General features: G+C 40.2%; 7 protein-coding genes, 1 long non-coding RNA gene and 1 other non-coding gene across 15 annotated transcripts; 4 read left to right on the forward strand and 5 right to left on the reverse strand.

Annotated features, from left to right (window-relative positions):
* The first annotated feature begins 3,011 nt into the window (after positions 1-3,011).
* On the forward strand, positions 3,012-6,721 carry LOC127535027 (uncharacterized). Its single transcript, XR_007943663.1, has 3 exons — positions 3,012-3,060; positions 4,445-4,504; positions 6,606-6,721. It is a non-coding gene; the product is annotated as an uncharacterized LOC127535027 (long non-coding RNA).
* A 6,075-nt stretch (positions 6,722-12,796) lies between these two features.
* carmil2 (capping protein regulator and myosin 1 linker 2) lies at positions 12,797-79,473 on the forward strand. The gene is made up of 33 exons (XM_051952162.1): positions 12,797-12,826; positions 13,089-13,177; positions 13,537-13,631; positions 14,067-14,153; positions 14,855-14,964; positions 15,981-16,058; positions 17,309-17,385; positions 19,265-19,369; positions 20,740-20,809; positions 20,914-20,995; positions 21,321-21,417; positions 22,124-22,178; positions 22,321-22,493; positions 23,564-23,632; positions 24,528-24,621; positions 24,805-24,894; positions 25,444-25,572; positions 26,003-26,119; positions 27,978-28,153; positions 30,056-30,143; positions 31,730-31,819; positions 31,934-32,000; positions 36,410-36,966; positions 48,977-49,080; positions 57,826-58,705; positions 66,548-66,652; positions 67,484-67,520; positions 68,538-68,606; positions 69,032-69,297; positions 70,500-70,635; positions 73,768-73,857; positions 74,299-74,409; positions 74,518-79,473. The coding sequence occupies exons 1-33, from the start codon at positions 12,797-12,799 to the stop codon at positions 75,114-75,116; spliced, it is 5,022 nt and encodes a 1,673-aa protein (XP_051808122.1). The 3' UTR covers positions 75,117-79,473.
* A 10,986-nt stretch (positions 79,474-90,459) lies between these two features.
* ric8a (RIC8 guanine nucleotide exchange factor A) lies at positions 90,460-115,008 on the reverse strand. Of its 2 annotated transcripts, XM_022198620.2 has the most exons (15): positions 114,752-115,008; positions 105,044-105,091; positions 104,698-104,715; positions 101,707-101,920; positions 101,026-101,180; positions 100,801-100,881; positions 99,532-99,631; positions 98,397-98,584; positions 98,145-98,239; positions 97,897-98,047; positions 95,336-95,431; positions 95,088-95,232; positions 94,488-94,632; positions 92,695-92,814; positions 90,460-92,360 (listed from the first exon to the last, which is right to left on the reverse strand). In XM_022198620.2, exons 1-15 carry the CDS (start codon positions 114,872-114,874, stop codon positions 92,216-92,218), a joined length of 1,824 nt encoding a protein of 607 aa, XP_022054312.2. In that variant the 5' UTR covers positions 114,875-115,008; the 3' UTR covers positions 90,460-92,215. The 2 variants fall into 2 exon arrangements, with proteins under 2 accessions (XP_022054312.2, XP_022054313.2); XM_022198621.2 differs by lacking the exon at positions 104,698-104,715.
* An 822-nt stretch (positions 115,009-115,830) lies between these two features.
* On the forward strand, positions 115,831-149,795 carry ppp6r3 (protein phosphatase 6, regulatory subunit 3). Of its 6 annotated transcripts, none has more exons than XM_022198615.2 (26): positions 115,831-116,044; positions 121,398-121,525; positions 121,694-121,927; positions 122,770-122,956; positions 123,129-123,266; positions 123,717-123,782; positions 125,021-125,133; positions 125,609-125,722; positions 126,875-127,001; positions 127,203-127,355; positions 127,913-128,062; positions 130,679-130,743; positions 130,837-130,952; positions 131,610-131,695; positions 131,888-131,974; positions 132,611-132,708; positions 135,936-135,990; positions 136,518-136,648; positions 138,298-138,413; positions 138,755-138,968; positions 139,095-139,192; positions 141,854-142,049; positions 143,311-143,328; positions 145,174-145,281; positions 148,141-148,215; positions 148,778-149,795. In XM_022198615.2, the coding sequence occupies exons 3-26, from the start codon at positions 121,701-121,703 to the stop codon at positions 148,827-148,829; spliced, it is 2,790 nt and encodes a 929-aa protein (XP_022054307.2). In that variant the 5' UTR covers positions 115,831-116,044; positions 121,398-121,525; positions 121,694-121,700; the 3' UTR covers positions 148,830-149,795. The 6 variants fall into 6 exon arrangements, with proteins under 6 accessions (XP_022054307.2, XP_022054308.2, XP_022054310.2 ...); XM_022198616.2 differs by having other exon boundaries at positions 148,144-148,215; XM_022198618.2 differs by having other exon boundaries at positions 132,662-132,708.
* Positions 149,796-157,164: 7,369 nt separating this feature from the next.
* Positions 157,165-161,382, forward strand: tmem170a (transmembrane protein 170A). Its single transcript, XM_022198614.2, is given in 4 exon segments — positions 157,165-157,495; positions 158,829-158,975; positions 158,978-158,998; positions 159,326-161,382. Coding segments are annotated over 4 exon segments (414 nt in total). The 5' UTR covers positions 157,165-157,380; the 3' UTR covers positions 159,457-161,382.
* Positions 161,383-179,097: 17,715 nt separating this feature from the next.
* Positions 179,098-179,179, reverse strand: trnas-uga (transfer RNA serine (anticodon UGA)). The gene has a single exon. It is a non-coding gene; the product is annotated as a tRNA-Ser (tRNA).
* A 2,824-nt stretch (positions 179,180-182,003) lies between these two features.
* On the reverse strand, positions 182,004-192,396 carry LOC110954203 (high choriolytic enzyme 1-like). The gene is made up of 8 exons (XM_022198599.2): positions 192,258-192,396; positions 190,965-191,010; positions 188,898-189,050; positions 188,019-188,136; positions 187,183-187,361; positions 186,599-186,680; positions 182,644-182,773; positions 182,004-182,124 (listed from the first exon to the last, which is right to left on the reverse strand). Exons 1-7 carry the CDS (start codon positions 192,330-192,332, stop codon positions 182,647-182,649), a joined length of 780 nt encoding a protein of 259 aa, XP_022054291.1. The 5' UTR covers positions 192,333-192,396; the 3' UTR covers positions 182,004-182,124; positions 182,644-182,646.
* A 12,975-nt stretch (positions 192,397-205,371) lies between these two features.
* Positions 205,372-215,515, reverse strand: gtse1 (G-2 and S-phase expressed 1). Its single transcript, XM_022198613.2, has 12 exons — positions 215,438-215,515; positions 215,146-215,187; positions 214,994-215,051; positions 212,618-213,284; positions 211,668-211,829; positions 210,364-210,502; positions 209,134-209,508; positions 208,724-208,778; positions 208,267-208,491; positions 207,895-208,140; positions 207,070-207,186; positions 205,372-205,723 (listed from the first exon to the last, which is right to left on the reverse strand). Exons 1-10 carry the CDS (start codon positions 215,457-215,459, stop codon positions 208,050-208,052), a joined length of 1,836 nt encoding a protein of 611 aa, XP_022054305.2. The 5' UTR covers positions 215,460-215,515; the 3' UTR covers positions 205,372-205,723; positions 207,070-207,186; positions 207,895-208,049.
* Positions 215,516-219,518: 4,003 nt separating this feature from the next.
* LOC110954211 (plasma membrane calcium-transporting ATPase 1-like) lies at positions 219,519-253,325 on the reverse strand. Its single transcript, XM_051951713.1, has 21 exons — positions 253,042-253,325; positions 251,095-251,386; positions 245,633-245,830; positions 241,566-241,823; positions 240,648-240,773; positions 239,777-239,953; positions 237,450-237,476; positions 234,846-234,992; positions 233,141-233,355; positions 232,660-232,902; positions 230,000-230,241; positions 229,684-229,921; positions 229,136-229,315; positions 227,848-227,935; positions 227,437-227,543; positions 227,111-227,302; positions 225,812-226,025; positions 224,655-224,866; positions 224,456-224,563; positions 221,506-221,694; positions 219,519-220,467 (listed from the first exon to the last, which is right to left on the reverse strand). Exons 2-21 carry the CDS (start codon positions 251,288-251,290, stop codon positions 220,084-220,086), a joined length of 3,741 nt encoding a protein of 1,246 aa, XP_051807673.1. The 5' UTR covers positions 251,291-251,386; positions 253,042-253,325; the 3' UTR covers positions 219,519-220,083.
* Between the last annotated feature and the right edge of the window lie 1,490 nt (positions 253,326-254,815).

Here is a 254,815-nt window from a genome sequence, read left to right on the forward strand (position 1 = left end):
CTATATTGGCACGGTGTTGCTGTAGACAACTGGAATGAATTGAATGGAATTGGACCATTTAATTAAGCAGCATATCATGGATGTGCAGCTGTTTAAAATGAGAAGTTCACAAACTCTATGCTCCACACAAATGTGCTTTGTCTCCTTAGTCTCTTCTGATTGAGGCAGTGAAGAGTAGAGGAGAGCTTCAGCCCTAATAAGCATTTACAGAATAAAATGGCTACATGTGACACAGTCCATTCTTATAGAACCATCGCATTAATTGCATGTATCAAACTGCTTGACAATGCTGCCAAATACACATGGGCAACTCACAGAAACATGCCATGTCAATGTCTTGCAAAATTTGATGTACAGACCCTTTAAAAAAAAAAATTACAATATTGAGGGAGCTGGACACATCCCCCTCACTAAGGGAAGCAGACATGCACATTGTACAGACTGATACAAGTTTATTTATTTTGTTTTGTGTTGGGAGGGAAATCTGTTCACCTCTCTCTCTCTCTTTGGATTATTATGCGTTTTCTTTCCTTTGTATCAGACTGTTAATTGCATTCATGTTTTTTTAGTATAAAGGATATTAAATATTGTATTTTTTAATAAAAGTGTGGGCCGGTCACTGGTGTGGGAGATTATAAGAGCCAGGTGGGCAATCAGTGGAGGGTGTGAGGAGGAGGGGGTCAGGTTGAAGCTCTGCGCTGCTGCATGCCATCATCCACTGCACCTGGATGACTCCTATGTCTAACTGGTGAGCTGTATCTTGCACATGGAAACTAAGTTAAAACTGGAGCTCTGGAACAAAACTCCTGTTTGGCAGTTTGTTTTTTTACTGTGTCATCATGTTTTGCCCTTTAATGCTGTTGGGTTCATCCAAATTGTAGATGTTTAACACCTCCAAAACCCTACAATTCCATTCAAAAAGTTTAACTTTCATACATTATAGATTCAGGGCCCACAATTTAAATGATTTCAAGTATTTATTTTTACATAATTTGGGCTTCTAGCTCATAAAACCCATGAAAACAGGAATTCAAAAAATTAGAATACTGTAAAGAAATCACCATCTGCTTCTCAGTTTTACAGAAAGAAGAAAGAAATTAGGATCACATCAATCAAAATATGGTACTTTGAAAGTGATATGTTAATCTTCAATACTTGGTTGGGAATCCCTTTGCCTTAATCACTGCCTCAATGCGCCGTAGCATTGCCTGGGAGTTCTGAAAGCCCAGATTTCCTTGATGCTTGCTGTCAGCTCTCCTTTGTTTTTGGGTCTGGTGCCCCTCATTTCCCTCTTGATAAAACCTCAGATTCTCAGTGGGATTTAGGTCTGGCGAGTTGGCTGGCCAGTCAAACGCTGTGATGGGCATCACACCAGGTTTTGGTGCTTCTGGCAGTATGGGCAGTGGCCAGATCCTGATGGAAGATTAAATCTACATCTCCACATAGATCCTCAGCAAAAGGAATCATGAAGTCCTCAAAAACATTCTGGTAGACTGTTGCAGTGACCTTGGATTTAAGAAAGCAGAGTTTACCAACACCTGCACCAGACGTTGCACCCCAAATCATGACTGACTGGATATTTCACATTTGACTTCAAGCAGCTTGGGTTCTGTTCCCCACCCATCTTCCTTCAATCCCTTGGAACTTGATTCCCAAATGAAAGGCACACTTTATTTCCATTGGAAAAGAGAGCCTTGGACCACCGGCCAACAGTCCAGTCCTCCTTCTTGGCCCAGGCTCAGATGTGGCTTGACCCGAGGAACCCAACAGTTGTAGCCCATCTCCCAGATGGGTCTGACAGTGGTTGTTTTTGAAGCTGACTCCTGCCTCACTCCACTTTTTCTGGATCTCTGCCAAATTCTTGGATCTTCTGTTTGATAATCCACTGAAGCCCACAGTCATCTCTTTTGCTGGTGCATCTTCTCCTGCCACATTTTGCCTTTCCATTGATATGTCTGGACACAGCACTCTGAGCAGCCAGCCTCCTTAGCTATGAACTTGTGGCTTACCCTTCCTGTAGAAAGTATCAATGTCTTCTGGCCAATTGTCAAGTCTGCAGTCTTCCTCATATTGAACCAAACAGACAATTGAACCAAACTGAAGCAATTTAATGACACCTGAGGAAACCTGTGCAGGTGCTCTGAGTTTAGGAGATGATTGGTGTGTTACTCAGTTTAAAACATTCATACCTTGCAAAATTTGGGCTGATTTCTTCAGTATTCTAATTTTTTTGAAATCCTGTTTTCATGGGCTTTATGAGCAAGAAGCCCAAATTATGTAAAAATAAACAAATACTTGACATTGTTTGAATTGTGGGCCCTGAATCTATAAAAGTTCAAATTTTTGAATGGAATTACAGAAATAAACTTTTCCATCGTATTCCATTTTTTTTTGGAAAGGGTCTGTATATGGAAAATTCCAGTTGGTCATTACAATTAGTCTTGGTGCAGGATCAAGCTACAACTGAGATCCTGCCATTTGCAAAGCTGGTCTTTCACCCTAAATCCAAATGCTAGCGTTCCCGTTTTGATTTAAGACAGAATGATTAAAATGCTAGTCACACATCGATGTATCATCTTCCACCAATGTCCCAGTGTTTCTACCAGGCAGGTTTCTAGGGTACCTCATTTGACCATACTCCAACAAACCTAAACCTTAATCCTTGTTAAGGTGGTACACAATCACACTTGAATCCCACTAACCAAACTGTGAAGATTCTGAAATGACTGTAGTATGAAAAACAGTGATTGTTTGTGTCTGTAAAACAGATCAGATCTCAGAGCTGCTCAAACCACACAGAGTTTGTCTGGTGACACCGGTTATTCTGAACCAATCCAGTCAACCATGTGGAAGATCAGCAAACAGGTTTGTGGTGAGTAGACCTTCCCCTTGGTGTAATAAAGATTGTGCTTACTTTGTGCAGTCGAACAACAACCATGCTGTTCCTGTGGGGGTGGCTATGGCTCTGCCAGTTTCATGCCTTGCATCTCTTATGTCTGTCTGTCTTAGGTGCTGAGCCTATGGAGAGGTTACCTGGTTCTAAACAAGCAACCTGTCAGGGTAACTCACCACTAAAATGTTAAAAATTGTATTTTAAACCAAACCACCTTAACATCCATCAGCATGCTGTATATGTTTGAAATATATACACCACCATTCAAAAGTTTGGGGTCACTTAGAAATATCCTAATTTTTAAAAGAATTCCCCCCCCCCCAGTGACAATAACATTAAGTTAATCAGAAATCCAGTCTAGATATAATTATTCTAGCTGGAAATGGCTGATTTTTAATGGAATATCTACACACAGGTAGAGAAAAATATACAGCAACCATCACTCTGTTAAGATTGTGGGAGTGGAGAACCCAAGCACAGGCAAAAGGCGGTAATGGAAAAAGGGATTTATTTAACGAGAACTCCAAAAACACAACTACAGCAACTAGAACTGGGGGAGCAGGGCAAAAACCAAATTAACTAATGCTGTGGCACTACATGGCTCCATACAACAAAGCAGAGGGGAAGTACTCACACTACAGAGGAACTCAAAGGAGGGAGCAAAAAAAAAAACAAACTGAAGTAATCCAAGCGACCGGGTCCAAAAGGGAGGTGTAATCCGCAAAGGTCCAGAAACAAAAGTAGTCCATAGATGGAGAACAGAGGCTGTGGCAACATGGTGAAGGCAAACAATGCTCCAACAAAGACTGAGGGAAGCAGAGGGTTTATATTGCTAAGGGAACAGGTGAGAGAATTTGACTAATTACTGCAGCTGGTGCCAATTGAGGGCAATCAGCAGGCAGAGCTAGAGGGCGAGTGACCGGGAGAGAGAGACAAGAGGGGAGGCTGGCAGACAGAGGGAGACAGAGACACACAAACCAAAACACACACAAAGGACAATAATGGGGAAGAGAAGGAAAAGGGGAGACAAAGGGCAGGAGCAGGAGCATAACCAAAACACACTCCTGTGTTCTAATGCTACATTGTGTTAGCTAACGGTGTTGAAAGACTAATTGATGATTGGAAAACCCTTGTGTAATTATGTTAGCACATGAAAGTGTGAGTTTCCATGTGAAACATGAAATTGTCTGGGTGACCCCAAACTTTTGAACGGTAGTTTAGGTTTCGTTTTACTTTTTTGGGCTGATTAACTGCCCAGTTTTCCAGACTGAGGGGGATACTGTTTCTGGAAAGAGATGCTGTTGAATGTGAAAATGAATTTTTCAGTGCTAAGGAGTACAGGCGAAACTCCATTCACCTTTGTTGTATTTAGGTGAGACTGAAATTTCAGAGATAGAATTCCCAAAACTTGGACAAATGAAGTAAAAGTGCTGGGACAGAAATGCCATGATTACAAAACCACATATTACTGTGAGCCTAAGAGGAACTGGGAACTTGGGATTTGTGTATATGCATGACTACTCAGATACAAATGTGTTTCCATGCGTACAGGTGGAGACCACATTCAGCTACCTAGAGATTTGCTCCATCAATATTCACAGTCTCATGCAGGTATGCCATTATTTTTACTCTGTCATGTTCCATAATGCTTTTATACTCATCAAACATATTTTCTGAATCATATGTATTTTGCATATCATGATAATACAAAGCAAAACATATAGAATAATCTGTAATATGTAACACTCGATTACAAAAATGAAAAAAAAAGTTCGTTGAACCTCCATAACTGACTAAGCAGGTATGAAAAGTTGTACAAAAACAAAAAACTGTGCTCTAAGTTGTTAACCCTGGCCCTGTTATAGACTAGTGATCTGTCCAGGGTGTCCCCTGTCTCTACCCTAGGTCAGCTAGGGTAGAAAAAATCTACTTGGATTAACAACATGCATCCATTATCTATACACGTAGATATTTTTTTTAAATGTTCTTAAAATCGACAGTTAACTGTTACCTCAGTCATTGTACTTAATGAATTTATAAAGTATACTTGTTGAAAGAGATTCCTGAAAGTAGATCCTTAAGCAGTTACTATAAATAAATACTGTATGTACTTACACTTCAACTTTTTGCAGAGTCCAGCTTGAGAAGTTGGCTGAGAACACAAATAGAATATTGTAGATTCTGAATCAATGGCATGATAAGTTATAACAGTAGCAATTTAAGGCTTTTGTGTTCAACAGTTTCTGATATGGTGTTGCTTAAACAGAATCAAATGTCAATGTACAATTTTTCCATTTCTAAAAAGTATTTGATATACACTGATGAGGCAAAACATTATGACCACTGAAAGGTGAAGTGAATTACACTGATTATCTCTTCATCATGGCACTTGTTAGTGGGTTGGATATGTTAGGCAGCAAGTGAACATTTTGTCCTTGATACTGCTGTGTTGGAAGCAGGAAAAATGGACAAGCGTAAGGATTTGAGCAAGTTTGACAATGGGCATATTGTGATGTCTAGAGTCTGGGTCAGACCATGTCCAAAACTGCAGCTTTTGTTGGGTGTTCCTGGTCTGCAGTAGTCAGTATCTATCAAAAGTGGTCCAAGGAAGGAACAGTGGTGAACCAGCGACAGGGTCATGGGGGGCCAAGACTCACTGATGCATGTGGGGCGTGAACGCTGGCCTGTGTGGTCCGATGCAACAGACGAGCTAGTGTTGGTCAAATTGCTGAAGAAGTTACTGCTGATTCTGATAGAAAGGTGTCGGAATACACAATGCATCACAGTTTGTTGTGTATGGAAATGCATAGCTGCAGATCAGTCAGGGTGACCATGCTGGGTACGCCGGACAAGTGTGCAGTGCTTACCTGGGGAACACATATTACCAGGATGCACTATGGGAAGAAGGCAAGCCAGTGGAGGCAGTGTGATGCTTTGGGCAATGTTCTGCAGGGAAACCCTGAGTCCTGCCATCCATGTGGATGTTACTTTCACATGTCCCACTTACTAAAGCATTGTTGCAGACCATGTACACCCTTTCATGGACGCGGTATTCTTCGATGGCTGTAGCCTCTTTCAGCAGGACAATGCACCATGCCAAAAAGCAAAAATAGTCCAGATGTGGTTTGAGGAGCACAGCAATAAGTTTGAAGTGTTGACTTGCTCTCCAAATTCTTCAGATCTGAATCCAATTAAGCATCTGTGAAATGTGCTGGACAAACAAGTCAGTCAGTCCACCTTACAAATTCCAGGACTTAAAGGATCTGCTGCTACATGTCAGTGCCAGATATCACAGCTCGCCTTCAGAGGTGTAGTGGAGTTCATGCCTCAATGGGTCACGGTTGTTTTGGCAGCAAAAGGGGGACTAACACAATATTAGGCAGGTCGTCATCAAGTTATGCCTGATCAGTGCATCAAGCTACAATTTCACAAATGTATTTATTAATATGTATATTTCAAGTTGTAATAGTTCAAGCAAACCAGAGGGGGTTTAGCAGAAAGCCCCAGATGATTTGTGATGGAATGACTGTAAAGAACTTCGAGCTGTTTTAAACAGTGTAAAAAGCTATTTTAAGACAACAGTGTCAGGATACACAGTAAAAAATTAACGTGAGATAAACTATTTCAAGTTCTGTTATACTGAAGCTAAAGCAGGCTATGGTTCATATGGCCGTGCAAGGAGTCATACGTGCATGATTTGCATTTGTTGCAGATTGTGTTGGAGACAGACAGGCAGACCCTGTCTTTCAGTGTCTTACATGCTGATGATCTTGAGGCCATGATTCGTCACATGACTGCCTCACTGAAGAGGATCTTCCCCGATTCATCTCCAAGGTGGGTCTCACTCCAGAACCTGCTACGTGTCTGAATGTACACTGATCAGATAAGCTACCGACTCATATTCGTCAAGCAAATTCAAATTTTTTTACACATGATTTTCATGTTGTATACATGCAGAAAAATATGTCATTGACTATCAGGTTAAAATAACTTTGCACTCGGTATACAGATGGGCAGCAAATAAAAGCAAACCCAGACATTAACAAGGTGTTGCTCTACTGTGAGACTCCAGAAAAGCTTCAGGGCTTCTTATCTAGTCCTTTCCAGACACAGGACGTGTAACGCTGATGCTACATCAGTCTCTTGAAGTAACATTATTGTGTCATTCAGACATGGACCACTTTCATGCTAACATTCTTCATAGCTTCATTCATACATACCTGTGACTGCAGTCTTGTCTGCCTCTCCCAAAAATTGAGTTCCTATTCAACTAAACATGCATTCTCAGTTTCATAAAACCAGCCAAGTAGTTTTGGTACCTCGACCTAATTAAACAGAACTAGGACTACCACAGAGAATACATCGTCCCAACAATTCAGAAGAGAGGTGGGAGTATGATGATATAGAACTACAGGCGCAAATGTTGTTTAGAACACCAGGACTGCCCATGATTTACTAAAATACCGACTGACAAGATGACTCCCGGTCAAAGATTAAAAAATAAATAAATTTTTTTAAGGAGATAGGTAGAGCAACACAACCCGTCCAGCAAGGAGCAGTTCTGAAGAATGACGGAACATCAAGTATTGAAAACATTTGAACCTCTGTTAGCCTGCAGTTTTACATGCAATAAGTCGAAACTGTTAGTTTTTCATGAGCAAAACCCTGCTGTTTAACTTACCAGTAATGCAATGACTGAAAGGTCGTACAGCACTGAATCATTTTGAAGTGATTTTGCACAGGGTTGTATTCACTTCTGTCTTCTGTCTTCAATCTTCAGAAAGCTGTTAAAGACAATTCCCCTTGATCTCCAGGAGAGACTCCTCACACTGACTGATGGGATAGAACAGCAGCTGGAGTGTCAGCCTGCCTGTTGCGGTATGTAGAGTAGAATAATACTTTAGTGATTCTTTAGAGGAAACTACTTCTAACAGCAGCATGTTAACACACAGACAACCCACAAACCCAGCAGAAATAGCAGCACTAATAGTCATCAGTATGACCATATACACACGTGGACAAAATTGTTGGTACCCCTCAGTTAAAGAAGGAAAAACCCACAATTCTCACTGAAATCACTTGAAACTCACAAAAGTAACAATAAATAAAAATTTATTGAAAATTAAATAATCAAAAACAGCCATTACTTTTGAATTGTTGATTAACATAATTATTTAAAAAAACAAACTAATGAAACAGGCCTGGACAAAAATGATGGTACCTCTATAAAAGATTGAAAACTATTTGACCAGAGTGACATGATTAACTCAGGTGTGTCATTTAATTGACATCACAGGTGTTTCCAAACTCATAATCAGTCAGTCTGCCTATTTAAAGGGAGACAAGTAGTCACCCTGCTGTTTGGTGAAAAGGTGTGTACCACACTGAACATGGACAACAGAAAGCGAAGGAGAGAATTGTCCCAGGACATCCGAAAAAAAATTATAGACAAACATCTTAAAGGTAAAGGCTATAAGACCATCTCTAAACAGCTTGAAGTTCCTGTGACAACAGTGGCTCATATTATTCAGAAGTTCAAGACCCACGGGACAGTAGCCAACCTCCCTGGACGTGGCCGCAAGAGGAAAATTGATGACAAATTGAAGAGACGGATCGTTGGAATTGTATCCAAAGAGCCCAGAGCAACCTCCAAAGAAATTAAAGGTGAACTCCAAGGCCAAGGTACATTAGTGTCAGATCGCACCATTCGTCGTTGTTTGAGCCAAAGTGGACTTCATGGGAGACGACCAAGGAGGACACCACTGCTGAAAAAAACTCATAAAAAAGTGAGACTGGAATTTGCAAAAATGCATGTTGACAAGCCACAAAGCTTCTGGGAGAATGTCCTTTGGACAGATGAGACCAAACTGGAGCTTTTTGGTAAGGCACATCAACTCTATGTTCATAGACTGAAAAACCAAGCATACGAAGAAAAGAACACTGTCCCTACGGTGAAACATGGAGGAGGCTCAGTAATGTTTTGGGGCTGCTTTGCTGCATCTGGCACAGGGTGTCTTGAAAGTGTGCAAGGTACGATGAAATCTGAAGACTATCAAGGCATTCTGGAGAGAAATGTGCTGCCTCGTGTCAGAAAGCTTGGTCTCAGTCGCAGGTCATGGGTCTTCCAACAGGACAACGATCCAAAACACACAGCCAAAAACACCCAAGAATGGCTGAGAGAAAAGCGTTGGACTATTCTAAAGTGGCCTTCTATGAGCCCAGATCTGAATCCCATTGAACATATGTGGAAGGAGCTGAAACATGCCATTTGGAGAAGACACCCATCAAACCTGAGACAACTGGAGCTGTTTGCTCATGAGGAGTGGGCCAAAATACCTGTTGACAGCTGCAGAACGCTCATTGACAAATACAGAAATCGTTTAATTGCAGTGATTGCCTCAAAAGGTTGTGCAACAAAATATTAAGTTATGGGTACCATCATTTTTGTCCAGCCCTATTTCATTAGTTTGTTTTTTTAAATAATTATGTTAATCAACAATTCAAAAGTGATGGCTGATTTTGATTATTTAATTTTCAATAAATTTTTATTTATTGTTACTTTTGTGAGTTTCAAGTGATTTCAGTGAGAATTGTGGGTTTTTCCTTCTTTAACTGAGGGGTACCAACAATTTTGTCCACGTGTGTACACAGTATATAAGTTAGAAAAATTATGAAACTTAAAAACATGCCCAGAATATAACTCATAAGTAAAGATATTAATGTTAATTACTGTAAATTGAAAAGCTTGATTGCAGCTGGTAGGAAGGATTTCCTGCTGCACTCAGACCTGCACTGAGAGGGGGTGAGTCTGTGGCTGAAGGTTTTCTGCTGAAACACCTCCAGACTGTGTAGCGGGTGAGAAGCATTGGTCATAATAGAGTGCAGCTTTCCTGAGCGTCCTCACCTCAGCCACCTGTTGGACTGATTCTAGCTCAACACCATTTGTGGAGCTCGTCTTCTTGATCAGCTTATTCAGCCAGTTTCTGTCCCTGGAGCGAGCCCCCTCCCCCCCAACAAACAACCCCAAAGCCCCAAAGAATAAAGCAGTGGGCACCACAGTCTGGTAAAATGTACATAGAAGAGGCCTGCACAGGAAGTAAAGTCTGCTTCGGCCCTTCTTGTACACTGCCTCCATGTGTCTGGAACAGTCCAGTTTGTCGTCCAGCTGCACTCCCACATACCTATAGCTGGAGACAGCCTCCACCTCCATGCCAAGAATGGCGACCGGTTCCGGTGTGGACTCGGTCACCATTTCCTGGATTTTTAGAAGTGTTCAGTCGAAGACGGTGGAGGTTGCATCCCTGATCATGTCCCTATACTCCTCCTCACATCCTCCTCTGATACAGCCCACAACTGCGGAGTTACTTTCATTTTACAGTATTAGATATGCAAAATGCTGATTGGGCAAATTTTCAGTGACCATGTTAACAAGTAAGGAACCATTTATGAAGATGTCACACTGAAGTTGAAGATTATTGGCAGCTTTTTTTGGTCTGATGAGCATCACCTGTTAACACCTTGTGCTGTAAAAATTACTCCGTGCATCTAGCTGAAGAATTGTTTTGTTCTTTATTTGTAAGCATCAGATAACCTAGCCTGCATGATGTCAGTATGTTTGCATCTCATTAACATGCAGTTAGATAAAGCTAATTTGAATGTTGTTCCCCAGGAGGATTCTCTGATACCTATGCTGCTTTGTGTGATTTCAATGAGATGCCATTTAGAGAGGAGATTCAGTGGGTAAGTTTCTGCGATAAGGCAAGATAAAACAAATGAGATATGCCACATATAAATGCACTGCTGCATTGAATTATTACATGGCTAACTATATTTACAGGATGTTGACCACATATACTACATCCACAACTGGAAACAATTCAATCTGCAGGACTTTAGTCACTTAGACAGCTGGTGAGAAAAGACAGAGTAACGTTTCATCCAGTCCTACCTTGCCTGTGTTACATACACCTCTTTTCTCTCCTCTCAGGGACTTGGCATTGGCTGTAGCGGCTTTGTCTTTCAACCAGTGGTTTACAAAGATCTGCTGCAAAGAACTTAAACTGGTAAACTGGTACTCTTATTTGATTTACTGTTTTGAATGTGTTCTAGTGTTGAAAATTAGTAAAGAGTTCAGATGTTTAAATTCAGGCTTTTCAGAGATGGAAGTCATACAAGAAATGGAAGAAAGGTAGCCTAGCCACGCTAGACAACCCACGGCAACGAATTTAATTCTCTGCCAGGGTGGGTCTAGTTACCCTCCATAAGGCTCGAGGCTGGATTCTCCTAAAACTGGCCGGACGAATCACCATGAAGTGTAGAGTCAGAAGGCGGGCGTAACGAAGTGACGACAGAGGCGCGACGATTCTGACAGAAACAACCGGCGCACAAAGAACAGTTATCTGTCAACTCGGCTTTGGCCACAGCCCTTAAAGATTTGAAGCTAAAATTCAACTTGAAAGATAAACAAAGGACGGCACTGAAGTGTTTCATTGAGAAGAAGGACGTATTTGGACTTATGCCGACGGGATATGGCAAATCCTTAATATACCAGTTGGCTCCACTGGTTGGGAAGCTAATGGGACTTAGCCACAATCCGCCGGCGCTCTAGGAACTACGTCAGCCTATTCGTTGCACTGATTTGTTGTATACCTACCCAATTGCTGCAGAGTGATTTGAAAGACAACCTTTTAGCCCGCCTCCCTCCCTGTCGAGCGGCCCTAGACCCTTGTGCCTTCAGAACATGGGTCTAGCGCGGCTAGGCTAGAAGAAAGGACCACTATCAGCACAACTTACAGAACATTCTTTAGAGCGATACGCTGCCAGTACTGCTTCAGCTCAGCCGATGATGTAGGTGTTTTGGTAGGGTAGTTATGAATCTACAGCACTATCACTCTTGACACTGTTTAATACCATACTGTCGCAACATGAAATCAAAAATTCTCAGTGAGTACAGAAGGGCTGGAGTATTTGCATGCACAAAATTGTTCTTCATGAACTCTACAGGGAGAACAACAGAGTGTTTGGGAATAGTGTTCTTTATATCCTTTCTGAAAGCAGAATAGGTTGTGGCAAATACACACCGATCAGGCATAACATTATGACCACCTGTCTAATATTGTCTTGGTCTGCTTTATACTCCTCTGTCCCAGTGGGGCATCGATGCAGGACCTCTGAGGATGTCCTGTTCAATAAGATTTGGATCTGGGAGTGTAGAACCTGAGTGAACACCTTAGCTCTGTCATGTTCCTTGGGTCACTACTGAGCAGTTTGTACAGTGTGTCGGGGTGCATTGTCCTGCTAAGGCCGGAAACTGGTATCATGGACTGCGGTTACCATGCAGGGTTGGGGGTTGCTTGACCTGCAATGTTTAGGTGGGTGGTACAAGTCCACTCGAGGTTTCCCAGCAGAACATTGCATTATAGCAAGATGGTCAGTGTTATTCACTTCACCTGTCAGTGATCAGAATGTTGTGGCTGATCGGTGTCGAGTTTTTTGCTGACTCAAACCAATTAGCAGGAAAGATTCTCTGCTAAAACACTTTAATTCTGACCCATCCAGGTCGTCACAATAGACAATACAGGTGATATGTTAAGATGAGTGCTGGGCAACGCTTCAAATTTTTAGTTTTGATTAATTGCATTGTTATGTGGGAAATTAAATAATGAATTTAAAAGCAATGTATTCTGCAGTTATATTTTAAAAATACTGCTATATGAACAAAAATGCAATCACATTTGTTTTGTTGTTTACAAAGCTAAGGAACTAGATTTAGTGCTTCTTGTATAATAATACCATAACCCGTTTCCCTTATTTAAATGCATTTGTGTTTTATTTTGTGTGCTTTAAGAGCCAAATAAACACCCGAGTCAAATTCTTTGTAAGTGTTCACATGCTTTACCAATAATGCTGATTCTGAAACAGGCAGAGACCATTGTATCGACCTGTACTTGAAAATGTTTAAACTTTTTGTCTCAAAATGGAGCACAGTCAGTCTATTTGTAGGATTGCTTCCAACACATTATGACACCAGGAACCTGCCAACACCTCTTTCAGTTCCATAGAGAACATATTCTGCATCTTTATGAGATGTATCACCACATTTCTCAAAGCTCAGCAGTCTCTACAGAATGTGTGGAACTATAAAAAAGAAACACCAGACTACACATTTCTTTTGTCTGTGTTTGTGTACCTTCAGTCAGTGGATGTCCAGCAGCAGCTGACTTTCCTGCTGTCCAGATCTCCCAGTCTAGAGGAGCTCTCACTGGAGGCCAGTGGACTGAAACTGTGAGTTTGTGTCTGAACATGTATGGACATACAGAACATGGCAGCAAGAAAACATACACTCACCACAACAAACGCTTAACACTCAACTTTATTAAGGTTGTTGCTTCGGGACCCATGGTTTCAGCATACGTTCCTTAATTCTGATTTTAAATGACTTAACTTTTTAAGAATTGTATTCTACTGATGGTGCACAGTTTCATTATCAGTAATTTTGTTAAGATTACAACCTGGAATATTAATATTTCCCAGTTGCCTGTGGAGTAAACCCAGTAAAATCAAGAAAATGTTAAATTTTAAAGTGAAATTAATGCTACACAGTATTTACTGAGATTGAGAAATAACTTTTTATTCTGTTACAGGGACTTTGCAGTCAAAATGGCAGCTGCTCTTCGAGAGCACACCTCATCTACCCTGCAATCCATCAACCTCTCAGGCAATCCAATTGAAGACAAAGGTGCCCTTTTTCAGCCTCACATCTGAGTGATATACTTTCACAATATATGCATGCTTTGTTGGCTTATGCTATGCATTTTCCAATACCCAGCTTTAAGACGGTAGATCTTATGTGCCATAATCTTGACCCTTACATGTGTGACATAGATTTACTGGGTAGTAAAAGGCATGAGTACATAAACTGTTCTATCAGTCAGTGAGAAAGTGAATCTCTCTGTAGTGAATCCTCTGTCTCTATTCAGTGATTAATCCCAGGCATATACCATTCCTGGTGCTTGAATTGTGATACAATAAGAAATGGTGATTTTATTCAAATCAGCTATTGGTATTTGAGATTTTCGCATGTGGATCAGTGCTCCCTCTGGTTTTCTGACAGATTGTGTGTGTGTCTGTGTGTGTGTGTGTGTGTGTCTCATCTTGTGTATTTTATTCCTAGGTGTGATAGCTCTCAGTCAGGAGCTGAAGAATCTGGATAAAGGACTCAAACAACTTTCTCTGTCTCGGGTATCGATGACTGCTAAAGGTATATAGATACGCACATTCTAAATCTTCCAGTACTCTCACTGCTTTTGATTGTAATCTTATAAAACAGGAGGATGTCCAAGATGAAGCTGGAGGAGGAGGATACACCAATCAGCCACACAATTAAAACCACATGCTAAATGCTGTAAATTCCCTTTGTGCTGACAGAGTTCAGATCCGTCAGGCCATGGACACAGGACCTCTGGAGATGTCCAGTGGTGTCTGACATGAGGATGTTCCCAGTGGTTTCTTAAATTAATGTGGATTGCCAGATGAGATGTCTGAAGTCAAGTCGATGCTTTAGGGTGTCTGTTGTGTTCCTTGAGCAGTTTTTGCTGTCTGGCAGGATGTACACTGTCATGCAGGGGGAGGTCGCTGAAGCTGCTGTTGCCATCAGGGATGTACTTTGTCTGAAATACTGATCAAATACACTTTACTGTCAGTGACTTTAATGTTGTGGCTGACTGGTATATACCCACACCATACACCTCCATTAACTATTAACTCCTTTTCCTCACATGTCTCAGTTGTGCAACCCTCTGTTCTGCTGCTTCTGCCAGAGATCAAATGAATAAAGAATGTGATCTTTAGCCTGCAATCATCAATTTCAAAGTTTATCAGTTATTTCACAAATTTGACTTTCCGTTTAGTTATTCTCCTCCAACAACTTCTTCATTTGTGAATGGTCTGATTTGTTACCAGGTCTTGGCCATCTGAGTCAGGTGTTGTCTTCTAGCCAGCTGTTGGTAGCATCTCTAACCCACCTTGACCTGTCTGGTAACCCTGGCAGCCTGGTGACTGAAGAGGCCATGGTAAGCTCTGTTCAGTGTTTATCTTTCACGTCAGTTGATGTGGATTGAGGACAAATGATTTTACATTCAAAGAATGCTCATACAGTCATTACATGATACACATCCAGAAATAGAACAGAGAGGCTAGTGAGAAACCCCAGTGGGCCACCAGTGGCTTAATGCGGTCATAGGCCGGCTAACAATGCTGGGCACCAGCAGAAAAAAGAAGCCTTTATTGTCACAAATACATTTTTACAGTAATGTGAAATGTTGTTTTTGCATATCCCAATTGGGGTCAGAGTGCAGGGTCAGCCATGGTACAGCACCCCTGGAGCAGGAAGGGTTAGGGACCTTTTTCAAGGGCCCGACAGCGGTCACATCGGGGTTTCTGATCAGTAGTCCAGAAACTTAACCGTCGTACCCAGAAGCAACATTCTTGGAATAAAAAAAAAAAAAAGAGTACTGGAAAGACAAAAATGAAGGGAAAGTAGGGGTGCTCAAAAAGTTTAATTAGAACCACCAATTAACCTTAGCATGTTTTTAGACTGTGGGAGGAAGCCGGAGAACCCACACAGGGAGAAGATGCAAACTCCACACAGAAAGACCTCAGGCCCAGATATACGGCCCATCTAGCTGTAAGGCTATAGTGCTAACCAGTGTTTCATATGCAATAAAAACAATTTAAGCACATTGTCTAAACGTTTGCTCAAGGCTATTTTTTAATTGCGAAGTTATTTCATGTGATTGTATAAAATACTTAAAAGTATCTCAATAAAATCTAATCAGTAAAACCATGATTATGTTGCTGAAAATTATTTCTTGAAAAGAGTTAGAGTAAGGGTGGAGTCCTATCAGTTATAGGGTTTTATTGCTTAGGTTTGTGTGGATGTAAGTAACTGCTCAATAATTTCTGTACTTTTCCAAAAGATATCACTATATACAGCTGTTTGTTTTATTTATTATTGGCAACACTGCATGTAGCAAATGATGTCTAAACATCTTAAATGTATACTATACAGTATGTGTTTGTCTTTCAGTTTCTCTTCAAGTTCTTGTCCAGTACAAACTCTCTTTCCCATTTGGACCTCAGTGATACCAACTGTCCGCTGGACACGGTCAGTAAGAGACGATTCTTAAATGTACACTTCTGTCCTCTTGTTTATTTCGTCTAAAGAAATATTCAGACGTTTTGAAAAATCAACTCACTGTCAGAGAAGAGGGTCACTCAAGGACGACAGTTATCTCAGTCCTAGCCTACTATTCAACAGGAAACTGCTAAAAAAAATAAAAAATAAAAAACTAAGACATGAGACCAAGACAAATTTATTTGGTTCAGATGATGTCTAACATGTTCAGTATGAACCTACCAGAACTAGCAGAGTGAATGTTTAGTCCTGAAGTGGGTGTGTTGATACTGGATTGCTGGAGTGGATAAAGTGTTTCAACTGTGTCAATTTGTAGAATGCCTGTAGATGTGGATATGTCAAAATACTGGCTGGCATGATAACTCCCAGTCTCTGAATCTGAACTGTTTGTCGTTTTATGTAACAGCAAATATTCTGCTGTTCACCTTAGAAATGGTGCAGTTCCTGGAAGGTGACACACGTCGGACTATTTGACAGTGGTTTACTCCCTTCTGTTGTATACTGTATATTTTCTTTTTCAATATTTAGATTGTATCTCTAAGTTTTATACCAATTACAGGACCTTGAAAGAGTGTGGTGTTGTATTTTTTTGTCACTACCTCTCCAAGTTAGTAGTGAGTGGTCCTGTGTGCACCTGCCTGGACTTTGCATCTGATACCCCCAAAGTTCAGTCCTCTTATCAAAATAAAAGCCACAGTTATCAAAATAAAAGCAGAACCATGTTTAGTTCCTTAATAAAATGATTTTAAGAATGTCACACAGTGTTTAAACTTTTGTAACAGTAAAATGTCATTTTTAACTGTCTTTGAAAACCTCATAATTTCATGACTTGTATGTTTTGTTTGTGCTTTGTTGTATTTATTATCATTGTTGTTGTTATGATGATGATCCCTAATCAGTGTATGGTGCTGAGTATGCGGATTTTTATACCCAGGGTATAAACTCCATGGTGAAAGTAATGCTTTATAATGTAAAGCCTTAGTAAAACAAAACAACAACAAAAAAGTAATCATTACATGTTGAGAAAATGGCAGACTTTCTTAAACATGTTGTAAAATACCTAATAATTTCTTATCTTAAAAATCCAGACAGATGCATGCTGGTGAAACATGATGAAAATATTAAAAGGGTAGAAAACCCGCTGAGACTCTTGTTACTTGTGTGTTGAACTTCTCGGCTTGTAATGTGTAACGCTCCCTTATTCTGACTTTGTCTTGCAGTTATTTGTGTCCCTGTCTGCTGGATGTTGTTACAAACTGATGCACCTGAACTTGGCCAGGAATCCTTTCAGCCACAGGTCAGCTCCACTGTTCCACTCCTGTAAAATCTTTTGCTTTGTAGTTATTTTGAGATGTAAGATCTGCAGACTTGGCATCCTTTCCTCAGTACTGACAGACTCCTTACTTCTACACATATATATATTTGGATATCTGTAAAGGAGAATAGTTTTTGCGAAGCCAGACCTCAACAAAAGCATAGATCATGTATCAGACAATGCTTTTGTAGAGTATGTATGTTAGTAGAAACGCTTCAAAACATGGCCTCAATTCCTTTTTTTGTCCTTATGTGAGTTCTTTAGTGTAATTGATTTAATTTACTTGTGCATACACAGCGGCAAACAATTAAAAATCATTCTGCTTATTCATTTAGCCAACAACATCCATCAGGAACTTGTTCATTTCTCTCAAAAATACATTGTCATTTGAAGGACACTTTATTTACTAATTTGTAATTGGTTAAGCTTTTAAATTTGTACACCATTAACTCAACCCCAGTCAGACGTGAGCAGCATCATCATTACAACACTTCTGCATGTGCAAATCTGTGCAGAACGGATGTTTAGAAATGTGGAAGTGACTAAAGCAGACCTGAAATGCAGTGAGCTAAAAATAGGTAGGAAGTAGATGCCAAACATGATACATTTCTGTTTGAGTGCTGCACTGGTTCACTGAATCCTCCTCTGTCACCACCACAGGAGCTCAGGGAACAGAAACACTCCAATGGCTTCATGTTATGAGGTTCTAAGGGTGTGAATGGTTAAATCTGTGGTTGGAACATTAACATTACTTTTAACATGAAATAATTAAGAAAGGTTAATGGCATTTCTGATGCAGCCAAATGAATGTGCCTTATTAATTAACACATTAATCCAGTGAGCGTACCCTCCCTGTCTCAGGTGGCATGCAGTTAAAATATGAGCCATCAGAGGTCAGTCTAAGCCTACACAACAGCCACATGAGGCAACACTATAGGCTACAAGATATCAACCCAGAATCTGTCATAGTCTCATCAGAACAATATGGTCTCACTGAATTGTTAAGCTGACCGTTAACAATAATCACAACAATATATAAAGAACAGAAACAAAGAAAATGTGAACATTATTATATGCAGACAGTATTACCAGGCGTTAACCTCTTGGCCTTGTTATGTTGTTTGGTCTGGATTTTGAGGTGTCTTGCTCTCGGCTGATAATGCATCATAGCTGCAGCATGTTTCGTTTAATTCAAAAGGAGGACCCAAATGTAGATGCATGGCAAACATGTAGATGGAACAAACAGTTAACAACTTTGATAATTATTATATGCTGTAACAACGGCTTTGAGGGCAAGAAGCAAAAAGCGGCTGGAGAGCCAAGACTTAACCTGGGCAACGTCAACAGCTGAAGAAGACAAATCTAGCTAAACAGAATCCAAAAATCATAAAGATATGGAGAGCTGAATGGATGTAGGAAACCCAGGTAACCAGCAGGTAAACAGGAAGTCAGCAGGACGCACTAGCAACCAACGGAGACAAGACTCTATACACATTTAGAAGCTTATTGAGTGATGACACGTGGGTGAATTAATCAAGATTGAATTATTTAAGACTATCAAGACAACACAAAGGTAGATCCATTTGATAACATACCATTCATTATGTGAATTCACTGCCCACGTGCACACTGTAGCAGCAGAGACCACATTACATCAACAAGAACAGATGCTCCCAGAATCTGTGATCTGACACCTTTGTCCCAGTAAGAAATGGTAATGAGCCTGTATGCACAAAGCCAGCTCAGAGACCCCCCGGGATAAATGATGATAATTATAAACATCATTGGTTTCTGTGATCCACAAATTCTAGGATGGGACTGTAATGTCAATAATGATAAAACATACTGTGTTTGTGTGTAGAAAGGTGAGGGAGGTGACCCGGAGCATTCAAGAGTTCTTCAGTCAGAGCTGTGAGCTGAAGTATGTGGGCCTGTCTGCTACCAAGCTACCTCCACAAGCTCTCAGGTATGTTATCTCAGTAGAAACAAAATACTGTCATACAACAGTTTACATATTACATGTGTCACATTTCAGCATTCAATCGAAATTCAAACTTGACCACGGGAATTGTAGCTTTACAAACTGCTCTTAATTTAAAGTGATTTACAAGCTAAAAAAAACTGAATGGATCTTGAGTTGAAGGGCTGCACAGTGGATGGCGGTTAGCATTTTCACCTTGCAGCTAGAAGATCTCTGGTTCATGTCCCCGCCTTCCCAGGATCTTTCTGCATAGAGTTTGCATGTTCTCCCTGTGCAGCGTGGCTTTTCACTGGGTACTCCAGCTTCCTCCCACAGTCCAAAGCATGCTGAGGTTAACTGGTCATTTTAATTGTCCGTAGGTATGAATGTGATCGTTTGTCTCTCTGTGATGGACTGGTGACCTGTCCCCTCAGTCAGCTGGGATTGACTCCAGCCCAAACATAAAAATTAGTAACCAAATCGGAAAAATCTTATAATTTTTATTTTTGGGTGGCTGTTTTATAATGTTGCTTATCTTTGCTTGAATTCATCAGAAGCTCTTTGTCTGTGTGGGTAGAGATACTATGTCTACAGTGGATTGGAGCCATGGCACATTTTACTATGCTTGTGTGACTTGCCCTAATGGCCACTAATTCGAACATAACCTCTAAAACATATTAATGCATCCCTGGAAATAACTTTGCCCAATATATACATTTTGCTTTGTTATTTACTTTTCAGGTTTGCTAACTTGCTAAAATTGGTCAGTTGTGCTTTAATGACAGAAATCTAAGGCTATGTTTGAATGGTTATTTCTCAGGTACTATTCAAAGTACCTGTCATTTTTCATCATATCATTAATGCAGAATTTACAGTATTTGACAAGTAGATCAAAGAGTCTCTGATTATGGGTGGGTTGCAATTTTGGGGGAATAAAGGTTGAACCCGATTTCTACTCTAACATTCCAGTTACCACTGTAGTCATGCACTTGTTGAGAATTGTTAACAGGATTTGTCTTACAGGTGGTTTGGAAAAAGTTACAACTTGCTTTTGTACTACATTGCCAAGTTTTGGAAGCAGAAAATCTAAAGTTATATGAATTATAGTGATTGCAATAAATGTGATATTCATATGGTTGAACTGTAACTATCTGACATAATATACTTGCTTTTATCCAACTGGTGATTTTATGATGATTCTATGTATTTCTTGCATTCAGACTAGTATTGTCTTTTCACATTTGCACCACATTTTGGAAATATTTCTATAAAATGTGATCACCTGAAAATCTGTGATTCATGAGTCTGGCATTGAGGTAAACAGTAACATGTCAGCTTTATTACAAAATGTATCGTATGTTTTGTTTTACGACTAGGTTATTACTACAGGGTTTGGCGACCAACACTCGTCTCTTCGGGCTGGAGTTAGACCTCAGCAGCTGTGAGGTACATTACACGCTCATAGACACTCGCGGTTATAGCTTTTATTTGTGCTTATAGGTTGCCAGAGTTGCAGTAAATTAATTTCACTCTGGTATGTCTGTGTGTAGCTACATTCAGCAGGAGCGCAGGTGATACAGGAGCACATCTCTGAAGCTACAGCTATCAGAAGACTGGACATCTCTGACAACAGTATGCAAAATCACTTTCACACATGCAACATTTCATCATAGCACACAGACAGCAAACCTCTGATTTCAACATTCATCTTAGTACTGTTAAACCGTATATAGTGTATACAGTATATATACCATCCTGGTGCCACAGAACCTCTGGGGATGTCCTGTGGCACCAGGATGGTGGCAGTGAATTCTGTGGGTCCTGTGGATCGCAGGGTGGGACCTCGATAGAAATATAGAAAAACTGTTTGCTATGCAGCTGCCAGCAACCCTAAAATGTTTACATCGTCATTTTCATCATCTGTGCTGCTCCCACTCTCCTGCTTTTCAACCACTAGGTTTTGAGAATGACATGGTGACACTGATTCTGTCTGTTGGTCGATGCCAGTCTCTTCGACACCTTGCACTGGGGAGAAACTTTGCCATGAAGTCCAGGTCTGGTAAACCTACAGTTATCCTTTTGCTCCGTTATCACGTTTCGTCCTGAAATCAACTCATTACATTGATGTATGTCCGCAAACCTTTGCATGCAAAGAGAACCTTTACATGGAGAGAACTCAAGCCTGTAGCTGTAATTTGAAGTTGGAAACCTCAAAATTCACTAAAACAGAGTCTTTTAAGCCTCACGCAGTCAAAGATCTAGTTCACACGGTTTGGTATCTGTCATGCAGATCGAACACTACATCCAGATGCACTGAACAGAAATGTCAACACAACATGCAAATGGTCTTCATCTCAGACTTTAAAAAATATAAAAATCTCATTGCTATTGCTACGGAGTTAAATTTAGTGCACAAAAAGTTTTCAAGCTGTTTAACTGGTAACGAAATCTCTGCTAATGAATTAATCCACACCCTGGTTAGGTGTGGCTTTAAAAGACAACGATCAGAAAGTGTGACCAGTACACAGGTACTTGTGTGTCTAATGACTATAAAAGTCTAAAAATGCCTTAAAATTTAACTTTATTCAAATAGCATGATGCCACAGATGACAAGGTAACTTACACTGGCCCTTTGAGGTCATGCTCCTACTTTTCAAATCCTCTTAGTCCCAACTTAATTTTGTATTAAATGTTGCTGATGTCTTTGTCTTTCTTTTTTTCCTGTGTTATTCCATGCTATGTACTCTCTCTGTCTACCAGAGCTCTCACTGATGTTCTTCAGCGTATAGCGCAGCTCATTCAGGATGAAGAGTGTGTAAGTCACACTTTTGTTTTCTTTGCAGTCACATCTATTGAAATTTCCATATATGTAGGCAGACAGACTTACTTTGTAACATTTCCAGAAGATAATTTTATAGCAAATCTTTGACAGAAGCAAAATGCGTGATTGTCTGCAGCCCTTGCAGTCTCTATCGGTGTGTGACTCCAAGCTGAAGACAGGGATGCACATTCTTCTGAGCGCTCTGGGTGGCCATGCTACTCTGGCTGAACTGGACATCAGTGGAAACAACATTGGAGACAATGGAGCAAAAATGCTGGCCAAAGCCCTGTTGAGTAACACCAGACTGAGGTACACACACACACACACATACACCTTGTCATCCCAGCCAATCCCACTATACAACAAGAAATCAACATCTAACTTGAGTCAACCCCAGAAAATCTGTCTGAAACTTGGGTGTCGTGATCGATGACCAGCTAACCTTCAAGGCTCATGTGGCCTATGTCATGCAGATTTGCACTGTACAACATCAGGAACATCAGACCCTTCTAGCACAGCTCCTGGTCTAGGCTCTCGTAGAATCATGCATCCACTACTGCAACTCCTTCCTGGCAGGCCACTTTACTGGCTTCCAATAGCTCCCTGCATAAAATTCAAAACTGACACCTGCATTCAAATAAGCTCCCTCCTACCTGAACTCTCTCATTCAGGTCTACACTCCCTCTCGCTCACTGTGCTCGGCCAATAAAAGGTTTCTGATCCAACCACAACAACTGGGAAGGTCGATAGTTAGACTCTTCTGCTCTGTGGTTCCCCAGAGGTGGAAGGAGTTACTGTTCGATCTGCAGAGTCCGTCTCAGTCCTTAAGAAAAGACTAAAAACCCGGCTCTTCACTGAACACCTTTGCACATGACAGACAGTAACAATACTATTCTGTGTGCACTGCCTGCAGACACCATGCTCCTATTATCACACTTGAACTTGTTTTATTGAACTTATCAAGGTTGTTGTCTCCTGAGTGGATCCTTGCTTGTGTTGTATCTGCTCTCAGATGTATGTTGCTTTGGATAAAAGTGTTTGCTAAATGAAACTGTAGAATTCTTTAGATCTGGACTTGGCTCCTTAGACTTCCCCAGTTCAGTGTTTGTTTTTTTTTGGCAAATGGATCCTATTAAAATTGATTCAGAGGAGTCAGTACCTGTGGTTAATTGTAATCATTCATGCTAAGTTAAGAGGTCATGGCACTAAGATTTTTGGTTATGGTGACCAGCGGGGTTCATCTTCAGGTGGTTCATTAATCCGGGCTGAGCTGATTGACTCTCATATTATGTTGGAAGGCTTAAGGTTATTAAAAGGTCTTGACCACTATTCAGAAGTTTACAATACTTCCCTGAACTGACCTTTCTTTCTCTTTCAAGGACCTTAACGTGGGACAGAAACAATGTGTCTGCTAAAGGTTTCCAGGATGTGGCAGATGCTTTAGAGAGGTCATACATGCACACACACACACACACGCATACGCACACTAAAAGTCACACAGAAGTAACAGTTCATTAATTTAAAAATTCAAAATTCCAGTATCAGTTGTAGACTAACATTGGTCAGGTGTGTGTCTAGATGATGCTTGTTGGCTGCAATGATCAATTCACACTTTATAAAATCACCTAGTATGAGGTAACAAGTTCAGTTTGATTACTAATCAAGGCCTGCTGTGCGAGTTACATCTGGATAATTTAGAGACCACTAAATTCTGGAATCTGTGAATTACAAACTCCTGATGTCCTAATGATCGATCTGTTCTATGATCCAAGTTATTTATCCTGAATGTAACATGAACGTGCACATCAACCTCAGTGTCCTGTTGTTTCCCAATGTCTTGCTCGTGAGCATTTAATGGATTTTTACAGCCGTTTCTGTAATGATAACTTGAACTTAAATCACTTCTAAGCTTTCTGCATTGAAGATTTCTATTAGATTAGTTTCAACTTTATTGTGGTTGCACAGAGTACAGCGAAATGCAACCTTTGTATATCCCAGCTGGTCAGGAAGCAGAGGTCAGCCACACCACGGCTGAAACAGATAGGGCCAACAGTGGTAGATTAGAGATGCTAGGCTTGAGCTACAAACCTTCCAACTAGTATTCAAATTGATTCTGGGAAAATAATTCCGACACAATCACGACGACACTTGAGGGAAAGTCAGACAACCACCAAATTTAAGAATTCAAGGATGAATGTTTAGGCCCAAAGTGATGGACAGAATGACTGATGGACGACATTGACATGATTACTACTTTAAAGTTAGGTGTACTTTTTTTGTACAATTGCCCTCTATAAAGTTGTATGGATATATATTTGGATAACAGAGGTCTTTGTTGTGCAGAAACTTCACTCTGCAGCAGGTGTTTATGCCCCTGGCTGATCTCACACAGAGTTACCGCAGCAACCCTGATAAAACAAAAGAAGCTGTGAACAAGGCAAGTGTGAATGTCTGTGTTCAACTATTTAAATGGGATTTTTCTTTTAAAACAACACCCAATCTCAAATGTATATGAAAAGGTGAATGATTTACTGTATAAAGAAGATATTAGTCATTGTTATAATTGCTATAGTTCTGTTATGATTGTTCTAATTATTAATGTAATTAATTTTGCATTCAGATTCAGCAGTGTTTAGTCAGAAATAACCAGATGCAGTCTGATGGCATGGATCTTCAACCTCAGGTGTCTAAGACTCAACAGTCTGAAAAGGTATCAGAATTATTATACTACTGATCACCATAATGCTGATAAACTCTAATGTTCATAATAGAATAAAGAATGAAAGAGCAGAAATACCAGCGTTTCTATGACTACAAGTGGAAGATATTTTGTTCAAATACTGAATACTTTTACAATCAGATTTGAATCAAAATTAGAGTTTGATCAAATTTACATATAAAAACATTTTTCAGTTTGGCAGTATAAATCTACTCTCAATCATATTTTCTTGCTGTTAGAATACTGTACTCCTAACAGTGTGGAGTGCAGTCGGAAATTATACATAACATTCAAGAACCTAGCAAACAAGCAGAGCAAAGCAGATAGAATGATGTGGGGGAAACTTCTGCCCTTCAGAAACATTAAGAAGTGTGAAGAACAGAAAAAAGTCCAAACTTAAACTTAGACGTGATGTGTTATAGATTCATCTTACAAACTGAATCTTATCCTAGCAAAGGCGGAGCTCTACTGGCTCCATGTGCCAATTTCTGTCTTGATCTGTATTCAGCTCTGTCTGTGTCTATTGTTTTCCCCCTCTAGCTGATCCAGGGTATGTGTCGGCAATTGGAAGACAGCCTTCAGCGTTTAAGCCAATGTAACATTCAGGAAGTCCAGGCTGACGTCCTGACTGCACATGAGGCGCTTCAAAATGCCAGGAATTCTTTCAAGGTAGTGGCTGCGTGTTCTGAAAACCTTTTAAATCATTCAGTTGTTTTGCCTAGAAGGATGATAAGCAATTTATGTACATGTATGTAAACTTAGTGGACATTTTCTTATTATACACTCAATCTATTGCTACGTAATAAACAAGTCAGGTATAAACTCTCGGTACAAAGATGTTGCATAGCTTTGATTGACACTGTCAGACAAGCATCATTTCAGTCACGTTTATTGTTGAGCTAGTAGATTTGACACGGAAAGCAGTAAAATAAGAAATATTTGTAATTTGTTGTCCAGCATATTTGCAAATATGAGGAGGGACGATATACAGATGCAGACCTTCTTTAATTTAGGTCATATGAGTGCACCCAGGAAAGTAGCCAGGGATCATAAGTGATGCTTTGTGCCATTAATGTGTTTGTTGGTTTTACTTGTACAGCTTCTTCCCTCACTACATGAGGCAGACCGGAATTGTGCCTCTGATGCAAACTTGGTGAACAGCATCCTCACCGACGCTGCTACTGCCCTGACCAATGAGTTCACTAGAAGCTTACAGGTACATATTAGCATACACTGGCCAAACCTCCAAGCAGCTGAAAACAAGATTTCAGGCATGCATGGGCTTCTTGATCCAATTTAGAAACAAGAGTTCCCACTTCACAGGACAGGGATCAGACTATGTCTATAGTTGTCACTGCTGTGAGTGTGTTAGATGGTTAGTTTATTTATTGCAGCCATTCTCAGACCCATTACACAGTCCTGTAATCATTTCCCTCAAAGACGGCACAAGCTAACATGACACGAACACTTTTACATCTGCCATGTTTTTTGTCAAGCCATTCAATGTGAGAAGTGTGAGCAGATGTGGACAAATTCAATATGAGAAAAATAACTACTTTGCTGGGTTTCTTAAAGGATTGCATAGCCCAGACTGCTCCCTGTTTCAATGCAGTAAGAATAAACTCAACTGATAGACACCCATAATACACAGTGGCAAGGACATTTCTCCTCTCATTCCTTCAGCAGCTACACGTTTCACACTGTGACAAATGTGCAGCATTACTATTACCATTCTGCTATGGGGCCTATTTGCTTTTTTGTTTTTTGTTTTTAATCAATCACAGTAGCCCTAATCCCAGTCTAGAGTGAGGGTGCTCCTGCAGATTAGTGTTGAAGTGAATTGTTCTGGTGAAGCGTTTGCATGTGGACAGCTGATCAGTCATTAGAATGGTTTATTCACTGAGAGAAAAAAAGCAGCTAATTGAGCATCTAAATCAGGAGTGTCAAACTCATTTAGTTCAGGGGCTACATTCAGCCCCATTTGATCTCAAGTGGACCACACCAGTAAAATCAGAGAGTAATAACCTATGAATAATGACAACTCCAATGTTTTTCCCCATTGTTTTAGTGCAAAAAATATTTTTGTCAGACAAAAAAAAAAAAAAACACGACAAAATTTTACATAAACAGGACACAAAATAACAAAAGAATGATTCATGATCAAAATGACAAAAAATAGTCAAAAATAAGACAAAATATCTCAAAACGAGAGACAACAAAAGCGAGAAACAAAGCAACAAAAAGCAGAACGATGCAAGCAAGACAAAAAAACGCAAAACAACAAAAATGAGAACAAAAACAACAAAAGCATGACAAGCAACAAAAGTCAGACAAAAAAGAATAATCATCAAAAGCAAGACAAAATATTCCAAATATGAGACACAAAATGACAAAATAATCATTTATGATCAAAATTACAAAAAAACAACGAAAACTAGACAAAACATTACAAAAATGGGACACAAAACGACAAAAATTATTTTAAATTTATAGTTTTACCAAATTGCAATTTACTGTCATTGTCTTCTCTGTAATTTTTACTCTTTATAAAGCTGTCCCGCGGGTCGGATTGGACCCTCTGGTGGACCGCTTTTGGCCCACGGGCCGCATGTTTGACACCCTTGGTCTGTATCTTCATCAAAACTTGCCTTTTCCTGCTTATAGGTTCCTGCTCCAAGGTCGTTGGTGCTGCTTTATGCAAAAAACAAACGCATTTTTTTCAGTGATTTAGCCATTTTAGTCCTGCATACCAGTGTTACACCAAAATGATTCTACTGTCACTATTTTTGCAGCAATGCTGTTGGACATACAAACACTCCAGAGTGTTTTTCCACGTATGGCTGAATGATAATGAGGTACAGCCAGACTATTCACCAGAGCAGATACAGAGAGGTCTGGTTATGAGAAACTAGCCCTGAATGTGTCTAAAATAACAGAATGAAACACATTTTAATAGGTGGTGGAGAGATGCAAGTTTAAGTTTGGTTTTGAGGGAAGACTCTTTCTTGACAGCTTCAGTCTTGACTCAGATTCTCTGTCTTGGTCATACTTAGGATATGGTCTGTGTGTTACAGGAATTGGCTCAAGACCTGATGAGACATGCAGAGGTAGTGTGCCCACAGGTGGTCCAGCGTTCCAGTGTGTGCGAGTGTCTGCTAGAATGTGTGTCAAAAAGAAGCAGACAGGCGCACATCTTCATGAAAAGCACTCTGGTGGAAGACGCGGGCCATATCATCAGCAGCAGACTGCGGTAATGACATGTGTATAAGACTAAAACATTTCAGTCTTTAAGAAACCTCATTTTCTCCTGACATGATAGTGTGGCTGATTGTATGAACTGACTATGAAATAAGAACCATATCAATGGATTTATTTAATCATTATACTGCATATTTATGAATGGAAGTGTTATGTGAGGATCTTAATTACTTGACAACTAAATGAACATAATACACTGGAAAAAATGCCCCTCTCTAAACAAAGAAACTTATTTCAAGGAACCTTTGCCTTGAAAAAAATCTGCCAAAGAACAAGTGAAAAATGGCTTGGTAAGATTTCTTGAAATAAGATATGTTATTTACAATATTGAGATCTTAAAATTAGCTGGAAAAACTTATTTGAAGCTACATTTTATCCGGATTGTCAAGCTTAGGTGTCTTAACTCTCCTGTTGTCCTCATTTACGGCACCAAAAAATACTGTTCTGGGAAAAAAAATCAAAAAATTCTGCAAAAAAATTCCCCAATTTTTAAACATTTGCAAAATCTTCAGGAAGAAAATCCCGTAAAAATTTCCCTTAAAAGTTTTATTCTTTAAAAAAAAATCCCAAATTTGGCAGGAAATAAAAATTAAAAAATAAAAAACATCTAAAAATTGTAAATATTTTTCAAAAAAGAAAAAAAATCATCCAAAAATTCTAAAAAATTATCTAAAATGATTCCATATATATATATCAGTAAAAGTTCTAATATTTTCTTTAAGAACATTCAGGAAAAATCCAGCCAATGTCACCGGATTTTTTCTCGAATGTTCTTAAAGAAACCTTTTTTGAACATTTTTTTTCCCACCAAAAAATGTTCAAAAATTTCCCCCCCAAAAATTGAAAATGTAGAAGTTTTCACTGTGAAATATTTTTTTTCCCCACATTTTTAAACTTTAGACCGTGTCAGTTTGACCTGCAGGACAACACGAGAGTTAAACTTGTTTTGAGATTTCTTGTAAAATTCAACTCAAAACAAGACAATTTCAAGATTGTTTGATTTAAGATATTTAAGATGTATTGTCTTAAAACAAGTCCCTCCATCTTGCTGAAATGTCACTAGCTAAGTGAATTTATCTTAAATCAAGTGGAATGAGACATTTTGACTAAAAATAAGCCAGATAGACTTGGAAAGATTTTGAGTTTTTACAGTGTATGTACTTTGATGGCAGTACCTTGCTCACTGTAAACATAAGACACTTAAACTGAAAGCTATGTATGAAATTGATTTAGCTTTCCCCGTTGATATTTAAAGACATTTGAGGCTCGAAATGTATTGTTTGCTGCATTTCGTTTACGTAGCAGAGCAAGAAGTATCTTAACTGAGCAGTATAATTCCCTTCATTACTACAAATGGTGGTCTGTCAAGAATTATAAATAGCCTTTTACAAAGGCAGTGTAACTAAATGACAACACAGTTTACAAGGAGTCTAATTTTCTTTGTCAAATAACCGATAAAGATAAACTAAAACTGAAAAAGTGAGATTTTGGTTTGGCAGACTTTCCCCTGAGGAGGATTATTTTTGATCAACAATCTCTGACAGTCTCTGCCACGCTAAAGGCATGTCTTTATATGTTAAACTGATTTGTATATGCATTACTGACTGAACTTTTTTATCCAACAAGACACAAGTTAGTCAAACAAGGCTAAGACAACTGGGATAGCACAGACAGATACATGTCTGATACACTGGAACACTCAATTAAATTTGTACACTGGTATATCCAAGTCCAGACAGAAATACATGTTGTACTAAAACACAATCACGTAGTTATTAATTATCCAATCGAAGCATTTATTACTGGAAATGCTCAGCCATTGTAGCTTTTGTTTCCTCTTCAAACTGCTGCAGGGAAACTTGATTTTCTCTGTTGCTTTGTTTCATCCATACAGTGAAGTGAGACAAACACTGAGTGTCACTCTGGCTGAAAGCATTGCAAAACAGATGGTCCAGGACCTGACAGTGGCACAGGACAAAATGGTAAATACGTATGAATTGTTTCATTTATGTGTGTGCTGAACTGTGAGGATGATTGCTGCACTCCATGTCTTTTAAATGCATTAAATATTATATGATCAAAATATATATTTTTGCTGTCTTGTGTACAATCAAGAGATTTCTGAAGCAATCAAAAATGAAACCATGCAGCCTCCAGTTCATCCAGTATTTTCTCTCATTGTCACATAAAATGGCAAATATCTCCTAAAGTATTCTGTTCAAGTTCTCTTGAAATTACCAATAGCTATTACTGTTTAATGATTACAATTACACAACATTAGGATTGATATTTTCTTCTATAGTATGCAAAAACACACATCACACATTTTGTTCATGCGCTGTATGTAAATGTATCTGATAAGGATGATATAGAAATCATGATACCTTTTTTGTTTAGCAGAGTTCATACAGCATATGCAACTCAAAGTGCTTTAAACCAAAAAAAAGTAAATTGAAACATACACATAAATAATAAAATACAATAGTTCATAATTACAGTCAGTAGTAGATACCAGTAAATTACATGAAATTATGTAAAAAAAATGACACAAATAGAAGCCTGTAAAGTAAATTAGAACTGATTTAGGTGCTCTGGCCTCCTCTGGAAGACAGTTCCTGAGGTGAGGGCTAGATGACACAGAATGCAGCATCTCCATACGTCTTAAAGGCATTATGGAGGATGGTTTTTTTTTTGTTAAATTTGCCTGATTCACATAAAATGAATATACTGACCTTTAGTGGACTTGTATGTATGGTTTCTAAAAAAATTAAAAATTAAAAAACATAACTGTGGACATGGCAGGACCTGAAAAACATCAGCTAATCAATGCGCTCGGACCGAGGCGTTTGCTTTGCTCCCTTTCCTGTCAATCAAAAATCTTCCGGCTCAGGCCGAGTTACGTAGATTACGTATGCCTTGGACTTACGTGTTTTCTGTATGTGTTGCTTTGGTATAGCTTCGTAGTTAGCTGGCGACTTGTTTTGCTCATCTTTTTTTACATAATGGCAGATAAAGATCCAGGGGGACCCAGCCGTAAAAGACAACTTCACGAGTGCTACGCAAGTTTCTGGACGGGGGCGTTTCTTCGTAAATGTTAAGAGGGGGGAGGTTAGAGGGGGGTGAGGGAGAGGTTGTATGTGCGCATGCGCATGCTACGTTCAAAGTCGTAGGAAATTAAATCTCCTCTAATGCCTTTAATTCTGCTCTAAGGCACCAGAGTTAGACAGTCTTAATATTTTGGAGAGTCGCAAGTCTTCGAGCTAGTAAACTAGGAGACTTTAAAATAAAAATATCCTTAAATTAATTCAAAAATCAACAGGAAGCCAGTGAAGAGACTTTAAAATGGGAATAATGTGGTGTCTGTAGCTCATTTTGGTGATGAGATGTACTGCAGAAAGCTTTGTCACATCCACATACGTGTGTCAATGAGACAACAAGGCAGTTTGTCAGTTGGGTGCGTGTCATCAGGTGAGAAAGAAAGGTTAAACTGTATCATCAGCATAGGGAAGAAAATCAAAGTTTTCATCCAGCTAATTATTATTTTTCTGTTTCTTTATTTACTGTCTAGGATTGCCTGATGAAAGAGCATTTATGCAATACTCAGACAATCGCCATCCCAGAGCTGCGACTGGTCGACAGTGAATTCCCAACTGATGATGTAAGGGACACACCCGTCTATCTCAATTTGTTTTAATAATCACACACGGTCTGTGTAAAATTTTCCATTTTTGTTTTTCTTTATGCTAATGACTATGTATTCCTTTGTCACCAGTATAGCCCAGCATTTTGGAGGAATGGTTTGCACTCCACAAGCCTGAGGCCCGCCCCTTCAATTAAGAGTAAGACAAAGGCACCATTAGCATATCCATTAGCGTCTCTTCCTTTCTCTGAATCTGAGTTCACTTGAGTTTAGTTACATTTATTTGCATTTGCAGGTGATTGTGTTTCTTACAAAAGCCATTAAACACAATACATTTTCTGCTGTAATAATAATTGCATTATGCTAAAGACACAATAAAAGTAGAACATGATTAAACAAGACAGACAATTCTATGATTCATAAATGCATTGTTCATTACTGTATTCGTCATGTTTGCAAATAGTTATCTATTTGTAAATCCAAAACACATGAAGTGACATTAACAGTAATTTGGAGCAGTGCTTGTTTCAACCGGATGACTCTAACAACATTTCCACTCTGTTTGGCCTTAGTTTAGAACCAGTGTGAGCTCTTGCGAAATGTTTGTCACTGAAATGTCAGACATCTAAAGTATAGTTGTACCGGGCTTTGCAAAAGTTCTGTTACACGGTTTCATGATCTTTAGAGACGTTTACATGTCGGAGTGAAAAATTCCATTAAATAAACTGAAAGTTCTACCTTATAGGCAGGTGTCCTTAATACAATTGTTTTCTCCGGTGAAGTTGTATCAAGATGGAAGTCAAAAGAGTTGAGATATCTGCTCTCCTTCATGCTGGCCACAACAAGTCTGACATAGCCAAGCAGCTGAACATCAGCCGGATGACCGTCCACAGAGTCGCGGAGAGGCTCAAGAATGGTGAAGATCTTTCAGTGATCTTTCAAGAATGGTGAAGACCTGAAAGATCTTCACCATTCTTTAGCCTCTCCGCGACTCTGTGGACGGTCATCCGGCTGATGTTCAGCACAAAGGAGAGAAGATATATCAACTCTTTTGACTTCCATCTTGATACAACTTCACCAGAGAACAAAATTTGTATTAAGGACACCTGCCTATAAAGTAGAACTTTCAGTTTATTTAATGGAATTTTTCACTCCGACATGTAAACGTCTCTAAAGATCATGAAACCGTGTAGCAGAACTTTTGCAAAGCCCGGTACATACAGCCAGGTCCATAAATATTTGGATACTAACACAGTTTTCAGCATTTTAGCTCTGTTCACCATCACAGTGGATTTGAAATGAAACAATCAAGATGTGCTCTAAGTGCAGACTTTAATTTGAGGGACATCTGTGTTATCGATTTAGACATTCTGTCTTTGACTTTGTGAGAAACATAACCTTAATTACATTCAGTCCAATTCAGTTTTACTTGTATAGTGGCGATGTAAGTCTTCTCAGGGTCCTTTACATTGTAAAATAATGATTTTTTACAGAGGGAAACCCAACAATTCCAATGATTTCATTGAAGCAAACTCTTTGACAACAGTGGGAGGGAAAAAGCTCTTAACAGGAAGAAACTTCTACCAGAGCAGGCTCAGAGAGGGTAGTCATCTGCTCTGACTGGTTGGAAAATAGACAAACACATAAAAGGACAATAATCATTGGGGACGTCGGTGAGGCAGGTAACTGCAGATCAGAAATATGTACGTCCAGAGCCAGAGACTTCTGCAGAGAGGACAAACACAAACTATGGGAGAGAGAAGACACAAGGTTACTGACCTGCAATGCTGGTAAAGTTATGACAAGTGAAAAAGACATGCTCAGTTGGACAAGAGAAGTCCCCCAGCGGTCCAGGCCTATAGCAGCAGCATAACTAAAGGATGCTTCAGGATCACCGAGCAGCTCTAACTGTAAGCCTTATCATAAAGAACAGCTTTAAGTTGAGCCTTTAAAGCAGAGAGAGTCTGCCTCCTGAACCCAAACAGGAAGCTGATTCCTTAGGAGGAGGATGCTGAGAAAGAAAGACTTTTTTAAAAAAAAAAGCAAAGTAGATGATAGGATGTTCACCCCGGATACATATCCATGTGTTATGCTTTGTTTCATCTTTTTTTACTATTTGGTGGGTTTAGGAAGCTCAGCTACTTTCTGTTTAGGAAAATGTGAGGCCCTTTTCCAAGATGTTGCAGCTGAGACAGAAGTATGATAAATGGCCAAGATATGTTGATTAGAAATCTATTTACAATACAAATAAATGTAACCTGGAAGGAAATATGTTTTCCCTCACAACGTAGCTGAGAATTGGGCTGAGTTGTATAGGAGTATCATTTTTGAGAGAGAGAGCTTATAGCTTATAGCGACGATCGCTTCGCTCACTTTTCTTTCACTGGTGATTCCTGTGGGACCACTAGAACATTCTTTGACAACTAGATGCTGTATGAAAATGAGATTAGCATATCTTATTTGGATGATGGAGCCCAGAACGATACACCAATTGATCCTGAGTACAGGCAAACAGTTTCTTGCTACTACATGGTAAACAAGACTGAGACTCTTGCATTCAGCTATAAACCAAGAACATGATGCTCATCACCAAAACCATGTTCGTTTCCGCATTTCTTACTTTTGTTTGTGGTGTTGCAGGTCTTGATTGCTTTCTTTGTGTGATCTGGTACTTAAATCTTTGCTTATCATGAATCTTCTTGGGAACAGCATCACTATCACTTCCAGAGAAGATGCTTCGTATTAGCTCTTTTTACACCCTTTTTTAAAAATCTTTTGGAAACAGTAAATAGTTTTTCTTTGCTTTCTTTTCCACTGACATTTCCATTCGAAATTTTCCTTTTCCCAGCAGCTGGCTTCATGGTTTTCTGTAAAACATGAACAACCTTAATTTAATAACCGCTCAAGTCAATGTACCAGAAATCACTGTGTTGCATAGAAACACTGGAATTGATTTAGTAATATTCATTGTGTTTTTATGTCAAATAAATGAAATAATAATAATTAAAATTAGAAATTCAGTGTAGTTGTATTGGAATCAAAATTGGTAATGCTCAGTTATTTGACGTGCCATGTGGAAATACCTGTCTTAACTTTAATGGCTATTGTTTTTGATATATATATATATACAGATATACATTTGAAGTCATTTAACAGCAAGAATTACAAACCAAAAATGAGCAGTTAAACAATTTGACATTATTTCCTGAGTACTTTCACCTTGCAATAAGAAGATGCCCAGTTCTGTGTGGAGTTTGCATGTTCTTCCTGTGCATGTGTGGGTTTTCTCTGGGTACTCTGGCCTTCCACAGCCCAAAAACATGCTGAGATTAACTGATAATTCTAAATTGTCCATAGGTATGAATGTGAGTGTGACTGTCTGTCTGTATGTGTGCCTTCGAACTAAGTAAGCTGGGATAGACTCCAGCCCCCCAATGACCTCATTAGGGCTGTGTAAGCGATGTATAGATAATGGATGGATGATTTCCTGAGTATAGTTCTTTTCTGTTGGAGCTGCTTTTTTTTTTTTTTTTGCGTGATGTGCAATTACTTATTACAATATACCAATGCTGCTGATATTTTTTTACCAAATGGAGAGGCTAAAAAGGTCAAGTTGTCCAAATGGGTGATAAAAGAAATCATAAGTTCAAGATGATTTCTACAACACAGGAGCAAAAGACTGACAAAAATGCAAAACTGCAAAATTTCCCCTTTGTCCATTATCATCTTTTTTTTTTTTTTTTGACAACCGAACACATCTAAGTGATAAAATAACGATGTGTACTGTTGGTTTTATGAAACGCTGTGTAAGTGGAATAGCATTACAACAACATATTTAAAGCTGTAACACCAGCATATTACAGCAATCCAGTAGGACATCTGAGCTCACGTATAAATTTTATCCTCCATCATGACATCTCGTCCCATTCTGTTCTTCATGTGTGTTGCGCCATGCTGAACCTCTCCGTGGCAGACAGACAGCGCCGTTTGGCTAATTGGAGCATAGCCTGTTTACTTTCACACCAGTGACTTCCACAATGGGAGAGAGGAGATGGGGAGAAGATGGAGGAAGGGATGATGAGTGAAGAGAACGAAACATCGGCTCACAGGAAGACAGGAAGATAGCTTTGAAGGAATTAATGACACCAGATGATAAATAAAAACAATAAGTTGTTCATCATGATTTTTTTCTGTATAACTGTGTTTGAAAGATGTGGGTCACAAAAAGAATTAGGTCAATATTTTATGAACCATTCGTACATCTACATTTGAGAGTTCACCAGTTTGCATTTCAAAGGCCCTTGAAATATGCAGACCAACAGGGGACCTTCAAACTGAAAGATTAATGGGATTTCATGCTCTTGTCTTGTGTCAGTGACTGTGTTAGGTCTATGTGGCAGACTGTGCTGTACAGTAGAGCTGCAGCATCCTCTGCTTCTTGTCTGTTTTCTCTCTGCCTGTCCTAGATTTACATGCATGCAGTGCATTCCATCAGAAAGCATGCTTAGTGCATGGGCTGGATCCCCAGTCTGTCCCCTGATTCCTCCCTCCACTTTCATTATCTCTCTCTGTGCCTCTCCTCTCATGAGTCCTCTTCTCCATTCTCAGGTCTCCTGGATGCAGACTGGGAGCAGCAGACCAGGGACATGGAGGCAGAGAGAGGTGGGGGAGGATTCGCTGGCGAGGAGGACGGAGGAGGAGGAGGAAGGTGTGGCCTTCCTTGGTTGCTGCCAGCAACCCCACTGTCACTCACAACCCCAGACCCCTCCCCCTCCACTTCCCCGTCCCCCTCCCCTTCCCCGTCCCCCTCCCCCTTAGGACAGAGGGGGAGGAGGCGGAGGGAGCGGGAGGTGGCGGCGGTGGATGCTGCAGAAGCAATATCAGGAGCGAGAGGAGCATCATTCATTCCTCCTCCCAGCCTCCCCCTCCTCTACTCCGTCCCCGCTCGCGCTCCAAACGAGGGGGCAGCCGGCCGCGGAGGCTTACACCGACGAGAGACTCCCTTCCCCGGCTGCGGCCTCAGCCCAGGCCACCTCCCCGGCTCTGGATCTTCCGTTTCTCCCATGGAGCCTCTACCCACCCAGGGACAGACTCTAAGGCACTACACTGCCTCCCGACCACGGCCACGACGCACACACACACAGCCTCCCTCATCCAGGCCTCAGGTAGGAACAAACACATGCACACACACACCGAGGACTACACACACGTATTTTGAGTAAGCATGCAGAAACACTATAGACATAAATAATAATGCAGAACCTACACATTTGCATTAATACACACACAGTGCATGCAGGTGCAACATCTGCTTCATAAAGACATAAATGGTGAGTAAAATACAGCCACAGTAGAAGGTAGAAAGCAGGATGCAGGAACGTAAAGACAAGAAACAGGATGAAATGAGATGTGGATGAAGGATAAATGTACTGGGAAGCTAACAAGACTGCAGAAGGATCTTTCAAAAAACATATCTCCCTCTCTCTCTCTCTCTCTCATATATATATATATATATATATATATATATATATGTGTGTGTGTGTGTGTGTGTGTGTGTGTGTGTGTGTTCTCATCCTCTCTCCCTCATATATATATATATATATATATATATATGTGTGTGTGTGTGTGTGTGTGTGTGTGTGTGTTCTCATCCTCTCTCTCCCTCATATATATATATATATATATATATATATATATATATATATATATATGTGTGTGTGTGTGTGTGTTCTCATCCTCTCTCTCCCTCTCTCTCTTTCTTTCCGTTGCTCCCTTGCCCGTCATTTCTATGTTGCTGTAGTAATAATGGTTGCCATATTTATCTTTGCATTCTCTTGCTCCATGTAGTGATGCTGAGTGTGTGTGTGTGTGTGTGTGCGTACGTTTTGGGAGTGGTGTTCCCTGGGTTGTTCCCAATGCTTACTTCTCTCTCTCTCTCTCTCTCTCCCTCTTGGGAATGCTTTCGCTGACTCAATTATTCATGTGTTCAAATTAATGGTGGTGTCTTTCTCTGTTCTGCCACTGTGTAAATGAAAGAGAGGATTTCTTTTCATCCGCTGTGACCTTGTGTGTGTAAACTGAGTGTCATGTGTGATTTGTTTGTGTCTTCAGGATACACATTTGCTGTTTTGTGCTGTGCAAGGTTGCATTGTTTTTCACAAACCCAACCAGCGCGTCAGTTTGACTTTGATAAGATGCGATCCAACAGTCGATGGTGTACAGTCTGGTTCTGATCCATCACCTCTGTCAGTTAGTGATGAGTAAGTGTGGGTCCTCAGTGGTTATATTTCATTGCAGTTTTTTGTGTTTCCGTTGGCTCAATTCTCTGAGTGCAAAATTCATGAAGACGATATGCAAAATGCCTGACAGCATTTTTTACTCGTACCTTACGGAAAGCGTATTTAAATTTACTATGTTAAAGTACAAGCTGCACCATAAAAGCGAAATGCAATAACTGACATTCAAATCTTTTATTTTTTCAAGACCTAATGTGCCTATTTATATTTTTGATGACAAACTCAATCCTCTTCTGCACAGAGGATACCACTGTTGCACAAATTCGTGGCCAGTCAGGTGACATACCTGGCCAAGACATAGCTTTCACTTTTTTTCTTCTTCAGAAACTCCTGTGATTTTTAGCAGTGTGCTCTGGATCATTATCATGCTGTAGTATTCCTGTTCTGCCAAGTTTCTGGAGTTTCAAACATGCATGCCAGCAAGGAAGGATTTTTTTTTTTGGATGCTGTCCATAGATGTCATTGGCATTATGAACTATTCTTTACACTGTCTGAGCTGCCACAGAAACTTGGATCCATTAATAACCCTCGTACCAAGCCTGAAGCAAATGCCTGTCTGGTTTTCTGAGGTAGATTGTGCAGTAGTGCATTGTCCTAGGTGTCATTTTTGTAGGACAGCCACTGAGTGTGACTAGTGATACTAAGGCTCGTTCGTTTTCTCTTGATTACTGCGTCAGTTGTGTTTTCATTGTTTTGTCGGTCCCCAAGCTTACTGTATTGTTTTTCAGTTGAGCAATTTCTGGTGTTCTTGGATTATTTTTTTTTTTTACCAGTATTCAAAGAAATGAGTCAAAATGGAATTCACAGGTGTACTCAGTTCAGTATCAGTGATGGCAGGTGGGCCATTTGATCTCAAATCATCACATTTTTACAACGGTTTCTGTTTGACCAGCTCTGATTTACCTGAAATGTCTATAGCATAAGATATGGATATTTATTAAGACACCGTGAAGATTTAGAGAGATTACACTGAAGTTTTAGAGGACAGTAAGGCCCTTGACATTACCTGTCTACAATATAATGGAACTCCGACAGAGTGAAAGTGCTACAGTACTAATATGTATGTTACCTGCATGCCTATTAGCCACAGCATTACAACCACCTGCCTAATATTTTGTAGGTCCCCCGCACCCCCCTTTTCCTTTTTTTGTAAAAGTAGCTCTGAATTGTCACAGCATGACCACAGGCCCTGTGGGTGTCATGTGGTGTCAGGGACAGTGGCAGCAGCTGATTCTTTGGGTCTTTAGTAGTTTGGCTCAAGAGGGGTGGCTTTGTGTTTTGGGCGTGTTCTGAACTGCCAGCTTAGTGTGATGGGAATATGATGACGTATGCTGTTCAGTTTTGGAAAATGGTGTGAGTACGCTATTCATTGGGCCATACAATTTCCAGCACCTGCTGACTATCCCCTACACCCTCTACATTGATCTCAATCCAAAGAATAACCAAAGTTTGGTTAAAAATAAATAAACTAGTTTGTCGTCATCTGGAATGATGCTAACTTCCACTGTGGATGAGTGGCATCAGAAAATGGTTTGGTTCCTTCACCATGCTCTCGATTCTTGAATCACATTGAGGAATTTCTATTAACCTTTAGTTGGTGTGTTAATGAAACACTTACATGGTTAATGAGGTGTATATACAGTCATGAAAAAAAATTACTGGACTACCCTTGTTTTCTTCAATTACAATTCAGAAGTTGTCAGCTCTCACATAATGCCTGAAACCACAGAATTATGTGAAGCCACAAAGGCAGAGATCGTGGCACTGATGAAAATTGGCGTGAGTGAGAGAAAGGGCAGCAAAAAAAAGCTGAAGATCTCCAAGACAGCCATTCATTATACCAAGAAAAAACAAGCCGAACATGGTTCTACCAAATTGCTCGCTGGTTGCGGCAGGAAGCGTCTTTCTACCCATGAGATGACCGTGCTCTCATCCGTTCCTGCGTCAGGAATCGTCATCAGACCTCCAGGGACCTAAAATATGAATGGGCAATGTGGAGAAATGGGACTTGTTCAGCAAGGACAGTTGGAAACTGACTTCTTGAAGCTGGCATGAAGTCATACAGGGCACAGAAGAAGCCCTTCATCGACGAAGGGCAGAGGAAAGACTGGTTACTCTTTGCGGGGGGTCACAAGGATTGGACCGTTGATGACTGGGCTAAGGTTCTCTTCAGTGATGAATCCAGTTTTCAGTTGATGCCCACTAAAACCAACTTGCTGGTTAGGAGGAAGCCTGGAGAAGCCTACAAACCAGACTGTCTTGCTCCTACAGTAAAACGTGGGGGTGGATCAGTGATGATCTGGGGTTGTTTCAGTATGGGTGGAACAGGGCAAATGAACCAGGTCATGTACAGGGCTACTCTTGAAAACAGTCTTCTATCAGCTGGAAAACTCTGTCCTGCCTCCAGTGACTGGATTTTCCAACAAGACAATGCCCCTTGTCACACGGCAGGGTCAGTTAAAGCCTGGATGGAGAACCAAAACATTCTAACCATGCTTTGGCCTGCTCAACCACCACATTTAAATCCAGTTGAAAACCTGTGGAAAATCATCAAACGCAAAATAGAGAACCACAAGCTCAAAAACAAAGCAAATTTGTTTGAATTTGTGCAACATGATTGGGCTGTTGTAACAGCAGAACAGTGTCAGAAGCTGGTGGAGAGCATGTCAAGACGCATGGCTGCAGTCATCAGGAACGTTGGAAAACATGGAATGTCTAAAAGCACTGTTTTTGGCAGTACAATGCCACAACTATTGATGTAAGAACTTAAGTGATTTTGGTTATTATCCAGAAAACTATGGAAAATGACTAGATATCTGGTCTTAAATTAAACTCTTATGAGCTATTGTTGTTGTTATCGATATTTTTGTCCAAACAAATGTACCTTTACTTGTACCAAGCATTAAAATTAACAAGAAATTGAAGAAAACAAGGATGGTTTAATGATATTGTCCATGGCTGTATATATTTACAAGCACTTTCAGGACAGCAGATAACATTTGTAGATCACTAATAATATTTTTGTGTGTTAACAATTTTCAGGGTTTTTAACAAACTGTCCTGTAAGTGTGTAATTAATGTACATGGTATATATTCATTGATGGCAAACCTACCAACAGAAATTATGTCAAATAACCTAAATAAAATGATTAACTTATTGTTCATTATTTACAAAAATAATAATAAACGCCCTAAATTTTTGTAACCTCTGAGTTTAAAGTGCATAGTATTTATACTATATTTAAGTTTATAAATAGCTATACATCAGTTTCAAATAAATAGCACTAGACAATGCAAAAACAATTTTAATGCTGAAAGGGTTTTTCTAACAAAGGTTTGATATCATAAATTGTGGATTTTTAACTTGCAGTCTTGAGTTCTAAGGAAGTTTGAATTTATTAAGTTATATCTTTTACAATATGTTTTTAGCTTTACATTTCAAAAGATAATGTTTTTTATTATTTATAGGTCTCAAGTATAATTTCTGCTTGCCTTACTTGCACAGTAAATGCATCTAATTGTCCTTGCACTGTCTTACTGTGTTATATGACATTGTATGATCTGAGAACCATGTTACACTACCTTGTAAATGGTTTCAAAACACACCTAATTACAAAATAGTGCCAAATTGTTTTCTGCATGGACAAAGTCTATGATCAACCAAACACAAAACGAAGTTCTGAATGCTGCTTGTGAGGACATGACAGCAGCAAGTAGAGAATGGTTTCTCCATTCAGAGTGATTCTTCCTCCAGTGCAATAGAAAGGTAGCCTAGCCACGCTAGACCCATGTTTCTGAAGGCACAAGGGTCTAGGCACGCTCGACAGGGAGGGAGGCGGGCTAAAAGGTTGTCTATCAAATCGCTCTGCAGCAATTGGGTAGGTATACAACCAATCAGCGCAACGAATAGGCTCCTAGAGCGCCGGAAATCAGAGGATGCGGTAGTTCGGTGAAGCCTTATTTATACAGTCAATGGGTGAAGCTCAAGTATATTACAGACATGTTAACAGAAAGATTATTCAGAGTCGGTGCTAATGGAGCTCAACGACTGTTGTCGTTTTTGTTGTCGACCCTGGCAGAGCATTAAATTCGTTGCCGTGTGTTGTCTAGCGCGGCTAGGCTAGTTGTTTCCGGTTGTTTCTGTCAGAATCGTCGCGCCTCTGTCGTCACTTAGTTACGCCCGCCTTCTGACTCTACACTTCATGGTGATTGGTCCGGCCAGTTTTAGGAGCATCCAGCCTCGAGCCTTATGGAGGGTAACTAGACCCACCCTGGCAGAGAATTAAATTTGTTGCCGTGGGTTGTCTAGCGCGACTAGGCTAATAGAAAGGAGAACTTTAAACGTGAGGTTAATGAGAATCTGTAGCACAACAGACAGAAGTAATGGACTGTCAAGTGATTCCCAGCAGTGCAATTTTATGTTGATACTTTGAAGTCAATAAGGTAAAAAAGTAAGGAAAATGCAGATTTAAATCCCTTTGTTTTAAGCCTGTTATGTTTTTTTTATTCTATAGAATAGGTTGTAGATGGTGGTTTAATTCTTTATGAAGTTCAGTTAAATCTTTGGGCATCTCAGCGAACAGTCTTGCTTTTTTTTTTTTTTTTTTTTTGCTTTATGCCAGAGCAGAAACTTGTGTGCTACTAAAAGCAACCCTTTTGCAATGGCTTTCTGTAGCATTGTGCTCAAATGCTTCAACATAAAACATTTATGGTGCTACAAATAAGACTAACCCACAGTGACAGTTTCAAAATCTTTAGAAATAATAGTGATGTCAGATTTGTGTACAAGTAAGATTTAAGTAAATAAATCAAAAACACCCAGTGTTGACAACATTTCTGCTTACAGTTTACATCCCAATTAGCCATGACCAGAACAGAGGTCAGTCCTGCACAAAATGGAGGTCTTCAGCTAGTCTCTAAATTATGAAATTTTCTACTGATGTTCAGTTAATGTTCTACTACTTCTCCTGTTTATACAAACTGTATAAATGCATGGACTGTCCATTAACACTGCAATGAACCGAAGGTCAATCGTGGATGTTTTCCTGCATCAGGAACACCTGCATAGATTCTAGTGTTCTGTCACCTTAAAAAAACAGGATTTGTTTTCCAATTCCAACTACAAGTGCACTCGAAGAGCGCAGAAATCTGCCAAGGACAATGCCCTATTTCAAAATGGCTAGACAAGGTAGTATCTTGCAAATTCATGAGAAAACTTAAGAAATGTGCTGTATATAAATGAAGCAAAAGGGCAAGATTTTTGAGGAAAATCCCTGAAAAATTCTGCCAGGTGATTCACAAAAGTGGGAAATTTAGAGATGGCATCTAGAAGGCTGGTGTGGTTCAATCAGCAAAGGATATTGTTGCCATCAAATGCACATCATCAGATGCATATTATATCAATATTCCTGCAGCTAGATCTCCATCATTTAAAGGAAGTTGATCGGAACTAAGGTTTATAAATCAGAGCTATACATGACAAGTTATGTATCATTAATATTTGTTGTTATAAACAGAAAAAAAACTGTGAAAACCTTTTGACGCTGATGGACGAAGATTGCAAGTGATAGACAGCCCAGGTTATTACTTATCCAGTACGCTCCAGTAATGTGATAACATTACAGTAAAATCTGATATTTTGGCTGCATTTTAAGTTGAGATTCAAACTTGGCAATGACAGAAATAGACATTGGCTTAATATTTTCAACTGTTGCGATAGTAATTGAAGCCAGATGGGACACACCAACAAACAGGAAAGAGCTGCTTATCTGTAAGAACACTACGATCCACAGAGCAGGAAAAGGACAAAGTTAGGAAGATGGAAGTACAGCAGTGTAAAAAGTTCTGAAGAAAAAGAAACTACTCTTGGATTTAAAGAATAAACACAAGACATGTCATCTCTTGGAAACCAGTGCAGCAAGTGACAGAAAAATCCTTTGGCTTGTATAGAACATCCCAAAACAACGATCAGAGACATCAGCGCCACTCCAGAGAGCACATGCGTAAAAGTGTCACAGTCCACAGTTTGTAGGATGCAGGCCTTTTGTCAGCAGCAAAGGCTGGAATTGAATTTTCTCCCCAAAAATAAACAACAATTCTGAGACAAGAGTTTGAAGCAAAGCTTTGCTAGTTGTGCTGGTGGTCAACATGCAGCCTGACATACTGTCTGCTCCACATGACTGACTGTTCACACCACATGTTCCTCTTCTATGACCTTGGTAGCAAATCAGGCCTCCATCTCCAGCAGTCGCTCCTTCTGTTCTACCCTGGAAGTAACTCCCTCTCTGGTTCATTTCCCTATCAAACAGACATAAGTAGATTTCCCTTCCAGTTGGGATCCTCCACTGTGTGAAGCAGATACCTGCAGATACCTCAGGATTGTGCTGTCAAATGCTCTGTCACTTGTAGTACATGGGATACAGTCCATTAGCAGAAGTCCAACTGGCTATGCTTTCATTAGCACTCGTAGGTCCTCGATCTGGGCGAAGGACTTGTTGTGGGTTTTAAGAAATGCTTTTCTAACTGTATTGTAAGCACTGAGACTTTTTCTTGATTTGAACTACCAAAGGTGGCCTCTTAATTCCATTTAATTGCATTTCATTTATTGACCTCTTGGTTTTAGTACCGTAGTTCCTTTCTAACAGATTTTTGTGATTTTTTATTTTTTTTTAATCATCCATGATTATAAAGTTGGAGAGAGTTATCATCATGTTTGGTGATTTTAATATCCACCATGATGTCTCCTGCACCTTAACTGCTGAATTTATTAACCTCATTGACTCTTTGTGTCTGCTCCCACACATATTAAGGGAGATACTTTAGACCTTGTTTTTACGCTTGGGTTAATTATTGACTCTGATTCTTCTGAGGACCTCCATGTTACCGACCACATGTGTTTTGTTTAATCTAATTGTAGGAGCAATGTTTTTAATTTTATTCTTGTTTTTGGAATTGCCCACCCAAGACCTCGGGGGGCTGTATTTCTTTTACCTGAGGCTGACAGCCCGGGTTCAAGTTAGGATATTTAGTTGATTGTATGATTTGGTTCAGGTGTTTTGGATAGAAATGGGCAGAGGCAGACAGTTTTCGACTGTGCTTGGCTTTCTTTGCATTTTATTTTTTTGTTTATGACCAAGTTTGTTACAGGTTTTGACTCTTATGAAGAATCCGTTGGTGTATTTTGAGTTGAGTGCACGCCAAAGGTCTCGCATAGCCACCACCAACAACCAGCAGTGCTAAGTACAGGACATAGCCACTACCCTGACTTTTAATTTAGAATCACAGTCCTGCAGAAGAATAAGTTCTTCATACATTCTAAACCACTTCTCAGCTGGAAAGTTTTTAGAAGTTTTGTTCCACTGGCTAATATCTAAACTGCCATTTGTCTTAAAAATTCTTTAAAAAGTAGCTTCCAATGAGGTCATGGAGGTCTTAAAGGAACGGAACATTTCAGATAAATTTCAGCCTGGATTTTTGGTGTTTTCAACACACTTTATGAGGGCACTGTAACTATGGCTGATATTATATTTATCTGATCTGTTTATTGTTTGTATGAGCATCCACAGCAGAATTATATGAGCGCTCAGGATGGTGTGTAGAGAGAGAGAGAGGCTGGCATGAAGCACATAGAGACAGGTGGCTGTAAGGGAGGTGGCAAAGAATGAAAGAGAGGCTCACTATCTTCATCGGGTGAAAAAGAAAAATTGAAAGAGCTAAAAAATGGAGACAAATAATGAATTTGAAAACAAAAACTTCTCATTCTGAGCTTTCATATATCATTTCAAGCATTAAATTTGGCACCTGATTACCATTTAATTTAGAGCTTGAATTAAATGGCTGGCACCATAACCCCTACAATACAGGAGCACCCCTTGACATTGTACAGTTACCATAGTCCCCCATGTTCTTGTCTGTGGTGTGGTTAGCAGACAGGCAGTGTTTCCCTGTATCTGCCATTCTATAAAGGTTGACACACAGCATCATTCGATAATACAGCACACTCACTGTTTTCAGAAATTGACATTATAAGCTAAGCTACTGTTTCAACAGAACTGGTAACTGTACATAAATTCAGTCCATAAATCAGTTGTTTTGTTTTGCTTCCAACAACTGTTAACATTCTTGAAACATTCCAAAGATATGAGAACAGGCTAAGCGGCTAAATCCTTTTTCAAAGAAAAAATGTTTTCTGGCGGCAGAGGATATCAACAGGAGTTACATGATGTGACTCTACAAAATACACATTAAGTAATATTTGTCCAAACGTGATTGAAAATAGTCTTTTTTAAAGTTACTTTTTTGGCCTTGTTAGCTTTAATTATATAGAGTAGAGGAAAGAGAGGCAGGAAACATGGAGATAAGAGTGGAAGAAGGACATGCAGCAAATAGCCATGGGTCTGACTATTGATGGGTCACCTGCAATCAGTTGAGCTAGAGGGGTGAATTAAAACAGTCTTTTTCATGGAAAAACATGTTCATATTTGTAGCAGTTGCTTTGAGCAGATAAACAAGCTTGTGCTGCTAGTGACATTTTTATTTTGCATCATTTCTTGATTCTCTATTAATCATTTTGTTGATAAAAGTCAGCAAATACTAAATATAGGTAAAAATTACTAGGTATTAAAAAGATAATCAACAAAGATAATTGACAGGTAAAAAAAATCCTTTCCAACATTTGAGCATATTGTACTCGAATAACGGTCTGGGAAAAACTTCTGCACCTGCTCCTGGCTCGCTTCAGGCTTTAGAAAATCCTGCCTGTGATTGTAGACATTTCACAGGTCATTTTACCCAGGGCAGAAGAGACTTTAAATAGCAACAAAGTCTGTGGTATGAGGAGGATGCACTAATGGTTTAGACAGACTTCATCTTGGGAGAGCTGGATTCAACTCCTGGATTAAGCCCCAAATTAATTTTGACTTTTAGACTGACTTTGCAAATGCTGTGTGTTTGAAGTGCATGGCAGTCTGGTAAGAGGAGCTCAAATCAGATAATAACAAGATGACATGGTCATCAATATCCCCCGCCACATGTGATGTCTATGAGTCTACATGCAAAATAGTGATCAAGGGCCATAACTCTGTTAAATATTATCGCACAGGTCTCATTTTCGAACTTGATCAAGGTCTCCATGGTGTGAAGCTACACACTAAATTGTTAGCTGTAAAATTAAACGTTCACTCACATAGTAAGACCCCCCTGTCCTGAAAACCTCGTGCCGCCCCTGCAGTAGTTTACAGCTTGTCAGCTGCAGTCGCGTTCTGTCGCTAATTACGGGCTAACCGTGAATGCTAGCTCAAACGTAACCGGATGGTGAGTGGCAGGATGAGTCACGGAAGAGGTCGGTATGTTTAATGTTGCTGTAGAGTGAAAAATGACCGAGAAACGGCAGTTTTAAAATCGCTGTGTGTGAAGCAGCACAAGGCCTAAATTTGCATTGAGCCTTATGGAGGGGCGATTCAGGTTCCCACGTCAATTAAGGGCTGGCGTGTGACGTAACAATGTACCAGGTGAACAATGTCGGACTCATATGAATGTAGAGTCTTTACTCTAGTCTGTGAAAGGATTGTCCTTGTAGTATGTACCGTTTGGCCAGGATGGCGATTTAAGTAAAAAAAAAAAACGGACAGATTTTGTCCTTCTCCACACTCTAGCACCAGAGGAGCACATGCTCTAACATTGGATTTTTTGCTCAACCTAGGGGTTTATGGAGGCTCCTGTATGGAAAACCATAAATTCCACCGTCACAATATGTACATGCCTGAAAAGAAGAGAGTTGGGGCTTTTTTTTAAGACTAAAATGAAGTCTGTAGGTGAAAGTATGGCGAAGCAGTAGCGTTTGGAAAACAGTGCATGACATGGTCATCAACATCCCCCGCCACATGTGATGTCTATGAGTCTATATCCAAAATAGTGATAAAGGGCCATAACTCCGTTAAATATTATCGCACAGGTCTCATTTTCGAACTTGATCAAAGTGTCCATGGTGAAAAGCTAGACACTAAATTTCGTAATCCTAGCTGTAATAGTTTCCGAGAAAAGCTGTCGCTTTTTTCATCTCGGACGGAAGCACGGACAGACGGAGGCCAAACCTATATCCCCTTTTCCACTTCGTGGAGGTGGGGGATAATAATAATAGTAGCTTTATTTATGGAACACACTTAGGATTTATTTGACCATTTATTTCAGAATGGCATGCATCTATGTTTGGTGGTGACTCTGCGCAAGGTATGCTCTGGAACAATCTGAACAATCATGGCATAGACAGTCCTGAGATCACAAACACAGAAACAAGGCTGTCATTATATAAAATCCAGTTTACATAGTTTTAAGGTACAATTATGAATCCTCTGTGTTCTGCAGCAATGCCTTCTCTCAGCAATAGAGTGTGTGCAGAACCGCCTCTCACTGGATGTTTTTTTTCTTCTGCTTTACAAACCAAATGTAGAAGCTCGTGTGTTAGGAAGCCATTACACATAACCAGCTCACACAGACATCCCCTAAGTGGAATGCAGCTTATTAGTACAAATGCTTTATGCATGGCAATGCTATCACACAGATTGTTTGGTATTATAATGTTATATCTTTATTCATGTTTCTTTGTCTTTTCTGTGCAAATTACTAGGGCTACACCGCATATCCAAATATTCAGTCATTGTGGTGGCATCCGAATACTAATGTTGAGATTTGAATACTCAGAATTACACAGACCAAATTTATATTGCTCCTAAAATGTCAAGTTTGAGTGGAAAAACTCCTCTTTTCTTTGGTTTTAACACTCACATTTTAGTTTCTCTGTCAAATGTTCAAACAAATACAGACATACTGGATTTTTGTGAGGTCTTGTAAACGGAGTGCTATATTATGTCTGTTCTTGCAGGAGCCAGTGTCAAAGGTAGAGAATGAGGCTAGCGAGGTGATGGGCAGAGTGGATGAAGGAGTAGAGGAGTTCTTCACCAAGAAAATCATCGCTGACTATGCACTGTAAGTTGAACTAGCACACCTACACACGCACACAAACATCTGTCTCTTTATCAAATATTGATTTTAACATTTTAAAATCCGGAAAATGTGCATGTAAATGAACTTTTGTTTCAATAAAGCAATAAAATAAAGTGGATTTTTTTTTTAGTGGCTGATGGGTTGTACTGTTAGTGAAATTCTGATTTAACTTGTTCTTTTTTCTTTCAAACTATTTTTTTCTGTGCATGATTTCAGTACACAGAAAGAGTGAACTACTCACTGTAGACCGCCGAATGAATGCCACTGTATTTATGAGTGTTTTACAGGTAGTGTTTATTCATAAATGTGGTTACAGAAATACATTGTCTTAATGAAATTTGTTCCGTTTGATGATTTGATTTGTGTTTTATCATGAAAGAGTCACTTTCACTTATGTGTCATTGTTTGTTTTACTTATTGCCTTGTATGTTTTCTGCCATTGTGATTAACTTTCTGCACTGATTTGATTCATGTCTCATTAGCCTTGTCTCCTTTGTGTATTTAGTCCATTTGTTATTTCATCCCTGTGTTGTCTCCATGTGTTACATTATTCCTTGTATGTTTGACTTTACTTCCTGGACTCATCCTTGTTTTTTTTATTAGACAGCATTTTAGTTTGGATTTTACCTTGTTGGACTTTGCCTGTTCACTGCTGAGGATTTTACTAGGCAGCAAATCTGACCTAGCCAAGACAGTGTCTTTGTGTTAGCTCTGTTGATGACACCGAAAATCCCAATTAGAGACAACAGGTTTAAACCAGAGACAATGGTAACATGACTATAGCTATTAACTCTCCTTGTTAATCCAGGCTTCCTTCACCAGGCTGTTTGCACACTTGCATGAAAGAGCGACGTTAAATGCATCATGTGACTTTTGTACTCCACAGAATGGGCCAGTTGGATGCCACCTATTCAGCGAAGAGATCAGGTTGTTATAATGGAGAGCAATAAAAAAGAGAGTGTAAATGCTGTCCCCAAAAGTGACGTAAGAGAGGAATTCTGTTAGAAAAATGTCAGTCATATACAAAAAATATTGTTCTTTTACTACTCAGTCCACTCTACTTATTTTTAAAGTGACAGCTGTACATTAGAACTCCTATTGAAATACCTACTGACTAATCCATTTTCTAATCTGTGTTCTCATAGCTGCAGTGTAAAATGGACTTCACAACAAATCAGGATCAAGAACAAAACTGATTTGTGCTCAGACTGAGGCCCAGAGCAGAATGTGAGAGTGAAAGAGCTCCATTATCAAGAAATATGACAGCTGACTGCTGAGCATACCTGTAATGAGCCAGGAAGGGAACAGGCTTGTATTGGGCTGGGAAAATAATACATTTTGTGCTGTGGAGCAATGTAGCTATTATACATTTTATTGTGAGATAAATGAGACCAGATCTTTTTCACTGCATTTCCTGAACATGATTGTTGAAACTGTGTATACTGCAGGTACATTGAGAGCCACATTTAAAAAAAAAGAAAAAAAAAAGAAAAAGAAAGATGAGACAGATTCCTTGTATGTGCAAACATACTAATACAACCGATAATGATTGTGAAGGTATTAATATTCATACCATCATCTATGTCCTCTGACCCTTTACATTAATTTCCTACAACACAGCGAAGCATCTAACCTAAAAATCACTTAACAAACCAACAAATATCTGTCTTTTGTGAATCAGATCTGTATTAAATGACGAGTGTCTCAAAAATTTTCCACACTACCTCCACAACAAACCTTACAACTAATTATCTGTTTGTTAGTATGCCAAAATCTTCTTGTCCAAAGACTCCTTGCTCCTATAAACTGTTATAAACCACCAATCCTGGTCTGTCAGACAGTCAGAAGAGCTTTGACAACATTTTTACTAGTCTGTAAATGGAGTCTGTGTATACTATGGGGATCAAAGCCAGTGTGACATGTTGATTGGAAGGCAAATCAGTCGGTTTTCCTCTGGGAACAGACCAACTTTGATTTGATCTCTAGTATGCTGCATCTTTTTATAGTTACATCAATTACATATAATATCACTAGAAAATGTTAACATCTCTAACATACACAGACGGGCACAGACAGTTTGGATCCCTGATTATGAAAAAGTTTCATATTTTTCAGAAAGTTAGTTTTTGGTTCATTTGTGAGACACTTTTCTCAGCCAGTATCTCAGCTCAACCAGGCAGACTTTCATATCATTGGGTATGCATTGTAACTGGTGAGTGCACATTAGCTGCTAATTTTTAAAAGTTTTTCTTTTCCTTCATTCTCAGGAAAGAAACGTCAAACCTCTTGTTATAACTGCTGATACATACCTCTATTTTACTTACTACTTATATCGTTTCAGCCTTGTAGCTGGAAGTGACTGCGTTGTGAATGTTTCTGTAGTGCCTAACAGACCCTATGTCTCTTCACTGTCACATCACATAATACACATTCCCTGTCTGAATTCTGTTCTCAGCCTTCCACAGTGTGCCGTTTTAGTAAATCAAACCTGAAATGATGAAGATGCTTGTATTCTATGACCAGATATTAAGACTGACTTTCATTGCCGCAGCTGGTTTCTGTTTTGGAGTGTTCCGTTGCCTTCATCACTGTAGCTGATGTATCCATCCACTGGATTTAATTTTCAGTCGATCTCCAGCTACTCATGCTAACACAGTTTGTTACATTCCCTGGTTAAAACGGCAAAGGTCACTGGCAGCTTGCTGTATCAGCTGTCGCTAATTAACGTCATTTTGTGCATAACTTGATGGCAAACCGCAATAAGTCTAGGTTGTTGTCAGGTATCTGCAGCCACCATCGGCATTCAGCTGAACTTTGTTTTAAAGGAAGCATCTGTAACACCAATATTTGTTCTTTATTTTCAACAACTTCAACAGAGTGACATCTCTCAAGTAAATTGTCATCCAAGTAACAGAAAACACACGAAGAGAGTTACCTTTAAAGCACGTGAATTTTAAAGAATATTTGGAATAAGCAACCAACAAACCAAATAAATGAATGAGTAAATAAACGAATGATTGGACTTGGCATTGGCAGATACCCAATATTAGAGAAGAACTTGCACCAATCCAAAAAAAACAAGAGTGGGCGCCCCCTGGTGGTTCAACTGGTTGAGCGGGCGGCCCGGGGGCTGTATTCCCCGATGAAGTGGCACCAACCCATGGCCGTTTGCTGCAGGTCCTTCCCCCACACTTCTCCCTACTTTCCTGTCTTCCTCTAGCCTAGACAACCCACGGCAACGAATTTAATTCTCTGCCAGGGTGGGTCTAGTTACCCTCCATAAGGCTCGAGGCTGGATTCTCCTAAAACTGGCCGGACCAATCACCATGAAGTGTAGAGTCAGAAGGCGGGCGTAACTAAGTGACGACAGAGGCGTGACGATTCTGACAGAAACAAACGGCGCACAATAAACAGTTATCTTTCAACTCGGCTTTGGCCACAGCCCTTAAAGATTTGAAGCTAAAATTCAACTTGAAAGATAAACAAAGGACGGCACTTAAGTGTTTCATTGAGAAGAAAGACGTATTTGGACTTATGCCGACGGGATATGGCAAATCCTTAATATACCAGTTGGCTCCGCGGCTCCGCTGGTTGGGAAGCTAATGGGACTTAGCCACAATCCGCCGGTGCTCTCGGAACTACGTCAGCCTATTCATTGCGTTGATTGGTTGTATACCTACCCAATTGCTGCAGAGGGATTTGATAGACAACCTTTTAGCCCGCCTCCCTCCCTGTAGAGCTTCCCAAGACCCTTGTGCCGTCAGAAACATGGGTGTAGCATGGCTAGGCTAGTCTTCCTCTCTACTATCCTAAAAAAAATAGAAAAGATTAAAACTGTGAGATGTTGTTTGGAAACTTCTTAAACACACAAAACGGCTTGTAAGTATACATTTGAATTTAGATTTTTTTTGGTCACACATGCTGTTGCCAAAGCACTCAATGAACTTCAATGCTCAAGTTCACATGGAGTTTATCACATGCCAATTACAGTAACATTTACTGTAATTACTATTACTATTTCTGTGCACTCCAAGGTTTATAACTGTTAGCGTCTGCGTTTCTCAAAGCCTTGTGAAACAGTACATTTCTGACGGAAATTATTTGCTTTTGTGACACATTTGTAGCCTAGCCGTGCTAGACAACCCACGGCAACGAATTTAATTCTCTGCCAGGGTGGGTCTAGTTACCCTCCATAAGGCTCGAGGTTGGATGCTCCTAAAACTGGCCGGACGAATCACCATGAAGTGTAGAGTCAGAAGGCGGGCGTAACTAAGTGACGACAGAGGCGCGACGATTCTGACAGAAACAACCAGAAACAACTAGCCTAGCCGCGCTAGACAACCCACGGCAACGAATTTAATTCTCTGCCAGGGTCGACAACAGTCGCTGAGCTCCATTAGCACCGACTCTGAATAATCTTTCTGTTAACATGTCTGTAATATACTTGAGCTTCACCCATTGACTGTATAAATAAGGCTTCACCGAACTACCGCATCCTCTGATTTCCGGCGCTCTAGGAGCCTATTCGTTGCGCTGATTGGTTGTATACCTACCCAATTGCTGGAGAGTGATTTGATAGACAACCTTTTAGCCCACCTCCCTCCCTGTCGAGCGTGCCTAGACCCTTGCGTCTTCAGAACATGGGTCTAGCGCGGCTAGGCTAACACATTTGGGCTCGCTTTTTGAAACTGTGCTTACATTTAAAGGTGATCTACTCAAACAAAAACAATGTTTTGTTAGTCACTTTTATAATTGAAATAAAAAAGAGCAAAACAGTTACACAGGCATAATAAATACACACCTACATTTATCACACTTCCAGATCCGTTAAATCAGAATTGGGGGTTCCAGAATAGATGTCAATGATTAGAACCTCTTTAGGATTTGGTGTTCTCTTCACTGCGGAAGTGCGAGGTGTCGTCATGCTAGGATCTAAAAAGCTCTCTAAGCCCTCTGAAAAAACATTTGTTGATGTCCCTTAATTTAGCAAGGTATTACAAAAGTAGATTCAATTTTTTTTAAATGAATCATTCCACTGTGAGAAAAAAAATCATCTATAAGTGATGTACTTTGCAAAACAGTTTTCTTAATTTCACTACCATCCGCTCCTACTGAATTTCTGACTATTAGCAGCTGATTATGCATCTTCTCCAGTCTTGCAGGAAAAACACATTATTTTACTATGTGTGTAATATTTATGAAAACATGCATGAATTAATGCAGCAAAATTACAATTTCATTCATAAGAATGAGGTGTTTTAAAGTAGTAAGCACACTTATCATGCATTTCTCCATATTATCTTGCTTTATATGATGGAAGAAGTGCTTTATATTTGAAGGATCTTACTTAGACGTGGTATATCAGAGCAGGTATGTTGCCTCAAATGCCAGATTTGACCTTGTTAATTAATAGTTGTCACATTGAGGTAAAGTTCTTTGTCATCTTTGATGACTTGCCAATTTATCCAAATGCCAGTCATGCATTGCTTTACTTTTATTTTGTGTAAAGTCCAGTTTAATTTTCTATTCAGCTTTATTTGCTGACTCTATCTTTATGGTTTCTTGTGCTGCTCATGTAAGATTAATCACAGGTCCCACAAAACCCAGGCATTCCCAATCCCACTGCAGTCCCCAAGTGTTGATTTAAAATGACAGCAAATTTGTCCAGGACTTGCTGCCTCAGCAAATTCTGAATTCCAAAATCTATTCAGAGGATTGCAGCTCAACTCTTAACTCTAACTCTGAATCTTGCATCTACAGCCAGACAGAAGCTGCACAATTGTACCTTGCATGGGAGGCGCTCCATTAAAAAAAATCATGGTTGTCCAATAGGAACATTAGCATATAATAATAATAAGAATCTTTATTTATATAGCACTTTTCATACAGGAGTTGTACCACAAAGTGCTTTACAAACAGACAAATGATTAAAATAGATGAAAGAAATTGTGACCCAAATCCACCCCACTCAGCCCCGAACCCACCCACCCGGCAATCCATACACTGTAATGTTAAAAGCAACATAAATAAAAGACAATAATAAATCAGGGACATTGTTATACCCAGTACGTACTGAGGAAACACCATCTTAAAGGTTTAAAATAGGTAAACACTGGAGGTTAGTTTAAAGTGTAAAATAAATAAATAAAAATAAATGAGTAAAATAAAATATATCCATAAGTAGATCAGTAAAATAAATAGATAAATAAGTAAATAAATTCAATTAAATATATCATGTCATAAAATAAAATAAACTAGAATAGAATAAAAGATAGATAAAATAAAACAATAATAAAATAATAATAATAATAATAATAGTGATAATTATAAATTGGGAGTTGTGAAAAGAATAAAAACACTAAACGGTAATTCAAATAAAAGCCAGACTAAAAAGGTAGGTTTTAAGTTTGTTTTTAAAAACATTAACATTAGGTGTAGCCCTCAGGTCTTCAGGAAGGCTGTTCCATAAGCGGGGGCCGTAGTAATAAAAAGATGCCCCACCATAAGTTTTTGTGTTGACCTTGGGAACTGTCGACAGAGAACTTCTTGAAGACCTGAGGGTTCTAATTGGTTCATACGGTAAAAGCAAATCTGATAAATACGATGGACTAAGACCATTAAGAGCTTTAAAAACCAATAAAAGAATCTTAAAATCTATCCTAAAAGAAACGGGTAACCAATGCAGAGACCGTAAAATCGGTGTAATATGGGCTCTCTTTCTGGTCCCCGTTAGCATCCGTGTTCTGTAGGAGCTGAAGATGGGAGATTTTCTTTTGCGGGAGACCAGAAAGAAGAGCATTACAGTAATCTATTCTACAGGTGATAAACGGGTTCAATAACAGTAGTTTAACAGTAAACATACAGGCGAAGATCAGGCTTTTTGTTATAATGTTCCCCAGACAGGATAGACTTGGGTTATTCTTTCTCAGAGCATCAGTGGCTTTCTACTCTTCCACCTCTGATTGCTTGAAACTTTTATCATAAATTATGGACATGAACATGGTATACGTGAAAAGATTTCCACGCATTTTTTTTTTTCATTTTCTGTTGGCCCACTATGAGCACATTTTTTCACACATTGAAATATCAAGAACCATTATAAATACTAGTCTGACATTTTCACTGTTATTTCTCATCATTCCAATTATGTGACTAAGCTACCTAGCAAATCGTAAGAAGCTTCCAACAGAGCCAGCAAAGCAACACGAGCATTGCGAAACAACAACTCTGAGCGGGTTGTTGGGGCTCATAACCACAGATCAGAAAAATGCAGCTGTAGAGCCAGAGGTACCAACAGAGAAGTACTGGGAGAGAGGGACACAGAGCACAAACTACCAGAGAAAGAAGACACAAAGTTAATGACATGCAGTGGTGGCACATAAATGCATGTACAATGAAAGAGAGGAGAGTAGTGGAAAGGTGCTTACTGCATAATGGGAAGTCCCCCCAACAGTCTAGACCTATAGCAGCATAACTAGTGGATGGTTCAAAGTCACACAAAAAGGCCTGAGTTTGAAGAAAAAAGGAGATCTTTAAGGATAATCTTAGAGTAGTGGAGAGGGTATCTGCCTTCCAAATCCAAACTGGGAGCTGATTCCACAACAGAGGAGTTGATAATTGAAGGCTAATCATCTTCGTACAGTTGAGTATATTACCTGTATCTAAATGCACTGTTTTTAAAGAGGATCACATCTTTGCTTTTCTAAATATGTAAAAAAAAAGCAACAATTCCATTAGCATGTTACTTTTTTTTTTTTTTTTACATGACAACGTGACTTTACTTTCTATTCTCAAAAAAATGCTCCCTCAGCACACAGCATCAGCTTTGACATCTTCCAACAAACACCCTTCATCAGGTACCCACAGAACAAAAAACACACACATAATCCAAGTATGTTTTACCATTGCTGCTATATTTCCCATAACTGCGACTGCTAAGCTAAGAACTGTGAATGTACAAAACAGAATCCAGACATGGTAATGCACACCCCTCCTTCCCCTTTGGTTCTCTAGCTTTAGAACAAACACACTTCCTCACTGCGGCATACAGAGGTCACATCTCTCAAGATGGACAATGTAGTTTGCCCTGGAAGGGTTCCTAACCTAGTTAATATAAAGGAATGCAGTATATTAAAACAACTTCAGCTTAAAGCTTTAATGAAAGCTGTGACAAGGATGTTAGACTGTATGTACCATATATGAATTATTCAAATACAGAGGAATTATTACTTGAAGACCTGAATGAGATTTGGATTAAGAAGTGCATTTATGCACATTTGTGACTTGTAGTGGAAGGACAGATAAGATTCATTTAACCAAGGAGTTGGGTCAACAGTCAAACAAATTTCATAGAAGTCCTAACAGTTTGCAAGGTACTTGTCGTTGCTCAAGCAGTTACAGTGATGACAAATAACAGGTTAAGAAGTAACCAAGGAAACTGACAATGGTAATCAAGACTAAATTGCATGGTAATTTGGTCTATAAACATATATTTGAAAAGCTCTGGACCACGATCAACCAAAGGTCGAGAAGATTGTCTAACCAGCATCACCATGCCAGGCTTTGCAAAAACTAGTACCCACTGAGAGATGTTTTCACTCTGTCTGCTGTTTGCATGAAGATTCTTGTGTACCTGGACTGAGCATGCGTCTTGGGTTCTGTACCAGTAGTTGTAGTATTGAGTGTTTCTTTTTGTCTGTTGCTCTTTCTGCTGTCTCCCTGCTGCAGAAAAGGCCGGTGGGAGGAGTCACACCCTGCCCAAGCCACTCCCTCAGCATCAAGCTCCACCCCTTCAGCCTCTACCCCCTTTTCCTCCTCGTCTGACATTATCACCTCCTCTACCACTACCACTGTCACCTGTCCCTCTATTGCATCTACTGACACATCCTTTGCATCCAATGATGTTCCACCCCTCTTGACATCTTCCCTTCCCCCTACCTCCTCTTCTGTCACCACCACTACCACCACATTTCCCACCAAAAATATCAAGAAAAAGTTTGGTGACTTCTTCGCCTTCAAGAGGGCTCGACCTGGCCGTGCCACCAAGGCAGGCGGGGGAGAGGGAGGAGGAGGAGAGGGAGTGAAGGTCAAAAGGACCTCCATTGCAGACCTCATTCGACCCCTCCGTGAGGCCAAAGAAAGGGAGAGAGAGAGGGAGAGGGACAAGGAGAAAGAGAAGGAGAGAGGGGGAAGGTCAGTGGAGGATGCTAACATTTCTAATGATGCCACCACCACAGAAGGAACCATTGCCACCAGCGACCATCTTGCGGGCAATGTGAGGGAAAAGATGCCATCTGCCAAGACATTAACCACGTTGACACCGCCCAGTGAAAATGCTCAGCCTCATCCCTCCATCACCACCAGCCCTGACCTCACCACTGCTATGCTCTCCAGCCTGGATGAAGACCTAGTTCCTGTCTTACCAGGTCGCACCCCTCGTCCTGAGATCAGTTCCCCTCTAAGTGACCAGAAGATGCAGTTAGGAGGAACTCCATATGGAGAAAGGAGACTGAAGGTGACCAAGAGGTCACTGAGAGAGGGGAAGAGCCAGAGTCTCATCCTGCTGACGGGATTAGAGCCTGAAGACAAGGATAGCACACCTAGTAAGGTCAGTCTAACAATACACTTAACACGCAAGACTTACATCCTCCAATACTTGATAGGATGACCTTTACCGGCAATGAAACACCAACAAATAAACAGCTAGCACTGTAAATGACATTTTTCAATGCTGCTGAGCCTTTATTTCTATTGTCTGTTTTCCTCCATTACCATTCTAAGTATATTTTAACATATTCAAGTAAGACTCCTCCATGTTCTCAGAATTGCTCCTTTTTGATTTTGTTGTGAATGCAGACAAAACACTTAGTTCAAGTATACATTTGCACTGTACAGATAACCAGTAGAACACAGTTCTGTCAGAATTACACTCTGCTGCTTCACTTTTAACACAAACAGTTTTGTCACAGACTACTATTACTGCTTTCTGCATTAATATGCCATCTGTAACATTTAAAACTTATTGCGCATAACTATACATTTAATATTTAATGTAAACAAATCTACATGATTTGTTGCTACAGTAGCTGTACACCTATGATCAGAGCCAGTCCCGCAACAAAATTCAGCGGAAAAAGCCAATTCCACCTGACCTGTGGGCAATGTAAACCATTTGCGATCTGTCACACAGTCTAGCATGACACCCCAGGGCTCTAACTACAATCCTTTCTCTATTGAACTGTTTGCTTCATCTGTCAGTCTATGTTTGAGTGAATAGAAATACTATTGCTTATTTTATCAATTGCTTCACGATCATTCAAACTGACTCGACTTACTTAAAAAAATAAAATAAAAAAATTAAAATGGAAATTACAATTTATACTGTGGTTTGGCTGAATACTTGAGATATGTTTGAAGCACAATTTGTCTATTTGCCTGTCTGTTGATCTGTCTGTCAGCAGGATCACACAACAAACCATCTGGCAGACTTTCATGAAACTTTGTATAAAGGTAGAGCAAAGGCAAATGGTAGCCTGTTAAGTCTGGGGATTAAGATTACCTTCTTCAGAAATTGTGCAAAAGGGCATTGGCCTTTGTGGGGAACTGTGGTCTGCAAATACAGTTTAAGTTTTTTCCTGAGAGATTTGCATGCACATCTCAATTGGGGGCAGCATAGCTCAGTGGAAAGAGTGGCCGTCTCGCAACCGGAGGGTTGCAGTTCAATCCCAGCCCGTTGTGCTCATGTTGAGGTGTCCCTGAGCAAGATACCTAACCAAGATGGCTCCAGGGGTGGTGTACCATGGCTGACCCTGCGCTCTGACCCCCCCAGATGGGGGATATGCGAAAATCAGAATTTCCCTCGTGGGATTAATAAAGGATATGAAATAAAAAAATGTCCTGTTTATCAATATTTTCCTTTCCATATTTGATCAATAGCCAGTGTCAATCCATACCTTGTAGAAAATCTTGCAGTACTCCAGAATTTTAAGTAAACCTTGTCTGAGGGACAAAATGAGGAATGTCGTGTTATGATTGCAGGATACAACAGAAGCAACAACCTTGCACCATATCACTTTAGTATCAAATGATTCGAAACTGTATGGTAATTACATTATTACTAAGACAAAAAGTAGGGTATAAAAACTCTGTGTAGTGATAGTATAGTAAAAATAGTGGCCCAACAGTAAGAACACATTGTAACAAAAGTCAGTACGCCTTTCATTATCGAGACTGAGGTGTTTTCTATTTTCAGTATTTCAGACGTGCGTCTTTATTTTTAATGACAACCTCATTCCTCCCCTGCATGGAGCATACCATTGTCTTCAAGACAGTGAAACATTGTCAGCTGCTCTTTGCTATAAGGGTTGTTGCTCTACCTTTCTCTTTGAAATACTCCAAATGTGTTTTATTGGCATGATGTTAGGCAACATGCTCAGCCAGGTCCAAGTTGTTACTTTTTTCTCTCCTGTTGAAACGTGGATTTTTGGCAGGATGGTTTGGATTGGAACCATGCTAGACTATTTCTGTTCTGTCAAGCTTCCTACAGGGTGGGTGCTTTCTTGTCAGTCAGAATTTTGGTATATCCATGGGCATTCATGATGCCATTTATGACTGTGTCATCTCTGCAACCCTCTCGTTGTGGTAGTTCTAGCCAGGTTCACACCAGACATGCCTGACCCCATCGGAGCCAAATAAGTCATCATGGCCTCTTGTAACCAAAAAATGTGGTACCAACATTCATCGGACTTTATTTAATGTTCTTTTACAAAATTTAATCTTTTGTTTTGTGCCAAAGAGCAGGGAAAGCTTTCATTCTTGGGCTCTGCTAAAAAGTGCAGCTTTTATTTTCAGCACGCATATATGAATATATGTTCACATGCAAACTGGGGACCTTTTTCAAGCTGCAGTTTGTAAATGTTGCCGTTTATCAAACATAATACATTTTTGTAATCTACCCTCACTTTGGTCAGGAATAAAGTCACAGAACAGCCAGTGGCTTTAAACAAGCAATATAAAGACAGAACATAGAAGCACTGCCTAGCTTGACTAGCAAGACAGACTAAATAAAAATGCACTCCAGCTAACATATCACCTCATTACTTAATCTGCGGACATCTAACGCAACACAAATTTACCTAATTACCGTTCCTGTAGGTCACATTCAGTAATTTTGTTGTTGGTTCTTTGTTTTTTGCTGTGAACAGATGGATTGTTCTGCTTCATCCTCCAATTAGTCAGAAACACTGACACCTTGTTTGATGTTAGAGGGAGACAGGGCCCTTGTGTAATTTAGGGGCAATCTCACAACTTGCGGAGTGTTTGTGTAGTTCAGTTCAGTTTCATTTGTATAGTGGCAATTTACAACATATGTCATCTAATAGCTCTTCACATATTAAGGGGAAGATCTTACAAATTATAAACAGAGAAACCCAACAAATCCAAAGGTTACTTCAAATCCCCTTTGTGCAAGCACTTGGCAACAGTTGGAAGGAGCAAAAAATCTCCGCTTTATCAGAAAGGACGACAAAACCCCAGAATCTGGCCTGTCTTCCACCTCTGCTTAGTGGCAACCTTTCCTCTCCTTCCCCCTCCTTTCTTTTTTGCCTTCATGTGACAGTGAATGAGATGTGTGTGTTGGAATGTGTGCAGGTGCAGCTCACTGGATAATCACCTAATCAAGCACACCTGTGTCAGGGAGTGGCTCACCTGCAAACTATGGCTGTGTCCGAAATCGCATACTAACGTACTACTCATACTAAGTGTGACGTCAAAATAAGTATGTAGTGCGTTCACATTAGATAGTATGAAAAGACTGAGTACGCGAGAAATACCCGGATGTATACTATATCCGGAAAATTTTTAAGTATGCGCGGTGACCACACTAGTCATACTCAACTGCCCCATAATGCTTTGCGAGCTATCCACCGAAATGGAAGCCTCCGCGGGATCTGTGGCCGGACCGGGGCGATTTTTATTTTATTTTATATGTTAAGTAGTCATCCTAATCACCCCACAGATTTGAGAAATAGGCGTTTTCTGACCAACGTTTTAAATTTGTCAGACGCCTCACAACGTGCTACTGAATGCTAGCAGCTAGTTGCAGCAGCTCGCTTTGCATACAGAACAAGTAGCAGCTACCTCCAGTAGCCTGCAGCTACAATTGAAACGATTCGCATAATCTGGCTAATAACTGCATGAGGAGTGCCGGCTTGAAATTGCCACATTAATTATGCGACTGTTTGTTAGCGTAAAATCGACCTGAAGCCGGCATTCAGCCGAGATATTTGATAGCCATACTTCCGGTTTTTGTCGTCGGAGGTATGAAATGCATTATGGGAAATGTAGTAGTATACTACAGTGTGAACGGTCGGCATTCTAATCATACTTATAGTACATAGTATACAGTATATACTCATTGAGAATGTAGTATGTAGTACGTTAGTATGTAGTACGTTAGTATGTAGTACGTTAGTATGTAGTACGTTAGTATGCGATTTCGGACACAGCCTATCACTTCTGATCATAAAAGCTGAGCTCAGACCACAACTTGACGCCGGACCATTGAACAACTCCATTCCACATCGCTCCCTGCCTGCACCACCAGCCTCCTGCTGAAGCCTCGGATCCTTCCTTTCCTGTCCAGACTTGGTACACCTTTACCTCCACAAATTTCCACACCTGGCTCCCATACTTGTTGGAGCAACCATTCCTGCCATGCCACACACCTCCTCTGTTACTAATTCCTCAAGCACCCTCCCAGTCAAGCTGTAGCTAAATTTAAGTTTACTTCTCGGGCTTGTAGTAATTCTGATTGTGTATATAGTGCTTTTTTCTTATTAACCACGCCTGACGTACACGTCAGCGGGTTTACTGCATTCGCTTCGGTATCTGGCTGGGTGGCTGGGTAAGTATGTATGTATGTATTTGGGTGTGTGTGTATGTCCGGTCAGATATCTCTGCAAGTGCTAAAGTCAGGATGATCAAACTTGGCCCTGACGATCGGTCTAAGGTCCCCTGCTCACTTGTGGAGTTAGAGGTCAGCAGATCAAGTAGGAAGGGATATATGTAGAATGATCAAAATTGAAAGATACATGTGTGACGGTAGGGGCTGCACAGTGGCAGCCAGTAGATGGCGTGGTTCTGCCATCTACTGAGGGCTTGTCTAGTTAATATTAATATCCGTGTGCTAGTTTCCACGTTCACCAGAGTAGAGTTGCGCCGTGTCAGTGCTCTGTATTGTGTTTGTGGGCACAATCAGCTATAGCTGCAAGTATTCTGTTACCGCACCATTTGTGCGTTTCTTGATGAAACTGATTTAATGAGCTATTCGCGATTTCACTGTACCGGCCGTGTATACTTAGACTTCCTAAGACTTCCATCCTAGTCTTTCCTAGCTTGGTATTACCCAGTCTTTATTTATTTGGATGGGACAGTGTGTATTAATGAACATACAATCTCATAATAGTTTACACAAGGTTGCAGTAAATATGCCGGATTTAGCACAAGGCTAGTCCTGGTCAGCTCTGTGCTTGTATATTATTGCTCTTGTAAAATTCAGTCTGTATTGTTGTCTATAATCTCACAAACCTCGTCTCTTGTCCTGCTTCAGCAGCTTGGCTGTTTCCTGCTGCGCGTAATTCCACTTTCTCTCTCTAGTTGTCTCCTTGGGGAGATCTTCTGCATCGTGTGCCCTAGTGATGTCAGTTCCTCTTCCCTTTCCCTACATTGTGTCTTTGTGTATTTATATTGACGTTGTAAATAAATTGATTATAGTTTGAATCTGCTGTGTCTTCACTGTCTGCATTTGAGTCTTTGACTTCCCATGACAGTATGGTCTCGCCAAAACATGATCTCAGAAGACAGTGAAGCCAGCACTGATTTAGCATTCCTTGTTGCTTCTATCCAGCATGCAACTGTTAGTCAGTGAGCTTTGCTAGGTCAGCAAATACTCTGCAGCCTTGTAGTAAATAATCACTCAATGCTAAATCAGGTCACTCAGTTGACAAATATGGTGTCAAGTTTAACCTCGCCAATCACTCAGCATACTTCTTGCCCTCTCAGAGCTTCTGCTCAGCCTGTTCCACTCTCTAGTCAGCCAGCTTTCAGTTCCAGCCCTGTTTCTGCCCCAATGCTTCAAGAACTGTTTGTTCCTGTAGCAAGTGTTATGCCGAGGACCTAGGCTCTTGTTAGGCCTTTTTGACCCAAGTGTTCTTAGTTTTTGATAGGCAGGAGTCTATGGAGTGTGTTACTCCTCCAATTGAGCCCGTATAGCCTATTGAATTAGTTTATTGAAAGGCTTAGCAAGAGAGTGGGGAACTGCAGTGTGGGAGTCAGTCTGAGGTGTGCAATTCCATTGCGGTCTTCACAGATGAGATGAAAAAGGTGTTCGACCATGCTGTCTGAGGAAAGATGCCAGAAATGACTCAGCACTCATCAATGCTCAACCATCCATTCCAGAACCAGAACCCATGCAACTCAGACAAGCCCAGCTGAACCCTCAAGAGAAATACCACCACAGTGCTACTAACGCCTGCCACTACTGTGGAGATCTGGGTCTCTTCGTCACCACCTAACCAACTCAACGAGCAAAAGGACTGGCTCACCTTTAACTAGGGGGATTATGGTGAGCCAAATCTCCATGACTTTTCCTCAACATTTACAACTTCCTGCCTCCCTCTGTTGGAAGATCCAGTCTGTACCTGTGACCGCCCTGATTGGCTCCAGAGCTGAGGAGAACTTCATGGACAGCAGCCTAACTAAGCAGATACAAATCCCTACCAAACCCCTGTCGTCCGATCTGGCGGCCCGTGCCCAAAATGGTCTACATCTGGCCTAAGTGACCAGTAAAATCGTCCCTGTTTCCGTAGTCCTGGCTGTTAACCACCATGAGACCATCACTTTCTATCTCACTGATCACTCAAATTTTATGTTGGTTTTTGGATACTCCTGGCTCAATTGCACAACCCTCCACATCGACTGGTCCCAGGAAGAAGTAGTGCCATGAAGTGCTAGATGTCATGGTCACTGGGTCTGGTCAGCCCTGGTCCCATCAGCTCCTTCAATCCCCATTCCAACTCCCAGCACGATGCGCTTCAAGCTGTACCATGTGCATACACCCTACATTCCATGTGTCCTGTGGACGTGTGTTGCCGCTCTATGCTGTGTGTGTTTGCGTGCACAATCGGTTGTAGCTGCGACTATTCAGTTTCTGTGTCGTGTGTGCATTTCTTTGACTCCTGATCCATCCTATCTTTTCTTAGCTTGGTGTTACCAAATTCTGTTTAGCTCCGTGCCTGTTTATTATTGATCTTTTACAATTAAGTTTGTATTTTTGTCCGTAGTCTCGCAAACGTAATCTATTGCCCTGTCTCAGTTTCGTAGTTATTTCTTGCCCCCTGTCATTCCCCCTCTTTTCGCTAGTTTTCCCCCTTAGGATAAGTCCTGCCTTTTAGATGCCCTGTGACATCAGTTTCCCTTCCCATTTCCTATGCCGTGTGCCTTTGTGTATTTATATTGACACTGAAAATAAATTCATTTTTGTTTGAATCTGCTGGTTTGCTGTCTTCATGGTCATTTCCCTGAATGTCTGCGAGGGTCAAAGTGGCATGAATTTTTTTTTATCTCACCAAGTCCAAATGGGCCATCTGTGAATACAACACAGGATTTGTGTTTGATGATGACTCTGTTGTACATTCTTGTCAGTAGTGAGCACACAGAACATATAGATCAAACCAACTGCACATTTAGGCAGTGGAGTCCTCCAAGCAGGCTCCTGTGGAGGAGAAAAGGCCTTAATTATACAGTTGTGCAGAGACACACAGGAATAGCTGCAGACAGGCACAGACACAGAGGATTAGTAGTTGTACTTTTCTAGTTCATGCCAGTTTACTAGGAGGACTCCATTCCATATTTGCCAGAGTATAATCAAGGCTTAAGACCACCAAGCTCTGTCTGTATTAGATCAACACAGGGTGTCTTTGAGTTCTCTAACTTCCTCCCATGCATGGTTGATTAATTGGTGATTCTAAATTGACTGTAGGTGTGAGCATAAACATGCAGTTGTTTGTCTCTCTGTAGTTGCCTTGCAGTGAACTGACAATCTGTTTGTAGTTTGATTCTTTCTTCTGGTTTAACTTTGTCTATACACAAATGAACAGGCACTGCTTCATATGTTTCTTAAAACTTGGATGTCTTCATGACTGTGAGACAACAGCCTTTACAAAGTGTTGTGTTTCTATTGTAATACCTGTTGATGACTTCTCCTATCTTGCCCCTGAATAATATTTTCCATATGATAATAAAAACATACTAAAACTAATAACAAAAAACTATACTATTCTAAATTTAAACAAAGTAAATTTAAACAAAACAGAATAAAAACAAATGAAAATACAACTCTCCGCTGAACATTCACATTTACTGTTCTCAATGTCTATGTACTGTCTTCCAGAAACATGCATCTGAGAGCACATCTAGTTTTGAACAGAGGCTTCAGGTGATGCTGCACAGAATGGGCGTGGCCAAAACTTCACCTGCCGAAACCAAGATGTGCCAGGTACAGTTGGTGTGGGTTAATGTGTGTTTGTATCTGTCAGCAATTGGTCGTGATTTAGATGTTTTTGACAACGCTATTTGGGGGACATACCTTCAAGAATAGTTTTTCTTTATTGCAACTTTTCAAATTACTTTTGTTTAAAATTCCTATCAGTAATTTAGCTATCCATCAGTTCAATAGTGGGGAACAGACTAACATCACTTAAAAGAAGGTAGAAACATAAGCGCACAGACGGTCCTACAAGTTGAAATAAGCAGGTTAAACAAATTAAATGTGTACTTACGGTAAATGTGTATCGTAAATATATACTCAGACTTTTGCTGTGTAATAAGCAATTATTGGAGATATTTGAGGTGTACTCATGTTCAGTTTTACCACCAAATAAAGTGGTTCAGATAATCTCAGTAAGCTGCTTATTTCCTACCTGTCTGATCAGCTGTCACAGGCGATGCAAGTAGCTTGGAGAACAGACTGCTAGGAGGAACAGATGATGAATGTAAAAGCCAAATTGTATAAAAAACAGAACTAGTCCTTTTATCTATTCTTTGTATTATGGTCAGTGTCTTTGTCTTGTCTTGTTAAGCTCAGTGTACACAGTGATAATGCAGATGAATGTGGTCATGGTAATCCAGCGATATAATATGGTAGTTTCACCTGAGTTTACATATTTGTGACACCTTTGGAAAGAGATAACTTCAGTCAATGTGATATGGAACATTAATCACAGCAACAGAAGTCTTCTGCTTGTGAATACTTTGCCAGGTAGGAAGCAGCTTTTCGTGTTTTTGGTCAAATGTTGTAGTTTAATATTGGCTAATGTCTACATTGTAGAATAAAGACGAAGAGCTGAGGAAGGCCAACTCTGAAGGTAAGAATTTTTGTGTTCAAGACTTCTATGGTTGCCACATGAATACTTTTTAGGCCTGCACAATGATGTGAGTATGTCACTGGTGTGGGCCGATAAAGGCTTTAAAATGAAATTTCAACATCAGCCCACAATGAACATTGACTGCCAGGTAACACCTGTCAGGCTAAATATAAGTTACAGAGAATTTGAAAAGTTTGAAAATATTACATAAAAGGAGGCGTTTAACACATCGTTTGACTCTTCTGCACAAAATTAAACACTCGTGACCAGCTGCTTCAGTTAACGGGCTGTTGAAATGGAGAAAAATGAGGAATATAAAAATGTATGATGGTAAAAAGCTGCTAGTGCAAATGATACAAAGCGGGAATGCTGGTAGAAAACTGTTAAATGTGCCTATTATATTTATTTTACCGATCAGTGCAGCTGATTATATCTAACAGCTGCATAATAAAGCTATTAAACTTTAAATTTCATATAGTTAAACATGATATTGTATTGAAGTTTACTGTTCTTTGAGCTGTGAGGAAAAATTAAACTGGCCAAATAATTAGTGATTTCACATGTACTAAGTGTTGCCTAAATTCATTTCTTTAGCATTTATCCAAGATTTAGGATTAAAATTAACCCTGTATAGAGTAAACTTTCTCTGATCATGTCCTAATCGTTGATGACGACACTTTGAGCTTCTTCTGCATGTTTTGTATCGTATCTTTCTAGGTTTCTTGCTTAACGGGACCTTTCCACAGTTATCGATCCTACTTTTTCAAACGTTCCTGAAACTGTGATGCTAATGGATGAAATTAGGTTAATTTTGTCTTTTCATCTGTCTTTCCAGTCTTGTTTGATTCTTACCTGAGTCATTGTCACCAGTTTTTGTTTGACGGCCTAACATGTAAAGTTATGTGACTGACTAGACTGGCATGAGCTCCAGTGTTCACGTCTTATTCATTCCATGCTCGGAGCTTGCATTAAAGTTGCCCAGCTGTTGTTCTACTGTATTCTGTCTCTGTCACTCAGGAGCTATTCTGGACAAACCTGAACCACCTGCCACATACATGAAGCCCAGAACCATGTCCACTTCATCAGGTATCAACATTATTTTCCGCCATTTCTACACATGAAAAGGAATAATATGACCATGTGCAAAGCCGGAGCAGCAATGAGTCGATCATAGCAGCAGGTATGGTGTGCTTATCCACTGCCTGATATACTGGAACTTGGGCTATAAAACTGCATTGTTCTTCAAAAACTAGAACGCACACAAACCAAGGGACTGTAGATGGAAGTTAGCTTAAAGCTAACTCTGGTGCAGTTCATCAAATGGCAACATTTATGTGCCATTTATTGTGACAACATGACACAGTAGGGTCTCTACTACAATGCCATGCTTTCTCTGTTTAGCTTACATCTGTCTGCCAACTTCTGTTAAACCTGGAGTCACTGGTTAATCTAACCGCAGCATTCAGCATGTCTACTAGTGATTAACTGTCACTGTCACCCTCTGTTTCCAGCTGACCCCCGGCATCCTATGACAGCACTGGACCCCATTCGACCAGAGCCTCTCCTTTTAACAAAGCCCGCCATCCCTGAGCGCCCTATGGTCCCCCTGCCATCATCAAAGCCTGCCATCGCAGCCAAACCTCACCTCCCCACACCAGCTGTTCCTGTAGAAGGAGGTGCTCGTCCTTCTTCTGCTCCTCCTACCAGCAGCTCAACAGAGCAAGCCCTGCTCAGAGCACACACTCACGATGGTCGGCCATCGGAGACTACAGCACAGGTGATGCAGCATTCAGTCCAAAAAGTTCTTCATTGTTGCTACGAAGATAATGCAAAAGTAAGACTATACACCCAGTGGCAAAGCTGTGCTCTCAGTCCTTGTTTAATATTAACCACAAACATTTGTTTTAAAAGGATGCCAACGGTTAGAAGAAAGTTTCAAATTTCCAAACATGTGAGAAGAACTCAAGTGTACTTTCAGACACAAAAAAGCAGTACAGGCAAGAAATGGACACTCTGTGATATTATCACAACATAAGAATATTACAGTACAGCAAAATGCAATTCAGCACTGAAATAAAGCACATAATGCAAAGGAGTGTATATTGACAGTATAAGGTCAGAATAAGAAAGAAAGAAAGAAAGAAAAATGTGCTTTTAGGTTTAAAGTAATGATGAAACATGGCAGTGTGATGCTGTTTGTTTTTCTTAGCTTGGGCTCGGATAAATAATGGTTAATAATAATTAACATATTATATTAATATATTCATGGGCATACTAAAAACACAATCAAGGTTAGTATGAGTTGTATCTATGTGGGCTAAATTCATATCTCAGCATCTGCTGCTTCACATGTAGGTTGAGTGCTGACATTTTCTTATGTTTTTCTTTTTTATTACATTGTTCGCAACTATTGACTACACAGACAGACATTTTTAGCTGTTCTTTTCTCATCTTTTGTGTGTGTTACTTCAAAGGTGATGCTTAAAGCTGGAAAATGCACCATTAAAATACTCAGCTGCAGTACAGTTATCTGCATCTCATTGGTGCACAGAGTAGAACACTCTGTTCCACCCCACTTTGACAGTTTTTTTTTTTGATTAACAGTTAGCTTAATGATTAAAGTCTAAATTTTTATTTGTAATATTTTTTGAAGGAGCTGCAGACAGATTTAGAACCAGTTTCACTTTGCTCTAAAGTTTTATCACAAAATCTTTAAGTCTAATCACTTACAGTCAGTCTTCAGTTTCCTAGACACGCCTTGGTGCAGATATTTTGTACAGCACATTTATATCAATGACCAAAGATTACATAATAAAATCACACTCAAACCCATTACCCATTACATAGTGTAGGTGCATATTGCCTGGCTGGGATAGAAACCACATAAAATCTTGTTTCCTTCTTCAGTGCACATTACAGACTTACATTCTTTTCTGAGAGACTCTTACTGTAATTGTAATTTATGATCTGCATTTCTAGAATGGAAGTCTGGAGGGTCCTCGGGGTGCAGCTCCCACCATATCCCCCAGGAAAGAGCTTCTTCCTTCAGCCCCATCTCAATGGAGGGGTCCAAGTGCACAGGCCCGAGCCGAGAAAGCACAATCAGTGACTGATGGTATGTCTGACTGGTCTTATCACAAGTATCTCATCCAAATTTCAATGGGTCTGATACAAGACTAGGAGATTTCTTGAGAAACCAGGTGTTGACCAGTCAGTGTGTTACATGGTAGATATGTGAGAGACAATGTCCACCTGTCAGCTAAGAGATGGCTGTTGACTCATGGTAGTCTGTGCCCTCCCCATGCCCAATGCATTCAACACTGCTGAGTCTTCATCTAATGGCTGTATCATGCCTTGTTTGCACAGACTTGCCGACATGCACACGGACAGCTGCAGACACCGTGGATGTGTGGTTGTTACTGTCCTACTTTTCTAGTTTACAGGTATCTACTTTGGGGACTATTGTATACATGCACAGTAGAGAAGCATTTTCATATTCCCCACATGCACACTACCGCTGAGCAGAGGCACAGCTGCCCTTGTAGTCACCATATAGATTGTCTGCAAGAACACAGATTTTGGCCTGTATAGTGGTCTGTATGGAATTGCACTGATGACAAAAGTGGTAGCAGAGCCCCATGGCTGCATAATATGAATATGTCATCTGCACAAGACATCAACAATTAGCTGCATAGTGACAACGTTAAATGGGCAGTAGTGCAGACGGTTTTCTGTAGCGTGCATGCATGGAATATAAAAATGTCAGCACACATGTGCAGTAGGGCAGCATATATACTGCTTTCTAAGCTAGAAAGCAGCATAATAACAGCTGCTACACATCTGTGGTGTCTGCAACTGTCAATCAAGAGCACAACCCAGGCCTGTCATGACAGTCAGATGTGAGTCATGTAGGGGCAGCATGTGAGTCTTCAGGGTCACAGGAATCAAGGTTTGAAATGCAGTGAAATGACTGAAACCACAAGAATAAACACAGTGTAAGAATGGGTAGATTTCTATTTTAGTTATTAGGGTTGCATTGAGTTTAGTTTGGTTACATTTACATTAACACTTAACGTACAGTACCAGTCAAAAGTTTGGACACATCTCATTCAATGTTTTTTTTATTCATTTTAATTATTTTCTACATTGTAAATTAATGCTGACTACATAAAAGCTATGCAAGAACACATGAAATTATGCTGTAAACAAAAAAAATGTTAAAGAACCAGAGTGTTTTGCACTTTCGATTCTTTAGAGTTGTTCTCTTTTGCTTTACAGCTTTACACTCTTGGCATTCTCTGTCAGCTTCATGAGGTAGTCACCTGAAATGGTTTTGAATTAACAGGTGTGCCTTGTGAAGAGTCTATATGTGGAATTTCTTGCCTTCTTAATGTGTTGAAAACATCAGTTGTGTTACGCAGAGGTAGGGTTAGTACCAGAGGATAGGCCTATTTGACTGCTGTTGTAGTCCATAGTAGGGCAAGAATCACTCAAGTCAGTAAGAAGAAACGACGGTCCATCATTACTTTTAGACATGAAGGTTAGTCCATTTGGAAAAAAATCAAGAACTTTGAATGTATCCTCAAGTGCAGTCGCAAAAATCAAATCAATCGCTACAACTAAACTGGTTCACATGAGGACCGCCTCAGGAAAGGAAGACCAAGAGTCACCTCTGCTGCTAAGGATAAGTTCATGTGAGTCACCAGCCTTACAAACCACAAGTTAGCAGCACCTCAGATTAGAGTCCAGATAAATTCTTCATAGAGTTCAAGTAGCAGACACATCTCTACATCAACTGTTCATGGGAGACCATGTGAATCAGGTCTTTATGGTTGAATTGCTGCAAAGAAACCACTACTGAGGATGAACAATAAGACGAGGAGAATTGTTTGGGCCAAGAAACACAAGAAATGGACATTAGACCATTGGAAATCTGTGCTTTCCTTGTGACATTGTTGGGGATTTATTCAAAATTGAAGGCACACTAAACCAGCATGGCTACCACAGCATGCCATCCCACCTGGTTTAGTTGGACCATCGTTTAATTTTCAACAGGACAATGACCCCAAACACACCTCCGGGTTGTGTAACGGCTATTTGACCAAGAAGGAGAGTGATGGAGTGCTGCGTCAGATGACCTGGTCTCCACAGTCACCTGACCTAAACCCAATCCAGATGGTTTGGCATGAGATGGACCGCAGAGTGAAGGCAAAAGGGCCAACAAATGCTCAGATTCTCTCATTAAATGTATTCTGATCTAACACATTTTGTTTACAACATAATTCCACGTGTTCTTTCATAGTTTTGATGTCTTAAGTATTAATATAAAGTGTACAAAATTAAAATGAATAAAAACCATGGAATGAGAAGGTGTGTCCAAACTTTTGACTGGTATTACATGACAATAGCTGCGTTTCCATTACCCTTAAATATGCGCAAAATGTAAATAGCACAATAAAAAACTGGTCATGGAAACACCTGAATTTCGAAAAAGGACTAAAATATCACTAAAAAGCTTTTACGCTCTCATGAGGTGGTTTTTCAGACGTTTCGATATTGAAAAATATCGCAAAAGCGCAATGGAAACACTTTTTCCGCAATTATACGTCACCGGACGTGACGTACCTGGTCACATGACCAGTTCTCTCGGAGTAAACATGGCGCGACAGAAGAGGAGACCGAGACTTTTCTTGCCATTATTCTTGAGAAAAACATCACTGCCATACTAGACAGCAAACAGCAGAGGAATGCAGAGTGTTAGAAGGAGATAGAAGCGGAAATGAGGGTTTTGGTTTTGATTTTGGGCGTCCATCTTCCTGCAGTGAAATCTCGCGGGATGATATTTTACGACAGTTACGATGCTTCTGCCCAGAACAACCTTCAATGGAAACACGTCCAAAGTACAAATATACTTTGTCGAAATTTTAGAAATATCGCTTTTATTTTGTGAAAACTGTAATGGAAACCCAGCTAATAATTGTATATGTTATATGATCTGAAAATATATATTATTCACCTTTTTAGTATTTCCTCCATGTTTGTCTGTGTCTCTTGTTTACTTGTTTTTGCAGATTGATCTATTGACAACGACAAAGATTTATATTGCACCTTTTGTATTTAAATGTAAAATTCCTGTTGGTAAGGTTTAAATGTAATATTCACCATCTTTGCTGAAGATCTAAAAAACAGATTTATAGCTCTGTGTGTGTGTGTATGTGTGTGTGTGTGTGTATTTGAATACTTTCAGAAAGTCTACCGAAGCCACGCCAGCACATTAAGTCCATTCCACAACGCAGAGCTGTGTCTGTCCACGAGGATGCTCTGTCCATCACACAAGGTGAGGCATGAAAGCATGAAAAATAAGTGCTGTAAAGAGTGAAAGCAACAGCTGCTGCATGAGAAGTCATAAATATAAAAATTGTGTAAGAATTATGACTTTTAATTAAATGAGTCTTTGAAAGGAAAACACTCACATGTATTAAACTGTATATTTAACATGGCTAGTAATTCTCAGATAGAAAAAATAAATCAGTACTTTCTTTCCCAACCAGTAAAAATTGTGAAAGATTAAATTTGTTTGCAGCATCTCAACAGAACTTGTTGCTCTTAGATTATCAGCTAGTAGAGGTTCAGCATCATATTAAAGTTAAGACATGTTTATTAATCTGATTTTGCTGATTATTGTACCTTTAGATAGTGTCTGTTTTTCACACATGGTGATAGTTGGAGATTACCTCCTTGCTAAGACTCAAGCCCCTCTGCATTCTAACTTTGTCAGAGCTGAAGGCGGTGTTACAGAGGTCACCCATCCGTTTCCGGGGCAACAAATGGGACCTGCCCTCCTGCACTGAAGATCCATCCAGTGGTGAGGAAGCACAAAGTACACACAGTGAGAGACGTCTTTATTACCAATAACTTAGTTTTTTCTTGTTTTCTGATTCTTTGTTTTTCTTACTTTCCAGTTATTTATGTGTCTGTCTGCCCTTCATCCACACAGCCAGTGACAAAAGGAAACAGACGGATGATGATGAAAAGAAGCACACTGTCCAGAAGGAGGAGCTCGAGGCAGAGAGAGGAAGAACCTGCTGTGGAGGTACATCTGAAACCAAGCACCATCTTCCAGGAAAAGAAGAAGGTCCAGCCTCAGGTTGTCCCTCCTCTACAGCTCAAGCTCAACAAGAAGGTCAGCAAGAAGCAGCAGCACTGCAACCTTGCAGTCACGCAGCAGCGTTTGATAAAGCTCTGTGTGACCGTGAGAGTCCTCCAGCACGAACCCATACCCTGGAAAAGTCCCCTACCACCCCCACATCCCAGAAAAAGAGCCCAAGCATAGTCACAGCATTGCCCCAAGCTCTAGAAAAATGCCCGATCTCCCCACGCCCCCCAAAAAAGTCCCCCAGCACAATCCCAGTTGCGCCTGCATCCTCAGATATCTCCCAAGTGAGTCCTCTGTCCCACCAGAGGAGCTCCGGCACACTGCAACCTAGTATGGATATGAGAACCAGCACACAGGAGAGAGGAGAAGCCGTCGCTAAAGATTACACGATGAGGAAAGAGCCACCAGACCAAAGAACTGAGCCCCCGCCGTCTGAATAACACACAGAGACCAACTTACCGAGGGAGAAAAAGCGCACCTGGCAGAGACAGGAGGGGAGGATCTGTGACACACCGCTGGACTGGGATGGTCTGAGGTCAAAGAGTAGCGTGAATGTTCTGCTTTCATGTGGATGACTGCTCTCATGTCAGGGTGTTCTCTTTGTCTGAGAACTAAATACACAGCACACATAATTGGTATGTTTTTTTATTGTCTGTTAGCTTGTGTACAGTTTTAAGTAATACATTTTTTTTATTATTATTTCTGAGTTGATAAGGAGGGACCATTCTGATTTAGAGTGTGTGAGGCTTGCAATATTTGTATGAATTTGACAGCTTTTTTGTGCTTATTTTCCCTAAAAAGCAAATAACCCTAACTGTCAAAAAATGGCCATTAACTTCATCCTGTCATTTTGCTAGGGACTCACTATTTTTCCCCTTACTGTGTGTTTGCGTTGAGCAGTATGCAACTATGTCACCTCCAAAAATCCTTCTGCATTCAATCGGAACACATATTTAAGACTACTTGTTAGTACGAGCTTGTAATGGGACACAGCGAACATGAGTTTAAACATGGAGTATGTGCGTCTAATTCAATGCCTTTTTTTTCAAATTCTGTGCATATCCCCTAATGCTGTCTATTTTGTGTGTGTACGGGAAAACATTTTGGTGTTAAGGAAGCAAACAAAGCGGCTTGACTTGATCCACATAACACTATTGCAGCATATCTTGAGCATGCACATTTCAGGGGGACTGTGGTGTGGTGCGCTCCTCTGTCTTCTTTTGCACTGTGCCACCTGAATATGAAGTAAATTCCAAATGAAGACAACAGAATCAGTAGCTGCAGTGAATTAGCGCTGTGGCTGCAGAGTGTTTGAAACGAGCCAGTGAAGAAACAGAGCTCAGTTAAGGTGGCGCAGTGCGAAAGAAGTGGAAGGAACCAGCCACGACATGGTCAAAGACTGCAACAATACGCCATTCTACACATTTTCCTTCATGTCTGCCAAAGAAACCACATGACTCAGTCCTATCCCTCTATTCTGTTAAAGCTGGTTTTCCCAGTTTCAGTTTATCTAAAAACAGTTACTCAGAATATTATTGGACGTCAATTCATTAGGCAAAAGAAAAGATTTACGTTACTTCTGCAAATTATCAAATTCTGACATAATTTGCATTAATACCAATAAAATGTCTCTAATGGAAAGAGTAGGAGCAGAGGGATAGTAAATCTGGTACGTTTGCTATGAAAGTTTTCTCACTAGCTAAATATTAGCAATGTTTCTCCCTAATCAGAGACTCCGCCTTCAGCGAGTAAACTGACATGAGCATCAGCTGGGTGGTTTTGAAAACGTTTTTCCATGACAGGATGACTTATGAACAGCACAATGACAAGTGTACTTTAACAACACACGTCAAGCACACATTTTTATCACCTACTCAAACATGTCCTTTTGATTTGAAATGGGATTTCAAGACCTGTGATTGAGTTTAAGGCTAGAATTTCTATTACATCAGAGTTTGTATCTTTTCATCTTGCATTCTTGATTTTTTCCCCCCCCTTTCTGGAAGATCACAATGTTGACGGAGAAAGCCTCCTTAAATACCTTCAAGTCAGTCACACTCATCTGTTTTGGAACATGTTGAGCAATTAATTATTTTGCAACATACAAATAAGTAAGTACACCTCAGTGAATAACCTCTAAATGTTGAATGATTTAAAATTGTATCACCTTACAGCATTGCATTTGTTCAAAAGGAAGAGGGAGGGTTATTTTTAATTATATCAAATATACCCTCAGTAGAAACTCCATAGATTTCAGCACAGTACACATGTGATTACTGAGATTCATTTTAAAAATTTTCTTTAGTGCTTTGTATGAATAAGGGCTGCACAGTGGATTGGTGGTGAGCACTTTCGCCTTGCAGCTAGGAGATCCCCGGTTTGCATCCCAGCCCTCCTGGGATCTTTCTGCATGGAGTTTGCATGTTCTCCCTGTGCATGTGTGGGTTTTCTCTGGGTTCTCCGGCTTCCTCCCACAGTCCAAAAACATGCTGAGGTTAATTGGTGATTCTAAATTGTCCATAGCTGTGAATGTGAGTGTGATTGTGTGTCTCTATATGTAGCGCTGTGACAGACTGGTGACGTGGCCATGGTGTCCCCTGCCTTCACCCAAAGTCAGCTCAGTCAGATTCCAACCCCACTGCGACCCTAATGAGGATTAAGCAGTGACTAGATAATGGATGGATAAATGGACTTTGTGTGAACACCTTTATTTTTTATAACATAACAGATACAACATAATAGACTCAATTCCGTCTCAGTTTGGAGGATTTAAGAAATCTCTGGAGAGATGGTCAAATTTTGTTTTTTTCATTGGTTTTCTTGCAACTGGTTGTGTGTCACTACCTTTTTCTTTAAAACACCACAGAGGGGTTTTATTGGACTCAAGTCAGGCAACAAACTTGGCCAGATAATAGTTGTCACTTTTTTCTTCTGTTGAAACTCTCGTGTGATATTGGCAGAATCCTTAAAAATACAATAAATGAAACAAATATTCCTCCTTTGCCAAGATTCTGGAGACTTAAGGTCATCTTGTCAGCCAGTATTTATGGTCTATCCACAGGCTTTCATGGTTCATCTGTAACTGTGAAGCTCTCCATTTCTTTTGCCCTCATGTACCCTCTTATAATCACACTCCCACCTCCGTGCTTCACTGTCAGGACAGTGCATTCACTGTCATAGTACTGGCCAGAGTGACACAAGGCATGCTGGACCCCATTGTAGCAGAACAAGTTCATCTTGATCTGACCAAACATATTTCTTTCAATATACACCAAATTTCCTTCCACATTCTTTAACAAAGTCTAATCTTTCAATTTTTTTGCTAAAGAGCAGACCAGGTGTTTGAGAACATGCAATGTTCTTTACACTGTCTAGGCTGTCAAAGAAACTGATTGCCATTGATAACCACCGAGTCTATAGCACTTGTCTATTTGGTTTTCATAGCTTGGTTGTGCAAATGGTAACCACTGTGGCTTTGATAAGGGTTGCTATGACTCATTATACACCTGATTACTACTACAACTGTGTTTTGACTGATTTTTAGTTGGTTACCAATCTTCTTGGTTTCTTTTCCATCATTGTGAAGTCTTAGATTTTTCAGTTCTTCCACAAATTGGAGATGTATACATGACATGATGCACTCACAGTCCACGGTTAAGAAAGTTCTGGTGTTCACAGGGGGTTTTATAATCATGTTCATGCACCAATGCTAATTGGAAATCACAGGTGTGCTAAATTTATTTCAGTGATCACAGGTTTTCTAACTTGTGTGTCAGAAATCACAGGTGGATTCCCTTTCGTTTTCCTTTCAGTATAGTCTTTTATATGGGGAAATACTCTACTTGTCAACTCTGAAATCTTGAAATGGCTGAGAGGTTACACAATCTGAAGGATTTGATATCTAAGTGACTCAATTTTGTTGAATAATGCAACTACTTACTAATACAAATGAATTCCAGCAGTTTAACAAATGTCTAGTAATTAATTTTCCTTATTTCTTTTCAGTAAATGTCAGTGTAATTTATAAATATCAGGAAAAGAAAGACGGTGCTCATTGAAATAATATTATTTTTAATTACTTCAGCAGCGTATGGGAATTGCTCATCAGGTCAATAAATCCACTTGTCAGTTTATTATTTTTACATATAAAAAATTGAGCACAATTCCCTTGCTTTATATTCTTACTACAGAGAAGTAGAACAACATCTTGGAAACAATCAATTATATTTCCAGAAATTTCTAAAAATGTTACAATGAAGATGCATTTCTTGTTCAATGTTCATAGAGTCCTATCATACCATCTATATGGGAAGGTTTTCAGTTTATGGATATCTTTTTACCTTGTTGGCACATTGCAGAATCTTCAGCCTGATACGTGCTCTTCATGTTTTTGCATATTTCTGTGGGACTATGTGACAGTGAAATCAATTCAGGACAGTCGTTCCATTAGACAACTATGTATGTAATTATATCATAGAAGGACCTTATCAGATAGTGTGCGAGATGAACAGAAGAACTTGAATATCCAGTCTATCAAATTCTCAGGTTGGTTGCAGAGAATGGTGTGTATTTTTGCAAGAGCAGGCCTTAGTTCATCTCTCTGGGTGGTCGGTGGTCTGGGCCTATGTCTTTTCCTGGAGGCGAGTTTATTTTCTACTGTCATGTTTATCTTTGCCTTGCACGCACAGAATATGTACAAAACTACATAAAGCATACAAAAACAAAATGATGAATAGAGTGTAAATCCAAACCTATACTTGTTAATAACTATTAAAAGTTAATTGAGTTGTGTCATAATTTTGCGTTCTCTTTGTTATTTCAGAGCAGTAAGCAAAAGTTTTGGTTTCCTTACAACAACTGACTTTTCGTTTCTGCACAATAATTATACTTATCACTCAGTTAATTTCTTTGTATCCATTTTTTTCCTCTTTTTTTAGCAGTTTTTAGATCCGTCTCATAATCTAATTGAATTCCATATGAAGGCGCAGTTGTCTAGCCTAGCCGCGCTAGACAACCCACGGCAACGAATTTAATTCTCTGCCAGGGTGGGTCTAGTTACCCTCCATAAGGCTCGAGGCTGGATTCTCCTAAAATCACCATGAAGTGTAGAGTCAGAAGGCGGGCGTAACTAAGTGACGACAGAGGCGCGACGATTCTGACAGAAACAACCGGCGCACAATAAACAGTTATCTTTCGACTCGGCTTTGGCCACAGCCCTTAAAGATTTGAAGCTAAAATTCAACTTGAAAGATAAACAAAGGACGGCACTGAAGTGTTTCATTGAGAAGAAAGACGTATTTGGACTTATGCCGACGGGATATGGCAAATCCTTAACATAGCAGTTGGCTCCGCTGGTTGGGAAGCTAATGGGACTTAGCCACAATCCGCCGGCGCTCTCGGAACTCCGTCAGCCTATTCGTTGCACTGATTGGTTGTATACCTACCCAATTGCTGCAGAGGGATTTGAAAGACAACCTTTTAGCCCGCCTCCCTCCCTGTCGAGTGGCCCTAGACCAGGGGTCGGCAACCCGCGGCTCCGGAGCCGCATGCGGCTCTTTCAGCCCTCTGTCGTGGCTCCCTGTAACTTTGGAAAGTACATTATTCTGCCTTTCAGGTGCGTTTCAATGCATTTTAATATAGAGAATTTTATTGTGAAATTACCGCTCTTACTTTGACGTGTCACTCCACCGGATGTGCTGTGCCTGTGCATGAGAGCGCAAAGAGAACACGGAGCTTCTGATTCCCACACGTTTCATGCCTTTTTTAAAATTTTACTCCTGGAGAAGCAACGCCTGTAGTTTCACATCGTTTTGTACTCAAGAATGGCAAACCTGTATATTAAAGCTCCACTCCAAGAAAGACACGTCTTTGAGTCAAAAGTACTCATGATAGGGTAATACACTTTTTTTTTTTTTTTTTTTTTTTCCAGTTTGCGTTTTTAGTATTAGACCTCTAGAAAACTCGCCCCCGTAAACAGTTTCATTCTTCCTGCTGGTGTTTGATGTCCAGTACACAGACTGTACATATGAAGACATGTCCTGTGGTCCATGTTTTTTTTTTGTCCTGTGGTCCATGTTTTTTTTTTTTTTTTTTTTTTTTTTTATTCTTTTCTCCGTTTATTTGTAATCATTTACAAACATTAAGGCATAACATTACATTCATAACCAATCAAAATATGCTACTTTGAGTAGAAGCCAACATCAATCAATGATACAATGAAAAAAAAAAAAAAAAAAAAAAATTTCTTAAGGGTCAGTTTAGAGGTCAGTTAAATTGTAATGCTCTATTTGATTTAATAGCTCTATTGCAGTTTTCAATTTCATGTATTTCAAGGATTTATAATATTCTTTAAACTCATTTATAAAACATTTAAATACGGGAGGGGATTTGAAATATTTAGACTTATGTATATGATGTTTTGCCAATATGAGGATTACATTTATCAACAAGTTATCTAATTTACTTTCCAGAATCATTCCATATAAAATATCAGCCTGAGAGGATAGTTTAACAGTTACCTTCTTATTCTCCAACCATTCTTGGATCTGAGACCAAAAAACCTTAACCAAGACACACTCATAAAAAATGTGACTTGTAGTTTCCATTTCTGTTTTACAAAAGACACATTCATTACTATCAAATTGAAATCTAAGTCTTAAAAATTCACTTGATGGATATATGTTATTGATCAGTTTAAAATGAATTTCTTTAGATTTTGGTAACAAGGGGTATTTTAAATAATCTGTTCTTAATTTCTTGACTTTAATCAATTCAAATTCTCTAAAATCTTGGATTCTACAATATTGTTTGGGATATAAATCATTAGTAAGTATTTTTCTAATAAAACTATTGTTACAATTTCTATCCAAAAAGTTTATCTCTTCTATAAAAAAATTAGGCAATCTAGGTACTGAATTGGAATGAATAACTACTTCTTTGGCTTGTGATAGGAATGGTTTAGGAATAGCATTTACAAGATTGAAAAATTGTTTTGGATGACAGCAAAAGTTCCATTTCACCCCAAAGTCATTGTATGAGAGAATATTTCCATTTGAGTCCAGCAAGTCCATAATACACCAAATATTTCTGTCCATCCACTCTTTGTAAAATAGAGATTTGTTCCTTCGAAGAATGTATCTGTTGTTCCAAAGCGGTGTAGTATGGGGGGTAAAGTTATGTTTGTATAACATCTTCCAGTATAGGAGAACCTGCTGATGAAATCTTGACAACTTGATGTTTAGTTTTTTAACATCATAATCGCATTTTAACAAAAACTGTAACCCTCCACAATAAGCAAAAATATTATTTGGAAATGTATTCCAAAAAACATCTGGATTCTTTAAAAAGGACTTCAACCAGTTATTTTTAATTGTACCATTCATACACTCATAATCAATAGCTTTTAGGCCACCATGTTCATATTCCTGGAGCAGAACAGCTTTTTTCAAGTAATGGGTTTTGTTGTTCCAAATAAAGTTGAAATTTAGTTGATTTACAGCTTTAATAAAAGATGGTTCTAATGCTAGTGAGTATGTGGGGTGCAGAATTCTAGACATTCCATCAACCTTTGAGAGCAAAATACGTCCAAAAATGGTAAGATCTCTTTGCATCCAAAGGTTATAAATACTTTTACATTTGTTCAATTTATTCTCCAAATTTTCTAAATGTCTTTCTTTTGAATCTTTAGTTATATGTATGCCTAAATATTCGACATGTCGTTTTATATTGAAATTATGTATGGAGGTATCGGGAATACTTTTCACTGGTAAAAGTTCACACTTATCTAAATTAAGAAATAAACCTGAAGCTTTGGAAAATTGCTCCACTGCATTTAAAGCTGTGAGAATTTGACTATGGTCTTTAAGAAAAAGAGTTGTATCGTCAGCATACTGACTAATAAGCAGTTCTCGATCAAAAACTTTGATCCCTTTCAGAGTTTGTATATTTTTTAGGTGAATAGCTAGCATTTCTGCAGCTAAAATGAATAACCCAGGACTACAAGGACAGCCCTGAATTATACCCTTATTTAAGTTAAAACGATTTGTAGTACCAAGGGTCAATGCCACTGAACTATTCCTTTCTTTGTAAAATATTTGCATTGTTTTAATAAACTTTATTCCATAACCAAAAAGCTTTAAAGATTGTGTTAAGGAGGGATGCTCTAAATTATCGAATGCTTTTTTAAAGTCCAAAAAAAACATTAAACTATTGTCTGTAATTAACTCATCATAGTCTAGTAGATCAAGTACTAGGCGAATATTATCATGTATAGAACGGTTTTTCATAAAACCTGTTTGAGTTGTGTCAATAATCTCAGGAAGAGTACGCTTTAATCTTGCTGCATATATATGAGATAAAATTTTATAGTCATTATTTAGGAGTGTAATAGGTCTGAGATTATCGACACGTCTCCTGTCTTTTCCGGGTTTTGGAATAAGAACAATAACTCCTTGCTTCATTGTTGGTGGGAGGTTTTCTTTTTCAATTGCTTCTCTAAACACATCAAGCAGAAACTCCCGTAGTTCAGACCAAAAATGTTTATAAAAATTTGAAGTCAGGCCATCACAACCTGGTGATTTATTGAGTTTTAAACTACTAACTGCTTTGTCTAATTCATCTAAAGATATGTTTGAGTCACAAAGTTCAATTGAATCATTTTTGAGTTTGGGAACATTATGGTTTTTTATTACATTCAAGAAATCTTCGCAATCTGTTGGTGAGAAGCAAGAATTATATAAGTTAGAATAAAACGAGTATATTTCTTTTGCTATTAACTTAGAATCAAAGCATTCATTACCATTTATTATTAAGGAGTTTATTACATTTTTTCTTGTCTACTTTTTTCTAATTTAAAGAAATATGAGGAGTTCTTTTCTGCTTCTTCCATCCATTTAGATTTAGATCTTATAAAAGCACCTTTAGCTTTCACTTGGTACAGATTGTCTAGTTGATTTTGTAATTCCAAAATGCTTTGTTTTTGTTCATTTGATGAATTTAAATTGTTACACAAATCATTTATTTGAGTTGCAAGTTCTTTTTCTTTGATATTACTTTTTTGAGCGATATCTTTACTATATCTAATTGAGTATTGTCTTATTTTGTATTTTAAAAATTCCCATTTTCCACAGAATGTTTCAAGGTTTTTATCATTTATAGTTTCCCTAATCAATGCACATACTGTTTTACAAAAATCCTCCTTTAACAGTAGAAACGAGTTAAATTTCCAATAACCCTTATTTCTTTTTAGAGATGTTTGAGGTTTGATTTCCATTGTGATAATAGAGTGATCTGTCAAGGGAGCTGTATCCATTGAGACATTTGCTATGATATGGCACAAGTTATTGTTGACCAACCATAAATCAATTCTTGATTTGGAACCACCATTAGGTTTAAACCATGAAAACTGTTGTGTGTCTCCATATTTTTCCCTCCATATATCAGTTAGATTTAATTCATTGCAAAAAGTTTGAATTAATGCATTATAATAATTTTGGTTGTATTTACTTGGCCATCGATCTAACCATTCATCTGGCACACAATTAAAATCACCCCCTGTAATTATAGCTTCAGTGGGGTAAAGTCTTTTTTGCTCTAATATAACATCAGTTACTTTAGTAAACAGATCTTTGTTTTGAGAAGGAGTATTATATCCATAAATATTTGCAATAATTACAAATGTGCTGTCAATCTCCATAACTATTATAATAAAATGTCCGTGTTCATCTTTTTTAATAGACTTTACTGAGCCTATGTAATTATTTAACAATATTGCAACTCCAGCTGACTTTGAAGTACCATGAGAATAGTAAATTTTATCCCCCCATTGGTTATTCCAAAATTTCTCATCTGCAGATGTCGAGTGTGTTTCTTGAAAAAAGATTATTTGAGCTTTCTGACCTTTAGAAAATAGGAAAATAGCTTTTCTCTTGACCCTATCTTGTAAACCTCTTGTATTCAAAGAAGAAAATAAAAGACTGCTTTTCAAAAGCACCATGTACAAATAAAATAAATAAAATAAGTTAAAAAAAAAAAAAAATATTATTATTATTTTTTTCCTTTTCTTTTCCTTCCCCTTTTCCCTTTTCCTTTCTTTCTCTTTCCTTCTTTCCTTTTTCTCCTGTAAACGTGTATTAGCTCAATACCACACTAATACGAATAACAAAGGCTTTTAACAGCCAGCAGAACAACAAACTTTCAGAACAATAAGTCAATCTTCAAGTTTTACCCGAGTGTAACATAGTTCAGTATCATCGTTTTCATGGAGGAGCGGTGATCCTTCTTCCTTCCACATATGCGTAGGGACCCTTGAATCCTGCTTTCTTCCCTTCACCTCGTGCTTTGGCGACGATTGGCCATAACGCATCTCGAGCCAGCTTGTCTTCTTTGGTTAGATCTTCCACGAAGTGTATCTTCAAGTCCTCACACACCTTGTGCTTGTTTGAAGCCCTCCATATTTCATCCCGGTAGACACGCTTGGTAAACTGCATGATGACTTGACGTGGCTTATGGTCAAGTCTTCTCCCAAGCCTATGGACCGTATCCACAGCCTCATCCATCTTCGGCGCCAGTTGTGGTGAAATGCGGCTCAACAGGTTGATAACATCCTGCCTGGTGTTTTCACCCTCTTTTTCTTTGAGCCCGTTCACTCGCAAATTCCATCTTCTTTTATATCTTTCAGATTCTCTGACTCTTTCACGCAGCTCGTCATTTTCTCGGGTTAACTCCGCCACATTACTTTTCATCTCCTTCACCGTCTTTTTGCACTCTTCTAACTCCGCCATGATGAAAGTAATGCTCTCACTGTGGTCATCAACAACATTCTTTATTTCACCAAGCCTATTGTCTTGCTTATCAAACCGTTCAATGAGAGAATTGAGAGAGGCTTGGATGGCAATCAGAATGGTAGTATTAGAAGGTTCTGGAGCAAAGTCCATCTCACCGGTTTTCATTTTCTTCATGTCGTTCTTGTTTGGAGTTGTTGGCAGGCGTTTGGCGCTGGTCTCTTTTGATGCTTTTTTAGGTGATTTAGAAGTCATCACGTCACCAAAAATAACATCCACACAACCGTGTTAAAAGTCCAAGGTTGTTTTGATGGGTAAATCCTTACAACTCAGAGAAAAAGTGAAAGTTTGTGTCTGCCGACCACAGGGCTTCTGCACTACGGCGCCATCTTGCCTCACCTCTGATAGGGTAATACACGTTACTCGCAAGAACACGGTTCGATGTCACATCCAGGCAGCAGGTCAGAGTCAGAGGAGTGTCGTCTTGGAAAAATAGGTCAGCGACTTACCGGAGAAAAGTTATTAGCTTAAGATAAATAGATTTTACAAGTTAAATAGACATTCGCAAAATATTGATTTCCAGCTAACATTATGTAACATATGAGGTCCAGGAGCAAAAATGACATTAACCAAGTAAGATACATATTAGTGGAAGGACACAATTAAAAATGGATCTATCTAATTAGAGGCTTTGTAATTAAGTAATCATGACTGATTAACAAGGGCATAGAGGTAAGAAAAAAACGATGTATGCAGCGTTGTCTTCATTTTAAATGCCAAAAGGATTTTGCGGCTCCCAGTGTTTTCTTTTCTGTGGGAAACGGGTCGAAATGGCTCTTTGAGTGTTAAAGGTTGCCGACCCCTGCCCTAGACCCTTGTGCCTTCAGAACATGGGTCTAGCGCGGCTAGGCTAGCAGTTGTCATTATGGGAATGAAGTATCCTAATGAATCCATTAGGATACTTCAGTCACATCCCCTTTGCGCCCAACAAATCATGTCCTTTCTCACAGTGTAAGCTGATCCGTTCCAACGTCACAGTGTGTGGAATAGTAGCATCCCCATCCTCTTCCTCGTCTTTCCTGTTCTCCAACACACACTATCCACCAAATCATTGGCTATACCCACTTTATCCTGCAGAGGGTACCAGGCAGCTGGAGCTTACAGTCACTAGCTGACCTCATCAGTAAATCACAGGACCACACTGGAAAAGACCATCCACACTCACACCACCGCCTACAGCCAATTTAGAGCCACCAGTTTTCATCCCATGCTTGTCTTGGACTGTGAGAAGAAGTCAGAGCATCTGGTGAGAACATGCAAACTCCACACAGAAAGGTCCCAGCTGACCAAGAAGTTCAACCCCAAAACCTGCTACCTGTAACGCACACTATCAAAGTGAAATTTCATCTCGTATCCCATACCAATCATGGCCAGATTGACATGATGTTCATTCATGCACAAGATTTAATCTCTTTTGAGGTTCAGTTGAGATTATTTTTAAGCAAGTGCAATCTACATGAAAAATAAAATCTGGCAAACCCAAATAACATTTGCAAAGTTTTAAGGTCCGTGTATTTTTCTGGCAATTGGATTTTCTGCTCTGAAAACGGGTACTGAAAAACAAAAAACGAGTGGTTGTTTGATTTTTGTTTTAAAATTTTAAAAAAATTGAAATACAAGGCGTTTTGGGTCCCTTTAGACATTCCATTTTAAAGAGGTTAATATAGGCTGTTTTGTGCCAATATGCTGCATAGTTCTAAATGAATTTGTTTAATGGAATAAACACACAGCAAATATGGAGGCAGAGCCCACCATAGAAACAGTATACACAAAGTAAAGTCAATGAAGGGAACACAGGCAAATGGAAGCCTAGTCGCTCCTCTCCTCCCACAGGAACAGGGTAGTGAAACCATCTATGTGAGATGCAATTTAGACAACTGAGTGGCAGCAAAGACTAAACACACGATAGCGAAGTTTCAGAATGACTCAGTAGTTACAGGTTTGTTTACCTGCAGCAATGAGACAGAGTATAGGCAGGAGGTGACCACCCTGAAGCAGTGGTGCCAGAACAACTACCTCTCACAACGTTGGGATAGGTTGCGAGCACACCGAAGACAATGTGTGGTCACGTTCTGCCTTCACTATGTGTAGTAGCAATTTCAGCAAACTAATCAGTCTGCTGGTTGAATACTACTGATGGCTGAGGTGGATTTAGTCTTGACACATGCAGATGAAAGATGAGGTGTACACGTCTATTCGGTCAGTCCCAATGACCATTTATCGCTTTTATTGTTGGATTACAGACTTTAAACTAAAGACTCTTTCAGAAAGCCGTGTTCCTTGATGCAGCCTCATGGTCAAAAACTATTTGCCTTCCTCAGCCACGCCCACATGCTGTAGCAGCTACTTCTTAAGCCTTCCCATTTGGCTCAACTTTCAGCTTCCTCAGCCAGGTGCAGTTAGACTCTCTGGTCTCCTCTAGGCGGGGGTAAACACACCTATAGCCATACATTCTCCCAAAGGCACACATGCACATTCTATCTCTCTTTCTCCCAGTCACATCCACATTATTAGTAAAAGAACAAATGGACGAAAATCAACATAAATCTCAATTTGGTTCCTACACCATGTGTTCAGGCATGACTGCACGTGTTCAGCCAGAACAAAAGAAACTGAAGCAGGAGGTTTGAGTGTCCTCTCCATGCGTGTGTTTTTGAAGAGGCCAAATCTGATTGTGAGTGAGATTTTCAGAGGACTATTGCCCCATTAGACAAGAAGATGTTAGTATGCATGTACGACCCAGTGACTGGGTGCAGCCTAAGTAACATCAGCTTTATCATGTGGAGCCAAATATCCAGTGACTTAATCTTACAGCAGATCACAACTTTGATGGTGGAAACAATCTTTGTTGTGGAGGTTGGAGTGGAGTGTGGAGGTTATATTGAAAACCCAACATAAATGAGATTTCTTTATCCAATTTGCATTTTATTTTGTTTTCATTTCATTAAACTTACACTTTTTTAACTTCAAAATATTCTCCATGTTTTGTTTTGTTTCGTTTGACTTCTATTTGTGACTTCTATTGTTTTGGTTGTTTCTTCGTTCTCTACAAAGTGAGTGGCTTGACACTGTTCTGTTGCTCCTGTTGCTGCTAATGTACAGACTTTGTGTTGCAGCTGCCAGGCTAATTGAACTCGGTTACATTCAGTTAGCAGCGTGTACCTGCGAACAATCTCCAGGCAGCTTTGTAATAAGCTTCAAAGAAATATTCCTAGGCAGCTGGAAACTGAACTTTCACAGCTGAAACTGACCTGTGACAGCTCGTCTGTCTGATGTGAAGACATGAAAGTGAACACATTGTGACCTGCCTTCAGATCCTGGTCCGGACTGATCTGCTCTACATGCTCTCTTTGGGATGATTTATAACTATAAAATTGTAATTAGTTATCGATGCTGTTGTTCAGCATGCAAATGTGCGCAAGTCTCTCTATTTTTGGAGACACACTTATAGATCCTGGATCCTGTAACACCTGCCTGATGCTGCAGTTATTACACAATCTCAGAGCCACACATTGCATTTCCACTTTTTTCATTATTCATAATGTCCCTGGCTGCTGTTGTGGAGTCTATAGCAGCCTCCAGAACCAGATGTTGAAAAGTAGACTGAGTTCAATGATTTGATCACCAAAAAAAAAAAAGAAGAGGGTTTTACAGGCCACAGTTTTCCCCCCTTTCTTTAGACAAAGTCTCACAAAAGCTATCTATAGATTTTTGATTATTGAAAGCATTAAACTTTCCGCCAATTGAAATAAGTAGTGAAGATGTGAAACAGGAGGTGAAATCGTATCTCAGGAACAATCTGACAACTCATGGGAGATCCCAAGGCTGAGACATCAGTTTGTAATATCACCTTAGTTTAGAATTTTTTTCACAGGCCACATTGTTTCTGGCTGTTGCCACAATTGGTGCAGATGATTTCAGACGATGCTTCACCAAAGTTAGGACATGGGTTTTAGATTTTCAAAAACAGCTTATAGTTATAGCTACTTGAACTCAAAGGCAAAGCCAAAAAACTAGGAGTGAGTTCACATCTCAGCAATTGTTTCTTGAATTTGCACCAAATTTGTTGAATGGACTTGGCACCCCTCTCTGAATTTGTCTGAAACCAAATTGCAGCATTTGTTTATTGGGGGCACTGCAGTAAGCACAAATGCCGTCTTTCCAATACCATTTAACTGCTTACCTTATAAAACTGTCGCTATGTCTGGCAACATCTTGGAGGATTACAAGAATGGGACCCGCCAACCTGTCACATTGTGTGGCTGCTCTATTGCATTTCATCAAAACCTTTGCTGCTTGACAAAAACATTGTCAAATCTCAAAAGTAATGCGCTAGTATAGAAACTTGCTCATCTGCAGTCCGAGTTCACAGATCGGGAAGTCAAATTATATCATCTTGTCCAAAGAAGGTCAACAACCAAAACAGCATGTGGCCTCTTTTATCACTTACACTCAGTCATTTATCTAGTGTTATAAAAACATGCACTCGTTGTTCGGAGTTTTCTGGATGTTTCCTGAATATTTGGCAGATTTTTATCTTTTATCTTTTATTATCTTTTCCTCCAATCCATATGACATTAGTCACCTTTCTTCTGGGTATTTTGTTACCCAAGCAGCATTGACATTCCCTCCCCACATCTCAGACTGAGACCGCATAGAAACACATTCAGCGCTGACTAACAGTCAGCATCACCTGGCCTTCATCTTCTCTCTGCAGACCTGCAGCAATTTCAGAAACCTAACTGACATTACAATGAAGAACACATGCTCCTTTCTACTAATCTGCACCATCCTCACCAAACACCTGAATAAGGTTTTTACAGGATCTGATTTACAGCAGCATCCCACACCAGAACACTTGTGGGTTTCATCATGGTGGTGGAGCACTTTCTTACGTGAAATAACACAATAACTGCATCAATATTGAAACATGAGACCAAGCTGTCATTTAAACATATTTATTGAATTTTACTGTCAATGATGGAACTTTCAGCAACAAAACAACAATATAGAGGAAAATACACTTTATATGTTCTTCAGAATAGACATTTAGCATAACAATGCTTTATCCTGAGTCTAAAATAGTAGTTTATCCATCTGTAGTTTTACATTTCACTTCCAGCAGCTCATTGTACTTCATGCACGACATTATCTTCTGCTCTAATGAAAAGTATGCAAATTAACACATCCTTGCTTCATAATGAAGAGCCCCAACATTCTGTCAAAATCTTCCTACAAAGTTCAACTTCAACCAAGAGACAGAGACTAGTTTCCACTGTGAAGAAAGACTTTTTACACTGTATGCAGGTCTGTGGATTATCCTGAGTAACAGCATATAGCACAGCATATGCTGGGTAACTAGCATATAGAGTGGGATGTAGACATTTTACTGATGAGTTTTTCAAAGTTTCAAAAGTTTGTCTTTGTACTTCGGGGTGGTAGCAGATGTCCTGCAGGTGAACGCCTCCCAACCTCAACAAATCAAATCCGGACTGACATGTTGATACTGATGCTGTAATTTGAATTTCTGTTTGATAAACAGCAAACTGTCATTTTACATTTGGGTGATCATCAAATTTTTTTAAACATTCATCCATTATCTAAACACTGCTTAACCCTCTGTGGGGTGGCGGGAGTCCTGGTGTCTAATCCAACTGATTTAGGATGAAGGCAAATTAGGGGGACACCCTGGACAGGTCACCAGTCTATCACAGGGCTGCATAAAGAGAAAACAATCACGCTCACATTCACACCTACGGACAATTTAGAATCACCATTTAACCTCAGCAGGCCTTTGGAATGTGGGAGGAAGTTGCAGCTCCTGGTGAAAACGCATGCATGCACAGGGAAAACATGTAAACTCCACACAGAAGGATCCCACCCAGTGATTGTGCTGCCCTCTTTTTAAACATGTTGGTAAAAAGACCTATTACAATGGATGACTCTGAACCAGACAAACACACACCACCTTCATGAGGAGTTTGAGGTTCAGATTCTCAGTTTAGTTTGGAGCAAAGAAAGGTCAACACAATGGCTGCAGCATTGTGTGTGGAGTTAATTGAGAAATAGTGATGACTAATCAAAGATCATTTGCACGTCTACAGGTAGCTTCACACACAAGCACATGGATTATATCTCAATAAATAACTTCTTTGTTAGAAACTAAGTTTTTAGAAAAAAAATGTATTTATTTAGACCAGATGACCATTTAAAGGGCCATACAAGTGCTTTGTACATATTTTATGGCTGATATTTGCTGTGTGTAAGTAGGAAGCTTTTGGGGATTGTTGCTAGAGAGTCAGTTGTTGACCTTCAGAAAACCCTGAATGAAAATGCTCATATGCTCTTTCTGCTTCACTTTTTTACTGAATGTGAAGATTCTTAATCCATTTTGAAAACTTTCTGGTGTTCTTTAAGTGGTGCACAATGTCAATAAGTTTTCATAGTGGGCTAAAATGAACTGCAACAAATGTCTGGAAGGGAAAGACATTAATCAACACAACTGGAAAATGGTCAGCATTTTACCCAATGCTGTTTTTAATTTGACTAACAAAGCCCAACTTTCTGTTCCTCTTTTTCTATCAAAATAAACAAAGTAGAACAGGATACATGTGTGACATGTAAATGTCTAAATTAATAAACCAGATTATCTAGGGGTCACAGGGGTTCAATCTGTTTCTTCCATCAAACTCCTGTGTTTACTGGGCATCATCCTCACTTTCTGAATTAGTTGGTTCTTCTGGCTGGACCAAAGGATTGTGGGACACTTTATGCAGATCATCTGGAGTCATCTCTCTCATCTTCCCATCCATACCAAGCTGCATGGGCTGGATCACATTACACCTATAGGGAGTAGTAGCAAAAATGTGCCCGCATCAAGACAGACTGAACTGAAAAGCAACATTAAATATAGAAAATTATGTAATATTAACTACTGAAAGAACTGACAGCATTTCCACTAAATCCTCTGCTTCCCACCCATGTCTACTTATTTATGTCTATTATTTTCAGTTAGAATAACTGACAAAACATTTTACACACACACACACACACACACACACACACACACACACACACACACACACACACACATATATATATATATGACAGACAACAAAATGTCCTTTACAAGTCATGTGTGTTATCATGTTGATGTGTGTATCCTGCGTTTACTGACCTTGAAAGTCTGTCAAACATGCTGACCAGCTTCATAGCTTCCAATTCTTTTTGCTCTTCTGTCATTCCCTCCATCGGATTGGGCTGCTCCTCTTCTACAACTCCTGTTATTGGGTTTATACTGAATACCAGAGAGAGAGAGAGAGAGAGAGAGAGAGAGAGAGAGAGAGAGAGAGAGATGAAAAGCTTTTAAGAAACATTTGCAAATTATTTGGATTTGCATCAACAATGATCAAAGGGAAAGATCAAACCAATATTTTGTTTCAAAATAAATGTCCATTGAAGCTTTACTTCATTAAAACTATTTAGTAGTTCGTCCAATGCTTTCATTTATATCAGTCATGTACGATAATTTTGAACTTAAAGAACTGGACATACTCCATCTGGGGATACACATCTGATGACAAAAAGTGCCAGATCAGATGGTTTTAGTGTGACAAGTTTTTGCCTGCAACCTAAATCAGTTGAATTCTTTTGAATAATTAAATGCTGTCTTGTGTGGTAGCCATGCTTTCAGTCAAGCTTACGCTTTGTCTGAAGAGGTGGAGGACTATGTTTATCCCTAAGTAGCTTCCAAAACAGACAGAAGTCTGTTTTGCTGTCACTGAGATTGGCAGCAAAGACACAGGCCTTTGCATTTTGACTTAAAAACTAGCACTTCGAACTGGGAGCTACCTCAGGAAAACCCATAGACTGTATATAAAGATGGACGTAGCATCTGGCTCCAAAAATGAAGCCCACCCAGAAGTGTCAAAAACTTGCAATATCACGCCGTCCGCTAGGGTTGGCTCCAAAAAGCTTTTTCTCCATAGACCCCAATTCATCACAGGAAAAAATTAAATTTGATAGACTGATTTTCTACAGCTCAGGATTTTTTCCGTTAGTTTTCATGGTCAAAATGAGAGATCAGGTGGCCGATCTTAAAATAAATCAATACTGAATTTTAAATAAATCCTTAAAGTTGGTGGAGCCAGGGGGCATGGCAATACTTGATAGACAGTCTTGTCTGGAATGATTGACAGATGCTTCAGGGCAAGGCTTTCAGCAGTCTGGCTTCAGTCTGGCCCACCCATAGACTGGTCCTGCCCCTAGTTGCTCTCCGGTCCAGCCTGTTTGATGACGCTTTTTATGTCACTGGCTCCAAAAAATCCAAAATGGCGACCAGGAAGTAGCAAAATCCGGGCTTCATTTTCTCAGCGTTGAAACCAACGGGTGGCGTCACGGTTAGTTTACGCCTGGGAAAACCACACCCAGGGATAGAACTGCATCAAGTCTGCATCTGACACAAAGGCTGTCAAGCATGACACACTTACTGAAGAAGCCGTGTTTTACTACCATGACCAACATAGATGTAGCACTGTTGTCCTTGCTTTTAATTCCATCACGTAGGGTAGGGCTGGAGCTGAGTATCTGTTTTGGTTCAGTATCTTCAGTTTTTACTGACCCATAGTTATAAGGATGCTGCTTATCCTGAAATTACCTGCTTTGATTAGGCAGATGTAAAAATGTCCCTTTTTTGCTGGAGTTTTTCAAATCTTCCTCTGGCTTGTTGATAAGGACAAGGACACTTATTGTATGTCAAAATTCTCACAAATCTCCCTCATACATACAGCTTAAGATTGTTTATGTTGGCCTTGAAGTTTGCTATTGTTACTAACCATAGGAGGAAATTAAAAAAAAACAACAAAAAAAACCTTGGGCTAAGGGGATTATAACAACAAAATAGATTTTTTGGAAAAGACGCTACTCTGACTGAAGATTACTGTGATGACACAGTGTTGTTATGGTACTGACTGGGCTTTGGCCTCTTTGTATTCTTCTGTCTCAGAGTCCTCATCCTCAGAGTAGATCCCAGAGTCTCTGCCCCCTCTAAGCAGTCCTCTGGCAGCCAGCAGACCTGCAGCATTTCCGTATCCGGTGTACTTGATGAACCTTGAAACTTGATAGCAAAGATATTACTGTTAAAATGGAAGTGTATTCACCACAAAAAAAGATGGCAATGCATTAATACAACGACAACAAAATCAAACCAAGTCAACAAGTCTTTGGTTGGACCAGTGACCTAATCCAGTTCAATTAGTAATAACTGATATTTTTATCTATAAGCTGCTCAGGAACAATTTATACAAAAAGAAAAACTAATGATCTTTGCAGTACCCAAAACTCAGTTTGGATTTATTCTTTTCAGGGAAGTTATAGTAATTTAAACCAAATGTGCACATCAGTGACTTTAATTCCATCAGAATGGGGCTTAAGACATATTGCACATTGAGCAGCTTTAGATAACTTTCACAGTGAAATAATGAGAACACAATGGCAGTAAACCATCAGCATGAACTGAGTCATACAAAAGTCAGCATCTTCAAACAAAGACAAAACAATATACTTTTTCACCATTTTCTTTGCAGAGAACAAAGAGGAATTCAGCAGCATGGTCCTTGACGTCAGTGTCAATGTGCGTCATAAGACGAACTATTTTGTTCCTCAGAGCGTTGCCCACCTCTGGCCTGTTTTTCACATCACGCAGCGGAGGCAGGACCTACACAAACAATATACATGAATAACTGAGCCATCAAAATAGCAACAGTGCTCACATTTCATCTCCTCAACAACAATTCTCTTTGACTTTGTCGGGTACTGACTTTTGACCTGAGGAACTTCCTGGTCTCTCTGTGGATGCGGGCACTCTCAGTCAGCAAATTCAGTGATGGGAGAAGGGTCTCCTTCAGCTTGTGTCCCTGTGAGGCAGACAAGCAAATTTTAATCTTGCTAATGAATGTAACAAGTCCAATAGAAGATTTCTGTAGGGGGACAAATACAAACAAATAATGTTCCAGATCATCAAACTAATACATATACATACATACATATATATATATATATATATATATATATATATATATATATATGTATATGTGTGTGTGTGTGTATATATATATATATATATATATATATATATATATATTTATTTATCGACTATTAAATAGTGATAACCCACAAAAAAGCTGAATATCCGCAAGATAAACCTAATAACCGGCTGAGCCCATCTTGGCAGCAGTAATTGCTGTCAAACGTTTGTTACAGTTTGTGATCAGTCTTTTACATCACCATGGAGGAATTCTGGCCCAATCCTCTCTGCAGAATAGTGTTAATTCACCCACATTAGATGGTTTTCTATCATGAACTGCCCTTTTAAGGTCATGCCCCAGCATCTCAGTTGGATTTATGTCCAGACTTTGACTCGGCCAACACAGTACACAGGCATCAGTGTTCACAGTCATATGTGTGTGACCACAGAAGTTTCCTCCAGACGACTTTTTTTTTTTTCTGTGTGATTGGCAGCAAACTTTTGTCGAGCCTTAATTTGTCATTTCTAAGGAAGGACTTCATTCTTGCATGGCAGCCTCTCAGACCATGGTGATAAAAAACACACTATAGACACAGCTGTGTTCCAACAGCTCCTAATTCATTGCAGACCTGCTCTTAACAGCAGGTGATAGCTTGTGTTTTTCTTTCTGATCGGGGAAGAGGCTAAACTGTACCATGCACATTATACTTACAAACAAGCGTTTTTACAAATGATTTTTGGGATCTGTACCTGCTTTGAATTGGCTCCAAGTGGTTTTCCTGACTTCTTCAAGTCAATTATTTGTTTTTTCAGATTTTTGCTGAGCTGAGTTGCTGTTCGTACATTTTTGTCCAAGCAATTTTGTCATTTTTCCAGAGGGTCTATGATATATCTATGAAAGAATACAAAATCTTTATTATTTTAGACAAAGACGCATAGATTTTAAAGATCACATAAAGTTAAAAGGGGCTGCACAGTGGTCTAGTGGTTAGCACTTTCGCCTTGCAGCAAGAACATTCCTGGTTCAAATCCGGGGGTGGGCCCGGGATCTTTCTGCATGGAGTTTGCATGTTCCCCCTGTGCATGCGTGGGTTTTCTCCGGACACTCCGGCTTCCTCCCACAGTCCAAAAAATATGCTGAGGTTAATTGTTTACTCTAAATTGTCCATAGGTGTGAATGTGAGTGTGATTGTTTGTCTGTATATGTAGCCCTGCGACAGACTGGCGACCTGTCCAGGGTGTCCCCTGCCTTCACCCGAGTCAGCTGGGATAGGCTCCAGCACCCCCCGCGACCCTAGTGAGGATAAAGTCGTGTATAGAGAATGGATGGATGGATGAAGTTAAAAGTTATAGGACTGATTGAAAACTCAAGACTGCCATGACATAAATGGTCTTTACAGATGTATATTAACTTTAGTTCACAACTGTATGTATACGTACATACATCGAATTGTAGAAGGTGTGTAGCGTTGTCTTGCCAACCCAAGCACAGAGGCAGTTTTCTTCATCAGTTCATGTAACCAGCTCTGAGGCTGCTGCCTCAACAGATGACTACAAAGAAAACTGAGCTTTCCGCAACAGACTGCTTGAAGACATGCAGTACACAATGAAGAACCTCAGCTTCCTCAACAAATAGATTCTGCTCTTTCCCTTCTTGTTGCCTGCTTCAGAATTGTTTCTAGTTCAGTCTGTTGTCAATCTCCATGTCTAGGTACATGCAGTCTTCCACCTGGTGTTCCTAAAATCTGCAATCCTTCCATTCATCTATATCACATTTATTTAGAGGTGGTTTTTCTACACAATGCCGCAAAGCGATTCACCAGTTTCCTGTTCTCTGTCTCCTGAACACCACTGAAGGCTGAGTCGTATTGTCTGACCAGTCATGTGTCTTGCCAGGCTTGTTTTGTGTTACTGTGTTCTCTGATCTTTGCAGTTAATTTGATGAGCACTGTGTTAATGTTTCTGATTGAACTGATGACCGAAACTAAATTAAATAAGATCTAAGATGCAATAAACTATTATTATCCTGTAAGTATACTGTAAATTTAATCAGGTTCCTTCTTTCTCCAAAAAAGCAACAATATCAATTTGGTTTACTAAATACTTGGTTGCATTTATAAAAATGTATTCACCAATATATTTATATAACAAGCAACTTGTAGCAACTAGATGTCCCCTCATTATCAGTTAACATTCGGCTTCAGTGGGTCGCAAAGATTACGCTTGGGGTAGGGAAGTTAAAGTTCCAACACATTTTAAATGTTTAATGTAATTTAGATTATGCTTTGGGCCTTTACGCTTCTTTAAATAGTATTGAATATAATGATCACAAATACACTTGGTCTCTCGCCTTACTCGGTCAAGCTTTCTCTCCATGAATTCTAGCAGCATGTTGACAGCATCCATGTTGACCCCCATGTACTCGATGGAGCCTTGCTGCACCTTAGGCATCAACAGTACATCCAAACAAGGTAGAGGGAGGTTACCTAGCAAATTCACAGTATGGCTGAGAAAAAGAGAAGAAAGGAGTGAGGGGGATAGCATCACAGGGAAGCAAAGAATGAATCTAGTTATCAATGGATGGAGAATTAGCGTTTTACTACCTGTGAAACTCCTCTGTCCGCTCCTCTCCATCTGCATGGCTCAGCAGACAGTGTCTCAGTATGGCTCCCAAATGTCTGTACTCTGCTGCCTCTTCCTTCACACATACAGATGACACATGAGTTACTCTTATGTTCTGAAGAGAACTCTTAACACTGTAGATCTTTAAGGTATATTGTGCAATACATTTTCTGACAAAACGGTAAAATAATACGATTAAAATTCAACATTCAACATTCAGTTAAGTCCATTACCTCATCAACCTTGCGTCTGGATGTGTCAAATGTGACATTGAAGAGTATTTTCAGTATCTCCATAGCTCGTTCTGTCTGTTCCCGGCTCAGTGGGGGCAGTTCTTCAGGTGGGATGCTTTCAAACCCTGCCCTTGCTGTCTCCAGTGTATCTGGCCAACACAGATCCAGTGTGGCATCCAGTTGGTTGCCTAGAACATTCACAGGACAGGAACTTATCAACTTGTGCTCTTTAACCTTTCGCAAAGTCTGTGTTTTCTTGTAAATGCCTGCCTTATTATGGTAATAGATTTATCATGGACTATTGGATTTCTATGCATCTTAAGGGTTACATGCATTGGCAACTTGGAAGGTGAGTTGCTCAAGCTGCTTTTGCACTATAGGAACATAATGACACACAGATGGGTAACCCATAACCTGAACTTTATTAGAACTTGTTGGGCAAAGGTGACCTGTTTCATTTTGCTTTTCCAGGGTGTTATACAAACTGGGAAGGATTAAATACACTTTCACCATTGCTGGAAATGTTCCTCTGTACCCCATGGAAATATTCCATTAAAAATCAGTCGTTTCCAGCTAGAATAATGATTGACCTCATTAACAATGTCTAGACTGTATTTATAATTAATTTATTTAACGTTATCATCATTGAGAAAAACTGCTTTTCTTTCAAAATCAAGGACATTTCCAAGTGACCCCAAATTTTCTGAATGGCAGTGTATATTATGATGAAGCTGACTATTAACATAAATACAAAAGTCACTTTCCATAAAAAAATAAAGTTTTTATCAATGCACAAAAACCTCCAGAAACGGTGGTTACCGCTATATTGTTGTGCTGTAGTTGAGATGTGTGGACACATCCATCAAACACAAGTGATAGCTCTGAAACCTAACACACTCTCCCATTATGTGTCCCTGGAATTTGATTTAGTACCATCACCTGAGGAATAGTGGAATATGTGGATGAAAGACAGTGAAAAAAGAGTTGAAGCCTACTAGAAGTTGCGTTCTGGGTCATTAAGTTCCCTGAGTGGAAAAACCCTATTAGCATGGATTATCATGGAGAGTACAAATCTAGAGAACAAACGTGGTTACCGAGGTCAGTCCTTACAATGTCTGCACAGGAAATAAGTTACCTAGGAGACTGATGCCGTGAAGCTCCTGAGCCAGCTGTGCCCTGACATCCACTCTCAGGGCAGTCAGCAGGAAGGTGAGGCGCAAATCAAAGAAACGTACCTCGACAGACAAAGCAGACACATGAAGAATTATTCACTCCTTATCTGTTTTTCCTCCTCAGCTGTAAGGCTAGAAATCAAACTTTAGTACTTTTTTAGTACCACCTGGAATGCATATGTTCTGAAATGCTTGGTCAGTCCAGTTATTCTTGGACAAGGTAATTCTAACTTTACCGTAAATCATACGGCTTTGTTAAAGAGTTCTGTATCATTGCGAGATAGTGGCATGCCGTCATTGTAACTATGACAACATCTAAAAGCTACATCAGCTGCCGGTTAACAATCACATGATTGCGATCCTGCTACAAATCCACGGCTGCAGACTTATTGGGGCTCATTCGTCAGAAATCATACAACAGTTGAGCAGGATGGTGGAGTACTGCGCTCTCTGAGTGCTTTTCTTGTTTGACATGTTTATGAATAAATGGAAGGTGGAGTCATAGACCAGGAATAACAACTGAGTGTGTCCACCCTTTGCATCACATAGTGCCACACATCTCCGATGCATACAGTTAGAGACCATCCAGTGCACCGCATGGACAATCAAGAGGCAGATGTCTAAACAATATGTATGCCATGGGTATTGCTGGAACATTGTCAGCTGCTACAAAGAAGGGCAGTGCATTTTCTGGCACCAAAAGTAGTTGTCCTGTTCAAATATCAAGTGATTAACAGGATGACCACAGGTGTGAAGATTTCATCCTTCTGGATGGATGAGCACAAGCCAGATGTGACAACCCTAGGCTTGTGGTCTGTGGCCATGTGGCAGATTGTCTGTCATACAGAACAGCCTGAAAAAAATTCCTTGATTAAAATTGTGGAGTCAAGCGTCCTTCGCCTTAATTGATGTGCCAGCATTGAGCGTGTCAACAAGCCATTTTCACATGTCTCTTGTCATCTGTGGCATCAAGATGTCTGCATAAAACTGCATTTAAAGAGGGTCTTTTACAGTCACTGGTCAAAGGAGTGTCTGTTTTCTGGTAAAGCTACCTGACCATTGTCCTTTAAAGACATCATTAAGATGGACTGATGCAGTGGTCAAGCAATTTAACAGCTCAATATGTGCATACATTTAACCCCGTTTCATTCCATCCCTTTTCCATTACACTAGAAATCTGATTATAACTTCACATTGAAGTCAAAAAAGAAGACTATTTGCGATATTCATACCTCATGGTTCCAAGTGGGATCGTGACATTGCTTCAGCCTCTCAGCCACACCTTTAATCAGCTGCAGATCTGCTGCCACCACCTGCCATCCATCCATCCATCCATCCATCCATCCATCCATCCATCCATCCATCCATCCATCCATCCATCCATCCATCCATCCATATTTTATAAATAGCATCAAAAAAAATAATATTATGATCTGAGGAATTCATGACAGACTGACCTGTCCAGTCTCATTGTGTAGGAGGATGTTACAGATGGACTTGAGGGCCTCAACAATCACTTCCTGATCTGAATTTTCTGAATGAGGGGAGGATTCCTTAACCATCTTACTGGACTCTTCTGCTGCCTCTTCCCCATTTCCTCCTTCACCCTCCACTAGGAAGAAAAAGAATAGCAGATTCAAGTAACTAAATGCACTTTCAACTAATATTTACACTGGGGTTAGGATGCAGTTCACGGACACAACGGTGTGTAAAATTGTGCTTTCTTTTGCTATGGCAAATCAAAACATTCTCTGTGAATAAGGCCTCCTTGATGTCCTATTCTGAATTGATGGAACTGGGCCTAGAAAATAGAAATCAAAGTTGAGTGAAAGGAAGGAAGGTAAACTCACAACTTTTAACTTTTAAGGCTGTTCCAATTGATAAGAAATCCTAAAAAGCACTCAACTCAGACAAAAAAAATGTCAAATTCATGCTCTCTGAATATCTCTGCAAGCAGGTCTAAATTTAGATTTTCCAGATTGCTTTAGACAGCTGATGCAAAAACAAAAAGAATTCCTACATTAATGTGAAGATTTAGGGAAGTTACATGGGAGAAACAGCAAAACAGGAGCGTCTGGGTAAAAACTTTTGAACGTGTTAAAGTTCTGAAGGAACCTTGCTATGTTGACAGGAATTACCTTGTCCCTCCACCAGATGGCTGTGGGCAGGTGTGGCGGTAATATCCACTACAATACCAGCATAGCGGGCAAGAGTTAACATAGCTGAGCGGGTGATGAATGGATCCAGGCGATGTTTGTCTCTGGACAGAATTCTAACAGTTTCTAGACAGGCCAGCAGACAGGAAGGCTGCAAATCCCTGTTGAGGAAACCGAGCACCAACTCCCCCAGATGCTGCATCACACAACAAACACATGATGTTAGACATATATTTATGACAGCAGAAAATGACCATAAAGTTTTCATTCTAAAGAGCAACTGAATGCCTAATTGTAAGACTTAATCACTGCTGAATATGTAACTTCTACATTATTGTGCTCCTTCCTTTTTTAATTCTCAACTATTTCAAACAGTAAATTATTTCCATATATAAGTTTGATGTGGATCTAAACATTCAAGTCAAATCAAAACGTCTGGTTAGAGAAATTTGTCTGGTCAAAATCAGACACAAACTTTCCATATATTAAATTCAGAGCATCGGCACAAAGAGTTCGAGCATCTGCAGCCAGATCTTAGCAGAGACAGCAAAACAGAATTTTCTATTTGTCAAAATAGTGTGAATAGAGATTCTGTCTCTATTCTGTCCGACTCTGGATTAGTTACCTTTACTATTATAAGGTTTGTTTACTATTATTCATTTGTGGCCTGCTTTCTATTTTCCATACATTAAATACGAGTATTATAAATGTGATGACTATTGATAGGGAATGGTGAGGCTTGATCAAAACATTGGAATATTCCTTTGTTTTTTATGTCTGGTAGTGAAGGAATAATTATGACATTTTCATAGTCATTGAAGGAGTAAAGGGTTAGGGATAGGGTTAGAGAACCACAGTGAGAGATATTATCTACAAATGGAGAAAACATGGAACAGTAGTGAATCTTCCCAGGAGTGGACAACCTACCAACATTTCTACAAGAGCATGTCAACATCTCATCCAGGAGGTCACAAACGAATATAGACAAACACCAACAGATCTGCAGACCTCAGTGGCCTCAGTTAAGGTCCATCTACATGATTCCACAAAAAGGAAGACACTGGGAAAAAATGGCATCATTGGGAGAGTTGCAAGGTGCAAACCACTTCTGGCCAAAAAAAGCATAAAAGTGTGTCAGGTATTTGCAAAAAATATAAATCTGGATAAGCCCCAAGATAGCATCCTTTGGGATAGCATTCTGTGGTCTGATGGAAACGTGGAACTTGTAAAGCTGTTGTGGTGTAAAGCTGATACTGCATTCAAGAAAGAAAGATATATCAACAGTGATCGAGTGATGGTTTGTTGCCACTTTGCTTCCACAAGACCTGGACAACTTCTCATCATTGATGAAGCCATGGATTCTGCTCTCTATCAGAGAACCCTCCTGGAGAATATCCACCATCAGTTCATGACCTACAGGTCAACACAAATGTGTTCTGCAGCATGACAATGATCCAAACCACAGAAGTAAGTCCATCTCAGAGTGGCTCAAACAGAACAAAATTGAGGCTTTGGAGTGGCCAAGTCAAAGTCCGGACTTGAATCTAATTGAGATGATGTGGCAAGACATTATGTTAGAAGGGCAGTTCATATTCGCAGTTCGAATTAAAAGAGCGGGACAAAATTCCTCCATGGTGATGTAGAAGACTGATCACAAGTAATGGCAAATGTTTAACTGCAGTTGCTGCTGCCAAGTTCAGGGAGGCTATTACTTTTTCATAGGACTGATACAGGTTTTCAATAAATCTTGCATAAGTCCTCATTTTAAAACAGCATTTCATGTTTTGTGGGATCTCTGTCTAATAGTCGAAGAAATATAAATGCTAGTTTGATGATTTCTCATTTAAGGGTGAGAAATGTGCAAAAAGAGAAGACATCGGCCCAGCACTGTATATATGTATATTGTTGCTAGGCACTGCTCTCTATACACCAAGTCAAATTCATTGTGTGTACTCACTTGGCAATAAAGGCTTTCTGATTCTGATTCTGATTTATAAGGCTGTAGAGTTGCACCTCTTGTTTTCAGGTGAGGTCAAGAACAAAGGTTGTAGAGTCATGCCTGAAAAGCATTTTGCCCTGAAGGGTTCTGTATACCCTGCAGTATTTTCAGCTGAATTCCATTAGAATCTAGAAGACCATACACTAACACATGGGGATAATTTGATTATTTCTTCACCATCTGAAGGAGCATGCAACAAGACACAGAAGACACACGGCTACAACTTTAAGCAGAGAAACACCACAAGGCCAGCTTCAAAAAAGACACAGTCTGTACAAAAAACAAGCACCATTTGTAAGTTATGAAATATTACAAAAAAACACTACATTGAGTCTCAGCAGAGTGCAGGCAATATTGAAAATACCAAAGTCAATTACAAAAAAACAGATGATGTCATTTCTAGAAATGGCACGCTACTGTAGGGAGGGATTTGTCCTCTTCCCCAGAGGCTCCATTACTGGTAAACACATGTGGACATGGAATGAAACCGGCTGACCATGTGATGTTGACTCCTGAGCTTATGAAAGTCTTTGGATCACTAAAACAAGCGCTGACTCAAGGCCTCCCTGATCAAAGTAAGCCATCTGTGCAGACGATACATGATACTTAAGGAGTTACAATTGCATTGTGGTAAACTAAGACCAATTGCATACTTCTTTCAGACAAATTTCTTGTTCCCACCTCCTAACCAGTAAACCTGTATGATTCTCAGCTCTGCACAGAGCCCTCCTAATATGCGAATACAAATAAGTGATAAATATTAGAGCGGTAAAAATCTATGCCAGTCAGCGGTGATCATGAAATGTACTCGGACCCTTCTGAGAGTAAACAACAGTGGCATTCTCCTCACCAGTGTAAAATGGGTATGTGGAATTAGCACAAAAAATTTTAAGCAAAAAAGCTGTCTTGTAAACACAATGTGGGCTCTGTGATTATGAGGAGGAGACAACGTGTAGCTTATTGCTTATTCATACCTTTTGTAAGCTTCCTTCCTAAAGCACCAGGCATGCACGCACAGGGGAGAAGGCGGATGATACAGGTGAGAGGATGCCAGTGTGAATTTCCATACATGTTCTTTCACTGATGACATTTGTGTTAATGTAAATGCACTGCAGAGTAAACTCTCCAGCTAGGCATGTTTTTTAGACATGTTTTATCTACAGGTAAAACAAAGTCTAGTATACGTCCTTAAGCACAGTAAAAAGGTACATGTCTAAGCTCTTAAGAATACCCATAACTTCCTTTTTTCTTGCAAAATTTTTTCCACTGACCTAAAAACAACAATTGTACAGGACTCAGTGTTGGGAACGTTAAGATTACCTCTCTGTCACGCTCATCTTCGTTGCTGAATGTAAAGCACTGGTTCATCTGGAGGAAAGACAAGCAGAAGGCACAAAAAAAGATAAGTCAAAGGGACAGGGAGATAAGAGGTATAAGACAGTAAGAAAGAGAAAGACTTTGAAAGGCAGAAATATTTATAGAATGCAGCGTAACTGCGCACGCCCTTTTGCAATGTGACTAAAATGATGAACAGCATTTTAACTGTAATGAAACTTTTAATTTGACATATAGATATTTGATATTTTGCATGATGGTATAGACTGTACAATATATGTATTAAACCAACAGCTTAGACTACACTAAAAATACAGGCTGCAAAGAACGACCTCTCTGCAACAAAAAGAATACTGCACATGAAATTTCTAGTTAAGGATACTTGCATGAAAATGTTTTAAAAGAACCTGTGAAAACCCTAGCTTCCTCATTTGTGGTCCTGGCTGAGTCTATATTGCCACACATAATAAGAAACAAGTAAAAAAAAGCAGATTTCATAAAGATGAGAGTGGTTACCTAAGAAACACTATGTTAGTAATAGTAATAATGAGAGGTTGCACAGCTGTCACACCACACACACACTCGCTGTTTATGCAAGCTTGCATTGAAAAACAGGCGTATAAGAGCTTCCTGACTTGGCATGAAAATCATCTGTGGAATCTAGTGTTTCTGTGATGCTCATATAATGAAAAGGACCTTGTATGAAAAAGTCAGTCTAGTTATTTTTTTAAAAGAAAAAAAAGGAAAACATTGTTCACCAAATGGCACAAAACTTTTCCAAAGAACATGAAAAGAAGACTGATGAATACTGCCAGCTCATTCATAGGTCAGATAGGGTTTAGATGGAGTCCAACATGCATGGTGTTGACCTGGGGCCTATTTCACGAAGCAGGTTTAGGGAAAACTCTGAGTTTGTAAAACCTGCTTCGTGAAATAGGCCCCTGGCCATAACTGCCACAGTTACTGAGTAAAACTGTCTAAAGATATGTCCCCTGACTTGAATCAAATTGAACAAAGAGCAGCTAAGGGGTCATTCATGCCAAGGAGTATGCCTTCAAGCATAATAGCCGGATATAGCAAATATTAAATTGCAAAAGATTTTAACTCCTTTATTCTGCTATAAAACAAGTGATTCAAGTTTTGATTTTGCCTATTGTTTGCAGTTCAGTCCAGTAATTACTAGGTAATATTAGAAACAGAAAACAAGTCCAGAATGAGGCTGCACATGCATCTCTTTTTGTAGGTTGAGCAGGAAATATTTTTTAAAAAGATTATCTTATCAATCAGTCATAATCAACCTTAGAACAGAGAAAGAGCAAGTTTTCATTCATTTTCCATCACGGACTGGAGACAGGGTCCACTGAGCAGAGACACCAAAACACTACATCAGTGTGGAACCGTGAACAAAGACACGTCCCAGGTCTGCTACGAGGGTGCGGTTTGTGTTATCAGGCCACAAGAAAGCGCCTTTTCAGGATTCTACAACACACACCTTCAGATCTGTATTGGGTCCAACTTAGGCAAGAGACAGGGTTAAACCTCCAGTCTCCCAGAAACACCAACCAGCTTTTGACCTTGCTGGAAATGGGGGTGAAGTGACAGCACTAACTTGTATAGAGTTCAGCTACTAAGCGTTTCATAAATAATTTCCCTGGCCATTCCTGAAGCTCTTGACAGCGCAACAAGATGAGTTTCTTATCCTGTATTATTATGTTAATTTGATCTAAATATTTTTCTGGTTGAATATCAGGTAGGCTGTGTAATAATTCTGCATTAGCAATAAAAACCCCATTTGAGAAAACACTTACCCTACAACTGCTACACACAAATATGTAATGAGACCTGTGACTGGAGGTTGTTTTACTGGGATTCCAAAACCAAATCAGTTCAAAGTACATTAGCATACATACAAATGCTATAAGGGATCTTATTCCCAAATTTAATAACAAAATTACATATATGACTATAAATAATGCTGAAAGAGCCTTGCCTTAAATGCAGCTTTGATTAATTAGTAATCTATCAGTGTAAAAGGGTTATGTACATTTCAAATTGACTCAGGACACAAACAAACGTGTATCAATCTTAATTAGTTTTACATATACATAAGGTAAAATACCCAGCATTCATGGCTAAAATGAATACAGCTATTTGTGAATGTGTTGGCAAATAGTATCCTATCTGGACTTCCAAAAGACAAAAAACACAAAAGCTCCACTCTGCAGCTGTGTCTGTTTATAATACATTCATCCAATACTCCAACATTTTTCCTAAACTCCAAACTAAACTTCCTTTCCCATCCTCTCTTTGCGCCCCAGCTCAGTGTAACTTATTTTTTGAAGGCTGTTCAGATTCACACAAATATTAAACAAGTGAAATTAAAATTGTGTGTTTCTCACTGAGAAGCTATTCATTGGTTTTTGAGTCATTGGTTACACAAATAATTTCAGCACCAGTCACTAAGGCTAAACCTCACTGTGGCTGTTTTTGCCTACAGTGCAATACTGACCACATACATCACAGTTGTCGACCTATACTGTCCACATACTAAAAGTTAATCCACACACCTTCAAGTCATTTCATATGCCATCCAGTTCATGTAAGGACAACGCAATCCCCAGGGCAGTGAATAAGCCACAGCATGCTAACAGTATAGAGGAACCTAATGAGGAAGGTACAGTGCCTTGTGAAAGTATTCCGCCCCCTTGAACTTTTCAACCTTTCGCCACATTTCAGGCTTCAAACATAAAGATATAAAATTTTAATTTTTTGTCAAGAATCAACAACAAGTGGGACACAATCGTGAAGTGGAATGAAATTTATTGGATATTTTATACTTTTTTAACAAATAAAAAACTGAAAAGTGGGGTGTGCAATATTATTCGGCCCCTTTACTTTCAGTGCAGCAAACTCACTCCAGAAGTTCAGTGAGGATCTCTGAATGATCCAATGTTGTCCTAAATGACTGATGATGATAAATAGAATCCACCTGTGTGTAATCAAGTCTCCGTATAAATGCACCTGCTCTGTGATATTCTCAGGGTTCCGTTTAAAGTGCAGAGAGCATCATGAAGACCAAGGAACACACCAGGCAGGTCCCAGATACTGTTGTGGAGAAGTTTAAAGCCGGATTTGGATACAAAAAGATTTCCCAAGCTTTAAACATCTCAAGGAGCACTGTGCAAGCAATCATATTGAAATGGAAGGAGTATCAGACCACTGCAAATCTACCAAGACCCGGCCGTCCCTCTAAACTTTCACCTCGAACAAGGAGAAGACTGATCAGAGATGCAGCCAAGAGGCCCATGATCACTCTGGATGAACTGCAGAGATCTACAGCTGAGGTGGGAGAGTCCGTCCATAGGACAACAATCAGTCGTACACTGTACAAATCTGGCCTTTATGGAAGAGTGGCAAGAAGAAAGCCATTTCTCAAAGATATCCATAAAAAGTCTCGTTTGAAGTTTACCACAAGCCACCTGGGAGACACACCAAACATGTGGAAGAAGGTGCTCTGGTCAGATGAAACCAAAATCGAACTTTTTGGCCACAATGCAAAACGATATGTTTGGTGTAAAAGCAACACAGCTCATCACCCTGAACACACCATCCCCACTGTCAAACATGGTGGTGGCAGCCTCATGGTTTGGACCTGCTTTTCTTCAGCAGGGACAGGGAAGATGGTTAAAATTGATGGGAAGATGAATGGAGCCAAATACAGGACCATTCTGGAAGAAAACCTGTTGGAGTCTGCAAAAGACCTGAGACTGGGACGGAGATTTATCTTCCAACAGGACAATGATCCAAAACATAAAGCCAAATCTACAATGGAATGGTTCACAAATAAGCGTATCCAGGTGTTAATGGCCAAGTCAAAGTCCAGACCTGAATCCAATCGAGAATCTGTGGGCAGAGCTGAAGACTGCTGTTCACAAACGCTCTCCATTCAACCTCACTGAGCTCGAGTTGTTTTGTACGGAAGAATGGGCAAGAATTTCAGTCTCTCGATGTGCAAAACTGATAGAGACATACCCCAAGCGACTTGCAGCTGTAATTGCAGCAAAAGGTGGCGCTACAAAGTATTAATGCAAGGGGGCCGAATAATATTGCACGCCCCACTTTTCAGGTTTTTACTTGTTAAAAAAGTTTAAATATCCAATAAATTTCGTTCCACTTCACGATTGTGTCCCACTTGTTGTTAATTCTTGACAAAAAATTAAAATTTTATATCTTTGTTTGAAGCCTGAAATGTGGCGAAAGGTTGAAAAGTTCAAGGGGGCCGAATACTTTCACAAGGCACTGTACATAAAAGAGGCCATGCAACTTACATAGCAGAAACTCCTGAAACACTAAGCTCCTCATCTCTTAAGAGCTCTTAAAGAAGGATTTGGCTAGGTGTTAGCAGACTATTTGTGTATCTGAGAATCTAATCCTGTCGCCTTAAACGTCAACTCCCACACTGTAGCTTAGAGAACCATATAGCATGGCTCATGGGGTTAGCCGACAACGTGTAGCAAAGCTCAAGTGTCATTTAGACAAATAAAGATCCCCACTATGAGGTTATCGGCTCTGATTTTGCAGTGAAGGTCATGCCCCATATTAAATACACTGTTGGGTGTGCCCTAGGCCATCCATTACAAATTGGCTTGTTGGAGGTTGTTGTCTTGTGGTTCATACGGCAAACTGTTTCCACCTTTAATTATCTAACTAGATGTGTTTTAAAGCAAACAGTAATTCAGGTTTTGCTTGTAAGAAGGCAGACTTACGAAATGACATTGCAGATATTCTGTCAGAAGCTACAGCAAGTGAGAAGTGCAGGCGGTGGCAGCTTGCCTTTCAAACTTATCATGGAACTTTAACCATAAACACAGGCAGAAGTTCCAGTTATTTCAGAAACAAGTCTATCATGAACAAAGTTCTCATTTTCCACAAATTCCTCATTGATAAGTTCTTTCTATCTCACTCAGTTTTCTAACAATCTTAAATTACCATAGCAGCTGCCTTGAGTTCTAATGGCAATGTTTAAACAGGCAATGGGAAGCCTTGTTATAATGAGATTTAAGATATCTGCAACTATTATTTTGCCTAGTCCAACCTGAATCATCGATACCCCTGTCAATTTGACTAGTAAGAAGGATGTTTTAGCGTAAACACATATACTCAAAATTACATTGTTGATCTCTGCCATTTTTATTACAATCAAACTTAGTTATTAAATGTTGAAACAGCTTCCCGTAGTTTCTTTAACAACAGTAACAAGAACCTGTCATAACTCTGACAGCTCAGGAATTCTGCTCAGAGATATTGTCAGAAGAAGCTGAGTGTTGTCTTGGAATTCATACTTTTAATTACACAGTGGCACTCGGTAGGTTGTATCTACGTATTCAGCGCATTCACACAACTGTCAAGCATGTGCACTATTGCCTTTATGGCAAAGTCACCGTCATGCAGCGACAAATTTCCGGCTGCACACAAACGTGTACAAAGAGGTCGGCATAAACACTTGTGGACTTCAGTGATGACAAAATTGATGTCACACAGACACTAGTAGGTCCTTGCATACTTGGAGACATGGAACATATCAGGAGGTGTTTGTTACCAGCCATAGGAGTGTAGCTGGTATTTTACTGACCTTGTCTGTCTATGTGTGTAGATGGGTTTTCATGGCAAAACGTGGTACTGGAGATGCCGACTATATCACAAAAGCAGTTTATGGTACTTTGGCAGGTGTTTGTATGCCTGTCTGTCAACATAATCGAGCCACAGCAATGAAAGATGTCACAGTTACAGGTGTGTAGCTGAGATCAAAATGAAGGCCAAGACTAAAGGTGGCTGTGGTCTGAGTACTGCAGTCTGTGGTACTCACTGAGGACTCATGGGTTAGAACGTCAACGAGACATCATGGCTGGTGTGACATTACCACATGCAGGTGAATCTTATTTAACAACTGCATGTCTTAAGACACATTGGTCATTCTAAATTGCCTGTAGGTGTGAATGTGAGTGTGATTGTCTGTATATGTATCCCTGTGACAGACTGGTGACCTGTCCAGGGTGTCCCCTGCCTTTGCCCAAGTCAGCTGAGATAGACTCCAGCACCCCCGCGACCCTAGTGAGGATAAAGTGGTGTATAGAGAATGGATGGATGGATGTCTTAAGACAGTGCTTAGGTTCCGGATATGTTTTAAATCATGCTTATTATAATTTTTTCTTTTAATTTGTGCTGCTTAAGAAGGATTTTCCAGCTTTTGACAAAATGCAATACGGCCATTCCATCTGAAATCACTGAATTTTTAAAATAATTTTATCTCAGTCCTCTCTGATTTGCCTGAAATGTTTTTAACATAAAATGTGAATAATTGTCAACATATAAAGAAAAGAAGAAATTTTTGATTCATAGATCAAATATTTCCCTACCTTTTTTCATTCAACGCCCATCAGACCACTTTCAGTGTGTTTTGTTGGAATAACAATATCTCAGGAACTACAAAAGATAAATGTCTGATATTTTCAGCTCTTTCTCATCCTGCCTTTGATTCAAAATTTCCAATATTGAACAAGCAGATCAAATAATCACTGATTATGAGTGAGTACAAGAAAAAAATAAAACCACCATGAAAAGCTCCATCTCTGAGCACACATTAACAAAAAAAAATATCATGCAGAAGCCAGATGGTTATATTTCTGTACCTTATGTAGTTTCATGTCACAGTAATATAAAACAAAGCATGGAGCATACTTTTTAATCCCACATCTCTCCTCCCCTCAGCCTGTGTGTGTGACTGCAGGAGGAAATGAAGCCACAACAGGTGGAGCTCTCCCATCAGTGGATGTGGAGGAACTGCTGCTCCAGAACTGGACCAGCAAAAGGAGCAGACTTTTTAAACCGAGAGACACATCTGTCTTCCTTTATCCTCCCTGTCACTTCCAAAGACCTGCCCCATTGTGATTAGTAAAATAAAATGTATGACCTGTGGTGAGAGAAGGATTCTTGGTTTATTATCAGTCTTAGCATTACGTTAGAAGTTTGGGGTCACACACAACAATTTCATGTTTTCCATGAAAACTCACACTTTTATTCATGTGCTAAGGGTTTTCTAATCATCAGTCAGCCTTTCAACACCATTAGCTAACACAATGTAGCATTAGGAGACAGGAGTGATGGTTGCTGGAAATGTTCCTCTGTACCCCTATGGAGATATTCCATTAAAAATCAGCTGTTTCCAGCTAGAATAGGCATTTACAACATTAACAATGTCCAGACTGTATTTCTGAGTAATTTAATGTTACAGTCACTGCAAAAAACCTGCCTTTCTTTCAAAATAAAGGACATTTCTCAGTGACCCCAAACTTTCGAATTGTTGTGTGCAAGCATAATTAACACTGGTTTAGAGTGTGCATCTCTTATTTTTTCACTCTTGTCTCCTGTCTTCTGTTGAGAAGCTTAGGAAAGAAGGCTGTCTTTTTCTTGCTCTTTGTTTTTTTTGTTGGGCGAGGAAAGTTTTAGGGTGAAAGAGTCTCGTGTTTGTTTGTTTTAGGGCTCTGCTCAAGTTGTGGTAAAAATAAACTTTGTAAATACTTGGGAATACTTGTCTCAAGCTGGCTTTCTTTGGTAGGTTGGGCAACTCATGATATGTCCAGGTTTCCCGTGGACTTGGCCGTACCACCTTGGTTAAGCAGAGCTATCATGTAGATTTGAGAATTATCACTGCATTAAGTCATGAGGATACCAGCATAAATATAAATCTGTCGGCACAGCGGAATTTTTCTGACAGGAATTACTATTATTTAAAAGTACTCTGACACACTTATGAGAGCGAAGTTTTAATGGTAAATCTAAATGACTCAAAACAAACTTTGTTCTGTTGGGTTGCATGGAGGGTTTAAGTGAAAAGCACTTTTCAACTCGAGCCACAAATTCTCAGTTGGGGCCTGGGCTCTGACTCGGCCACTCTAGAACATTGAAATTGTTTTCTCAGCTATATATATATATTTTTTATTGTTGTTACCAAATGTTTTTATTGAATACGTATTCTATATTTTTGTTTTGTATCTTTGTGACATACAACTATGACTTGCCCCTGACGATTTGAAGTGGAATAACACAACACAGCAACCACAAAAATTTGGTTGACATGATAGCTTGTCAGGTTCCATCCTTGTGACCTTCCAAGATCTCAGCAGGCATAATGATATCCTTAATAAGGCCAACAAATGTCATCAGGAAAAACACACTTTCTTCTTATTGTAGTACCACCATATGCCTAAAAACATGGGGTCTGAGTCCACATACGAAGGTTGCCTTTCATATACTGTGGTTGAGGTATCAACTCACCTCCCGCTGGGCAGCTTTGCCACTCATTTGAATTGGTTGTGATGTATGAATGCCTTCAAGAATCCATATGATAACCTCTGTGCGATTTGTTCAGAAGATCATCTCTGTCATTGGGGAAAAAATGTGATCTCTGATTTTTTTTTTCTTATTTTTTCATATACTCCAAAATGGCTCAAAATACATATTTTGCAAATTGATGTTATAAGGCAGGGGTGTCAAACTCCTTTTAGTTCAGGAGCCACACAAACAGCCAAATCTGATCTCAAGCGGGCTGCACCAGTAAAATCAGAGCATAATAAGCTATAAAGAACCACAACTCCTACAATGTTTCCCTTTGCTTTAGAGCAAAAAAGTACATTCTGAAAATGTTCATGGTACTGGACTATCTTTTGACAAAATATTATCATCATCCTGAATTTTTTCACTTCATCATTTACACATGTGCTTTATAACTTACATATCACAGAGTATCAAAGGCACAAAACATTTAGTCACAAGTATCTGGAACTGAATAATATAGCATTTTTCTTTATGATCAAAACAGCTTGTCAAGCTCTAGAAATTTACAGTTTTACAAATTTAGAATTCACAGTTAATGTATTCCTTTGCAAAGTCATCCTGCGGCCCGATTGGACCGTCTGGTGGGCCTGTTTTGGCCCGCGGGCCGCATGTTTGACATGGTGTTTTGAACTCGGTTGTGTCCAAGGAATCCAACTGCACCTCATTTTTATTACATAAAGAAAAGCATTGTCAGCTTCGGTCCACAGGTGGAGCTACAGCGATTGAAAAGATGTACAAGCAGACTTGAAAGTTGGTGAAAAGAATCAGGGGGATCAGGGCAATAAATATAAACCAAACTTCTCTAATTTTGACCATATGGTTCCTGGGGCTGCCATGGACTCCAATAACAGAGAAGGAAGATACAATATTAATAACAAGGAAGAAAAACTTATTAAAAACCTGGTAGAAATACAGTGGGTACCTGGCCCTTATAAATATTTAGTACCGTGTGCATTTTCTGTGCACAACTTGTTCTGCTGTCCCCAAGTGGTCAAAGATGTCTATCAGTTCAGCTCTAAATTGGCATAATCTTGAGGATAAAAAGCTTCATTTTTAATGTTTAATAAAAACCTCTAATTTGGTAGGGGAAATGAAAAGCTCTCCTCTGTAAATGTAATGGAAGCATCGTCATCTACACCGAAAAGTTGAGCTGACCTAATGCTCGAAGCAAAGCTATTTATATATTAATACAAAGACAGCAAAACGGGCAAGGTTAACAGAACCTTACACTGCCTGATAAACTTGACGTCTGGATGCAGAGGATCCGAGCCTTTCTACTGCTACTGCACTGATGTTTACCTCCTTGTTGTAGCTCTGTAAAGCCGCCAAAGCGCTGTCTTGGTCTCCCGTCTCCATTTGCTCTATGATGGCATTTAAATCCATTTTCGTCGTGATCAAGCTAGCTGCTGCTTCTGCTTGCATTCACTGTCAAAGACTGTCTGCGTGTGTTTGCTCCTCACACTGTAAGTACACACACGCTATACACTACGGTACCCACGGATGATGTCTGAATCCCCGTGAGCCGGCGAGAACCGATTAGCGGAAAGGATTTGTGCGAGTCAAGTGCTGCGTTTAAAGCCCCAGGAAAACACAGAATAAATGTTTTTGTAAAACTTTTCGTTGCGAAAGTTTTTAATTTAGCGATTTTCATTACAGAAACCTAATACGTGTCTATTACAGCAGATGTAAAGAGGAACGATATACATGCACTGTGAGCAAAACAAACTTAAAGATGAGCTTACATGTACGTGCTCGCTTTTTACAGATTTACATGCTAAGGCATCAAGAATAATAATTGACCATTACCGTGCCAGTATCATAAATGTATTCACCTTTCTTATTGTAACCACTTTAATGTCACATACCGCCAGCTCTGTAACCGCCAGCTCTGTAATAGTTGAGACTCATATCTATCTATCTATCTATCTATCTATCTATCTATCTATCTATCTATCTATCTATCTATCTATCTATCTATCTATCGAAGTCTAGTCTTTACTAAATTGGGCGTTTCTCAGCGACCCATAGGCCTGCTTGAACTGTGCAAGTATGTTCGATTTAAAATGCAAAGCCAACAACCGGGCGGGGTCAGTGCTTTAGATAAGTCTATTTCCCCCTATATATGACTATTTAACAGATGAAATACAGTTAAACACATATTTCACTTCGTCTGTCTCGTCACGAGCTTAAGTGTTCCAGATACTTAGTTTAAACCATGTAAACTCCGTTTTTCCGGGACACAGAATGCACATACCCCGATTAAATGGAGCCTGCAAGAAACACACTCTGTAGCCAATGAAATGTAACGGCCTGGTTTGAGCGATGGAATTACAACCAATAGTTTTTCAGTAACAGTTTGAGTGACAAATGTTGCAGATGCAGTGGGGGAAGGGGTCGCTGAAGTTGACGGAACCGCCATCTTGAAAAGTGCACTCCGATGATCTACCTTTTCGCGCCTGTCAGGATCAGTTTTAAACGCTTCATTTTCTTTACCGGGATTTCGTGTTATCTCCGTGTTCCTATTGTTAAGGCCCGGAGCTGATGGCGAGATAAGCTACATGCTGGTGACTCGCCGTTTGCCGTTGTCTACCGGTAGGTACACTTGCTAGCCCATGCACTTGGTGCTGAAGAGACGATTAGCCAGCAGTCTTAAATAGCCGGCTAACGTTAGCTGGCTAGCACGTAGCATACTTGGCCATCTTAACGCTACACTGTCAGACACTCCTAGTGTGTCTTTAGCTAAAACAGGGGTAACGTTAACATAGCAGCTCAAGTGTTATCAGATACCGCAGAGACATATAGTCATTTTATGGCCCTACTTTTCAGTCAGGTAATGTTAGCCCTATTGCTCTTTAATATCTGCCAATAGGACGTTGCCATTAACAGTAGTTTAATGTTTATTTCAGGAGAGCACCTTAGCCAACAATGGCTAGTGACGTTAGCCTGTTTGCCTGAGCCGGTGTGTTTCTGTTGCGTTAGCATTAGTGTGTTTTGGGCCCTTGTAAGTAAATGGTCTGGCGTTACTACAAACGTTAGTCAGCGTCATCTTGTGCAAGGCAGGTAATGGCGTGAAGTACGAAATCATGTTTCGTCGTTGTTTCAATAACTGTACCTAACGTGGCTATCCTATTTTAGGAATGTTCACTTTGCTCGCGAATGGTGGCTAGCTGGAAAATGGCCCATAATGATGATAATTTGCGGTTACCACTGCGTGTAGAGACAAAACAGCGTCTGGTTTTTACTCAGTCTGTTGGCTCAGAGTTGGAAATTGAGTTAAGGACATGATTCTAGGTCAATACTTTGTAGCAGTTCTAATTAAAATGCTCTTATCACTTCACTTGAGTAGGTATGGAAATTAACAGGCAATATTACATGGGCCGTCAGTAGAGTTAGCATTTCGATTGACTTTATTTCGCTTCTGTGATTTGAAAAAATGTATTAGAGGATCCACTTCGACACTATTTTAAAGTTTTAGTCTTTTACGACTTGAGAAAGGTTTGTTTTGCCAAGGTATTATGGTTTTAGGTTTTAGCATAATCTTTCACTGTAATTAGAGAGCTTATTAAGGCTCGTCTTGAGCCAACTCACTCTTTTGAATTTAAATAGGAATGCGGTTTACTTGCACTTTCGTGCTTGTAAATATGCTGCATATGCTGTCCACAGGAAGTCTGTGTTTACATGTAAACGAGAAAAATAATTGACAGAAATCTGTTTAAAGCCTGCACAAAGCATTAGAAATTATGTGGTTTGTGTTTCCTATTACAGAAGAAATGTGTTTTTAGTCACTCAGTCAATATTAAATGATTTTTTTAAATTGAGTACATAAAATAAGTATCAACATAAATTTTAAAATGTGAATTCCGAAACAAACTGGAGACAAGAAAAGGCAGTTTATATTCATTGATGGGAATGTAGTATAAATGATGTTGGTGGAATGGGAAGTTAAAGGCCAGAGACAGATTGCCATTTTGACCCCATTTAGCAGTCATAGTAAAACAGCATCAGTGTGCTTGCTTTCACATGCTGCAGCACACACACAGACCCTGCTCTTAGTGTAAAAGGTAGAAAGAAGTAAATGTTCCAAAGTGGGGTTAGAGCTCATTAAAGTCTAATGTTCATATTGCTCAGTGTGACACGTGCAGCAAGTCTTGTGCACATTAGGGCAAAAACAGAATCAATCTGTGAAAACATCCAGCAGAGTTCTTCAAATACACATGTAGAAATGTACAACTTTTGACTTTGTATCTGGTAGTTCATCTCTGATTGCTTCAGATGTGTAATGCATGCTGACATCCTAGAGCCATCACACAGTAGTGACTAAATTATACAAACATGGGATTAAAAATGTTTATATGATTTTAAATTACCATTAGGCACATGATTGTTTCATTGCACCATCTGAACTACATACATACTCAGAAGTACATTTTCAGAGCATATGGGGGGGGGATTTACTGATTTGGGGGCAAACTCTATGTTGCTTCATTTTCATCCTTTCTTTAACCGAATACTGGTATTGACACTAGTGGAAGAAAACACTCAAAACCTTTGTCTTAAGTAAACTTTTATTTCCACGCAGTAAAAATGCTGTCTTTGGAAAGCACTGCAAACAAATCTTTACTTAAAAATGGAAAAGAAGAATTTTTACAGAGATTGAAAATACAGCAATGACTGTTTATTCTATTGAAAAAATAACAAAAGACCCAATAAGAACATAAGAAAGTACTGGATCAGTGAAAAGTATTCGAAAGTGTAGCAGTTACAGTCTAACAGTCAGTACCTATACCTACTGACATGTGACCTGGCTTAAGTGAAGAAAAATACACAGCATCATTTACCATTGTATTCTGATCTATCAATCCTGTCTCTATATGGATGATAATTTACAAGTAACTAAGTATATATTGACATTACCATTGTGTAGCCTGATGCATAATTGGAGACACTCTTGGCTCATGTTGCTGCCTGAAGCTGTACGTATGTAATGAACTGAGAGGAAAGACTAACAAACAGCTAGCAGCAAAAAACTAAACTTCAACTCCTGCTGACTGTTGCATTAAAATCTAAATTGCATTTATTGATACATTGATGAGTCTCATTCATGCTTTACACTCTGTCTACTTTTCAGTAAAATTGTATTTTCACAGGCATTTCAATCTGTAATAAATGTGCAATTGTAGTACAAAGATTGAGGGAAAAAAATCAACAACCATGAAAATTGTTTTATGACTTTGGGGAGGTCTGTGTTTGTCAGTTTAAGACTGAGTGACTGTGTCTTTATCGCTAGTGGTGATATTGATGGACTTAGTGGTGCTATAATATTTAAAAATGTATGTTCAGACTGTTCAATATACATAACTTTTTCATTGAGGAGAGGGTTAGAGGCTTCCTCTTATTTGGCATAAAATTTGTTTGAGTAGCGTGAGAGCATGAGGTAGACATACATGACAGCCCTGGTTTATGCCTCATGCTTGTGTGCTTTCTGAGTGGTTTTTGTTTTAAGGTTGCGATTGAGTCTGCAAATGTGGAGTCCACAGTCAGAACAGTACATACAATTTTGCTCCTATTTGCAGTCTCAGCCATGTAAACTGAATGAGTCATTTCTGTCACAGACCGTCAGTCTGCTTTTTTTTTTTTTTGCAATGCAAAATGACCTGCTAATGCCTTGTCTGCATTGTTGTCATCAGAGATTTGGGACTGTAGTGTCACAGACGATCTGAATCATCTTTTCATTGTTAAAAAAATACATTAATAGTTCAGTTCATTGACAACATGTTCATTCAAAAATCAGTTTCTTTCAAGGACCACCAAGTTACACCCCTTTCACACATGCACTCTGTTCCGTTAATCTGAGGGCATCTAAATGGGTACGCTGCATGTGAGAATGCTCTCTCTGGTTGGTCATCTGTAAATAAAAAAAAAAATTCTTTTTTTCTATCACTTTCAACATGGCACAAGTCTGAACTGAACCATCACTGTGATGGATACACACACAAAAGCAGCAGTAGCAGCATGAGTTGTGTGAAGTGATTTAAGGAAGGATTTTTCCACATTTCAGTGTCAAAATCACAACAAACCTTTTGCATGCACTTTGCACTACAATTCCAAATCTATTAAGCAACAAAATGAAATGTCCATAATAATAAGTCATCACTGCAATGAAAACAGACACTGACTGCTTAAAGAATTCCGATACTCACCAATAATGAATGCAATCTGAGTGTTTTTCCCCAAAAGATGTTACAAGGAGCTGAAGTTTTTCTTCCAGCTGTTTGAAAATATTGGCACTGACTTTATATACTTGCAGCCTCAGACAGCAGCAGGATCCATGTATGTGTCTCCAAAAAGAGAGAAAGTTGCACACAGAGTAACAGCAACCCTTTAAATTCTTATAAATTATCCCCAAGAGAGCATGTAGAGCGGATCAGTCCACGCCAGGATCCTTTGGCAGGTCACACTGTGTCAGCCTACATGTCTACTTCATACTTCACATCAGACAGGCCACACACAGAATGACAGTTCAATTTCCAGCTGTTTAGGACTATTTCTTTATAGTTTATTGTAAACCTGCATCATGAGAATGTGGTAGGATCCAAGAGACAGAGCTGTGAGCATTACACCCAGAAAAACAGCAGTAACTTCATTAATTAGATTTAACTACAGAGATTATCCCAACTTGGAGAAAGAGCCGATCAGGATCTAACAGCAGGTGACACTGAACTTTTCTTCACCTCAGACAGGTGACCTGTCACGCAGAATCACAGTTTATGAGCCGTAGTTTAATGTTTTGTCAAAGTAGTCAGAAATAGACTTTGCGCTTTTGTAATTTGAACACTTTAATCAGCTGCTATCAGTTTAGTTTTAGTCGTTTATTGCCATATTTTGCATGACACATCATTTGGTGGATTGACTAGCCTTGCATGAATGACAAATGTGTGCATATGGCAGCGCTCTCTGGCAGTGTGGTGGGTTTATCTGATTGCAGCCGTGAGAAACATTGGAAAAGTGACGTGTCTAAAAATGGGGCTTGAATGACCGAATGCTGTCACTTTAACTGATCGATGAACCCAGAAGTGTTCCACCTCCCATGTCTGGAAGGGGCCCAGATAGTATTACTTTTTAAATATACATTGTCTAAATATAAAGAGAGCTTCCAATTAACAGCCTCACAGGGAATTTTGATGAGGGGCTGGATTGTGTAAGTCCATAGATGCTGCAGCTTATAAACACTTTTCCATGAAAATGATCATTAGTTCATTCATCCACCTGAATATTACTTAGTTTACAGTCAAGTGAATCTTTTATAACTCATAATACAAAGTGCCTGGTATATCTTAGTACCTCCTGAGAAAGTGAACAAATTAAGGTGGAGTAATGGTCAACTTCTTGACATTGATGATTTTTTTTTTATGTAGTGTCGATTAAAGAAAGTAAAAAAAAAAAAAAAAAGATTGTTTTAGTATTTACTGATTATTAACAGACACTGAACATGGTTGTTCAGGTACATGTCATAATTTTTCTTTGGTAGTGAACACTTGTGAGGACAGATTTTTAAAATGTAAATGTGTAAATAAAGATATACATTTTTTTTCACTCTATGCTGCTTGTGAAGTGCCACAAAGTTTGCCTCTTGCTGTCTCTTAGGACATTCCAACAGATGAGAAGGCTGCATGTGGCCAATTTGCATGTGAAGAAAATGCATCTTTACATTTTGAGGAATACTGTGCATTGTAGGACAGTATAAGCAGAAAACTGTTACTATTCTCTACTAGTATGAGTGTGTAAATGATTTGTTTCTTTTTTTCTATTCAAGTAATAATCTAAGTTACTAAAATATCCACATGAAAATCAGTGGAATGTCTCTAGAAAACCGTGTCTCCACCTGGTTCTGTGTTTTTATCACAAGTATGTGCTGCTGAACTGCTGTATGTGTGCTTTTTGTCAGTCTGTCCATCACCGCTGTCTGCCTACCTGCCCGTCCATCTGGCTAGCCTGGAATGGGCCACAACTCCCAAAGACTAGAGCACACCTCTTTGTAACCTGAGCTCCGTCTGGACTCCAACATACTCACTGGTAGGCAGAAGAAAAACCTGTTAAGTGATCCCTCAAATTAGTCTTAAATTCTGATCATGTCTGGTTGAGGATCTCATTTTGTGTTTATTGTAATGATACATACTTGTTGCATTTGCACAAAATGTATTTTATTGGCTTTGTGACATAATTTTTTTATATATTTGTTAGAACCACAATGTTTTGGAAATTTGACCTCCACACCACATCCCACATTGACACACTGCTAGAGAAGGAGGATGTGACGCTTACAGAGGTAATGGACGAGGACGATGTCCTGCAGGAGTGCAAGGCCCAGAACCACAAACTGGTTGACTTCCTGCTCAGACCACAGTGCATGGAAGACCTGGTCACCTTCATCACACAGGAACCCAGTACTGATGTTGAGGAGAAGGTTAAATACAAGTAAGAGAAAATGGTGCTAAAGGTGAACAAAATGAAGTACCTCGTTTGATAAGGCCCAAGAACAGAGTGGTGTGATGCCCTCTTGTGTCTGATAGAATTATTAGGACCTAAGTGCCAAGTGGTGCAAAAGCCATATTGTATTTGCAAAGTATTATTCTTATATGTTAAGCACACTTTTAAACTGTAAAAGTGCCGAAAAAGTCGTTGAACTTGGCACATGCATCAAAAATGACCAAAAAATTATATGTTTTATGGGTCTTGTGCATGAGTAGTTGGTAGGCACAAATATCATGTCCAGATGTCTTGGAGCCATACCATAAGCCTTACAAGAAGACAGCCATTTTTAATTTGCTTTGCCACATTTGTGCAGTTCTTCCCATAGACAGCCATTGTGCTTTACCAAACAACTAGTGGAGAATGAACCAGAGCGACAAGTTTAGAGCTTTTCAGTTAAGATGAGTGGTTGAAGATGCAAGCAGAAGCTTGTGGATGGCTACCAGAAGCACCGAGTTGAGATGAAAATGGCTAATTCACATTTAACTGAATATTGGTAATGCTTCATGTATTTCTTTGACTCAGCAGGTTTGGTAATTTTTCCAGAAGTTCTATATCTGTTTTAAGAAAAATAATAAATTTGTGATTGTTTTTTATGACAAAGCACATGTTACAAAGATACCATCATTGGAATAGGAGTCACTGAAAACTTAAGACTTCCATGAGATAATGGTTTTTACGAGTTTATGTAAACTTATCTTAACAACTTCACAAGCTTGTGCTTATATGTTGTATCACATGATTACAACTGTTGAAAAAATGTAATTAACGGCTGCTGTTCTTTGCAGGTATCCCAACATATCATGTGAGCTGCTTACATCAGATGTGAGCCAGATCAATGATAGACTGGGAGAAGATGAAAAACTGCTGATGAAACTATATGGCTTCCTCCAGAATGAGCCGCCACTGAACCCGCTCCTAGCCAGCTTCTTCTCCAAGGTTCTGTCTATTCTTATCGGACGCAAGCCTGAACAGGTAAGCCTGAGGGGAGGGTGCTTTGTGAGTAGGACACAAGTTACTTGAAGTGGTTTTTCCAGCAACAATATCATAATGTATGATAGTCACATGCTCTAAAAATGTGTGATAGGAAACACAGCAATTTATCCTGATGGACTGATATCATCGTGTGTATTGACTGTGTTTACAGATAGTGGATTTTCTACGGAAGCAGGAGGACTTTGTAGATTTGATGATCAAACACATCGGGACCTCTGCCATCATGGACCTGCTGCTCAGGATGCTCACCTGCATCGAACCACAGCAACTACGACAAGACGTTCTTAATGTGGGTAGCGCCACAACGTTTTCTCAGCTTTGCAATGATCGCCCCCATCTGTTAACTTGTCATGCAGTATACACTGGACCCTCGCAGCCTGCAAGAGCAAACGACAAAAGAAATTTTACTGATTGTCATCTGACATAGTTCCTTTAAAATTTGTTCAGGAAAACTGCTATTACGGTTTTCTGCCAAAAATATATTTCACCCTATTTTTAATTGTTCTGATGTGTAAATTATTCCTTCTGCTATAACAAACCAAGCAGGTTGTGGAGACCCTTTCTAAGCTGTCCACCTTATTGTCTTTTTAAATATATTTAAAGTGGGACATGGACTTGCTGTGTTGTTTCATACACAGAATTCCCCCACTTGCTGCACTAAAGATGGCTATGCATTGGTGTTTTCATTTTCCTTCTGATATTTTATGCTATCCTGACCATCTCTGTTCTCTTCTTTTAGTGGCTGAACGAGGAGAAGGTGATTCAAAGACTAGTGGACATGGTACAGTCTTCTCAAGATGAAGATGTGAGTTTTAGCCACAGCTTTCTGTTTTTTAACCACTGGTCATCCTGATATTAAACCCACATGCAGGCAATGGACATGTGTTTGTTTTTAGGTAGCCCTTTTGTGCAATGGATATGTTATAGAAATAGTTAATTGAGGATTTGTGTTCCCCTGATACTTATAAGGATCAGTTCACCTGATTAACAAATCTTTTTGATATCAGGGCTCCAGACTAACTTTTTCTTTAACACTGGTGCAAACACCCCCATTTGCATTGATGTAAAGATTGTCAGTGATTAAGAATTGAAATTTGTAGAATACTTTTATTTTAAAAAAAAACATCAATTTTGTCACTACTCGTTTTCTGATATCAGTCCCATAAACTGGAAAGACTAAACTCCTCACCTGCTGCACATCTACTACTACTATTTACCAGTGTTCCCTAAACGCTCCGTGCAGGCTGTGGTGGTGGGTACAGCTCATTCAGACAGCTGTGATTCCAAACATTTGTTGGAAAAGAGTTAATTTGGTCAGTTTAAATGAATTTTTATCTATATGGACAGATTTCTTTAGGCAGGCTTTTATACGAACGGACAACATTTTGAATGTCGATACTGCAGTTGGTCACATTCATGGAATTCTCGGGAGCCAAAATTGTGATTGTCGTTAATATTAGTTTCGCTTTTCTGCCTGAACGCTGCTGTAGCCATCTTGACTAAGAGTATTGGGCTCCTTTTTCTGTTTGCCTAACTCAGCCGAGGTCTCCCTGTCTGCACCTTCCCTCTTTATCATTAGGTGTGTCTGAGTCGGACTTCTCTCTCCCCACAATTTTTAACTTCAAAAAAAAAAAATCTGCTGTCAATTGTTTCCTCTTTGGAACACAGTAACATTTAAATGGATAGTTTCACACGTTAGGTGATAAGAGACTGAGCAAAAGAAGAAGGGAAGGTACCATTTTCAGCAACATCTAACACAGTAGCTGAATGTGATGGCCAGAGGGACTCCAAATCAGCCTGAAAACCCGCACAAACGTGACCACATGTAATCTTAACTTGGCACACACTCGAAAAATGGTCGCAGTGTGGAGCATTGTAATCTACATGAAGATGAATAGAAATGTTTTTTTTTTTAATATATTTTCAGTGATTATTGAATATGTCTAATTTTAAGCAAGTGTGACTCAAGCTGTACGGCTTATTTCATTACTTCTCCCTTTTTCTGTTTTGTTTGTTTGTTTTGGGTTTATTTGTTTGACACAGCGACACTCCAATGCCTCCCAGTCGTTGTGTGAGATCATCAGACTGAGCAGGGACCAGATGTTCCAGGTCCAGGGCTGCTCAGAGCCTGACCCACTTCTGGCCACACTTGAAAAGTATGCAGTTGTTTATTTACATTGAGTCATCTAGTCAGTATTGTATGGAGGAAAGAAATCTGCTGTGATACAATAGTTTTTAACCAGGTGCGCTGAATGTTTCAGGTAAAATCAGCTCACATTGTTTCAGGAATAGATAAAGTAGTCAGTGGTACATTTTTGAACGTATGTTCATCTGTCCACCACTTAGTGCAGGGTCACAGTTTTGAATATGCATGTTGTTTGTCTTCTGCCTCATTGGTTCATATATTTTTGTTACATTAAGTTATGAATGGAAATGAATTGATTTTCAGTCCATTATCAACATTTTAAATTTGTTAGGTTCCAGTTGGTGTATTTGTGATTTTGATGCAGATCAGTCGGTACACTTTTGTTTGCTCGCCATTTTTGCTTATGTCCCACGTATCCAGGACTGTCATTTTTTCGTTGTTGAAGCCTGCTTTTCCTTTACCTTCAACTCTGTTTATCTCCTTAGGCAGGAGACGGTGGAGCAGCTGCTTTCTAATATCTTTGACAAGGAGAAGAATGAATCTGCAATTGTCAGTGTTATCCAGATCTTACTCACCTTGTTTGAGACAAGGAGACCAGCGTAAGTCCTGTCCTCTGCTTCTTGATGTTTTCATATCAACATTTATATCCAGCACATAATTAACTTGATGGAAAATGCTTAAAAGAAAAGGTTCTTTAGAAAGACTGAGAAATCATTTTAGGATTTTTCAGGATTTTTTTCTGACCAATAATTTTTCTGGAATATGGTGGTTCCCCACTGTCCTTCCAGTTTTTAATAATTTCTTGGATGGTTCTTAACCTGATTTTAGTAGTTTCAGACACTTCTTTAGTTGTTCTCTTCGTTGTACTTTTATTATAATTTGACCTGTCTGAGACAGATTAACATCCTTTCCATGACTACAGAATATGTCTTTTGACATGGTTGTTTAGTAAATGAGAAGCTCCTCACTGCATCAGCTGGGGTTTAATAAGTTGTTGCAGCTGAAACATATTCATCCATGCAGTAATTATCCAATTACCTATTTGCTCAGTTAAATCTAGGTGGTGTCTTTTTTGGACAAGCAGTGTACATGCCCAACTCCAGTTGATATTAAATAGTTATTGCAACTTTTCTGACTGAAAACGATACCTGACAACCTCTCCATGGCCAAGTTGTGTTTGTTTTGTCGTCAAGATGTTTTTTAGTGGTTGGTAAATTGCTGATTTTGTTTTGGGCTCTGCTACTGTGCTTGTTGCAGCTATGCATGACGTAGCCTATGGCATCATCTTCTTACGATACTTAACAGTTAGCTAGTTAATTTGCTCCTGAGTAATTAATGAAAACAAGCCTAATTCATATTTTAAAATTCTGCTTAAAATTAGCTTGACATTTAAATGGAAACATGGCTTCTGCCAAGATCTGAGGCAGGAAGTCTGACAGAGAGGTTATCAGTTAGATGATCAAACAAACTGGAAACCATTTTGTTCAACTTACAAGTTAAACTTCATGCTGGAAAACATTGTTTAAATTAAATTGTTAAAAGTACGTAAGCTCAGCAGTTATCATAAATATTCCTCATGCTTGAAAGGCAATTTACGGAAAACATGGTGTCGGTCTATGCATCAAGCTCGGATTTCTGCCCCATAGTTCTTTTGTCAGTGTGTGAGCGTAGAGATGATCTAAAATAAACTTGACACTACTGCATTGTGTTTGGTGAATTAGTTCAGGAGATTATGTCTTTGTGTTCTGTAGGTTTGAAGGCCATATGGAGTGCGCCCCTGGGATGTCCCACCCTTCATTCTCAGTCAACCACAGCATCCTGGAGGCTGTAAGACCCCGACTTAAAGATTTTCACCAGCTGCTACTGGAACCCCCAAAGGTGAAAACCAGACTGACAGTTGTGGGCTGTTTTTACAAGCAAATTGTTGATTAAAGTTACAACGTTACAGTCTGCATGAACCCATTTGAAAGTTTCAGTCTAATCCATTTTCATGTATTTAAAAGTTGGATGCATTTACTAATTGGTATTGACACACGATAGTTTTGTATATGCTGAACAGTGTCTGCTCTCCCCCATCAGAAAAATGTGATGAAGACAACATGGGGCGTGCTGGATCCACCAGTGGGTAATACCAGGCTCAATGTGGTCAGACTTGTGGCCAGTCTACTGCAGAGCAACACACAGAGCATCAACACAGAACTCATTAACCTCAACACGCTGGGAGTCATACTAGTGAGTATTATCTGTACTTTTGTTTGTTTGTGGACACTCACCGAATGTTTTTGTCCCTTTACGTGTCTACCACACTACTCTCTATTGAAGGGTATCTGCAGATCCTTATAAGGTCTTAAAATGTGTATTGAGACTTTAAGACCATAAAATGTACTGCAGTCTTCTTTTTAATCTCACAAGTCTTTAAAATTTGCCACCTCTGCAAGAACGCCTTTGTGAATAAAATTATACATTTATGGCCCTTTGGCACAAAGCAGTTTTGTTTTTGTTTTTTTTAACAATTTTCAGTTATCGCACCATCATCGTTCTGATAAGGTCAGATTCCTGACACTATTATGTAAAGATATTTCAACATTAAACCTTGAGCTTGACCACAGATATTGAGGGGAACTGAGTAAACTGTTGCTTGAACTGAAAGGAGGAAGAACTAGAACAAACTAGTAGAACAAGAATCGTTTCTTTTTCTGCAGTATACAGAGCACCACATCTAATGTTATGTATTACACTATTCAAACTATTTACAAATTCATTTCTTCTGTAACTCTTTGTCTCTACAGGATATGTATTTCAAATACATCTGGAACAACTTCCTCCACATTCAGGTGGAAATCTGCACAGCCATGATTCTGGCGATGCCCCCTGCCCCCACAGACATCCAGCCCGACACAGAGCAGGAACATGCACGGGAGAGCATCCTCATCAAACATGTAAGACCAGAATACAAGTGGGGAAAACAAACTTGCATCAGTGCCCAAAATGCGTCAGTTTGATTTGATGTCATTGATTTGTTTCTACACAAACACTTACCCCTGCAACTGTAGTAATTCTGCAAACTAAAGCTGCCATTACATACAGTAGAAAACAGAAGTGTGTACACCACTGTGCAATAGAATAAGAATACAAAGCCTTTATTTGTTACAAATACATTAGAGAACTGCCTTTCTCTTTTCGCATATCCGTGTTGGGACATTGTTTGTCATGACAGATAAGGCACCCCTCAAGCAGGAAAGGTTAAGGGCCTCGCTCAAGGGCCCAATAATGGCAGCTTGGTAGCACTGCAGTTTGAACCTTTGACCTTCTGATCAGTAGTCCACAGCTTCAACCATTGAGCCACCACTGTATCATCCATATCTCAATAATCTTTGAAGAGTTTAGATTTACTATTAACTCATTCGCTGCCATTGACGTCTATAGACGTCAATTAAAATCCAAACGTTCGCTTCTATAGACGTCAATCATGTTTTTTGACTGGGGGGGGCTGCAGGATAGTCTGTTGGAGCTTGTTTGTGAAAATCGTGGAGTTTTGGAACGTGAGAGTGTTGCGGTGGGCCAAAAGAATGACAAAGACAGTGGCCAGGGTGGGGCAACAGCAAAAAGTGCCGTTGCCAACAGCCGCTGGCGATCAAAGCCGCGCTAGGTTTCGGTTTCGGTTTCGGTTTCGGTTTCGTCGCCACCACTGCTCTCTTGAGCTCATCTGACGAAGCGGAGTCAGATGAGTTTAGAGCGAGCACACATACACACACACACACACCTAAAAATAGATTTATATTTTGTAAGATGTATTGTTCTGAACCAAGATGTTAACTTGTGTTGTTTGTTTGTAAAAGAAGTTAAAAAAGTTAAAAAGTTGACCTCAAAATGCTTTTTCTGAGTTGTTTTTGTTGTTTCAAAACCAAAAAATATTGGCATCAAAGTGACTGCTCTGATTGATGTGCCTCTCTGCACAAAAAGCTCGTTATCTTTGTTTTTTGGTCAAAAACAGGTGTTTTTGCTGAAACGACCCTATGTTCTGCTACCGATAACTTTACAACCGAAAATGCGAGAAACAAACTTTTTTTTCCTGATGAAAGAAGAGAATCTACCCTTTTTTTCGATAGTTTCAATGTTTATGTAGTCTTAAAACTTGATATTCTGTAGATCTTGAAAAGTCTGTCAAAATTCTTAAAAACTCTGGCAGTATGGGGCTCTTTGCTCTGAAAACAGCTGGCAGCAAATGAGTTAAGTGGGCCCCATAGTAGTTACTCAGTGTAACAAAAGTCAAACTCCCTTTCATCACTGAGATTAAAATCTTTTTATTTCCTTTTCTTTCTTTTTTATCCTCCCAGTATGCCCACTTTTATTTATTTCTTGGCATGGAGCGTACCGATGCATATGAAGAGATGTTTAGCCATTATTGAGGCTGTTTCTTCTCCACTGTTCTATATGAGAAGAGTTGTGTTTCTATGACTTTCTCTTCCCTCTGTAAATACCCTAAACATGAATTTAATTAAAATCACTCAAGTATTAATTTCATTTTATTTCCTTATGACTTTAGAAACTCTTGTGATTTTTTTTGTTTTTTTGGGCTGTGCTTTGGATTTCCTCTTCTGCCAAGCTTCTAAGAGAACTGATCATGATCTTGTCAGACAATGTTTTGGTATATCCACAAGCATTTATGGTGCCTTTAAATGTCATTTCCCCAACAGCTTTTGGAGTCATGCAGCCCTGTATCATTACACTCCTATCTCCATATTTTATTGTCATTGACTGTGGTTGCTCTGACCAGATTCACACCAAATGTGCTGGGCCCCATCTTAGCTGGACAAATTTATCTTTTAACCAAGAAATTTTCTCCTGGTACTCAGTCTTCTTCTTTTCTAGTGGCATTGTGGTTTGTTTTATACCTTCTGATGACTGGTGCAACTGTGCGTTGACTGATTTTTAGCTAGTCACTTGTCTCCCAGTGGTCATCCTTTGCAATGATCACCGGGTTTCTAGCTTATGTGATCAAAGGTGAATTCACCTTTGTTGCACTAAGTCTCTTTTGGGACCTGTATTCTCAATATAGTCTTTCTAAAGTGTGTGTTTTGGATTATTCAGAAGAGGCAATCGTCTACTTGTCAGCTTGAAATTGCATAGTTATTGAGAGGTAAAACAATTTTGAATTATGACATTTAAAGGAGTTTGCACAGGGTTGTATTCAGATTTTGTATACTGCTGGTAACAAATGGTAAAATGAAGTAAGCAGTATGTGTTCCTGCTTAACCAGTACAAAGTGATATTGTAATGGTTTGATTTCTACCAGTAAATACTCAAATAATTTCCACAAGTAATCAGCGTGATCTCTGGCATAAGCTCTTTATGCAGTCCCAGCCATAGAAATATTGTAAGTACTGGTTTGAGAGACTTACAAACTGCTGTGGACCAGACTTGGCAATTAATGAAGACTTCTAAATAACACAGCTTTGGTGTTCGTGTCTCAACATAGACATAGCAGCAGTATGCACTACATTGTTGCCTGTCTGAATTTGTAGTATTGAATACGCTTGTATTTTCTCCACCAGCTTTTTCAGAAGTGCCAGTTTATACAGAGAATCATAGATGCCTGGAGCTCCAATGAGAAAGAACAGTGAGTATTCTTGAACGTAATGCTCAGCTTTAGTTTTCTATGTCACTCATAATGCAATGCCCTTACAATTCGATTGATTTGTGTGTGTTTTAGGGCAGAAGGTGGTCGGCGACGAGGCTACATGGGCCACCTCACGAGAATAGCCAACTCTATAGTTCATAACTGTGACAAAGGCCCTAATGGACCGCAGATACAACAGCTCATCTCTAGTAAGGGCTCACTTTCTCCAAGTGTTCATCACGCTTTCCTCCTATGTGTGATGTCAGTTAGCCTGATCATGTTTGACATTGTCAACAACTGACCCTATGCTGTGGTATTTATGAAGATCTTATGTTGGTGACACCTGGATGGAAATCTTTCTGTGGCGTTTTTTAACTCCGCTTATCCTATTCATGAAAATAAGTAGTGACGTGTGACATCATGTCTGATGGAAGTGCAAGCTTTGATTCAAGAGTGCGCACTGAGAGGATGGGCTGTTTGTTGGAGAGAAAGCCTGAGGTGAAACTCTTCAATAAAGTAGCATTTTTTAGTAGTAAAGCAGTAGAAAATCAATGCGTGTCAGTCAGTTTTCATATTGCGACAGGCCACCGCAGATATATCATTGCATGGGAAAACCTGGTATCAACACTACTTTCATCTCGCCATTGTCCTGACTGTGTTGGGCTAAAACAAGCTGCAAGAGCATCATCCCAGTCTTTGTGTTGCATAATCTTCCGTCTTACCCAGATGTGCTTTTGGTTACTGAAATTTATTTTATAATATTCAGTGGTTGTTTGGTCAGCATCCTTTAAAGTATACAATTTGATACTCAACTCTAATGAAGATACAGCACTTGTGAATACATGAACTCTTTGTGTGTGACACAGATCTCTCTGCAGAGGACAGAGAAAAATGGGAAGCATTTATTTCTGGGCAGCTGGCTGACACAAACAAAAGAAACACTGTTGACCTGGTGAGTAACCCCATGAACTTTAGCACTGATGCCAAACTGAATATTCATTTCAGTTCAGATATTGAGTATCCAATATAATTTTTAGACTGTAAGACATTTTTTTGTGTGCTTGTTGGCTCATTAGATTTGAGATGAAACTGTGAGTCTGATGGTGTCCACCAGACTTTCTCACAAAAATTAATGATTTCTCAGGTGAACACACACCACATCCATTCTTCCAGTGATGATGAGGTGGACTTTAAAGACAGTGGCTTTCACCAAGATTCCTCTCTTCAACAAGTAAGACCTAAACACAGACATATGTACATACATGCACCTTAAGCAGACCCATAGCCACAAAGACCTACAAACAGGCAATGACCTTTTTATGACCGAAGCTTCTGCCTTGTGAGCTTTTCTTGTGGAGGTTATGCAGACAAAGACTCTATACAGTGCCGTTTTTCGCCTTATTGACTGTTACGGAAAATGTCCCCATGTTCTCCAGACATATCAATTTACATTCATCTATTTACGTACTTAAAACCCAAAAGCTGCACGTCTGTATGAACATGCCTTAGTTGAAATAGGTACTTAGTGACTATGGGTCCTGCACAGTTACAATTACTCTACCACCAATACATTGCTACCATTTTTTGAATTAATTTACTTAACTACTAATGGTGTTAAAGATGCTATAATTACTTTAATTATAATTAAACTGTCAGCTTTTACATAAAGGAAAATTTTAAGTTAAAAAATGATTTTGCTTTCTCACTGTAAATGCATGTTTGGGTGTTATAACCGATCTAGCCAACATGTTACAGCTCTTTGTTTTGACTACAGAGTATGCATTTTCAATTTTCTGTACTGCAAGTAATGACCAGCTTTGTGTAGAGCCAAGACTATATCATTATCGTTGGTCCTGGGTTTTGCCAGGCCTTTTCTGATTATCAGATGCAACAAATGACGTCCAATTTTATTGAGCAGTTCGGCTTCAATGACGAAGAGTTTGCTGATCAGGACGATGTTGTGGAGTGAGTACTCATCCTGCATGACTACATTTGCTGTCTAAATATTACTGTATAACACTGAAGGGATAGGACACTGAAAACATTACAAAGTTGGTGTGGCACATTTGTTCATCTGGTCTCTAAATAGTAGCAAATTTGCATATAAGCATAAAACTAAAAAAATGTTCTTTATTCTTTAGCTCGTCAGTAGCCTTAATTTAAAATGAAGGTTTAATTTTGAAAAAAAAACCAACAGTGATTATAAAATGATGCCAGTAGAGGAATCATTTCCTGTGACATTGAAACAATTGGCAATTCTGCTGATATATGCCTTGTTTTCTGTCTGGTATGACAGCCATAATAAATTCAAAATATGACTTGAGAAGAAGCAGCCATGTCCAACTTTTGTGTTGTCGTGTGCCGTCTCTTTTTCCATCCTTACGGTGAGCTGGTTTGGGGTGTGTAATTTCTAGTGGTTGTGGGCTTTAATGGGTAGCTAAGAGCGCAGTGATTTTAAATGTTCATTTAACTTTAATCAACTGGAGGGAAGTAGACCCTATCTTTTTTTTTCTTTTTTCTTTTTGTTTACACAAATCTTGGGCTGAGCATTTGTTTGACTATGCAAAAAAAAAAAAAAAATGGCACAGGTAAAAATGAGCAAAAAAACAACGCGAGCATCAAAATCAACTGAAGTTCTGACATTGTGTTTTGTAACTTTTAATTGTATGATAAAATACATTTTTCACACACGCACAATGCATACCCCATATATGAGGTATTAATTTGTGAATTTATGAAGATGACAAGTATGGAGGGCCTATTCAAATGAAATACCGTAAAGATCCATAAATGTACACCAGCAACTCCACTAAAGCACACATGAGGACTTCTTTTATCTGATAGAGGAAATACAAGATCTACCTGAATTTAGTCAGCATTTTGAACAGGTGTGTTTATTGCATGGACAGTACCCACCTCAATGAGAGAATGTTTCCTTGCAAAACAACAAATTAAACAGGCCAGTCGTCGTCTGTCTTTCATTCTGTCAGGTCTAGATTGTACTATTTGGTGCTGGTATTGGAAGAAAAGGACATTTATTCACTGAATTGCCTGGTAAAGCTGATAATACTTCAGTCCTAGATAAGTCTGATGTCTGTCAGCTGGCCCACCTTTTTGTGTCATCAAGATGGCTGGAAGGTATCGACATAGCATTAGCGGATCAGTACAGAGAGGACTCGACTTTCCGAAAGCCTAAATACATGTGCATTCGTGTGCATCCCCAGGGTTTGACGTTAACCTTTTTACACGTTTGTCCTCTGGACGTAAATTTTTCTTTCTGTTGTCCAGCCACTAAAATCACTTGTTGGAGGAGCCTTGTGGTAAAAGCATTGTTTGGCTGGATTGTTTGCCATTTTCTCAGATATTGTTCTGAATCTGATGAAAAGAATGTGTTTGCATATTTTTTGTCTTTGTATAGCCTAATGATGGCTTGCTTCATTGATAGTGACGGCTCTTTGCACTTCATATTGAGAGTTGGCCTCATCAGAGTCCAAACACAAATGCCACACTTTTAATGAACTCTAGAACTTTTATGTGCTCCTTGTAAATGAAATAATGGAGAAATGACTCTCACATGGCCATGGATCAGCTGAGCAGCCTATTGTTCAATACATTTTTGTCCCTTAAAAAGATGTGGGCACCTATTAAAATGTGGTAATTCCTACACAGTTCACCTGATTTGGATGTAAATATCCTCAAATTGTAACTGAAAGCCTGCATTTAAAGCACATCTTGATTGTTTCATTTCAAATCCATTGTGGTGGTGTACAGAGCAGAAATGCTGAAAATTGTGTCAATGTCCAAATATTTATGGACCTGACTGTATGGGGAGAACGCACCAAACAGAGAGGACCCACAGACTGAAGTGAAACAGATAATAATGGGGTGAAGTGAAGACCTCTCAACTGTTTTGACATAGTTTTGACATGTTAACCCTTTAAGCTTCAGTCAATTCCAGCTGTTTTCAGTACAAAAAATCGCTAATATTCTATTTTTAAATTTAAAAAATGATGAAAAATACAGGGAATATTGGACGCACATCGCGAGGTGCATTTCCTTGAAAACGACCGATTCGTGGATTATATACCGACTTCAAGACATGTTTTGGACAAAATAGTTTACTGGCTTGTGTTGTCTGGATGTAAAAGGTTGGATTATGGCCGTTTTTTTGTGGAATCTTTTTTCTGTGTGTAATAATGAACCCGGAAATGTGAGTCGCGCTGTGTGCGTTGAAGCCGTGTATAGAGAACGGATGGATGGATATTTGTTTTTGTCGGACAAATGTGTTTTTCTCACCCGCTGTGGTAATCACATCTGAAAGTGGTTTATACCGGCGGATTCATGAGAATCTAAGCTTTCCATCGGCGTGTAGTGTTCATATAATCGGGTTTGCAGCCGTCGGACATTCTTGAAATTCCTATGCAAATTAGTAGGTGTACCGCCGGCGGTACACCTACGACGCACTGAAGCGTAAAGGGTTAATGGAAACATTTTTCTTTCATTTAGGGCTGGTGTTCAGACAAAGCTATTTATTTTCATGCAATTGTATTTGCTCTGATCATTCATGTTTTCATTAAAGAATGGAGCACATTTTCCAAATTCTGCCAGGGTATGTAAACTTGTGAGCACAACTGTATTGTTAAACAGGAGAAAGATTTAAAATCAGGTGCAGTTATTGTGGATTAAAAACTGAATTTACATGTAGACCTAAAAAGGTAGATTAGTCATCTAGTTTATAGGAAATTCATCAGAAACTGCTTGGATTTGTGGGTAATTACAAGCCATGTGTCAGTCATGAGTTGCTGCATGGTTGGTAAACATTTCCCCCAGATGTTGGACTTAAATGTTAAACTTAAATAATTAATGAACTATTTTAGGTAAACATTTATATTTTATGAAGCTTTGCCACTACGCAGCATATAAAGTGGCCATGTGCGTGTCTTTGCTTTTCTTTGATCAGTTTACAACATAAAACAAGCACACGAAGAACCCAAGTGGCAATTAGTAAATTTGCTTCTTCAGCGCTGTCTTTATATTATAGTGAATCTAGCCTGTGCCAGAATAAGTTTTAGTTCATTTTGCGGTATAAACATGATGCTCTGTCCCAAGAACCTGTCTGCTGGTGTGCTGCCTTATATGTGGATGCCTAATGACCTTAACTGAACTAAACTCTGTTCTCTTTAACATTGCAGTATTCCCTTTGATAGAATATCAGACATCAATTTTTCACTGAATACAAATGAAAGTGTAAGTACTTTGATCATTGATCTTGAGTTTATATGTAGTCAGAGAGTGAAAGGAGAAATTAGAATTCTCATGAAGCTAATTGAAATGTTATTAATAGGACATGTTTTGTATTTCTTGATGTTACTGTTAATTTGAAAACAGTTGTCCCTAAGTGAAATGAATAATGAATGACAGATGAATAGAACTGGATTTGGTTTTGATAAGTTTGAACTGTGCTATCGCCTTGTGCCTTGGAGCAAAAAATTTAATGCACAAATGTAAACCAAACCCTGGTTCTTCTTAAATACTCTACCAGTGGTTTAAAAAGTGTAAAATACCAGTAACAAATGTAGTAATGATGTAATTGATTCCCACTGAGAGGACTGTATGATGCCTGCAGTAAAGCCGTTCTGCTGTGATGCACATGTTAATGTCTGTTTCACAGTATAGTGGATTTTGTGTATAATCCAACCATAACTTAAACCTGCATACACTGCAAGTATAGTGTGTTTCTAAGTAGTTGGCATATGTCTGTATGTTTTCTCCAGGCAAATATAGCTTTGTTTGAAGCACGCTGCAATGAGAAAATCCAACAGTTTGAAGATGCTGGTTCAGATGAAGAGGATATCTGGGATCAAAAAGATGTTACCTTCGCACCAGAGGCCCAGAGACGTCCCAGGTCTGCTAAACACGCATGCAGACACAAAAGCACCCTGTATCACTTCACTGGCTTACCTTTCTGTTCATACTTTAATTTCAAGTCCTCACCTTTCCGCTTTTCAAAATACATTTGTCTGTTTGCGTCTGCATTCAGCTTGTGAGAAACAATCAAGAAAAACGTATACGGCCACACTGTGTTACTTTTCTGTGTGTAGAATGTCTATTTACTGAAAGTATTTTTACAAATTTACAAGTGCATCTCATATAATTAGAATATGGTAGAAAAGGATCAGTACACACACACTGATCAGACACAACATTATGACCGCCTGTCTAATGTTGTGTTGGTCCCCCTTTTTGCTGCCAAAACAGCCCTCATATTACTTGTTGAGGCATGGACACCATTAGACCCCTGAAGGTGTGCTGTGGTATCTGGCACCAAGATGTCAGCAGCAGATCCTTCAGGTCCTGTGAGTTTTGAGGTGGGGCCTCGATGGATTGGACTTGTTCGTCCAGCACATCCCACAGATGCTCAGTTGCATTGAGGTGTAGGGAATCTGGAGAGCAAGTCAACACCTCAAAGTGGTTGTTGTGCTCCTCAACCATTCCTGAACCATTTTTGCCATGTGGCACGGCCCATTATGCTGCTGAAAGAGGCCACATCCATCAGGGAATACCATTTTTGTGAAAGGGTGAACATGGTCAGCAATAATGCTTAGGTAGGTGGTACGTGTCAAAGTAACATCCACATGGATGGCAGGCCCTAAGGTTTCCCAGCAGAGAAAGAATCAAAAAAAGAACCAAAGAATCACACTGCCTGTGCCGGCTTGCTTTCTTCCCATAGCACATCCTGGGGCCATGTGTTCCCCAGATAAGTGATGCACACTCACCCAGCCAACCATGTAAAAGAAAACATGATTCATCAGACCAGGACACCTTTTTCCATTGCACCGTGGTCCCGGTCTGATACTCGCGTTCCCATTGTTGGTCTTTCAGCGGTGCAAATTAGTCGGTATGGGCACCCTGACTGGTCTGCAGCTTTGCAGCCCCGTATGCAACAAACTGCAATTCACTCTGTATTGTGGGGGAAGATTTCATGAGCTGTAAGCTGTTGTCATCAAAATTAAAACAAATAAGGGGTTGAAATATTGCAGTTTGTGTACAGAGTCTAGAATATATACAGTTTTCACTTTGAGCAATGTCTGATGAAACATAATGAAGCATTTCCACCATTTTCTAATAATGTGAGATGACATGTACTACGGATGAAACAGACAGCAAGTTTTGTCATTATTTTGATCAGTTACTTTTATTTCCTCTTAAAAATGCCAAAGAAAAGGTCAAAACCTTGTCATCACATTTGTTAAACTTTAGCTAGCAAAATGAAAATTTAATTTTCATTTCACTTAGTAGAGTTTACAACCACATCAAGTTAGCAGAAGTTAATTATTGAATAGTCATCGGCTAATCTGTTGATTGACAAAACGATCAGGACAGAATGACACTGGAAAAATTCTTGACTGCCAGCCACACGATCCACATTATAATATCTGCTTTAAACAGCCGAGCTGTATGCATCTCCACATATATCACACACACCAGTGTAAAGAGAGACTGTACACAGACATATGTGAAAAATATTGCCTAATATTTGTGTTTCAATCTTAGGAGTTCAGGCAGCACAGACAGTGAAGAGAGCACAGACTCAGAGGAGGAGGATGTGAAGAGAGACCCATTTGAAGCTTCTAACCCGAGCACCGATGACAGAATGGAAGTTGATACAGGTTTGTCCAAGACTTCCATACATCATTCCAAGCACAGAACAATGCCAAGTGGCCCATTAAGATTGTTGTTAATTTGTTTGTTGCCAGGGCTTGGTTTTATGATTCCAATTAGACTATGATTTAGATCAAAGTATTCCTGATTAGTCCAAGTTTTACTAAACATAGGCCTCGTGTAAGAGCTATCGCTATATTTAATTTCAGTGTAGGTTTTTACATACAGTGCTGATGGCAGAGTTATGGAATGACTGTTAGCTCACACAAGTAGGTATTAGTGGTGTCAATAAGAGGTCCCTGCTGATGCAAATATGATTTTAATATTTTACTTAATTACTACTGTTCAGGGCCAGTGTGGACAGCCAACTTTGATGACATCCCCATGGACACGGGTACATCCACAGCTCCAGCCTCCAGCGCCAACAACCCCACTGCTTCCTCTCCTATGTCCTCTTCCTCCTCTTCGTCAGAAGTCCTACCTGAAGCAGCATGGAGCGCCTCTCCTGCTACCTCCAACTCTGAAACAGGCTGGGCTGATTTCTCCAACTTCACTCCTGTCAGGTGGGATATCCTGATAGCGTCTGGTTTAGTTTGCAAAAAGAACATTGATGGCTTTTGACTTTCTCTGGCTTTAAATTTGAAAGAGTGCTTATTATACTGAAACTTCTCTATTTGTCAATATTTCAGCCCCAAAGATCCCCTGAGATGCAACTCCCCTGTTGCTATGGAAACCAGCATAGAGACATTGGACCCTCTTGGCGTCAATACACCCATGCAACCTGAAGGTGAGATGTATAAATGTGCATGTTCTTAGGAGACTTATACAACTATATGACCTTAACAGACATAGACACCAGTACCCCTTCAGCATAAAAATACTGGTGGCCCAACTCTCTCCAGTTTGCAACTGAACTGGACATACAAATGGAATTTTATGTTCAGTAACGTGATTTCACGCGTCTTGTCTTTAAGTAGCCAAATCTAAATAACACAAAATTACATTGGGGTTTGCCTCATGTGCCTGTTTGCATTTTTGGCAAAACATTGTATTTGAAAAGAAGCACTCAAGATGGGACAAAACAAAACTATTGAATTAATGGTTTAGGTACTGTAGACATTTTTACAGGGTCCCTCCACAGGCTCAGAATTATCTGCCAATTTATTGAAAATAGGCATCTATAGGGATTTGGCAGTATTTTGATTTAGAAAATGAAATTAAGGCTGTATGTAGGTTATGTTCAAATAAACTGTCATATAACCACTGAACTGGAGCAATGTACAACCACAACCAGCAGAGGTTTTTGAATGTGTACCTGCAGAAGAATAACTCTGCTGCTGCTAGCACTGCTAACATTCGCTACATATGGCAAATCAGTATGAAGTCGTTTACCTGCTAGCGCTGTGATCTGCTTCGTTTGTCAAGATAACAAAATTCAACATGGCAATGGCAGCACAAGGTATCCATCTTCTCAACTTCTTTGAAGGCAGCTTTTCAGTTCTACTGGCTAACATTGTTTCATTATCATTTAAAAGAAGAAATCTGCATGTGATTTCCAATCAGTAGTGAGACTTTTTCTGTGGAACAGTAAATTTCAAGTTTAGGCTTACGAGTGGCACTAGTGAGAGGAAAATAAAACAGAGTTATCTTTCTCAAACTATGCCAGACTTGCATACATGAATTCTATCGTGGCAAAACACATCCTCAAGTTGAATAGACTGATCTGTATACAAGCTGGTCTGATCAACAGTGTTTTGGATTTGTTAATCAGAAATGAACAACTCAAAGTCACCTGGCGGTTCTGAATCTAAAGCAGTATCACTGACAGATGCTAAATTCTTGAATTACTTCTTTTATTCCTGTTCATGTCATGCTCATAGACTGTATATAAAGATGGACGTAAAATCTGACTCCAAAAATGAAGTCCACCCGGAAGTGTCAAAAACTTGCAATATCATGCCATCCGCTAAGGTTGGCTCCAAAAAGCTTTTTCTCCATAGACCCCAATTCATCACCGGAAAAAATCAAATTTGATAGACTGATTTTCTACAGCTCAGGATTTTTTTCCCGTTAGTTTTCATGGTCAAAATGAGAGATCAGGTGGCCGATCTTAAAATAAATCAATACTGAATTTTAAATAAATCGTTAAAGTTGGCGGAGCCAGGGGGCATGGCTATACTTGATAGACAGTCTTGTCTGGAATGATTGACAGATCCTTTAGGGCTAAAGCAGCAACAGAAACCTCTGCGGTAAAATGTGGGTGGGATAAGAGAGTCTTCAGCTCTGTCTGGCCCGCCCATAGACTGGTCCTGCCCCTCGTTGCTCTCCGGTCCAGCCTGTTTGACGCTTTTTACGTCACTGGCTCCAAAAAATCCAAAATGGCGACCAGGAAGTAGCAAAATCCGGGCTTCTTTTTCTCGGCGTTGAAACCAACGGGTGACGTCACGGTTAGTTCACGCCTGGTCATGCTATGCCTTATTACCAGATACAGCAATTGCAGCTGCATGGTTTGCACATGCCATTGCTGCTAAGCTGCTGCACCACAACCATGTGCATGACCTCTACCACATGAGAGCCACGTGTCTGATCTCTGCCTCATTCCTGTTGGACCTCTAAATAATTTTATGAAACAGGGTAAAATATATTTGTTTTAGTTTGGCAAATATTATGTTCTCAAACTGAGCAGTAAATTATTTGAAATTCATTGTCTCTCACAGTTTAGATGTTGGGGTATTTCAGTATAAGTAACTCACAAGTATCTATCAAGCACAAAAAGCCACGACAGAAAAAAAACGTACGCTATTCTGTCTTATCTCTTGCATGTCTTGCAGTTTGAGGTCTCTTTCTCAGTTGGGAACAAAGAATACACACCTTTGCCAAATTTAATGTAATAAACACAGAATTTTTTTTTTAGAAATGCCCAAATTATTTAAAAAAAAATGAAAAGGACAAAAATGTCCTGATGGGTACATAAAGGTTGACACAAAACTGAAAACAGAAAAACCCACGAACAAGCAGAAAAAACGTTTGAGTGCCTTGAAGGCCTAGTAAAGCATCGAAAAGGAGGAAAGTCATTTGCTGATCACCATGACTTGTTGTTTGACTGTGAAGGATTCACGTTTAAGTATTAAAACAAGTCCTTATATTCCTACTTATGTTAGTTTGTCCAGTTGCTTTTGAGCCTGTGAAAATTGACAGTGTAAAAAAATGGTTAGTTAGTTAACCCTTTGAATTAAAGCTGAAAGGCTGCACTTTAATCATATCTTGCTGGTTTATTTTTAAATCCATTGTTGGACTTTATGGGGACATATATGTACAGATACGAAATTAGAATAATTGTTGCTGTTCAGAAGTGTGTGAACCTGATAGCACCGTTTGTCAGAGTAGCTGTGAGTTGGTGTTGAAGTCTTGCCTGGCACCTAATATCACTTTTCTTACCACCCCCAAGACTGTGATGGCTGGTTGGGTCCCAGTGAGGCTTCTTCCTCCTCCACCTCACCTAAGGATTGTGGGACACCTAAAGCAGAGGAGGAAACGGCCTGTTCTGAGCAGCGCAGCATCACAGAAACAGTCATCAACGGCTCAATGAAAGAAACCGTCAGTCTCACTGTTGACGCCAAGACTGAGACCGCCGTTTTCAAGAGGTTCGCCAATCACATCCACACAAAAATGACACTACATGCTTGTGCTACATGACTGGATGTCGTGAGTAACAATTTCGATGCAAATGTTGTAGTTATGTTCCAAAACCTCAAGAGGTAACACTGGGATGCTCGTAGTTTATGGCATCTTTACCAGAATGGATACTTGTCAGGATATGTTAAAATAGTGTTTCTCATCTGCTGTGTTATGAATGCCCCCACACTATTACACATTCACAACTCCTCTTGTGGCAGTGTTGACATCAAAGTCAGAAACCAGCCCCATGTGTATTAAGCAAATCAACTATTTCTGCTCATTTTTTGAGCTGGTCATTGCAGCACTAATGACTGTACCGGTCAAACGTTTGGACATATCTTCTAATTAAATGTTTTTTATTCATTTTAGTTATTTTCTACATTGTAGATTATTACTGAAGACATCAATACTGTGAAAGAACACATATGGAACTATGTTGTAATCAAAAAAAGTGTTGAACAAACCGGAATATGTATTATATTCTTCAAAGTACCCCCTTGTCAAAAGGGAATTTGTGGAATTTTTTGCCTTCTTAACGTGTTGGAGACCATCAGTTGAGTTGTGCAGAGGTAGGGTTAGTACACAGCTGACAGCCCTTTTTAACTATTGTTGTAGTTCATATTATTGCAAGATCCGCTCAACTCAGTAAAGAGAAACAACGGTCCATCATTACAAGACATGAAGCTCAGTCCACACGGAAAATTTCAGCAAATTGTAATGTATCCACAAGTCCACTCGCAAAACCATCAAACGCTGCGATGGAACCTGCTCACATGTCAAATCAATGAAAACCATGGAATGAGGGTGTCCAGACTTATGACTGGTACAGTATATATATATATATATATATATATATATATACACATATATATACACACAGACACACATATACACAAACAAACTGTAAAGGGAGGATTCAACACCACTTAAATATGTCTTATTTTTTCCTTAATTTGCAATGACCTGTCACAAGTCAGTTCAAACACAAGGGGCAGTCATTTAATACTTGACTTTTAACGATGCCTCTGTCGAGAAATACTTGCTTATCCTAAATACCAGGGTTTGGTTGTCAAGTTGGTTGTCATATCTTTTCGTCTCCTTGTTGATGCTGCATTATATTGTCTGTTTGTCTGAGTAAATAACAATAGTCTAATGTACTGAGCGACACTTACAATCTGAGCTTCCCCTCTCTCTCTTGCTGTGCGTTGTGGGTGTGGTCTTCTTCAGAGTGTTGAAATCTTATCGGTATGTACAGCCAATCAGAGATCAGCCTGCAGCCGTGATGTAGTCTTGTTGTCACGTCAACCACCAACTTTTCTTTCCCGATTTTGATCTTCTTCTTTGGTTTCAACTCCTTGTTTGTTTATTTCATTATCTCCATTCTGCATGTGTTTCTACCAAAATTGATTTCCAAGTCTAGTATTTTCTTTATTCAATTTTGGCTCAAGTTTAGTAAGCTGGCCTTTATTTTTGTTTATTTATATATAACAGTCCAAGCTAACAGGATTAAATTTTGAGTTGAAATGATACACTTTCTGAAGTGACCTTAACCTCTTCACTGTTGGATGTTTTTTTTGCTCACAAATGGCTTCATAAATATTTGTATTAATATGTTTATTTCATTTAAACGGTTTGCATTGCATTTTCCTACTTCCTTTGCCTTTGACACTTAGTCACTGTCTCCATTTTGAGACTGACAAAGATTAAAATGCACAATAAAAGATATAGCTGCTTAATAATTTTTAATATGCTTACAAGAGTTGAGTCATAACAGGCAAACTGAAAAAAATCTGGTTATCAGGTACTGACCACAGCTGTGACCACAAAATTTATTTCCATAATGGTACAAAATAACTTGACCTGATGCTTGCACAGTGATAAAATTAATCTTTTCTTTCATTTACAAAAACTGTTGACTCCTTACAGTTCTTTGCAGCTACAGGATCCTTTAAAGGATTACACAGAATGTTCAATATGACAGTAACCGTAGAAAGACGGATGCAGTGTTTTGTTTTTAGATGCTGATAATTTGAACCCAAATTAAAATATGGACAGAAAAGTCCGATTAATGTGACCTTTGTAACTTGTTGGGGACTTGCAGATTGCAATCCTCCACCAAAGCCAGTGCGCTATTTTGCAATTTTCAAGAACCTGTTGCAGTTCTCCACCAGAATTAAATGGGTTCATCCCTCGTCTCCCCCTTACTAAGTTAGAGCAGTGAAAATGAACATCTGCTTTGGTTCCCACCTTGGCAGAGGAATTGGAATAAGATATGAGTTTCTTATTGGAGCCATGAATATGTTGTTGAGAAAGAAACTTTCCTTTTTTGTCTGTATTTTTCGCATTGAACATTTGCATAATAGCTATGTCACTCAAGTTTCATTAAGATTCAAGTTAAATTAATAACTGTGTCCCTTTTTTGCACATTAGACAGTGTTAAAGATATATGTGATTTAGTCAGTAGCACCAAGACTACTGTTAACCAAACATGAAGATAATAGTTCAAGTCTGTTTTGTGAGAAATTTAAATGTGGCTCCACATAATGCAACCATGATTATTATTTTTTTAATTGGATGCCACTTTTTTTTAGAACATAAAATCATAGTTTCTGATATTGACAAATGCTCGATAACTGTTAAGTAGCATGACAAATTTTGGATTGTATTCAGATGTTTGTGGGTGTTTTGCTTTGATTGAGGTCTCATCAAGATTATTGGTGGTTCTCTGAGACAAAGCAAGACTGACGGCTGATACATTCAATTTTGGTCCAATCGGTGTCCAAATCAGTTTGTAGGCCTGCCTACTATTTGCTTGCTCTGTAGCTATACAGTAAACAGAGTATCATAGCTAAACGATCAAAACAGTTGACTTTCTCCATTTGCTGTACATTTTGATGCGTCTATGTAGAGTTCACAGTTATTCCATTTTTAACACAACCATCCTTTGTTTTACTATGTTCTGTCAGTCAGTTCGGCATGCATCACTGTTCACATCTCACTGTGTTCTATGTGTTTCTCTGGGTAAAGTGGTTGCTATGAATAGCTTCTTCTTGATGTATTAATGTTGTTGTGTGTACCTCTGTGTTCCAGTGATGAAGAGAAGATTGCCTCCTCAGAGAAATGCTCAGTAGTGGAGTGTGTGGATTCAGAGAGAACAGGTGTCAACAGCTCAGCTGCTGCCTGCTGTCCCAAAACAGGGTCAGACACCTCACGCACACAGACACGCATGCACACTGCTGACTTAAGTAAAAAATAAAAATAAAAAAATGAAAAAACAGTGCCTGCACAGGCTCTGCAGTGCTCTGTACTACTCACATAGTAATGCTCAGTCACATATCTCTAGCCATGAAATATGGGGGATTTAGAAGTATAAATTTCTATGGTCAAATGCTGTTTTAAAATCTGATGTTCCTTTATAACTGTAGCAGTGAGTACATTTATAGCAAGGTCACACCCATTAACTTTTAGGTTTTCACACTATTTTTTAAGGAAGTCCATGACTTCAACTGTTGACATGGATTATCAGTGGAACAAGTTATCAGATGTGTCACTTTTATCATGTGTATGATGCAGCTCGTAGCAGTGCCAAAACTCCTTGTTTAATGTATGGTTATTTGTTTGAATAACTGTAGACTTTTCATTATTTGTTTACAAATTCATTGTTGAATTTAAAAAGTGTTGACAAATCAGGAAATCTGATTTTACTGTAAATGATACGTTTAGAATATCCATCCATTTTATTCCGCTTATCCCTGGTCGGGTCGTGGCGGCAGCAGAGGAAGCAGGTCATTCCAGAAGTTCCTCCCCTTGGCAATGCTTCCTGGGGCATCCAAAGGCGTTCCCAGGCCAGACGAGATACATAATCCCAGAGTTCTGGGTTTACCCCAAAGTCTCTTCTGAGGCAGACATTCTTGAAAAATCTCCAAAACAAGTCTCCCCCGGAGGTGTCCAAACCACCTCAACTGACTTCTTGTGACACAAAGGAGCAGGGAGCCACTCCAAGCTCCCTTCAGATGTCTGAGGACTGGTAAATTGAGAGTACCCCATAGTTCCACAGTATAGCATGTCCATGACACAATCGTAGGCCTTTTCCAAATCCACAAAACACATGGACTGGCTTATCGAACTCCCGTGACCCCCTTAACAGCCCTGCAAGGGTAAAGAGCTGCTTACTGTTCCATGACTAGGACAAAATCCTGAATCTGAGATTTGACAATTGATTGAGGCCTCACTTCCAGCACCCTAGAGTACACTTTACAGGGAGGATGAGATGTGTGATACCCTGGTAGTTGGCACACACTCTCCGTCCCATTTTTTGAAAATGGGAACCACCACCCCAGTGTGCCACTCCACAGGCACCGTACCCGATGGCCATGCAACATTGAAGAGACATGTCCAAAGCCTTCAGCATCTGGGGGCGAATCTCGTCACCTGGCGCTTTACCAGTGATGAACTTCCATGGCAACCTCTACCACGGATATAGACAAAGAGTCTTCATGCTGTGTTTCCTCAGCAGAGGACATGCTAACTGGGCTCAGAGTTCCTTTAAATGCTCTGGCCGACAACATCCCCCATCTGAGTCAGCAGACCCCCACTGTACACAGCCTGGGCAAAGCCCTGCCTCCCCATCCTGCGGCATCGAATGGTTTGTCAGAACTTCCTCTAGGCCAATCGAAAGTCCTTCTCCACAGCGAACTCCGAACTCCTCCGGCACCCGAGTTTTACCTTCCATAACTGCCACAGCTGCACCCCTTTTGGCCGACCGATACCTGTTTGGTGCTTCAGAAGACCCCCGAGCCAACAAGGCCAAAAAAAGCCTTCTTCTTCTGCCTGTGAGCTTCCTTCACCGCAGGTGTCCACCATCAGGTTTTTGGGTAGTAACCCAAAACAGTAACCTTCTGACAGTGACAGCTCCTAGCAGCTGCTTCTGCAATGGAGGCTTTAAACATGGTCCACTCAGATTCCATGTCCCCAACATCCCCAGGATGCAGGGAAAACTCTCCCAGAGGTGGGAGTTGAAAACCCAATGGACAGGGGCCTGCGCCAGATGCTCCCAGCTCACCCTTACTACGCACTTGGGTTTACCAGGTCTGTCCAACAGTCTTCTGTGCTATTGGATCCAACTTACCACAAGTGATGAATGGTGATCAGTTGGAGGCTTTGCTCTTTTCTTCAGCCGAGTGTCCAAAACATACGGCTGCAGGTCTGATGATATGACAACAAAGTCGATCATTGACCTTTGGCCTAAGGTGCTCCGGTACCGGGTACACTTATGAGCTACCTTATGCTCAAACATGGTCTTAGTTATGGTCTTCCAATCTATCACAGAAGTCCAATAAGAAAACACCAATTGGGTTCAGATCAGGCAGGCTGTTCCACTCAATCACCCGCCTCCAAGTTTCTCCATCATCGCCTACATGAGCGTTGAAGTCACCCAGGAAAACTATGCAGTCGCCAAGTGGCACCCCTTCCAAGACACCACCCAGAGACTTCAAAAAGGCCGAATGCTGAGCTGCTGTTCAGTGCATAATCGCAAACAGTCAGTTTTCCCCTCTGCAACATACAGTTGCACAGAGGCAACCCTCTCGTTCTCTAGACAGAACTCCAACAAAGGGGTGTTCAGCCCGGGGCTTGTGAGTATCCCCACACCCACCTGACACCTCTCACCCTGAACAACTCTGTAAAAGGAGCAAGTCCCCTGATCCAGAGTTTGACTCCTGAACTCTTGTTGTGCGTGGAGGTGAGCCCAACTATATCTAGCCAGTATCGCTTCACCTCCCGCACCAGCTCAGGTTCCTTCCCCATCAGTGAGGTAATGTTCCACATCCTCAAAACTGGTGTACACCACCAGATGGCGGTGTGCCTCGCGGCAGCTCCTGCCTTTTGAGCCTCGCATCCAACCCCCATTTCCAGCCCTCTGGGTGGTTGGCTGTGCCCAACCAAACCCTACAGAACCCCAAGTCTCAGCCACCAGACACTCTCTAACTCTTTGCTTTTGTAACAGTCAACTGTTAAGTGTTTACATTTTTCTTTTGTTTTTTCTTGTGTCCTGTAAAGCAGTGAGAAGTGTCGGTCCACTGTGGAGCTTCCCAATGGTCCTCTAGAGGAAATGTCTGCCATAGAGGAGGCAAAGTAAGCCTGATTACCTTTGTGAAATATGAGAGTTTGATCTGGTGTCTGAATCTGAATTTTCTAAGCATCATCACTGAACCAAGAAACTCTTTAACTTTTACAATATTTTGACAAAGTCTTAGTAAGATGCACAAAGACAATGCAAGAAACGTGTACACTGTATTAAAAGCAAATTCAAAACAAAGTGGCGAAGTGCAAAGGGAGGTTACAATAATAGCTTGCCATTTTAGCCACCAAGAACTACCTTTTCCCCAAGATGTTTGTGCTCTTTAAAACTGTAAATATTTCCTGTATTTTCCTGATTCCTGTATTTCAAGACATTTAAAGACCCTTAAAGAAAGAAATGCATATGTATGGGCATTCTAACTTCTTAAAGCAACAAACTCTTTGGTGGTCCAAGACTTTATACAGTACTATATGACAAGCACTAAGCAGTGTGTGAAGTTGTCAGTGAAGCATGCCAGTGTAAAGGCAGACAAAAGTTTCTGTAGTTTACAGCTATTTGTTGTTTCTTTCTGTCCTCTCAGAGACCCATCTCTCTCTGTTTGCTCTTCTTTCTTAGGCCGGACAGGAGTTCTGTATCCCTAGAGCCAGCTGTAAATGGGCCAGCGTGAGGATCACCTAATGCCTGCCAATGGCCAGCCTGTTCTGCCATACAGGGCCCTCCTCCTGGCCAGCCAGCAGAGGCCACTGCTCAGAGTTGTACCAATTACACACCCGCCAGGACCAGCAATATTCCTATCAGCTCATTACTGACAGACAGACAGGTGTACAGACACACGATGAACTGAAAGCAAAATGAGAGACATACTCAAATGGATACAAAAATCATTTTTTCTGCATTTGTTTATATACTGTTGTTCTTATGAGGTGATGTGAGACTGATATCTTGACACTCAAAATTAAATAGTAATGTTGCTATAGTTAAAGAAATGATTGTATGAATAAAATATTTTATAAAAAGAAAAATGTATACAGAAACTTAAGATGAATTACCACAGAAACGAGAATAGCTGATTTGTGACCCAAACAACCAAGAAGCTGTTGTAACTGGGTCGACCTGTTATCCTGTATAACGGGCTAATACAACAGTAACGGATATATTTACAATTCTCACCCACTGTTGGTCTGTGTCCCTGAGCAAAGGCGCTCCTATGATTTGAAACACATTTTAATAACCACAAGTGGTTTCATTTTGCTGCAGTTATTTGTAAATGTGTTTTTTTTCTCTTGTATTCTTCTGCATTGAGTAAGATTTGACAAGCTTTTTTTCTTTTTTTTATTATTTATTATGAAACTAAGATAATGGTTGTTTTGTTACTAAAGAGCCATACCAACACATGCTCTCCCCTTCTAGCAGGCTGCATTCATGCTAACTGGGTTTCTACCTCGCAGCTAGAAGGCCAAACAGGAGAGATGGAGTTTGTCGTCACCACAGCCTAAACTGGGAGCAGTAAATGCATTCTGCATCTGTTTGTGTTTTTAGCCCCAACTAAACTTCTTCAGAACCACAGTCCTCTTTTTTTTTGGTCCAAGCCTTCTCTTAAAAAAAAAATAAAAATCTGAAGCGCTTCTCAGAATACGGGTTCTCAACTTTTCAGGGCTTCTCTTCACTTCACATTTGTAGTGAACAGATTAGATTGCAGGTTGAAGATGGGGTGTGATTAAATGTAGAGTTCAAATTAAAGATATTCAGGATACTACATGCAGAAGCATGCAATAAAATAAATTCATTTAGGAAATTCTCTTCGAGATTAGCTAGTGCCCTAGCCTAGCCGCGCTAGACAACCCACGGCAATGAATTTAATTCTCCGCCAGGGTGGGTCTAGTTACCCTCCATAAGGCTCGAGGCTGGATTCTCCTAAAACTGGCCGGACCAATCACCATGAAGTGTAGAGTCAGAAGGCGGGCGTAATGAAGTGACGACAGAGGCGCGACGATTCTGACAGAAACAACCGGCGCACAATAAACAGTTATCTTTCGACTCGGCTTTGGCCACAGCCCTTAAAGATTTGAAGCTAAAATTCAACTTGAAATATGAACAAAGGACGGCACTAAAGTGTTTCATTGAGAAGAAAGACGTATTTGGACTTATGCCGACGGGATATGGCAAATCCTTAATATACCAGTTGGCTCCGCTGGTTGGGAAGCTAATGGGACTTCGCCACAATCCGGCGCTCTAGGAACTACATCAGCCTATTCGTTGCACTGATTGGTTGTATACCTACCCAATTGCTGCAGAGTGATTTGATAGACAACCTTTTAGCCCACCTCCCTCCCTGTCGAGCATTCCTAGACCCTTGTGTCTTAAGAGATGGGTCTAGCGCGGCTAGGCTACTAGTGCCCAGCATTGCTGACTCGGATGGGATTCACTTGGATCTTTAGTTTAAAAATACATATTTGAAATTGTTTCAGCTTCTGACCAAGTGCCAACAACAGGTGACGCTGTTTAGACTGACAACTCCACTCTGTGAAAAAACACAGCATTGTTTTTTTTTTTTTTTTAATATGTATTGCCAGGTGTACTGACACTGAGAGCTCATGAGGAAAACTCGTGACATCTGTTACCAGTCAAGTCAGTGCAAGCAGACATTTCTGGTAGATTACATCGTCCAGTGGCAACTCAGTTTTTGAGATAAAATGGGTGTGGTAACTTTATAGATCAGATTATGCTCTGGAGCGTTCTTGCGTGTGATAAGCATTTTAAATGTATAACTTAGTCAAACTGCTTGCCGTCCTTTTAGCTCTGCAGTTACTGAAATAACACATCACCAGCACAGACCAGCAAATCCAGTTTGGCTTAAACACATGAGCTGAAAGCATTTTTAAGGGTATTGTCAGTAAATGCACTTTGGTTCCAGTGAAAAATTTTTCTTCTCTGTCGGTCCCTAAAAATCCACCATCATCAAACACAGTAATGACTGGGGAAAGTAGCTTTCAGTTCTGGTGCTATCTCCACCAGTTTTTGAGAAGGACGTGTCTTATAAAGAAAGATACAGAATGCAACTAAGGGAGGTGGGAGTGTGATGATATGAGGCTGCATGAGTGCCACAAATGTTGGGTACATCAGCTTTATAGATACACCATGAATGTCTGTGGATATACCAAACAACCACCTGACAAGATGACTCCCAGTCTGCACAAGCTTGGCAGAGCAGGATAGCATAATAAAATCCAAAGCAGACTGCCAAAACCACAGAAGAGCTTCTAAAGAAAAAAATATGAAAATACAGGTGCATTTTAAACTCAGTGAAAAATGTAGTGACACTTACTGCATTGGATGCTTAGAGTGAGGCCTGTATTCACCATGTAGTAAATGTAAACAGTATGTCAATTTACATTTTACTGTAGCTTTACACGCAGCTGACCCACTGCTTTCCATGCCACTCTTTGGTTTTTGTTCGTTTTACTGGTTTGAGTCCGTTTAAGTTTCCAGCATTTGTGAGTGTCCTTAAGCATTGTAATTTTCACAGAGCTCTGACTACACTAAGGATTTTCCTATTGTTGGGACATTGCTGTTAAAAATATAGGTAATGCACAGGAGATCATGGGAGTGCACGAACACTGTTGTTTACTCTGGCAGTAAACAACAGTAATTGGTGTGGTTTGCGGAGACATTTTAGAGATAGAAGCAGCAGCTATCGAAGCTAAATATACCTGTATGGTAGAAAATCAGTGGTAGCAGACAGATGTGACAGCATACCAGGCCTTTATTTAAAATAAAAGTGGTTTATAAATTTCCCGGCCTTCTATACCTTTAAATTCCATGTAAACTAGAGAAATGCCAGTAGTAAGCATCTTGATATTTTCTCAGCTTTTATTTTACACGTCTAAATTTGTTACAATGTGCAACAAAAATGGATTCTAATTGTATGAAACCTTTAACCTAGCTCATTTAATTCATGCAATCAAACCATTTGACATGAACAACTGCAAAGTAACTTTGTTTAATTAGTTTTTTCTATAATATGGAAGGTCAGACTAAAGGGGATAATCCAAAGAACATAAATCAAAAGCTAAACTGTTGTGGTAATGAAACAAGGGAACTGATCAGGATCTCTAAGGCAGGCTGAGACTGCGCTATGAAGGGGATCCAGCAAAGTCTGGCTCTCTCAGGGTTATTTGAGGCCGGTACTGTGAAGCAAATTCAACATCACGGTATCTTTTCTTTACGAAGCTTAACAACTGCAGGAGAGAGAAGCCGCCTTACAAAGCTGGTTGTCAACTCCTCAAGACAACCCCGGAGTTTGTAAAGCTGAACGTGAGTGTGTTCACGTAAAAGGCAAGCTGGCAACAGGTGACCAGTCACAAAAATGGACATGTCTCCTGGCAGCAGAGTGACATATTTCACAAGCCAAGAGCAAACTATAATATTAACGAAAAGAGAGCATTGTAAACAAGAACGTTAGAGATGATGTGGATCCAGCTGAGACTGAAGTACGGCCCTGGAGCAGCAGGTCACTGCAAAGACAGAACTCCTGATTCAGAGAACGTCGAAGCCTGTGACACTCTGCTTTAAGAAAATAGAAGTCACACACCGGTAATTATAATAAGATTTGCTACTAGAAAACACAAGAAGCAGTACATTGCTGAACGGTTGATGCTAGAGGTACGGACCCGTACCCGTAGCATCTGTACTAGAGGTACGTACGTATTAAGGTCACTGAAGAGCTGGCGATGGTTAACTACTATTTGCTGCACATTACAGGCAGACAGAAAATTAATGTCAAAGTATGCTGAAATTTCAATCGTCCGGCTGGCCAACGGCAGATGGGCTGGCCCGTATGAGAGAGGTTCTGCTTAAGGTTTCTCCCTGTTAAAAAGGAGTTTTTCATTGCCACTGTCGTCTGAGGGCTTCCTCTGGGGGTTTCAGGCCATATGGGTTTGTAAAGCGTCTTGAAACATTTTAATTGTAATTGGTGCTATATAAATAAATTTAAATTGAACTGAATTGAATTGAGAATCAGCCATTATGTATCAACACAACTGAAATTTCAGCATACTTTGACATTAATTTTCTCTAAAATTTTACAGTAAAATCAGGTGATACGGTGCAGGTGCTAGCTGGGATGACCCCTGACAAGGCCATAGTGAGAGATCTTTGTCACCGCCTCAGGATTTGAAGATATTGAAAGTCAAAATATGAATAACAGCATGTATTTGCAGCGGACGTCTGTCAGCCTGGCTGCTCAGCGCCTGTGATAACATTACGGTATTACGCAGAATAGCCGCGCAACGCCCAGCGGCTCACTTGGCCGCAGTTTAACGGAGTGATTCCTCTGACAGAAGCAGATCGCTGTAGTGAGGAGGATGGCGCCCAGTTTCACTACTAAAGGTTCCTACTACTAGCTTAACCCTATAATTCTTGAATCATTAAGTAATTGACAGAAAATTCATTTTTTTTCGGGTTAAAGGTTAAAATGCTGTAAAATGCATGGAAAAACGAGTAGCGGAAGTGACGTACTTTTCGCACATGCGCAGTACAAATCGGGTTTCGGACGGATCGGGTAGCGACAGTTCCCATTTAATTTCGGACGCTAATTTACAAGATAAAATTAAGGATGTCGAATATGAAACAAACACTCGTGAATGGTGAGGAGCAGCTCTTTAATTCGGCATGAATTAAGAAAAAAACCCACAAACTCGATTTACTGTGATATTGTGAGATTTGTTTGTGGTGATGTAAATTAGCCATTCAACATAGTCCGCTAACATTAAAGTGACTGTGACAGGGTCTGTGTTGACAGACGCAGAAAATACGTCAGGGTTTTGTTTAGGTTGTTAATATGTAATAGTCTGTCGCTACTTTTGAAGGTAAAAAAAATACTTATAGTTTGCTGGCTGTTAGTTCCGCCATTCATTCCGCAGATTCACCTCGAATCACGGAAGCGCTTTCATCAGCGTCGTCGGCTCATTAATATTTATGTACGTCGGATTACCAGCCAATCACGAAGCGCGTTCATCAGCCGGCTCATTAATATTTATGTTAAGGGAAAGTGCCGTATCCGTAGGCCACAGGCTACGGGTACGGGTTCGTATCTGTAGACACTACCTTTAGGATATTTTGTAGGTATTTTTTTGCCAAGTTGAAGCAAGACAAAGTGCTGTTTTTTTGTGTGGATTCATAAAGCCAGACGTTATTCTCCTGCGACTGCACAGACTCATAGCATGCTGGCAGTGTTTGATTCACCTGATCAAACAGCTGATTGGTTTAGATATTGTAAGGAATTATATTTTTCTACTTCACTTTCATATTGATTGATTAAGCCTAAGAATCAATCGACTTGTAGCAATCATGCTCATGGTAAGAGTTGTATTGATCTGTTGAGACATGAGAAATAATTCAAGCACTGATCCCGCAGTGCGAAGGAACAATATAATGGAGAGATAAGCCAGATCACTCAGACAAGTTTTGCAAAGCATGAGTGCACCACACATTTGCCTGCAAGCAGCTCACCGCTTTCTTATCTTCAACACAGACAGTTTCACACATGTGGGGCAGCTGGAGACAGTGTTAGACTGATTTACAGGGTAAGACCAGCATGCCACCTGCATGCTCAATGGGAAAGTACAGTGAGAAACTGATAGAGGAGGGACAGTTAGAATGAAGGAAATGTTTCTTTTTCAGTTCGCTGTCATCTTGTATTGGATGGATCGTATGCTAAGGGACATGGACATGTCTGTGAACCAACGAAAAGAGAGCTAACTTTCAACCCTGGCTTCCTTTCAACTGTTTACCAATCATGTTCCACTTTATGATCCAAAACTTTTGTGTCACAGCATGAAATCATCCATTTCTGGGAGGCTGGTTGCTGATTAAGAGCTTGCTGACTGTGATTTTCCAAACACAAACGGACCTTGTACAATTTTGAGATTCTTTCAACAGAATAAACATCTTGATTGGAGAGAAGCAGTATGTCTTCTATCTCAAATGAAGGAACATGTCAACAATATTGACTCAACAATATGATGCTTGATAGATACTTTTCATTTTAAAGGTCAAACGGTCAGAGGTCAAAGGTTCTTTATTGTCATTCATTCCACATTTGCACATGAAACAGTACGAAATTAGATGATTTACAGAGATTTTAATTTGAAATATATTGGCTTTGAAGGTTTATTCTGCAAGCGTGTGGTTGATGTTTATCATAGAGGCTGAACACATTCAGATCACACAACATAAACTGCAGAAAACATGTAGATGTGGTATAAAAACACAGGACTGATTTCACTCGTTGAGTATTTAGCAATACCAAAATTTCTACTACGGAGCGTGAGGATTAATAAAATACCATCTGTACAGAAGTTTCAGATCAGTAACAAAGGCTGTTGTTCTGTATTACTTACTATTGTATTTGCCTTTTTCTCTTTATTTATATAGTTTGAGAGGGAGAGGCTTGGTCTCCTGGTGTGTGGACAGCACCAACTGATCTGATGCTGATTTACAAAATTCCTGTACAACAATAGACAGACATCACAGATCACCTGTACAGCAGTTTAAGAGGCTGCTCTGTTGACATTAAAATTACTGTAGAACTCATACAGTAGTTCGAGAACATTTTAATGAATCAGTGTGAGTTTCTGTACAGACTGAAGGCTGACATCCAAGCCAATCAGCTGTTAGATCAGGTGAGCGACATGTTCCCATCATGCCTTGAGGCTGTGCAGTAGGAGTCACGGGAGCTAATTGTTTTTAATCTTTTGTACACAGGAGGAGTGTACAAATATGAAAACACTTCTGGACTTTCTCATAACTACAGGACTGTATAAGAAAATCTAGAGGATTCTCTGTGGAATATGAGTAACATCCAGGTGGCAGCAATATGCCAGTATGTGTCTAGTCTGTTAATTCAATGAAGAAGAGTGACTGCAGCGTTTTCATCTCACGATATTACGTTGGAGAGACGTCAGAGCAAGTCGGTATCAGCATGCATTGTGGTCGAAACTGCGCAGGTCAAGCTCAAATCGAAAGAGCCTATTGGTAGGCCGCAGCTATGGGCCACAAGATCGGAGACTTTTCTCCCCGTCTTTTGTCTGCCAGGCGGTAGAGGCTGCTGCGGTCATGGCTCTTGAAATGATGACCAGATTTGCCCCAAAACTTTTCCCTTTTGATTCAAACTCTAATTATGCTGGCAAGATATCATATACATAAAACTAAATGGTCAAAAGCAAAACCAAATGGACAATATTTTGAAAATGAAATCTCTCAGTATCTTAATATAATATAATATTCATCTAATCCAAAAGCTGTGAAAACCTATCAAGTAGCCTGTAGTTTTTTTTAAAATAACAACTTAATGTATCTCATTATGTGTGTTTGTGTCTATATATACATGTAGATATCAAGGTATTGTTGTGTTTCTACATATATGTGCGTATTTGTAGAGGTAAATATTAGCATGTGGTTCTGTATTTGTGTGTATATGTATGTATAAATGTGTATATATTATAAATGTACATATTAGGGATGCAAATTATTGAGTAATACAATTATCGATGGTTGCTTCATTTTATCAATCGAGGATCCATTAATTGATAAGAGGCAATTTTTCTGAGAAGCTGAACTCCCTTCTGAGTTAATTGCAATTTTTTTTATCAAGCAATGTCTAATAAATTATTGATCAATAATCAATTGTTTGCACCCCTAGTATACAACCATATGTGTTGTTTCCAACTCCCCCTGGCATGTATGTGTATGAATATATACATATATTTCCCCTTTTTTTCCCCTTTATTTTCCTTTCCTTTCTCTGTCTTTAGTTTACTTTCTTATTTTTATTTAGTTTTATTTTTGTTTTCTTTTATTAATATTAACCTAATGTTATTGCTATTGATTTATTTCATGATTACTGTATATTGTAAAGCTAAATAAAGATTTTAAAAAATGATGACCAGTCCGAAATTAAAGGGCTTTCAACACAGCAAGGCCGACTGCCTGCAAATACGGGGTCTGAATATCCTGTGTGACCAGGCTACTGCCTGACAGACAAACACAGGGCTCAAATTCATTCCACGTCAAAACAAGTTGTGTTGACTGCTAGCTAAGCTATCTGGATGCTAGTTTGCCTCAAGATCGACATTTGGCAAATGCCTGCGCGACTCTCCTGGTTTGAAGCGTCTGTCGGCCATCTTTCACTCATGCAGTGTCCACTATCTGTGTGAGACATGCAGGATCGATATAACGAGATAGGCTTTGTCCAGCAAATACTCGGTTTGAATTTAGTGCCCAGAAGAAACGGCACACGCGGAGGCAACGATACATCTCTGAGCGACTTCTCAGGTGGGCTAAATATGTAGTAGCTCGTTAGCTATAGGTGCTTTGATGCTGTGCTAAAATATTTGACTCAAATGTTGTAAAACATTTGAAATCCCGTCTTGTTTTTCTTGTATCGAAGGGTACATTTAAATGTGCTTCACTCTGGTGTGTACCTGTAGGTTATTTCCTGGTTGCTATTGTGTACAAGGTAGCATTGTATAAATACTGGAGATTAGTGAAGCTAGCTAACTTCCTGCTTCATCTAAATGGTTAGTGTAGTAGTGTTAAAGCAATGCTTAACAAACATGTGGTATTATATAAGACTTAGTACATTCAATCAACAATTTGAAACTTGTATATATATTTGAGCTATTACTCCTGTTGCTGTGAGGGTTTGGAAACAAGAAAATGCTTTACTGTCCATATACTGGCAACAAGTTAATTAAAAAAAAACAACACTGTCTAAAAATGCTCTTACATATACTGTACATACGCGTAGTAAACGGGACAGTAGCAAAAACAACTATATAGAAATGTGTCTTTTAAGATGCTAAACGCACACTACAAAATAAACATCTAAAAATATAATAAGACCCAGCTTATACTGGCTTCTGTACAGTTAATTATTCTGCCAGATATGTAGCACCAATGTAACCTTGTGTACGTTGTGGTCTATGAGAGACTGGATTCTACTGTGATTGTGAGTCTGCTTACAGTAGTAATGGGGTATACGGTCTCCTTATATATATATATATATATATATATATATATATATATATATTTATATATTCACAACACCAGTCAAAAGTTTGGCCACACCTTCTCATTTAGTGTTTTTTATTTAATTATTTTATAAATTGTAGATGAATACTGTAGACATCAGAACTATGAAAGAACACATGGAATTATGTTGTAAACAAAAAAAGTGTTAATCTTCAGTATTAGTATGCAATGTAGAAAATATTACAAATAAATAAAAAGCATCGAATGAGAAGGTCTGTCCAAACTTTTGTCTACTGCTGTATATTAGGATGCATTGCATTTTAGTGACTGTGTTTCAAACACTTGTGAATTTAGCATCCATGAGCATTTTATATATATTCTCATAGCTATATGTGTGTGTATGTATATATCGCTATGTTAATTCCTTAAGCATCCATGTTTGTTAAGCTTTTCCCTTTCATTTGTCACAGGTATGTTTGCAAACTTATTTTGGACATTCCAGTGAGCATGAATCAGATTAATCAATAACTGCATAATGTCATTTAGTTGCTTCGTAGTGCTGTTGAATAATACATGACTTGTGATTTGATTGGTGTGAAGAGATGTTTGACAGCAGAGTTGTGTGTTTGTCCAGAGATGTGGTATGGAGTGTTTCTTTGGGCAGCGGTTTCCTCTCTGGTGTTTCACCTGCCTGCAGCGCTGCTCTCCCTTGTCACGCTGCGCCAGCACAAGATGGCCCGGTTCATGCCGATTGCCATCCTCCTCATGGGCATCGTGGGACCAGTTTTGGGGGAGTCCTCACTAGTAAGTTGTGTGTGTGCGTGTGTGGGATCAGAACAACAGCAATATATGGTGTGACAATGCTAAATACATGTTTTATGAGTGGTTTAAAACTATTAAGTTGAACCGCTAATTAATGACATAATAATAAATTAATAACTGGGAGAATGCCACTGATGTAGCTCGATTACCTCATTTTGCTGAAGATGACTTGTTATTCTGGTGGAGTTGGTCCTTCCCTCCCTCTGAAGCACTCATTTGAAGCTTAAAAAGTATCACTGGCTTTTCAAGCATGACTCATACTAAACAGTACAGCTGTTAAACCCTTGTGTTGTTTTCTTACATTTTCAGGTGCAGCCATCGCAGGTGTCTACAAGGCAGCGGGGAAGACGATGATCTCCTTGGAGGCTCTTGTTTTTGGTGTCGGACAGTCGTTTTGTGTCCTCATCATCTCATTCCTCAGGATACTTGCCACTCTCTAGCAGTGCTGAGTCATACCAGGCTGGACCTGATGTTAGCAGGACCTGAGTTGAACATGGTGCAGGGCCAGATCCCTGGTGAATCCTTGGACTCATGTAAACCAGTCTGGCCTGGCACGTGATGTCATGTCCTAGTGACGCACCTCGTGGATTTCCTTCACCTATCAAGGAAAGAGCTGTGTGTAACCTGAACGTGTGTTATGCAGTACTGGACATTCTGACTTCCTGTTGAGCCGTCTGTCTGATATTTACTGAATGTGCTGCAACCAGTGCTGTGTTTGCATCACAGGACGACCACACACTACGTACAGTATAAGCCACCAGCCCCAGCAGTGTGTCCCCAGGTCTTTCCGAAGTTGAGTAAAAACCTTAAGTAAGCACTTAATATGTTTTCAGTTATTCATGCAGGTTGTGAAGGCAGCTGTTCTTCCTTGTCGCCAGGATTTACAGCTGCAGGTTAGCAGTAGGTTTACAATAACCTCTCTCAGGGGCTCTGTGTGTGTCTGTCTGTGTGTGTGTGTGTCTGTGTGCTATTCTGTTTATGCTAACTCCAACAGTTTGACTCCATGTTAGTGCAGAGACAGAATAGCTGGATGGCTGATTTACTGTAGAAACGGGAAGACGATGGTTATATGCAAGGTTCTTGCTTTTTCTCTTGAGGCCTTACTTTCTATTTTCTGACTTCCAAAGTGGTGTTCATCTTCAGGGCAGTCTTTCTCCGACATTTTTCCCTGACTGCCCCTCTTTGTTCTTCCTCGGATTTTTTCGTTCAAATTATTGCAAGTCTGACTTTCCGTGTATTATTGTTGTCATAGTTATATACATGATTCTCTTTGTTTTTCTTAGATACAATATACAACAGAAGGGAGTACTCAAAACTGTGTCACCTTTCAAAAATGACATAATTTGTAAATTGAACAGTAAGCGATTACCTCTAATGAATAATCATAACAAACACTTTAGAAAGACTACATTGAAAATACAGACTCCAAAGTAGAAACTCAAGGCAACAAACTGGTACTCCTATGATTTCCAATCAGGGTAACTGCATGAATATGGTTCTAAAATGAACTGAGAACACAAGAATGTTCTTGTGTGTGTGTCGGAAGAATTCAAACGGAAACTGACACTTGAGTTGAATCCAATAGAACGGTGGTGTTTTAAAGAAAGACACAGCAACACAACCCTACCAGCCAGCAGAGAGAATGACAAACATCTCTGCAGAAATTTGGTGTCCTCCATGCAGAGAAGGATTGGACCAAAAATAAATATATTTAAGCTGGATGTCAGAAATGACCTAAGTAGACATGAGTCCTTACTGTGGAGCCTGTATTCTTACTTACAGAACTAATTTTAGAGAGCAAATACCCTAATGTTCAACCTAGAAATAATGCAATTATTGAGAGGTGATAGAATTTTGAATCATTTGACATGTAAGTGATATTTAGCAAGAGTGTACTCACTTCTGTTTCATATTGTAATTTAGTGAAGACCGGAATACAGCAAAGAGGGTCTTATAGACCTGTGTGTTTCGTCCTGACCACAGACCTGCAAATGCAGCCTAGAGGGACTTCAGAGTTTCTTTACCTCATCTTGGTTTGTTTGTTTGTTTGTTTGTTTGCTCAGAGGTTGAAACAAGGTGGCTCCAGGCTGGTCAGGTTGCTAAGCAAACCCAGAAAACAGATGAGCTTTTAATCTCTTCTTTTCTCTCTTTGAATGATAGTATGTTTCAAGTTTGTCATTTTGTGGCAAAGAACGGATATGTATGTACATTCTAAATTATTTCAAAGTCTTTGTGGCTTTTAAATCTTTATGACCAAATATGTATTGCTAATTTATTTTTCTGCACTAAATGTGCATACTATGCGTCAACAGATGTGTATTTTCTTGCGGTTTCTATGGGCTCAATAAACTCCTAAATTCCCATAATCTTTACTGACTGCTTTTAGTTGCTTCTGGTAGCTGAGGCTGCTTTTGAATTTGTATATGCATTTACATTTCATATACTAACATAGGCAGCAAAAAAAAAAAAATAAGACGGACTTGCAAGGGATACTGTTTGCTTCCTGTAATGTTACTACTTGGTAATGATTTAAGCTTCTAGAAATGCACTGATCTGGACAGAAACATATGAAAGGAGTCATGTTTAACTGTGACTTTGGTTTTGATTTCACATTTATTTGTAACTTTGTCTTAATGAAAAACTGCACCTGTTAACACTTCCATCTGCTTCTCTAGAAGTTAAGGCAGACGTCTTCTCTAAACAATGAACGGGACTCAGTTACCTAGCTACAGGGTCCCCCAGTTAGTTCATGTTTGATTTGCACTCTAAGCTTCATATCAACTGAAAGCTTCTGCAGGGTCCCTCTGTAAGTAGAAGCTTTCAAATAAGATTCAGTTTTAAGGATCGTCTTCAAGCCCATACAATTTGAATTGACTGCACATTGTGACTTAATGGTATGATACCAAACAAATGCAATAATCACAGAACCACACAGCAACTACCACACAGTGAAACTGGGGCGTTTGAGGGTTTGGGGCAGCTGCCAGCTTAACTCAGTCAATAATCTGTCTTTCATCGTGAATGGAACAAAAGGCAGCTATACGCAAAAACTCTGCTTGAGTCTGAGGAGCAGAGTTTGGGTAAATTACATTCTGTCACCTCTAAAACAGGTCTTGTTTCTCAGGATGTATTTTATTTCTTAATACGCTATTTTGCCCATGGCATTCCACTGTTTTTTTTGTTGTTGTTTTTTTACTCCTCTCTTATTGCCATAATGATCTCATCCTGTGCAGCAACACTGGCTGTCCTGACATCTCAGCTTGAGCTGCAGCTGTATCTGTATGCTAATACTAACAGCATTGTTACTCAGAGGCTGGTTGACTAGTTTTATTTTCATTTTGGTAAGATCCACAGTACACTGGCTTTGAGAAAAGAATGGAAACACATGTAACTTTCGCTAAAGTACTGAGGGAGCAAGCGGCAGATTTCTGCATAACTCCCTCAAGGAATTCTTTAAATGGCAAACCAAAGATGGCTACGGTTCTTTATCTGGGTCCTGTACTTTACTAGATAGACTTTAGTTCAGAAACAAAGCCATGTTTAGAATGTAATGAGGACTGAAAGCAGAACACAGTTAGGTTATAAGGACAACATTACTCCATTTCTTCTGTAAATTTGTTTTAAATGCTGTTTATAATTTCAACTAGCATTTGAGGTTCATTTTTTTCAAAGCTCAGTGTGTGTTGTGATGCAAAAGAAACTATATATTTAAACGGGCCTTGCTTTTATGCTGTAGGTTATGAAGAATGTCTGTCTGCATTCATCAGGAGATTAGCACTTTGCCATTCAAAGTAACTGCAATCCTTGTTAGCTGGGTGGGCTCTGTGCTCACTGGGACCTTAAAGACATTAGAGGAGATTTAATTTCCTACGACTTTGAACGTAGCATGCGCATGCGCACATACAACCTCTCCCTCATCCCCCTCTAACCTCCCCCCTCTTAACATTTACGAAGAAACGCCCCCCTCCAGAAACTTGCGTAGCCCTCGTGAAGTTGCCTTTTACGGCTGGGTCCCCCTGGATCTTTATCTGCCATTATGTAAAAAAAGATGAGCAAAACAAGTTGCCAGCTAACTACGAAGCTATACCAAAGCAACACATACAGAAAACACGTAAGTCCAAGACGTATGTAATCTACGTAACTAGGCCTGAGCCGGAAGATTTTTGATTGACAGGAAAGGGAGCAAAGCAAACGCCTCGGTCCGAGCGCATTGATTGGCTGATGTTTTTCAGGTCCTGCCATGTCCACAGTTTTTTTTATTTTTTTTTATTTTTTTTAGAAACCATACATACAAGTCCACTAAAGGTCAGTATATTCATTTTATGTGAATCAGACAAACCACAAAAACATCCTCCATAATGCCTTTAAGGCATGTGTCTAAATGCATTTGGATGTGAGAAACAAAATGTTTAGGGTGTAGAATTTCACAGCTTTTCCAAGGTATATTACTTTATATTACATGCTCCCAAATCATTGTCTTGTGTTGAGAGAAAAAATGTCAGAGAAAATACAGGGTGACACAAAAACACTTTTAAACCAACCAATAAAACCAAGAGTGATGGAAGAAAAATATTTTATTCATAGTAACTGAAACCTTAAAACATGCCATTTAAGAAACGATGATGGAATTTTCATTTGTTTAAAAATGACTTCCTGTAGATGGCGTCCTCCTGTACGAATGCATTCTTGACATCTGCTGTTGAGATTCCTCATTGACCGCTGCAACATCTCAGCTGGGATACTGAGAATTTCCTCCTGAATTCTCTGTTTTAACTCATCCAGAGTTCTTGGTCGAGTTGTGTACACTTTACTCTTGAGATAGCCCCAGGTAGATTATAAGAATGCATTCGTACAGGAGGACGCCATCTACAGGAAGTCATTAAAAAAAATGAAAATTCCATCATTGTTTCTTAAACGGCATGTTTTAAGGTTTCACTTACTATGAATAAAATATTTTTCTTCCATCACTCTTGGTGTTATTGGATTGTTAAAAAGTTCCATTTTTTTGTGTCACCCTGTACTTTTATGTGAACTGTTGTAGGTGCCAGTAACTGTCCATTCAAACAGGGTGGACTGTTTCAAACTAAGTTTAACCCTGCCCTTTACATTAATTCAATTCAGTTTTATTTATAGATCACCAGTTTTACAGCATGTCATCTCATAGCTGGGTGAAGACCTTACAAACTATAGAGATCCAGATGGGGTTAAAATCCTTGCATAAATTACCGTGGAGCTACTTAAAGCAGTAGGATAAAACTGGCAAGAAAATGTTAAGTCTGAGCACAAAAATCTGATTAAGTAACACTAATGAAAGCAGCTACACAAACTTCTTGTTAGTACAAAACCCAGGTCTGTTTTCCAGGAAAGGAAAATGGAAAATGAAAACTTAGAAATTTTGAAAATATACAGAACACAAATATAAACACAGCATGTATACTTTATTCAATTCTATCCATTCGTTTTTAACCATAAGGATTAAGTATTTGCTGTACCAACACACAGTGCCTTTAAAGAACATCAAGACAAAAAAACATGTACACATTGTGTCTGAAATGATAAAGAGTCATGGATGAAAAATCACAAGCCGGTATTGAAACATGTGAACAGTTTTCACTGCATAATGCCACACATCTGTAAGTTATTGAGTGTTATCCCACTTCTCTGCTTGCTGAAGATGGTAGACATTCAGCTGGTCATGTCCATCCAGGGCACTGATGAAGAAATAGTACACCTTTTGCTCCCCACCCTCTAACTTGTGCTGTCACACCTTTGCATTTGCATATTTGCCAGATCCTTTGATTAAATTGTTCTTTGTTCTCTTTGTGTTTGTCGAATTGTTTTACATTATACTAGGATGAATTCCTAATACTTTAGCCTCCAAACTAGAATGTTGTTTTATTTCAAACCTCCTTTCCATTAAAAAGTCATAATTTAGACACCCTCCATTAATTTATTTTGAAAAGAGAGAACTTCGTGTCAAGGAACTCTCTGACTGCTGACATGTTCTTGCAGTATTTTGTAAGAGGTGATGTGTGAAGTTGAACACACACATCTGATGTCACTCTAGAAATGCCAGAACTTTTAAAAATCATTTATTCCACATGTATTTGTCGACATTCCAGAGATGAATGTGTTCCACCGAGTTCCACAGAATGAACAAGGTCTCAGTCGTTAATATTTCATGAAATAAAATATTCCAGCTAAAATATTAAGTTGTATGTACACCAGTTGGGCATAACATTATGACCACTGACAGGTGAAGTGAATAACGCTGATTATCTCTTCATCATGGCACCTGTTAGTGGGCTGGATATATTAGGCAGCAAGTGAACATTTTGTCATCAAAGCTGATGTGTTAGAAGCAAGAAAAATTGCCAAGCGCAAGGATTTGAGCAAGTTTGACAAGGGGCATATTATGATGGCTAGAGTCTGGGTCAGAGCATCTTCAAAACTGCAGCTCTTGTGGGGTGTTCCCAGTCTGCAGTGGTCAGTATCTATCAAAAGTTGTCCAAGGAAGGAACAATGGTGAACCAGCGACAGGGTCATGGGGGGCCAAGGCTCATTGATTCACATGGGAGGAATGCTAGCCTATGTGCTTCGATCCAAGAGACGAGCCACTGTTACTCAGATCGGTGAACTAATTAAAGCTGGTCCTGATAGAAAGGTGTCGGAATACACAGTGCATTGCAGTTTGTTGTGCATGGGGCTGCATAGCTGCAGACCAGTCAGGGTGACCATGCTGACCCCTGTGCCAACAATAGGCATGTGAGCATCAGAACCCGATCAGAGAGCAATAGAAGAAGCTGGCCTGGTCTGATAAATCAAGTTTTTTTTGCATCATGTGGATGACTGGGTGCATGTGCATCACTTACCTGGGGAACACATGGTACCAGGATGCACTATGGGAAGAAGGCAAGCCAGCAGAGGCAGTGTGATGCTTTGGGCAACATTCTGCGGGGAATCCTTCAATCCTGCCATTCATGTGGATGTTACTTGGACATGCACCACCTACCTAAGCATTGTTGCAGACCATGTACACCCTTTCATGGAAATGGTATTCTCTGATGGCTGTAGCCTCTTTTAACAGAATAATGTGCTGGGCCACAAAGCAAAAACAGTCCAGGAATGGTTTGAGGAGCACAACAACAAGGTTGAGGTGTTGACTTGGCCTCTGAATTCCCAGATCTCAATCCAATCGTGCATCTGTGGGATGTGCTGGAAAAACAAGTCCAATTCATGGAGGTCCCACCTTGCATCTTCCAGGACTTAAAGAATCTGCAGCCAACATCTTGTTGTCAGATACCGCAGCACACCTTCAGTGGTCTAGTGGAGTCCATGCCTCAACAATTAGGACTGTTTTGGCAGTAAAAGGGGGACCAGCACAACATGTGGTCATAATGTTATGCCTGATCTGTGTATCTTTATGTTTTTCTGCCTTCTAGTGGTAACTACTGGCAACTGCAGCAACACTGACCATTTCTCCAGAAAGACATTGGCACAATGCCAACAAACCTGTATAACTAACCTATGGTAAAGGAACTGATTATATTTTTATATTTTGTAAACTGTTTTAAAATGTTCTTAGGAGTGTTCATATATTGGATGCGTTCTTTTAACCTGTATTATTACTTTGACTTGTGTTTGGAGATGGTAAAGGTTTCTGGTGCAATAACTGTTTCTCTGAAAAGAAGTCTCCCCCCCAATTTTTAGGGGTTTTCCATGGGTCAGGGGGTTTTCTGTGCTTCAAACTCAGTTAAACAGATATTCTGAATTCACTCACACTCACACTCACAAACAGTTGCTTTATAAATACTATATTTATTCATTTAAAGCAATTCTCCTAAACAATATAATCAGTCACATACAAATATGGCTTGCTCTAGTCTTTAATAGTTATTGACTCAAGTTGTGTAGGAACACATGTATTCAGATGTTTAACAAAATAAGAAATAATCATCTCTCTTAAGTCTGACACTTACACCTTAGTTAGGAAAAGTGAGGTAGAGTACCATTCTTCAAAATAACCTCCCAATTATCAATTATGTATAAACAGAAATAATGCCTCAAAAAATTAAACAAAAAGAAAAAAGAGAGGTAGCCTATTCTTCAATGTTCAGTTAGCCCATTCTTCAAAATAATGTGTCTAATGGCAAATGAAAAAAATATAGAAATAATGCCTCAAGTCAACAGTCCTTTTTTTTCCTTCTTTTTCCCTTTCTTATTAGCTACAGAGACATAAGTTCCAGCTTTGCAGACTGTACATTCTGCCTCCCATTTGACACGACCCGGACGAAAACAGGGGTACTTTTTTTCGCATTTCATCAGTGAAATGACATTTGCGTTTCGGCATTTTCTTTCGGTTCGAGTGCTCTCTCGCAGTGTGCCTACCTGCCTGTCAGCCTGCGAGGAGTGAGTGAGTGTGGAGCGTTCTGGGGTTCGGCTCAAACTCCGCCTCTCAGAGCGTGTTTCCAAAGGAACAATTCAACGTGAATGATAAATACACTGGTCTGTGACGCGCTCAAGCTGGTCAAGATCAAAAACCCGGACATTTGAAGGACTTTATAAACGCCGGCCGGACAGGCCGGACATCCTCTCAAAAGAGGACATGTCCGGGCAAAAGAGGACGTATGGTCACCCTAAACAACTGGAATGTCTCCTATTGTCTGAATGAAGCTTTTATGTCTAGTTAAATGTTTGGAGTTTTTGATAAATTATGAAGTCATGTTTTATACTATTTGTACTGCAAACAGTAACAGAGACAAAGACTCAACCTTTGGAGTCACTTGTCAGCAAGAGGACTCATGCAGTTCTGCTGCTTAGGTGTGTCCAGGTGTAGGAGAATTAACGCTGAGTCTGGTCCTATTGGTGTCCCCCCTCTGGTCGCACAGAACTGCTGAAAAGCAGATTGAAAGAGCAATTAGGGCCACAACCGAGGGCACTAAATCTATTGTGCTTACTCTTTCAACTGTGGTTTGAGCATGGCATGTTTTATAGCTTACATAAACTTATGTCTTACATTACAACTGGGAAATTTGAGTGGTTTAAATCTAATTAGAAATTAGATGCTAAATGACAGAGATGAAGTTGTACAGTCTAAAGGGTAAATGTCTCTACATTAGTACAGTGTAAAACAGCATGTTCCATGTACAGCTGCTATAGGAGTTCTGCTATAAGCAGCAGCTGCTAGTTAATCAGTACCTTATACTGTGTGTGTGTTGTGTGCATAGGAGTGTATGTACTTATACAACTATCTTTATCAGGACCAGGTTGAATTTTAAACAGTCAGAACAAAGACCACTTGGCTGGTCTTCACTTTCTCACACAGCTTCAATAGATTGTTTGAGGGACTTGGAATTAGACATACATTCAGAATTACAGTAATGGAATAACATTTTTGGACACCCCATGCATTTGTGAAATGTGGCATTAATAATCACTCTTTAGGTCTTCAAGTGCAATTTCTGTTAGTACAGTCACAGCCGAAATACTAAACAAATCCTAAAAAAAGCCGTTAAAAAACTGAAAATGCAGCCAGGAAGTGCAGATGCAGTCCTTCAGCAGTTGGATTCACTCATACAGACAAACCAACAGCTTGGAGGACAAACCAAGATCCAAGGGTTTCTTCAGCAAGAAATGGCCACATCCTGATCCGAATGTTCAGGGAAAACCACCAAATGACATCACAGGAGCTTCAGCAGCAGTGGTCAAACCAAACTGGTGTCCAGTGTTCCACCTGCACTGTACCTGGCTGACTTTTAGATCATGGATTAGGGTCCTACAAGGCTGTCAAGAAGCAATGACAGACAGAGGTTAGTCCAGCGTTGTTGAGCCCAAAAACACAAGAACCGGACAACCAGGAACCGGAATAAGGTTCTGTGGCCAGATGAGTTCAGTTTCCAGCTTTATCATCCTCCTGCTAATGTGAGGGTATGCAGAAGACCAGATGAAGCATTATCTCCAGCATGGACAGTACCTAATGGTAAGCATGGTGGAGGCAGTATCATGGTTTGGGGATGCATGAGTGCTGCTGGTGTTGATCTTCTCGCTGTCTGTGATGGAACATTGAACTCTGCCAAGTATTGTGCCATTGTCCAAACCCACATGTTCCCTTCTGCACGTGCACTGTTCTGTCAAGGTCAAAACTGGATGTTTCAACAGTGCCCCTTGTCACACATCCAGGGTCAGTAGAATCTGGCTGCAGGAGCACACCTCTACTGCGTGCTAATGCACTGACATGTGTCCGAAATGTGAATCCAACTTCTCTGAAATAACAGTAGACTCCAAGTTTAATGTTTATGTGCACAATCCTAAGCATGTTGGTAGGAGGCTGGACCTCTCATTTTGTTTTTGAAGACATTTATTCTCTCATCAAACAGGCTTTCCCAGTTCTAACGGAATGTTGGGAGGACCCATTCTCTGGTCCCAGTTTCGCCAATGCGATGATTTGCTTTTCTGCTTACTTTTTCAGCTTTTCCATTTTATACCGTTAACAGAATACGTATATACATTTTTTTTAAAGCCAAAAAATCTGTCATGAGCAAGTTGAGCAACTACTATACTGTAGCCCTCACAGCTCTCATTGTGAGATGCTTTGAGGAGCTGGTCCTACAGCACATCAAAGTCTGCCTACAGAGTGCACAATACAGTTCACTGTGCATCATATGTATAATTGTGTTTGTGATAAAGGTCTTGAATCTTGAATCAGTATTTCTAACATTCTGCAAGCTAATGATTGATCCATTAACCCCTTCAGACCTGAGCTTTGGTTGGGCTTGTACTTTAGATTTCTTCTAGTTATTTCGGATAAGGAGTAACCAATAAACATAATAAATGGATGAAATCTAATATGCGATTGTTATGTTTTTTATATTTTTATATTTACCTTATATGTATATGTTTATATGGTTGTTGTTGTTATTATTGTTATTATTATTCAAAATTTTATTATCATTGTTGTTTTTATTATTGTCATTATGATGATCAATACAATCTTTTTTTGGGGAAAAAAAAGATGTCCACATATGTGGACTCCAGGTCCTAAGAGGTTAACTGAAAAAAAAATTCAAATGAAGCACTGATCATGTTCTTCGGCACCATTTTAGTCATGAGCAAAAACACCATGCACACCGAGCCTCATTTTCTTTACACTGAACATGTATTTATTTTAAAAGGGTTAATAGGTGCCCAAGTGGGCATGAACACAGGTCAGAAGAGCAGAAACAACTTTGAAAGAGAAAACTGCCATCTTGTCTCATCAGTTGCAAACGCAAAGAAAAGTGAGCGGGTTGACTGGCCCCGTTATCTTCATCTGGACCGTATTGGTGGTCTTGATCTTCATCTTCTTCGTCTTCTTTTACTGCTTCTTCTTGTAGTCCTCCAGGTGAGCCAGGACCCAGCCAGAGGGACCCAGGATGGTCGCAAACAGGACTGTCATAGCTATCGCCTGCTCCTGTAAGACACACACACACACACACACACACACACACACACACATGGTTCAATATATTCTTCTTGATTATAAGTAACTATTCTGTAATACCGTTAAATAATGCACTGAACAGAGAACCTGGTAGGAAGACTACAGTATACAACTAAAGTGAGCTCACGCCTCTGCAATATCACCTAAATGATTCAAAACTGTGTCACCTCCCAACAATTGCATTACTTCTTAGCTGAACTGCAGAGCGTTTCCTCTTAAGAACAGCGAAAAACAGATACTTTAGAAAAACTATTTAAAATACAGGCCCCAAAGTCAAAACTTAGTGGAAGAAAAGTGAATACACTTGTAGACACTGATATAGAAGTGACAAGACCTGTGATGAGTGAAACAAAAAGAACAAACACCTAAGGTAATTATCAAAACTAAATATTTTTCTAAAAATAATGGCACTTGAGACAAACACAAGACAAGAGGAAGAGCTCTCAGTGAAGAAACCCACCCTCTACTGATAAGCTTAGTAGCCACCGCCCAACATAGATAAGTCAGGGGGTCAGCAAACAGCAAACATATCACTGAGGTTATCAAGAGGTCACCTCCCTTCACTGAGGTATTTTTAGGTTAGACCCACGGCACCTCGGACAGACTAAACAATCAGCTCTGGCGTCTTATTGGCACTTCGTTCATCTATTTAGGATGATCTGTCACTGTCACTCATAACAATCATTTCTTTCTCTGTCTTTTGTTACAGATGGTGTTCAGATACTTATTTGGAAAGGTGTAATTTGTAGTGAAGAAGTGTTGTTAATTGTTGCTTAGATCACCATAAATATGGTTCTAAAATGAGCCTCGGACACCAGAACTTTGGACCTATGGGCTGTGTCTATTTGCATTTCTGTGTCATGTTTCCACACAGGAAAAAAAACTGTCAGAAAAAAAGGATGTGATTGTGAGACTTCACAAAAATGGAAAAGGATATTTAAAGATAGGTGGCGAGCCCTAGCGTCACTACTTAGAGCTGCCGTAGTTGTAGTGAAGTGACACAGGGACAGTGTATTACTTGCACAATCTAGCTCTGAAAAACTGATTCAGGAAGAGCTTTAGAGTTGACACAGAGGTTATCAACAGTAGTGTGTGTTTGCAAGCAGTGTGAAGGAAATGGCATTGTATCATCCGCTGTGGGTGGTGTCTGGAAAGCCCTGGTACGAAAGCTAAATTAAAAAAAAATCTCTTATTTAATTATTAAGCCACTGAAAGGAAATAGACGGAACTGAATATTTAATGAAACTGGGTTTGTAAAATTTGCGTCAAGAAGTCCTGGTGACTGATTAAGTGTCACAGTAAGCTAAAAGACAGTATAGCTCCCTGTGCACAATGATTATTATAGCTTTTCATTTGTGCCACTCTGACCTGTCTACATCAAGGTCGTGGACTTGGCACCTGTTCAAATCTGCAACACGTGTTTCAGCTACAAAAGACCTGTATTAAAATTTAACCGCTTCACTTTCATTACAATATTAAACTTCGGTAAGCGGTCTACCTGCTGTGAAATTTATTTTTTAAAACATATCGAGCTGCAGCTACTGTTCACATTTCAGGATAAGTCTATGCCGTAATATGTGAGCTGATACGGATGTGTACGTGTTGGAATTAAACGGAATCATGGCGAGCAACTGACGCACTTATCGAAAGTGTTAAAAAAGTCGCTTTTGAAGTCATGGTCGAAGCGCAGTGCATGTACTATAGCATATTCAACTGTTAATATAGATTATTCACAAATCTTTTGGCAATAGAAAATCAACAGCAGGAAAAGTTTGACGCAGTAAAGTGAAAGTCTGTAGTCAGGTCTGGGTGTCATATCAGGCCAAGATGCGCTAAAATCCCCAGTAGCATAATAACATATTAGCCAACGGCTACAAATATGTGTCCACCCAGGCGGGACAGGCTCTGTCTCTGTCAGGCAACTGGACCGAACAGCAACTCACCCCTGCAGGGATAATGTGTTTGGCAGGTTTGGACGTCAAATTAGCCACAGGGACCACATGGGTCCTCAGCGCGACCCTCAACAACCGGGAGGCGGTGGGCAGAGGCATAGCGACGGTTAGATGCTGTAAGTCCAGAAGAACCGAGGACACGTCTACAGGTCTACAGCACAGGTACTGGTGCTGATACTGTCAGGCTGCGGGCACTGCTCTCGTACGCGCGCAGACGTTATCTCCGAAAGTGTTAAAACGTACATGTGCGCGCGCGTCAGAGACATAGAGAGGGAGGGAGAGAGAGAGAGGGGGCGGGGGAGTGTCGGGATTTATTGGCCGTCTCCCCTGCGGACATATGACACCGTGACCTATGACCGCGGGACGCGTCCTCAGTTCACCCCACTGAGGTGCTGGGATGACTCCACAGTGCCGCTGCCGAGGAGACGCTATATTACAGTGTGTGTCATATTTATTTATAAATGTATGCTATATAAAGAATATATTATTATTATATTAAAATTATATTCATGATATTTGGTCATACTCTTATTATCCATGTTTTTTTTCTCCTTTACCTACTACATGTCAGCTCAGTGTAAGTTATGGGTTTTTGGGATCTGAAAACGGCTGCTACAACATGACACTGTCCCCTAGGTAACCAATGAGTCTATCTATCTATGAGATAGATAGATAGACTTGTTCCCAGTTACTGTTTTGTTTGTACTACTTAATATTAAAGCTGTATATTTGCCTTTCAAATGAAATAACAACTACCCTATCAGAACAATGAATAGTCTAACTCACATATAATCAAATACTTAATAAATCAGGAATGTTGTGAAACTCAGCATGTTTAGCGTACCGCCTGAGTTTATGTTCATGAGAGTAACATTAACTGTACTATAAAAGGCCCAAGTGCAAAGGTACATGATTCCTTAACTCTTGTATTTTCATAGTTTTTAACCAGCCTCAATATTACAACAGCTTGTCTTTTTCAAATTCAGTTATTATTTCCTAGAAAGTCAAAAGATTCTTGGCCAGTATTCTGGAATGTTGGGGGATTCTAGAATGACATCACACAGCCACAATGTAGAACGCTGTAAGATTGTAGAATGTTGTTGGATGCGAAAATGTTGTAATGGTTTCCAAGGCCATGGTTCTGGAATGTTTTTTGATTCTGGAGAAGAATCTTTGCAAGATTCTCGAATTTTGTAAGGTTCTGCAGTGTTGTCCTAAGCCAAGATTCTGGCATATTATTGGATTGTAGACAAGAACCACTTTTCCTCAGTCCACTTCTATCCTGGCACATACATTAGCATGTGTGAAAAGGAATGTTGTAAGCATGTTTCTTCCAATATTAGGCTCTAAATACAATTAATGCACCAGTGAAATAGTGTTCATAGTGACCCAGTCTGGAGCTTCCTGTGGTTAAAATACAAAAAGGTTTGTGTCCTTCAACTAAAATTTTTAAACTAAGTAGTGGATGCAAGTAACAGCAAAGTCTGAATATAATAACCATTTACTATAACAGCATACATCAGGAATGTATATAATTAGTACAACTTTTGACAGTTTGTATGAGTATTCAAACAACATTAACTTCTGTTTTATTTATATAGTACTAATTCACAGTAAGTAACCTCAGAACTCCATCCTACGGGTTACATATCCACCAATCGGCCGCAACATTATGACCACTGACAGGTGAAGTGAATAACATTGCTCAATTTGTTATAATTGAAACTGATGTGACTCTGTCTGCCTGCTTTGATTGCAGCATCCTGGTGTTGTATGTCCTGAATAATGCATATGTATATGAAGAAAATTATACAGACAATCATTATAACACTTTCTTACAACATCTGCACCCTAACCGGTGGTGGATTAAGAGAAGGATGGCTAATAGTGAAGATGTGGACCACAGAAAAATGTGTCTGACCACTATGTAGGCTCAGGTGATGACAGAAAGAAATTCTGTTGTTCTGCTAGTTCACTACCTCAAGCAGCAGCTGCTGGAACCAGAGATACAGTCAGGTCCATAACTATTTAGATGTTGACCCAATATTCAGCATTTCAGCTCTGTACACCAAGATAATAAGTTTGAAATGCAACAATCAAGATGACTTTCAGCATCTAAAATCTAACTGCTGACTCTTTCACTACTGAGATATGGACAAGCAAAGACTGTCACTACCAGGAAACTTGAACTCTTTAACAAACTTATAATCACACTTTAAGCGCATCTCAAGATGCGTGGTGGTGGTGGTGGTGTGTGTGTGTGTGTGTGGGGGGGGGGCAGAACAACCCCCTTCCACCACCACCCTGTAAGAAACAAAGGCCCCTGGCCGACCCCCCTTTCCTCCTCCTCCTCCTCCTGTGTACCAAGTGGAGTTGAGGGTCCAGATCAACCCCCACAAAAAAAATGAACCCCCCTAGGGTACATAAGTGATAGAAAGCCATCTTAGGTCAAGATACTAGAATTGTGGAAGATTGCATAATGTTGACGAATTCCGGAATGTCGGGATTCCGGAATCCCAGTGTTCCAAAATATCTGGGTTCCGGAATGTTCGGGTTCCAGAATGTCAGGGTTCCGGAATGTCCGTTTTCCAGAATGTCCAGGGTTCCGGAATGTCCGGGTTCTGGAATGTCCAGGGTTCCGGAATGTTGGTGGATTCCGGAATGTCTGGGGTTCCGAAATGTTAGTGGACTCCAGAATGTCTGAGATTCCGGAATGTTCGTGTTCCAGAATGTCAGGATTCCGGAATGTCCGGATTCCAGAATGTCCAGGGTTCCGGAATGTCTGGGATTCCGGAATGTCCATTTTCCAGTATGTCCAGGATTCTGGAATGTCCGGGTTCTGGAATGTCCAGGGTTTCGGAATGTTGGTAGATTCCGGAAGTACTTCTGATTTTGAAACTTTGCTCCTTATATTTACATTTTTTTCTCGCAATAACATTTTCACTGAAACATTCCACTTGTAGTTGAGTATTTTCATATTGTGCAAATGCTACTTTTATTTGGTTATTTTGAATATGTTTTCCACTACTGCCTTTGTACAAGTATAAATACAATCGGTTGTCTCTTTGGGTTCTCAAGTCTCCCAACAGTGACCTTTGTTTCTTGTCAGTGAGGTAACAATGTAATTGTGTGATGATCGGTGTAGATTTGTCTGTCTGTCGGTCTGTGCACAACATTACACAGAAATGAACGGATTTGGTTTAAATTTTCAGAGAAGGTCAGAAATGACACAAGGATCGAGTGATTAGATTTTGGCAGTGATGCAGCTTATAGTCTGAATCCCCGGATTTGTTAAAGATTTCTGATTACATGATTGCGATCCTACTACAAATCCACCGCTGCAGACTCATCGGGACTTATCAGGCAGAAATCATGGAACTACTGAGCAGCCTTGTCAGAGTGCTGCATTCTCTGAGTGTTTTTCTTGTTTTAAATGTTTTTGTGCATTTGTGTGGCCTATGGTGGTTTTACTCACAGCTGTTTTCATTAATTAATCTGTGTTAAACCCACCAAAGACAGCCATGTATCCCCAAAGCTTTTTTTGTGCAGGAATACTCTCTTAATAGACAGAATATGGACATAACACAAAAATGTTTCCCAAAATTGCATACAGATGTGTGAGAAACTGAGGCAGAGCTCATGGCAAAAAGTTTTTTAAAGTTAAAAAGCCAGACAAATCACCATGATGGAAACTGTTGCATCCAGATCTGTTAGAGCACTGAAAGAATGAGGTAAATTAGATTAATTATTCCACCAAAGAACACGGCGGAGCTTTGTGACGATCTGCATATGTGAATCCTTCCTCTGTTACCAACATCACTCAAAAACGGACTCAGAGATTTGAAAGAAATTTTCAGGGTCAGTCAGAAATGACACAAGGACCAAGTGATTAGACTTCAGCAGTGATACGGCTTAAAGTTTGGATCCACGGATTTGTTAAGGATTCATAGCGGTACGGCGTCCGATAGCGGCACGGTAACCATGGCAACAAGTGAACGCTACCTCAGCGGCCTGCTGATGATCACATGATTGTGATCCTACTACAAATCTACCTCTGTGGACGTATCGGAAATGACACAAAGAACAACTGTGGGGTGTTTCTGAGTCCCATCAATTCCCCTCTATGCCCGCTACATATTTAGGTCACGTGATTCGGTATGTACAGAACACACACCTGCCTTGGTGGAGGACTGCGCTCTCTTCTTGTTAATTGACGTGACAAGCCATGAGGGTGTGTGTGAACACGTGTGTGCCCGGAAGTGAAATTAACTTTTTAAGACACTGACAGATATGTCCAAATATGATTCATTCAATAGTAAATTATCATTTTGTGCCGCAAATCTACCAACCACATCATATTAAACCAGTATCTGGCTGCTGCTAATGTCCCACCGTGGTGTGCCAACTTTTGTGGAAAATGGGTTGGAACGTTAAATAATTAATTTCGGAATAAATATTGTCAATTACAGTGTTGAAACATGTTCTACAACCTGAAAAATGCAGCTTTTTAGCAATTGTCACTGTCTCCCGCAATTTCATCACAATAAATAAGCTTAAAACATCGCAACTTTTATCGCAATTTTTAAGAAAAGCTACCGTGAATTCAGGCATTTTCGGCCGCAACAATCACGAAAAACGCCCGCGAAATCCTGGAGGGTCTGTATAATTAAAAGGCCGCTGCCAGAGGACCTCAGGGTCCGCGAGGGTCGGTATGTTAAAACGAGATCAGACAAATAAGAAGGCGCAAGGCCTTTAAGACATTTAAAAACTAATAAAAGAACCTTAAAATCAATCCTGAAGCAGACGAGGAGCCAATGCAACGACTTCAAAACTGGTGTAATGTGTTCCCGCCATCTGGTCCTCATCAGCAGATAAGATCTTGTACAATTCCAGAATGTACATTTTAGTTGAGGTTGAGATCACAATGGGAAAAAATGCCCCTCCCAAAACCAGAAAAAAACCCAGCTTATTTCAAGGAACTCTTACCTTGAAATAAGTGAAAAAAATCTGCTAACAGAACAAGTGAAAAATGGCTTGGTAAGATTTCTTGAAATAAGAGATGATATTTTGAATAATGAGATCTTAAAATTAACTGGGGAAAATTATTTTAAGCTATATTTTACCAGGATTTTCAAGCTTAGGTGTCTTAATATGAGCCAGATATGCTAAAAAATAAAAAATAAAAATTAGCAGTTTTCACTGAAAAATAGATTTTTGCTTTCATGTAACCTCCTAATTTGAGATGTATCAACCTGTCTTCATTTACGGGCACAACTGTAAACTGAACTTGTTAATGAACAATAAAAAATTGATATATTGAAGATTGACATATAATGGTTTCACTTTTATACGGTGAAAGACATTAAATAACTGCTGACTACAATAATTTTTTAAAATCAGTTGCTTCATGCTGTGCTTTTTACTTTTTCTGCCTCATTAAAAAAAATTTGTTTTCATTCAAAATAATGTTAGTAATGATATAAAATTAGGAAATTATTTGATGATGTGGTGGTACACTGTGTTTACATGGGAAAATCTAGATTAACACTAAACAAGGTTTGAAAATAAAATCAGGCAATTCACAGGATAAAAATGAAATTGTGCCAAGATTAAATAAGATCATAAAACACTGAAATAAACTAAACTGATAATATTCGAAAGATGCAACATAAAATTGTGCGTTGTTTTGTTACGGAAGTGACTTCATTGATTCTGCAGACCTTTGAACATTGAGGCTGACTGAAACTCCACTCTGTTAGCTTCACGAGTCCATGAAGTGATTTAAATGTTCTCAGAAAACTGTTGAAATCAATTCAACTCTTAAACTGACTGGCAGTCAGTTACAAAAGACGGACACTGAGGTCATATTATCTTGTCTCTTCAAATTTGTTAAAAGCTCAGGACTTAAATGAAGTTTGTACCTTCCACTGCGCCACTCTGCTCTGTTTCATTTCATTTTGTTGCACGCTGCTCTGATGAGGCAGTTGGTGTTTTCTCTGAACAGCAGAGTCAAGCTACTGTTTGTTTTGTAGTGAGAAAGTTGACTTAGCATGGGACTTATTTTTGGCCAAATCAAAGTAAGATTACTGCTATTGATTGTCTTTGTAGATTCTTAGTCATCCAGATCATGGTAATTGTAGAAGCTTCAGCAGCACTCTTGTCTTGTTTTATGAGACAATTCCAATCAAATTCCTGGTGCAGAGCTTGTAGTGAAGGTATTGGTTTAGCAGAGGATGGTTTAGCAATCCATCAACCTCTGGGTTATTGGCCCAGCACACTTCCACTGTGCCACTCTGTTCCTCTGGACTCTGGATTGGACTCCAATCAGAAAGATCAGATCATGTTTGAAGCCACTGATACCAACATTCAGTTAGAGAAAGAGTGAAAATGAAGTGAAACTGTTTGTCTGCAGCCTCCAAATCACTTCATCCTCTCTGCTCTGTAAAGAGGGCAGATTTGTAGATTTCTGTTGTTTAGCAAAGAAATGAGCTCCATGTTCAGCAGTCAAACTGTTCCTTTTTCTGTCTGAATGTGATCAACTGTCACTGTATGATTCAACAGATTGTGGGTGTTTATGCTCTCACATGTAAATGATTTGTTACTTCTGTAGTTTTATTCTTAATATCCTCACCTTGAAGGATAAACTCATGCGCTGTGAGCAGGGTTCGAACCTGCGTGGGGAAACCCCATTGGATTTCAAGTCCAACGCCTTAACCACTCAGCCATCACAGCTTGATGTTTGGTTGTCTGTCTCTCTGTGTGGGCCTATGACGGACTGGTTACCTGTCCAGGTGACCTATGCCTTCACCCTAAGCTGAGATAGACTCCAGCCCCCCACAGACCTACGGAGGATAAAATGTTGTATAGACGATGGATGGATTTTATTCATACGTTTCTAGAAACTTTTTGGACTGTGTCTTATTTTATGTGGCAATTCCAATCAAACTCCTTGTATAGTTTGTAGTGAAAATTTTGGTTTGGCAGAGGATAGTTTCAACCCATCAACCTCTGGGTTATAGGCCAAGCACACTTCCACTGCACCACACCGCTCTTTCTCATTCTGCTCTGTAGCACACTGCTCTGATGAGGCAGTTGGTGTTTTCTCTGACCAACAGAGTCAAGCTAATGTTTGTTTTATAGTGAGAAAGTTGATTTAGCATGGGACTCATTTTTGACTAAATCAAAGTAAAATTACTGCTATTGATTATCTTTGTAGATTCTTAGTCATTCAGATCATGGTGATTGTAGAAGTGTCAGTAAATTCAGCGACGCTCTCCTGCACGAAAATACCTCCTTCTAACCCAATATCCCTGGAAAGGAAGGCAGTAGCATCACCAGGCAGAGACAAAACTATGACCATTGACTTTAAGGAGGAATAATTCAAAAACATTGACTTGCTGTCTAAGGTTTGGACTTTCTGTTATTTTGTAGCATTTTTTCCCCTTTCTTTTTTTAATGAAAGTTAATTATTCCTGATTCCTTCAGTCTCATGTTCTTTCTATCTCCTGTTTTTTTTCTTCATCAATGCTGAAAATAGTCTGGAGGGGAAAAAGCAACAAGAAGCAGCATGAAGGTGTGACAGCAACTAACAAGGTGAGTTCCTTCATACAGGTGTGAAGTCTGACAGAGCAGAATACTAATGGGGGATGACAAAATGACAACAAGAATACCAGAAAACTCTAACAACCAAAATACAATACAACAAAAATGTACAGAATAAACACCAAAGTTGTGTGTATATCATAAATCAGATTGTTTAGTCGTTGTTGGAAGGTGGAAACTTTAGAAGAGTTTATGACTTTGAGGGATACCAGAGGAATAATCAGTCAAACTTTATTTTTATAGCACTTTTCATGCAGTTAAAGCAACACAAAGTACTTCATAACACTTAAAAACCATTATAAACAAAAAATCCCATTCCTCCCTCCATTTATACATATACACACACACACTCTCATCACTGATCATAGGGTGACACGGCATGGCACTGAGGATCATGGAAAACGCCTCCATTGGGGTCCATCCATCATCTATACACCGCTGAATCCTGATTAGGGTCGCTGGGGTGCTGGAGCCTATCTCAGCTGACTCGGGCAAAAGCAGGGGACACCCTGGACAGGTCACCAGTCTGTCACAGGGCTACATATACAGACAAACAATCACACTCACATTCACACCTACAGGCAATTTAGAGTAACCAATTAACCTCAGCATATTTTTGGACTGTGGGAGGAAGCCGGAGTGCCCATAGAAAACCCACGCATGCACAGGGAGAACATGCAAACTCAATGCAGAAAGATCCCAGGCCCACCCTGGGATTTGAACCAGGGATGTTCTTGCTGCAAGACAAAAGTGCTAACCATAACACCACTGTGCAGAAGGTGGCAGCCTTGCATAGCATAATTAGAAACATTAACATGCTGTAAATTAGACATGGACATGAATTTTTTTCTTTGTTTACTTTTAAATGTATTTGAAGAACAAGAGAGAAATTTCATAAATATTGATCAGGAAGACGGTGGTATATCAGTATAGTAAAATTGCATATGTATTCATGTGTAGCTTTAATGTTTTTGACTTTGCAGAAGCACAGCTATGCATTTCACTGATGAGAGAGCCTTTTAAAACATGTTTGTCTTTTGAGATTTGCAAAAAACAGCATCTGTACTTGATTAAAAAAAATACAACTTTATGTGCTAGATGTGATTTGAGTGCCATCCGCTGGTGGTCAGAAAACCTACAACAAAAGGAAGTGTGCATCAGTCTATCTATACACTGCTCAATCCTCATTAGGATCGTGGGGGGCTGGAGACTATCTCAACTTACTCAGGGTGAAGACAGGGAACACCCCAGACTGGTCACCAGTCTGCTACAGGGCTACATATGCAGACAAACAGTCACACTCACATTCACAACTACAGACAATTTACTTAATTAACCTCAGCATGTTTTGGACTGTCGGAGGAAGCCGGAGTACCAGGAGAAAACTCACACATGCACAGGGAGAACATGCAAACTCCATGCAGAAAGATCCCGGGAAGGCCGGGACACAAACTGGGGGTCTTCTAGCTGTAAGGGGAAAGTGCTAACCACCAAGCCTCTGTGCAGCCCATCTGCATCAGTCTGTTGTATTTAAATACTATTACTGGACTTTTGGATCTTTTTTTTTTTAACCTATTGGAGAACTTGATTAAAGGGTATATAGACCTTTAATTTGATATGAATTAACTTTAGTTACCACAGAATGCAACCCACAATTTTATGATTCTTATAGCTTGTATGGGGTTACAAAAAAATCGGGGCACATTGATGATGTGACAATATATTGTTTAACCTTTTTTCTGTGATCAGACACGTAAGTTTGTCAAAAACATACCTGACATTGACGGAGCCTTCCGTCTTCGTCAGAGGTGTCACTCGGTGGTGTGTGATGCAGTTAAAAATTATAATTTTTATTCTGCAGATTTAAATTTGGATACAAATATTTCCATCCGCCAAACTTCAGCATGAAACTGATTCATGACCATTTAGCTAAGTACAAAAAACAAAGCTTCACTGAGCAAGTACATTAAGATTTATTGTCAATGCAATGTATTGATTTGTACCAAGGACTGAGAAAACATCCTCAGTGGGAACAGTGGGTCCGATGTCTAACCATGTTGTTTAGGAATTTTGCCCTGTAATGGGAAGCAAAGTGAAGCAAGAAAAACACATTTACAGTTAGTGGTGTCAGCATTGCAGACCACTATAGCATTAACATGCAACTTAATACATTCCCAGTAATGTTTCGTTAACGGATTCTGTCAGTCAGCATGTAGTGGTTGTGTTAGTCTGGTGACTGTAATAATGAAAGAGGTCAGTTGATGTAATTGTAGTTGTACAAAGTCAGTGTTGGGAGGAAGTCATGGTGGCTGGATGGATCAATAAAACATTTAAACACATGACACAGATGTCTCAACATATGCTAGAACCATGACTTATCTACATTAACTACATTTTTCTGTTGTAACCATGAAAAGGTCATCTATCCTTAATGCACTAATTTTAATCTTAATTTTCCCAAAACTTAACCAAGTTGATATTGTGTTGAACCCAACCAAAACTTTACAATAGCACAGTCATGCCTTAAAAGGGTTAGTCGTTTGGATTGTTAATAGTATGTTTTACACTGAACAAGAGTGTTTAATTTCTCTTACTGTTTAACATTTGTACAGCCTGTTCAGTCTGGTGATGTCATTCTGGCTCATCTGTTGGGCAGTGCCAAATTCAACATTGGCGTCGGGGATGGGCACCATGGTGGGGCTATTGTTCTTAGAGAAGGCATACCTGGGATAAATGTAGGAGTTTGGATTTTATTTGTGTGAAAGAAGTAAGTAGAAAATACTGCTTCATCATTAAAAAAAAACCTGTTTGCTCAGATAGAAAAAAACACAAAAATGTTTGCATTATCAGCTTGTTTTGTCGATGATGATATACTGCAGTCATTACTATGCTGTATGTCTTCTCAGACATACAAAAAGGCATCACAAATAAAAATATGCACCTAGTGTACTTTGTTCCGCATTCAAGAACAGATAATACATATAGTCACCTTCGAAAGTATTTGAACAGCAAGTTCAATTCCTTTGTTTTTGTTGTATACTGAAGACATTTGGATTTTAGATTAAAAGATGAATATGACACGAAAGTTCAGAATTCCAGCTTTTATTTCGTGGTTTTTACATCAAGATATGCTAAACAACCCAGGAAAGATTACCTTTTCTTTGAACCCACTCACTTTTCAAGTGAGCAAAAGTATTGGAACATGTGACTGATGGGTGTTTCTAGTTGCCCACATGTTGCCTTTCAGATCGATTGCAGAGACATTAAATAGTTCTTGTTTTTGGCTTTGGATTTCACCTGTGAAAACTGCATTTTCTGTTAAGCAAACATGAAGACCAGAGAGCTGTCTATGGGAGAAAAGCAAACCATTTTGAAGCTGAGAGAAGAGGGAAAATCGATCAGAGCTATTGCACAAACATTGGGCATAGCCACTACAACAATTTGGAATGTTCTGAAAAAGAAACTAACTACTGGTGTACTAAGCAACAAACATTGAACAGGTTGGCCCAGGGTAACAACAGCAGTTGATGACAGAAGCACTGTGAGAGCTGTGAAGAAAAACCCAAAAACAACAGTCACTGACATCACTGCCAACCTCCATAGGGCAGGGGTGAAAGTGTCACAATCCACTGTTTGAAGTAGACTTTGAGAGAAGGAATATAGAGGCCATACCACAAGATGCAAACCACTCATCAGCAAAAAGAATCAGAAGGCGAGATTGGATTTTACAAACAAGTACAGAGATCAGCCACAAAAGTTTTGGAACAAAGTTTTATGGACTGATGAGACCAAGATTAACCTCTACCAAAGTGATGGAAAGGCCAAAGTATGGAGAAAGAAAGGATCTGCTTATGATCCAAAACATACAAGCTCATGTGTGAAACATGGTGGAGGTAGTGTCATGGCTTGGGGTTGCATGGCTGCTTCTGGAACGGGCTCACTAGTCTTTATTGATGATGTACAGTGGGTACGGAAAGTATTCAGACCCCTTGAAATTTTTCACTCTCTGTGTCATTGCAGCCATTTGCCAAAATCAAAAAAGTTCATTTTATTTCTCATTAATGTACACTCAGCACCCCATCTTGACAGAAAAAAACAGAAATGTAGAATTTTTTTGCAAATGTATTAAAAAAGAAAAACTGAAATATCACATGGTCAGAAGTATTCAGACCCTTTGCAGCGACATTCATATTTGACTCACATGCTGTCCATTTCTTCTGATCCTCCTCAAGATGGTTCTGCTTCTTTATTGGAGTCCAACTGTGTTTAATTAAACTGATTGGACTTGATTAGGAAAGGCACACACCTGTCTATATAAGACCTTACAGCTCACAGTGCATGTCAGAGCAAATGAGAATCATGAGGTCGAAGGAACTGCCCAAGGAGCTCAGAGACAGAATTGTGGCAAGGTACAGATCTGGCCAAGGTTACAAAAGAATTTCTGCAGCACTCAAGGTTCCTAAGAGCACAGTGGCCTCCATAATCCTGAAATGGAAGAAGTTTGGGACGACCACAACTCTTCCTAGACCTGGCCGTCCAGCCAAACTGAGCAATGGTGGGAGAAGAGCCTTGGTGAGAGAGGTAAAGAAGAACCCAAAGATCACTGTGGCTGAGCTCCAGAGATGCAGTCGGGAGATAGGAGAAAGTTCCACAAAGTCAACTATCACTGCAGCCCTCCACCAGTCGGGGCTTTATGGCAGAGTGGCCCGACGGAAGCCTCTCCTCAGTGCAAGACACATGAAAGCCTGCACAGAGTTTGCCAAAAAACACATGAAGGACTCCCAGACTATGAGAAATAAGATTCTCTGGTCTGATGAGACCAAGATTGAACTTTTTGGTGTTAATTCTAAGCGGTATGTGTGGAGAAAACCAGGCACTGCTCATCACCTGCCCAATACAATCCCGACAGTGCAACATGGTGGTGGGAGCATCATGTTGTGGGGGTGTTTTTCAGCTGCAGGGACAGGACGACTGGTTGCAATTGAAGGAAGGATGAATGCGGCCAAGTACAGAGATATCCTGGAGGAAAACCTCTTCCAGAGTGCTCAGGACCTCAGACTGGGCCGAAGGTTCACCTTTCAACAGGAGAATGACCCTCAGCACACAGCTAAAATAACAAAGGAGTGACTTCAGAACAACTCTGTGACCGTTCTTGACTGACCCAGCCAGAGCCCTGACCTAAACCCAATTGAGCATCTCTGGAGAGACCTCAAAATGGCTGTCCACCAACGTTCCCCATCCAACCTGACAGAACTGGAGAGGATCTGCAAGGAAGAATGGCAGAGGATCCCCAAATCCAGGTGTGAAAAACTTGTTGCGTCATTCCCAAGAAGACTCATGGCTGTACTAGCTGAAAAGGGTGCTTCTACTCAATACTGAGCTCAGGGTCTGAATACTTATGACCATGTGATAATTCAGTTTTTCTTTTTTAATAAATTTGCAAAAATTTCTACATTTCTGGGTTGTTTTTTTGTCAAGATGGAGTGCTGAGTGTACATTAATGAGAAATAAAATGAACTTTTTTGATTTTGGCAAATGGCTGCAATGACACAGAGAGTGAAAAATTTCAAGGGGTCTGAATACTTTCCGTACCCACTGTAACTCATGATGGTAGCAGCAGAATGAAGTCTGATATCTACAAAACCATTTTGTCTGGCAATTTACAGAAAAATGCATCCAAACTAATCGGGAGAAGCTTCATCATGCGACAAGACAATGACCCAAAGGACACTGCTAACACAACAAGGACTTCATCAGGGGGAGAAAGTGGAAGGTCTTGGGCTGGCCAAGTCAGTCACTGGACCTTAACCCAATACAACATGCATTTTACCTTCTGAAGAAGAGACTGAAGGGAGAAACCTCCAGAAACAAACAAGAACTGAAAGAGGCTGTAGTAAAGGCCTGGAACAGCATTTCTAATGAAGAATGCAACAGCCTGGTGAAGTCAATGGGTCGCAGGCTTGATGCAGTTATTGCAAGTAAGGGTTATGCCAACAAATATTAAATGTTATTCACTTTAAGTTAATTTAATAATGTCTGTTCCAATACTTTTGCTCACTTAAAAAGTGAGTCGGTTCAAAGAAAAGGTGCTCTGTCCTGGGTTGTTTAGCACATCTAGATGTAAAAACCATGAAACAAAAGCTGGAATTCTGAACTTTTGTGTCATATTCATCTTTTTATCTGAAACCTAAATGTCTTCAGTATACAACAAAAACAAAGGAATTGAACTTGCTGTTCCAATACTTTTGGAGGTGACTGTATACTTACTTACATATAGACTGAATAATACTGTTATTTTGCATCAAAAGGAAAATGGTTTGGGAATTATTAACAGGGCACCTCCTAAGATAAAGAGAAGTGAATGGAATCAATACCGATTCCCTAATTGCATGAAGCTTAAGTAATGACACCATGGTTGGTTGGTGTCATTTTTGAGCGGATATGCAGACAAAAAAATAGAAATAAAAAAAGAAGAAAAAAAAAAGAAAAAAAATACCGATTCCCTAGATAAACAGATGCTAGAGATAAGTGATGGCAGCTTCCCCAAACCTGTGGTACTGCATGACAGAGTTGTAGTCGTAGGGGGTGTTCAGGTTCAGAGTGTCGATCTTGTCAAAGGCATACGCCAAACCTGAGAAGACAAGAATCACAGGTCAGAAAATACTAAAGACTTGTGTTTTGATTTGTCTGTTAATCCTCAAACTTTTCATGATGAGTGACTGATCAGTCGACAGATATGAATTTAGTTTTGCATAAAGTATTTGGGTATATACAACTGAATGTTGGCTTTGCTGTTGATCAATAAGTACAGTATAAGGAGGTGGATTTGGCAGGTAAGATTGGCCATTCTCAATGTTTTGTCACTAAACAAGCAGCTTGGATGAGCTCCAGTGGCAATACAGAGAAGGTGGTGCATGTCATTGCCTTTTTAAGATTAAATTGAGAAGTCTGAATATAACAAAAATTTGAGGATTTACGCTTAGATCATATCAAGTAAAACAGGGTTTAGGTGACCTCATGATCAAGAGAACAGATTTTTGCAGCTGAGATCAACTATACTTAGACTTGGTTTTAGGAACAGCATTTGGATTAGTATATTATAAGATGTGTGAGTGAAGAGCTCAGGCTCTGACCAGGCTCGATGTTCTCCCACAGGATCCGGATGTGGTTGTCCCTGTCAGAGCGACACTGCTCGTGGTTGAAGCCGAGGGCGTGGAGCAGCTCATGCTGGACGATGTCGTGATAGAGGCAGCCCGGACGGTCCAAAGACAACGTCTGGGCATAACCACGACGGCCCACGTAGGAGTAACAGCTACATTCAAACAATCAAACAAAAAATAATACTGATCAAAGCAGACAGAATGGTTCACTGCTCAGGTACTTCTAAAATTTGGGGGACAATAAGTGTTTTTAGGCGAATTATAGATTTTGTAACACTTGAGGTTTCACTTTTGGTCAAATGTCACTTTAGTCACTGGTTTAATTTTAGTGAACCAAAAGCTTCCAGTAATTCTCCCTGGCAAAATAAAAAGTTAATAACTACACAAACAGAACTGCATGTTTGGTGTAATGAGCACAGGGGCAACAAAACAAATGAAAACTCTACAAATTAAGTGTGTCCTTGTTTCTTCTTTGGCTTTTTTGTCCATTTGATCTAATAAGACGGATAAATAATCTTTAAATACATTTAAAGATGATGTCAAAAGGTGCCACAAAAAATCAGACACTCCACTCAAAGGATACACCAATTGGCAGTTTTCCATTGCAGAAGATTTCAAACACTTTTAGTGTCCTGAACTTTCGTATGTCTTCGGACTGCTGGAATCATCCATATATGACCTCTTTCACGTTAGTATTCGGCGGAGAAAAAAGTACCCACTCCAGGAAAAGTACTTCTTACAATGTATTTAAAAATGCACAAACACACTTTGGGTCTGTACAGCTTACACAGACACACAAAGATGGTTACCCATTGTCGGACTGGATGCTCAGGTAGTCTCTCTGGCCGGTTCTTTGGACGAAACGAATGCAAGAGACGCTGCTGAATGACTGCAGGCCTCGCTCGATGATGGCGCGCTCGCGAGAAGCTGAGAAGACACACAGAGAAGAGAAATGCATACAATATATGGTTATATCTAGAGACATGTACATTATGTACCTGCTTAAATGTTGAATGATGATGCCCTGATCGTAATGCAGTGAGCTCTTTGCAGAGAATGTTTCTGTTTCACTGCAGGAAAGTTGATTAGAGAGAGTAATTGCCTTTTTAGTAGTATTCAACTGTGCTCAAAATTCAACATCATTTGGCCATGTCATGTCATGAAAAATGTCCACTGTTTTATAACAACAATTTACTATTCCAGTTGTGTGTTATTTTAGTCATACTTTGAGTTTTATTTTTCAGTCAGTTTATTTGTGCGTAGACTGGTGTTGTTGTATAGTAATTTTATTTCTATCAACTATCACGTGTCCAGATTTGTTTAGTTTTCTGATTTTTGCTTTAAGATCCTGTTTTTTGTCAGTGTGAAGACTTGATAAAAACAACAACAACAAAAAAACTGGAATACTCACTAACTATATTTAGGTTATGAACACACCAGCCCACAATTTATATGTGCAACAAACAAGGTGTGAAATTTTCCACATCCCACAACAGTATAACTACATGTTCGTTTGCTTTTACCTTCGTTCACTTTCCAAAAAGTCAACTTTACACTAGTCATGTGACAGTCAATTCCCATGGGATACTAACATATTAAAAATCTCATTCATGGTTATATAGAGACTCAAAGCTGTTGGTCAACTGATTGGATGAAATGTAAAAATTCTGTTAATAATTATTACTTACAATAATGTTCGGCAATGACATAGGGCACGTAGATCTTTCCATCGGCGGATTTATTCCACATGCAGCCGTTGGAGGTGCATTGATCTGCGTTCCTCTCATTTTCATTGTCATAAGCAATATCATCAATGACCAAGGGCTCTTCCTCTGTATGCACTGTTGAGGAAGGATCAGTCATTTGACCATATATCAGTGTACTCTGAATACACTTTTTTAAAAAAACATAAACAGAATCATTTTTTGTGTGTTTGTTATGGGTGGTATTATGCCTTAAAAGTACAAGAAAGTACAGCTGCACTAAATACTTTGGGTTTACAATAGCAATTCTATGTTTGTATGTTTTTAGTGTACCCAATTGACCCTTCGCTAAGCCCCTCCCACAAATGGCTACTGTCCAATCCTACCTTAGCAACTGTAACTAGGTACGAGAGGTCTGTCAAGCTTTCAGCAGAAGACAATATGCCGAAGCGGTGTGCGTACGATACTTGCAAGTCCGACACTCGTTATCCGCAAAGCTTGGAGGGTGGTGTTGATTTTTTTGCATTCCCCAAGCCAAAGACACAAGAAGAAAGGTGCCGCGTGTGGAATTAGCAGTGTGGGAGACCGCATGATCAGCTGAATCCCTCCAAAATCAATAAGAACCCCTACATCTGTTCTAGGGTAAGTTGCTAGCTAACACTAGCTAACCGTAGCTCTGTGTGTTAGGTCAGATAGCATTAGCAAAGAAAGACGTCTCAATGGAAGGACAGAAACCTCCCGTGGAGCAGAAGGGCAAAAGTTTGCAACATAGAGCTCATTGTACAGTACCTCATCTTCCTAGATATGATCCTGCGTCCTTTGTAGCAACAATCTACGGGTCTCCGCCTACGCTCACGTCTGGCTTTGGCGACAACAACAGATGAGATCGGTATTGTATTAATGTTGTAACCCCTCGGTTTGTGCCACTGTTGTGGCAAACCTGTGCAAGATGCTAGGCTTTGCTGTGCCTTAATGAGATCAAGTCCTGGCGCGCTGTAAACAAACACAAATTTAGCTTAGCAAGAAATGGGCAGATGCATGATAATGACAGTTGACATAACATTAATTTAAATGTATTTAATCCATATCGGCTTACCCTGCTGTACAAGAACATTGTTGTTCTTGTATATGATTATTTTTGACGTGAAGTAACAATACATGGGGTGTTTGGCGCTTACACTGAGATCTGTGCGCTTTTCCCTCAATTTTAACGTCCTCTTCATTTGCACTCCGCCAACATTTAATTTGGTGAATGTAGTTCTCAAAGGCATATTGGAGACCCTTCTGTCTGCTTCTCTCTGATATCGTTGTAGAATATGTCCAGAAATTTGCACATATCTCCTGAGAAATATCACTTACCGGTACCGCTAAAAACTCCATATTTCATGCTAGGAGGGAAAGCTTGACAGGCGTAGCAACAGTAACCAAGGGGGGCGGGGCTTAGCGAAGGGTCAATTTGTCTCTTCCTTATCTCACATTAACTGTTCAATACCCCTGAGTCCATCCATCCATCATCTATAGATTGTTAAATTAGGGCTGCTGGGGGGAGGGGGTGCCTGGAGTCTATCCCATCTGACTTATGGTGAAGGACAGGCCACCGGTCTATCACAGGGCTATATAGAGAGACAAACGATCACACTCGCATTCACACCAACGGGCGATTTAGAGTTATCAGTTAACCTCAGCATGTTTTTGGACTGTGGGAGGAAGCTGGCGTACCCAGAGAAAAGCCACGCATGCACAGGGAGAACATGCAAACTCAGGACATGGAGCTGCCCAATAAGTCCCATGGACCCTAGACCAGTACAGAACTGCATGGATGATTTTAAGAGCTGGTGCAATTTTTTTCTCAGCTAAATTCTTATAAAACTGAATGTGGGAGTACTATTTAACATCAGTCTGGATTTCAACCAGCAATAAGTAATGCAATACACTCCTGTTTTTACCAACCTACAGTATAAGTGCTGAAAAATTGTGAAAATTTTGTGTGATGAAACAGATCCCTCTTCTAGTAGTACGCACATTCCCAAATTTAATTTAGGGATGTCTTACCGACGTCCTTGTTGGCCCTCCACAGGCGCTCAGAGACAGACAGATCCTACAACAGGAGGAGACGTCATTTATCAGTAAAGACTCATCTGAAGCAGTATGCAAAACCTGCTGTGAACATGTAAAAGCAGATGCAGTCAAACAGCTGTCATTAATACTGTGGACATAATGTACAATCTGTGTATCAGCACCTAAATTAGGAACATTCAATAAACTATGATTCGGTGCTGCATGGCTTATACAAATAAATACAAAGACAGTAAAGTCCACACAGTACTGAGTAAAGTGCAATAAATGAACTCTGCCATCACACAGTTAAAAATGTATTTATCAAAAAGTATTAGTTTAAAATAAAAATGTTATAAAACAATACCTGCCACAAAAGGTAGAACACAAAACATTGTAAAAGGATTGGTTACGTTTGCAATTTAAAATAAATTCAATTATACAGAAAAAACTCAGCACACAATTGTGAAATGGTATTTTGTCCATCTTTTCACAATAGTAGAACTGAAATTTAATCTAGATTCATTAAATAAATTACATTTTTTTTAATTTCATGCTCTTTAATTTAAACTTTTTGCCTGCCATTTAAGACAATGATGAGATGAGCAATACTGATTTATTTATAGATATTTTTTGGAAAAATATTGCTATTTGTTTTGTCGTGATTATTTATTTCATATCGCAGTTGTAGAAAAATATACTAATTTCATTCTTCATCTATAGAGAGAGATTTTATTTCTTACTGATCTTTTTAATGGACTAATATTTAATGCTTATTTATCAGCGTTTAAATAGAATTTTTTTTTCAACATTTTATTTTAATATGGGCAGGAAACTAATTACTTCTGTGATGGATTAATGTGCTGTTTATTTGGTTGGTTTGAAATAAATAAAAAAGGGTCCCTGTCTGAATCTCAAAATTATGGGGAAACTTACCAAAACATCACAGTTGAAACGCTTAGATCATAACATGTTTTTTTCCCCTTTAAATATTTTTTATATAAAAAAATTAAGGATGACCAAAACAGTTGGCAATTCAATTTCTATCAACTGACTCATCGATTACCAAATCATCTCTCAGTTGTCATTTAAGTAGTTGAATTTTACCACAAGCATCTTTACGTTTTGTAAGTAAAATGCCAAAAAGTAAAAGCCACTGAAGCTGTCAGATAAATAAAGAATTTGAAAGCATGAAATGGAAATACGCAAGTATTTAAATTTTAAATACTTTGGGTTTGATATATGTATTATATCTGTAGTAGATATTTACGATATTTCAGACGCCCTCACCTCCTCTACAGCCCAGCAGTAGTTGAAGACAGCCAGGAGGATCAGTAAGCCGAGTGTGGACTTCAGAAAAGCCATGTTAGCAGCCTGCAGGTGTACCGTGTTAACACCTGGATCCTGCTGCAGCTCCTGCTTATAACTGTCAGTGTATCTGCTGGAAAAAAAACAAACAAAAAACATAGCTTTAATGATAAGAAGAACACTGCCTTGAAAACATGCTGTCTCTTCCCACCTTAGCTAAACCAAATAAAACCTGCTTGCAGTAGCAGAAACTGCATGAGAGAGTAGGCTGTGAGGACACCTGGTTGAGTTGGCTGACTTTCTGGTCTTTGTTCTTTATATTCTATTTATGAATTTATTTTGTTGCTGGCTCTTTGCTGTTCATGGAAGCTCCTTTGAGCCGTCATCATTATTTACAAAGTGAAATTATGAGTTTGTAAGTCACAGTACTTACTTGCCATTATAACGTATTTTTGAGTTTTTGTATTTTTGAATGCCAGTTAAGTGTACTCTATGAAACATTTTATGGAAACTAAATCAGCTGTATTCAGAGCACACCATCAGCAGATCCACAAATCCAGCTTTGTTCACCGAGAAACGGAAAAGCAACTTAATCACAGACAGAGCTTGCTAAATAAAGAATAAATGACTTAAATGAGCATAAGTCTTGTTTAAGGAAGGCTGTCTAGTCACGTCTCAGAGAATGCATAGTGTCCCTGAACCACTTTCCAGGAAGGAAACAAGGACCAACACTTGGGCTCTGTTGACTGAATCAGCTTTCATTCAAATTGTTCATCTGATTTAATTTGTAGGCAGCACACTGGAGCAGTGGTAGCAGGGTCACCCCACAGTAAAAACGTTCTGGGACATGTCAGCTGGCACCTTTCTGGGTGGAGACCTGCCTGTGCCTGCGTGGGTTTCCTCCAGATGCTGCAGCTTCTTTGTACAGTGAATTCAGGGCTGTAAACATGTATGGTGAAAAGAGAGTTACTCAAGGTTGGAATGAAACATGTGATATTGCAATATAAGCATGTAACAGAGGTCTGTGCTAGTATACGTTTAATGATCAGAAAGTTATTTTCAACATACTGAGATCGATATCAATCAATCAATCAATCAATCAATCAAACTTTATTTATAGAGCACTTTTCATACAAAGACAGTAACACAAAGTGCTGTACAACATTTAAAAACATTAAAAACAAAAAGACCCATCCCACCCTCCCTCCATAGAGGCACACAACTGCACAAGCACACACACACACACACACACACACACACACACACACACACTCTTACCACTGGCTGAAGGGAGACATGGCATGACACTGACGATTGAGGAAACGCCTCCATTGGGGCTGTCCACACTGGGAGGAGCTCCAGGCCATGCCCGCCGGAGGTGCCGGCACCCAGATCCCCCTGATCCCGACAGACACGGGGACCCCACACCGAGGTGGGGAGCCCCCCCAACCAGCCGAGCCGAGGGGACCCGTGGACAACACCCCCAGCAGCAGACCAGACACCGCCCCCAGTGTGGAGGACCCCCTGAGGAAACACTGGAGTTAAAAGAATAAAAAATAAATAAAATGAAATAAACAAATAACTATATAAATAAGTAAAGCATGGAAAGTAGAAACAGTGAAATACCTAAGATAATAAATAAGTAATGATAAGAACATCAGTACATAAGAAGGCTTAAAAGGTCAGTTAAAAGCCTGATTAAAAAGGTGAGTCTTTAACCTTCTTTTAAAAACATCGACAGTCTCTGCAGTCCTGAGGTTCTCCGGCAGGCTGTTCCAGAGGCGGGGGCCATAGTGGCTAAATGCCGCCTCACTGTGGGTTTTGGTCTTGGGTTGTGGTATAATTAAAAGGCCGCTGCCAGAGGACCTCGGGCTCCGCGAGGGTCAGTATATTAAAAGGAGATCGGACAAATAAGAAGGCACAAGGCCGTTAAGGCATTTAAAAACTAATAAAAGAACCTTAAAATCAATCCTGAAGCAGACGGGGAGCCAACGCAGCAACTTTAAAACTGGTGTAATGTGTTCCCACCCTCTGGTCCTTGTCAGCACACGTGCAGCTGAGTTTTGCAGTAACTGTAGATTTAAAATGCTCTTTTTGGGAAGACCACAGAGCAGGGCATTACAATAGTCTAAATGAGAAGAGATAAAAGCATGCATTAGCACCTCCATGCTGGCCTGAGAGAGAAACCAGGCAGACTCTGGCTATATTCTTAAGATGATAAAAACATATCTTTATGTTTTTAATATGTGGCATAAAATTCAGCTCAGAGTCAAAAATGACACCCAGATTTTTTACAAATTCTGCTAGTTTAAAATCCTGTAATTTTGGTAAAAGTTTCTCTCTCTGACCTTCAGGACCTATAACTAAAACCTCAGTTTTGTCCTGATTGAGCTGTAGGAAGTTCGCTGCCATCCATGACTTAATGTCTAAAATACACTTAAAAAGGGTATCTATTGGCCCTGTGTCATCAGGAGACACAGCAATGTACAGCTGTGCATCATCAGCATAGCTATGGAAACTGATGCCATGTCTGCTGAGGATGTCCCCAAGAAGAAGCATATAAAGATTTAAAAGAATGTGACCTAAAATTGACCCTTGGGGAACCCCGCACCTAATTTCATGGGTTCCTGAGGAACAAGTATCCATACTTACTGTTAGGGTTGTGCTAATGAGCTCAAGTGCAGGAAATAACAGACGGAAGGTAAGCTGCTTAAAGGAGATTTATTCTCAACTCAAAACTACAAATCCCATGTGGGGAACTACATTCATTATTTAAGAAGAAACATCTCAAAACAACACAGTGCAGACTAGCGGATCGAAGGTCAAATACCAATACGTCTAATTACAAACTCCAAAGTTCTCGAGAAGGTTCTGATTCTTACGAAGGTCCAAAAAGTCTAACTCTAATTACTCAAACAACGGTCTTAGCTTTCAACAACGAACAAATAATTCTAAGTTCCAAAACTTTACGCAAACTAGGATGCTCGGACTGGGTTCCTGCGGTGGAGAGCAGCTTGGCGGCCCAATGGTTGGAACGACTGGAGAATGCGGCCAAAGGTAGTTGTACTGACGCCAGGCTTCAGGAGCAACACAGTCGAGTTTCCTCTAGTTGAAGACAGGCAGAGTAGTATGGTGGTGATCCACGATGATAAGCAGTTTGAGGCAGCTGGTGCGGGAACTGAGATAGAAGAGCAGAGAATGGAGTTAGTTCAAGCTTTACTATTGATAGAGGTGAGACCAGTTGGCTGAGCATCTTTACAGGTGGGGTTACAATCCAGCACTGAGGAGTGGGAGGAAACTGCTTAAAAGGCCGAGCAGTTCGAATCTGATTGGATGACACCAGCTGCTTCAGCGTCACTTGATCACATTGATGAGATGAGGAACACCTGTTGCCACTCCAGCCTGTCAAGCCAATCCTAGAAGGGAGAAAGATAGAGGGAGAGAAGCACAGAGCACACTAACTAGGACCAGCTGTAGCTGGCCTGACACTTACATAAAAACATCGGTCTGTAAGATAAGAGTTGAACCAGTTAAGCACAGTACCAGAGAGGCCGACCAGGTGTCTGAGTCTGTTTAATAAAATATGATGGTCTACTGTATCAAAAGCAGCGCTTAGATCCAGTAGAACCAAGACTGTTAGTTTTTTATTATCTAAATTCCACCTGATATCATTTAAAATCTTTAAAAGTGCTGTCTCTGTACTGTGGTTCATCCTGAAGCCAGACTGATGTTTTTCTAAAATGTTAATTCTGTTTAAAAAGTCATTGACTTGATTAAAAACCATTTTTTCTCAAATTTTACTTAAAAACGGTAAGTCGGATACAGGACGGTACTTATTAAAAACATTGGGGTCTAGACTGCTCTTCTTCAGAAGGGGTTTCACCACCGCCGTTTTAAAGGCAGTGGGGAAGACACCCGTCTGAAGAGAGCAGTTCATTATGGTTAAAAACTGTTCCTCAAAGAATCCATAAAATGATTTTAAGAGTGGTGTGGGAATAGGATCTAAAAGGCAGGTTGTTGGGTTTACTTGGGAGAAAACTCGACCAAGTGTCCTTGCATCAACCAGGGCAAAACTCTCTGGGTTTCCTCAGGCAAGGACAGCAGATCAGATGTGTTAACCCTTTAAGGTTTGGTCAATTTCCGCCCGAAATTTCTACTGAGATTTACAGAAAGTAAATTGAATGCTGTTCTTGAACTGTTTGGAGTACATGCATGGTTGGGGTCTCATTTGAAAGCTGACAACCTGAATTTTCACCCAGTGCAGTCAGAATTACTCTAGGTGCTACTGGCACAGAGTTATGTATGTTGGAACACACTGAATTAGGATGAATTTTTTTTCTCGCCTACATTTTTTCCCTAATAAAACACCTGAAAATCAGTGTGGCAGCACTGCAACAGCTTGAAAACACAATATTGCAAAAGCCTGGGGTCTTACATAGTTCAGGTCAAAATTTCAGAGCAATACTACAAGAAATGAGTGTTTCACACATGTATTTGTACTGATATGCTCCGCCCCTGTCAATGTTGGATACACTCTTTATACACTGTGCACACTCTCTACAGAATGGTATAAATTCCTTTTCACTTCATTTTCCACTTCATTTTCATTCCAAAAACTCATAAAGAACTCAAAAAATCACTTCAGATAGGCTTCAGTGTCGATCACACACACAGATTGAGAGGAATACAGAGAAACAGCAGGTGGACCCCGGAGCTCACGAATGAAATATCATATAAAGCCGCTGGCAGAGGCGGGATTTATAGGCAAGCCATTCAGCAAGCTCATTGGCTACCAGGCCTGTCAATCTAACGTTTCCTCCGGCGTGATTTGCTGAGAAACAAGTCAATCAAGTGATGTAATCGATATCTGTCAGACTCGGCCATGGTTGGCTAAATCGCCGAAGTAGGCGGAAACGAGTCACCTGATTGGTTGAAGTCCGGTTTGAAGCGGTCGAGAAGCCTCCAGTATCCATTTTGAATCGCGAACAAAGAAAATAGGACCGTGTATGATAAAGTTATAATAGAAAGATGCAGTGAATATGAAACGCACAGCGCCACCACGCGCCGCGTGCACGCGCACGGAGCCGATCGTTTTCTGGATTTTTTACCTATTTCGAGACATGTTTTGGCCAAAGTATTATACTGGATTGTTTCCTCTGGATGGCTAAGCTTGGGTTCTGGCCGGTTTTTGTGGATTATCTTCTTTTATGACCAGAAACGAGCGTCCAAACTGCGTCGACAGGTGAGCTGTGCACGTTTACTTGACTTGTTGTTTGTTGGATAAATGTGTTTATATTACCCGCTGTGGTAATCACATCTGAAAGTGGTTTATACCGGCGGATTCATGAGAATCTCAGCTTTCTATGTGTGTATAGTGTTTGTATAATCGTGTTTGCAGTGTCCTTCTATTTAAAAAAAAGCGTATACCGATAAAAAAACGGCCCGCCCGCGGGCCGCCTAACAGATAAAACTTTGTGGGATAAAAGGCTCGATCTGATGTCCTTGATTTTAGTTCTGAAGTGGTCTTCAAAGTTCTCACAAAGAGTGTCTGATGGTGTCTTAAAAGCTTTATTAAAATTAATGCCTGCTAAAACATTAAAAGTGGAGTAGAGGAACCGGGGGTTGTTTTTATGCTCTGTGATGAGTTGTGAGAAATGAGATGTTCTTTCCTGTGTGACTGCATTATTGTAGGTTTTGAGTTGTTGACGTAAGAGTTCATAATGAACTGTTAGTTTTGATTTCCTACCTCTCCTTTCAGCACTCCTGCAGTCTCTTTTTAATTGATTGATTTTATCGTTCTTTCTCCATGGGGGTATAGGTTTCTTTCTGATTGTTTTTGTTAAAAGTGGACCCACTGAGTCCAGGGTTGACTTCAGCCTGTTGTTAAAATTATCAACAATAAAATCGCACGGTGCAGGCAAAATTTCGGCAGGAGTGCTCTGTAAAATCTCAATAAAACTTGTAACCACTTCAGAAGTTATATAACGTTTCCTCACTGTTCTCACTGGGGCCTCCTGCTGGTTAAAACTGGTGATATTAAAAAACACACAGTAATGGTCAGACAGCCAGGTCAACAACAGAGGACACACCAATGGACAGGCCATGGGTTATAACCAGGTCCAGGGTGTGTCCTCTGTTGTGAGTTGGGTGTGTGACATGCTGTGTAAAATCAAGGCAGTTTAAAAGATTTAAAAAGTCTCTGGACATTGAGTCCGAGATGTTGTCAGTGTGTAGATTAAAATCACCAGTTATTAAAATTCTGTTGGAGTTGGTGTGAATGATTGACAAAAGTTCTGAGAATTGACTGATAAAAAGGCTGGAGTGATGGGGTGGTCTGTAGACTGTTGACAGAGGATCTGGGTGCTGCTAAAAACAAAAGTGTGATGCTCGAAAGATGCATAACTGTTAAAAAATACTTCAGTTGGGGTAAGAGCATTTTTAGTAATGGAGGCTGTTCCTCCTCCTCTTCTACCCTGTCTGATGGAGAATAAAAAATTAAAATTCGGTGGGGAAGCCTCGGTCTATTTTAACAAATAGACAAACAAATGTTCAGCAAGTTTATTTTTTATCATTACAAATGGTAACTGGAAAAGGACACAGAGTGCAGTACTCCGCCAAGGCTGTTCACGGAAACACGATTCTTCACCTCAGGCGTAATCCAAGCTCTTCTGATCTGCATCGGCTCTTCTTCTGAGGAAGCTGCACCCGCCTGGAGAGTGCATGGCAGGCTGGGTGACGAACCTCTGTGGCTGGGGTGGAACTTAGGCTTCATTTCCACCAAAGAGAGTGCTGTTTTGGTTCAAATCCCGTGCCCCCCCAGGACCGGTTTGCTTTTCCATGGGCAAGGAGCCAAGTTGTTGTCTGGACACATCCGTGATCACGCTACTGGTGGGACACAACTGTACCGGATTTCAGCTGAAGGTTACTGTTCTGTCCAAATTGTCATGAGACATTTTTGTTGTAAACTGGTCCTGGGGGGGCACGGGATTTGAACCAAAACAGCGCCGACTCTTACTTTGAACCAAGGTTCTCACCTGGTTCTCTTTGGTGGAAATGAAGCCTTAGAGGACTGTGGAGACCGGGCCCCTTTCTCCCGGCGGCGTTCCTGAAGGCAACTGTCTAGCCGGATGGAGAGAGCAACGAGCTGATCGAGGGTGGAAGGTTCCTCCCTGGAGACCAGCTCGTCTTTGATCGTCTCGGTCAACTCGTTCCGGAAGACTCCTTACAGAGCCTCATTACACCAGTCGCTCTCTGCTGCTAGAGTACAGAACTAGACCGCGTACTCCGCTGGACTCCGGGAATCCTGGCGGAGCGAGAGGAGGTGTTGGCCTGCGTCCTTGACGTGAACAGGATGTTCGAACACCTTCCTCATCTCCTAGATGAAGACTGTATAATCGTAAGAGAAGGCCGACTGTGCCTCCCAAACTGTCGCTCACCAGAAGCGAGCCACCCTGGTGAGCAGACTAAGGAGGTATGCTATGGTGCAATCTGTGCAGTACATGAAGGCGTCTTGCTCGAATACCAAAGAGACCTGCATCAGAAAGCTTTGGCAGGAACCCATATCACCCGCGTAGTGCTCAGGAACCATTACAACTGGTTCGCGCACTACTGTTGGACTCTGGCCAGCTCCCCCGGAACCAGAAACAAGATCAGCTGGAGAGCTGCTGCTCCTATCCGGCCGTGGAGGCTGCTGAGCGAAATATGCAAACAGCTCCATCACCTTGTCGGTCAGGCTGCCCACCTGTGCCAGCATGTCATGATTAGACTCACTCAGCTGCCTGAAGAGTTAGTCGTGATGGCCCAAAAGTACCCCCTGGCTGGCTACAGCTTCGTGAATTTGCGGAACGGCTGGCACAGATTTCAGGCCAGTCTGTGGGCTCCCTAGATTCATAGTTGGTGGGATTCTTCTGTCACTTACGGGAAAAATTTGAACCCAAGATGAGAGAGCTTACAGAGCGGATGGCAGGCAGATCGTAAATAAACAGGTCTTTATTCACAAATAAGAATTATTTTAACAATTAAACTAAACTGCCAACTAAGGCCAGAAATTCACTACATTGGGGTAGGAGAGGGGAAGGCAGGCTCCTGGGGACCGGCAGTCAGGAAACAACATGCTGGTGCTGACGGCATTCAGCGAAGAACGGCGGCTGCAGCCAGTGATGACTCCAGGTCCTCCAGGGGCAGGGGTCCACCTCCTCTTTCTGGAGTAAGTCCTCGATCCAGAGGCTTACTAAGGGGTTCCAGGTCCTCTGTCTGGAGGTTTCTGGAGCAGAAGCATGTGAATCAAAATCACCCCATCGTCGGCAGTGGAAAGGCAGTAAAATCCCACACTGTGTGCTGTGCGGATCCGGTCTTTATTGCAGTGGCGATGGGGATGAGCTGCAGGTGCGCATCCCAGCAGCCGCTCTCCCTCTGTACTGATCACCTGCAACGCAGAGAGAGAGGGGGGAGAAGTAAAGAGGGAGAGGAGCAGACAGACGGAAGGAAGGATCAAACAGTGTCTGTGACAAATCCAGTAAAAATAGTAGCAGAAAAATGTGATCAAGTGACAAATGCACATGCGTCACCTATATCATAGTAACAGACAAATGTAAAGAAATAGCTGTATTATAAATGGCACAGAAAAATCTGTAACAGTTCCCAATTTGATGTTTTTTGTATTGTCTTATAGCACAATCTTATGTGTTACTACACTGTCTAGTCTGTATATCATATGTTTAAAGAGAAATCACTGTGTTGACACAGATGAGTGTCATTCAGCAACTTTTAATTAATTCTACTTCAAAAAGCCTCTCTGATGTCTTTTCTTTGGTGGACCCTTCACAAAAAGACTACATAGATGAATTTGTACCATCCACATCTTGTTCATTAGACTGATGACTCAAGGATTGCTTCAGCTGACTGGTAACTCTTCTACTGCTTCCACTTTTGCCAGCAAAACAATTGTATGGATGGATAACCCAACATTTTGTTGCTGTTGAAATTCATCTAGTATTTTTCAAAGTCTCATATTGCAAGAAGAACATGGAAAGTCACATTTTGTGTTCCACCGTGACAGCATTACAAATATGAAATCTGTTTAACACTCATTTCCTAGGCCTGAATCTCTCTCATTAAAAGAGTTGCTGTTGTAGACTTCAGTGCTAAGTTCTGTTGGCATGAGCAGCTTGCTTATTTGTGCAAGCTGTAGTGCAGGGGTGTCAAACTCAGTTCCTGGAGGGCCACTATTCTGCATGTTTTAGATGTTTCCCTCTTCCAACACACCTGATTCAAATGATCAGCTCATCATCAAGCTCAGCAGAAGCCTGATAACGAGCCTGATCATTTGAATCAGCTGTGTTGGAAGAGGGAAACATCTAAAACATGCAGAATAGTGGCCCTCCAGGAACGGATCTTGACACCCCTGCTGTAGTGTGTTCTCTGTCAGCTGGTAATATTCACAATGAAAACGAACATCAGGTCCCATGAATTTAGCTAGTAGATCCAGTTCATTTCCTCTCAGGTTAATTGTATGACTCAGGGCAGCCACAGGTTTTCTCTGATGGATTGATGTGATCATTACAGAGCTCCTTGCCCCACTGAAATGTGCATACTTCCTCAAACAATCTGAACATCGAAGATGGGATTCTGAGCTCTACCTTGCAAAGACATCCTTGTTATGGTTTAAAGTTATGTGGCTCGGGTGGCAGAGCGGGTCGTCCAATGATCGAAGGGTCGGTCGTTCGATTCCCGCTCTCACCTAGTCATGTGCTGTTGTGTCCTTGGGCAAGACACTTTACCCGCCTTGCCTCCAGTGCTGCTCTCACACTGGCGTATGAATGTGTGTGAATGTTGGTGGTGGTCGGAGGGGCCGTAGGCGCGGATTGGCAGCCACGCTTCTGTCAGTCTGCCTCAGGGCAGCTGTGGCTACAAATGTAGCTTACCACCACCAGAGTGAGAATGTGTGAGTGAATGAATAATGGATCCATTGTGAAGCGCTTTGAGTGGCCAAAAAAATCTATAAATCTACTCCATTATTATTATTAAAATGTGATTGTCCTCAGTCCTCTTTTCAACAAGAAAATCAAGGGATTTAGTCACCTCCCTGGTGAGAAGCATCCCTTTGTTCATCAGCTTGGGGTTCAACTCAGGGCTTAAATCCTGAACCAGTTTTGAGAACCACTGCATAACATCTCCATTTGGCTCCTCTGTCGCTCTGTCTCTGTAGGTCTGTAGAGCTATTTTTGATATCTTTCATCCTCTATTGAACAGAATGGCTTGCTAATTATGGCACTCAACAAGAGTCTTGTGCGTGCTGGGATTAGGTCCTTCCAAGAGTTTCTTTCGTGTTCTCTTTAGTAGACTTTTTAACACTTTTTGAAGCTTCAGTACATCTTTAGTGAGTAAAATCAGTTAAATTTGGTTCTATCTGTCCTTGTCCAAGTTTGTTTGTGGAAGGCCTGATACAAAGAGGTGACACTGCAGCTAACGAGCCCGAAAATATCCTCAATCTGCTAGCAGTTATTTCATCTTTAGCCTTAACGTGTTGCCCTATCACGATTTCTTGTACTTACTTCAGTGACTGGCCTAGTTTTAAAGCATATGATGGTGTGGTATACTAAGAATTGGTGGAACCACATGCCTTTTTGCTGCTTCAACTGCTAAAGAAAACTTATGTGGCACCTTGCAGTGTCTTGACTTTGTGATCAAGAGACTTAATAGGAAGAACAAATAAAACCTAACCCCCTCATCTTTTCACTTACATGACGATCCATCACACATTTCTCCAGCAGTCTACAGCCACACTGAAATGCAAGTGGGCTGAAGGGACACCTCATCATCAATCATTCTGCTGATTATTGTTGAGCTCCTTTGCAGTGACTGTCCTCTGGATGGTAGAAGAGATAAAACAGCTGTTTTTTCTTAGACTCAGCTGACTTGCTTGTAGTTTGTCAACACACTTTGTCATGTCTCCATAGCCTAGCTTTTGACAAAAACTCATAACAAGTATTGCACAGTAAATAATCTTCTGTATCTATTCTTTGTGACTGCTGTTTGCAGGTTATTATCTAACCCTTCTCTTCTGTAACACATCAGTGTTATGAAAGTAATCACATTTTCTTCGGACGTTGCTGCAGTATATTATAATGTTCTCTTGATTTTTGTAAAAGACATACTGCTGTGGCTACACACAGAGAGAGACCTCTACACTTGCTACGATCGCACAGGTGCAGGTTGTTCTGTCCTGACATGTTCCCTCATCTCATCAGCTCCACTGGGGGTCACTGGGAGTTGGTTCTCTTTCACAGTAATGCTACTATAACCGTTTTCTTTTATGCACAGTATTCATCTTGTTCATTGTTTTCTATCAACTCTTTTGAAAGAGTCCGAGTGAGAACGTGTTTTACCAACTTCACCTTAATTGTGGCATCTGCTTGAGCCACAATTAAGCCACCTCTAATATACCTGCTACCTGCATCCAGCTGCTGCACAAGAGGTGCACCCTGTTAAATGTTATACAAGTGGTCTTTAACGCTATATGTGCACTTACTGAGCAAGCACTATATTCCATTCAGGCTACATTAGCGCTAGTATAGATGAACTCATCCAGATATGGTGTTGCGACTTAATGTCAGTAAGATGGAACATAGCATTGCCCTGACAAGGATATTCACATTTTATCAGATGCATACTATCAAATTAGTTTAAGTAAAATCCAATTTGATTAAGGAATTTAGAAAAAATGTGATTTTCGATCAGATAAAATTTTCAAATCAAGTTAATTCAAGTAAAACCTGATCAAGTAAGAATAGAATCAAACAAATTTGATTTAAGTCAAATCAGGAAAATGCATCAGTTCAAGCCAAGCACTGCAACTTAGCTCGTTACCTTAGCTTGTCGAGAGAATGCGCAAAGCAGTAATCAAAGCAAAGTGTGGCTATTTTGAAGAATCGAAAATATAAAACGTTTTGACTTATTTCACTCTTTTTGTTTACTACATAATTCCATATGTGTTCGTTCATATTTTTGATGCCTTCAGTGAGAATCTACAATGTATATAGTCATGAAAATAAAGAAAAATCATTAAATGAGATGGTATGTCCAAACTTTTGACTGGTAGTGTATTTGGACAGAAATAGACTTAATGATTCCTTGAGGATTTGGATGAAGTACACAGATCACCCAAATTGATGTGAAAAGAGCAGCATTTGCTAGAAAAGTGAGACGTTTGCAACCCCAAAATTAGATTGACAAAAATCCCTACTTCTTGCTTCTCGGCTTGAGTTGAGTCCAAGTGTATTTTAAAATGTGTAAACCGTGTAATATCTAGGAGTTATTATATTAAAGACATAAAGGTGGATATGGCAGATGAATGGATTTTATTTTGTAACTAAAATGTTGCCATCTATCCATTTTCTCTCCAAAACAATGCGAAAGCCCCCTTTTTTTATAAGGTTGAACACTGTTGTGGTGGTTTGCTGAGCTTCTTGTAGTATGTGGTCTTTATTACCATCCTCATCAAACTACAGACCAGCGTTGATCCCCACAAACACAAATCCACTGAAAAGGATCATACTGAGCTTAAAAAAAAAAAATCAGGATCTTACAGCATTGAACTTCTGGATGAAATCATTCCCCCTTATAGCCACACATTTCGGTAAATTCACCACCAGGGTTGCCTGTTTGTCACTCAGACATCTGAACATTCTCTCAGTGTCTCCATTCACTGACACTAACCAGCCCATAAAACCGACCAGCCTGAACTAGGCTCCACTTTCTACCAGAAAGTAGAAAGACAATGAATTCAGACAAGAAGTCATTTACTATTCTGATCACATTATCATTGCTGAACTCATACAAGTTAAAATATACTTAATATTTTGTTATTTATGACACGGTGTACTGTGTGTCTGCATTTCAAAGATATTGCCAAATTTCAAACTAATTTGGTGGTGACTAGGTTACGTACAACTGCAGAGCTCTGGGAGAAGAGCTGTACTGTATGCTGTGACATTCAGGGCTAATCTTTGTAGCAGGACGTGTTCATTCTGTAATACTTCTTGCTTTTGATCGAATTATAACAAAATTCAGCAACACATGAAATCACATGAGCATGAACGTTTACAGTAGTGACATTAAGAACATTTATTCCAACATTAATTAACAGCAGCAATGGACACAAATAAAAGTATAATCATATGCCAAAACATTTCAGCAAGCTCAGAATGTTTTCACCATTTAAAACACAATACCCAGCTTCAGTAAACACTTCACTGACAAAACTCTAGATCAATCAAGGATATGATTACTATTGGAATTTCTGAAGACATACAAATACTCAGTCTAGTTAACTGCAGAGATGAAGGGCTTCAGCAGGATGCAGATCAGAAGGACAGGTTGATGAGCGGAGCGTTCTCCCTTTTGTCATCTGGACTCCACTTGATAAGTGGAGAGCTCAAGTCAATCAGCTGCAAAAACAAAACATGTAAAACATCTGAAAACATTTTAAAAGGTATTTTTTTTAAGATCCAGCAATGAAAATCACTTTGATATCCTTTAATAGTCCACTATGGTCAAAGTACATTTTTATTGGATTTTGTAAGAACTTGAAGTTGCAAAGTAAAAACTGTTAGGATATGAAAATGGCCACTTAATTGCTAACCTAGACTAGCCTAGCCGCGCTAGACCCATGTTCTGAAGGCACAAGGGTCTAGGCACGCTCGACAGGGAGGGAGGCAGGCTAAAAGGTCGTCTATCAAATCACTCTGCAGCAATTGGGTAGGTATACAACCAATCAGCGCAACGAATAGGCTCCTAGAGTGCCGGAAATCAGAGGATGTGGTAGTTCGGTGAAGCCTTATTTATACAGTCAATGGGTGAAGCTCAAGTATATTACAGACATGTTAACAGAAAGATTATTCAGAGTCGGTGCTAATGGAGCTCAACGACTGTTGTCGTTTTTGTTGTCGACCCTGGCAGAGCATTAAATTCGTTGCCGTGGGTTGTTCAGCGCGGCTAGGCTAGTTGTTTCTGTTGTTTCTGTCAGAATCGTCTCACCTCTGTCGTCACTTAGTTACGCCCGCCTTCTGACTCTACACTTCATGGTGATTCGTCGGCCAGTTTTAGGAGCATCCAACCTCGAGCCTTATGGAGGGTAACTAGACCCACCCTGGCAGAGAATTAAATTCATTGCCGTGGGTTGTCTAGCGCGGCTATGCTAAACCTACACCTAATTAGCCGAAAACCTAGCCCCAGCTTTGTATAATTCCGCCCCCTTCATTACTTGCTGCTTCCAGGTGAGTCATTCAAAAAGAGCTGCTGCCTCACAGTCCATCAGGGTTATTTATAATCTTCTAGAGCTGCTTCTGCTAACTCTAAAATGTACATTCACCACCACATTTTACCCAAGTGTAATACAGGTACTGAACACGTAATAGCTGTTTTGTCAATTGTCAACAGTGCAATATATCTCTGCCGTTTGTTGTCGTCATGCTTTTTCTCCTTTTGTGTGTATATATATATTATTTATTTATACTTTTATCAATTTGGTCTTATTTGTACTTTGCACCATAAGAGTTGTCTTTAATTTTGTTGTACTTTTTGTGTGTATAATGACAATTAAAAACAATCTCTTCTATTCTATTTTATTGTCAGGCTTTCCTCCAGATTTTGGAACCTGATCGCAGGGATTTACATTCAGCAACACCATTGATGAGTTCTAATGCTGCTGCAGAATAATAGAGCCTTGCTTACAGTCTGAATAATATTGTAGCAACATACTGTCTGTGGGTACACCTAGATGGATGTCAGTTACCTGAGTTGTGGTGCAGGTCTTACTACTGGTCCGGATCAGGTCGGGTGTGTTGGTCAAATCGATGAGCAGTTTCTCTTGAGGGTGCAGAGTTGGAGGTGGAAGATCCAGCAAAAGAACCTAAGGATATGACAGAGAGATGGTTAAAGTGATCAGATTTTCATGAGCGATGCAGCTGATCAGACAAAATGCAGGAGGATGAATAAATGAATCATGACTTCAGACACACAGTGGGTTGGTGGTTAGCACCGTCCTCGGGTTGCATCCCGGCTTGGGCCTGGGATCTTTCTGCATGGAGTTTGCATGTTCTCCCTGTGCATGTGTGGGTTTTCATCGGGTTCTCCAGCTTCTTCCCACAGTCCAAAAACATGCTGAAGTTAATTAATGATTCTAATTTGTCCATAGGTGTGAATGTGAGTGTGATTGTTCGTCTCTGTGTGGAGCCTTCTGATAGAGTGGTGACCTGTTCAGGATGTCCCTGCCTTCACCCTAAGTCAGCTGGGATAGGCTCCAGCCCTCAGTGACACTAATGAGGATTAAGCTGTGTATAGATAATGGATGAATGGATAGTTCAGACTGACAGTCTTACAAATAGCTTATTATACTTTTACCTCGGAGATCCCCTAACAGTCCATGAACCCATTCTGTACTTGTCTTTGTGTTTGCATGCGTGACCCTTTGTGTTACTAATGTTGGAATGCATAGATCTTCTACTACAAATTCAAATTAAATTTCAAAGAAGCCCAGGATGTAAAAATTGTTCTACAAATTCCCTCACAGACTTAGTAAATGATAAAAAATACACACTGGTGTTTGTGTGACTCTGACCTCCTGTGTCTTGCTGTTGCTCTCCTCTGTGGTCTCCAGTTCCATCAGGTTTCTGCTGGGCACTGACTCATCCTGACTCAGTGCTTCAGGATCTGTGCTCTCCGATTGGTCGAGCTGTTGAGTGTTTGATGGTGGAGTAAGAAGGTCCTCCTCCTTCACCTCCTCACCTCCTCCTCCTCCAGACAGAAGGGCTGGATGTGGAGCGCCTCAGCGAGCTCCTCCTCCTGTGTGTCTGTGGGGAGCGGGCTAAACAAGAAAAATACAAATTCAACGATAAAGTGGTACTGCTGCAGACGAATAAGTCACATTAGGTTTGCCCCTCAAAAGTCAGAGCCGTTTTACTCATGGTTGATGGGACTGAAAGGATCTCACCTGCAGCTGTGCTGTTTCCTAGCTGAGGTTGGGGCAGAGTCAGAGTTCGAGATGGCTGGTGGCCTTACAGTCCGGGTTTGGTTGGTGGGCGTGAGGGCAGGGAGGGCAGACATCCTGCGCTTCACTGGGGTGGGGAGGGCAGAGGGGCGGCGTGCCTTCAATTGCAGTGGCTTGCTGCTGCTGGTAGAGGGTGTCAGAGACCCAGCAGATACCTTCTGAGGAAGACTATAAGAGAAGAAGGGCTGTAGCTCACATTATTGATCTTTTAGAAACTTAATGCCTGGTAGAATTCTAACTGAGCAGGTTGAAGTTCTGAACGTTCCTCAGTGTCACAAAATTGGAGCTATTATCACACGCACAAATGATGTCAGCCTACAACTGAAAAGAAAAAAATTGCAGCTGGTAACATTTACAGTGACAGTGATGTCGTGTCGAGGTGGAGTGTGACATTGTCTACCTATCCACGCTGCTAGTAGACATCAGCCGCTTTGGTTTCAACCCCTTGGAGACGTCTGGAGATGACACACAAAAACAGAACGACAGACGGACAGACGTATCTGTGAGTCAAGTAAAGGAACTGAAAACCTGCTTTAGTTGGATTCTAAAGATTTAAATACAGACAAGACTACGGCAGTAAATTCTCAAAGTAAGTTTGTCAAAGAACCACGCTGAGGTTCTGGGAGTTTATAGGTAGCCTCCAGAGCTGTGTCTGTCACCGCACATGCAGAGCAGCTGATGGCTTCAAGAACAGCTCATGCTTTGTCTCAATTTGATCTGATGTTTTTTGGATGAAACAATCCAAATATTAAATAATAAAACTGATGTTCTAACTGAATAAACAGTTCTGACATAATCAGTGTCTCTCACCATCTGCCAGGTGGGCTCCTTTTCCTCCTGTGCTGGGTGTTGGAGGGACCAGAGCCTCAGGTTTAGATTTGGGCTTCAATCCGCTCTGTGGCCGGCCTGAGGAGGTGGTGGAGGAGGTCTTCTCTAAAAGTCTCTTGGCGGGTACTGACTGGAGGGGCGTGGCCTCAGCTCTCTTTCGCGGTGTGGCTCTGGCAGCTTTGACACGCTCCGTCTCGGAAAGCTTCTTGGCTTGAGTCGAAAGCGAGCGGCGGCCAGCGGTGGAGGTCGCAGGCTCTGCAGCTGTGTAGACGGTGGAGCGGCGAGGTCTGCTGACGCTGCTGGGGGCGAGGCCAGTGGAGCTGCTCAGACTCCGGTTCAGAGAAGAGTTCAGTTTGCCTGAGAGGAGACAGAACACCTGAACTGCTGCACGTTCTGACAGGATGATGAACTCAGGAGGCAGCAGGGTAGTTAGCTAACAGTTCAGTCATTTAAATAGTTAGCTCTTTACTATTGAGCTGTGCAGTTAAACATTAGCTTCTTTAGCCAGCTAGATGTGGCAGTTTACTTTTAGCCACTTTACACATAGTTCAGGAGGATCAACTTAACTGGTAACTGACCCGTTATATTTTCCTGTTGCTGTCACAAATGCACTAAATTTTTGGGGAATCAGTATTTGTGTATTTGGGAAAATCTCAAGATTTAAGCACCTTCTTTTTTGTGGATCTTCACTGTAGAAGCTGCCATCTGTTCAAATATGAACTTTATCCTTTCATTTATAAACTCTATCAAAGTATGGGTGTAGACATGGTCTCCTTGACTTCACATTATTTGATATAGGTGTAAGAATGTGTTTTGCACAACAATTACTGCACCATCTGCGGCAAAAATGTGAGCATTTCAGTTTACTAATGAGCTTATTCATAGAATATTATTTATCAACCTGCAATGAAGAATTTGAGAAGATGCGTTTTGTGGGAGAGAAAAAAAGAGCTTATAACTCCTAAAGAGTTGTTCTTTGTGACTTCAAATTTACTGATACACCGACTTCTTTTTACAACAACAAATTCCACTGCTCCGGGTGCTCAGCTGTTTTCCTCCAACATTGCTTTCATACCTTGAGGACACTTAACATCATGACATATCACATGCTTTAAAACATTTTTACTAACATGTTTTTGTGTTGACACATGTAGGACCGCTCATTGTAGCCAGAGTGTGATTGAAAAATGCAGCTCTTAGCCGTTACCATACCTTTAGCGGGGGATAGCGACATGCTGGAGTTAAAGCTGGACACAGAGGATGAAGATGAGGACGTGTTCTTTCTGTCTGTCACTCTTCTGCTCTGAAGGGGCGGAGCTTTCACACCCGACAGGTTCCTCACTCCAACACTCTGTAGAAAAATAGAAAGCTCAGTTATTCCCACATCATGATAAGATGTCTATGATGAAATATTATACCAATCATGAATATTATAACTAGATGTGTTCCGTTTACATTCAGTGTTTACTCAGGAAAACACACCATGTGGATCATAATTGTTTCCTGCCTCACTGAAGCCAAATCTATATTCCCTTGCGGACGTGCACACAGACAGCTGTGCTCCACAAATACACCATAGGTTAGCGTATACATATCCTGTGCATGCACTGTAGCGTAGCCACAGCAAATTGGATGCTACAGGACGTCTGCACAGAGAGTCAGTTATACCCTCTGGTGACAAAATTTACATGACAGGAACCCCATTTAGGTACGAGTCATGTAAATCCTTGCGTACTCAAGGCTGAAGAAAGTATAACACTAACCTAAGAATAGTAAACGTAAACTGTAATCATTATTGATCAATGTTCAAAGAATATTAGAAAATGATTTGTGGCCAAATCGCCCAGCCCTAGTTCCACTTTAAAAAAATGCAAATATATACTACACTTTTGCACTACCTCAGTCCTGTTGCGTGCAGCAGAGTACCTCTGAAGTGGCTTTTAGAACTAGTAGTAACCTATAGACATTAAATAATTCAAGTACAAATATGCTGAATAAAGCACTGACATTACTATCCAACTAAACCAAAACCTTCACAGATGTTTATTACGCATATTTCATATATATATATATATATATATATATATATATGAGACCACGCTATCATTCTGTTGTGGGGGGAAAATGCATGATTGGGCACGATGGCTTTACTCAAAAATCTTCATGTCCATTTGGAACAAATAGAGCAAAAAGAAGAAGAAAGGAAAATTCACCATTATCAACGGTGGTGGGTGGGTAATGGCTATGACAAAGTAAATGCACTACACACATTTGTAAGACCTCAAGTATACACACTGTTCTGTACAAAGTCAGAAATGAACTCAGCATGCACAGTATTCCAGGTATGGTGGCTTTCTTTGAACAACTGTATGTAAACCTGACTTTGACTTGATTACAGGCAAATTCCACAGAACCTTTTTTAAAGGTCAACTTGGCACATACCTGAAATGCAAAAGCAGGCACTTAACTACCCGTAGGTAATCCAAATGCAGATGTTTGTAATATACAAGCGTTACCTTGGTGGGTGGAGCCAGTGTGCGTTTTCCCAGAAGGCTGGAGTTGAGGGAGGAGTCGCTGATGTCAGAGGCCACACTCGCTGAATCAGAGAGCAGATCCTCATTCGATTCTGCTCTGCTGGAGAGACGAGAGGACGGGCTCTGTCTCAAACCCCCTACCACCTGAAACAGAAAGACGAAAACTGACTGATGACGTCACCACATAGTCACTGATTTATTAGGCGCTAGCTTTTTCTACAGATTTTGATCACATCTGACATGGTCGACTTAAGGCTGAATGCCAGGAGCTGAGATTTACCGAAATCCTCCAGTTTACCACAAGAAAATTTGAACCAATCAAACACAAGAAAGGTGATTTTCTCCAGTTACTTCTTGGAGAAGAGCAACATGAAGTGTGTCAACCTTCTTCTTATCCACCTGTCCATACCAAAGCAAATAATCATGTCTCACATTTTCAACTCCTGCTTCAGTTTCCAAAAGTAAAAACAATTCATTGCTTTTACAAAGAAAAGATTTTTAAGTCTTATGTGCATATATGAAAGAAAATTGGTTTTGGCTCCATTCTGCAGCTGTACACAACGTAATGTGAACCTAAACTACAACCTTTGACATCTGCTAACTGCATAGTTTCATATTGCAATTTCAATTTGAAACAAAATCATATTTCAATCCAAAGAGAAGTTTTAACAGGTCTTTCTCTCAAGCACTATTACAGTGCAAAGAAGGACCACCAAAAAAGTGTGAGCTATGTCCCAAATCCATACAACACACAAACGACAACTGAATTGTTCTACCTATTTTTTAAAAGTAACAGAAAAACAAGGAAAATCATGTGCCAAAGACTGACAACGCTCAATTTCTGGACAGGGCCACAAATTGAAGAACATTTTAGGTCAATTACAAACTGCATGTTGTGTGTTGTAAAGTAAAAAAAAAAAAAAAAATCCTACTTTTCTTGGTAGTTGCAGTCTAGTTTTTTCCACCTTGCTCTTGCTGGCTGAACAGGAAGTTGTTGGAGCAGCTGGCTTGCTTGGCAGCACAACAGCAACGCCCAGGGCAGCTTTTCCTCGCAGTGACATCCTGGACGGGGCCTTGGATCCAACCACAGGGCTGGAAGTGCTGAGTCTGGTTGTGGGGCGGGTGGATGATGTTGTTGGAGCAGAAGGGCGGGTGGACAATGTTGGAGCAGAAGGGCGGGTGGATGAGTTGCCTCTAAGCAGGCTGCGCTGGATGGCAGGTGGCAGCTCCTTCATGGGACTGTCCTGCACGGAGAAAGTCTGTCGTTTGATGGGGCTGAGGGCACTGGCAGTCTGACCCAACATGCCCAGTTTGGCCTTAGAGTCCTCGACAAACTCTTCTCTTTCGGCCGTGGTGTTGGTGGTCATGTCGGTGACGTCTGCGTCCTCGCTGTGAGACTCGCCACTCTGTAGCTGGTTGGCTAGTCTGGTGGCTTCCTGACACACTGCCTCCAGCTGATCTCCACTCAGCGGGCTCCAGCTCACCCGCACACCGTCGCTGCCATCCTGGAGCCGAGACACCACACCAGCACTGACACACTTCTCATTATGGCTGACAGGACCCACAAACACCTCGTCTTCATCATCATCGTCGATGGAGCTGTGGAGCAGAGGCATCATGATGGATATCTGAGCTGATGATGGAACAAACAGCTCACAACAGTAACGGTTCAGTACAGTGGCTTCAAAAGCTCATGAAGGACAACAGTGACAGCAGTTTATAATTATCTAACTTTATTTTAACCTAAAAAAGATGACAGCAGTGGACAAACTGCTATTTGGACTCCAAATGAGGTAATTAAAAGAAGCCCTGTAGTATTGATGTAGCGTTATCATCTTTAGGAAGCAGTCAACTAGTGAGACCTGGAACCAGAACCAAACAAGCTGCCAACTGCTCTGGCGTACAGCGAGCCAACATCATGAAGTTGTATACTTTGAGTGGAACTTATCACTCCACTGTACTCCACTATAACTGCATTATATTATTATTATATGTAGTCATTACTTCAAATTTGTGTGTCAGTGTATTAGTTTTTTTTTTTTTGTATTTTTAAGTCTTTTTTAAAAATTATTTCTTAGCTGACTTTATTCTGATCTCACTGCTCTCTGCTTTTAAAGTGTTCTTCTTATTTGGTCTTTGTCCAAGTAGAGTAATTTAAATTGCCTGGTTTTGAATTTGCTCCATCAGTAAGGCTACCTTACCGACATTTACTTCTTCCATTCAATGCAGTACCAGAATATGTCCAGCAGATGTCGCCATGGTGGTTGTTCAAACAACAGATTTCCATCATAATGGCAGTAACAAAAAATCTTTAATTTTTAATTCTTCAGCCCTGTTTTCATGAATAGAGATCTGAAACTCATGATAAATAACATAGCATAGGAAAAGTGTCTTTACTTATTTGTCTTTGACTGCAAGAGTAGAAATATTAATCTAGTGAAATATATTTGATTTGTGATACTTTATTTAAATCAAGCTTCAGTTCTGTATGAACTATTTGCCAGATTAAAAACATGTGAATAGATACTATCACATGAGACACCATAAAAAGAATACATGACAAAAACGAGGATGGGATGAACTTGTAAAACCACTGACATGACAGTTCAGTGTAATGTAAACCTAAATCTCAATTGCATAGTTGCATAGTTTCATATTGCAATTTCAAATTGAAACAAAATCATATTTCAACCCAAAGAGACGTTTTAACAGGTCTTTCTCTCAAGCACTATTACAGCGCAATGAAAGACCACTAAATTGTGAGCTGTGTCCCAAATCCATACCACATACCGACTGAACAAAGCATGTCTAAATGCTGTCTGGAACTTGTTTTTGTCGTTAGTATACACATTCACAGACACACAAAAGAATGCTTTTGTACAAACATGTAGCAATTAATCGTGCATGCAAAAAAGCTTTTGAAAGCCATCACCACTAAACCCACAGAAAGACAGCAAAATGTTACTCTGGGATTTTAATACTCCATTTTTAGTTTCCCTTTAACACTACCACAACTGGAGATTAGCCCATTGGAGACCTCACCACTCACTGATGCTTGGGAACAAAGTCACAAGATTATTCCCAGTTACTCACGCACAGGTTTTACTTTCAGAAAGGTATTCTAATGAGCTGAGAGATCTACTGTACATGAAACAATAATGGCCAAAATCATTTAAAATCCAGTATCTTGAGAGTGGCCTCACCCTGTCAGGCAGGGGAGTGAAGCAGTGCTGATATCAGAAAGAGAAGTGGTGATTCTGGTCCTAGGAGTAAACTCAGTTTAACAGAAGCCCTCATGTGTTTCTTACCTGGCAGGTGACATTGAAACATCGAAGTCAAATTTCTCATCAAGCAGAAAGAACACATCTGCAGCGACATAAATAGGGTGAAGGAAAAGGTTCACGAAACACAAGCATGTTATAAATACTGTTTGGAGGCTAGTGGCTGAGTGTTGACTTACCGCTGTTAGCTCGACTGTCCATCCCGCTGTTTGTTCTTCCCTCTGGGAAACAAATTCAAATATTAAATAAACTATGATCGCAATATTTATTGACAGACAACACAGAAACTGAATCGACACACTAACGTTATCCTTGATCGTCATGCTAACTTTAACGTTAGCCTACTAGCTCTTAGTTAAAACGTTAACGGATATTAGCTATGGATTAAGAGTTTGAATGTAAATTTGGTTCATCCAACAGCAGCCTGGACTTACGGCGAGTGACACTTTAATTAGATGTATAAATACAAACCTGTAGTTCCTCTAAAACTCATAAATATTTTCTGCTCCGCATTCAAAGCGCAACATGAAAACGAACAGCCCCACAAACAATTCAAATCTGCTGCGTTGGTGGTCATGTGACTCAGACGCATTCAGCCATTGGTTAAAAGTATGTGACGCAAGATCAAGTGGAATTGTGGGGGTTGTAGTCCAAAACAGATTCGATCCAGTTTTCGGATATAAATATCTACGGTACGCATCCAAAAACTGTAATTAGTTAGTTAATGACCTGTAAAAGTTTAAGACTGTTTGTTTTTTAGTACGTGAAGTAAATTTGACATGAATTGAATGGAATGAAGGAAAAAACAGAGAAAGTGAACAGAGGAGAAAGTAGCAAAATGAAAAGAAAATGGGGCAAGGATTTAAAAATAAATTTGTATAATTAATGTGCCACAAAAACTGCTTAGGAATAGCTTTAGTATCAAAACAAAGAGCTGAAGGTGTTGACCAGGTCTCGCATGCCCGAGATCCAGATCCTTACAAAGCACAACAAATGAAAGATCCTCTAACATCTTGGTGAAAATGACAATGTGTGATGATGTGATAGCAATGGAGAAAATAAACCCAAACAGTGAGCTAAAGATAATGAGAACATGGCTCATGTAACTAAAAGTAATGGATAATGGTTAAAATATTTTATCAAAGTAATAGGTAAATGTTGAAATAACCATGTAATCTTTTAAATAGCAGAAGCGGTCAATATATTGCTAAATAGATAATGTAGTACAAAAATATGCCCAAAAGTAGCTCATAGCTAAAAGCAGTTGATGAAATTTGAAAAGTCCAACTTATCACAAGAGACCAAACCAAGCTAAACAATAAAGCTCAATCCTACATAATAATTATTGCAACAATACTATCTATAGGCAGACAATATAAGGCCAGTTGCATTATTTGGCATGGCTATGTAGTTAAAGATGTTAAATAACATTTCATTTAAAGCTATTTCTTATAAACATATTAATAACATGATGGAAAGCTCCAGGAGGTCCAGGACACCTGAGTTTATGTAGCAAGGTCAGAAAGTCAACTACAGGTTGGAAAGAACAAACAAGTCTCTCATGCTCATTAACAGGAAGCTGGTCACTGGTTTCCTCCTGGTTGTACTGGGTGAAGCAGCAGCTCATGTTCACCACTAGGGATGACTGTGGCCAGCTGTCTGACACCTTCGAAGATGCGCACACAGCCTTTTTCAGTGAAGTCAGTATCACTTTTTTCTGAAAATGTTACATTTTAATGAAACATCAAGTCCTTTAAATCTTTTGCAGGATATAGTATTACAAAGTTATCCTATGGAACTTCAGCCTGGGCCTGGGAGCTTTCTGCATGTCTGTGCATGCGTGGGTTTTCTCCGGGCACTCCGGCTTCCTCTTACAGCCCAAAAATATGCTGAGGTTAATTGGTTACTCTGGATTGCATGTGGGTGTGATTGTTTGTCTGTATATGTAGCCCTGTGGCGGACTGGCGACCTGTCCCTGCCTTCGCCCGAGTCAGCTGAGATAGGCTCCAGCCCCCCCCGCGACCCTAGTGAGGATAAAGCGGTGTATAGAGAATGGATGAATGGATGGAACTTCAGCAAGACCAAGGGGCTGATTGTCATTTACAGCAAGAAGCAGCAGAGGGCATACCACCTACTCTGGATCAGGATCAGCGGGACAGGACAGAGTTGGAGAGAGTGGAGAGCTTTAAGTACCTGAGTGTTAATATCACACAGGACCTGATGTGGTTCTGTCACATCGACACCTTGGTGAAGAAAGCTCGACAGCATCTCTACCACTTGAAGGACTCCCTCTGAAGGTGCTCAGGAACTTTTATACCTGCACCACTGAGAGTGTTTTGGCTGTAAGTATCACCACCTGGATCGGCAACAGCACCCAGCAGGACTTCTTGGCCTCCAGGAGGGTGGTCTGCTCGGCTGAGCACACCATCAGAACCACCCTCCCCAACCTGCAGGACATTTCCAACAAACAATGCAGGTTAAAGGCCAGGAAGAGCCCACCCACCCCAGTTACAGACTATGCTGTCTGCTGTTGTCTGGGTGGCCTTACCGCTGCCTGAAGTCAAACACAGAGACGATGGGGAGGAGCTTCATCCCACAGGTTGTTTACCTCATAGATATCTATGGTCTACCTGCTGAACCTGAAACAACAGATCCCACCTCCCCTCATCTCCCCCTTCAGAATGACACACACCCACCTAGCTGCTGCAAGAGATGTTGTCCAACGGAATTTCATTATACCCTTGCAATGACAACTAGACAAGCCCTCAGTAGATGGCAGAACCATGCCATCTACTGGCTGTCACTGTGCAGCCCCTACCGGCACACATGTAGCTTTCAATTTTGATCATCCTACGTATATACCTTCCTACTTGATCTGCTGACCTCTAACTCCACAGCTGAGCAGGGGACCTTAGACTGATCTTCAGTGCCAAGTTTGATTATCCTGACTTCAGCAGAGATATCTGAACAGACATACACACACACACACACACACACACACACACACACACACACACACACACACACACACACACACACACACACACATACATACATACTTACCCAGCCAGATACCAAAGTGAATGCAGTAACCCCGCTGACATACGTCGGGCATGGTTAATAAAGTGTCTTATCTTGTATTTGCACTATCTGACACTTTGATTTCTATATTTATTTGCATCTATCTATCTATCTATCTATCTATCTATCTATCTATCTATCTATCTATCTATCTATCTATCTATCTATCTATCTATATCTTATGCATATTATACTCTACATGTTATATATTTATATATAGTCTAATGCATTTTACACGTGTTCCTGTTTAGCATATACTGTTATTGTCACAGAGAGCTGCAACAAATGCAGTGTGATTGTGGAGGTCTGCAGCAGTAACATCAAAACATCTAATCAGTATCAGACAAAGTCAGAAAAAAGTTAAACAAGTTTACTCCAGCCCCTATTGTACTCTGGAAATGTGTGACTCTTATACTGATAAGCACAGAACCCTCTCAGAAGTCTGGTTCTACCAGAGTAGTCAATTGCTCCCAATGTATTTATATAACTCTAATGTGAAAATATACATCAGTATGTGATATACATGTTCTTCTGTTTACATATAAAACCAGCATCAGTTGATGCAAACCTCCACTGCCCTTGTACATACTACTGTATACAATAAGCCACTTTTGAAAAGGTTCTCCTGATGCTTCATCATTGTGCCTGGCTGAACACTCATAGCATGTGACTAATAGTGTTCAGCAAACCAGGAATCACTCTCTTGCATATCCATCCATCCATCCATTCTCTATACACCGCTTTATCCTCACTAGGGTCGCGGGGGGTGCTGGAGCCTATCTCAGCTGACTGGGGCGAAGGCAGGGGACACCCTGGACAGGTCACCAGTCTGTCGCAGGGCTACATATACAGACAAACAATCACACTCACATTCACACCTACGGGCAATTTAGAGTAACCAATTAACCTCAGCATATTTTTGGACCGTGGGAGGAAGCCGGAGTGCCCAGAGAAAACCCACGCATGCACAGGGAGAACATGCAAACTCCATGCAGAAAGATCCCAGGATTTGAACTGGGGATCTTCTTGCTGCAAGGCGAAAGTGCTATATATATATATATATATATATATATATATAAAAGAGCTGAATAATTGAGCAACATTTGAGGCCTACATCCCTCAGATCAACTTTTTGCATTGCCTTTCTGTGAGATCCTTCAGTATTCCAGAGTGAACATTTTAGCCACAGCTTGTCTGTGTCCTGCAGTAGGACATCAGCCAGTGGACTTATTGTGAGGCTTCTGTGAGGTGAAGAGTTAAAAGTTCATCAACATTTTTTTTTTGGCATCTGGTGGTGAAGATATCTGTATTTTTGTCACTGATCAAACAATTCCACATTCCTTTATCTGTTTGACATGAACATCCTGCTCTGAAGCTTTTTTTTTTTTTTCAAATTTTAATAACTTTTGGTTTCACATATTTTGAAACAACAACATCCTAAAACATTTTTTTAAAAAAACTACTAGAGTAATTTCCAACATCAGACATTTAATTTAAACCTTTCGGACTACAATCACATCTCGGTGAGAATAAAATTCTCCTCTCAGTAAAGCTGCCTGACACTAAACATTTCAGTCACAAATTTTCAACTTAAACCTCGACACAAAACTAACCTTTACTCATCACCGTCTGCTCACGTCAACTCGTCTGCTGACACACTGAAACACTGTAGATGAAAATGAGCTCTGACTACATCAACATGAATATTTACACATCAGAAACTGATTACTGATTGATCACCTCACAAACACTCTTCTCCTAAACAACAACTGCAGAGTGAATGTCTATTAAAGAAGGAAACATCAGTCTGTGTGAGCCGCCGTCACTCTGAACGGAACCACAAACATGGAAACATCTCTGCTTCCTGGATCCTAAAAAACCAGCAGGTTGAACTCCTGACGAGAACAAATCAGACGAGTCTGTTTTTAAATTGTTTTTTCACTCTTCAGCTCGCAGAAGAATCAGACCTCTTGCTGTAACAAGCACAGTACCAGCAGACCATAGTGAGGGGGGGTGGTCACATCTGGGCTGGGGCTTCAGAGCGAGGTCTCCAGACTGTGCAGGGGGCTTCCCGGACAGGGGGGCAGCCCCGCTGAATTGGACGGGATCAGACCAGGCCTGGAGGTGTCCTTGTGCAGTGGGATGATGCGGTCCATGGCGTTGTTGTTCTGGTTGGGTGAGGACGGGAGAGGGGGCAGGGTGGACAGGCCGGTCAGTGGTGGCGGGATGATGACGGAATTTCGCTTGGTGGGGGGATCATCCTCACTCTCATTTTCATCAATCAGGGGGATATGAGGTTCTGAGTCCTCGATGCGGAACTCAGGGTGGGACATGAAGTTGTGGATGGAGCTGCGAGCTTCGGGTGTCTCCAGACCCTCGTAGGGGGACACGCTGTCCCTGAAGGCGTTCACCACACGGATCTAAAACAGAAGAGGAGACAATCAGCTCAGGGCTTTAATCAAAGAGCAGAAAGTGTTTGAAAGGTGTAAAAGAAAAATCCTAGTCCTTTTCTACTTATGTCTCAGATTCCCCTCCACTCAGGATTTGTTTCAGTCATAGTTACTAATCTTGGATCTTTGACACTGGAAAACTGTTTTCTAATTCTTCTGCTAAAAGTGGAAAGTTTCTCAAAGCTGACCTTCAGTATGGTTTTATTTACAACATCCCAACTAGTGTGGGGGCTAATCCTGATCCAGCACCAATTGATCTGTAGATGTTATTTCTAGAATCACATTATCTATAAAACCATGCTGCTAACCTTCAAGACCCTCCATAACCTCGCCCCTCTGTACCTCACTGAGCTCCTCTACATAGCCGGACTCTCAGATCATTTTCCTCCCTCAACCTCACCATCCCTCCTGCTCATATAACCACCATGGGCTCCAGAGCCTTCAGCCGCTCTGTCCACCACCTCTGGAACTCAGTCCCACCTGACATCAAACCCTGACACGCTGGACATTTTCACATCACATCTCAAAACCAACGTGTTCAAACAAGCATACTCACATGACTTGTATTACTCTTTTTTCTTGTGTTTTTTTAAATTGATAAATGTCCTTCTCTTAAACTTTTTACATCTTTAAGTTAAATATTGTTTATGTGAATGTGTTTTAACTTTGTTTACTTTGTACAATGTCCTTGGGTGTTTTGAAAGGTGCCTGTAAATAAAATAGATTATTATTATTATTATTGTTATTTATCTGTATCCAGGGAAGTGAACTAGTCAAAATGCTGCTTTCCAGCGCAGGAACTTGCAGGCTGTTTCAGGGTAACCTTCAGCAACAACCGCTGCTGTATAACCTGTCACCTCTGACCAGCCCTGAAACACTGCTGTGAGGCTCTCTGATTGGTTAAACTGCGAGAAGACTGCATTGATTATCACAATTTTTCCTGCCTTCTTGATGTCTTTTGCTAATAACATAGCACCCAGGCGATGTCCTTTAAGAATGACACCTTACCTGTGTCTGGATGCGGTTGAGGCCACGGCACCAGAGCACCTGGCCCCTCCTCAACTCCATCTCGGCGTGGTCGATCTCATCCATGTCCTTCATCTCCTCCAGCTCCTCCTCTGGGATCTCCTCTCGCTGCGTGCCGTGACCCGCCGTTTTCAGGAACTTCAGCCATTTAGTGGGAATACTGGACACAAGCTGAGGGAGGACAAATACAATACTCCTGTCAGAGATGACAGCAGCACTTTGTAGTCGTCAGTATTTTTGACCACCAGAAGATTTATTGTCTAATGATGATGATCAGCTGCAAAGAGAAGCAGGTCAGTATTAAATGCCATAAAAAAAGTTCTGGGATTGTTCATGTACAGTGCCTATCATAAGTATTCACCCCCTTTGATGTTTTGCCCTTTTATTGCTTTCATAAATCAATCATGGTCAATAAAATTTAGCTTTTTTAACAAAAAAAAATATTGGAAAAAACTCTTTAATGTCAAAGTGAAAACAGATTTCTATAAAGTAATGTTAATGAAAGAAAATTATATAAATAAAAATAATTGTTTGCATAATTATTCACCCCCTTTTTAATTTAATGGTCTAATTCAATAGAGGTCCATCAAATTGTTGCCAATAGTCTCACAATTAGTGAAATGAAGATCACCTGAGTGGTGTGGGTGTGTTTCAAGTGATTGAGTTGTAAAACACCTGTGTCTGAAGGGTCCAGAGAGTGGTTGATCAGTATTCCTGGCTACCTTTACACCATGAAGACAGAAGAACACTCTAAGCAACTCAGGGAAAGGGTTATTGAGAAGTACAATTCAGGGGATGGTTACAACAAAATTTCCAAGGCACTGAACATCCCCCGGAGTTCAGTGATATCAATTATCAAGAAATGGAAGGAATATGGCACTTGTGTGAATCTACCTAGATCAGGCCGCCCTCGTAAACTGAGTGACCGTGCAAGTAGGAGACTAGTGAGAGAAGTCACCAAGACCCCTACAACTACTCTGAAGGAGTTACAAGCTTCAGCTGCTGAGATGGGAGAGACTGTGCACGTAGCAACTGCTGCCCGGGTTCTTCACCGGTCAAAGCTTTATGGGAGAGTGGCAATGAGAAAGCCACTGTTGAAGAAAAGTCATATTAGATCTCGACTAGAGTTTGCCAAAAAGCACATGGAAGACTCCATGGTCAAGTGGAAGAAGATTCTTTGGTCTGATGAGACCAAAATCGAGCTTTTTGGCCATCAGACAAGACGTCATGTTTGGCGGAAACCAAACACTGCACATCAATAAAAACACACCATCCCCACTGTGAAGCATGGTGGTGGCAGCATCATGCTGTGGGGATGTTTCTCAGCAACTGGACCTGAAAGGCCTGTAAAGATAGAGGGCAGAATAAATGCTACAGAATACACTGAAATCCTGGGGGACAATATTTTTCAGTCTGCAAGAGAACTACATCTTGGGAGAAGATTTATTTTCCAGCAAGACAATGATCCAAAACATACTGCAAAAGCTACACAGGAATGGTTAAAAAAGAACCAGGTAAATGTTCTGGAGTGGCCGAGTCAAAGCCCAGACCTCAATCCTATAGAGAATTTGTGGCTGGACTTGAAAAGGGCTGTTCATGCCCGATACCCGCGCAACCTGACAGAGCTTGAGCAGTTTTGCAAAGAAGAATGGAGCAAAATTGCAGTGGGCAGATGTGCAAGACTGATTGAGACCTGTCCACACAGACTCACTGCTGTGATTGCAGCCAAAGGTGCATCTACTAAATACTGACTTGAAGGGGGTGAATAATTATGGAAACAATTATTTTCATTGATATAATTTTCTTTCATTAACATTGCTTTATAGAAATCTGCTTTCACTTTCATTAAAGAGTTTTTTCCAATATTTTTTTTGTTAAAAAAGCTAAATTTTATTGACCATGATTGATTTATGAAAGCAATAAAAGGGTAAAACATCAAAGGGGGTGAATACTTATGATAGGCACTGTATGTGTTCACTGAGCATGACAGGATCCTGTGTCAGCAACATGTAACAGCAGTAACTGTTAGGTGTCAAAAGTCAACAACAGGACTGAGTTACACATAGTTTTATGGCCGCTAGTGGGTACACAATCACTACTTCTTCATGGACCTCATCATGGAGCAAAGAAAAAAAAACATCAAATTTTGTATCAGTCAGCAGCTGCGATGATTCAGCCTTCATGCCAGGAATCATCACAGGTAGGTCTGTGGCTATGACCCAGAGAAAAAACAACAGTTTTCACATCGGAGGAGGACGACCAGGAAAGTTGTGCCCGAGGAATTTGTCTCCCAGGGTCAGACTGTCAAGCCAGAGTCCTACTGCAACATCCTGACATATCTGAGGGAGAACATGCAGTGTGTTGACATCTGCAGCGGTGTATCACTGTGCAAGGAGACTACTTAGAAGCAGACGGGGGCCAAATCTAATTCCGGTTTTTTACTTCTATAGGAACAAATTTAGAACTTTTTGATCACACCCTTTCTCTTCTCCTCTCATTTATTTGAAGTATGTTTAGTCATGTTTAGTCATGGTGGTTCTGGAGGCTCTGGTTTCTTCAGTGGTTTCTTTCCCTTTGGATCTGCAGGATTTGCTCCTCTGATTAACTACCCTAACTACCTCTGATTAAAATAAAGACACTTATTACTTATGGTAATAAGTGTCTTTATTTTCTGACCTGCTCATGTTGCTTCTACACGTCTGGTTTTGTCATCACTATCAAAAGCGTCCAAGGACAGGCTAAAATTATGCCCATCATGATATTGAAATGCTTTTTATGTGTTTGACTGGCAAATTTATACAAAAAACAAAAAACAAAACAGCATTCTGTTATTTATGGTCGTATAGTATGGCAGTGAATGCTGAGAAAAATATGCCGTTCATTTTGTGTCTACAATCAAAACAGTGTTGATCTCTTATCAAAAAAGCCTCACCTGTCCCCACAGGAGACTGCCAACTCCCAGGAAGATGCACCACAGCCACTGCTCAATAGTCAGCCTCACACAGCTGAACGGCTTCCCACCAAACTGAACGATCAAGATCTACCAGAGGACAGAGCAACAACATTATCCTGAGATTCCTTCATCATTCAGCAGTGTCAGTCTTACAACTTCTTTGCTGCATAAACTTTACCTGTATGATCAAGGTTCCCAGGACAATGGCGCAGAAGATGATGTTGTTGAAGACACCCTCAAAGACGTTCCTCTCTCCGTGGATCTTGCGGGCATTGAACTCGTTGAAAATCTGCATGAGGACAAACGTGTTGAACACGATGGTGTAGTGCTCTGAGGGCGGGGCGTGGAGGGGGGCGTTCCTGCCGCTGTCGATGTCGAACATCTTCTCACCTGTGAGACGGAGGGACAACAATTACCAAGCAGGTTTTTTTTATTTACACTTTAATAATGATGCAACTGATAATAAGTAATAGATTGGTAATAAATAAGAAAGTAAGCAATAATAAACCACACATTGCGGTCTGAGTAAGGGATTTTTCAAACAATATTTCAGCGGCTTTTGTTGCTTAATTCATGTAGACAACCTATAAAATGGTACTTTTAGAACTGGAATCCACTCTACAAATATTTAAAAGGATATTTGACTCTTACATGGAGAAAGCTTAAAGTTGAGCAAATAAAGAAATAACACTATTATGTACATGCACATTGGTCGAAAACAAATTGTAAAAAAAAATAAAAAATTGAACATAAAGTAATTTTAAAAAAGAAGCAATGAGTGCAAAGTTAGTTTCAACATTTTTCTAGTTATGTCCAAGGCTAAATAAGTTGTGGCACTGAATATATCTACATGAGTTGTATCACAGTCGAAGGCCCTGAGTTGGCCATCACAGGTCAGTAACTAGGACATTTCACAGCTTTGCATCACTTTGCCAAAGTAATTCAGGCTGCTACTTAACATTCACTCTTTGTTTATATTTTAGTGTTTTAAATTATTTGATACAGTCTGTTGTCTGTTGGATTTATTGTCGCTCTGATTTAGGACATACAAATGTCATCTCTTGTTATGTATCTTATTGATTGTAAAAACACTGCAGAACCCAGATGAGTGTCAAATGCATACTGCATGGACCTCCCCTATTCTATACTTCTGGATAACCAGAATGAAAACCTGATATTGGCAGTGCTTACCTGCATTTTACTGAACAGCAATTTCAGTTTATCTAATGTGGAATTAATTGTGTAAATTACTACTCTGTGGCTCTTTAAAAAAAACACAACAAAAAAACAGAGGGAGTCTGTTTTGGCCCATCGTGCTGCGGTGCATTCACTGACCTAAGAAGAGCAGGAGGAAGATGGTAGTCAGTTGGTAGACAGCATGTCCCAGGATGTTCTTCATCATGGTGCGGGAAATGAGCGGCTTATTGCGGCCGTACGGGTTCCTGAGCAGCAGCGCCTCCGTCGGTGGCTCAGTGGCAAGAGCCAGCGAAGCGAAGGTGTCCATGATGAGGTTGACCCACAACATCTGCACAGCTTTCAGAGGAGAGTCCTGGGAGCACAAATACCAAAAATCTACCGTTCATTTTGGTAAGCAGAGAAACCCAAGTTTCTGAGTAGAGGCAAGGACTTCATAGATCGGAACATTCTTGACCAAACTACCGTGCTGAGTTACATCTAAGGTATTTTAAGACAGGAAGAGATCACACACATGGAAGAAACTTCTAAGTATGTAACTATGTTGCACAGAGATGAGTTGTTATGGGATTAATCGATCAGCGAGGGGTTTTAAAATGTGAGGTTTTATAATATGGACTGAAAATGAATCTCTGGGAGCTTTTGGTTGTGATTTTCATCCAATGTTTGCTTGACTTTTTCCTCTCAAAAGAGATTCATAAACAGTACAAGCATGATGTAGGTCAGGGGTCAATTTTAGAGCAATCCTAGAGCATCCATGACCTGTGAGTGACAAAATGCCTGTAGACAGTAAGTTTCTGAACCACCATATTGTCCCCAAAACCCTGGCCTGGCAGTGTACTTGTGGCTAAGTTGCTATTTTAGCGGGACTGTGCGGGTGAAAGAGAGGCTTTCTGTTAAAATACTCTGTAAAACAGTCATTTTATTAAGGCTTTCCTCTCAGAGTCAATAAAGCATTGCTCAGTAGGTCTCCAAATCGACTACCATCTGTCTATAACATTACATATTTATGTCTAAATAAACAGCAATGAAACGTTTAATTTCCTTAAGGGGATGAATAAAGTACCTGCATAACTGCAGTCGTTTCAAGGTAGAAATACTCAGTCATGGCTTAGTTTGCTTATGATGATGTTCTACCACATCAAAAACATTATATGGACATGGGACATATGGACAAACTTGATTTTTACAGAATGGGGTCTTTAAAAAAGCAGAAAACCTGGATCCCCTTTATCTGAACAGTCCATGTTATGACAAAACCTCAAAACCAGGAACCTCTTGGTATTCTGGTTGTTGTGGTGGAAGCATCTCACAACACATTTGACCATCAAGATTAATCTGATCTTCTTTCAGAGAGTCATCACTGTTTGTCAGACTGCCAGAGGCTCAGGGTTTTTTCAGCCCTCGTGTAGACAGCAGAGGGCTTCAGATGGCACTGACCTGGGTAATGCAGGCTCCACTGAAGGCCACGATGACAGCCACTATATTGACAGTGAGCTGGAACTGCAGGAACTTGGAGATACTGTCATAAACATTCCTGCCCCACATAACGGCCTTCACGATGCTGCTGAAGTTATCGTCTGTCAGGATGATGTCGGATGCCTCCTTTGCTACATCCGTCCCTGCGATGCCCTGCAGATCACAGCATATAGGCCAACTTTCATAAACCTGACATCATCCTCAAGGTTTTATAAACCCTCTACAAAAACATCATCACTGCTACAGACATAACTAAATGCTTTGATGACATTGGTGGCAATTGTTACCATGGCAAAGCCAACATCCGCTTTCTTGAGTGCTGGACCATCGTTTGTGCCATCTCCAGTTACTGCAACAACCTGGCTCTGCTCTAGCACTGTGCTGTCAATGATACCTGAGAAGACAATGGACAGACACACAGCTGAGACATGCGAAGGGGTCAAATGAGGGTCTAAGGTGTGTTTTAATTAGGACTGCCTTTAAAATCAGCCTAAAATGTCAATTTTACATCTGAATTTGTACTTGTTCTTATGATTCAGAGTTGATATGTATGTAATGCACAATGATACTGTGTTGTGTATAAACTGCCCTGGATGAATACATCTACCTTGTTTTTGTCCTCTTTATCTAATCCGTCTATTGCTCTACTTGTATACTGCCTTGCCCACCCTCTGGGATCTGGTTTAAGTTGCTCTGACCTTTGACCAAAGTGTGTTTGTCCGTTGGAGATGATCTGGCGAGGACCCTCAGCTTGGGCCAAATCTTATCAATACGCTCCTGTTCAATCTGCAGAGAGAGAGAGCCGAATATAACAGTTTAGTAGCAAAACATCATTTTTGATCAGTTCATCACTCTGATGAATTTATTTCATTTTTAAAGTGATGCAAAAACCAGACTGTGGCCCGATGCCAGCCCATGCAGTGTTGGCTACACACATACATTCAGCTCCTCACTCTTCCACAAACACCCGCTACATACTCGTCAACATCCTTGTGTTTGTGATTTTCATATTGTCACTTGGTTGTGATGTTTGAGCATCACTGTGCAGAATGTGGAACAGTTGTTAGTCATTTCTAAATTTATCTGCTGAAAACATATGATCAGTTAATACCTCTGTCTCTATAGGCGATTATCCACTGCAGGAGCTCAGGTCAGGTATGAGCTGATGTGAGAATTTACTAGGGCTGGCACAAATAGTGGTCTCTGGTCTCCGGATATTTGGGCCCTATTAAAGACGAATATCCGAATATTTGTTCCGCCCCATAACGTCCGACAGTGGGGGTAGGGGGTGGGGTGGGTCGGGGGGCGGAGACGGCCCGAATATTCGGATCCATTTGTCTGGTCTCCCAGACGCAAATTTTGCACACGGCCTTCGTTTTCGTTTCCGAATATCCGGACACCAAAATTAATATCCGGATACTGCCGTAGCGAACGAATATTCGGATATTCGGGATATTCAGGTCCAGCCCTAGTATTTACAGGAACATACCTAACTGGTTCTTTCTGCCATTCAGTTTCCTCTGCTGTATAAGGTCTACTAGACTCAACAGGTGGCGTAATCATTGTGCAACAGTTTTGACCCCAATGCTAATTGTGATGATGCCAAAACAACAGCAATGGAGGAACCTGAGGTGGCTACTGCATTGCTGTTTGTTGTGTTAACCTACAGTATATGCTAAATTTCACACCTTTGATGACGATATTTGAGAGGAGAAGACCGCTATATAAAGAAGATATTAAGAGGTTAGAAAAAATGTCTCTTTTTGTTGTCGTCTTCTTCATGTTTAAACAATCAGTGTCGAGACCAGCACAGCAGTTTTTCATGGCTGTTCAGAGGTACCTACACAGAGGACATAGTCTTTTTTCCAAACACAGTCCTGAAAGAGATTGCACAGAGGAGGCTCCTACGGTCAGCACATGCGCAAAGGTCGCACTAAAACAGCCCATGAGTTTCTGCAGTGGAGAAAGACTTGATGTTTGCCTTACCTCACCCAGCTCATTGCGGATCCTTCGGTTAAACTCTTTGCCTTCCAAACACAGGAAGTCATCTCCAGGATGCAGGATGCCACACTTAGTGGCGATGGCCCGGGCTGTATTGATGTTGTCTCCAGTCACCATGCGGACAGTGATGCCTGCCCGCTGGCACTTTCTGATGGCATCTGGTACCTGATAAGGAGCAACAGAAGGAGAAACAAGCAGAGAGTTATTCTGAGGTAGGAGAGGGAGGAGGGGAGATGGGAAATAACCAACAGTGTTGATTGTCTGATGATAGCTTCACGCATTCACGGTAGCAGTTTATGAGCAAAGAAATGTTGATGACACAGTGTTGGCCCTATAGGTCTACAGCGATCTAATCCGTCAAACAACTGCACATACATGCAAATAAACAACAGCTTCCACCCCATAATGCGTTTTCTCATAATGCAGAGGTCCTTTACAACAGGCTGTAAGAGAGCAGGCTCCTGCTTTCTGCGTTGTTACTGTGACTAGCTGGTTGCCTTCATGTATCCCTGTGTAACGATGGGGTGCCATACCTCAGGTCTTACTGGGTCCTCAATGCCAACTACAGCAACGCATGTGAGGCCAGTGAGGATTTGGGCCTCGTTGTCCCAGTCAGGCTCTCCCTCAGAGGCAGGAAAGTCTCTGTAGGCGAGGCAGATGGTCCTCAGACCCTCTGATGCCATGGACTCCACCACCCTCTTCACCAGGTCATCTCGGTCTCGAGATTTGAAGGCTTTGGCTTCACCACTGGACATTAAGATCTGACAGCACCTGGAACAACACAACAGAGTCACGTGAAACATCATGTGACTGAGCATGAAGCTGTGTGAGCAGAAGCTCCAAACCTACTTCTTGAGCAGGATCTCAGAGGCTCCCTTGCTGAACATTCGGTAGCTGCCATCATGGTTCTTTAGCACAGTGCTCATGGATTTCCTCACAGAGTTGAAGGTGTAGACCTTGAACAGTTTCTCCTCTGGGATTTCATTGCGGATGCTCTGGTAGTCTCGGTGAAGGTCGAGTGTGAATCCCAGTAAGGCACATTCTGTCTTGTTTCCCACCTGGCGAGGCAGTCCGCCTTCCCTTTCTGGAGGCTGCAGGAAGCAGCAGCAGAAAAGATGTTAAATCACAGCACAACCTCCAGCTTTAACCACAGATCAGCTCCTTTACCTGGTGTGGGGATTAAATTCAGAGGGGAGAATCACATGGCTATAACATTAATTCAAACGCATTGAGCATTAAACTATTGTGAATATTTTTGAGAATAAATTTCAGATTATGTCTTCCTTCAACAATCTCTGAAAAAAAGAAAGTACATTATACTGTAAAGATGTGTAACCGCTGTCTTTTTATAACAGCAAATTCAATATTTCAGGATTTGAGAATCAGACAAATAACATATTTGCTGATGTAACCTTTGGCTTTTGGAAACAGAAACGTGCTTTTCACTGTCTTTTCATATTTGACAGTCCATTAGTTTCTTAAGTCTGGGTTAGGTTTGTTTTATGCTTTCCACGTCCGCGAGGTCCGTGCGGCTCAGGTGTAAACTAACCGTGACGTCACCCGTTGGTTTCAACGCCGAGAAAATAAAGCCCGGATTTTGCTACTTCCTGGTCGCCGTTTTGGATTTTTTGGAGCCCGTGACATAAAAAGCGTCATCAAACAGACTGGACCGGAGAGCAACTCGGGGCAGGATTGACTGAAGACTATCTTATCCGGCCTACGTTTTACTGCAGAGGCTTCTGTTGCTGTCTATCATGTATAGCCACGCCCCCTGGCTCCGCCAACTTTAACGATTTATTTAAAATTCAGTATTGATTTATTTTAAGATCGGCCACCTGATCTCTCATTTCGACCATGAAAACTAACGGGAAAAAAATCCTGAGCTGTAGAACATCAGTCTATCAAATTGTATTTTTTCCCAAAATTAATTGGGGTCTATGGAGAAAAAGCTTTTTGGAGCCAACCCTAGCGGACGGCGTGATATTGCAAGTTTTTGACACTTCCAGGTTGGCTTCAATTCTGGAGCCAGATGCTACGTCCACTATATATACAGTCTATGGTGCGGCTCCATGCAGACATCATTTTAGCAGCAACGCCCCCTTGAGCAGCCCTTCTCACAGGGAAAATTTCCGCGTTGTGCGTCTCCACATTTTTCTAACTATGTGAATGGCAGAGGACCAGGACCTACTCGTAGTTGAAGTCCAGAAATATGGGAACTTATTTGATTCATCACACAGAGATCACCATGACAACCGGGTTATGAACAATTCATGGTGAGAAATTAAAACTAACTGCTGAAATGAATCTATTCGGCAAAATGCCATGTTGTCAGTTGTGTAAACAATGGCAAACTTCTTCCACTCTAGTTTAGTGCTAGAGTCGACTAGGTAGACATGTGTAGGTGATATACACTGCCCCTGCAGTATGGGAGCAGATGCTGAATGGAATATAAATGCACACACAGTCTCTCGTGCGGATTTCCGCGTGGAAATGAGCCGTTTGTGCGGAAAGTTCAACCCAGCCTTTAAGCATTCCGCAAAAACGAGCCGCGCGGAATTGAGACGCTTGGAAAGCCACTCGAGAGACCGTCTGTGACTTTATACTCCATGCGTCGTCTGCTCCCAAACTTCAGGATCAGTGTATCGCAAACACACGCGTACCTGGTCTACTCTAGTACTAAACTAGAGTGATAGAAGTTTGCCATTGTTTACACCACTGACAACATGGCATTTTATCGAATAGTTGCATTTCAGTTGTAATTTCACAGCATGAATTGTTCATAACCCGGTTGTCATGGTGATCTCTGCGCGTTGAATCATATAAATGCCTGTATTTCTGAACTTCTGCTGCTAGGAGCTCGTGTTCTTCCACCAGCTTTCTGTGTGTCTCCGTCCGCGAAGTCAGAAAAATTTGGAGGTGCGCGACTTGGAAATTTTCCGCTTGAGAAGGGCCGTGAGAAGGGGTGTGGCTGCTAAAATGATGTAATTTATCTGCATGGAGCTGCACGGATCTCGCGGATGCGGCAAGCATAAAACAAGCTTTACTTTTTCAGCTAGTTATACTTGGTAGCTGGAAAATGACCACCAGCAACCTCCTGTCACAGGATGTCTGAATTACAAACACCTAAACCAAAGACAGACATTCACTGTTAAATTTTGCAAGTTTTAATGGTGCTGAAACAAAAAAGTGTTAAGTGACCCCCTGGAGGCTCCAAACCTTCGGTTACACCAAACAACTGATGACTTAATGCAGAAAATGATGACATCGTGACAATCTCAGCAGAGAACTGACAGACAGGAAGCAGGTGAAAAACACTAGTTGGTGCTTATTAACTCTTCTAGCTGAATCTCTTTTTCTCCCGTGTGCTCAGGTCGGTGCGGCTGGCCCAGGAGGCAACGATCAAATGAGTCCTGAGCTGCTGTGGCAGCCCTCCAAACACCAACCGGCCAGCTCTGCCAAATGCTTGAGTCACAGAGCTTCCTGAATGAATAGGTGTTTTTATAGCTCACCATAATCTTGGTGGTGTAGGCGCAGTTGACCCCTATGCCAAGGGTGAGCAGGTCCAGGATCTTTACAGGAATAAGGTCCGACTCTGGCACCTTTTTGTAGTGGTGTCCAGCGATGTAGGCCTGCACCACCGTCATGCGGTTCATCGTCAGGGTGCCCGTCTTATCGGAACAGATGGCTGTGGCATTGCCCATTGTCTCACAGGCATCCAGGTGGCGAACCAGGTTGTTGTCCTTCATCATTTTCTGACAAAAAAGAAAGCAGTACTTGAGACTGAGAATTTTGTTCTGGACTTACTTGAGACATTTAGAGAACAAGCAATGATGGATCTGAACTCTTCCACCAGAGCCCTTAGAGTTAGGGTCACTGCTCCAACAAAATACAACACTAAAAATAAGAAAACAATAACGAATAGGTATAACGGTTACTCAGCAACTGGTGGTCAGTCCTGTGTTCAGCTTGACAGACCGTATTCAAACAGACCTTGACTGAATAGGCCAGAGAGATGGTGACAGCCAGAGGAAGACCTTCAGGCACAGCCACCACCAGCACCGTCACACCGATGATGAAGAACTTGACCAGAAACTGAACGTAGATGGGCACACATTCAGCGCTCCAGACAACCCCCTGAATCCAGAAGGTATCGATCAGGAAGCGAGTGATGAGGATGATGACAGTGATAGTAGACATGAACAGGCCTAAAGGCACAGACAGAAAGACAGACAGAGACAGAGCTGAGTTGAGCTGTGAGCCTGATGGTGAAGCACTACACGTACAGCAAACAGTCAGGAGCAGTGAAAAGGTGACTTAAGCTTGTATCTATGTAGAGTTTCAGAATTCCTCCTGCTATATTGGTAACTTAAACTGCTCCTACAACATCAGAGTAGGACTGAGTGTTATTGATGTACTGACTTTCAATGAACACAACCACTGAGAGACGTTTCTGCTTTACCACACACTCAGACAAAGTTGGTTTAGTTCTCTAACTGTTGGGATTTGCCTTGAACACTGTTAAAAATACAAATAATATCTTTTATATGCCCAACATTTGTGTGTTTAGATGAATAATAGGCAGCTATGAAACATTTCTAAGCAAATCATTCCTACACAGTCTCAGAGTTTTACAGAGTCTCGTGCATCTCAGATATTTTTTGTATGTCAAATGTGCTAAGATGATGTCGGCTGTAGTCACCGCCCCATAAAGAAAATGTGAGGAAGATTAGTTATTTTTGTAAATGTATTTTAAATTTGATAGTCTCTTCTTTGGCTAACTGATACACATGGGTAAACTTTGCCATGCATTTATAACTTCTAGGTTTGACTACTGTAATTCTTTATTAGCAGGATGTCCCAGTAGCTTCCTGGAAAAAAAAAATCTAGTTGATCCAAAAGCAACAGAGATTATATTTCTTTCATGTTACCTTCTCTGCATTGGCTTCCTGTAAAATCCAGAATAACATTGAAAATTCTTCTCCTGACAGGCAAAGCCCTTAATGACCAAGCTCTATCTTATCTTTAAGGCCTTCTTGTTCCATATTATCCCAACAAAGCACTTTGCTCTCAGACTGCAGATTTACTTTTGGTTACTTGAGTTTCCAAAAGCAGAATGGAAGACAGAGTCTTTAGCTGTCAGGCTCATCCACTGATGGGCCATGTGTCTACTTCTAAGATCAGGCTTAAAACTTTCCTTTTTGATAAAGCTTATAACTAGTTATTCTGATAGAGGTGCTTCAAAGACTGAATAATTGTTGGTGGAAGTTTTGTCATTTTGTCTTGAAAAACTCCATTTTCTGCTATGAACCAAAAGGCTGCAAGAATTTTGGTTTATGTGTGAAGGCGTCTCCTTCAAGAATGATCAAAACTTATCATTAATAAGCAGAAAAATTATCCTCTCTTCTTCACAGAACGTCTGCTACAACATGGTACAGCACCTCTAGAACTCTCCTAAATATCCAGATGTTTGGGTGTGTTAGAGTCATGTTGACACCTATGACTGAAAGAACAAAATAGTGATAACAGTCAACTTTTTGGACTGATTTCTGACCATTTTATAGTAAAAGTCCATTATAAAAGAGCACAATAATGTGTCCTTCACCAAGCAGGGAACTAGTGTTCGGCCTCTAGTTGACTTCTACTTCACTGTGACATTCACACCTTTTTCTTCCATTTTCAGATTCTTTTTTTGTACCTGCTTTGCCGATCTGCACAGCCAGCTTGGTCAGCTTCCCCTGCAGGACAGATTTCTCCTTCTTTGGTAGGTTTTTCTTCTTATTGTCTTGTTCTCCGTCTTCATTAAGTGGCTGCATCTCCACGGTGGCTCCATCCTTGCTTTTTCCTGCAGAGGACAAAAGAAGTGAAACATTCAGGTGTTTGAGGATAAATCATCAAAGCTGCAGCTGCTGCCAGTAGAGCACAGTTGTATTTATCCAAATACATTCTCCATCAAAACTCAGTGCTTAAATAACGGGTTAAGTCTGAAATAACAGGTCAGAAAAAGAAAATAGAAATCAACAGGTGTTTTCCTTTAACATCTCCTCCAAACTAAATATGAAACATCAGAAATAGTTGACTTTCACTGATAAACCAAACTGCAATTCCAAATTATGTGAAGTAGAAAGTAAATAAATCATTCTGTGAGTTAGAAAAGTATTGGTGTTTGTCAGAAGAAATGTTCTGAGAAGAGCAAAGATATGTTACGCTAGTATGATAAGTGCTGTGGGAATGTTCATTACAAGGTCATTACAATGGCAGGTAAAATACAGTTTGCATCAGCAGCAAAATTAAAACTGAGCAGATCATAAAACAGCGGGAGCTGTAGTAAAATATATTTGTAAAATAGGAAGAATTTAAAGCAAAGTGCTGTCTTGGCTTCACATTACATCCCGAGTCTCTCTGCAGTTGAGGAGAAAAAAAATCCTGCAACTTCAGCAGCACAAAAACCACCAAGAACAAGTGTTCATGCAAGAAACTACCATTTTCCTTCATGACCAGCAGGATCTGAGGATAGTGTCAGTATGTGTCCACATGTCATATTGTACATGACAATAGAAGGACACATCAAAAACTAATACATAATGAAAGGGATGATGGTAGCCTTTTAATCTAAGTGAGAGAGCAGTTAGTCAGAGTGTGACACGACGAGTAGTTGAAAGGCTATGATGCTGTGTGTCTAGTCCCAGTGTGGGCCTATTATGCTGCGTTGGTTCATCAGAAAGTGAAACAGCAAACCTCCAAACTCACCAACTGGACAGCATAGTACCAATAAACGATAATGCAAACAGATTCAACAGACACTGCTCTGTTTGTGACAGAGTGGGGGTATTTGTAGGTATAGGTGTGTGTGTGTAGGTGTGTGTGTGTGTGTGTGTGTGTGAGCATGCTGATCCCATCTCAGTAATGAGGTTATTAGTGGACAGGCAGGCAGGCAGCAGCAGGCAGGAGAAGAAAGCAGCTGCCGAGCTTAAGGCCGATAATCTGCTTGGTCCTAATCACCATCAACAGAGTCAGGAGCACCTGCTTGTGCTGCTCAAACCACAGGGACACACACTGCAGTATGTGGGTCCACAGGGGCCACAAGGAGCCAGGAGGACCCTCCAGTGAGCAGGGAAAACATGAGAAGACCCAGAGGAAACCACCTTGTGTAAACCAGCTTGTGAAAAAAGGATTTTTGAACTGACTGGTTGAATTGACTTACACCACCTGGCGTCAAGCTCATATTGGCTTACAAGACAGCAACAGCAAAGATGATGGTGTTGTACAAACACTGCATATGATCCACTTTACAGAGACGTCCTGATATGAAGGATATACTACAATTGTTCTAGCTCATCAAAACTGAAGCTTTCTCATCAAACTATCAACTCAGGATACAGTCAAACCTTCTGACAAATCCTTCAATTGACTGTGAGATAATTTTACATGTAAGACGGACATGAGTAAATTTGAGCTTAATTACGATTATATAAAAAATCTGTAGGACAGACATATTACAGTAAAATATTACCCAGCTGTGAGCGAATTCATGACAAAGTGGAGGAATGAAATCAGTCAAACAAAGACAGAATTTTATACTGATAAAATCAAAGAAACAGTTGTGGCTCAGGGGGTAGAGTGGGTTGGTGCTTCAATCCCTGCTCCCTCTACCTGTCACATGAAGCAACCTCACACGGGTGAGTTACATAAAAAGAAATCACCCCAGTACAGTTTTAAAGAACAGGGAAATTAGCGAAATTAGCTTTTTTTGTACCAGGCTGTAAATATGTTTATTGCTGCTTTAAAGTTGGACATTCTAAAGTGGGAATCTGTGAGGATTAACTCGATGTGAAATGCATGCTGGGATACCCGACTACCTGGTGACACTGCCTGATAATGTTTGACAAGAACACAGACCGGGACAGGCCTCGAGTCTCAGACCCTCATAAAATCCACAAATGTCAAACCTGGGACCCAGAGCACTTTATTTAGTCAAAAACAGCATTTTTGTAAATTCTCACACCACCCAGCAACAGAACTCCATCCGTTGACATGTGATTCTGTCTGACCAATGACGGAGTGTTGGTCACTACACTCCTCCTCAGGTTCCTCACAAAGCACAGTTGCTTAAAGCCTGACACATATACTGACAAAATGACACCCAAGCAAACATATAACCAAGACCAGTCTACAGTCTACAGCCAGGCACCACCACGGTCCACAGACCAGTACAGCTGTGAATGAATCAGCCAACTGAAGCTGCTGCTGTCTCTTACAACCTTCACACATGAGCAGTTACAAGCAGTGATGTGCTGCTTACCTTTCTTGCCTTTGTCTTCTTTTTTACCTGTAAGTGTGAAAAAGCTGGTTAATTACTCATATATAAAGAATGAACCATTATTAAAGCACCCAAAGAGCCAGAATTATTAAATATCCACTACTGTTCAAAAGTTTGGGGTCACTTAGAAATGCCCTTATTTTTTGAAAGAAAGGGCGTTTTTTTCAATGAAGATAACATTAAATGAATCAGAAATACAGCCTAGACATTCTTAATGTGGTAAATGACTATTCTTGCTGGAGACATTTAATTTTTAATGGAATATCTACATAGAGGCACAGAGGAACATTTCCAGCAGCCATCACTCCTGTGTTCTAATGCTACATTGTGTTAGCTAATGGTGCTGAAAGGCTAATTGCTGATTAGAAAACCCTTGTGCAATTATGTTAGCACATGAATAAAAGTGTGAGCTTTCATGGAAAACATGAAATTGCCCGGATGACCCCAAACTTTTGAACGGTAGTGTAGAATAATGATGTCAGTCCACCATTTTGACTTAAGAGAGCAAAAGGACTGTTGGATAGATGGCATGGTGTTCAGTGAAGACATTCAAGTCCCCCACAAGATGAACTGCACTGGTTGGGCAGATAAGCTAACTTTCTTTTTAACACCTTTATTGGGTATCAGTTTGTGTCTGCATGCTTGAAGTTGTGCTGGTAAGAGGTTGCTGGTGTTTATTCCCCAAAAACAAACCTCCATGTTACTACCAGTAGAACAACAGGGGGTCATATTATCAGCTTCAGAGTGCTTCTTGTGATTAGGCCTTAATGTACGTAGCAGCTTGCTATAGATGGGTTTCTTCCTTGCAAATATTACTAAAACTGTGCAAAAAAATTACTGTTTGGCCAACAGTGATGTGCTGAAAATTAAAGAATTAATGACAATTTGTGCCACATCAAGACAATTAACAATCTCAGTCAGGCAATCGCTGTAAAAATTGTTTGGCTCCAATCAGATCACTGAATGAAATTGCTCCACTTCACTTCCTATTCAAAGAAAAGGTTTGCCAAAAATAATTTTAAAAATGAATTAAAACCTTCATGTATTGGTTGATAAGCCTGCCTTATATTATGATCTGGTACTGCTAGCGTCACTAAGCTAAACAAATCAAAGTAACAATGTTCACAACTACGATACTTTACAACCTGCCACACTTTGGAGCAGTTTAACAGTGACCGTAAATACACTGTAAAAGACAGAATACATGCAAGAGATCGAGCTGGTCTGTAACAACAAGGAAATGACTGGCACCTATTATAATGGAAACCTTGGTAGCTCAGACTAACATCAGTACATGAATTGTCAGTCATTGTCACCTATTATCAGACCCTCACACTAATTCAGATAATGAGTAGACTTTAGAAATGTACAAATGATCAGCACTCACATAGTTTGATAGATACTCGTGTCTCAAAGATGAACCCAGTGTTCATTCACATACTTACACTACCATTCAAAAGTTTGTGCCAGCCAGAAAATTTTCATGTTTTCCATGAAAACTCACACTTTTATTCATGTGCTAACATAATTGCACAAGAGTTTTCTAATCATCAATTAGCTGTTCAACGCCATTAGCTAACACAATGTAGCATTAGAACACAGGAGTGATGGTTGCTTGACATGTTCCTATCCCTATGGAGATATTCCATTAAAAATCAGCCGTTTCCAGCTAGAATAGTCATTTACCACATTTACAATGTCTAGACTGTATTGTATTATTATTGTAATACTGTATTATTATGTCTGATTAATTTAATATTATCTTCATTGAAAAAAATGATTTTCTTTTCAAAAATGAGGACATTTCTGAGTGTCCCCAAACTTTTGAATGGCAGTGTATATACTTTGTATATTAATCTGTCTTCTGCATTTTGAAGGTTTTCCAGCCATGTTTTTTGAGGTTTGTGCCGTTTACAGCACAATTCCTTTCAACCTTGCACCTGCTGATATTTCCCAACTAATTTTGGCCAATTACTGATATACATATTCATACATTTTTGCCTGAATCGTGTTATCGACCTGGCACTGTTCATCTTGGATTGCCATTTCATTTTATAGCCTTTTTAGCCAATATCAATGTTGATATCATGCATGCATTTCTGTGTCTCTGTGACAACTTTAAACAGAGCTGCCTATTGGTGTGAGTGAATAAGGGGCAGAAAGGGCTTTGATTAAAAGCACAATTTCAGTCAACTTGTTAAAATAGATGTGTACTTGCTCTGTAAGATGAATGAGTGTAAAATTGGCAAAAAGTGTCAAAATGTCTGTGTCGATGATTCCCACCAAATCTATTGTCCGTCCCATTTAACTTACTTTTCTTCTCCTTTTTCTCTTTTTTCGCTCCTCTTTCTTCTTGTCTTTCTTGTCTTCACCATCGCCGTCACCTTCTTCACCAGCACCGAGCAGAGTGAAGATAATTCCAGTCTGGGAGTTCACACCTACAGCAGTGACCAACATCTTGCCAGAGCCCTCCATCACATGGGTACCTGAGAGTGTGAGAGGAATGAGGATTTTCAACGTTATACCCTAGAAAATGCAGCCTGTGCTCTCAGTGTCATATGGGTTGGCCTTGCGTCTAGTTTAAGAGAAACACTGAGGATTATTATATGTAACCTAATCCAATCTGTGATCTGACTTTAATATCTCAAGCTTTTGGCAAGGCTGCTGTGGCAACCTGTGTTAAAATTATTTTCTTAATAAATATGTTGTTGACTTAACACTGATTTACATATTGTTCTTATGTACTGCTGACATACCAACAACTTTAGCTGTGTGCATCATTATTTTTTGTTTTGAACATCTTCATGCACTTTAAACTGTTTTCAGTGGTCTCTCCATCACTACAATCATGTCAAATATCCGATTGCCGATATGGTTTAGATGGAGGAGGAAAAAGACTTTATGGGGTTGTTGGTACCATAGAGCCAGACCAAAGAGTCAGACACAACAAGTTGCCTGCGCAGTAGCTGCTGACAATGATTATTTGAAACCCAGAGCGAGAACCATACAGGTGTTAAAGGTCTGTTTCACTTGGATGCCTCTTGGATGTCTTTTTATAGAGATTTTTTTTACTATTACTGTCGTGACTCTCTCCAAAATTACGCTGCTCTTCCTCCAAAAAGAGCACAGGTCACACTGAATTAGGCTGTAATTCGGTGTGGATGGAGCAGAGAGACGCACCTGACAGCAGCATGGGGTCTTTGTCGAGAGTCTTCTTGACATGATCCGACTCTCCGGTCAGAGAGCTCTCATCAATCTTCAGATCGTTGCCCTGGATCAAGACACCATCTGCAGGGAGGAGGTCACCTGGAACACCAACACACTTATTAGGTTACATCATCATTATATCATCTGTGTGTGACACAAGGAGGGGGGGAAATTAACCGATGCAGTGACATAGAGATATTCTCTCTATATAATGAGAAATAACTGATAATTCAGTTGGTGTTTTTTTTAACCTTAAATTGTTTAAACTGTAAATGACTGACCATCAAATAAACAACACCACAATCTACAGTGAAATTATGGGAATTGTATGCATTTCATGTCCTTGTTTACATTGTCAAATGCTTTCAGATTTATTACTGCTAAAGATATCTACACGCTGCTAGAGGCTTAACTTGCTACAAAATCCCTAGCTAGTTTAAAAATAGCAGTAGTGACTAAGAAACGACAAACACATCTTCACACACAACCTGAACGATAGTTTTACAAGCAGGTAGTGCAACGCAGGCCAGATTTCTGTGAGGTATTCATTCCACCACTGTGACATCAGTTCTTCTGTACCGGCATAAAATAAAACTTTCTGTTTCTTTGGATGGGTCAGTTTGAATGTTTTCTACAATCTTTGTTTTTCCCCCATAAAATATGCAAACATGATTTAAATCAGGAACTGCCAATCAAAGAAGTACTCATTAAGATTATGCATCTGTAGTGTCAACCTTCAAATTACAGTTTTTGGTCCTGACACATTTCATTCAGTATCACCAAAGTACTTAGGTTTGATATCCAGCTCTAATACTCTGAGTAAACTGTTAACTTGCCCCTGACCTTGGACCAGTAGAAAGCTCTGCTATAGATCACTTTGTGTTCTCTCACCATATTTGACTTGTGCGATGTCTCCTACTACGATCTCAGACACTTTGATCTGGATCACCTGCCCCCCTCGGACCACGGTGAACTTCTGCTCCTGCTCGATGCGGCTCTGGAGGCCGCGGAACTGTTTCTCTTTACTCCAGTCGTTGAAGGCCGTCACCAGCACCACACACACCACAGACAGCAGGATGGCAGCGCCTTCGATCCATCCGGCCTCCGCCTCACCCTCATCCTCTACACCACCAGCTGCTTCGCCACAGTCTGAAGGGAGAAACACAGGCTGCAGCTTTAGTTTGGTGTCAGTCTTACTTAGGTGTTTCTATGCTTCTGTCAGTGCAAGCTGATATAAAGTTACACCTGATTTTCCTGTACGGGAGGATCCTGGTTTCTGACGACAAACATATGTAACTGAAAAACGTGACACGATGCTGCTGTCACACAAAGCCTCTGATTTTACAGATGGTTTATTTAAACTGAGTTACATATGGCCTGCTAGGTCAGAGGTTAGCTAGGAATATTTACTCAATGCTTTTCTATATTGTAAAGATCCCAGCTGGTGAACATTAGGTTTTTTTTTTATTTTGAGTAGTGAGACAATATTATTGCACCACAAAACCTCTTAGGTTGAGTGAACAATTTTTCTGACTTTGGCGTCCACTACCACAGTTTACAACTGGACTGCTATCAAGAGTCAGTGCTGCTTCCATTCAAAGACTCTCTCCAATCAAAATCAGGTCTTCACTTTGCTAACATTTCTATACAGAGTTCTTTCATGCTAAAACACACCTCTTGAGTGAAATAGGCAGTCAAGGTCATGACTTAGCAGTCACACCTTAAAACTACAGTGTACTGATGACAGTCTAAAAAAAACTCCAACTTCCAGGGTTTCATATGTAACAAATCAAAGGAACCAATCATGTAAGGTTGAATTCCACCAACATCACAACTTGCCATTGTGTTGTTCTGTGCAGGGAGCAATGGTGTAGAGTTTCATCTAGCCATGTAGCCACTTCTAAATGTATAACTAATAAACAGAGATTATTTTTAGGGGTTTAATCATCAACCAGAGACAGACCTAAACTGGTTTGCTGATACTGAAAATCTGATTTGTAAAGAGGTCAAGATTAAACTGTCTTATAAAACCAAGATGTTACAACAAGTGCTGAGCAGTATGTGTAAAATCAAACAGAACATCTTTATCAGAAATGATCTCTCATGTGGACTGTACATGAAGTTCAAAGTGAACTTAGAGAAACAGCAGCTTGTTGAAGTATTATTATTGAAGGTTTTCAATCTTAACAGTTAGATTCAGGTGAGATCATTTAGGTTAATTTGTATTGTATATAATTCTGTAATTTTTGCCTGTATAACTTAAATTACTCAAGTACACTCAGGAAAAATATAATACTGTAGGACTAAAGTATTTAAATTTGTTTGATACAGTCACAACAGCAATCTTATTTCTCTTCTGGAAAGCAGTTTGTAAATATGTGATATAAATAACAGTTTGTTAAAGGGTGATGATGATGCAAGCTGACTGGTAAACCAGCTACAATTTATTTATTGCAAATGAAACTGCGTTGCTGTCTCCACATGTTCAATGCTCATAGGGGAAACTCTGCAGATGTGGTCAGAATGATATGTGGAGTACTTGGTTCATGCTGGACAGTCAGATGAGGAGGCAGCATGAATGAAGAATACATTAAAGCTGTAGCCGACACCATTTGTTGAGCCTCGTAACAAACAACTAAAAATTGCTTAACTTAAAATGTCAGTTCATTTTAGACATTTGGCAAACTGTTCTTTATCTGTCTAGGTACAATGTATTTGGAACATCTGACAAATGTCAAACCAGCATCTGCCACAAACTCTCAATTGGACCGAAGTCTGTTCTCCAACTCGGCCACTCCAGACAACCTTATTGTCTTTAAACCATTTCTGTGTGGCTTTGGCTGTACGCTTTGGGTCACTGTCTTGCTGAAAACAAATCTTGTCCCAAGTCGTAGTTATCTCTTGCAGACTGCAACAGCTTGTAATCTAGAATTACTCTGTACTTTGCTGCATTTGTTTTACCCCCATACCTTCACAAGACGTCCAGGACCTGCTGCTGAGAAGCACCCCCACATCATGATGCTGCCTCCACCATACCTCATGGTGGGGATTGGCTGTTTGTGACGATGTGCAGTGACTGCCAAACATGGTGTCTAGCCTGATTGCCAAAAAGCTCAATTTTGGTTTCATCAGACCAAAGAACCTTCTTTCATTTGACTTCAGAGTCTCTCATGTGCATTCAGGCAAACTCTATCGAGATTAATATGAGCTTTTTCCAATAGTCAGTTTTTCTTTGCCACTTTCCCATAAAGCTTTGACTGATGAAGAACACACATCAGCTGCTGTAGGCACAGTCTCTCCCATCATAGCTGCTGAAGCTTCTAACTCCTTCAGAGTCATAGATGTCTTGGTGGCCTCCGTCAGTAGTCTCTTTCTTGTACAGTCACTCAGTTTTTGAGGATGGCCTGCTCTAAGCAGACTTACACATATGCCAAAAGTGACATCAATGATTTCTTAATAATGAGTTTAACTGTACTTTTTGTAGATATGGTATTAGCTGTAAGGACAGGTAAGTTATGCTGAAGTGTAGTTATGCAGAGACTGTGTATTTGAAAATTCTCATTTTGAACCAAGAAGATCAGTTATGATACCTTTTGAAAATGTATTGTCATATTTGGCTTGTACTGTCCGTCTCTCATCTCTACTTGCCTGGGGACCAGACAGCCTTTCTTGTGTATTACAAATACCCATAAAGTCAGTCTGGAACTGCTCCATTGAACCAAATCTAGCCCAGAGGCGGGACTACCGATCACAGCTTGAATTGGAGAGAGCCAATCACCGTAACACATGTGTGACGCAATCACTAAGCGACCTAACAATTGCCTTTCCGCCATGATGTCTTGTAGTTTTAACAGCTTCCTTTGCCGTACAGGGGTCCTGAGGAAAATCTAAGCTCTCCCTTTCAACAGTGGAGGGCAGCATTACGCATTCTATCGTACAGCCTGCCGGAAATAAAAATACATCCTTTTTAAAAAGAAAAGCTTTAAGAGCTGCTTCTTGTTGAGGTTTTAAGGACAAATTCAGCCCGTGCAAAACAGAGAAAAGCGCACGAGAGAAACCTCGCTCTGTTGCGGTCGCCAACTCGGCCCTGAAGGTGACGCATCGTTAACTCCCGCCTCTCGTGCTCTGATTGGTTCAGTCTGATCTGCTCGGAGCTTGAAAACCTGTCAAAATGTGTCAATGGAGGAGGGCTAGACCGTATTCCCATATATCCCTTATAACCATAGACTGTATATATAATGGACGTAGCATCTGGCTCCAGAATTGAAGCCAACCCGGAAGTGTCAAAAACTTGCAATATCCCGCCGTCCGCTAGGGTTGGCTCCAAAAAGCTTTTTCTCCATAGACCCCAATTCATTTTTGGAAAAAATAAAATTTGATAGACTGATTTTCTACGGCTCAGGATTTTTTTCCTGTTAGTTTTCATGGTCAAAATGAGAGATCAGGTGGCCGATCTTAAAATAAATCAATACTGAATTTTAAATAAATCGTTAAAGTTGGCGGAGCCAGGGGGCGTGGCTATACTTGATAGACAGCAACAGAAGCCTCTGCAGTAAACGTGGGCGGGATAAGAGAGTCTTCAGCCAATCCTGCCCCTAGTTGTTCTCCGGTCCAGTCTGTTTGATGACGCTTTTTACATCACTGGCTCCAAAAAATCCAAAACGGCGACCAGGAAGTAGCAAAATCTGGGCTTCATTTTCTCGGCGTTGAAACCAACGGGTGACGTCACGGTTAGTGTACGCCTGCTTATAACGGGAATACAGTCTAGCTAAGTTAGGCTACATCTCTAAAACTATCACTGCAATGTGTCCCTATAAACAAGCTCATCAATGAAGTTTCTGGTTATTTTACTATGAACAAAGGTTGATAATAAAAGTTCTCCACTTCCTCCACACAAGTAAAAGTTTCATTTGAGCAAACACAGCATGCATTTAGAATGATAATGATGATAAACTTACTCTGTCTCTCAGCATCTGGTGGACTGTAGAAAGAAAGGCCTAGTGAAATGATGGCTGCCACCTCCAGGATGATGAGTGTCACATCCTGCAGGGCTTCCCACACTAACTGCACAAAGGTTTTAGGCTTTTTAGGAGGGATGACGTTCTGTCCAAAATCCTGTTTCCTTCTGTTGATGTCCTCCAAGTTTCCATCTAAACCTGCAGCAGGGAACACAAAGGCAGCATCAATCCATGTGTCCTCATACAAGCCTGGATTACAGCATTAAACCGAGTTCATGTTGATATACCATCGCTTTGCTCAAATTCAGGTATTTAAACATCCACCTAGACTGTCATTCAGTATGAAAATGCTTTTATTTGCTGAAGGATGCTTATTTCACAAAGATCTGTTAACTTGAAATAGGGAGGAAATCTACTGTGGGTATGTTTAATTACAAAATCTAAACCATCATTACACTGTGCAACATTTTCTCATTTAAACACACATTCTTTGGCACATTATACTTACTCAAACTCACCTAAGCCAATCTGAATCTCAAGTAGTTCTTATTCAGTTATTTTCCAGATGACAAACTGAAGGATGTGAACAGGTTTGACCATTAAAAATTTAAAGAGAGCACACAGCTTTAAACAAACAGCAAAAAAAAAAAAAATGTAATGAGGCAACACTGTGACCTTTAACTTGTTTATCACACAAGCATCCATGTGAAGACAAACAGGCTAAATATACAGACTAAAGGGTCCAACTTCAATTAGGAGAACCAGTAATAGATGCAGGTGTGGGCCTCAGTGGCGGCATTGCATCTGTGTCCACTGTGTGCTGCTTTTATCCAGCAGACTGTTTTGAACACCAAAATGTAATGTCAGAGACAGAGAATAAAGCGGTCAGTGAACGTAAGGAGGAATTTTCCATAAAAACCGCTGACCTGTTGAGGTTTCAGAGATCCAATATTTCTGTTTCATACTGGCTCCTTGGAGGTCTTTGGATAGATTTTAAGATTTTACTGGTTATTTGTAAGGCCCTTCATGGCCTCTCTCCCAGTTATATCTCAAAGCTCTTAGTACCAAACACACAGCATGAACTTTTCTCCAGGCAGAGGTCTTTTGTCTGTTCCAAGGGCCTGAATGCGGATTAAAGGGGACAGAGAGTTTGCAGTTGGACCCCAAAGCTTTGGAACAATTTGCCCGAGGAAATCAGGTCAGCTGAGTCAATGACCTCTTTTACGTCTCTTCCTCTAACTTTACCTCTACACTTTACTGACTGTATTTGAACTTTCATTTCCTTTGAGGTATCTTTTTTATGTTTTTACCTTTTCTACCACTGTAAGATTTTATACATCAAACAAATTGTAGATTTGATTTTCAGGTAGATCTGTCTTTGGGCTTAACGGCACTCCAGTGGTGGTGAGATGTTCCCAAAGTGCACAGTCCATTTGACTCACAGCTCGTCCTCTTTAAAACCACTTAATGCTCATTTTTCAACACAAGCTGGGCTGAACAGATAATGATGACTCCAAAGCAGCTGAGAAATAATTTCAAGGAAGTAATTTCATTAAATACCATGAAAGGTGCATGTTCAGCAGCGTGAGGAGACTCGATAAAATTTTCCATAGTGAGTATGAATAGCTTGTCATCCACAGGGACAGAGAAGACTCTGTGGATGCAGTGCAGTGAAGGATTAAGCTACAATGTTGTTTAGGATTAAGTTACAATGTAGCTCAGGATTAGGCAACGTGGATTGCATAAAAACAAAGTTAAATGAATTACAGTATTTCCAGCTTGATTTTTGAAAATGTGACGTATTGTTTATCACAGTGGTGTTTGTGTGTCTGCTGTGCTGTGGTGTTGTATGGGAGCAGAGAGCAGACTGGTTTCCCTGTGGAGCAGAACAACATGTCAGGACACACTCACATCCCCTCCGAGACGCTGCAGCTGCTGCACGGCTGCAGCAGACTCAGTCGGTCTGAACAGGTATTTAACTCAGCACCGCTCCTCATGCTACCTGAAAATGAAACTCGGAGAGCAGAGCACCGCGCACTGTCTGTGCTTTCAGGTGAGTGGGATTACACTGAAAGTTAATGTGTTTGTCCCCAGCTGTCGTCACAGAGACACACAGAGAAGTAAAGCAGTGTCATGGATTTTCCACTGATTTCAAGCTGCTGCTGACATTTTACTTCTCTCTGTCAGCAGGAGATAAAACACTGAAGGTGTTTACTGAGAGCGTGGAAGACGGACAGATTGAATTAATTAATGATGAGGAGGAAAATGTCAAAGGCCAGACAGTCCACCAAGAAACACTGAATGCACTGTCTGTAGGTCAGCATGACATGCAATGAATCCACCATCTGGGGCTCAGTATTTTGGTCAAATTCTGTAGAAATGAATGGAAATTGGATGGATTGACGTAAAACAGATGAATAATCTAAAGAACTGAAAAGAAACAGAGCAGCTCAGAGTTAGATCACGGTCACATCATGTAGTCTAGTATGGCATTAAAGGTCCCATATTTTGCTCCTTTTCGGCAAATTCGTCGCACATGTCACCACACTGTGTCTTTCAGGTTTTCAGCTTAATATACTGTAAAGACAGTTCATCCCATTGCTGTATAAGCACTGCTGTTAAAGTGGTTCTAAACAGGGTGTTTTGCTCTGAAAACCAATGAGCTGCTAATGCTGTCCCCGCCCACTTCAGGAAGAACACAGTGTCTGCATTTGTGATTGACAGTGAGGCACTATAAATGAAATATAAATGTCTGCGTATCTTAACAGCATTTATGCTTCTGCTACAAGTCTATACCAACCACATAACACAATAAAAATGAGTTTTCCTCATTTGGGGCATTGAAAGTAAAATGTAAAACTCACTGATGACTCACTAATCAAACACTGATCTACTGACTGTTCATTCTTCCCATGTTTAAAACCTGTATTGCACTTCACTCTTGGCTACCATAGCTGTTTATACCACTACTGCTGAGATGTGCCATCAGTTCAGTCCACTGTATCACACTTTATCCCAGTGGACTGATGCATTAGACAGGAAGGAAATCTGTCTGACAGTGTGAAGTGGGCAATACGGGAAATAACCAATGGTGGTTGAATGTAAGGAGCTGATAACAGAAGCAAGGAATTCTACAGTGACCTAAACCAAAGAGCTGGATTTAACATGGGTCAGGGGCATCTGTTGATACCTACTCCATGTTATAAGGTCACTCGATTTACAAAACACCAAGCCACATTTTCTGTTTCTTACAAAAATCCCCACACACTTCCTGCCAGCTTAATGTTAGTTCTGTACAGTTCCAGCAAACTACTGAAAGACCTCCATCTAACAACATCTTTAAAGCCTGTTTGGTTAGACCACATTAGAAACAACAGCAACAATATTTTTGTTCTCACTGCAATAAATGCTACACTTGCACCAAAAGCCAATATTTACAGAGTGGGACACAATGTGTTCATGTCCTATTATCTTGAAGCCAAGAGAGCACACAGCAGGATCAGCTGAGGCTGCAGGTCACAGCTGACTTTGACCATCACGCAGTCACAGTCCCTCAAGTCACAGAATAAAGTAATATGTCCTGTACTGGTTTAGTGATGTCCACGCTAGGGGGAGAGTTCTGTGAGTCACTGGTGAGGAGGTCTAAAACATCCGTGTATACCGCTTTATTACATATAGAGAAGCCCTGGGCAAAATACATGTAGTGCTGATTTGAAGAGTAAATGTAGAAAAAACTCCTGCAGCAAACATACACTCCCGTTCAAAAGTTTGAGGTCATCCAGGAAATTTTCATGTTTTCCATGAAAGCTCACACTTTAATTCATGTGCTAATGTAATCGCACAAGGGTTTTCTAATCATCAATTAGCCTTTCAACACCATTAGCTAACACAATGTAGCATTAGAACACAGGAGTGATAGTTGCTGGAAATCTTCCTCTCTATCCCTATGTAGATATTCCTTTAAAAATCAGTCGTTTCCACTGAGAATAGTCATTTACCACATTAACAATGTCTAGACTGTATTTCTGATTAATTTAATGTCATCTTCATTGGAAAAAAATGCTTTTCTGTCAAAAATAATGACATTTTTAAGTGACCCCAAATTTTTGAATGGCAGTGTAGATACCGTTCTTCAAATGTTGGTGCACTCTTACTTTTTCATTAATTCGGTACAGATTACACCACTAAATGGCACGTGTAAAAAGCAGGGGCACCTTCAGATCATTGCTGTAAGTGTGGTGTACTGCAAAATGTTTACATCTAGCATTTGTGCATAGCACCAGATTAGATCTCCATTTCATGCATCTGTTCATTGCAGGATTTGCTTCTTGTTCCTGCTGTATGTATTGAAAGTAATTTAAACTAACAATACAGAAATTGGCACAAAGGTATAATGGCTGCTGAGTTTATGCATCAGTGCTGGACAGTGGAACATTGAACCACCACTCTTATATCATGTAAAACCTTCCTGCAGCTAAACTCTAAATATATGAAGGATTTGCCAGCAGTCATTTTATTCTGAAAGTCTTCTTATTCTCCCAGATCTAGTCTCGATTCCCCCAGTTCCTCTTAACTGCCATTATTTCTGAATGGACAGTGTCAGTTGCAAGCTGGAAGCACAACGACCTCTTTTTATTGTCCTCCTCTGCTCTGTAGGCCTGTCAGTGTTACAATAAGCAAGAGGAACCAAAGAATTTATCAACCAATTTAGGTCTAAAACCAATTCATCAACCAATTAGCTGACCTAATGCAAATTCTTGGCTTGCTTGACTAGTCTGATTGAGTAAGTTAAAGCCTAATGATTTAAATGAGTTCTTGGAATGGGCAGCAGATGGGAGTCCAAACTTGTGCATATGCCATAGGTCACTTATCACTAATAATTATTGTTTTCCTATTATTAGAGTTCAAGGACAATAAACAAATGTCAGCATATTGGTATTGTGAATTTATTTATTTATTCTAATTTCCAGTAAAATAAATTTATTTAAAAATGAGCTACATTGGCTCCGATGCATCGGCTTCTCTCTTTCTGTAGTCATCACTCTGTTGTCTGGAGAAGTGTCCTGTTCACAGCTCTATCTGATTGGTTACGTATCACGAGCAACAGCCAGTCAACACTGAGGGATAAATGCTTCATAAAACATGCGTAACATATGAACAAACAAGGCATTTAAGGCATTTTGTGTTGGAGTTTATGGTATTCTAAACTCTGACACCAGATTTCCATTTTTACAGCACATATATTGGTTCCAAATGATTGGTCCACCTCTGATACTGAGGGCTGCTCAAACTGTTGCATACAACAGACTGCAGTGCCTCTGACTGAAAACACCACGGGCACAGCGTCCCCCTGCCTGTGGCTGAGCTAACATTTGGTTTTAGATTCACCTCTGTGGTGCTGGGAGGCTTCAGCTGTGAGGACACCAAGTGAAGTCAAAAGCAGAGTTTGTGAGCATACTTACCTTCGACAGGTGACGTCCTCAGTCGGCCACACAGTCCATTAACGTCTCCATAACACTCCTGGATCCTAGTTATTGCTTCCGCTCCTCGTAGTTCCATGAGCGAGCGCAGCTCCTGCAGTGAGCAGCTGAACTCTGTCTCGTGGTTGGCCTCGCCACGTCGGCCATGTTTGGACCCACGAAAAGAGTTGTTGGCCATGTCTCCTTTCTCCGGGAATCGACAGAGGCCTTCCCAAAAAACACAGACTCAGTGGTAGGCCTCAGGTGCAGATCTATCCTGACGGGGACTCTGTGACTGTAGGGAACAGACAAGTCAGGTCATTTCAGATGCCTGATGGGAACAAAAATAAATAAACCCAGAGGAAATATATAGAAATGTTACCACAGAAAAGGGTGGAGTTGGACTAAAAGATGAAGTCTGTGGTATTATTTATAAGAATGTGGTGTTTTACGCTTAATATAAATGTTAAACGTGATGGACTTTAAAGAGAAAGATGCTTTCTGTGACATAACATATCCAAATTTGACTTTTTGGCAAAAATATCCCTCTGGAGTCAGATAAGATTAGTTAGTCTCTTCCACAATTCCATTCCTGTGATTGTGGACATTCTGAAGTAGAACAAAGTTACCACACACAAAAATTGGACTTAGAGCAGAAGTAAAATAACTTAAATGTGTTGCATCACTTGTCTCCACTTGCAAAAAATCATTCATCTGAACAACAGATATAGACAGAAAAATAACAAAATAAGATAATATCACAACGATATGATTCAGACTAAAGTCACGGATATCACCTAGACCAAATAACAACCAGCTAAGAGTCTGACAAGAACCTATAGTTGAAAAAAAAAAGGCATTTATTGTGGCTTTGCTGGACTAAATTAAAATTCTACTTTGTGAGATGTAAAATGAAGTGACAGACTAATGTGTCTTGTGTAAATAATAACTATTCTATAATCCATATCTGACCCAAGAACCACCTCCAGCTCTGAATACAGTATGTTTCAGGAGAAAACCATAAATCAAGGCACAAACGCACCAAATGATAGAAAATATTCATAAAGACGCTTTTGTCCTGGGCAGCAGGGGAACAGCATGAAAACAACATTCAAAGTTTGTTGTTTTGGATAACTATGATCAAAGTCAATGCTTACTATACTGAAGCGCCAAAGGTTATGCATGTGGCATTATTGCAGCTCCTCATCATTACAAACCAGCCTGTTGACTCCTGAGTCCTGACAGACCAGGATCCACTCTCCACTCGCAGTTAACAGAAGCTATTGATTCATTTTGAAAAAACCTGAGTCTGACTACAGAACTGTGTGTGGTGAAGAGTTTGTGTGAGCCTGCTCGTGTGTGAACTGAAAGCCTTTATATTTGTTCCTCACAGGTTGCGACCTCTGTGCCTTCAGCTGTAATCTGTGTCAATCAGTCAGCCCAGGCTTAATCTGAGCGAGGGAGAGGCAGCCTGTTTAAGGCCGAAGGAGAGAAAGAAAAGAGCAGCTGAGAGCAGAACAGAATGGACACAAGTCATGATCAAATTAGTGGAAAAATTCACTGCAATAATTCACTGTAATTCACTGTAATTCACTTAATTCACTGTACACAACAGAATTTTCATTAGTGATTCCAAGCAACAATTAAACAGAGAGGCTCAGTTTTTACAACATGCAACCCTGAAGAACTGCAAATCCTCACATTAGAGAGGCTGTGAGATTCTGGAGAAATTCTGTTGGTCTATTCATAATTAACTAATCATCACAGCAGCACATGAAACTGCACACAGAATAACTGTGAAAGAGGTGAACAGCCTCAGCAGGCAGGTCTCCACGCTGAAGAGAAACTGTTACGTTGTTTGACAATGAAACTAACTAGAGCTACTTACTCCTGATAATAAAACAGTCACTTCATTGCTGCAGCATTGAGAAGAAGAAAGGCTTTACTTACAGAAACTTCCCCCATCGCCTCCTGTTAGCAGCAGCAGGTATTAGTGGCTGTCCGATTACTCTGAGCAGCGTCACACTCACAGCTCCAGAAACAGCCCATAACCCAGCCACAGCCCCTCAGCCGGCAGTCTGCAGACCTGCTCCAAGACCACAGGTTTTTCCCCCAAACTAGCGTCTACTATCCAGAGATTCAGTTTGACCTTCAGCAAGCTCACAGTCACAAGCAGCGCGCCATCGGAGGAAAAAACAGGAGCTGGCTAACTGATTATCTGAGGAAAGCCTCGCTTAATCTAATTAGACAATCTGTGGCTTCAGTGAGCGCCAGGGAGAGACTGCTGCGGCTGCTGCAGCTCCTCCTGCTGAGAGGGACACATCAGGTCTGCACAGAGTCAACAGATAGAGTCTACACACCAGGTGGAGGCCACACCTGCTGCTGCTATAAAACTCCTCCTGCTGAGATGGACACACAAAAACAGACCTGAGGAAAAGGTATACAACTGAAGACAGGTGGTATGCAAGTGCAGAACTGTGAATCAAACCGCAGAAAAGCAGTCAGAAAACCTTGCAGATCCTTGCAGCTTCTAGGACACAGCCCAGACACCAGCCTGAGGTCTCTAATGTCTGCTGTACTCTGACTTTTTCTGTCATTCGTTACACACACAGAGTATACGCACAGCTCCCCCCCACCACCACCACCACCAGCAGCAGCAGCGATGCAAGCTGACGTGAGGTGGAACACACACACACACACACACACACACATGTGACGCACACACAGGTGGATTATAGCACATACAGGCACAGGAGGATTAACTGAACACACACACATGGTGGTTTCACGTTTGCATTATAGTATTTTTGTGGTGATCTAGCATGACCTTTGACCCCACACTCTACAGAGAATGACCTCATCAGCAATGTGAGGACTCCTTCAACAGATCAACCAGAGACAAAATACTTTGTGAAAGCTCTGTGTTCATGCGGTCACAAAATCACGATGGATGCATGTTCATTTATACATTTTAGACAAAGTATACACTTGGCTAAATGCTTTATCTCATATCTGGCGGTGATTCAGTTATTATTCTTACTCTTATTGGTCTTTATGCAGATATATTCATCTCATGAAGCTGATTAAGGTCTGTGAAATAAACTTGCCTAATAAATTCACTCTGAGTGAATTGGTTTATTTGGAACTGAGTATGCTGACCTGGGATAAGCTCACCAGTCTGTGCAGTGTGTGTGTGTGTGTGTGTGTGTGTGTGTGTGTGTGTGTGTGTGTGTGTGCTGCCACCCAGTGGTATGACATTCAGCCTACTGGACCCAGTACACACCTGACTAAATATTTCTATCTATCTATCTTATGCATATTATACTCTGCATGTTATACATTTATATATAGTCTAATCCATTCTACATGTGTTCCTGTTTAGCATATACTGTTATTGTCATAAAGAGCTACAACAAATGCAGTGTGATTGTGGAGGTCTGCAACATCAAAACATCTAATCAGTGTCAGACAAAGTCAGTGATCTCTCAGAAATTAGTTAATTAGGAGTTCTCCAGCCCCTATTGTACTCTGTAAATTTGTGAATCTTAAACTGATAAGCATAGAACCTTCTCAGAAGCCTGGTTCGACCAGAGTAGTCATGTGAAAAGAAATATCAATCTGTACTATATGTCTTCTTTTGTTGTGATATAAAACCAGCATCAGTTGATGCAAATCTCCACTGCCCTTCTACACGCTGCTCTATGCAATAAACCACTTTCAGGGC

The sequence above is a fragment of the Acanthochromis polyacanthus genome, chromosome 8, assembly GCF_021347895.1.
Source record: "Acanthochromis polyacanthus isolate Apoly-LR-REF ecotype Palm Island chromosome 8, KAUST_Apoly_ChrSc, whole genome shotgun sequence".
Classification (NCBI taxonomy): Eukaryota; Metazoa; Chordata; class Actinopteri; family Pomacentridae; genus Acanthochromis; species Acanthochromis polyacanthus.

Bases quoted from the DNA above. Each gene is read 5' to 3' on its own strand.
- carmil2 (XM_051952162.1), top strand. From the start codon at position 12,797: ATGCTGATTCTGAAACAGGCAGAGACCATT. The intron at 31,820-31,933 runs GTAAGGGACACA...CTTTGTCACCAG, and splicing joins GTGAATTCCCAACTGATGAT to TATAGCCCAGCATTTTGGAG. The intron at 69,298-70,499 runs GTGATGCAGCAT...CTGCATTTCTAG, and splicing joins CATCGGAGACTACAGCACAG to AATGGAAGTCTGGAGGGTCC.
- ric8a (XM_022198620.2), bottom strand. From the start codon at position 114,874: ATGCAAGCAGAAGCAGCAGCTAGCTTGATCACGACGAAAATGGATTTA. The intron at 95,233-95,335 runs GTCAGTACCCGA...TTGTTTGTGTAG, and splicing joins GGAAGTTCCTCAGGTCAAAA to GTCCTGCCTCCGCTGCGTGA. The intron at 94,633-95,087 runs GTGAAAAAGTAT...TTTGCTATCAAG, and splicing joins TGTTCTCTGCAAAGAAAATG to TTTCAAGGTTCATCAAGTAC.
- ppp6r3 (XM_022198615.2), top strand. From the start codon at position 121,701: ATGTTTTGGAAATTTGACCTCCACACCACATCCCACATTGACACACTG. The intron at 122,957-123,128 runs GTAAGCCTGAGG...CTGTGTTTACAG, and splicing joins TCGGACGCAAGCCTGAACAG to ATAGTGGATTTTCTACGGAA. The intron at 148,216-148,777 runs GTAAGCCTGATT...CTTCTTTCTTAG, and splicing joins TCTGCCATAGAGGAGGCAAA to GCCGGACAGGAGTTCTGTAT.
- LOC110954203 (XM_022198599.2), bottom strand. From the start codon at position 192,332: ATGGCTTTTCTGAAGTCCACACTCGGCTTACTGATCCTCCTGGCTGTC. The intron at 188,137-188,897 runs GTAAGTAATAAT...GTGTCTTCTCAG, and splicing joins TGTCATTGCCGAACATTATT to CTTCTCGCGAGCGCGCCATC. The intron at 186,681-187,182 runs GTCAGAGCCTGA...TTGTCTTCTCAG, and splicing joins GTGGGAGAACATCGAGCCTG to GTTTGGCGTATGCCTTTGAC.
- gtse1 (XM_022198613.2), bottom strand. From the start codon at position 215,459: ATGAGTTTTAGAGGAACTACAG. The intron at 215,188-215,437 runs GTTTGTATTTAT...TTTGTTTCCCAG, and splicing joins GAGTTTTAGAGGAACTACAG to AGGGAAGAACAAACAGCGGG. The intron at 209,509-210,363 runs GTATGGTAACGG...GTCTCCTCTCAG, and splicing joins GTCGCTATCCCCCGCTAAAG to GCAAACTGAACTCTTCTCTG.
- LOC110954211 (XM_051951713.1), bottom strand. From the start codon at position 251,290: ATGGCCAACAACTCTTTTCGTGGGTCCAAACATGGCCGACGTGGCGAG. The intron at 229,922-229,999 runs GTAGGTTTGGAG...GTGTTGTTCCAG, and splicing joins TCTGAGATCCTGCTCAAGAA to GTGCTGTCAGATCTTAATGT. The intron at 227,303-227,436 runs GTAACAATTGCC...TGTGATCTGCAG, and splicing joins CGGATGTTGGCTTTGCCATG to GGCATCGCAGGGACGGATGT.